Source organism: Gopherus flavomarginatus, chromosome 4, assembly GCF_025201925.1.
Source record: "Gopherus flavomarginatus isolate rGopFla2 chromosome 4, rGopFla2.mat.asm, whole genome shotgun sequence".
NCBI lineage: Eukaryota > Metazoa > Chordata > Testudines > Testudinidae > Gopherus > Gopherus flavomarginatus.
Window position 1 is genome coordinate 150,692,593 of NC_066620.1, and position 252,620 is coordinate 150,945,212.

The following is a 252,620-nucleotide window of genomic DNA, read 5'->3' on the forward strand; positions in this document are numbered from 1 at the left end:
TCAGAGTTGAGGATGGCACTGATGAACTGTATCTTTTGGACCTTCAGCAGAAGACCCAATGCACTGAAGGTCAATTGAATAAGATGGATGTCTGCTTCCACCTGAGCTCTGGATTGGCCCTTGACTAGCCAGTCATCAAGGTAGGGAAAAATGTGGGCTCTCTTCTGAGAGAGGCTGCTACTATTGTCATGCATTTGGTGAAAACTCTCAGGTGGCTGACACACCAAATGGGAGCACCGCAAACTGGTATTGACCTTGATTCACTACAAATATTAAATGTCTGTGGCCTTGGAATATCAAATATGGAAGTAAATGTTCTTTAGGTCAAGGGTTGCATACCAGTCCTCTGGATCCAGTGAGGGAATGATGGAAGCCAAGGAGACTGTGGAACTTTAAGTTCTTGAGCTAGCAATTGAGATGACACAGATCTAAAATGAACCGCCCTTTGCTTTCAGAATTAGGAAGTAGGACGACTAGAACCCTCCTTTTTTTTAGGTGAAATGGAAACTCTTCCATGGCTCCCACCCCAAAGAGGGATTTGACTTCTTGATCCAACAGCTGCTTGTGAGAAGGGCCCCTGAAGAGAGGCAAGGAGGGGGAGTGGGGTAGACAGAAGTTAGATAGCATAATCCAGTTCTACTGTACTGAGAACCCACTGATCTGAAGTAATCTGAGTCCAGACATCCAGGAAGTGGGAAAGGCAGTTGCAGAACAAGGGGGTAGCTGAATCCAGTGTAGAGGGGTTTACTATGCTGAACTTGTGTCTCATCAAAACAAGTGCTTTGAAGATCCTGTGTGTCTGGGGCTAAACTACGCAGGACCTGTTGAGGATTTGGGGAGAAGGTCTGCACCTCAAGTCCTTGCTCTTTCTCCTCTACTGATCCTATCTGACTATGAGAAGTAACCTGTAGTGCTTGTTTGTACAGTCCCAGGGATTTCAAGGTTGCTGTTGAGTCCTTGAGACCATGCAGCCTAGCATCTGTTTACTTGGAAAAGAACAATGATCCTTCAAAGGGCCAATCTTGTATTGTTACACCTCACGCGGGAGCCACAAGGACTATAACCATAAGCTCTGCACATAGTTACCACTGTAGACATTTGTCTTGCTGTGGAATCCAGGGCTACCTGAAGAGAAGATCATGCCACTGTCTTCCCCTCTTTGACTAAGGCTTAGAGTCTGGGGGAGCAGATCTTTAAATTTTAGCACAGACTCCCATATACTGAATTCATAGCAAATCAGCAAGCATTGCTGAATCACTACGTTGTGCTAAAGGCCCTCTGTGGAATTTGCTTTTCATCTGAACAGGTCCAATTTCTTTGGCTCCTTCACCTTGAGCGTAGGATCAGTCTATCCTTGGCAATCTCTTTTTGTTGGTAGCCACTACACCCAGGGATCCCACAGGAGGGTGCAAAACAAATAAATTAATACCCTTTGGTGGGTACAAAGTACTTGTGTTTTGCTGTAGGAAGGAGAGACACATGGGTTTGCCACAGGGCCTTTTTATTGGGTCCATAATGGCCTCATTATGTGGTAAAACCACTTTAGAGGGGCCTGTAGATCACAATCTCTGAGACTGTGTGTTGTCTCTGACCACATTTGCTTGGACCCCCACGTTTGAGGCTACCTGCTTTGAGAAGTCCTAGTGCGCCCTGTGGCGATCTTGTAGCAGGGAGACCCCTGGTGCCACTACGCCTTGCCTTGAGAGGGAGTCTATAATGGGCTGAGGATCCTCCACTGGTTCCTTGCTGTCTGCAGGAGCCTGTGGGGTTTCTTCCTGAGGCTCATTACTGTAGCCCAGCTCATTGGTGTCTCAGCACAATACAAGGGTGCCCTAGGCTCAGACAAGAGTGTGATTGTGTTGAGGAGGTCCCCTGTGTTGGGGACCCCTCCAAGAGTTCCAAAATGGCCACTGCATAGCTGCTGGTCCCCATGGAATTGCTGTCCTCTGAGCCATGGTGGAAAAAGAATAGCCCAGGGAGCAGCAAGCTCCTCTGTGGTGATGAGAATAAGATCCCACCTCCAAATCTGACAAGGAAGCTGAGCTGCAAGGCAGAGACGTGGGCTGTGTCATACTCCTTGTTGCCAGAGATGGGCCCTGGGGTGGAGATCTTGAAGCTGTCAACAGGGCTTTCCCCCCCACGATGGTGGCCGTGGCACTGAGTGAAGTCTTGGAGATGGCACTACTGGTGCCATCAAGCAGCAGTGAGTTAAGTATTGACCTTCTGGGCATGCTGGTACCAATAGGGCAAGAAGGTCTCAGGCTGCTGAAAATGCCTCGAGCTGATGGTACCACAAACTGGTTGGTAAGCTGTCTGCCCTGATGAGGAGGCTCCTGTGCTGAAGTCTGTGGTGCTTGCAACAGCACCAGGATTGCAGGCACCTGATGTTGTGCCAGAGGAGAAGAGTACCAACATGGGTCTCATTCTATCCGTGTCCTTTTGCCTTTGGCACCAGGGAGCAACTCTTCTCTTGATATTTATGGTGCTCCTTCTTGGTCTTCCTGTGCCTATCAGTGCTGACAGTCCCAAGTCATGGGAGGAGTGCTCTGCACCAAGGCTGAGGTGCTCAGTGTTGAGTCTCGGCACAGCTCAGAGGCAGGTTTTAAGGCTGCCTCCATGAGGATAATTTGCAGTCTTGCTGTTTGCTCCTTTTTGGTTCTGGGATCTGAAGCCCCTACAGATTTGGCAGCAGTCTTTTTCCTATGAGCTTCCCCCAAGCACTTGAGAGAACTTGAGCGCATTCTCAGACTTACCACAGGAGGCACGCAGGACTTAAAACCTGGTGACTGAGGCATGCCCCGGCACTGGGGAAGCAGACCCTGCTAGCTAAGTGTGGAGGTGTCAAACTATATAAATTCTAAAAATTATTAAACTACCAACTACATTAACTATTTACACTAAGGCCTGTCTGAGCAAAAAAGGCTTCCAGCAATCATCACAGCTGGTAAGAAAGAACTGAAAGGTTGGTAGGGCTCTTTATATCAGCGCTTTGAGTATGCAACACCAGAAGTCACTGATATTGCTAGGGGAAAAAAGTCCAGAAACTGTGCTCAAAGCACACATGCACCTACACTGGAATGGACGTGTGTATGTGACATTATTTTATAGTTTGAAATTTTTCATGCCATAGGTTATGTCTACACTATGGTGAATAATGTAGCTGGAACTGATGTACCTAAAGTCAAGTTACGTGGGGTCTACACCACGGGGGGTCGATGTGAGAAACTCCCGTCACCTTACGTTACTCTTGTCAGGGGTAGAGTACAGGAGTCGACCAGAGAGCTATTTGCTGTTGATTTGGAGGGTATTCACTAGACCTACCAAATTGACCAGCCGTGGATCAATCTCAGCCGGGCTGTAGTGTAGACCTGCCCATAGTAATCTAACTTTAAACAGAACATTTTAAGTCACTTTTCACTTCAGCACCACATTTGTTGAACAAAAACTATTCAAAGTACACATACTTTTAGATCACATTGCTTCTACCTGTTAAACCCAGTGAATTTTTTGTTTCTGGTAAAACTCTAGCACTACATGTTATGGCTTACTGCTCAGAATGTGGACCATACCGCATAATCTAAAGACCCTGGGATAAATTCTCAAAATAGTCAAACCACCAGTAGACATCTCTCAAAGTGTGAAAATAACCAAAAAAATCAAACCAGCACTGTAACCTGCCTTATTCACAAATTCACCCTCATGGTGCCTTTTGCTCTTCAAAAGCCTCAATAAATGGGCCTTGATGTCAGTAGATTTAGGCTGTAACACAAAGAGGATGAGTTCCAAAGCCTGTACCTGTGGTGTGTCTAGAAGTAGACCAAAAAGTGTACTGTTAATTTAAATTTCCTTTCTACATTATGTACTCCCTGCCTGGAGAGGTATTTAAGGTCTTAAAAGTAGATCTGGTAGGGAGCATCACTCCCAACTGCATGCTCATTTATATTTTGAAACAATATGTAAATTACTAACATGCCTGAAGGTATTGTGGAAGAAAATAATCTTAGCCCAGTGGGGCAGTTCTCTCCTATGGGTAATGAAGGATCAGTGACTTTGCAGATTGCCTACAAAGAGACACCTTTTTGAAAGGTCCCTCTAGCTATTCAGTATTAAATACAGTGTAGAGGTCCACTAGGTGTTGTCTATATTAAAAAAGTTACACAGATTTAACTAAATTTTAAATCTTAAGTTCAAATCTCTAACGAAGACACACCGCTTAACTCTTGCCTAGCTTAGCTTAAATTGATCATTACTGATGCAAGCTATACCAATGTTGAGGGTTAATCCAGTATGACTATTTATTTATTTTATATTAAATGTTTAACTTATTTAATGTAGACCTTTTTTAGAGGCTAATAAAGGCTGAAACCAGTTTCCAGTATAAAGCCATGTTTTAACCACACCTACTGATTTTAGTCTGGAAAATTGGTTTGGTCTGATTGTCAGAGTGAAGATAATAGTACTTATGTAAAGCTTGAAGACTCATTGTTTTGTGTTACATGTGACTTGAAATAAAGCCTGATTTGAAATATTATGTAGAATTTAAAGAGAAGGGACTATTAGATCTAGTCTGACTGTATAGTTCACAGCTCATTAACTCAATTTATCTCTACTACTCAGCCCATAATCGGCCTTGTATTTGGCTTAAGTAGACTTTCCAGAAAGGCATCCAGTATTTATTTGGAGAATCCACCACTTCCCTATGTAGTTTGTTCTAATAGTTAATCACCTTCACTTAAAAATGAGCTCCTTATTTCCAATTTGTGGTGGTGTAGCTTTAGCTTCCATCCATTGATTCTTATGGCTTTTGCTGCTAAATTAAGGAGCCCTTCAGCATATCCTGTATTTTCTCCTGGGGAAGGTACCCGACTCTTTCTGTAGAATTCTATTTCCTCATGCTCAACTAGCTAGTTAGTGCCCCTTTGATCTATAAGCCACATTTCCTCAAATGTATCCACTACATGAAATGGGTTTTAAGTAAAGCTGATAACTTTACTTTAGATGGCTATATCCCATCCTACTTTCATTCATGTACATAAGATTGTTTTGCCATTGACTTCACTTACCTGCAAGCAGAATACAACCCTACAGATCTTTGGCTGTCACGCAGGCAGAAGATATCCACCCTGAAGAGGAAACTTGCCACCATTCCTCCCCTTCAACTTACTTGGCATTTGCCTTCTTCTAACCTATAAGTAGGTATTTGTGGCCAATTTCTAGCAATATAGAGAGCTGGGCCGGCTCCAGGGTTTTTGCTGCCCCAAGAGGCGGGAGAAAAAAAACAAAAAACTGATCAGCAGCAGCTCCCCCGTGCTGCTTTTTTCTTCAGTGGCAGGTCCTTCCCTCCAAGAGGGACCTGCTGCCGAAGAGCCCAACTTGCTGCCACCTCAAGCACCTGCTTGTTGAGCTGGTGCCAGCTCTGCAGAGACCATGGAAAGAAAGGAGTATGTACCATCTGCGTGCAGCTCACTAGTGCAGCACTTGTACACAAGCAGTGGTGGCTTACTATAGTCAATGTAGTCATATAAGAGTGAGGTCTGGACCGTGCAATCTCTGGGTCACTCACACATCACAATACTACTTCAGCATAGAGGTGAATGGTCAGCTAGAGGAAGACAAGGTAGAGGAAACAGAGCACCTTGGTCCTTTTTCCATTCTCCCCATGCCCCCAGCTGCAAGGAAAACTCCATGGAGGTGCTAGTTACTGGATAAATAAGGCTTATACAGAAAGGCTTAAGAGCCATTTGCTTTCAGAATCCCCATGTTGCAAACGGAGTATAAATCCCTTTCATTATATGAAGCAGCTGACAAGGGATTGAATTCCAACCTAGTATCTGTCAGTAACAAAATCCTGCTACCACCTTCTCAGTACCAAAGCTGGTAATATTGACACCTGAGCTAGCATTTACAACAGAAGCCCCAAACTCCATCAAACTCTATGTTGTCAGAAGTTGCTACTTCTCTCATACCAATCTCTGTACCAAGAATACTAGGAGTGGGTGCCAAGAGTAAATGAGTACTGACACCACCACCTTTAGAACACATCTATTCCTCTCCTCCTCCCCAATTTTCCACCATAAAAACAGAGATGAGGGCCACTCATTTCTAAGCATCAGCTTACCCTCCATACCTCTGGCACTTGTCTAAACAGTCCAACCAGCCCTACCTTTTACAATCTTGTACCATGGTGATTCTGGGTTTACTGACATCCACCCTCAAAACTGTCTAGAAGTAGATCTCCCTCTCACTCATTGTGCAAGCAAAGGTTGCACAATTCTGTAATTTCAATACTCCTTTCTGAGACCACCCCAGGCCTTAAGATGGTTAGAGAGCCACATGAGGAAGAGGCAGGTTCCAAAGCTCTAGACCAGAATAGGCCAATCTCTACTCAAAGATCCATCATCATCATCATCACTGCCTGATGAAGTACTCTCCTCCGCTCCAACAACAGCTGACGTGATTTTAGACCTTTTCAGGAACTGCTTACTAGGTTAGCAATACCTATTAAAAGCATACTGGGACCCCCATAAATCTCTGGCATACCTCAGCTGCCTTAGCAAAGCAAGCAGATTTCAAGCTTTGCAGAAAATATTTGAATAATTTTACTCTCAATGTGAGTCATAGATCCCTGATGGTCTCAGCAGTCCGCGAGAAATCCAAACCACCTTGCCCAGTGAAGTCTACTCCCACAGACAGCCCCTAAAAAGCTCAACATCTTTGTGGGAAAAGGCTTATTCCACTGACTCACTCTAGTTGTGACTAGCAAATTAGCAAGCACTATTTTATCAGTATGAAAAACTGTGACAAAGCAACCCTTTATGTCAAACTTCAAGATGCTAGTGAGCCACTTAAGGCAATAATATCTGAAGGTCAGTTAGTGGTAAAAACATGCAAACAGCCATGGATGCTTTGGTTATGGCAATTAGATCCATGGCCACAGTAGTCACAAAAAGGAACGTGTTGTGGCTATAAATGTCAGGTATCCCAAAGGAGATACAGAATAACATTGAAGATTTGCTCTTTGAAGGCACAGACTTATTTAACACTTGTTCTGAAGATGATTTGCATTCACTGAAGGATTCCAGAGCTGTTTGACAATCCCCTGATATTTATAGTCTGGGCCTCCAGGAAAAACCCCTTCAAATATCCAAGACAGACCAGTCAGAACACCCACTATTCTTAACAACGACCTGCTGATTACCCTAAGGAAGAAGCCGAGGTTATCCCAAAGGGGAGTACTATCATCTGCAGCACTAGCCATCCTGCTTTATTATCCAGGCACCAGGCTTGACATACAGGAAGTCGCAACTCAGCCAGTACATAACCAGACCCTCTCTCTCTCACCCCCCCTGCAAACCCTTCAGATGCTGCCTCTCTTTATTTTCTCCATCTTAGACTGGAAGTACTAATGACAAATGGGCACAAGAAGTCACCTCCCAAGAGGTATGCTCTTCAATTCTTGTCCCTCCTCTTCCATTTGGTCTCTCCACAACACCAAGAGTTTTCACAAAGTGCCTACCAGTGCTAGCAACCAGGGCTGACTAGAGAGGGAGGAAGCCGGTACAAATTACTGGGGCCGGCAGTCCGGAAGGGGGTCCAGGGCCCAGCTTCGTTGGCCCTGTTTAGCCGGTCCGCCTTTGCTGGAAGGCCCAAAATTTTTTTTCACCAGGGCCTGAACCCGCTCTTGGCAGCCCTGCTAGCAACACATCTGGACATAGAGTGTTCATGTGTACCCATACCTAGACGACTGGCTAATCAAAGGCATTCACCCAACAGGAGTTCTCCATGGCCCTTGATTCTTTCTATTCAAAGAGAAACTATAGCAAATTATCCATCACAAATGAGAATTCATAAGAGCTCTAATGATTCCAAACCAGCAAATGCATACCTTTCTCAGGAGATATTTCAATCTATCTGGACAATAACATCATCAAACTAATTCCATCTACCACATTAAGAACTTGCCTCAAACTTTTATGCCACATGACAGATTGCATTTATATGATGCTGCTAGCCAGACTATTATAGGGATAGCTGAGGGTTGTGGGGTATTGCCCTTCAAGACATCAGATATTCATGCATGTTGTAGTTTCAGTTAATCTAGCACTCAACTTGTGGACAGACTGTCAAAATACCTTCAAAGGGGACCCCACCTTCTCCATGTATAAAGTCATTGATCACAGATGCTTCCAGTACAGCATGTGCGCTCACCTGGACCAATATCAGATACATGGTCTCAGGAACAGATAAGACATTTATATGTGGTCTCAGGACAATCAGGCTAGTATGCAAAACTTTCCATTCAGCCTTAAAGAATTTTGCCATATTAGTCCTCACAGACAGCACATTGGCATGGTATTGAGACAATAGTGTTTGTGCAAACAAGTAAGGAGGTTCTTGTTCATTGTTTGTATGCGAAGAGGCAATCACATTTTGGAAATGGTATCAAGTCCACTGGATAAGTCCAATAGACCTTCATTTCCTGGAACTCAACAATTTAGCAGATTTTCTCATCATTCATGCATGATCTTTGGAGGCTTCCATCAGACTAATATTCCACCAGTGTGTTACCCCTCTTATGGATCTATTTGCCACAAGAGAACACAAAATGCCCCATGTTTTGTTCCGGGGTGGGAATGAGCCCACAATCCTTACAAGGTACTTTTCTCATCTCTTGGACTCAAATTCTCACAGTCAACTTGTGTAACTCGTTGCCAGGGGATGTTGTGAAGGCCAAAACTATAACACAAAAAATGTACTAATACATATAATTGCTCTCCCCATTCATCGTTAACTCAAATAATTAAAGTGAAAATTTTTTTTAACTCCCCACCAAAAAATAAACCCACCAAAAAACCCACAAACTATTTTGATTACTAGTTTCAACCTGAAAGGACAGCAAAGGGTTCTTAAAAAATTTAATAAGAAAAAAAAAAAAAAGAAAATTCCGCATCTGGCTGACTTTAAGGAGTCCTATGACCTGATTTCCCCCCTATGTCTCCCAAGCTGCCAGCATATAGGTGTTCCTTAAGCACCTGTGTAAAAAGATTTACTAAAGCTGTCCCCTTGTTTACTGGTAAACAGGTAGTGCTCCTGCATCCTAGGACATTACTCTAAGGAAACATTTTAAAATACAGTTGTCTTGGGATGTCAGTATCTTATTTGCTCTTAAATTCTTGTAGAAAGCAAATTCTGTGTACCCCTTTGTGTGATAGTGTAAGGGCTGAAATCTAGCAGAACTACTTATTTTGTTGAATTATTGTGGAGGGCAGGATTAGAGGGGCATGCATGGCTGTCTGCAGCAATGAGGGATGGGAAGAAGTGGAAGAGAAGCAGCTTGCTGAGGTGCACGTGATCGCTATGTGTAATTGGACAAAAATGTGTAAGAAAAACATACTCTACTTCTGAGACAGTATGGGCTATAAATACTCAGCATCTCCTCACCGCCAGCTAGGTTACATACACAATCTGTTTACTTGATTTTGTGTGGCTGACAAAGATTTCAGTTATTCACAAGTGGGATTAGTGAACTTGCAAACTTTAAGGAAAGTTTCTAAATCATAGTTAATATTCTAGGACTGACTCTTCTGTGTGAGCTTGAAGAAATCAAACTTTTGCCTCTTAGATGACAAGTTATTTGTAATCCCAGAAATTTATAGGTACACAAACACAATTCTTAATGCATTTTAATTAAGGAAGCAGCATAGACCCATGACTAAGACACTGAAGTAAAGTTAAGAACTGACTTCTGTTCCTACCTCTGATATTGGTTTGCTATGTGATTTTGGGCATGTGACTTCCTTCTGTCCCTCAATATTCCCTTTTGTAATAGGAGGATGATACTTCTTATCTTCATAAAGCACTTTGACAGCTATGGCTAAAAAGCCCAATATAAGGGGCTAAGTAATTTAACACATTATAATAAAACTAAGAGCACAAAAAACCCCTTTCCTCTGTGCAAGAGCAGTAGAATTAGGGAAGGTGTAGGAAGACACTGGGAAATAAATGCTTCTCCTGTGACCCTGGGTAGCAGATCACATACCATTTGTTTTGCATATATCTAGTTAGACATATAGTTTTTCTTAATAAAACACACTCGTTACTAACATGGATAGGGACATGTAATCTTTTAGCAGCAGCTCCTACAGCAATTCAATCCCATACTCGGATTTTTGCCAAACCTGAAAAAGATCAACATACCAAATTGTGACACTTCACCTGCTGTTGAGATCAATAAAAGCTTTGAATTTTATGGCAGATGGACATGCTGGAGAAATATTTAAAGCCATCTTCATCTTCAGTCACCTACATGTTGATATAAGCAGGATTTTTCATGAATGACTTGACTTCATCATCACTAGATTTAAAAACATGGCTCTTATATTGCATGTGAGGGTTCTCAGTGCACTTATTGGTCTCTTACCCAAGTGTGCCCCTAAGGCAATAAGAAATAATATTAAAAATAGCACCTCCTTCTTAGCCAGTCAAGGAATGAGCAGAAGAAGCCAGTCCTCCTGAAGCAGATCTTTTGCAAGACAATCCAACTGTTCCTGTGCACATCCTTGATGAAGACTTGTTTAGGAGTTCACCTCTTTTTTGGTTTGTTTCCCCATAATTTTCTGGTTGAAGTTTACCTTTGATTTATCTTCACCTAAACAATGATTTGTACCATCCTCTCTCTCAATTTCATGGTAACTTAGTAAGTACAGATGTGCATTCAATTAATATTAGAAAGTCTATGACTTACTTTGCAGCTAACAGTAGTTATTAATGTGAGCTTGACCTTAAAATTTAGCCACTATGACCTAAAAATTATTTTTCAGACTGTTATTTTGCCTTAGAGACAACAGCACAAACTATGCATTCACCAGCTAATTTCCATCCTACAAAATATTTTTCAAGCGACCCTTGCCCCCGTTCCCCCCCCAAGTACTTATTCTGCAAATAAGGGTTTGAGAAGCTGGAATACACTATTTGTAATATTTCACTACTCCCCTGATTAATCAGCTTCTTCAGTTCAGTCACCATATGCACGCACCACTTTAATAAATTATAGCAGATACAGTTTCCAAATGCCACAGGCTAGAGATCCCTGCTGCATTAGAACGTGAGTAATCATAACTCTATGTAAGCATTCTGCCATCAGGGATCTTCTATTTCCAGGGCTTGGGACAGCATGTTACACAGTAGGGCTTGAAATGTCACCTAGGTTGGTCACTGGCCACTTCCTGGGAAGGATCTTTTCATGCCTAAGGTACAACGGGAGTAGTTCTTGCCCCAAATCAGACTTAGTTTAAAACTGTTCTAAACTGCTGCCTTTTTTCCCTCAATAGCTGGTTCAAGAAAATGTCAAATTTGAAAAATAAAACCATTCAACCCCCAGTGAAGCTAGAGGACAAAGCAGCCACCTGTGCACTAACGGGACTCCCCAATCTCCCCCCACGGGGATTTCTCAAGCCAAGAATCTAGATGGCTCCTAACGGGAACAAAATGCAAAAAAGGGGGAAAGTATCACAGGAAACAGTAACTGCGGCTGAGTCCATGGAGCCAGCAACAGGCCGACATCCGGTACCGGCTCGCAGGGCTGGCCGCGCGTGGTCCGAGGCTGCTGACGGGGGGATGATTAAGAAAGGGAAGCGGGTCCCCCAGCCCCGTTTCCACCGGGCCACCTCCCGGACCCCCGCACACGCCACAACAGTATCCGCCACCGCGACGGCCTCACTCCCGCTACTTCGCGCCATAGCGCAGAATTTGCCCCCTGGGCCGGGCCCGTTGCCCAGGCGTCGCTACGATCGCCACGCTTCTCGCTACAGGGCCGGCCCGGCTGGCTAGGGGAGCAGGCCGCTTCTCCCGCGCTAACCAGCTCCCCGCCGCCGGGCTGCGCCCGCACCTCCCGCCCACGCAGCCATCTTGAGGGCAGCCCGGGCCTCGCCCCGACTGCCGCGGTGGGGCCGAGGTGTTCGCGGCGGCGGCGCGCAGCCAACGCGGCCCCGAGGCGGCAGGGCCCATCCACCCCTCGGCGTACGCCGGGGCCACTCGGCTCGACGCTCATTATCGGAGCTTTGCCATCCGCCTCCAGCGCGGCCGGGTCCTAACGCCCCGCCCCCATCACCATGGCGCCGGCGCTCCGAGCTTCACGGCCGCGACGCACGATAGTGCAATCACGTGGTGGTGGAATCACGTGACAAAGAGCGGAAGCGGCGCTGCGACTCCCTGCTCCCCTTCCCACTCCGTGGGTTCGAGGGTCCCCGCGCTGAGTGCGCCGCGCCCCTCCCCCGCTGGCGGCGATGGGGTGGCGGTGGGCGCGCGCTGCGGGCCAGAGGCTGAGGCAGCGCGCGCGGGGGCTGGAGGCGCTGCGGGAGACCTGCCGCCAGTACCCGCTGTTCTGCTGTATCCTGCTGGGACTCAGCGCGGCCACCCTCCTGCTGAACCGGTAACAGCCACCGCCTGGGCCCGCGTCCGTCCCGCTGGTTCCCTGCTGCTGCCCGCCCCCTTCCCAACAGCCGGCGGCGGCGACCTCCGAGCGGCCGTTGCTGGGGATGACGCGGAAGGGTGTCGGAGGGAGGCCGGGTCCCGGGAGAGAGCAGGGCCGACGCTCCCCTGCTTGTTGGCCGGGGCCCGTGGGGGCTGTTTGCCTGCAGCTGGGCCGCGAGCGGCGCTGGGGGCACCTCTCCATGCCCGGCTGGGGAGAGCGGGATGGGAACTGGCTGCGCTGGCGGGAGCTTGCCCGGGAAGAGCGACAGGCGCCCCACCGAGGTAGCTGCGTGGCGCTGTCAGCCCGGCTGTGGCGGGGGCGGGGAGAGGCCGTGACTGCTCAGCCCTACCCCGGTGCCCGCGGTCAGGCGCAGCTGCCCTGACACAGCCCGGGCACGTTGGGAAGCAGGGAACATGAGGGCTTAGTTCAGATGGTTTCCCGTTTTAGAGGAGAGGCGGCAAACAGCGTCCTCTTCCCTCATAGACAACGTGCCAGCGGCTAGCAATTCAAGGCAACGTTTGTAGGTAGGGGCCAGACTGTGTGGGGAAGAGGGAGCCAGAAAGCGACACACTCTGCCTTTACCCTTCCATGACCCCAGGCTTGCTTCACATCCCCATTTATACTCTCCTCAGCCAGGAGAGGGAACATCCTTCTTCTTGACCTATCCTGTGAATAAATAACTTTGGGTGTGTGTGTGTCAGTATCAGTGTGGTGTTATAGTGCTCCCAGCGAGTGATTGCATAGTCTCACTCCCCTTTTTGGTCGGTCTCCTTTCTTACCTCAGTCTCCAGAGTGTGTGCATTACAGTCCAGAATAGCAACATACCCATCCCCAAATTATTACACACAAATTGTATATGGTATGAGGAAGAGTTATTTATAAAGTAACAAGTACAGACTTAATAAAGTCCTGGTGCTGATTCTGTGGTGTACAGGGCTGGGCTTTGGAGCTGTGCTCCGGCTCCTCTCCAGGCAAAAACCTGCAGCTCCACTGCTCATAGACTCATAGACTCTAGGACTGGAAGGGACCTCGAGAGGTCATCGAGTCCAGTCCCCTGCCCTCATGGCAGGACCAAATACTGTCTAGACCATCCCTGATAGACATTTATCTAACCTACTCTTAAATATCTCCAGAGATGGAGATTCCACAACTTCCCTAGGCAATCTATTCCAGTGTTTAACTACTCTGACAGTTAGGAACTTTTTCCTAATGTCCAACCTAAATCTCCCTTGCTGCAGTTTAAGCCCATTGCTTCTTGTTCTATCGTTGGAGGCTAAGATGAACAAGTTTTCTCCCTCCTCCTGATGACACCCTTTTAGATACCTGAAAACTGCTATCATGTCCCCTCTCAGTCTTCTCTTTTCCAAACTAAACAAACCCAATTCCTTCAGCCTTCCTTCATAGGTCATGTTCTCAAGACCTTTAATCATTCTTGTTGCTCTTCTCTGGACCCTCTCCAATTTCTCCACATCTTTCTTGAAATGCGGTGCCCAGAACTGGACACAATACTCCAGTTGAGGCCTAACCAGCGCAGAGTAAAGCGGAAGAATGACTTCTCGTGTCTTGTTTACAACACACCTGTTAATGCATCCCAGAATCACGTTTGCTTTTTTTGCAACAGTATCACACTGTTGACTCATATTAAGCTTGTGGTTCACTATGACCCCTAGATCTCTTTCCGCCATACTCCTTCCTAGACAGTCTCTTCCCATTCTCTATGTGTGAAACTGATTGTTCCTTCCTAAGTGGAGCACTTTGCATTTATCTTTATTGAACTTCATCCTGTTTACCTCAGACCATTTCTCCAACTTGTCCAGATCATTTTGAATTTTGACCCTGTCCTCCAAAGCAGTTGCAATCCCTCCCAGTTTGGTATCGTTCGCAAACTTAATAAGCGTACTTTCTATGCCAACATCTAAATCGTTGATGAAGATATTGAACAGAACCGGTCCCAAAACAGACCCCTGCGGAACCCCACTTGTTATACCTTTCCAGCAGGATTGGGAGCCATTAACAACTACTCTCTGAGTACGGTTATCCAGCCAGTTATGCACCCACCTTATAGTAGCCCCATCTAAATTGTACTTTCCTAGTTTATCTATAAGAATATCATGCGAGACCGTATCAAATGCCTTACTAAAGTCTAGGTATATCACATCCACCGCTTCTCCCTTATCCACAAGGCTCGTTATCCTATCAAAGAATGCTATCAGATTAGTTTGACACGATTTGTTCTTTACAAATCCATGCTGGCTATTCCCTATCACCTTACCACCTTCCAAGTGTTTGCAGATGATTTCTTTGATTACCTGCTCCATTATCTTCCCTGGCACAGAAGTTAAACTAACTGGTCTGTAGTTTCCTGGGATGTTTTTATTTCCCTCCAGAGCTGCTCTGCTCTCCAGCTCTGGGCTCCGCTCCAAAGCCCTGCAGGGCGCACATGCTTATTTTTTTGCCCTGAGGCATTTTCAGCGTGAGATTTCCTGATAAAACTAGACTTACTGGGAGACTTAGGCCTTATCTACACTGCTATTTTACTGCACTGCAACTTTCTCACTCTGAAAAAATAACCCCCCCCCCCCCGAGCGCTGCAAATTTCAATACTGTAAAGTGGCAGTGTAGACAGTGCTGGTACGGTGACTACACAGCCACATTAAAGCGCTGCCGTAGCCGCACTTTAATATTGCTAGTGAAGATGTGCCCTTAGAGGAGAGTGCTAGTTTAGGTTTTTTAACATTTAACAAAAAGTTCCTGGACAAAAAAAAACATTTGTCAGCTACATCCAGCACAGCTCTACAAGAAGTCATTATGATACTGACTAAAAACTTATTTCAGCATCCATTACTATACTCACTACTTGTTTGAAAAAAAAATGTAAACAATTCCCATAGAGCATCTAAGGCAGAGAGTGCTGTGTCCCTATAAAAAATTAGTATTTAGACTCGCCATCTGTCATAGGAGGGTTAAAAAATTCATATTTGAATACTTAAAAGGTACTATTAAGTAAATGTAAAATATTATATTACCTTATTGGCTTGTCAGTCAATATCAGAACAAGAAGAGATTAAGTGTTATCTAGTCTGAACATAGATCTGCAGGCCAGTACCCACTTCAGAGGTGTTGTGGGGATTAGTTGTATTTGTAATATGCTTTGAGGTAATGTACTGTATTAGTATTGCTGTTTTATTATTCCTGTCTGTGAATGAGTTCACCTTAGATTAACATAACTAACAGCTCCAATCATTGAGATAAGATGCTGTTCATGAACACACAAAGCAGTGGTCCTCAAGCTTTTTGTATTGGTGACCTCTTTCACACAGCAAGCCTCCAAGTGCAACATCCCCCCTCTCCCAGTGGCTGTCTGTGACCCCACCTGGGGCTGACAGCTGCAGCCCTGCCACCTACGGGCTAACAGCTCACAACTCCCATGTAACCACTTCTTGACCTCCTGACCTGTTGTGACTCCCAGTTTGAGAACTCCTGAGATAGTTAGGTGTAATTTTTGGTAGAGTAGTCACTAAAAAAAATTCTTATGTTTATATGTCATTCTGAAAAATTCTTCTGTAAACATACCATATGGTATTGTCTACCTTGTTATACAGGTTTTTTTTTTCTGTTTGTTTGCAAGGTATCTTCACATTTTAATGATCTTCTGGTCATTTGTTGCTGGCGTTGTCACATTCTACTGCTCATTAGGACCAGATTCTCTCTTGCCAAATATTCTTTTTACAATAAAATATAAACCCAAGGTAAATTTAATTTTTTCTTTGTAGTGTTTGTTGAATTTTTCTCCTTTTATTTTGTAGCAATATGTACAAACAGTAATTTTAGAAAATTTTGTGCTCTGTTAATGTAACTGTGATGAATGCATTTGACATTATCTTGTAACTTCCTTTAGTGTACAGTCTTCTTATACAAATGAAGGCCCTAATCTTACAAATATTTGGGTTGAACCCAATGGAACTATTTACATGTGTTAAGTTAAGTAAGTGTGTTTGCAGGATTAGGGCCTTATTATTTAAGGGCTTGAAATATGCAGTCATCAGTGTTGGCAGTTCAACTGCTGCCTCTATAATGTTTTTAGAGTGTCTGTAGTAGTTGCATTTTTTTTTTAATCCTAAACCTGCATGATAACGTGATGCTTGTAAAAGAGATGCATTTCCTTTGACAAAATGAATTCAGAATATATCTTACTGGCCATACACAGCCTCCTTTACATGAATTTGAAAGTTTCAAAGAATGAAACATCAATTCTAAATCTCCTTTCTGATGAATTTAGAATGTTTTGTGTTGATAGGTTAATTTTAATCTGTAAGTTATTTTCTTAAATTCAATTGCTTCTATTTGGTACTTTTCTAACTTAATTATCTTTGTATTCACCCTACACACACCCAAAAAGAAAAAGTAAAAATCAAGCAATCTGTGATATTTTGTGCAGTTTAATTTTACTTTAATCACATACAGTAAAAACAAATTGGCTAATGCATAAGTGCATTGAGAGAGAGGACTTTGAAAAACTGAGACTTGTTAAATACTTTCTCTTTCTTAGCGATTAGAACTGCAGGAGCTATTTCCCCAAGGTCACAGCTGTGCTGTATGTGGTAATGTCAAATGCAAAAGGCATAGGTAAGCTAAATATTTGGCATGTCTTATCATAACAGTTGTTACATTTTGTACTTTGGGGTGAGAGAATCTTCTGTTAAATGTTGTATAATCTCTCTTGGTTTCTTACAGACCTGCATTGCTTCTGGAAAACTACCAGCCATGGTTGGATCTACAAGTGTCTTCCAAGGTTGATGCCTCTCTCTCAGAGGTAACTGTTGTTTAATCATCAATTACTATTAATTATTTGACATGATTTCAGTGCATTGAAATCCAAAACAATTAACGTTTTGTCATTCAGATCCCTCCTTAAGACTCATTACTTTTGGATATCAGAAGTGAGTCCATCACAATTCTTGTAGGTGTAAAAAATATGAAATCAAGGAGAAATAGAGAGATTATACTACTGTTGAATTTTGCACAGGTGCAACTGCTTCTGGAATATTGTGGTCCATTTTGGTGTCCAAAATTCAAAAAGGATGTTGAAAAATTGGAGAGTTCAGAGAAAAGCCATGAGAATGATGAATGGACTGGAAAGCATAATGAGACCCTCAGGGAGCTCAATCAGCTTATCTTGTCAGATAGAGAGTGTGAGACGTTCCCCTGGTGTTATCTGGACCAGTGATCTGCTAGGTCATCCCAATCCTCGACTCGGGGAGGCAGCCTTACCCTGCTCTGCTGTGAGAACCCCACTTCCGGGATGTTCACACACAACCTTTAGCATGTAAACTGCTCGCAGCTATGTGAATGAGCACTTTTGGCCATTCACTGCTTGGATTGTGCAACCGAGTGACACTCGCCAATATCTGGTCCCAGACACAACCCTAGCACCCTCCGGCTAGCATTGTCCAGTTATGCCTACTGCCCACTGCAAGCTTATATGAGTTCGTCAGTTTAACAAAAAAATTAATATGTACCAGGCTTGTTATCCCAAGGAGAGTCTTGAACACACTTCAAACCAAGCACATGGCTTCAGATAGAATAAACAAACAAAATCTCTCTTTTGTAGTTAATAAATTTAAGTGATTATAAGTCAAAGCACAGGAAGTCAGATTTGGTCAAGTGAAATAAAAGCAAAATGCATTCTAAGCTGATCTTAACACTTTCATTGCCCTTACAAACTTAGATGTTTCTCACCACAGGCTGGCTGATTGCCCTTCAGCCAGGTTCTCCCCCTTTTGATCAGCACTCAGTTGCTTGGTCGGGGTGTCTGTAGATGGAGGTGGAAGAGAGAGAGCATGACAAACGTCTCTCCCTTTTATCATGTTCTTTCTTCCTTCTTAGCTTTGCCCCCTTCCCTTTTTAGAGTCAGATGAGGATTATCTCATCGTAGTGCCAAATTGACCAAGGGAAGGGGAGTGACTCGCTTGATAGTCCAGTAGATCCTTTGTTGTCATCTAGGCCAGTGTCCTTTTTTCCTGTGAGGTTGGGTTGGGTTTGTTCCATACATGCCCTGATGATGCCCCTCTGCTCCTGGAGAGTTTTGCCTGGGCTTGTTTTAAGCCACGAGGACACATTTTCAGCCTCGTAACTATATTCATGAAATTACAACCTATAACATTACTATAACGACAATGCTCAGTGTATCATGAGCCTTCTGAAGACACCCAACATGACAAACTTTGCATTGGATACCATACAATATTATTATAAGGATGAACATGGGGGTGCAGGGTGTTCCCCCGAGGTACAGAGTGTCACAGGGTGAAGGTGTGACTTGATCACAGACTATAAGTACCTAGATGGAGAACAGAAATTTTATTATAAAAGGGTCTTCAATCTAACAGACAGAGGTATAATAAGAGCCAGTGGCTGGAAGTTGAAGCTAGAGAAATTGACTTGAAATAGGGCACAGATTTTTAAATGAGTTTAATTAACTACTGAAACAATTTACCAAGGATTGTGGTGGATTCTCCATCACTGGCAATTATAAAATCGAGATATGCTCTACTTCAAACAGAAATTAATTCAGGGAAATCCTATGGCCTGTGTTGTATAGGAACGGGAAGTCAGACTAGATTATCACAATAGAGTCTTGGGGCCTTATCTATGAAAATGAGTGCATACTGAAACTGAGGCTCCAAGGTAGGTCCAGGACTGTCATTATAATTCCACCAATACTAAAAAATAAAATATTGTCCTTTGTTATCCAGTGTTCTTTCCAGTGTACTGTTGTGCACTCTATTGTGACCTAAATTTAGATTAAGGTCTCTAAAACGTTTGTTTATGGGAAGGAACCAGCATGTTTTTGGGTTCTTTAAAATAATAAATAGTACCAATAATTAAGATGTATCATGATTACCCAAAGAAGTTATTTATTACCTATTGCCTAGAGTTATTTCCTTCCTAAATGTGAGTGCATATTCAAAAAAAACCAACATATTACACTTCCTTATGCAATAGCTGACTTTTTTACAGCATCCTGACAATGCACAATGAGTACCTTGAGAGCAGAATGAGTTGAAGAGCTCTGGTTAGCAAACATATTAGTACTTGTAATTCAATTCCATCAAGAGATTAACATATGTAGAACCTTTTTTAAGAAGTACATCTTTTTGGAAATAAATGCAGTGAGAATATCCTGAAGGATGGTGGTGTTTGATATTCAGAGTTGCTGTTTGTACGGCAGTACTTCATCTACGTGCCTTAGAGAATCATGAAACTGTATTACAGCCCTCGCTACTCCAGTTAAGTGTGAAAGAAGACAGAATGGAGAAGACTTGGTGGTGGAGTGGGGCATGACTTTCCATGTTTCTCCTGTAAGCTCTGGGTTATAGAATGATGCTGCAACTCATGTAAATTGCATGAAATCTGCTGTCCCATTCATCTTGGACTGAGTTCAAGATGTGATATGTAATATGGTTTTAAATGTTACAAGTTGCATAAAATGAATCTGACTGAAAAATTCCTTACTTGAGTAATTGAATTATCTACCAATAATATATTTACAGTGTAGGTTTACTTAGCACTTGATCAATGAACTTGTGAGACTTTGTGGCATAAACCATGCCAATGTGTCATTGTGAAAGAGCTGATCAGAGATGTCTGTAGCCAGCATCGCAAAAGAAAATGCTGTTCCTGGTTCAGAACTCCTATCATTACAAATTTATCATTAGTTTTTTGTGTTTTTTTAAAATTCTTGGTTCCATGTTGTTAAAGAAGAAACCTAAGGGATAATGTTTTGTTTTACTTGGGCAGGAGGGGAGGGATGGTTCTTTCACCTGTCAGTCCAATTCATCCCTCCATCAGTTTGATTGACAAACACTTTGTAAGACATCATATTATGTAACATGGTCAGACTGGGCCCCTGAGGCAATCCAGAATGCAGCAGCGGCATGGCTGGGTATGTTCTCTATCACCTGGGATCAGTTGCTCTTCTCAGAGGCAAATATCATCTTGGCCATCCGATTACTGCTTTCTAATTCTCTCCTCCTATTGATTGCACATTAACTTTCCAAGGTCTCGCTTTCTTTCAGTCGATCCCCAGGCTCACTACTCTTGCTTGCTATTGAATGCTTCATTCTTAGACCTATACTCTCATAGTTCCTCTTCCTGGCAGCCTTGGTCCCTTCTTTAAAGGCCTACAGAAAGCTTGTCCTACGTAGAGCATTTGACTGTATGGCTTTCAGCTTTACAGTGTTTGCTTAGAAATATGTTCCTCCTCTTCTTTCCTCCAGATGTCTTCCCCCTTCCCTTTTTTTTAACATATTCTTTTCTAGCCAATGAATTTTGTTTCTGCACCTTTAATCTCTTGTTGTTTTAGAGTTATAATGTATACGTTTAGTGAGGTTAGAAAAGATGTTTGTGTATTTTTTTTATTTCAGCTCTTCGAACAAGTATGCAGAATAAATAGATCCCTTATTTTATAATGTGATTGTCTTTGTTCTACACAGGTGCTTGAACTGGTGCTGGAAAATTTTGTTTATCCATGGTACAGGTATGAGTTTTCTACAAATATTACTTTTTCGTCTAATAATGACCCCTCATTCAAAACAGTTTAGTGGAAACAGTCCTTTGCAAAATACATATTTAGGTTTTGTTAAAAATAATAAAATACAAAGTTTTTTTTACTTTCTCAGTTTAACAGTGTTATCACCTTACTTTGTTTTATATCTTATTAGTTAAGTAGAGGGGATCAATTTGTTCTAAATTTAAAATATTACAAAGATTTTTGTGAAATTTGTATTGAAACTATAAAAACCCTTTGTATCTTAGTGAGGCTTTCCTGGAAAAAGACACATTTTTGCTGCAACCATGATAAGAGGTTCAAAAACTGTAAGAACTTTCATTACTCATAAAAGAGGATTTTTATTCTAAACCAGGGGTGGCCAACCAGTGGCTCTGGAGCCATATGCGGCTCTCCAGATGTTAATATGCTGCTCCTTGTATAGGCACCGACTCTGGGGCTGGAATACAAGTGCCAACTTCCCAATGTGCCGGGGTATGTGTGCTCACTGCTCAATCCCTGGCTCTGCCACAGGCCCTGCCCCCACTCCACCCCTTCCCAGCCCCTCCCCTGAGCCTGCCGTCCCCTTGTTTCCCCCCAGCCTCCTGCATGCCACGGAACAGCTGATTGAGAAGGAGGGGGAGGCGCTGATCAGTGGGGCTGTCAAGTGGGCAGGAGGTGCTGGGAGCTGATGTGGGTCTGCTGACATATTACTGTGGCTCTTTGGCAATGTACATTGGTAAATTTTGGCTCCTTCTCAGGCTCAGGTTGGCCACCCCGATCTAAACTATAACTATTCCTCTGACCCTGTATTTCATGTAGTGTCTTAATATAAAAATAAACTGTTTTTTTTTTTTAAAGGATAAAATAAGGAAAATACATTCAAGATATGAGCTAAGGCTTTAACCCTGCAAAGATTCTACACATGCTTAATTTTTAGCCTTAATAGTTCTGTTGAACTCAGATGAGACTATTCACATGCTTAAAGTTAATGTGAATAAGTCTTTGCAAGACTGGGGCTTGTATGGGTTTTTTGTGTTTTGTTTTTTTAACTTAAAGGCATATTACTCAAAGCACTTTGAAGGAAAATAACTTAAATACACCTCTACCCCAATATAACGTGACCCGACATAACACTAATTCGGATATAACGCGGTAAAGCAACGCTCCGATGAGGTGGGGCTGTGTGCTCCGGTGGATCAAAGCAACTTCAATAAAACATGGTTTTACCTATAACACGGTAAGATTTTTTTTTTGGCTCCCAAGGACAGTATTATATTGGGGTAGAGGTGTATTTCAATTCTTGGTGTATATTCATGCCATGATATAAGGTTATTTTAATTTCTAAAACAAATAAGACACTGGCTTTCACCTAATTCAACTCTGAATTTGACTCTCCCTTTCTTAAAGGTGATATTCATTAAAAGAATCAGTCAAGTACTCTCATCTTTTATTTTACGTTGTCTGTCTTATCCACTAGAAGTTCAGAATTTTTTTTAGAGGCATTCTCTTTATCCAGTTTATTTTTAAATATGACAGACGTCTACATGTCTCTATTTAGTTATGCCTTTGCTTTGGATGTATCAGTATCTATTTGAATATACTGAACAAAGCTATACACTTATCTGCAGGACAGCAGAGGGAGCCCGAGCACTGTGTTGTACATCACCAAAATGGATAACCTTTGGGTGCTTATTAGCTGAGTAAACTTTAAAGTATATGAAATCCAGAGGACATTTTGCGGAGCTCTTTTTAAATAAAACTTGAGGCCATATAGGTGGCTATTTTTAATATTTTATAATTTAAAATTGGTGGAGAATCTATCTTTTACGTTACATCAGACTGACGGAGAGAACTTAGATTCAAGATATTTACATTTAAGAATCACAAGTTTCAAAAAAAGTTCTTATGTGTTGTGCTTAGTACAGTGGGTCCTGGTCATAACTGGGTCCTCTGAACACCTTAGCATAGTGATAATAAAAAGCAGTGAACTAGCACTTCGAGGTGGAGGACATTTTCTGAAGTTACGGCTTATTGCCTAAAGTCTTGGGGCAATATACAAAATTGGAGAATTATTTTTACTTAAGGTCAAATCATCTTAGTATGTTTGACTGTCATTAGGGCAGAAGTTGTCTAATGTTCTGGGATTTTTTTCTCTTCCCGTTCCACTCTTCCATCCCTTCTCTCTGTTTGCATCTTTGGGGAAATCCGTTTCTCCCAACCAGGAAAATGATGCCCTCAGCAGATACAGCTTTGTAGGAAGGGGCAGCTTTCAATGATGGGACAGATTTGGGATCTTTCTTTCCCAGACTAGAGCAGCTGGACAAGAGTTTAGGGTGGGAGAGAATGCTGGGATGACATCTTCCTGTCAGGGAAAGGAGCACAGACTTCCCTGACACCAGGTAGGCCCTTTTAGAAAGGAAAAATGGGAACTGGGCATAACAGGATTTTTTTCCTTGACCCCACCAGCTGATGCCACCTTTTACCATCATGCATATTTTGTATATTAGAGCCTACTTGGGAGGGCAATAAGATCTACTTTTGGTCAATTTTTAACAAATGAAAATTTTAAAAAAATGCTGTATTGTAGGTAACATATTGTATTCTAATTAGAGCTAGTCAAAAACTTTCTGATGGGAAAACTTTTTTGTCAGAAAATGCTGATTCCACACAATCAAAATGTTTTCTCGAAATGTACCAATTTCATCTAATTTTTTGCTGGAAATTATCAGAACTATACTGTAATATATAAAAGTAGAAACATTTTGATCATTTTGTCAAAACAAAACATTTTGAAATTTCCGACTTTCTAATTGGATAGATATGCAAAATTTTAATGAGCTCTACTAATAATATTGAAGACTTACTGCATTTTCTTTTGTAAAGCTTTGCAAACATTAATTTAGACTCACTCCGTCCCACCTAACGGGGTAACTATCTTTTTAAACACCCGGGGAAAGTGAATTAGAGGTTATTTGCTCAAAGTCATGCAGTTAGTCAATATTAGGACAGGAATTAGAACATAATTCCTGGCTGTTAGTCTTATGCTCTGACCATGCCTCTCAAGTCACAGCTAATTAGAAGTGCAAATATATCTACTGTATTTGGGCGTCCACATGTTTTTATGCTTGAATAGAGGACCAGTCACCAGCTGGCCATGCCTAGTTTTTGTGCTTTCATTTAGGTTGGAGATAATTCTTATGCTTTCAAGTGCCACCTTTTAATGTTTTTATTCTTTCTTTTATAAATGTCAAATGTGACATGGATGGGTTAAAGCTCAAACTAAATATTTTTCTTAGTTTACTCATCATGATTTGTTTTAAAACTTTGCAGGGATGTAACTGATGATGAGTCCTTCGTAGATGAGCTGAGAGTAACATTGAGGTTTTTTGCATCTGTATTAATTCACAGAATTCACAAGGTAAAAATGGCTTGGAGAGAGAACATGATTTTATATATAAGAAGTGGTATCTAATGCCAAAGTAAATCTTCTTTCTTTAATTATGTTACCAAAAGAAACATACTGTATTTTCTATATAGAATTACATTTGACAGTTTCTTCCTGTTTATGCTTGCTTCCTTCCTCTGAAACTTTTCTCCCATGGTACTCTTGGCCACAGCCCAATCCTACAGAATCCTTGCAAATGAAAATCTTTGTTCCCGCTGTTTTGGTAATGCTTTGTGTTGGCACATGACTTTCTTCTGTGTTGCATTGGCTATTTCTAAGGTGATTCATTTTAAGGGAGTAGAAAGAATTACTAGATATTGGGGAGCTGTAGTCCTTGTAGCTACCACCTGGTTCTCCATCTGTGCTTAAGTTCTTTAAAGATATTTTTATACTTGTTAAGAGGATAACTGCTTGAAATAGCTCACTCTAAGAATCCCAGTAGGTGTGACTAGTGTGGAGAAGGGACTATGCTAACTTGGAGTCATGATATGTTATAAGTGTTAAGTAAAATTGAGTGATGGGGGTATGTTACCGAACAAAGACCAATGAGCACATACTCTATATTGATGAGTGCACAGAAACACAGAGGCTTGGACTTCTATATGGAAGCTCCACCTGAACTGTCCATTCAGAACTTTTTTTTTTCATTATTAATTTGAATGATCATCAGTTGGCTTCTGAGGAGAGGGAGCAGGATCACAGAGCAGGTGGGAGAGCTGGTCTGCAATCAGGAAGTATTGCTCGACTTTTATAAAATCAGGTTTTCCTTGTGAGAACAAGAAGTGGAGGTATTACCAGATACGACAGGTATGATTGTTTTTTTTGTATTTAACCACCGTAAATTTTTAGTGGATTTAAAAAAAATCAATAGATTTTTGGAGTTGGAATACATTAGTGGGGTTTTGAAGAGATCTGAAGGGCTCTTGAAATAGAAATATAAAAAACATTCAGCATTTCCCAATGTTCACAGGCAAGTGTCCTGAGAGGAAGATTATAGGGGTAAAAGAGCTGTACTGATAACTCAGACACCAGTTTTGAACAAGATGTTTGTCCAGGAAGGGGCATGTTGTGGCAACTTGTATGTGAATTTAGTTCCTGTGAAAAGTTTGAACTGACCACCCTGTGTCCTTTAAATAGGTACAGTATGTGCAATGGAAACTTCCTGATGCTCTCTTGTAATGTGCCTCAAGTGCCTTTTGCCAGAACTACCACTAAGTACCTCTAGTTGTTGTATGCAGAATAGGAGTTAGAAGCTAGCTCCGTTTCCATGCCCATTCAATGCTGGCCCCTCTGCTGACACAGCTACACAAGGGTGTTATTCCACCTCAGTAACAACTATTAATACATTTTATTTCCTGAGCTACAAGATATACACACATGCTATGTAGCTGATGAACAACCTGACTCAATCCTAGCTGAATATCAGATCTGGATGTCTTGCTTGTTAACATGGTTATGGTACTGTAGATGGTTTAAAAGACAATCAGCAAATGCTCTTTGTATTGTAAGCATAAAGGTTTATAAATGAAGCAAATGTGTCAAAATGGAAATGTAGCATAAGTCTTAAAAATTTTTTTAGAATTTTAATTCATGTAACTTGAGCATACTTTAGTTATTAATTGACTTGATCTATTGCTGTCATACATGAAAAGATAAAATATGATAGTGATAATACCTTATACAGGTAGCTGAAGGAGGTTGCATGTGAACTGAAATAATCTAGCATATAACCTCTTTTAAACATGTCCTGTGTGAATTAGAATAATAAAGATCATCCAAATTCCCCCACCTTTCTTGTCAGGAACAAAATATTTATAATATTTTCAGTCAGGCTTGGCTGAGAGCAAAAATATATTTGATCTTTTGTGGCATGTAAGCTGTGTAAGTGTTAAATGCTGTGTGGAGAATTGTATGTCAGCACTAGCACTTTTGTCCATAAAACTTTTGTCAGTTGGGTTGTGAACTGCCCCCCGCCCCCAACCAATATAAGTTTCACTGATAGAAGCGCCGGTGTGGACAGCGCTATGTCGGCAAGAGACAGTCTCCTGCTGACATAGCTACTACCACTTGTTGGAGTGGTTTAATTATGCCAATTGGAGCGCTCTCTCCTGTTGGCAAAGAGTGGTTAAACAGGAGACCTTACAGTGGTGCAGCTGCAGCATTACAGCTGTGCCGCTGTAAGGTCTGTAGTGTAGACATAGCCTTAGTAGGTACCAGAGTTTAATCAAAACAAATTCTCTTCATACATTTTTAGTTTATAAATTTTGTATTAAGCTTGTATCTGGTGTAATATCATTAAACTTATTTTCTGTGTTTTATTGTGCAGAGTTTTGCGAATATCTGTAAATAACACAAATTTAGACGACATCATGATAGATTGAGCTGTATGAATTATGCCTGGGAGATAAGGTTTGTGTACGTGAGTGAGATGACAGAATACTAGGTCTTGGAGCTCACAAAAGTGTAATTCAGAGTGACAAGGTGAGTGAGGTAACGTTTTATTGTACCAACTTCTGTTGGTGAGAGAGACATGCTTTTGAGCCACACACAGCTCTTCTTCAGGTCTGGGAAAAGTACTCACAGCATCACAGCAAAATGAAAGATGGAACAGATTGTTTAGTTAGCACATATTGTAAGAGACCATTCAAGGTAGAATGGCTTGTTAAAAAATCTCTGCAATCTAGACAAAAAGAGCCATATAGTCCCTGAAATCTAACCACCAGATACTGATCAAACCAATAGTAAGAGTCACCACTGTAGTCCTCACCTGTGATGACTAAGTTAACGAGGCCAACCGACAGCACTCTGACACCACCTACTATAAAGAACTCAAAGATAACCCCAAACCACAATTTATCCAGGAATTTAAGAATGATATCCAATCCTTCCTCAAACAACTCAGAGAAACTCCTCCCCCATGAAACCTCCCCAGTGCCCTTCTACATGCTTCCCAAGATACACAAACAAGGGATCCCAGGCAGACCCATCATATAGGACCACGGCACTCTTACTGAAAGTATATTAAGACTCTTGGAAACTATCCTCAAACCACATAAAGGGCCAGCTTTCTCCAGGACACAACTGATTTTTCTCCATAAACTCTGCAATATTAACAACCTTCCTCAGAACACCATCCTCACCACTGTACACCATCATCCCTCACAATGACGCATAGCTACCTGCCTCAAATACTTTCCAAACAATGGACAACCCTCAGATATTCACCCCAAACACATCACCAAATTCATCCATTTCATCCTTGCCCATAACAGTTTTACGTTCAGCAACAAACATTTTGTCAAAACCACAGGATCAGCCATGAGTACTAGGGTGGTTCCACAATATGCCAGACTCATCATGGGCCAACTTGAAGAAGAATTTCTGGACAAATACCTGAGAGATGTTGATGATATTTTCATCCTCTGGACAGACAGCTTAAACTCACTCATAGATCTCCACCACAACTTCAGCAAGCACCGCCTGTTCATTGAAAGCTCTCTGGAACACACCCACAACTTTCTGAACATAACAATCAGTTTCAGCAATAGAACCCTACAGACAGCCATATCCAAGAAACCCCCCATGGATTACCATACCTACCTTCATAAATCTAATAACCATCCTAAACAGCAGGAAAACTGTTCATCTACAGCCAGGTACTCAGAGACCACAGAATATGCTCCAAGGAGAAAGTCCAGGTTATATACCTTAACACAGTTAAAACTGCCTACACCAAATGAGGACACTCCACCAGAGAAGTAGATTGCATCATAGAACAGGCCACTGAAATACCGAAAGAGAACTGCTTCAATACAGAAATAAAACCCCCTGTGACAATTCACCGCTAGCCGTCACGTGCCATCCCACACTGGAACTCATACAGAGTGTCATCAAACTACAACAACCCATTCTCAATGGGGACCCTATCCTTAAAGAAATTTTTCCTGAACCCCCTCTGTTGGCCTTCAAACCACCTCCCAACTTCTCCAAGCTAATCAACAAAAGCAAGCTCTGCACAGACCAGGACACACCAACTCAATGTGGGACCAGACCCCTGCCACAACATTGGATGTGAAACCTACAGACATATCTCCTCTGCTACAGTGATCAACATCCCCTACAACACACCTTTCAGGATCCAGGCCTATCACAACATGTGGTGTACCTCATCCAGTGCACTAAATGCCCTAATAACAACTATGTGAGTGAAACCAGATACAGTAATCACTATGCTTTTGAATTAACTTACTCAGGGAAATGATAAAGGACAAAAACACCCTCTCACCTGTGGGTGAACGCTTTTCACAAAGCGATCATTCAATATCTGACCTCTGTCTTCATCCTCAAAGGAAACCTGCACAACAGTTTCAAAAGATGAGCCTGGGAGCTTAAATTCGTTGTTATGCTAGACACTAAAAATCATGGACTAAACCATGGATTTATGGTTTATTACAACAATCTGCAACCCACTAGCCTGCTCTTTGTCCTATAACTGTGGAGGTGTTAATGGGACACTCTACCTAGAATGGTCCGTTACAATATATGTTAACTACTTAACGCTAAACAATTTTTCACTTTGCATTTTGCTGTGATGCTGGGAGTACCTTTCCCCAGACCTGAAGAAGAGCTCGAGAGTTTGTCTCTCTCTCCAACAGTTGGTCCAATAAAACATATTACCTCATCCACCTTGTCTCTTTAATCTCCTGGGAGTGATAAGGCTGCAACTTCACTGTATGTAATTAAGAGTGTGAGAATTTACATATATGGAAGCGGACAGACTGGAGTGGTGGTTTTGTGATGTGTCGATCACTGAATGTACTGGGTTTAGAAACTGACTTGGTAAGCAACTTATAAAGAAAATTGTCATATTCCTTCCTGTAGCAATCTATTTTGAATGCCTCAAAAGCCAGGTGAAAATGATCAATGACATAGAACTCATTTTCTTCTCGGAAGGTTTCAGGTGTACTCTAATGCTTCTTGTAGACTTATTTTGTGGGGAAGGAGAGAGAATTCAATACATTGTGAAGGGTAGAAGATTTACATTGCTTTTCTAAAACCTTGTCTACACTACACAGTTATATCAACAAAACAGTGGATGTGTACATACTAAAATGCTCCTCCTGCTGATGTAACTCCCCTGCTATGCCAATATAATAAAACCACCTTGAGAAGCAGCATAGAGCTTTTTGTGATGTAGCATCAGTGTAGACACCTCACTTGGTTATGTTGCCCTAATTGGCCTCCAGGAGGTGTCCCACAATGCCCATCATGACCGCTCTGGTCAGCAGTTTGAACTCTGCTGCCCTGAAGTTACATAGGTATGTGCCCCTCCGTGTTTAAAGGCTTGGGAATTTTTGAAATTCCTCTTCCTGTTTGCTCGGTACAGTTGACACAGCATCTTCTCAGCTGACCACATCAGCTTTACTCAGCAGATGTGCTCCTGCATGGAGCACACCGGAGCTGTTCGATCTGCTGAGTATATATAGAGAGGAGGCCATGCAGTCGACAGCTTCACACCAGCTGTAGGAATTTCTATACCTATGGGCTGATTGCTAGTGGCATGCTGTCATAAACAGATAGTTAAGGGTTAATGTCTCTTTCACCTGTAAAGGGTTAACAAACAGTGAACCTGGAACACCTGACTAGAGGACCAATCAGGAGACAAAATACTTTCAAATCTCAGTGGAGGGAAGTCTTTGTTTGTGTGTTCTTTTTTTGTCCGTGTTCTCTCTGGGTTCTGAGAGGGACCAGACATGTAAGCAGATTCCTCCAATCTTTCTGAAAAAATCTCTTCTGTTCTAATTTTAGTAAGTACCAGGAAAAAGGCGAGTTTAGTCTTTTGATTGTTTTCTGTATTTGCAAATGTATATTTTGCTGGAAGTATTTTAAATTGTATTTTTGCTGGCGGGAGGCTTCTCTCTAGTGTCTATAAGCTGAAAGACCGTGTAATATACCATCTTGAATTTACAGAGATGATCTTTACTCTTTCTTTCTTTTATTAAAAGTTTTCTTTTTAAAAGACCTGATTGATTTTCCCCTTGTTAAGGCTCAAAGGAAATTGAGTCGGTACTCACCAGGGAATTGGTGGGAGAGAGGAGGGGTGGAGGCGGAATTCCTCTGTGATTTAAAATTCAAGGAGTTTGAATCACAGTGATCTTCCAGGGTAACCCAGGGAGGGGAAGCCTGGGAGAGGCAACGGTGGGGGAAAGGGTTTACTTTCCTTGTGTCAAGATGCAGGGGATCTGGGTCTTGGGGTCTCCAGGGAAGGTTTTGGGGGGACCAGAGTATACCAGGCACTGTAAGTCCTGGTTGGTGGCAGCCTATTAGATCTAAGCTGGTAATTAAGCTTAGAGGAGTTCATGCTGGTCCCCATCTTTTGGACTCTAAGATTCAGATTGGGGATTTATACCATGACACATGCAAGGGAAAGCGCACGAGAGGGAGGCTCAGCAGTGTTGTGCTAAAATCAAGGCGCTGAGGCAGGCGTACCAGAAGGCAAGGGAGGCCAACTGTTGCTCTGGTGAGGTGCCGAAGACACACTGCTTCTGTAAGAATCTGCACACCATCCTCAGCAGTGACCCCACCTTCACCACCAAGAGCCCCGTGGATACTTAATGGGAACTGGAGGCAGCAGCCAGTGGACTCAACCCTGATGAAGTGTTGGACGAGGAGGTGGAGCTGGAGGATGATGTGGAGCCCACGGCAGGGTCATCTGGTGGCGTGGCGAGTCAGGACCTCTTTTCCACTCCAGAGGGGTCTAGCCAGTCCCAGCACTCTGGCTCTTGAGTGCAGGAAGCAGGAGAGGGGAGCTTTGGTAAGCGTGCATTTTGCTTTGATATTGCACAGTGAGACGAGATTGAGCTGTCATGTACTTTGTTATATGGTAGAAGAGGGATAAGGGACAGAAATTAATAACAGCCTGTCCATCTATGCAGTGAAGCCATGGTGGAAAATTTTGTTAATGTACACAGGGATGTCTGAGGAATCCTCGATAGTGCTCTCTAGGAAACTTTCCTGTAGGTATTCGGCAATCCTCTGCTGAAGGTTCCTTGGGAGAGCTGTCTTGTTTCTGCCCTGACTGTAGGGAACTTTGCCGCACTCTCCAGCAATTATTTCTGCAGGGACTAAAGCGGCACACAGGCGAGAAGTATACGGAGCCAGTCTGAAGCCACACACATGCAGGAGATGCTTCCTTACATATTAGATGGCCCTTAGGACTGAGATATCGGGTTTGATTACCCTAGCCCAGTGGTTCCCTAACTTGTTCCACTGCTTGTGCACGGAAAGCCCCTGGCGGGCCAGGCCGGTTTGTTTACCTGCTGCGTCTGCAGGTTCGGCCAATCGTGGCTCCCACTGGCTGCGGTTCGCTGCTCCAGGCCAATGGGAGTTGCTGGAAGCGGTGCGGGCTGAGGGACATACTAGCCGCTGCTTCCGGCAGCCCCCATTGGCCTGGAGCAGCGAACCGCAGCCAGTGGGAGCCATGATCGGCCAGGCCTGCAGATGCAGCAGGTAAACAAACTGGCCTGGCCCGCCAGGGGCTTTCCCTGCACAAGCGCTGGAACAAGTTTGGGAACCACTTCCCTAGCCTGTGGAAAAGGATACCAGTATTCAGAATAGGCTCCCTAGCCACTTAAAGTAACCCCCTTCCCAAACCACCGTTTGTCGCTTCCCCCTTGCCAATTTCCCTCTTCCCCGCGAACTAACCATAATTGGGACTTGCAGAGACCTGTGTGCTAGCCGAGGGACAGTGAGAAAGAGGTGTAATTTTTGTGATTCATAGCTGAGAGTGCACTCACAGTACTGTCTCTTTTCATTGTTTGTTTGCTTTCTGCAGATGTGCCCTTGAGAACACTCCTCTATACCAGCGGAGCACCTCCATCAGATAAGGCACCGACCCAAAAGGAGTATATGTTTCTCCAGGCGCTGCAGTCAACAGTTGCAGCACAGAGTGAAACAAGAGCGTGGAGAGAGACACTGAAAGACTGAGCCTGGATTGCCAGGAAAGTACACAGGGGCAGGAGCGGATGATAAAGCACCTCAATGACCAGACAGAGGTGTTGAAGTCCTTCATTAGTCTGCAATCACAACAGATCTGTGCCTGACTCCCCCTTCAGCCATGACAGAACTCGTGTCCATGCCTTCCACAAACTCCCCCAATGCATTCATCGTGTGTTCCCAGTCCCTCACAGTACCTGTGCACTACATGTCTGGGGACTGGTTTCCCAATGAAAGCTGGAGTTACACCCAGCTGTGAGAGCCCTAACCATGAGACTGTTCTTTGTCATGTCCCCTGTTTGACCAAACATTTGTTTGATCCTGTTATTAAACTTGTGTCTTTGAAATTAAATGTCTTTATTTGTGAAATACAGATACACATATGTAAATCATTCAGTGCTGACATTGAAACATATTGGCAAGAGTATTTGCTCCTTGCAATTAATGCTGAAGAAGCAAGCATGACCCAGGTAATTCGTGATGGCAAGTAAACATTGCCTGGCCGAATGCATTCATATGGGCACATTACTGGGAATTGTTGTCAAAATGTTCCTTCAAAGCCCCCCTGATGTGAATAGCCTCCCGCCATGCCCTCCTAATTGCCCTTGTATTAGCTACTTAAAATCAGCGGCCAGCCGATCAGCCTTATAGCACACCCCTGGGGAAACTTTTCACCCTTTGATTTGCAAATATTATGGAGAGTACAGCAGGCCACAATGACCATCGGAATATTTTCCTCACTGAGGTCTAACCAGCCAAAAAGACAGTGCCAGCAGCCTTTTAATCGGCCAAAGGCACATTCAGTGGTCATTTGGCACCTGCTGAACCTGTTGTTGAAGTGCTCTTTGCTGCTGCCTAGGTTCCCAGTGGTAAGGCTTCCTGAGCCAGGGGAGCAAGGATATGCGGAGTCTCCAGGGATCACTATGGGCATTTGCATGTTTCCCATTGGAATCATTTGGTCTGGAAAGAGTGTTCCAGCATGTAGCTTTCTATACAGTCTAGTGTTCTGAAAGATGCATGTATCATGCACCTTCCCTGATCACCCGGCATTAATGTCAGTGAAACGGCCTCAGTGATCCATGAGTGCCTACAAGACCATGGAGAAGTATCCCTTTTGGTTGATGTACAGGATGGTTGGGAGCCAAAATTGGGATGTGTTCCATCTATTGCCCTGCTGCAGGTAGGGAATCCCATTGCCTCAAAGCAATCAATTATTTCCTGGACATTACTGAATCTCAGTCCTTTGTATCAGGAGGCGATTAATGGCCATGTACACTTGCATCGCTGCAGCCCCTGTGGTGGACTTTCTAACTCCCAACTGATTTGCGACTGACTGGTAGCAGACTAGAGTTGCCAGCTTCCTCACAGCAATCATCACTCGCGTTTCCACTGTGAGGGCAGCTCTCATTCTGGTGTCCTTGCACTGCAGTGCTGGGGCAAGCACCGCACAGTTCCAGGAAGGTGACTTTGCACATCTGAAAGTCTACAGCCACTGCTCCTCATCCCATACGTGCATCATGATGCGATGCCACCACTTGGTGCTTGTTTCTCGAGTCCAGTGCTGATGGTTCACCATGGCAAGTTGGTCCATGAATGTCAGCAACAATCATGAATGATTCATTTCCATGGCAGACATCAGGGTGGGCATCTGTTTCTCAGCTCGTGAAATACTGCAGGACCAGCCACATTGTGTTCATAATGCTCATCACAATGGTCAACAGCTCAGGATCCATGCTGTCGGGCAGAGATGGAGGTCTATTGAAACACGGCACAAAACAAAGAAGGAAGCCCACGGAATGATGGGATGGAAAGACCTGCATCATGGGGCAGTGAGCACAGTGCAGTGCTGCACTGTGATCTGTTCGCAGAGCTTCCAGCAGCCGAGGATGACAGAGGGTAATGAGTTGCACAGTGAGATAGCTACCCACAATTCAACACTTTCTCTATCGATGCAAGAGCAACGACTGTAGACATGCTCAGCCAACACAAGGAGCATTGTGTGGGCATGCTCCACCGATGTTGTTAAAGTGATTTATGATCATTGACAAAACTTAAGTCGACTTAACTCTGTAGCGCAGACATCCTCAGTCACTTTTTGAAGCGCTGTGCCTTAGTTGATAAGACTTTGCTTGTTTTTAATTGCTTGGAATAAATATTTCTAAATCTCAGATTAAATATATTTAAACATGAGTTAAAATGGGTGGAGACAAGACAATAAGGACAAATCCCACCCATTACAGTTTTTAAATTTTTATTTAGCTTAGATTTTGTAGTGTAAAATCATCTTGGTTTCAAATATCAGGAGAAAGGTAGCGCTCACATTTCCCACACCCTTTATTGGCTCTCCTAAATGCTCTTTTTATGCATGAGAAGGGCTGGACTCGGCACTCTGGAACTCTGTAGCTGGTTGGCTTGAGGAACTTGCATGAGTGACACAGGATACCCTCTGCCTGTGGACTGAATTTGGCCTTCACTTTGCTCCTGGTCCTTGTTGGCGTTAATGCTCAGGAGCCAAAGCTGGAGAGTGCGTATTGCCTTGATAGTGGCCAGAACAGCCCTTGTGGAATAGAACTTGAGGTTTCATTTAAATTGATTCTGAAATGATTGAGTTAAGATTTATTATTACTGCAGATGTACACTTCAACAGATTTTCATTTTGATAGTAAATATGCTAAAGATGTTTAGGACTTTTGTTGGATACTCTAAGGGTATGTCTTCACTAGTGGCTGGCTCCGTGGGCTGCGATCGATACAGTGGGGATCGATTTATTGCATCTAGTCCAGATACGATAAATCGATCCCCGAGCACTCTCCGGTCAACTCTTGCACTCCAGCTTGGCAAGAGGCGCAGACAGAGTCTACGGGGGAGTGGCAGCAGTTGACTCACTGTAGTGAACACACCACAGTAAGTCGATCTAAGTATGTTGACTTCAGCTACGTTATTCAAGTAGCTGAAGTTGTGCAACGTAGATCGATCTCCCCTCCCCCAGTTTAGACCAGGCCTAAATGCAGTAGAACCCCAAATTTATAAACAGCAATCATAATGAACAACCAGTTATATGAACCATTTTTATCCCCCAAATAAAAATCAATGATTTATTTCACTAGTTACTGCAGGACACTACAGCACAGTATGTACATACAGTACTGTATGAGAAGACCTGGAAGGATTAGATTTTTATCGATAAATGTTGGTAAACATTGATTTCACCATATACAAACTGCCAAAAAAGTATTTCCATCGATAATAGAAAATTGCCAATGGGTAAAATAAGGAAAATGGGCCTTGAAAACTTATTAAAGTTTATTTAAGGATATTTAATTCATATATTTTGACGTGATGTTGACAATTCATGGTTTTTTAACAGAGAAAATGCTTTAACTAATTGAATCTCAACATCTGCTGTGGTTAAATAATAGTCTGATCTTTCCCCATTGTCTGAACACTTCCCGTAAGTTCCTCCAACTGTGAAAATTTAAATAGATAAAAATAAAAAGTGCTCAAAATTGAACTTTGATATTGAAATTATAAAAAATTTGAATTCTGCCAAGCCTATGTATGAGCATAATATGCACACTGCATACATTTTTTACTATTTATGTACATTATCATTGAACGAGTAATAAATTAACTTATGCACCTTATCTACTATAACTAAATTTGAAAAGCTCAATATTTTGCTTTTTTTAACGTTATGAACTTATTCCCCAAATGGTGCATAAAATAGGGATTCTACTGTATTAATTGGTAATTGTAAGTACCTTGATTAACCATGAAAATGAGCATGTCAATTACTGTGGTTACATTTGCTAAAAACAAATCTTATTGTTTGAATTGATGGGTATTTTAATTTTACTAATAAATTGCATTACCATACTTTTCATATTAATCTATTTTAATAACTTAGGGAGAAATGTTTTTTTTCTTAACTTAACATTTATCCTTTTAGGTGGATATTCCATCTGTTATAACAAAGAAAATGCTAAAGGCTGCAATGAAACATATAGAAGTCATAGCTAAAGCCAGGCAGAAAGGTATTGTGAAACATTTGTATGTACCTTTAATGTTTTGTAAATTTAAAATGGTTTGTAAGTTTAAAATGCTAAACCTAAAACTTTTGATGCTTCACATTTGCCAGTACTTTGGCTAATCTGTTCGTTCTCAAATCTGTTGTTTCCTTCACTTTTTAAAAAAATCCATCCCCCCCGCCCCCTTCTGCTGTGGTGCTTATCTGGGGATAGAGAGCCAAATGTTGACAAGGGCTGAACGCAGACAGTTTTTGTTTGATTTATGACTGTCAACATGTAGACAGTTAGTTAATTTAGAAATCTGGTCTCTTGCCTGGATTGTGGAGCAGGAATGTGTTTTCTTTCCAGTTGAGAGCAAAACAGATATTTTTCTTAAGACATTCCTGGTGAATTCCAGGTAAGCAACAATAAATGAAAGGATACATGTGTATGTGAATATATTATTTAACTGAACTAAACTATGTTATATAACTTACTGACTAAACTAAAACTAAACTATAATTAAATAACTGCAAACAGTGCTAATTTTATAACTAGTGTGAAGTCACAGCCATAATTTATTAAATGTAACTAATTCAAGTATGTAACTTATAATGCACTGGCATCCTTAACTTTGCCCTGTGAATGTATGCATTGAAATAGTGTATACTTACAGTCACATTTTCTGCCGGACTTCAGGCCTCAATGTGCAGGTTAGACAGTGCCTAGCGAATGAACAGGGAAGTTCTTGGGGTTAAAATCTATTTTAATATCCTCATTCAACATGTGGCGTGCATGTTCCTTCCCTTCTTCCCCATTCCCCCCGCCCCGCCACACCTTAGCTACTACACGCCATCCAACACCCGCATTGAATAAGGAACGTATTCTTCAGGATTTTGCTGAATTTATTGTCACCCCTGCAAGGTCAGCAAGTGTTGTACCTCTGTTCTGCATCTGTAAAATGAGGATAGAGAGGCTGTTTCTTGCCCGTGGTCACACACCAAATGTATAGCAGAGGCAGGACTAGAACTAGAATCCGGGTTCTAGTCCGTGTCTTAACAGCACCACCATTCTTCATTTCCACCAAGTTCTTGTCTCATTCTACACAGATTGTATAACTATTGGAGTGAATGAGGTAGGAATGCTTTGGACCCAGACCCATTCACTGTGCAGATTTACCACATCACCATCTAGTGTGTGCACTAAGGCTCTGATTCAGCAAGGTACTTAAGAATGTGCTTAACTTGAAGCATGTGAGTAGTGCTGTTGAAGCTGGTGGGACTACTTGCATGCTTGAAGTTAGGTAGGCCTACTTGCTGAATTGGGGCCTGAATAAAGCACAGGTTCTGCAAAAAAAGTAATACGTAATCACTTTAGTAAAGTCTATTGTATTACATAATCAAAAGACAATAGAGTTAAGGTGGCACAGGCAACCTTAACTTCATCCATTCCTGAGTTTTCAGTGCTTCGCTTTGCAATCTTCATGTTCTCTTAAATGTGGTCTTTATGTATGGAACTTCCTGTGCTCTTTGAAAAGAAAAATGAAAACTCTGCCATGTCTGGCTATTTGCTTGGAAGCAACAGAATGCTCAGTACAGCACAGTGGTGTAATCTGTGTGACAGAGAGCTTTTCCCTATTCTTTATGCACCTGTCCATAGCCTATGGAAGAAGGCAGGACCATGGAGCCTTGCCTTCTTTCGTATGCATATTCTCAGGTTATATTCCACAATCCTTTCTCTGTTAAATGCTGCAATTTCACTCCTCTTCATTTAAGGATGAGTGAGTGCAGTAACTCCTCACTTAGTCGTCCAAGTTAACGTTATGTTACTGATCAATTAGGGAATATGCTCGTTTAAAGTTGTGCAATGCTCCCTTATAATGTCATTTGGCAGCTGCCTGCTTTGTCCACTGCTTGCAGGAAGAGCAGCCTGTTGCAGCTAGCAGGTGGGGGCTTGGAACCAGGGTGGACTGGCAGCCCCCCATCAGCTCCCTGCTCCCCTAAGTTCCCTGTGTGGCAGCTGCCTAGCAGGCTATCAATTGCCAGCAGTTTAGCTGTCCCTCCCCCCACTGCCTTGTGCTGCTCCAGCCCTCTGTCTTGGAGCTGCTCCCTGGAGCCTCCTGCTTGCTGTGTGGGGTGGGGGGAACAGGGGACTAATGTCAGAGTGTCCCCCTCCGCTCTGCTCTTGCACCCTGCTTACCCCATCTTCCGTAGAGCAGGGGGGACACACAACAGGGCTCAGGACGGAGGGACCTTCCTGGCAGCAGCTGCCATCTCAGCTTGCTGATCTACTTGAAAAAGGCAGTGTACTTAGAATGGGGTCAGCGTACTTAAAGGAGTAATGCACATCTCTCTCTCACACATGGTGTGACTCTGTCTTTGTCTGCCATGCTGTTTCCTCTCCCTCCATTCATGCTGCCTTGTAGAGTGTGAGGCTACTGCCTTGTAGAGTGTGAGGCTACATTAACACCAAGTTAACCCTTGAGGGCTCAGCCAATTGCTAGTTCGTCATTTAGCAATAAGGCATTTCCTGGGAAATATGCCACCCTCTGACCTCACCACCTCAACCAAGCCTCACAGTCGTCATCGCTGTGTTCCAGTATTTTAAAAAACATTTCCCTGGAACTTAACCCCTTCCACCCCCCATTTACATTAATTCTTATGGGGAAATTGGATTCACTTAACATCGTTTCACTTAAAGTCGCATTTTTCAGGAACATAACAACAATGTTAAGCAAGGAGTTACTGTACATCCATTGGAATCCTGACGATCCCTTCAATGGAAATTTCCATTTGAGTTGTGTACTCTGTTTTGCAGAGTGTCAGTGGAATGTTGGGAGCCTGCATGAAGTATAACTCAGACAAATCAAATGTAACTTTCACCAAACAATGAGAAGTACATCTTGTGGTGCATCATAGTAAATTTAAAGCTTCCAGGGCCACTTGCTAAGGTGCTAAAGCTGTTCAGAAAAAAAATTGCAAACATTTTTTCTTACCAGAAGAGCTGCATTTTTTTCACTTCTGTGTTTGCTAATGGCATATTGTGAGTGGGTTTTTTTGAGATTTTTGGGGAAAAAATTGCTATCTGACTGAGAACAGATATATCCAATTTCAGCTGAAAATGTGAAATTAGGAAATGTGTAAATAGCTGAAAATAACTCCTTTCTTGTAATGTGAAGGTTTCCTAAGCCCTTCCCCAGAGGTGTTACTGCATACAACACCATGGTTCAGAGATCTGGATTTCAAGCCTTGCCTTGGTTCCCGTTCTCTTTTGGCCTCTTCTCGTTGTTTTCTTTTTTCCTCTTTCTACACTGTTCATCTCCAAGGTCTCTTTCTCTCCCTCTTTCCTCTCCTCTATTTCAGACTGCTCCCTACCATCTCCTATGTTGTCTCCTTATTTATAGTTTCCAGAGTGTCTCTTCCTGCTGCTTTCAGCAGTGCCAGTTAGCTACATCTCATCAGGTGGTATAAGGATCTATAGTAATTGACTCACTTTCATAATTTGTGATTGTGAAGTCACACGTTAACCAAGATTTGTTATGTGCACAGATTCTAGTAAACTAAATGCACCTATCTGTAGCCCTCTAATTCACAGGTTCTGTTCTGCAATTAATCCATTTTTAGTGTATTTCTTGACACTATGTTGAATTATTTAATACCTGTTGTGCTGACTTATTACAACCCAGTCTTGGCACTTAAAGTGATTTTAAAGGGATTATAAAATGTTTATTGCTAATTAAGGTGCAGAGGTTTTATCTGTGGAAAAAAGTATTCTTTTTTTTTTCAGAACAGCTACTGATATGTGAATACATTAATGATATACTTTTGACAAAATAGTCCCTGGTCAACTTTAATTTAAACATAGTGAAAAGCAGCATAAAAGATGTATTGCTTCAGTCGTGCTTCCAAAGCAACTTTGGAGTATAAGTTAAGTAGGAAGCACGTCACATAACTAAAAGTTCTGGTCTCAAATGTTTCCAAATTATATTTAGAGCAGACCAATAAATAAGAGCCTAGCCTTGGAGAGTGAAACTTAGGTAAAAGCAAATGGAGAGAAGCTTTTGTATAGTTAAAAATCAAACCAAGTGTAAGTTGTCCTCTAAATGGTAAGCAAAAATATCCTGAAAACTCTACAATATTGAATTGGTCCAGTGAAGAAGTTACTATTTTGTACAGAAAAAGGTGGAAATTTTATGTAGTCTTTTCACAGTAGAGCCATACTTCAAAGCCTATGTCCAGGTGTCTTTTTCTTACACAAAGTAATAACTGTATATCTTTGACACCTGGGCATATGTTAAAAATATTACCTTGATAATGTCATGTAGCAGTGGTTTTCAATGTGTGGTCCACAGACCCCTGCGGGTCCGCAGGCTATGTCTAAGTTTTCCAAAGGAGTCCACACCTCCATTTGAAATTTGTTAGGGGTTCGCAGATGAAAAAAGGTTGAAAACTGCTGTCACATATTGAAGTGAAAAGAAATCTCCTCACTCATTATTTGACAAGAGTAAGAAAGAAAAGAGTAGAACATGCTAAACATTTTTTTTTTCTTGCAGTGAAAAATGCAGAATTTTTACAGCAAGCTGCTTTAGAAGAATATGGACCAGAACTCCATGTGGCTCTGAGGAGTCGAAGAGATGAACTTCACTATTTAAGAAAACTTACTGAACTTCTTTTCCCTTATATTCTTCCCCCAAAGGCAACAGACTGCAGGTATCAAACGTATTAGAAGTTGTACTATTTACAACAGTTGTATACCGTGTAGCACTGCAATTCTTAATGGTAGTAAATTGGGTGAAGAACAGTGTCAGCTTGAACTTTGAATTTGTTTTCTGTGTAAGTACCAAGCATATTAAGTATAATTTAAAGAGTGAATTCGTACTTAATGTTTTTGTTGATTGTATATTTCTGTGGTATCTGTTAACTAGGGGGAAGGAAAAGGAGATGGAGTAGCAGCACTTGCTCAGTTTCCTTGCTTCTACATTAGTGATCTTAAGTGAAACTCCAAATAAAAAAAAACAAACAAACAAAAAAAAAAGAATAATTTGTCGCTTCCTGGGACCCACTGCAGAGATATGTTAGTATGCTTGTTCTAGATGTTGGAAAGGTTCTGTTGGGTACACTGAAGTAGATGAAGCTTATTGAGATCATAAGGTATTTGGACTGGATAATGCTGTTTCAATATACTAATGGTGATCATAATGCAGGAAACAGCAATGAAAAGTAGCTGCTTCTCAACAACTTACTCACTCTTACAATTGGAAATCACCAATGTCTTTATTAAAGCTAAAAAATATGATTTTTGCTGTTCTGTATGAGTCTCCCATTAGCGAGATATGCATGCATTGTGAATTTATGTCCAGTTCCTACACAATGTTGATTTTTGAAAACTGGACTCCAGGTATGGGAGGTGTTAATGCAAGCTGGTGCCTGTCAAGCTGTCCCCTCCACCCCAAGTCATCGGTAGCTGTGCTCGCATAAATAGGTGGCAGCACTGAAGTCTGAGACATTGTCTATACATGCAGTTTTTGCACCAATTTAACTGAATATGTTGAAAAAAAAGGTTTAGTTAATCAGTGGAACCCCTTAATGTGGTGCAGTTATAACAGTATAAAATTGCTTATCAGTATAGCAAGTTTTGGTAAATGTTCAACTGGTAGCAGGCTGGCCACTAACTTGCATTTCTGAGCTCCATGTGTGGCATCAAACTAGGTCCCTCCTGAAATCTGACCCCCCTTTCTCCAGACTCACTCATACTACATAGGCTTTTATTCTGTAAGCAGTGCTTGGATGCATCATCGATTATAGAACAGTGGACCACCTGCTTCACAAGCACCTCATCTTCAGAGCAACATTTGTTTTAGGTTGTCAAAGTGTACTATGGAAGGATTTATAGGAAGAATGTATATCAGATCCCAGCTGGAGGAGTTAAGAATCTACGTCAGGGATTGGCAACCTTTGGCACGCGACTCGCCAGGGTAAGCACCATGGCAGGCCGGGCCGGTTTGTTCATCTGCTGCGTCCGCATGTTTGGCCGATTGTGGCTCCCACTGGCCATGGTTTGCTGCTCCAGGCCAGTGGGAGCTGTGGGAAGCAGCGGCCAGCATGTCCCTCGGCCCACACCACTTCCCACAGCCCCCATTGGTCTGGAGTGGCGATCCGTGGCCCCATGGAGTGGGAACCCCACGATCAGCTGAACCTGCAGATGCGACAGGTGAACAAACTGGCCCTGGTGGGCTGCGTGCCAAAGGTTGCCAATCCCTGATCTATATGATCCTTATCTAGACTACTTTCATTGGCACAATAGAAAACCTGTGTTTAAATACTAGAGGAGGAGGATAGGGTAGTCAGCAGAGTTTAAGTATTGAAAATAAGTCAACGTGCATGTTGAGATAAGGACCCGCTTCCAAACACAAGCATGACCGTTTTAAAAGAGAGTGCTGAGAATTAAGCAATGAGGTATTGTGTGAAAAGATAAGTATTTACCCCTTAGTTTCCATGTGTTGAATCAGTTTAGACATCTTGTGATTCTGAATGTGTGGAGTGCTGAAATGTCTTTAAAATAACATGTTTTTATTAAACTAGGAAATACATTTTAGTACAAAAATATTAACTTTGCCTATCTCATCCCATTACAAATTATGAATGTAATAGTGTGAGTTGCGATGAAAATGCAATACCATTTTTTTCCCTTTCAGATCCCTGGCGTTGCTTATCAGAGAGATCCTGTCTGGTTCTGTTTTCCTTCCCTCCATGGACTTCTTAGCTGACCCAGTGAGATTCTGGAGCAGTAGAAATAATTTTTGTTTACTCTGACTATCATTGTTTTCCTTTTTGTCCGATGACGAGGTGCTTGATAGTGAAACAAGTACTTCACATTGGTTTTATCATTGGTAACTGCTTAATGGTTTAGAGAGAGAAAAATAACCCCATACCCAATTCTCTTATCTTTTTGGTGATGCAGTGTTAATTTGGTTTTAGTGATTATTTGGCTACGTTAATTAAAAAAAAACACTTAGGCTAGGTCTACAAATTGTTTTTTGTATTTGTTAGAGGTATGATTTATTACCAGAATAGTTATACTTACAATAGCTGTGTATGGAATAAGCTGTGCCCTTGTAAGTACCTTTATAACTATATACATTAATCCACACTGGGACTGTACCACTTTAACTATACTGGTACAGTTACAATGTTTGTGTGTGGACCAGGCCTTTCTAAAAGCCACTCCCCATAGATGCAAATTTGTTTACTTCTTGCTTATGTAGATAAGTGAAACTGCATTTATAAAGATTAGATAGAAAGTCACTTGTCTGATCTTTGGTTTTCAATTGGAAGAAAATATCACAACTGTCTGAATACTACTTGGTTGCAGGCAAAGAATAGTTGATCTTGTGGAACTGCCTGTAGTCTGCTGTAACTCCCCTGACCTGCATTGGCATTAAAATGACAAACAGAGCTCTTATCTTTGCAAGATGGAGAACTTGTCTGTGCATGTCTCATTTGGGAAGTTCATTGATTTAAGAATCTGGATATAGAGATTATTCAAGTGTCCATATAGAAATTGCTAGAATCATTATTTAATTATTCTGCTTATGCTTGCAATTTTAAGACATGAAAATTGTCAGTATTGCTAGAAACTGGGATGGCAATGGAATGATTTTCAAACAAATTGGTTTGTTGTAATTTGTTTGTGTTTTCCATTAGGATACTGTCAACCATTTGCTTCTCAAATTCATTGATGATAGCCCAGTGAGTACTGACAAAATGAGAACATTTATAATTGATTCACGCGTATCAGTGTCAATCTTACTCAGTAGGTCAACACTCTTTCTACAGCCTGAAAAAGCAACTGAGCCGGCTGCTTCTTTGATTCCGTTCTTGCAGAAATTTGCGGACCCTCGCAATAAAAAACCATCTGTAAGTGAAGAAAATACTCACTATATACAGATTTTGAATAAGTATTGTATGTGCTGTACATATTACCAGTGCTCTTTTCATTGCTTCTATTTGAAAAGGTTTATTTTAATGAAAGCTTGAGAAATATCCTCCAAGCTAACTGCATCTTCCACTTCATGTTTAGGTCCTGAAGCTGGAATTGAGGGAGATTAGAGAACAGCAAGATCTTTTGTTTCGCTTCATGAACTTTCTGAAACAGGAAGGGGCTGTACATGTGTTGCAGTTTTGTCTGACTGTAGGTAAGATTATCCTAGTATGCTTAGGTGTACTCATTGAACTTGAACAGTGATTTAGGTACTGGTCCATTAGTGGATTCTGCAGTCAAAGACTGCATCTCGAAGTAAAGGACTGAGCTGAGGTTCTGTGTTCAGTTTTTACTTAAATATTTCTGGACATTTTAATGCTGAACTTGGAAACAGTGTTGCTTCATTGTGGGTTTTTTCATTTAATTGGATTTCTATTTAGTTGAGAAGACTATTTAAAAAATGTTCATCACAAGGAATAAAATGCACTTGTCAATTATACGATGTCTTGATTTTCCTTTAGAAGAAAACTATTGTATTTACCATTGCTACAATCTGTCTAAAAAGATGTACTGCAGACTATGAAAATTCTGTGAGAATCTCTGTTCAAGCTTATACCATTTCTGAAAGTTCTGACATCTGCGTGTGCTTTCCTTTTTTGCAGGATGTAAAGGAGGTTGAAACTTGTTCAGCAGCTGTGTCCCTTTTGCCATTACTGATTCAAATTTTGTTACTCAGCTTTCTAAGCACTCATTTGAGAATCAAATGGTAGAGAATGGGCAATGGCTGTGGTTTGTAAGCAAGATTTTCAACAAGGAGGCACAACCAGAAGTCTCTCTTGTAGAGATTATTTTCTGGAAGGGAAATAATAAAAATGTTTGTAACCCATAATCTTCCAAAGGAACATTGTGAATTTTACTGTGGAAGGGAGTAATTAGTTTTATTGCAGCTCTTATTTTTATGGATCAATTTATATAACTTTTAGATTTAAACCAAAGTATTAATACAACTTAACACTAAAATCTTTAATGCAGTTTATCAGCTTGGTCATAAATTTTAAAACATTTTAAGGTTTTATGTATAGCCATATCTGCTGGAAAGGTATTTGAGGGTATACACTGGTGTTGGGAGGCATGATTGCAGCAGGTGTAGATGTAACCAAGGCAGCTAGCAACCACTCGAGTATGTACCCAGGTTCCTGCACAGACAGAGCTATCCTGTGCTGCCACCTGTACTGCCGTGACTTCACTACTGTTGTTACTGCGGCTGTTATTGATCTAGCTAGATCAAAGGTAGCTCAGGTATGCTGCAATCACACATCCTGAATGCAGTGTAGACATACCCTGATGGCTGACCTGTGTGCCACTTTAAGGTGCCACCATTTATATTGGCTAAATTTGATCAACAAATGCATTTTCTTTCCCCCACCTTCCAGAGGAATTTAATGACAGAATTTTGCAACCAGAATTATCAGATACTGAAAAAATGTCTCTTCATGAAGAGGTGCAGAAAATCTACAAAACCTATTGTTTGGATGAAAGTATTGACAAAATTAGATTTGATCCTTTTATCGTGGAAGAGATTCAAAGAAGTAAGTTTGAGATTGAAAGGAATGATCAAGAATTTATACTGGAATCTATAAAGCATTCTGTCAGACTAAAAAAAATCCTAGTCAGTCCAAATAATAAATAACTTTAATTTTATCATAACCATGCAACCTCATTAACAAACCAGTGGTGTTCAAAAATGCATATACTCCTGTCTCCTGTCACTGGATGTCCCCTGCATATTGTTCTCTATGAATGATAATGTATTTAAATCCTGCTTTATCAAGTACTTGGAAAAATTTTGGATGCTTCCTGCTTGAATTTATACAGACTAATTTGAGACTGAGACCTGTAAAAGTCAGAAAAACTTTGTGAACAACAAGGGCACATCCAATTAATATTCACAACCGGATTTTTTTTTTCTGCAGTTGCTGAAGGTGAATATGTAGATGTTGTGAAACTTCAAACTATGCGATGTCTTTTTGAAGCGTATGAACATGTTCTTTCCCTCTTAGAGAATGTCTTTACCCCTATGTTCTGTCACAGTGATGAGGTAAGCATGAAAGACTTGAAGTCTTGCCTTTAAGCACAGTTGTTTTTTTTTCAAATGGCAATGTAAATGTGACAGCTTAAACATTGCTCCTTGTATGTATTCCAAATTTTATCTATTTAACTGGTAAAAATAGGTTTATTATTATTTTTTACTCCTATTATCAGGGTAGAGCCAATATAACTGAGGCCTGGTCTACGCTACAAAGTTATGTCAATGTAAGCTGCCTTGTGTTGGCCTAGTTTTGCATTTCTGTGTTTAAATTTGTCTCACCCTGATGTAAATTGCCCATTAGGCCAACATAATAATACTGCCTCCCTGAGCGTAATTGAGCCAAGGTCAATGTACGGAGGTCAATGCAGTGCGCGTGTAGATGCTGCATTACCTAGATCAATCCTAACAGTCCTCCAGCAGCTGTTCCACAGTGCCTCATGCTGACTGCTGTGGTCACCACTATGAACTCCGCTACCTATGGGTCACAGGGACCGAAAGCCCCACCCCCCCTTGTTAAAAATCCCATGAATTTTTGAAATTCCTTTTCCTGAATGCCCAGCTTGGTAATCACACCTAGCAACTCTCCATTATTGAGTGCAACTGCCCAGCTGACGTGTCAGCTGCACATTCCAGACACACTCCTACCTGGAATGGACAGAAGATATTGGCTTTCTTGGGCCTGTAGGGACAAAAGGTTGTGCTGGCACAGCTCTGAACCAGCCATAAAAGCATGGACAGATTGCTCGAGGGATGCAGGAGACGGGTATGACAAGGACCAGCAGCAATGCTATCTAAAAGCGAAGGAGCTGTGGAAGACATACCGGGAGGCCAACAATCGATCTGGTGCCAAGCCACAGGCCTGCTACTTTTACAAAGAACTGCATGCCATATTTGGCGGAGACCCCACTACCACCTAGCACAACACTCGCAATACCTTCGAGGAGCCTGAGTCCCAGGCCTCGGTCATGAACAGTGAGGAGGAGGAGGAGGTGGAGGTGGGACAGGCGACTGGGGGATCTACCACAGTCCTGCCAATTGAGCATGGTCAAGTCTGATGCAAGGGAAGGAACCTCAGGTAAGTGTGTATTTTTTTCATTACAGGATACACTCCCATCCTCTTCCCCTCCTGCCCCCATACAATAGGAGGACACAGCTTTTGACTGTTGATTAATTTACTTGTGCTAGAAGAGGTAATGGAACAATCAAGAGAGGTAGAGTTGCTATCTGCTTTTCAATCCTCTCTAGAGTTAGGCAGGGGGGACCAAGTGGAGCAGTTTGTTTATATACATAGGATGTTCCTTGAATCCTCCTGAGAGGTCTCAGTGAAACTTTCATGGAGGTACTCCTCTGCTGAAGGTTTCTAGGGAGGACTGCCTTATATCTTCTTCTGCGATAGGACACTTTCCCATGCCAGTTAGCAATAACTTTGCAGTACACCATTGCAGTACACACGCTAGTGGCATATGGGCCCGGGCAGCTTCAGGACTCTAACAGCAGCTGTGCTCTTTCTCCCTTTGTTACCCTCAGGAATGAGATATCAGCTAAAATCACCAGCTCCTGTGGAAAATGTTGCCAGCATTCAGTGCTAGTGCCCTATGCTACTAGTTTCATGCAACCAAGCAATTCCTTCCTCATTTCCCTCATCCCCAGCTGGCCATACTCACAATGGCTGATGCTGTGACTGGTGCCATGCACAAGCAATTGCAAACAAAAGTGAGAATGAGCATGTAGTGCTTGAAACTTCAAGGGAGCAGGGGGAGTGCTGCAGTTTTGCTTTCTGTAGTAAATATATTGACAGTGGTATCTCTGTGTGTTTATTTTCTGCAGCTGCTGCTATTGCAGCCTTGCGGTACTCTACCTCCATACTTGCAGAACGTCTGATCAGAATAAGAAGGAGAAAGAAGAGGACTTGGGGGGTGGCATGGTGGAATGCACAGGTGTATTCACAACCTACACACCACTGTAATAATCTTTGTGCAAAACATGCCCTGTAAGATATCATTTAAAAGCTAATAACTCACAGGTCAGTCTTATCTTGGTAAAATATATGTAGGAACTTTGTATGTGAAGTTATAAAATTCCCCTGTCTGATGATGTTAGCCCCAGGGAGAAGTCATCAAACAAGGCTGTCCTAAGCAAAGGAAAGTGTTTGCCTTACTTTGCATTTAAGCAGTATATATAGTCATCAAGCAGAAAGAGGGGAAGAGAGGAAACAAGAGGAAAACTACTTCTGAACATACACAGGTGAAAGAACCCAGCAGGAAGCCTCCTTCCACACCAGACATGCTGTCTCCTTATGCTCAGCTGGAAATGCTTTTCAAAAGGGGGACTGAAACTATAAAAAGAGGGTCAAACATCACAGGTGACCTCTCTCTCCCTGGCCATTTCACTCTTTCTACTTGAGAAGATGGGATGGGAACCTGGAAGGCAGTGACCATGAGATAGTCGAGTTCAGGCTCCTGACACAAGGAAGAAAGGAGAGCAGCAGAATACAGATCCTGGAGTTCAGAAAAGCAGACTTTGACTCTCTCAGGGAGCTGATGGGCAGGATCCCCTTGGAAAATAACATGACGGGGAAAGGAGTCCAGGAGAACTGACTGTATTTTAAAGAATCCTTATTGAGGTTGCAGGAGAAAACCCTCCCGATGTGTAGGAAGAATAGTAAATATGGCAGGCGACCAGCTTGGCTTAACAGTGAAATCCTTGCTGATCTTAAATGCAAAAAAGAAGCTTACAAGAAGTGGAAGATTGGACAAATGACCAGGGAGGAATATAAAAATGTTGCTCAGGCATGCAGGAGTGAAATCAGGAAGGCCAAAGCACACTTGAAGTTGCAGCTAGCAAGAGATGTTAAGAGTAACAAGAGAGGTTTCTTCAGGTATGTTAGCAACAAGAAGAAAGTCAAGGAAAGAGTGAGTCCCTTACTGAACGAGGGAGGCAACCAAGTGACAGAGGATGTGGAAAAAGCTAATGTACTCAATGATTTTTTTGCCTCTGTCTTCACAAACAAGGTCAGCTCCCAGACTGCAGCACTGGGCAGCACAGTATGGGGAGAAGATGACCAGCCCTCTGTGGAGAAAGAAATGGTTCGGGACTATTTAGAAAAACTGGACCAGCACAAGTCCATGGGGCCGGATGCGCTGCATCCAAGGTTGCTGAAGGAGTTGGCAGATGTGATTGCAGAGCCATTGGCCATTATCTTTGAAAACTCATAGCGAATGGGGAAGGTCCCAGATGACTGGACAAAGGCAAATGTAGTGCCCATCTTTAAAAAAGGGAAGGAGGAGGATCCGGGGAACTACAGGCCAGTCAGCCTCACCTCAGTCTGTGGAAAAAGCATGGAGCAGGTCCTCAAGGAATCAATTCTGAAGCACTTAAAGGAGAGGAAAGTGATCAGGAACAGTCAGCACGGATTCACCAAGGGCAAGTCATGCCTGACTAACCTAATTGCCTTCTGTGAGGAGATAACTGGGTCTGTGGATGAGGGGAAAGCAGTGAATGTGTTATTCCTTGACTTTGGCAAAGCTTTTGATAGAGTCTTCCATAGAGTCTTGGTTGCCTCCCTCGTTCAGTAAGGGATTCACTCTTTCCTTGACTTTCTTCTTGTTGCTAACATACCTGAAGAAACCTCTCTTGTTACTCTTAACATCTCTTGCTAGCTGCAACTTCAAGTGTGCTTTGGCCTTCCTGATTTCACTCCTGCAAAAGACCACCTTGGCTTAACCACGAGATCTTGCGTGACCTACACAATAAAAAGGCGTCATATAAAAAATGGAAACTAGGTCAGATCACAAAGGACGAATATAGGCAAATAACACAGGAATGCAGAGTCAAGATTAGAAAGGCAAAGGCACAAAATGAGCTCAAACTAGCTATGGGAATAAAGGGAAACAAGAAGACTTTTTATCAATACATTAGAAGCAAGAGGAAGACCAAGGACAGGGTAGACCCACTGCTCAGTGAGGAGGGGGAAACAGTAACGGGAGACTTGGAAATGGCAGAGATGCTTAATGACTTCTTTGTTTCGGTCTTCACTGAGAAGTCTGAAGGAATGTCTAATATAGTGAATGCTTACGGGAAGAGGGTAGGTTTAGAAGATAAAATAAAAAAAGAGCAAGTAAAAAATCACTTAGAAAAATTAGATGCCTGCAAGTCACCAGGGCCTGATGAAATGCATCCTAGAATACTCAAGGAGTTAATAGAGGAGGTATCTGAGCCTCTAGCTATTATCTTTGGGAAATCATGGGAGACGGGGGAGATTCCAGAAGATTGGAAGGGGGCAAATATAGTGCCCATCTATAAAAAGGGAAATAAAAACAACCCAGGAAACTACAAACCAGTTAGTTTAACTTCTGTGCCAGGGAAGATAATGGAGCAAGTAATTAAAGAAATCATCTGCAAACACTTGGAAGGTGGTAAGGTGATAGGGAATAGCCAGCATGGATTTGTAAAGAACAAATCCTGTCAAACTAATCTGATAGCATTCTTTGATAGGATAACGAGCCTTGTGGATAAGGGAGAAGCGGTGGATGTGATATACCTAGACTTTAGTAAGGCATTTGATACGGTCTCGCATGATATTCTTATAGATAAACTAGGAAAGTACAATTTAGATGGGGCTACTATAAGGTGGGTGCATAACTGGCTGGATAACCGTACTCAAAGAGTAGTTATTAATGGCTCCCAATCCTGCTGGAAAGGTATAACAAGTGGGGTTCCGCAGGGGTCTGTTTTGGGACCGGCTCTGTTCAATATCTTCATCAGCGATTTAGATGTTGGCATAGAAAGTACGCTTATTAAGTTTGCAGACGATACCAAACTGGGAGGGATTGCAACTGCTTTGGAGGACAGGGTCAAAATTCAAAATGATCTGGACAAATTGGAGAAATGGTCTGAGGTAAACAGGATGAAGTTCAATAAAGATAAATGCAAAGTGCTCCACTTAGGAAGGAACAATCAGTTTCACACATAGAGAATGGGAAGAGACTGTCTAGGAAGGAGTATGGCGGAAAGAGATCTAGGGGTCATAGTGGACCACAAGCTTAATATGAGTCAACAGTGTGATACTGTTGCAAAAAAAGCAAACGTGATTCTGGGATGCATTAACAGGTGTGTTGTAAACAAGACACGAGAAGTCATTCTTCCGCTTTACTCTGCGCTGGTTAGGCCTCAACTGGAGTATTGTGTCCAGTTCTGGGCACCGCATTTCAAGAAAGATGTGGAGAAATTGGAGAGGGTCCAGAGAAGAGCAACAAGAATGATTAAAGGTCTTGAGAACATGACCTATGAAGGAAGGCTGAAGGAATTGGGTTTGTTTAGTTTGGAAAAGAGAAGACTGAGAGGGGACATGATAGCAGTTTTCAGGTATCTAAAAGGGTGTCATCAGGAGGAGGGAGAAAACTTGTTCACCTTAGCCTCCAATGATAGAACAAGAAGCAATGGGCTTAAACTGCAGCAAGGGAGATTTAGGTTGGACATTAGGAAAAAGTTCCTAACTGTCAGGGTAGTTAAACACTGGAATAGATTGCCTAGGGAAGTTGTGGAATCTCCATCTCTGGAGATATTTAAGAGTAGGTTAGATAAATGTTTATTAGGGATGGTCTTGACAGTATTTGGTCCTGCCATGAGGGCAGGGGACTGGACTCAATGACCTCTCGAGGTCCCTTCCAGTCCTAGAGTCTGAGTCTATTCTTGCCAGCAAGTTAAAGTAGTATGGGCTGGATGATTGGACTATAAGGTGGATAGAAAGCTGACTAGATCGTTGGGCTCAACGGGTAGTGATCAACATCTCTATGTCTAGTTGGCAGCAGGTTTCAGGCGGAGTGCCCCCAGGGTCGTTCCTGGGGCTGGTTTTGTTCAATATCTTCATTAATGATCTGGAGGATGGTGTGGACTGCACTCTCAGCAAGTTTGCAGATGACACTAAACGTGGAGGAGTGATAGATACATTGGAGGGTAGGGATAGGATACAGAGGGGCCTAGATAAATTAGAGGACTGGGCCAAAAGAAACCTGATGAGGTTCAAGAAGAACAAGTTCAGAGTCCTGCGCTTAAGATGGAAGAATCCCATTCACTGTTACAGACTAGGGACCGAATGGCTAGGAAGCAGTTCTGCAGAAAAAGACCTAGGGGTTACAGTGGACGAGAAGCTTAATATGAGTCAACAGTGTGCCCTTGTTGCCAAGAAGGCTAACGGCATTTTGGGCTGTATAAGTAGGGGCCTTGCCAGCAAATCGAGGGACGTGATCATTCCCCTCTATTCAACATTGGTGAGGCCTCATCTGGAGTACTGTGTCCAGTTTTGAGCCCCACACTACAAGAGGGATGTGGAAAAATTGGAAAGAGTCCAGCAGAGGGGAACAGAAATGATTAGGGGGCTGGAGCACGTGACTTATGAGGAGAGGCTGAGGGAACTGGGATTGTTTAGTCTGCAGAATAGAAGAATGAGGGGGGATTTGATAGCTGCTTTCAACTACCTGAAAGGGGATTCCAAAGAGGATGGATCTAGACTGTTCTCAGTGGTACCTGATGACAGAACAAGGAGCAATGGTCTCAAGTTGCAGTGGGGGAGGTTTAGGTTGGATATTAGGAAAAACTTTTTCACTCAGAGTGGTGAAGCACTGGAATGGGTTACCTAGGGAGGTGGTGGACTCTCCTTCCTTAGAGATTTTTAAGTTCAGGCTTGACAAAGCCCTGGCTGGGATGATTTAGTTGGGAATTGGTCCTGCTTTGAGCAGGGGGTTGGACTAGATGACCTCCTGAGGTCCCTTCCAACCCTGATATTCTGTGATTCTAAGACCTGAGAAACAGCTGCTGGACTTTGAGGAGGGGCCTGACCTGAAAATTTTGGTTAGTATTGCTGCTAGAAGGATGTAGTAAGGACTTCACTTTGAATCAAGTATAGTTTAAGGTAGGCACTAGAGAGCATTTTATCTTTATTTTTCTTATAACCATTTCTAACTTTTATGCATCATTACTTGTGCTCACTTAAAATCTCTTTGTAGTTAAACTTTTTTCTTTTACTCCACCCTGTGGACATTAGACAATCACAGCTTTGTGTATGCTGACCTGTGAAAACCAAAGTTGGGGTAGGAATAGCTGAAATGGACATGAATGTTCTGTCTGCTTCAGAAGTTCTGTTCTCTTAAGTATTAGTAAGTTTTAAATATATTTGTTTTAAAATGTCATGATTTCTTCTTTACAGTGAATTCTGTTACAAAATAAATGTCTGTTGTATTATTAGTTTGCAGCATCTGCTACCGAGTACTTTCAGACCTCTTAAGCAATCAATTACATCTTACTAACAGTGTGACAGAACTCACAGGATAAAACACCAACAAAATTAATAGATGTATTGACAATGTTGTATTCCTAAACATACAGCAATCACCTCACAGTTCGTAACAGGCCACAAAAGAGCAGGGTGACGTAGAACACAGTACAACTAAATACATTTCTGTGGCTCACTGTTAAAATGGTCTTTCAAAGCCGCCCTAACCAGTATAGCTCCATATTGAGCTCTTCTAGTAGCCCTTGTGTCTGGCTGTTCAAACTCAGCAGAGAGCACTCCATCTCTGCCCTCCATACCAGCAGAAAAGTGTCCCCCTTTGCTTCATAAATATTATGCAGGACAGAGTAGGCAGCTGCAACTATTGGGATATTTTTCTCATGAGGTCCAATCTTGTGAATAAACAACACCAGTGTCCCTTTAATTGATCAAAAGCACATTGAATTGTCATTCTGCACCTGCTGAACCAGTAGTTGAATCATTCCTTGGTGCTGTCGAGATGGCTGATGTACGGCTTCGCAAGCCAGGGGAACAACGGGTAGGCTGGATCCCTCAGGATTGCTATTGGCATTTCAACATTCCCAATGGTTATCTGCCTGTTGGGAAAGAGAGTCCCTGCTTGTAGTTGTCTGAGTAGTTCTGTGTTCTTAAAGATGCAAGCATCATTCACCTTCTCTGACCAGCCACATTGATGTCAGCGAAGCACCCCCAGTGATCCACCAGTGCTTGCATAACTATAGCAAATTAGCGTACTCGGTTGATGTAGTCTGTGGCAAGGTGGTCCTGGTGCCAAAATAGGGATCTGCATGCCATCTATCACTCCTCCACAGTTTGGGAACCCCTTTGGTACAAATTTATCCACTACATTCTGCACATTGCTGAGAGTCACAATCCTGTGCAGTAGGAGGCAATTAATGGCTCTGCACACTTGTATGACAACAGCCTCTGCAATGTATTTCCTGACTGCAAATTGATTTCTGACTGACTGGTAGCATTCTGTCATTCCAAGTTTCCACAGTGTGATTGCCACTTGCTTCACCACTGTCAGTGCAGCTCTCGTTTTGATGTCCATGCAGTAGAGGGCTGGGGTAAGCTCGACACATGGATTCAGGAATATTGCCGTGTGCACCCAAAAGTTCTGCAACCACTGCATGTCCCCCCAAGCCTGCATTGTGATGCAGTCCCACCAGTCAGTGATCGTTTCTTGGGCCCATCTGTAGCTACTTCATGAATGCCAGCAACTTTGAATTGGTTCTCACTATGTCCCACAGCAATCTGGCATCCAAGAAATCATCATGTTCCCCACCAATTCGGTGGTTCTTGCAGCTCTGCAAATAATTCATGATTGTGTGCTCTGTTTTTCGAACACTCATGGCAGTGCAGAGCTGTGTAGGCTTCATGCGTCTGTCAGAGATGGTAGGCAGCAAGGAGGGCTGTGCGAGTTTGTGGAATTTTGGAAAAGGTGCAAAAATTATGGTTTACAGATGATGTTATGGGAGGAGACAGTTGCGCACTGCAAAATTGACCTCACGCTCCTCGTCACCTCTGTGCAACTTGTTTTGGCCCCACCAAGCACTGCCAAAACTTCCAAAAGACAGAGCGCTGCACTGTGGTTGGTTTCACACTGGGATACCTGCCCGTGGTGCTCTGCTGCACGCATCAGTGCAAACACTCCTTGTGAGTACATGTAGTGCCAATGCAAGGAGCCAAGTATGCAGTCACACAAGTGATGTGCTAACAGTGACAACTTTATGATGACATAACTTGCATCGACATAAGTTTGTGGAATAGAAATGGCCTCCTAAAGGGAGCTAGGTTCTTAGTAGCTTTCACATCAACAGAATTGTTGGTTAGTTCCAGCTCCAGAAGTTTTGATGATGCAAGAGCCTGAAAGAATAAAACTTCCTTTTCAGATATTAACTTGAGTTTGCAGCACTAACTTTTCTTTTAGAAAAAGGCTTTTTTTCTACTTGTATAGTTGCAATTTCTATCTAGAACTAATTGAAATATAATACATGTGGAACACAATTTTCTTCTTTTAGTTTTTCAGACTATAATAGCACTTCAGGACTTGTATCAATTCAACACTAAAAAGTTAGGTTGACCTAGCTACGTTGCTCAGGGGTGTGAAGAGTCCCTCAAGCCACGTAGTTAAGTTGAGTTAACCTACGATGTAGGTCTTCCATTGATCTAGCCCCCACCTGTTGGGGAAGTGGTTTAATTACAGTGATGGAAGAACCCCTCCCATCACTACAGTGATTGTCTACACTGAAGTCCTGTAGTGGCACTGCTGCAATGGTGCAACTGTGGTGCTGCAATATTTATAGTGAAGACATAGTTTTAGTAGAAAGCCCTGCCAGAGTGCCCTTGGGAAAGCATAAATTATGTTGTAAGTTCATTAGAACTGATGCTTGTAAGTAGTCTTATATGAAATACAACATCTCAACTGCAGAGACTTGTATAGTGTTTCTAATATTAAATACTCAGAGATGTGAAGTTAGAAGCAAGAAACATAATTAGCTATTGATATTTACAGCTGTAAACTACTAGTAAAGAGATGATAGAATGAAAAAAATAGAAAACGTAGTCAGCACTTACTTGCATATTAACTGTTCTATTTTAGTATTTCAGGCAGCTCTTAAGAGGAGCTGAATCCCCAACACGCAATTCAAGGTTTAGCAGGTAGGTGTGTTAAACCTTTTAATACATTTTTGTAGTTGAAAGTTTTAAAATGTTTGTTTATGTCAGGGATCGGCAACCTTTGGCACATGGCCCACCAGGGTAAGCACCTTAACAGTCTGGGCCTGTTTGTTTACCTGCCGTGTCCGCAGGTTCGGCTGATCGCGGCTTCCACTGGCTGCGGTTCGCCGCTCCAGGCCAATGGGGGCTGCGGGAAGCGGCACGGGACGAGGGATGTGCCTAGTGGGCTGCATGCCAAAGGTTGCCGATCCCTGGTTTATATGATTGAATCTTCTGCTAAATACAGTACTGTTCAATGTTAACTTATTTAGATTTCTAAACTTAGTTTTAAATTTGTAGATTACTTACAGAGCAGCAAGTAATACGTGAAGGAATATTTCGCTTAAAGTGTTTGTTTTTATTGCTCTTTTATTTTAAAAAATGGTATGAGATTCAGAAGTACAATCCTTTATTTTTGATATGTCAGAGTGAAAAAAACCCTCAAACTAAGGACATGCCCAATAACATTAAGATAACATGGCAATAGTGAGTTACACAGAAGGCTTTGGAGAAAGCAAAATAGAAAGTTGACTCTGTAGTGTTTGAGCACTTCCATGTTGAATCACTTTTTCCAGTAACTGTAGAAACCAGCCATGTGAGATATTTCAGCTTAATAGGGTCCTGTGCAAACTGTAACAATTTCTCCCACTAATATTTAATGGATATAACAGATTTAAGCTCTGAATCTGATTACTTTAAAATACCTATGATCTTGGGGTTTGGGAAGAAAAAATTAGTATCTTTTCAATTCTGAATTTTTTTAAGTGCTTCCAATATGGCTAAGCTTTAAAAAAACAAAAACCATTCAGTATATCCAGATTCCCAAAGCTTTGGGTATACCTGCTTTATCTCTGTGTGGCAGAGGTATACAGAAAAGTATATTAAAAATGTAGACATGCTGGTTTTTAATGCATCAGAAACACAACAAAATACAGTACCAATTTGCCAAGTGGAGGCCCAAAAAGGTGGCCAATATCATTGTCAAGTTATGTTGTGTACTATTTATACTTCAGTCTCATGTTCCATTTGGCTGAACATAATTCAAGTTTCGCAAGTAACATGACTAAAGAACAGTCTGAGACATTGTAGAATGAGTTGGTATGCTTAAAACACTGTTATAAGCGTAGTCTTTTTTTCTTCTTCCTGTACTCTGTCTATCCAGTATGTGAGGGCTCCCGCATATCAGAAACAATGTTCTTAAAGAGAAATTATTGGTTATTGCTGGTTTTAGCATGAATTTGCTTTAGTTCAACCACAAGTTATTGTGCTTGATGCAGGAATTACTGGGAAAATGTTACAGCCCATATTATGCAAAAAGTCAGACTAGATAATTAAATGGTCCTTTCAGTCCTTAAAATCTGTGAATCAACATAAAAAGCCCTTTGCATCTTTAAAGTTCTTTACAAACTATTTAATTCTTTTATAAAATGTCTACAGATTTTTCCCAGAAAACATTTTTTCTTTAAAGCCTCTATCAAGCAGGGTAAATTCCTGTATGAATCAAACCTGAATTACAGCCTAAGATTCTGAATTTTCAAGCATTTATGTACATAGTTAACTTTAGGAATGAGGATAGTCCCTTTTAAGCCCTGGAATTATTTAAATGCTTAATGTCACAAACACACTTAAGTGTTTTCAGAATTGGGGTCTAAAAATCAAATGCAACTATCCCAACCAAATACATGTGTATTGATTGGTCTCTGGTAACTTTTGGACATTTACATGATATTTTGAGAATATTTGTCTGGAAATTGATAGACACCTTTATAAATACAACAGCAGTCATGCTAATTGCAATGAAAGTTCTTGGCTGTTTGGTTTTGCTTTAAATAAATCTATCTCTGTCTTTGGGACTCTCTCTCCTTGTGGGTTAATTTCTTGTACCTGTTGTTGCAGAGGTAGCCTGAGTTTGGATGACTTTCGGTAAGTCAAGATAATGTGCCATAATTGTTGCCTGTTAGTGTTAAATTGCATCTATCATGACTGCATCATACTGCCTTTATCACAGACATTGACTGTTTCATTTTTAAATACATGTAAACTCTTTTTGGGCTAAATTCATTTGAAATAGCAAACTAATTGCATGTTCATTCTCTAAGTTTTTAGCAAAGAGTGTATTGGTCTTGGTTTAATGACTATTTCTCATACGCTCAAATATTAAAATATACAAAATCTTCTTGGCCTTTACCTATTTTGTTCTCTCATATTAACCTTAACGTAGTATGTCTCAAAGCTTTATTGCTGATAGTGTGCTGGTTATTTTGTAGACTTTACTCAGAGTTTTTTCCTTGCTCCTTGTCACATGCTTCCAGATCCTATCACTTAAAAAAAAAAAAAAAAGGGGGGGGGGATTAGAATATCAGGCAGCTCCTTCCTCCGCTTTACCTGCATCCAACACGGGGTCATTGAGAGCAAAGGAGAGAGAGGCTCTATGCTCTCAGTCATGGTGCCCAGCTCCACTTGGGCCTGCAGCAGCCCTGGGCTAGATCATGCTCAGTGCTGATGGAATCTTCAGAGATTCTAACTATGACACTCTATCAAGTCTCTGCTGAGTAGGTTCAATCCATGATTGTGAAGACTTATAATTGGGCCAAATTTTGTCAGGGACAGCGAAAGTCACGTTCTTGACATAAACCCCACGGCAAACATCAAGTTCCTGTTCCAAAACGTGGGGCGCTAGACTTTCTCTATTATTTTAACATTGGCAAAACCATACATTTTCTTCTAGCCTCGTTCTTGGAAATGGCAGAACGGTTTTGGCTGACTTCTTCCACAAAATTCAGCCTGAGGCAGACGCCTATCTGAAAAAACTCAGTACAAATGGTTAAACTTTGGCAAAATTATAAGCAACTATAATTAGAAAATAAACATTGAATGCTTTTAGTTTGTTAAAATGTTCATTACTTCTTTGAATCCCAAATGAGGTATCCACTTTTTTCACAATTCTCAGTTTTGCAGTTCATCTTACAGATTTGTAACAAGCTTTATGAAAACCTCAGATAGCTATATTCATCAGGAACATGTCCCCTCCTGTCCCAATAGGGTTTGTTTAGACTATTAATTTGTACATTTCTAGTACAAGAAATAAAAGATTTCCTTTTCAGGTCTGGTATAAGGGCGGTATATATGGCGTGCATGCATTGATGTGCTGTAACATGTGTCTATAATGAAGAATGCAGACTTCATGCCTAACGCCTCTGCCCTTTTTACTTGAACTTGCTGCCTTTGGATACTCTTTATCATAAGTAGTTCTAGCTTGGAACAAGACTTAAATTTGCATCAAGCCTTCATCTCTAGGGCCAATTGCCTTCTTGAGCTAGGAGTCTTCATCTGCTTTTGTTTTCCTTCATGTTTTGTAAGTTCTGACCCTCCTGCCTGGCTTTCTGCCTACTTTCCCTACTTTCCCTGCTGCTTTGAAGTAAGTCACAGTCCATCTTGCATCACATGTGTCTGTATAAATGCCTTGATGTCTGTAAAGAAAATAGTGTGTTTAAACATGCAGTACTTGACAAATATGGATGAATGCTTTGATGCCAGACTGTGTTGCTATAATCATTTGCTGAAAAGGTTGTCATTCCTTGCAATCTTTTAAATAAACAAGTTGTCTTAGGAAATTAGTGTTATGAAAATAGATTGTTCTGTGTGTTTCATTCCAAAGTAATGCTGTAATAAGAACATCAGTGTTAGTTTATAGCTGAAATTTTAATCCATGTCCTGGAAATGCTTTTTTAAAATCATTTTCTTCCTCCCTAGCAGATGGATTTTACTGATCAATTGTAAATTGTTCTGTAATAAGCAATAAAGACAGTGAATCTATAATACTAAAAGGTGTAAACCTACACATCAGTTCCATACTTGATCCAATTGCTCACTCTTATCTCTAAATTATATACAGTGGCTAGTACTACAATTTGCCTATACTGTGAATTTTGTTTTTGTATAATCCTTAGGGCCACACAGAAAAGAGGAGAATCGTTTGCAATCAGCAGATTAGGCAGCAAAATTAGAGGAGTATTCAAGAGCAACACAATGGAAGGAGCTGTGCTACCTAACTATGGTTTAACTGAAGGAGAGGATGATTTTGTGAGTAGAAATTTTACATTTGTCCTAAATGTCAGGGCTGTTTGTTTTCCAGAATCTTTAAATACTTTCAGCTTCTGTCCCTTCTTTTCCTTTCCTTTGCTTCTGGTATATTGTGGGCTATTCCACTGTGCCATCCTAGGGGTCACAGCATTTTTCCAGCTTCCTTGTTCTCTTAGTACTACTCAGTTCTTTATTCAGTGAGCACAAGATTTGGGTATCTCCTCAGTTAAAGTAGTTCCAAAAGTCAGTTGCTGGGGTAAAGAGAAGTATTAAAAAGTGATCTTTGTCAAGTAGTCTTATGAGCAGCTGTTACTTTTCAATCTAGTAAATATTTGCAGTAAAGTCCTGAGGTGTTTCACACCGCAGTTCTTTCTGCATCCATAGGGCCATCATGATTCAGGGCCAGATCTTTAGTAGTTATTTGAATAATATCTCACAATACTGCTTTTATACTAATGGCTAAAATATTTTTCCGGTTGCATAATTGGTACATAAACAAGTATCCCTGAAAATGTACAAAACTGTGTTTTTCTCCATAAGTCTAATTCTCAAAGATTTTTGAAGTAGAGTATGTTTTCGTAGCATTTCAGAGGAAACCATTGCTGGAGGGGTGAGTTAGTTAGTATGTGTATATATAGTGTTCCATTCCAGCTCTTGGTGATAGGCAGTGGTAGACGCAACCTATGATAAAGCTATAGAAACTGGATGTCTGAAAAATTGGCAGTGGTTAGCTGCCTTTAAGCTATGTTACTGAAGGCCAAGTGTATGTCTGACCCTATGCGGGAGAGAGGAGATCAAGGATTTGAGGTTAAAGGATGGAAGTTTGAGGGAACCACACTGTTTTCTCTGTACACATGGGCAAAATGGAACATTGCCTGTAAGGCTTAAGAGCACTAAGACTACTTCCAACTTTTTTCTTTTTGTGGGACCATCTGCTTTGTGGGGTGACATCTTATAGTAAATCATGTAAAAATTCAAAATACAGTATTAGTCTGACTTCAGCTCAGATGGTGGGACCACTTACTCTGCTGTTTCTTGACTAGAAGACAATTCATTTTTCTTGTATTTTAAAAGAAAAACCTAAGTTTTGATTTATTGCAGAAATCCCAGTTCTAGGTGGAACTGAGCTAATTGGATTTTCCATAGTTTTTATATTTGATTACATTTTTCAAACTTATACTGCTAGATGATGGAAAATTGGTTTAGTGATTATGGCTAATATGGAGCAGATAGGACACTGCCTGAAATTGTAAATCTGTCACAAGTTCCTTAAAAACACAGATATGGTGACACAATAAGCCGCGTAAGATACAGTAGGAGAAATAAGCCGCGTAAGATACAGTAGGAGAAATCATCATTAAAAGATCTCTCAACCCTGGTCTCTCTGCAGCTGTTTTGCAGACGGAAATAAATTGAACTAATTTGTTCATATGTATATTCTGCATTCACACTGCCTTGATCTCCCTGATCCTAGATGAGCTGTTTACACTGGAGTAACCATGTGGGTCAGTAATTCATGCTTGCCACAGCTATTTTGCCAGTCTTCAAGCTTCTCTTGCAACTAGATTTTTTTTTCTTGTACACCAAACAGCAACAGCAGTAACTGAATAGCAAACTGGCTGTCAGGAGGCTGATGCCCTGGTATCCATGGCACAGATGTAGGCAAGGAAATATGAGGATGGTATGGGAAGTGAGGGAAATTAAGTTGGTCACGAACTGCCTGATGGTCGTAAATTTTTAATTACACCTCTACCCCGATATAACGTGGTCCTCAGGAGTCAAAAAATCTCACCGCCTTATAGGTGAGACTGCGTTATATCGGGTTTGGTCTGGTCCGGCTTCCCCAGTTGTGATTTAAAGGGCTCGGTGCTCCAGCCGCTGCGGGGAGCCCCGGGCCCTTTAAATCACCACTGGAGCTCCGGCAGCAGGGCTTGGGTGGGGATTTAAAGGGCCCGGGGCTCCCTGCAGCGGCTGGAGCCTCTGGCCCTTTAAATCACCCCATGAGCCTGGCTGCCAGAGCCCCAGTGGGGATTTAAAGGGCCTGGTGTGCCAGCCACTGCAGGGAGCCCTGGGTGCTTTAAATCACTGCTGGAGCTCTGGCAGCAGGGCTCGGGTGGTCATTTAAAGGGCCCGGGGCGCCATACAAATTCGGATATAACGCGGTAAAGCAGCAGGGCTCAGGTGACACTTTAAAGAGCCTGGAGTCCGGGGCTCCCCGCTGTTTTACCGCGTTATATTCGAATTTGTGTTCGGTCACGTTCTATCAGGGTAGAGGTGTTTTTAAATTTATGTCTGATGTGATTTCTCCTGAATTTATGGAAATACATTGTTTTTTAAGTCATGTGAATTTGAGACTTGCTATGGCGCTTGCAACTGTTTCACAGTACATTACATTTAAGCAAATTTGTGCTATGTTCTTTAATGCTGTGCTAGTCCATTTTCCACTACTGGAAAATAAAAGTATAAAAGGCTTACCTGAATTTGAATCTTTCATCTGTTTTTTTCCCGATAACTCCTCCCCACCCAACTTGTATCCAAAATGATAAAAACAGGATAATTGATTTCAGAATTCTATGTTTCCCCTTTTTCTTAAAGGATCCACAAGGTATAGGATAGCTCTTAAGACTATCATATCTTCAAATGAGCTGTGTTGCTGTGCTGTCTTGTAGAGTTTTGGTCTTGTGATGTCACTCGTCATTGGACTGTAGTCTGATACTCCCGGGGAAGGGGCAGAAAACAGATTGTCCAGTATTCTGCTCTTAAAGGATTAATTCTTATGCTACTAGGCTGAAATAAAGCAAGAGTGTATTTTTTCTCTTCTAATTTTTCAGCTATCCACGAAAAACGGAGTTGTATTTGCATTTTTCATTCCTCAGTAAATCAACTGTTAAGTTTGATTTTTGGAAAAACTACACATTTGTTAGAGAGCTGAACATCTTAGATACAAGGAGAGATCATAACAGAAATGTATAATGAGACTGTGTTTAAAGTTCTTTATATTTATTGAAATACATAGCTCCACATATGTATGTTACTCTTCAGTCTATTTTTAATTTAAAGACAAAGTTACAAAAAATTAATATACTACTTTGCTATGTTATTGAATTCTAGAAACGGATGATTGAGATGATGTAAGGGATAATGCTCTTTAGAAAAGGCTGTTCATGTTGGAAAATAATTTGAGTGAATTACAGGGCTTTTGTGGGCAAAATGACCTGGAGCTAATTTTAGTGAAACTTGGTAAGCTTGCTTGTAAAATCTTTATGGATAGTTGACTGATGCCACTTATGCCAAAGCAATATTATTTTTACTGATAACAGAAATGCATAACTTGTATTTCTCTTTGAGTGTGTGCTCATTTCCATTCCATGTTAGGTGTGCGTAAGCCGCATGCACTATTGCTGGAGATTTTTCCCTCAGTGGGATCGTTGAGCTGGCTTTAGCACCCTCTGGTGCCATGCGCTAATATAAGGGGCCTGGACAACCCCGTGCCCTCTCAGTTCCTTCTTACCACCCGTGATAGTCGTTGAAACAGCTTCTCTTGCTTCAGCAATATGATGTTGGTTTTTTTTTCCTGCTAATCTGCATGTCCATGAACTCTGAGCCCACCTCCTTGGGTACCGCTTGTGAGTCACCTAACATGGAATGGACATGAGCAAGCACTCGAAGGAAAAACAGTTTCTAACCTTTCCATAACTACTGTTCTTCGATATGTGTTGCTCATTTTCATTCCATGACCCACCCTCCTGCGCTTCTGTTGGAATGAGCCAGCAAGAGGGAACTGAGAGGGTACGGGGCCAATCGGGTCCCTTATACTAGTGCTTGAGTGGGCACCAGAGCTTGCCCTGAAGGATACCAGTGGGAAAAATTGTTCTCCTTAACCTCCAAGGATAGGATAAGAAACAATGGTCTTAAATTGCAGCAATGACAGTTTAGGCTGGACATTAGGAAAAGCTTCCTAACTGTGAGGGTGGTTAAACACTGCAATAAATTGCCTAGGGAGGTTGTGGAATCTCCGTCACTGGAGATTTTTAAAAACATGTTAGACAAACACCTGTCAGGGATCGTCTAGATTATACTTAGTCCTGCCATGAGTTCATGGGACTGGACTAGATGACCTCTTGAAGTCCATTCCAGTTCTGTGATCTCAAAGAATAACAGTTACAGAAAAATTAGTAACATGTTTTTTGGGTTTTTTTCAGATTACTCTTACTTAGCTCTTACCTGTTTATAACCAGAATTACTTTTGTAATAGGTCTGGAATAAAATAGATTGGTATCTGAAATGATGACTTTAAACAGCGGAAAAGTGCGACAGAGTGGTGAAATTTGGTATTCTAGGTATAATGTGCAAAATCCTTTCTCTACCCCCTTCCAGCCCTAACAAAACGTAAAACAAACAAACAAGCTTTGCAGGCACATAGGGACTAAAAGACAGTGGAACAAGTGTGCTCTTACTGTGCATGGCAGGGCCTGAAATATCGCTTTCCATTTACTAAGTGCCTACCACCAGTGGTAGCTGCAGGGTTTGATTAAGGCTTCATACTGGAGACCTTTTGTAGGGGTTAAAAATTGTTGCCTCTCAAAAGATTGAAATGCACCTTGTATCACACTCACTCAAAAGTTCTATGGTTGATTGCTGGTGGGCCTTCAACTGGTTCAGATTACCCTACAGTTTGTAGGGGGCAAACACTGTTAGAGGTCTACTCAGTTCAGGCTCAGATGATTGAGTGCTTTGATAGAAGCAACATGCTGGCCGAAATGGTCCCTCAGATGAACCTCCATAGCTCACCAATTGAGAGAGGGCTCCCACTGCTTCAGCTCAACAGGTCATCTAGCTGTGGATTGCCAGCTGCGACTTTTCTTTGCTCCTCACCACTAGGTGACCCATCATAATGCCCTATAGTTTTGCACCACCTCAGCCAGCGAACCATTGAAAGTCTGCTAGCTATAAGTCCTGCTCTGATGCACGTAGGTGGTACATCAGAGTAAGGCTCTCAGCTGGCAAGACACCTCTGACTCACCAGATGGAACTGCAGCAGGAGGAGCATCACTGGTAAATGGGCTCCTCCCAGCCCTTCAGCTATCAGCTCCCTTATTGGTGCCTCCTCTTAGGGATAGGGGAAAGTTGGTAGCTATGGGGTCATGAAGAATGCAGTAATCAATACCTCTGCAGTTCTAGCTGGTGAACTACATGGTTCATCAGAGCAGGATTTGTAACTGGCAGACAGTGAGTGGTTCACTGGCTGAGTTGCAGAGCTGGAGGTTACATATATGTGCCAATATTGCTGGGAAGGAACATGATCAGGGTGACAGGGCAGCCCTAGCTAGGTGCAAGGGCAAATCTTAAACTAATCAAATGATGACTGGAATGATGTACTCAGTTATTTACATAAGAACGGCCATATTGGGTCAGACCAAAGGTCCATCTAGCCCAGTATCCTGTCTTCCGACAGTGGCCAATGCCAGGTGCCCCAGAGTGAATGAACAGAACAGCTAATCATCAAGTGACCCATTCCCTGTCACCTATTCCCAGGTCCTATTTGTGCATCATTCAGTGCAGTACAGTTAGCTGGACCCTGTGCACTTGAATGCTCTACTATAAACAAAGCCAAAGTGGCTCTTGTAGCCAACTCTGCCCTCCTTCCATAGAAGTGGATTAGGAGCTGTGATAGCAGCCCCTGAGCTGCTTCCAGGTATACTCTGTAGCATTTGTGGATAGATTCAGTTATCCCAATTTCTACAGAACTCCCTCAAGCAAAACTGGACTTGAATTTAGAGCAAGTGAGAAGGTTTGGCCCTAATTTCTTAAGTCAAAGGGGAGGAGAAAAAACCCATAACTTTAGTTTGAAGTGTATTCACACACAAGTGTTTTTTTAGATTGAAGTTTCTTTAATTTTATAAAGTGGGGATTTATAGTTTACTTTTAAAATGGGATATTCCTTTAGTTCACTTATTACTCCACGGTTCAAGATGTAGATCAGTTCTATCTGTACTAACTTATAGTGAGAATTACTAGCTACTGGAGTTTAAGCAGGCTCATGAACCTTGCTGATGATCTCAGCCGTAATGAAGGGCCTGGAGGCTCTCTCTCATATCCAAGTTTACCATTCCTGTAGGAGTGTATCTTCTGTTCAGAAATTGAAGAGGCAGGACCAGACCTGCCTACTACCAGGGAAGGGACTTGGCTACCCATTCAAGAAAACAATCCAGTTCAGTTTACTTCCTGGCAGCAGCAGTCAGGTTGAACAATTTAGGAAGACGTGACTGACTTTAAAAGCTGTATTTGCCCTTGGCAAAGATGTGTTTCTTCCGAATGTATCAACTGCCATGCTTAATAGTAGAGCTGTGCAAATACTTTTTTGGGGGGGATTGTTGGCCTTTCTGAAAAAATAAAAATAAAAAATTGATCAAACCAAAACCGATTTTTAATTTTTTTTTCTTTTGCATATTGAAAAAGTCAGAAAAGTGTCATTTTGTATGCTCCAAAATGTTTTGTTTGGGGCATTTCTAACTGTTTAAGTAAAAGTGAAGGAAATGAAGAGCTAGATTCATAAAACAGGAGGAGGAGGAGGTGGTCTTCTAGAGCAGGCATTTGAATCCAGGTCTTCCACATCCCAGGTGAGTGCCTTAACCTCCAAGCTATTAGTTATTCTTAGCTGAGTCTCTCTGTCTCCCTTGTTGAAGCTGTTCCAATTTGTATAGCATAATTGAAGAATTATTGGGCCAGACTGAGAGTGATTCCATAGCTCAGATCTTAGGGCACTCACCTGGGAGGGGGGACAACCATGTTCCAGTCTCTGCTACAGAACAGGGATTCAAACTTGGGTCGCCCACGATCCAGATGATTTCCGTAACTACTGGGAAATTGGGCGTAAGGGGCACCTCCACATTTTTGCAAATGGCACCTAAATCCCCCTGTGAATCTATCCCCAAAGTATCAACATTTCTGAAAATTTTCTTATTTGTTTTGACCAAAACAGTTAACTGAAATGGACATGAATTCACAAGGTTTGTCAACCTAAATCTGTATTATTTTTTTTAGCAAAAAAAAATTTGAACTGAAAAATGTTGCCTAGTTCTACCTAATAGTCTCCCCTAAAATTCAGCTTTTCTCATTTTTGCTGTGTTATTCAGGGTTAGGATTTTAGAAGCACAAATTGACTTTTGAAAGCTATTTCTGCCTTTTCCCCCTCTCCTCAGTGTACATACCACACTGTATCTAAATGTTGTTCTTTTTGCTCACACTTTTTAATTTCTGTGTCAAATGCCAGACAGCTGAGAGATTGCCCCAAACACGGCTGACAGAATCATAAGTAGCTTTTGAAGTCAATCAATGGAACAGTAACAAGATGTAACCTTTGGTGTAAGGCCTTTAGTGTTTCAGAATCTTTAAAATATTTATTTTATTTTGTTATTGCTGGTGATGGACCTACCAAACTTGATGGTGCCTTATACCATATTATACTTGAAATGCCTCATCCTTCCCCAAGACCTAGGAAGAAACTTTAACATGCTATGAGTCAGCTGGTGATATAGTAGATTGACACCTGAGAAACTGTTAACAATTTTGTTTTTACCTTCAAACAAACCTACAGGTCTAGGGATTTTTGTACAGAAGATCTAAAAATAGCAGCTATTACAAACATGGCCCCTTCCAGAATTTTTTTTATATGTTGTCTTTGGTCCTGATCACACATACTACTTATGCAAAGATTGATCTTCTATATGTTCTGCAAAATTAAAAATTGTGCCCTATACTAAAAATCAGATCAGGGAGGTCTTGATGCTTAAATCTTTCATTGCAGATTGAAGAAGGCATTATGGTAATGGAAGATGATTCTCCTGTGGAGACTGCTAGCACTCCCAATACACCACGCAACCTTGCTGCATGGAAAATTTGCATTCCATATGTAGACTTCTTTGATGATCCCTCCCTTGAAAGGAAGGAGAGAAAAGAGAGAATTCCTGTGTTTTGTATTGATGTGGAGAGAAACGATAGAAGGGCAGGTAGGACTTCTTGTGATTAAATAAAACTACTTAGAAATGTAGCTCAAAATGTCTGTTCTAGTATGTTTTATTTATCTGACTGTTCTGATGTGCCCCCCCCACACACACACACATTTTAGCATCAAAGTAATTACTAATGAATTTTAAGTCTTTGGTAATGTTGGCATAAAGGAAAAATGGTCACTTATTATCTGGAACTTGTGACAAATTACTTCTAAAAGGAGTCCAGTCTATTCAGAATTCAAACCAAGGCTTAGGAATTGCTCCCTCCCCACAAAAATGTGAACATTGTGATTCATGTTGGTAAATGTTGAATGTTTTTTCCATTTAATGTACCAGCAATATATTTCAAACTCCACTCACTATTTCTTGAATAGTACTTTGTTTAAACGCAGTGGATCTAATTTACTTTGATTTCAGTAAGGCATTTGATATGGTTCTGCATGGGGAATTATTAGCTAAATTGGAAAAATTGGGGATAAGTATGAAAACTGAAAAGCGGATAAGGAACTGGTTAAAGGGGAGACTACAACGGGTCATACTGAACGGTGAAACTGTCAGGCTGGAAGGAGGTTACTAGTGGAATTCCTCGGGAATCGGTTTTGGGACCAGTCTTTTTTTAATCTTTTTATTACTAACCTTAGCACAAAAAGTGGGAATGTGCTAATAAAGTTTATGGATGACACAAAGCGGGAGGTATTGCTAATACAGAGAAGGACCGGGATATCATACAGGAAGATTTGGATGGCCTTGTAAACTGGAGTAATAGTAATAGGATGAAATTTAATAGTGAAAAGTGCAGGTTATGCATTTGTGGATTAATAATAAGAATTTTTGTTATAAGCTGGTGATGCATCAGTTGGAAGTAACAAGAGGAGAAGGACCTCAGAGTATTGGTTGGTCACAGGAGGACTATGAGCCGCCAATGTGATGTGTCCATTAAAAAGCTAATGCGGTCTTGGGATGCATCAGGCAAGATATTTCCAGTAAAGATAAGGCGGTGTTAGTACTGTTATACAAGGCACTGGTGAGACCTCATGTTAAGGTATGAACCCCCACTCTGAACCTTAGCGTCCAAAAGATGGGGTACCTGCATGAACCCCCCTAAGTTTAATTACTAGCTTAGAAATGATTAGAAGTTTAATTACTAGCTTAGAGCTGCCCCCACCCAAAAATATAGTGTTTTGGGGCACTTTCTGGCCCCCAAACCCTTCCCTGGGGACCCCAAGACCCAAACCCCTTGGATCTCAAAACAAAGGGAAATAAACCATTCCCCTCCTTTCTTCCTCCCAGATTCTCCCCTCCCTAGGTAACACTGGGAGATCCCTGTGATTCAACTCCTTGAATCTTAAAACAGAGAGGAAATTCATCTCCCCCTCCCAGACTCTCCCTGAGAGAGACAGTAATCCTAACACAGAGAGAAATCAGGCTTTTCCTTTCTCCCACCAATTCCCTGGTTAGTGCAGACTCCCTCCCTTTGGGTCTCACACAAGAATAAAAAAACAATCAGGTTCTTAAAAAGGAAAACTTTTAATAAAGAAAAAAGTAAAAATTGTCTCTGTAAAATCAAGATGGAAAATGTTACAGGGTCTTTCAGCTTATAGACACTAGAGAGAATCCTCCCCCTAGCACAAATAAAAGTTGCAGCAACAGAGATACAACCCTTCCAGCAAAATACACATTTGCAAAATAAGAAAACAATTAAAAGACTAAACCGCCTTTCTAACTGGTACTTACTAAATTGAACAGGAGATGCTGTTTAAAAACTTGGAGATATCTGCTTACATGTCTGGTCCTTCTCAGAACCCAGAGAGAACAAACAAAAAACCCAGAAAGCACAAACAAAGGCTTCCCTCCACCGAGATTTGAAAGTATCTTGTCTCCTGATTGGTCCTCTGGTCAGGTGTTCCAGGTTTACTGCTAGTTAACCCTTTACAGGATAAAGAGACATTAACCCTTAACCATCTGTTTATGACACCTCATCTGGAATATTGTGTGCAGTTCTGGTTTCCCATGTTTAAGAAGGATTAATTCAAATTGGAACAGGTACAGAGAAGGGCTGCTAAGATGATCCAAGGAATGGAAAACCCGTCTTATGAAAGGAGACTCAAAGAGTTTGGCTTGTTTAGCCTAACCAAAAGAAGGCTGAGGGGTGATATGATTGATCTTTATAAATGTATCAGAGGGATAAATATCAGGGAGGGAGAGGAATTATGTAAGCTCAGTACCAATGTGGACACAAGAACAAATGGATAGAAACTGGACATTAGGAAGTTTAGACTTGAAATTAGACGAAGGTTTCTAACCATTAGAGGAGTGAAGTTCTGGAACAGCCTTCCAAGGGGACTAGTGGGGTCAAAAGACATAGCTGGCTTCAAGACTAAGCTTGATAAGTTTATGGAGGGGATGGTATGATGGGATAGCCTAATTTTGGTAATTAATTGATCGTTGATTATTAGCTGTAAATATGCCCAATAGCCTGTGATGGGATTTTAGATGGGGTGGGATCTGAGTTACTACAGAGAATTCTTTCCTGGGTGGCAGTGAGTCTTGCCCACATGCTCATGGTTTAGCTGATTGCCATATTTGGGGTCAGGAAGGAATTTTCCTCCAGGGCAGATTGGCAGAGGCCCTGAAGGTTTTTCGCCTTCCTCTGCAGGATGGAGTCACTTGCTAGAAGATTCTCTGCACCTTGAGGTCTTTAAACACCAATTTGAGGACTTCAGTAACTCAGACGTAGGTTAGTAGTTTGTTACAGGAGTAGGTGCGTGAGATTCTGTGGCCTGTGTGGTGCAGGAGGTCAGACTAGATGATCATAATGGTCCCTTCTGACTTTAATGTCTGAGTCTAGATTTGTTGGTCCCTAGGTATCTTTCAGATAGACACGTTACAAGTGCACTAATAGGTATTTACAGTTAAACGTTCCAGAGCAGGAACATGGCTTTTTCTTATAAACTTTAAAGTAGATTTCTTATGCAAATTAAATTTTTTGGTAACTCAGAAATAAATTTAAACTATTTGCAACCAAGGATTTCAGCATCTGTTTAGAAAAACATCCATATTTGGAGAGAAAAAAATCTCTCATTTTAGAGAAGTGAAAATTGGCATTAATGAGGCTTCTTCATGTTTGTAGCACTTGACAAACAGCTGGTGGAGATGACTGGAAGAGCCCTGTACTGAGAGAAGATTATTAGCAAGACCCAAGCTTGAATTAGATACAGGTTTCCTTCATAGTAGCATACCTGTTTACCAGCCATGCCTTGGGCTGCTCATGTGATTTAACACTACAGTAACTCCTCGCTTAACATTCTAGTTATGTTCCTGAAAAATGCGACTTTAAGCAAAACAATGTTAAGGGAATCCAATTTCCCTGTAAGAATTAATGTAAATGGGGGGCTTAGGTCCCAGGAAAATACTTTTTTCACCAGACAAAAGACCCCACACACACACGCACACTAGAAGTTTTAAACAAACAATTTAATACTGTACACAGCAATGATTATTGTGAAGCTTGGTTGAGGTGGTGGAGTCAGAGGGTGGCATATTTCCCAGGGAATGCCTTAGTGCTGAATGATGAACTAGCACTCGGCTGAGCCCTCAAGGGTTAACACGTTGTTAATGTAGCCTCACACTCTACAAGGCAGCACAAATGGAGGGAGGGGAGACAGCATGACAGACAGAGATGGAGAGAGACTGTGTGTGTGTGTGTGTGTGTGTGAGAGAGAGAGAGAGATGTGTATTTCCCCTTTAAGTACGCTGACTCCACTCTAAGTACATTGCCTTTTTAAGTAGATCAGCAAGTTGAGACAGCAGCTGCTGCTAGTAAGCTCCCTCCATCCTGAGCCCTGTCGTGTCACTGCTCCCATTCTATGGAGATGAAGTAAGCAGGGGGGAGAGGGACACCCTGACATTAGCACTCTTATTCTCTCTCACCTGCACAGCAAGCAGGAGGCTCCTGGGAGCAGCTCCAAGGCAGGAGCAGAACATGGCAGTGGGAGGAGGCACAGCTGAACTGCTGGCAATTGATAGCCTGCTGGGTGGCTGCCGCACAGGGAACTTAGGGGAGCAGGGAGCTGATGAGGGGCTGCCAGTCCACCCTGGTTCCAAGCCCCCACCAGCTAGCTCCAACGGGCTGCTCTTCCTGCAAGCAGTGGACAAAGCAGGTGGCTGTCAAACAAGATTATAAGGGAGCATTGCACAACTTTAAACGAGTATGTTCTCTAATTCTTCAGTAACGAAACAGCATTTAACCGGGCCATCTTTAAGTGAGGAGTTACTGTACTTAAGTTATTTAAAGAGCTAAGGGTGGCTTGAGTAGTTTTATAATACTGGCAGTACTGGTTACTTACACATTTGAGGGTTTTTCTCTGTACTCTGTGGTATATTTGCTGTTCTTAACTCTTTGTTGCATACCTTATTACTCTCCCAGGTGGGTGTAGGAACCTATATTACTTCCAGTATGTGTATTTTTTTCAGTTGGACATGATCCTGAACGCTGGTCTGTCTATAGAAGATACCTTGAATTTTATGTGCTTGAGTCAAAGTTAACAGAATTTCATGGTATGTTTTCACTTCCTACTTCGTGATTGCTTTTTAGAATTGAGCAGAAATTTAAGATACTAAAATTTTTCTTTTTGGTTTTAAGAATAAATGAATCTGCTTGACTTTTTACTAATTTGTAGGTACATTTACTGATGCTCAGCTTCCATCAAAAAGGATCATTGGTCCAAAGAACTATGAATTCTTAAAGACAAAGAGGGAAGAATTTCAGGAGTACCTGCAGGTACAAGATGATCTACGGTCGTTCAGTTTTTTAAGTAGATTGTGTAATTGTGAAGCTTATAAAGATTAACACACACCAATTTTTTCCCAAATGTAATAAAAATTTTAAAAGTATTTGGATGAATGTATAATTTCTGGGATACCATAGCACTGTTTTAAACATCTGTTGTTGTTACTATAGAGAACCTAGTTTTTAAGAATGTTCTTTCATCTACTCTTTCTTTTATGTCCCCCAAAGAAACTTCTGCAACATCCAGAGCTGAGTAACAGCCAGCTTTTGGCTGACTTTCTGTCTCCCAATGGTGGAGAGACGCAATTTCTTGATAAAATGTTGCCTGATGTAAATCTTGGTAGGTAACATAGTTGCTCTTTATTCTGGTGAATAGCACTCTTGTAGAGACTGTAATGCAGCAAATTAAGTGAGGGCCCATACTGAGACTGAACTTCTTTAAGTGCTGGGTATGTGAAATGTGAGGTGTCTCTTCTGCTATACAGCTGTTACAATCCAGTTATTTTTCCAAGAGTCAGATATTTTTTGATGCTTACATTCCTTTCCATTCCCGGGAGGGAAAGTATTGTGAAGCTTTGGAAAATCTAGTCTGCATATGGATGCCTTCTGAATATCTAAGCCCAATACTTCCAAAATCCAGTGCTCATGGACATCAGATCCTCTGTCTTCAAGTAATTCAAGATGATGAATGGCATTAGCCCAGATTTGATTTTTCAAGAATCAGTCCAAGAAGGCAGCTGTTTGTTTGGGTTTTTTTAATGTTGATAGAAGCAGTCCGATACATCCAAAATTTCATAATTTTCTTCTATGCACTCTGTATCATTTGAAAGTAATTTGTTTCTTTCAAATGTTTTTCAAAAGATTGTGCAATGATACTTAAAATGAAGCAATAGATGTCAGTGGTGTCAGCTAATCTGTTTCAGACTCACATGATAACCTACACACAGTCTCATTTTTTATTGCTTCACTTCAGTGAAATTTATAATTTAATATAGCTTATTATATATCATGGCTTATTATTCAGTTGTATTACAGTAGCTCTTAAATGGCCCAGCAAATATATCCATGGTAAAAGACAGGCCTTGCCGTGGAGATCTTAAAATATAAATAGACAAAACAGATAAGGGGAAGTAGAATAGAAGAGGAGAACAGAGGGATACTAATAGATATCAGATATGATATTCAGAAGGGAATATGGTAATGTATACTTTTTTGTTCTTAATTGTAGGGAAAATGATAAAATCTGTTCCAGGAAAGCTAATGAAAGAGGTGAGTATATACTGTGTCTCAGTAGCCTATGCTGTGACTATAGTTAGTATTTTTAACTGTCCACGGACAGGTTGCTACATATTGGTCCAGCACAAATTTTAGTTTGGAAACTGTCACTTTTTTAAAACTATTTAACTATCACTGTTGTTCACTCTGTATTTAATTTCAGAAAGGTCAGCATTTGGAGCCATTCATCATGAATTTCATTAACTCCTGTGAATCTCCCAAGCCTAAACCAAGTAGACCAGAGCTTACAATTCTCAGTCCCACTTCTGAAAACAACAAGAAGGTGCAGTACATTTACAGAGGGGGAAATACTGACCCTTACCTGAGAATGTGAAGAGTAAAGGGGAGAAGCTATAAAGATGACAGTTTGACTGCCTGTGTTTATTGTCTGTTCTTATGGCTGGTGGATGGAGGTTCTTCCTTTTTTCCAGCGTCCACTCATCTTGATACTGCTGGCCTCCATGTTTATCCCTGGATGTATTGGAGTCTTTATAGACATAGGGCTGGAAGGGACCTCGGAGGTCATCTAGTCCAGCTCCCTGCACTGAGGCAGGACCAAGTATATCTAGACCATCCCTGACGTGTTTGTCTAACCTAATCTTTAAAACCTCCAGTGATGCAGGTTCCACACCTCCCTGGGTCACCTGTTCCAGCAATTAGCTATCCTTATAATTAGGGCTGTTGATTAATCGCAGTTAACGCACACAATTAACTCAAAAAAAATTAACTGAGATTAAAAATATTAATCATGATTAATCCGACTGTTGAACTATAGAGTACCAATTGAAATGTAGTAAATATTTTTGGATGTTTTTCTACATTTTCAAATATATTGATTTCTATTACAACACAGAATACAAACTGTACAGCGCTCACTTTATATTATTTTTATTACAAATATTTGCACTGCAAAAATGATAAACAAAAGAAATAGTATTTTTCAATTTCACCTCATACAAGTACTGTAGTGCAATCTCTATCGTGAAAGTGTAACTTGCAAATTTAGATTTTTTCTTTTGTTACATAACTGTTTTGTTTGAGTGCAATGTAAAACTTTAGAGTCTACAAGTCCACTCAGTCCTCCTACTTGTTCAGCCAATCGCTAAGACAGACAAGTTGGTTTACATTTATAGGAGATACTGCTGCCTGCTTGTTGTTTACAATGTCAACTGAAAGTGAGAACAGGCGTTCGCATGGCACTTTTGTAGCTGGCGTTGCAAGTTATTTACATGACAGATATGCTAGACATTCATATGCCCCTTCATGCTTCATCCACCATTCCAGAGGACATGCTTCCATGCTATGATGATTGTTTTTAAAAAAAAATAGTGCGTTAATTAAATTTGTGACTGAACTCCTTGGGGAGAACTGTATGTCCCCTGCTCTGTTTTACCCGCATTATGCCATATATTTCATGTTATAGCAGTCTTGGATGATGACCCAGAACGTGTTTGATTTACGAATCCTCTCACTGTAGATTTGACAAAATGCAGAGAAGGTACTAATGTGAGATTTCTAAAAATAGCTACAGCACTTGACCCAAGGTTTAAGAATCTGAAGTGCATTCCAAAATCTGAGAGGGACGAGATGTGGAGCATGCTTTCAGAAGTCTTAAAAGAGCAACACTCAGATGCGGAAACTACAGAATCCAAATGACCAAAAAAGAAAATCAACCTTCTGCTGGTGGCATCTGACTCAGATGATGAAAATGAGTATGAATTGGTCTGCTCTGCTTTGGATCGTTATCGAGCAGAAGCCGTCATCAGCATGGATGCATATCCTCTGAAATGGTTGAAGCATGAAGAGACATATGAATCTTTAGCACATCTGGCACGTAAATATCTTGCGACGCCGGTTACAACAGTGCCATGCAAACGCCTGTTTTCACTTTCAGATGACATTGTAAACAAAAAGTGGGAAGCATTATCTCTTGCAAATGTAACCAAACTTGCTTGTCTGAGTGGTTGGCTGAACAGGAAGTAGGACTGCGTGGACTTACAGGCTCTAAAGGTTTACATTGTTTTATTTTTGAATGCAGTTTTTTTTGTACATAATTCGACATTTTGTACAGTAATTATATCAGGTGAATTGAAAAAACTATTTTTTTACACTGCAAATATTTTGTAATAAAAAATAAATATAAAGTGAGCACTGTACATTTTGTATTCTGTGTTGTAATTGAAATCAATATATTTGAAAATGTAGAAAACATCCAAAAATATATAAATAAATGGTATACTATTATTGTTTAACAGTGCAATTAATCATGATTAATTTTTTTAATCGCTTGACAGCCTTACTTATAATTAATTTTTTTTTTCCCTAAAATCTAACCTAGATCTCTGCTGCTGCAGATTAAGCTGATCACTGAAGGGAGTACACAAAGTTGACATGGAGAACAATTGATCACTGTCCTTTTTGTAACAGCCCTTAACATATTTGAAGAATGTTATGAGGTTCCTCCTCAGTCATGTTTTCTCAGGACTAAACATGCCCGTTTTTTTTCAGTCTTTCCTCGTAGGGCAGGTTTTCTAAACCTCTTATTTTTCATGCTCTCCTCTGGACTCTTTCCAATTTGTCCACATCTGTACTTCAGCTGAGGACTGATCAGTGCCAAGTAGAGTGGGACAATTACCTCCTGTGTCTTCTGTATTGCACTCCTGTTAATACACCTCAGAATATTAGCTCTCTTTGTCAATGCATTGCATTATAGGCTCATATTTACCAAATGTAATGAACACAAAGTACACTTGCAGGCTTGCAAGCAATTGACATGGATAAGTGTTATGATTATTATTTGTATTGGGGCCTACTAGTTATACCATAGTAAGACATCTTACTGATTTTTCTATATTTATTTATAGTCATAAGTTGGTTCTTAAGTATTTCTAATACATTTATCACTCTTCAAGTAATTCTCCAAAGACTAAAGTTGAATTTTGTCTTAAGGCACTCTTATACATGTGGTCCCTGCTATTTCTAGTGATTCATTTGAAAGGGGTTAGTTTAAAACATCCAAAACAATTGTTTAAAGTTGTCTGAGACTCTCTTAGGCCACAAAAGAGAAGTGTAGTTTTTCCAGTGAACCCAGACCAGAGGGGGGAGAGAGAGCATAAAGCAATCAAAATACAATTCCCATAAATGGCTGCAGTGCTCGTTTTGAATTGAAATATTTTATTTTTTAGCTGGAATGTATTGGTTTGGAGGCATTTGTAACAGGGCTGCTGCTTAATGAGTGATCTCTTGTAGCCACCGTGCCCTTTGCAGCAGCCTTCCTCTGTTCTCCCTTGTTGGGGCCCTTTACAGACTCCCCGCAGCCGTTTTTAGAAGTCCTACTGTCCTCCACTTTGGGCTGGTTTAATGACCACAAACAGACCCACCAAAAAAAGTCCATCACTATAATCCAAAGGTTCACACTTATCTCTGGCTCTTCTGCTGTCCATGCAGAGCTCTTCATTTGCTACAGCCTGCTCTTCAGAGGGTCACTTTTCATAGCTTTCCCTAGAGTTTAGCTTTCTGGCTTTGGCTTCCTTCTCTTGCCAGTGTCTCTCAGTTCTGATGGAGAATATATACTGCCCTCCTCCAAAGAGCTCCTCCCGATTGGCTGGAAGACAGGGGAGCACAGCCTCAGGCCCGTAAAGGAACAGTGGATGGTGGGGAAACCCCAGGAGAACTCCTAATTTCCGAGGACTGCTTCCTCTGCTCCATTACCAGGCCATTTCCTGGGCCTTTGTTTGTTCCATCTCCCAGGAATGGAGTCTTCTTGCCCCCTGTACTCCTAAAGGGCCAGTATACCCTATTACAACAGTCAACAAAATATTGAAATTTTCTTTGGAAAACAAACATCTTCTCTTAAAAATTGCCTTGTTGAAATTAATTTTTCCACTGAAAAACAGTTCAAATTCTTTTCCATTGAAAATCTTGACCACTCTGAACTTAGTAGTACTGATTGTTTTTTACGAGGGGTCGGCAACCTTTCACAAGTGGTGTGCTGAGTCTTCATTTATTCACTCTAATTTAAAGTTTTGCGTGACAGTAATACATTTTAACGTTTTTAGAAGGTCTCTTTTAATAGTCTATAATATATAACTAACCTATTGTTATATGTAAAGTAAATAAGGTTTTTAAAATGTTTAAGGAACTTCATTTAAAATTAAATTAAAATGCAGAGACCCCGGACCAGTGGCCAGGACCCGGGCAGCTTGACTGCCACTGAAAATCAGCTCATGTGCCACCTTCGACACACGTGCCATAGGTTGCCTACCCCTGGTTTTTATTCTAGTTTTGTTTGTTTTTCAAGATGTAATGTTTCTATTTTAGCTTTTCAATGATCTGTTCAAGAACAATGCAAACCGCTCTGAGAATACAGAGAGAAGACAAAATCAGAACTACTTTATAGAGATGATAACAGTAGAAGGAGTCTATGACTACTTAATGTATGTTGGTAAGAAATTATTTCTCTTTGTACTCGGTATGAAGAATAACAGAGGTGCAAAAGTTCAGGGTGATTAATATGCTGTTTGAAAAGTTTGTCTAAAGTTCATAGCAGGGGCCAGCAACCTCTGGCACGCGGCTCGCCAGGGTAAGCACTCTGGCAGGCCGGCCAGTTTGTTTACCTACTGCATCAGCAGGTGCTGGCTGCAGCTTCCCACTGCCGTCATTGCACTGGGACAGCGAACCGCGGCCAGTGGGAGCCGCGGTTGGCCGAACCTGCCAACGCAGCAGGTAAACAAACTGGTCCAGCCTGTCAGGGTGCTTACCCTGGCGAGCCGCGTGCCAGAGGTTGCCGACCCCTGGTTTACAGTTTGTTATAACAAGGAAGATGCCAGTTAGAGACGCTATCCTGTTTTTAAAGTTCCTACTATTAGGGTGTCACAAATGTAGCAGTATCACTCTGATCACTCTGCTTGCATGTTGAATCCCTTTCTCCTCCTCCCCCACACGCTTTGTTTTTGTATTTAGAGTGTAAGCTGCTTGAGGTGCAGGCCATGTCTTTCTGTGGCCACTCTAATTTAAATAAATAATACCAACACTTGGTATTTTTGTAGTAAATGTAACACAAAAAGATTTAAAAGCTAAAGGATCTGCTATAGGGTAGAGGGAATGGGGTCAGGTTGCATGAAGTTAGCTCTCCCTTTTTTGGAAATATCAATTTGCACACTTTTTAAGAAATAAAGCAAGGTACCACGATGATGGGAGCCTTTTTAATATGTGTAATAACAACTTTGCAGGTAGAGTTGTTTTCCATGTTCCTGACTGGCTGCATCACCTCTTGATGGGGGGAAGAATTCTCTTCAAAAACACATTGGAGATGTACACAGACTACTATCTACAGTACAAATTAGAACAGCTATTTCAGGAGCACCGCTTGGTATCACTGATAACACTCCTGAGAGGTTAGTGAAAAGTCATGCAAATACTTATTTTATCATGGGCTGCTTGTACATGTTTAAACTGCAGTGGTACTATTAATAAGATATTGATGACTTTAGTTTTAGACTTGAGTACCTTTTTTGTGAGCAATCCAAAGTGCTTTGCAAACTATATAATGCAACATATGAAAAAGAACACTTACACAACATAAATGAGTCAAGAGATTCCAAAAGTCAGTTTCTGCACAGTGTTAATTTGGTTTTGTTGCACATTCTTGATATTTTATTATAGAATTAAGTATGTATTGTGAACAATAATCCACTAACGCTTATAGTGAGCAAGGAAAAGAAGACTAAAAGACTGATGATCAACATGGTGAAGCTAGAGATGCAGTAGATATATTGAGTGTAGGAAATTCCTAAAGTGTGTGTTGTTTCTTAATCTTTTTTTGGAGAATAAATGCTAGGTTTTCTTAATTGTTTCCCGTTTATTATAAGAGTGGAGGGAAGGCAGAGAAAATGAAGCCCACAGTTGCTAGCTAACAAGTACCAATTGACTATAGACTGAACAAACTTGGCATATTTAGGAAAATAACTTGGGTGAAGGCCAGTTATGAAAATTACAGCTCCCAAAGAGGTATCGTGAATGAATGAAAATTAAAGCGAGGAAGCTTTGAATGACTGAAACCAAAAGTGGTAGCTGCTTGTGAATGCTGTAAATATTTGTAGTCCTCTGTAGTAATTATGACCATTGCAATAGGCCCCATCAGTACTGCAGGGCTGTTTGATATAATATGAAGAATATCCTTATACAATTATAAGTACAGGGGAATTATAGTTAAGCAGCATATAATTAACCTACAGTGGAATTTAGCCAGAACTGTGTGCTGCTGCAGCATTGTGATGCTCTTTTAAAATGGCTTAACACAAGGAATGAGTTGGGAAAACACTATACTGTATTCCAAATAGATAGATAGGGTATTTCTGGATATGAGTAGAACAAGAAGACCAAAAGACATCAGGCTATTAACTGGCATGGTTAGAACTTACTTCCAGTTAAGATCATGTGGAAAAGAGAAATCTAATTCTGAAGATATCATTCAAAAGCATATCATCAGTTTTTAGTCACATACACAATGTATGACTTTACTGAAAGCCAACTCCTAAATGCCATTTTTGTTCTTTTGGTTGTTACAGATGCTGTGTTTTGTGAGAATACTGAACCTCGCTCTCTTCAAGATAAACAGAAACGAGCAAAGCAGACTTTTGAAGAAATGATGAGATACATTCCAGGTTCCACATTTATATGACCTATATGAGCTTTTTAATCCTTCAGTCAGGCACCTAGCCCAAATATAATATGCATGCTAACTTTCCAATCCATAAAGTAGTTATCTGGCTGAGATTTTAAAGAGTTGGCTAAAATGCTGCTGCTTAATGAGACTTTCATTTTCAAACGTTCATCGTTTTAACGAGGGTTACTTGCAACCCTAGGCCTTTGGTGTAATGGTTAAATAATGACACCGTGCAGGTCAGGAGGAGTGTGGGATCTGAACCACCTGGAAGTCTGACACTGATCTCCACTTCTTTGTGTATCATTCGGCCCAGCTGAAAACTGGGTAAAAAGCAGGGCTGCAGTGAAAACCTGAAAAAGAATCTCATGTCAGCTGTACTTTCCCTATATAAATTAGGAAAAAAATCCTGTGATTAGAGGTCATCGAATAATAATTCATTGCAAGTGTAATTTTAAGTTCTTCTTCGAGTGCTTGCTCATATCCATTCCAATTAGGTGTACGCACGCTGCGTGCACGTTCGTCGGAAGATTTTCTACCCTAGCAACACCTGGTGGGTCGGCTGGGCGCCCCCTGGTGTGGCGCCGCTATGGCACCGAATATATACCCCTGCCGACCCGTCTGCTCCTCGGTTCCTTCTTACCGCCTGTCTCGGTCGTTGGAACAGTGGAGTGCGGCTTAGCTGATCTCCACTTCCCTAGCTATTCACTTGTTCTAGTACTATTGTGTATATAGTTTTATAGTTGTAGTTAACACTTTTAATAACCTTCTGTAAACCTAGTTAGTGTATATAGTTCATAGGGTTGGGGATTAGCCCCTTCCCCTCTCCCGGTGCCCAGGCCCATGCCTGGTTCACCGGGCTTCAAACTGTGCTCGGCCTGCCGGCGGCTGATGCCAACGGGAGACTCCCACGATTCGTGCCTAAAGTGCCTGGGGGAATCCCATCTTACAGATAAGTGCCGGATTTGCAAGTCCTTCAAGCCGCGGACAAAAAAGAAGCGGGACTTTCGTCTTAAGCAGCTCCTAATGGAGGCAGCCCTCACTCCTCCGTCTTCGGCACTGAGTGCCGCACAGTCCGCGCCGGGGGGAAGTGCCTCGTCGGCACCGGAGAGCACCGGCACTGCCAAGATGCCCCGGCACCAGCCATCACCGGCCCAGAAACCAGCCCGGCACCGCTCCCTCTCCCCGCGTGCCAAAAAGGTCAAAGCTCCTGCGGCTCCAATATCTACACCACAGTCTGAGCAGCAGACTGAAACCGAGTCGCCCGGCACCAACAACTGCCATGGCACCAGCAATCTCGGCCCCGTTGATTCCGGCCAGGCAAGAGCCGTCGAGTCCGGTGCATGACAGCTCCCCGGCACACGCCGAGGTCAAGCTTATTGTTCCCACCACACCAGAGACCTTTTCGACGGCGAGGGAACTCATTGCCCTAACGGAGCCCACCCTGCCCCAATCCCCGGCACCGCTGGTGCAGGTTATTGCATCAGCAGGGAAGCCTGCCCTAGTCAGGCCACCTTCCATCAACGCTGCAGGCAGGCACCACTTGAGATCGAGGTCTCGCCAGCGCTCCCGATCTTGCCACTGGTCCTGAACCTGATCTCCTTCTCGGCACCGGTCGTACTCGCGGTACCGTTCAAGATCCTGCTCTCCGGACCGATACTCCAGACGGTGGTCCAGCTCCCGGCACCGTTCACACCGCAGTCACTCCCACCGTAGAGCTTCACGATCCCGGTCGATCTCCTGGCACCGCGCCGGTCACAGGTCCCGGTCAACTTCTCGGCACCGGTACGACTCCCGGTACCGCTCTCCTGTGAGGCATGACGTACGGTACCCTACGCACAGGGCTCCTCCTCATGTGCACTCTGCTCCGCCATGGCCATCACGGCACCCATCTGAGTCTTCGCACGCTGATAGCGCCGCATATGGAGATTCAGAAACGCAGAGCCGTGTCCTCCAGGAGCCTCAGGGCACGGAACAAGCGCCTCAGTGGTCCTTCTGGACACCTTGGGCATATCACCAGGCCCAAGGCGAACCCACGGTTCCATCTTGTTCCGCCCCGTCAAAACATCGGGCACCAGAGGCCACTGTTAGCCGCCCTCCTCCAGTGGGTACGGATGACTCGGCTCTTGCGCCGGATCCTCAGGTGTTCCCGGACCCTGATGCTCCTCCGGAACAGGAGTCACTAAATGAGCCAACCGTGCCGGGTCTGTCGTCCTCCTCTTCGCCAGACGAGGCAGTAGCCGGTACTTCTACATCGGGCCTGCCCCTGATCGACCTCAGAGCCCACCAGGACCTTCTCCGGCGAGTCGCCTTAAACATCAACCTTCAGGTAGAGGAGGTCCTGGAGGTGGAAGACCCGGTCATAGACATACTGTCGGCGGATGCCCCAACTCGCGTGGCTCTGCCATTTATCCATTCCATCCAGGCCAAAGCGGACACCATTTGGCAATCCCTGGCGTCTATCCCTCCCACGGCCAGAGGCGTGGAAAGGAAGTACATGGAACCCTCTAAAGGGTATGAATACTTATATACCCATCCTCCTCCATGCTCTCTGGTCATTCAATCTGTGAATGAGAGAGAGCGCCATGGCCAGCAAGCCCCTGCCCGGGAATCGCGGGAGGCTAGAAGGATGGATCTATTGGGGCGTAAAGTTTACTCCGCCGGAGGCCTCCAACTGTGGGTGGCTAACCAACAGGCCCTGCTCAGCAGGTATAATTATAATACCTGGCAATTGGTGGGTAAGTTCGTTGAACTGGCCCCACAGGACTCCCGCCCGGAATTCCAAGCCCTTCTGGAGGAAGGGAAGAAAGTGGCACGGACTTCTCTGCAGGCCTCACTCGACGCTGCTGATTCGGCGGCCAGAACCGTGGCCTTGGGGATTACAATGCGGAGAATATCGTGGTTGCAGATATCAGGCCTACCTCCTGAACTGCAACACACTATTCAGGACCTTCCGTTTGATGGACAGGGCCTTTTCTCTCAGAAAACGGACCCTAGACTCCAGAGTCTCAAAGACAGTCGCATCATCATGCGTTCCCTCAGGATGCATACTCCACAAACCCAACGGAGGTCCTTCTGTACCCAGCCTCAACGCCCTTACCTCCTGCCCAGGCTACGACAGGACTTTAGCAGGAGGCGTGGTTGCGGGAACCACAGATGGCAATCGGGTTCCCAAAGGGGCAAGAATAACGGTCCCACCAAACCATCAGAGGGACCAAAACCGAAATTTTGAAGGTGCGCCCGAGAGCAGAGCACCGGTCCTTCCCCAGGATCCTCTTCAGTTTTCCAACCGCCTTTCCTCCTTCCTCCCTGGGTGGGCCCAATTAACCTCAGATCGTTGGGTCCTACGCACGGTGGAATTTGGATACCACCTCCAATTTATTTCGCCCCCTCCCTCCCACCCTCCCTCTTCAGGGACCCCTCTCACGAGCAATTCCTCTGGCAAGAGGTTTGTACGCTCCTCTCCATCGGAGCTATAGAGGAGGTGCCAGAGGAGTTCAGGAGCAAGGGATTTTACTCCCGATATTTCCTAATCCCCAAGGCGAATGGGGGTCTCCGACCCATCCTGGACCTACGCAGTCTCAATGTCTTTCTGAAGAAGTTGAAGTTCTGCATGGTGTCCCTGGGGACCATCATCCCATCCTTGGATCCCGGAGACTGGTACGCTGCTCTCGACATGAAGGACGCATACTTTCACATCACCATTTACCCTCCGCACAGACGGTACCTACGGTTTATGGTGCACAAGCAACGTTTTCAATTTGCAGTCCTCCCATTTGGCCTCTCTACTGCCCCGCGCGTTTACGAAGTGCATGGCTGTAGTGGCCGCCTTCCTCCATCGTCGGCATATACACGTCTTTCCTTACCTAGACGACTGGCTTATTTGCGGGACCTCCAAGGTTCAAGTCACCAGGCATGTTGCTATCATCACAGACCTATTCGAACAGTTGGGCCTGATGATCAATCTAGAGAAGTCTACTCTAGTGCCCATTCAAAGAATAGAGTTCATCGGGGCCATTCTAGACTCCACACTTGCAACAGCCTGCCTTCCACTACCCCGGTTTCGGGCACTAGTTTCGGTCATAGAAAGCCTCCAAACTTTTCCGATGACCTCGGCCTGCACCTTCCTCAGCTTTCTTGGTCACATGGCCGCGTGCGCTTTCGTAACCAAGCACGCCAAACTACGCCTGCGTCCCCTTCAAACCTGGCTCGCCTCAGTTTACCGCCTGGGCAGGGACCCCATAGACATGATCGTCACCGTTCCTCAGAGCGTCTTAGGCTCCCTCAACTGGTGGCTAACATCTTCCCTGGTGTGTGCAGGGATGCCGTTCCAACTGAGACAGCCCTCAGTATCCCTAACGATGGACGCGTCGTCTCTCAGCTGGGGGGCATACCTAGGCCATCGTCTCACGCAAGGCCTCTGGTCATCTCAAGAGCTAGCGTTGCACATAAACGTCCGGGAGCTGAGAGCAGTTCGCCTCGCATGCCAGACGTTCCAACATCATCTGCAGGGCTGTTGTATTCTAGTACTCACGGACAACACAACAGCAATGCACTACATAAACAAACAGGGAGGGACTCGATCCTCCCCCCGTTGTCAGGAGGCGATCCAACTGTGGGAATTCTGTATAGCCCACTCTATAGACCTTGTAGCGTCCTTCCTCCCAGGGGTCTGGAACACTCTGGCAGACCATCTCAGCAGATCCTCTCTCTCCCACGAGTGGTCACTCCGCCAGACATGGTACATTCCATCTTCCAGAAGTGGGGCTTTCCCCATATAGACCTATTTGCTTCCCACAACAACAGGAAGTGTCAGAGGTTTTGCTCCTTCCAGGGTCTCGCCCCGGGCTCAGTATCGGACGCCTTCCTAATCTCTTGGGCGAACCACTTGCTTTACGCCTTTCCACCTTTCCCGATGGTGCACAGGGTTCTTGTAAAGCTTCGCAGGGACAGGGCTCGACTGATCCTGATCGCCCCTGCGTGGCCCCGACAACACTGGTACACCACGTTGCTGGACCACTCAATAGCCAACTCAATCCCTCTACCCCTTCATCAGGATCTGATAATGCAGGACCACAGCAGGCTTCTCCACCGAGACCTGCAATCCCTCCATCTAACAGCGTGGCTCCTGCATGGTTAACCCAATCGGAATTACGCTGCTCTGCCCTGGTGCAAGAGATACTCCTGGATAGCAGGAAACCTTCTACGCGGTCTACTTACTTAACCAAGTGGAAACGGTTTTCTTGCTGGTGTCACACGCAGAATGTTGCACCTGCGGAGGTTCCTATCCCTACTATTTTGGACTACCTCTGGTATCTAAAACAAGAAGGCCTCGCTATCTCATCTCTGCGAGTGCACTTGGCAGCTATTTCTACTTTCCACCCCGGAGAAGGTACTTACTCTGTCTTCTCCCACCCTATGGTCTCGAGGTTCCTCAAAGGCCTGGAGCATCTATACCCCCTAGTATGACGCCCCGCCCCTTCCTGGGACCTCAGTTTAGTTCTGACGAGACTTACGCTCCCCCCGTTCGAGTCATTGGCAACGTGCTCACTCCTACATTTATCATGGAAAACAGCCTTCCTTGTAGCCATTACATCGGCTAGGAGAGTCTCTGAGCTTCGGGCTCTCATGGTGGACCCACCATACACGGTGTTCCACAAGGACAAGGTACAGCTACGCCCACATCAGGCGTTCCTCCCTAAAGTAGTCTCGGCCTTTCATCTCAACCAGGACATATTCCTACCGGCCTTCTTTCCCAAACCGCATACATCTCGTAGGGAGCAGCAGTTACATTCGCTCGACGTCTGTAGGGTGCTCGCCTTCTATATTGACCGTATGAGGCCCTTCCACAAAACGCCCCAACTCTTTGTTGCAGTGGCGGACCGGATGAAAGGTCAGCCCATCTCTTCTCAGAAGATTTCGTCCTGGGTAACTGCGTGCATCCGCACTTGCTACGAGCTATCTCGTACCTCTCCGGGTCATATTACCGCACATTCTACCAGGGCCCAGGCCTCGTCGGCCACCTTCTTAGCTCAAGTACCTATTCAGGAAGTATGTCGAGCAGCTACGTGGTCTTCAGTACACACTTTTACTTCCCATTATGCCCTGGTGCAACAATCCAGAGACGATGCAGCCTTCAGCTTAGCGGTTTTGCATTCTGCAGTTTCTCACTCCGACCTCACCGCCTAGGTAAGGCTTGGGATTCATCTAATTGGAATGGATATGAGCGAGCACTCGAAGAAGAAAAGATGGTTACTCACCTTCGTAACTGCTGTTCTTCGAGATGTGTTGCTCATATCCATTCCAAAACCCGCCCTCCTTCCCCACTTTCGGAGTAGCCGGCAAGAAGGAACTGAGGAGCGGACGGGTCGGCAGGGGTATATATTCAGTGCCATAGCGGCGCCACACCAGGGGGCGCCCAGCCGACCCACCGGGTGTTGCTAGGGTAGAAAATCTTCCGACGGACGTGCACGCAGCGCGCGCACACCTAATTGGAATGGATCTGAGCAACACATCTCGAAGAACAGTTACAAAGGTGAGTAACCATCTTTTCTCTGAGTGCTGGTCTCTCTGTGTTCAGCATATGGGTATGCATGAGCTCCATATGCCTGATAGTGGAGATTTCTAGCAAGTAGAATTCATTGGTCTGCGCCTGAATCCTTGTTCCCCTTGTGCTCCATATCAAGGATATATGGGGTGGTGCAAACTGATGCCAGTTCCTTCTTACACAGGTGCATGGCCTGAGTTGGAATCCTCTGTGTCCAAAGCTATGATTGCATCGTCACTCAAAAACCTGGACATATACTTGTATATAGTTTTAGTATTCTTAGTGTGTTTATAGTTTAGTTAGTATAGTTTAGTTTCCCCTGCCTCAGGGATCATCTTCCTGGGGAGAAGTACTGTGCCCAGAATCCTGAGGTTTAAGGAACAGTCTTCTGATCCTGCTTGTTCTCAGTCAACAATGAACACCATTGCTCCCTTTACTGCCTTGGGGAGGCTCACGTTTCTGCCAACTACAGCCTCTGACCCTCCTTCTCTCTCTCCAGACTCATGTGGCATGAGAATTTTGACTGAGGAAGTACCCCTTGGAAAAGGCCATGAGACCCAGTAGGATCCAGGCCAAGCTGATCCCTTGGTTCATTAGCCTCAGTCTAAGAGTGGTTCTCCTCCAAGCAAGAGTTCAGGAGCAGATGCCAGAGCTGGTAAGCCCAAGGATTCAATGCCTTGGGCCTCTCACGCGAGTAACGGGCACTCTCATAAACTCAAAGACAGATATGCTCCTACAAAAAAGGATCCTTCCCAGACTCTGTCCAGTCAAGTGAGTCCTAATGCGTGGGTCCTAAAGACTTAGGTCCACCTAAACCTTTCAGCCACGAGGGTAAGGTATTTAGGAGAAAGGATCTATTGGTACCAACTGTGGCTACAGCTATACAAAAGATCAGCACCTACTGACAGCAACTGGGTACTCTGCAGTAGTAACTTGCTCCCAGAAGGATCCGTTGACTACCGTAACATTGGATGCACTGGAGCAGTCAGTCCTGATCACTCGGACACCTCATGCCCTGAGATGAACTGAAACCTATACCTCTCCAGAGGATATTTTCACCCTACCTTACCCTCAATCTCGTGTCCTTTTGAGTCTAGCCCTCCTGAGGGACATCTTGACACCAGAGGAAGAAACCCCTTTGAAGAGAAGTGGATACTCCCATTCACAAGTTGGCACATTCATCCACCGGTATCACTTGTGGAACCAGAACCTACCTTCTCGTCATCAGAATCTGATGTTCCTGACATAGGGAGGCTAGCTTGGACACAGACTCTAGGAGTCTTGGACCCATTCTCCACCTGGATATGACAACCTAGGGGACTGATGGGACCCAATGCTTTGCAGTCTCCCCCAGCTTGTTGACTCTTCATATTGGCCCTATTAGGCACCACGGGATCTCTTTCCAAGTACTTCAGATCTGAACATGAATCCTACTGCACCCTCTCCTCCTAGCTGACACCAGTTGGCTCTTTTCGAGTATGCAGAGGAGGAAATCAATCCAGATCCACAGGTACTAATAGGTATTTCATCCTCCTCACCTGATGAGGCAGTTGTCCCATATTCACCATCTCTGCTTGATGATTAGAAGCAATACCAAAAGGTCTTGCAGAGGGTGGTAGTTAAGTGCCAGATTCCTCTTGAAGCAATCCATGTTTTGCAGCATTGGCTCTTGGATATCTTGCAGCCCTCTGGCCCAAGCTGGATGGCTCTCCCAATGAACGAGGCCATTATGGAATCATCCAAGGCAGTTTGGCATACTCTTGTTTCCTATTCGCCCCCCTCCCCCTCTCCCCAAAAGGGTCTGAAAGGAGATATTTTATACCTGCTAAAGGTGCAGTTTCTGTTTACTCACCCTGATCCCAACTCTCTAATAGTAGCTACATTTTTTTCTCTGTTGCTACAGTGAAATCCAGGCTAGAAGACACCAAGGCACCCCCTGCAGAGAAAGGTGCTAAACCTCTTGACCTTCTAGGGAGGAAGGTATTTGAATTGCTAACTACCAGACCCTGTTAGCAAAATAGATTTCACAAATTACTCCAAATTCTTGGAGCTCAAAGACAAACTCCCTCAGGAGTACATGGCTCAATTCCAAGCCCTCATGAAACTGATACCATATCTAGAGCTATAGCTGCAGCAATAGTTGAGGTGTGTGAATCTTGGCTCCACTTCTGGAGGTTCCCCAAGGATGTCCAGAATAGTATTGAAGACTTGCCTTTTGAGTCTGATCTCTTCAATGAAAAGACTAACAAGTCTTTACTTGCTAAAAGACTCCAGGACAATCCTCCACCCTTTGGGTATTTATATCCCAGCTCCAAAGAGGAAATACCACAAACAGGAGTACACCTCTACCCCGATATAGCGCGGTCGTGGGGAGCCAAAAATCCCTACCGCATTATATGTGAAACACCGTTATACTGGGGTAGCGGTGGCAGGGCTGCAACGGTGATTTAAAGAGCCCAGTGTAGCGGCAGCAGGGCTCCAGCAGTGATTTAAAGGGCCCGGGGCTCCCCAGAACAGCCGGAACCGCAGGCCCTTTACATTGCCAGCTGAGCCCCGCTGCCGCAGCCCTGGGGTAGTGGCAGCAGGGCTCTGGCGGTGATTTAAAGGGCCCAGGGCTCCCTGCAGCAGCCAGAGCCCTGGAACCTTTAAAGCACCGCTGGAGCCCCACTGCTGCTGCGCCATATGCGAACCTGTGTTATATCGGGTCGCGTTATAGCGGGGTGGAGGTGTATAAGCCAAGAACTCTCCCTCAGCTATTCTACCGCCAGTTCCCTTACAAACTGCCATGGAAAGAGCAGAGAGTACAAAGATCCAGCTCTTCACTTCCTCTACCTCAGCTGCAGCTGCTCTATCTCACCCACCAACCAGGAGTTACTTTTGACAGGATGCTTGAGAACCGCGTACCCTTGTTGATGTAATTTCCTACTTACCTCCCGGCTCCAAACTGCCACCTGGCCCCTTTCGCCCACAGCTGGAGTGCAAGTGGGTATTAGAGATCATCCACTCTGGCTACATTATCAAGTTTCTCTTCCTGGTCCCTCCTCAGGGACTACTCTCTAAGGAAATCCTTTCTTGGGAGGTAGACACTCTGTTAGAATGAGTTGCACTTCAACATCAAGACAAAGGGTTCTACTCCCTATATTTCATAGCTCCCAAGAAAAAAGGAGAATGGAGACCTATTCTCAACCTATGTCAGTTGAATATCTTTATTTGCAAATCAGAATTCCACATGGTCATGCTGGCATCAGTAAGTCCCCCCTGGAGAAGAGCTGCTCCCCATCAAGTACACTGAGGAAAAGGTCGCATAAGACCAATCAAAACCCTCCAGGTTACATGCACCATCTTGCACCACCGATGTTACCGTGATAGCACTCATCACCGTCCACTTTGGCATCGTCAGATATATCAGTACTGCTGCTGACTTCAGGGCTGATGCCACTCTGAGCACCAGAAACAACAAAGGGGTACTTGGTGTTGGCGGTACAGTTTCTACCATCAGTGCCAGTCCCTCCCTGGTTTTGAGAGACAGATGAATCAGATTAGTAGATCACATCCTCAGGGCTGGCTCTATTTTTATCCCTGGAAACTCGAGACGACTTGGTATCAAGGTTGGGATTTTCCTCCTTCCATTCTCTATCATGTAGCCCACATTGGGAACCATTCATGGAGCATCGTGGGTACTGGGATTGGCACTTGTGTCCTAGCACCTACTAGCCACTAATGTCCTCTCATTATGCCCAGTGGCCTCCATAGAGTTTGTGGGAGGCTCCTTCGTCATGGTGGTCGCACTCATCTCACTCCAAAGCGAGATCACTAGGCATGTCTGTGGTGGGGGATGTTGACTTCCCACAGGTTCAGGCACCAGTGAGCCTTTCCATTGTGAAGCCTCCAGAGTTGTCCCATTGAGGCCCACCAGTCCAAAAATGGGATCTGCCCTGGTGCAGTTAACTGCCTCTTCTTCATCCTCAAGATGATTCAGCGGTGCCTGGCTCTTCCTCTCCTTTGGTGCCTGAGGACTTTAGGGTCTACCATGACATTTTGCAATATGTGGCTTCTTCCCTGGGCATTCTCCCTGCAGGAGAATATCCATAAATTGTTGGATATCCTGCAGCCATCTGCCCCTGGGAGAATGGCCCTCCCTATTAATGAGACAGTCATGGAGCCTATGAAGTTTCTTTTTGGAGCATGCTGGCTTTGGTGCCGCCTGCTGTAAAGCATTTGGAGAAATGCTACTTCCATTCCTACCTGATACGTTACATCTTAGTCCAGGCCTATTTTGCAGATGCAGCTGTTGGGACAGCGGTATTCTAGACATCTATAGTAACTGCATCTTCACACCACCTGTCCTGTTTGAATACTGCTTACCAATCGCCCACATGTCGAATGCACATACGGACTAGCGCTCAAAGAAATGAAAGTTACTTACCTGTAGCCTGAGGTTCTTCGAAAAGTATGGTCTCTAGCTGTGTTCCACTCCCCTTCCTCCTTCCTTTCTGCTTTGGATCCTATCTGATTTGCAATAAGAGAAAGAACTGGAGAGACATTGGTCCACACCTGTCAAGGCTGATTCCCCACTCTGGCACTTTGAGTGCAGAAGGTGGGGGCACACAAGGATTTTAAAAATTAATACTGGCCACTCCAGGCTTGTATTAAACCCCCAAGGTTACAGCTTTTCTCTGACCTTGGCTTGGTAAATGCTTCCACTACCCATGTGAAAAAACAGCCTCTTGCAAATTCTGGAAAAACTCACTTGGGAAGTTTTCCCTGAAACCCCTCAGCTTTTCCACTCCTCCCTTGGGGAAGCTGAGAAGCAACCAAACAAAAGGGAAACCCAGCTGTTGCCACCAGCTAATTGCACAGATATTTTAAGACACAAAACTGATCAGGTTCTTAAAAAGGTAAATTTTATTAAAAACAAAAAAAGAAAATATATCTGGAACTTTGACTTTTGCTAGATATTAAGAGAGCAATTCCAAAAATTAAGCACCCAAAATAGCTTTCTTGGGGGTTCAGCTTAAAGGTTTCAAGCAAACAAAACCATCTGGGGTTAGCACAGAGGAGTCCACAAGCCTTACAGAAAATAAAAGAAATATAACCCTAATTGCATCTATCTAAACATTCCCTGTCCCAATGAATTCTTCTAGGTATGGACGATTAATTTTCATACCTGGGTCCAACCTTTACACAGCATTCCAACTGTCCCCGTCTCCAGCCCAGAGAGACCAACAGAGAGACAAAGGGAAAACTTTTCTCCCCCCTTTAAAAAGTTCTAGCCTTCCCATTGGCTCTTCTGGTCGGGTGCCTACTCCCTTTTCTTTACCTAGGGACTTTTTAACCCTCTGGGACTTTATAGCTAACTGGCTGGCTGGGTGTCCAAAAAAGGGAGCTCCTCTCCTTCATGTATCACAACACCTCTCCTTATACCCTCAGTACGGAGCATGAAGGGGAGTAGCTGCACAGGCATGGACTAATGGATGCTACTTCCTAGAAATCTCTGGTCTCAGGTACATGGAATGCATGCATACCCATGTGTGCAATACAGATGGGGCCACACATCTCAAAGAATCTCCATGTACAGATAAGGAATCTATGTTTTATTACACAAAGCATTAGAGCAGTAAACTCAGGTTGTATGTTTTTCACCTAAAATCTGGCAGTGACTTAGTTCTATGCCATTGAAAGTAAAACTACAAGTAAAAAGATGCGTATATCGCTGCAGTGAGTTGGGTAACAAAGGAATAATTTTTCTCATATTGAGAACTCGAAGACATAGGCTTCTACTTATACGTCTTTAAATTCATTTAGTAGACACTGTGGCTAATTCTTAGCTAAAATAGAATAATCAAAGGGGTTCAGAAAGATTTTTGACTTTTGTGGTTATAAAAACAAATTCATTTGAAAGGTAAAGTTATAGCATACAAGTTTAGAGCCATTGGAAGTGCTGAGGATATGATCAACTGAATTTTGGTCTAGCCATGCTTTTCTATGGGACATAACTAATTTGTAATGGCTTTTTGTGATTGGTATGTGTTTTGGTATCTGGTCTAGATCTGATAGGCAAATGCATTGGAGAAGACGCCAAGTATGAAGGCATCAGACTTCTGTTTGATGGACTGCAGCAGCCAGTGCTTAACAAGCAGGTACTTTTAATTCTGAAAACAATTATATGAGAAACCTTACTGCTTGGTGCAGTGTTTCATAAAGGCTTTCAGTGATCGTTTGTGTATCCCAGGTAAATGCAAATTCTGTTTTAATTATTAAAAATGAAGAGCAATATAGTTGTTTTAAAGGGTTGTCATAAAAACTGACCATGACCCTTTTACAACAGCTACTTTTTCTGTTTTTTAGTTGACTTATGTTCTGCTGGATATTGGGATACAAGAACTGTTCCCAGAACTCAATAAGGTATGTGATGACAAACCCATATAAATGCTGCAGAATAGATCTCCTCTAATCTTAGTCACTTTAGACTTGTCCACTCTATTAATCACAAGCAGATAGACATGAAATCCCAACAGTTACTGTTATCATTACCCATCAAAAGGTTAACTCCACTGAGGAGTCTGTATTTTGTTAGGTTGAAAGATGCCTTCAGATATTTCAGAGCCAAACTTTTTAATTTTTGCTGATTAAAATTTCTCATGAGGCCTATAAGTTGTGCTAGAAGTAGAGGTGCCTCCCCAATGGAACTGTGCAGGGCAGCCAGTGAGGTATCCCTGTATGCCTTGTCTTTATTGACTGACTGACTCAAATTTCTGCAGATACTGTCTTTGGGAAATTTATCCTGCTTGTTGCATTCTGGTTGAGGTTCAGCATCTTTCCCATTGAATGTGTATTTTGTTATACCTAACTTTGGTTATTGCTTTCTGGAATTCCCAGTGTCCAGATAAAGGAGAGAGGAATCACATGGATAAAAAGTACTCTATAAGGGCTAAACACTATTTACATAGTGCATATTAATCTAGAGGGGTGTGACGTGTTTGTATCTACTATGTATATCAAACTTTTTGAAAGAGAATTGAATGATGAATTTTTTGTTAGCCAACTTTGATTTTATTTAAAATATAGAACTTGCATCTTAACAACTGAGATTGTAAGCACCACAGCACAGGAGCTGCATCTTAGAGTTTGCACAGTGCCAAGCACAGTTTTAGCACTTAACACAAAAGTACCTTGTTGTTGGAGCCAAATTAATATTTCAGTTTTTCTTGGTAAATATAAGCTAGTAATGGAGGTTGAAACAAACTAAGGCCATCTATATTGTTTACTTTCACGAAAGAGAGACCTAACTTACTTAGTTGAAATGAAGACTCAACTGAAGACTTCCAAATGAAGTATAGAAAAAATGGTTCAAGTTTTTAACTGCTGTAAACACTTAAATAAAAATCTTACAGGACAAGTTGAATTGTATAATCTGTAGTCATGTTAGACTGAATGTGGATGTACAAAGAACCTATCAAGCAGTTGAAAAAGAAAATGAACTCTGGGAATTGTGTACTCTAGAAATTGACCAGTACAAAATGGGGAGTTCACCCCCAAACACTACAAGCAACAAGTCACTTCTTGTGTTACTCAGTTGCAGCTTTGTGCACCAGTATGGTCATGCTCAGTCTATGCACACAAAATTGATACTGACCTCAGTCAATCCTGTAGGATCATCACAGGGACTTTGAAACTTTTGGGGACTGCACTATCATCAGTGAGGTGGGATGTCTTCAGTAAAAAGGAGACACTAAAACAGATGCAAGATCCAAGACACACATTGTGTGGATACATTCCACTATCCAAGAGGCTGAAGTCCAGAAAGATATTTGCCTCTGAAAATCCCTTACTTCAAAATACCATTGTGGAAGGAAAGAAATGCCAGTGATTCCAGAGAACCTTCAGAACAACTTCCTCCAGACACCTCGAACTGGTTGCCCTAAATCACGTGAGAGCTAGGGTAGTAAAGCCTGGTGACACTATGACCAAGTGGAAGTTGATTAATGACCCCAAATGTGAATGTGGGGAGCCTAGACCAGTGGTTTTGAAGCAGTGGGCCGCATGTGGCCCAGTTAGCACACAGCTGCGGCCCAGCTGTCTCAATCCCTTTGTGTCATCTGCAGATTTTATAAACATACTCTCCACTGCATTGGACTTGTTGCATTAGTAATGTGTTAGGAATGCAGCTTCGATGCAGAGTGCCCACCAGAGATTCTGCAGCTCTTTGATCTTTGTGGTGCACCAGAAGAAGCACCCAAGCATCAACATGTAAAGGGAAAGATTCAAAAAGACTGGACTTGCTCGGTCGCAAACTTTAATCCTTGCAATTTAGGATTGCAAACCAGCAGGCACTCTTGAGTCACTATGACTTCACGCTTTGGGAAGACATTAAATTCAAGGACAGGTTACCAGAGAGCTGCAGGCAAGACTTCACTGTAATAATGGAAGAAAGTAAGTTGGTTGCCAGAACTGATCCTCAAGATAGTTTGGATGGTGTGGACTCGGTAGCTCGAATCATGGCATCAGCTATTAGTTTAAGATGTTCATGATTTCAGTCTTCTAGGCTCCCTCAGAGGTCCACCAGACCATTCTCGACCTTGCATTCGAAGGTCCTTTTCTGGTTTTGGATGACTTAACAATAAGCTCCAGAGACTCCTGTGGGATGCCAGGAGATATGTCCTCCCAGTTTGACAATGAATCATGGATAACTGAGTATGGACTTTCAACCAGTTGTGCACCCACCTTATAGTAATTTCATTTAGACCACATTCCCTTAGTTTACTAATGCCTTTTATGACCCTTGCTAGATGTAATTCATTTTGTGCCTTAATTTTTTATTTTGTTTCTACATTCTTGTGGTATTTGGTACTTGTCCTTAGCTATTTATCTGCATCCACTTTTTGTCAAATTCCCTTTGGATTTTCGGGTCATTAAAGAGCTCCCGATAGTGCCGTATTGGCTTCTTACTGTTCTTCCTCTCTTTTCTTCACATTGAGCTATTCTCATCATGCTGTTGTGCCTTAAATATTGTCTCTGAGAAATTGCCAGCTCTCCTGAATTCCTTTTCTCCTTAGTTTTCTTCTCCTGGGACCTTACCTGCCAGTTTCCAAGTTTTTGTCTGGGTTTTTTTTTTTGATGTCCATTGTCCTTATTCTGCTGTTCTCTCGCCTTCCTTTCCTTAGCATATCATCTGTTGTTTCATGGTCACTTTCACCCAGATTGTTTTCTGCCTTCAGATTTGCAACCAATTCCTCCCTGTCCCCTTCGTTACTTCCTCCACCTTCTGAAACAGCTTGTCCCAAATACATTCCAAGAATTTATTGGGTATTGTGTTTTGCCCTAGTACTTTTGTAACAGATGTCTGGGTAGTTAAAGTTCTCCATTATTACCAGGGGTCTTGGATCTGGATATTGCTGTTACTTGTTGTAGAAATGCCTCATCCACCACCTCTGCCTGATTTGGTGGTCTATAGTGACCCCTACCAAGACATCACTCTTGTTTCCCCTTCACCTCCGCTTATCTTCACCTAGAAACTTTCAGCTGCTCTGCATCTGACCTCCTTCTGGACTTGAGAACAAGTGTATATGTTCTGATGTATAATACAACACCTTCTCCCTTTTTTCCCTGCCTGTCCTTCCTGAACAAGGTCTACTCTTCTTTACCAATATTCCAGTTATGAGGTTTAGCCCACCAAGACTGGTCAGTGATGCCAATTAAGTCAATCTATCTTGTGTACTGCTACTTCCAGTTCTTCCTATTTATTCCCCATGTTCTTGCATTTGTGTATAGACATCCTAAGATGTTGAGCACATTCCCCTGCTCTTTTTCCTCTTATTGCTCCTATTGACCTGGTTGTAATTTTCCATTTTGCCCCATCCCTCCTCCCCCAACATCTAGCTCTCTGTTTGTTGCCTTTTTTTAATGCCTTTTCAGGACTTCTGTCACCTGCCCCTTTTGAACCTAGTTCAAAATGAGGTATTATGCTGTAAAGCCATAGCTTGTTTACAAATAGTTTGTGGTAAATAACCCAGTTCTTAACTGGTGCTATGAAATAATCCCAGTCTTCAAGTTTATAGCTATCTTTTCCAGCCCTTCTGTTTCCTTTTCAGCCATTAATGTTCATCTCTGACATATTGGATTCTTATTTAATTAGACTTGTCATTACCAGTATACATTTAATCAATTCAGATGTACTGGACTAACACCCAAATGAAACATTCATAAATAGATTATATAAGAGCTGTCTTTTTAAAAGAGCAGTAAAATGCCATTATATAAACTCAGTCTCAAACCCAATGTATATCTAATCTCTTGGAAACTCTGGTGTGGTGAGCTGGGATGATAGAGGGAGGAAGAAATCACAGCAGGGGATGAAGAGAAGTGAGAGGTAAAGACTAAAGATTTCATTTCAGAATGAGGGATTCTAGATCATAGGCTTGTGTTCAGAAAAGCTGATTTAAGGGTTGGGAACAGCAGGAGTTACAAAGACAGGACATTTCCTGATTTAAGGTACAGTAGGGGGAAAAATTATGAACATTATCCTTTAATTTCTGGACCTTCATATTTATTATGATTTCTAATGTGTTTAAAATATTTTGTTCATTGTGTTTCTATGTAAATATATATTTCCATACTTCAGTAAATTACAGTGCAAAATTTTTCTCAATTACTACTTATAGGTTCAGAAGGAAGCTACCTCTGGATCATCGTGGATGTAAAAGCAGGAGCTTGGATGAACTACAAATAGAAATGTCTGCAGTGCACTAATTTAATGGATGTGAAACATTTTAGTCTTGAATTGTATATTTTCTTGTAAATAACAGTGAAATTTAACTTCTGAAGATCTGTTTGCGTAATAAAGATTAATTCAGATTTAATACTGATTGAAATTAAAGAACTTTGTCTGCTATTTGAGCTCGTTACCCTTCTCCTCAAAAGTGTAACTATTGCTAATAGACAAAATACTCATTTTACAAAAAATTGTCAGCATAGGAGAGAATATGGTAATGTTTCTTGTACACTGAAAAGCAGACGTGTAGAGGACCAAACGTAAATGTGTACTGATAAAAACAAAGGGGTCATCTTCCTGAAAGGATATTTTGAAAAACTCTGGGAAGATTTTTGTGGGAAAGTGGCTTTGATATAAATTTAGCTTTGCTAAAGTAAGTTGTAAAATATTGCTAAAATTTTCCCCAAAATAAATCTCCATGTCTCTTTTATAGAAAGTGAAGAAAATGAATCTGTTGCATTACCTCAGAGCTTATTTAGTTTTTGGCCTTTCATGCTTTGTTAGCATGAAAAGTACTTACATATTATAGAGAACAGGGACCTAATGATCATTAAAGTGTTCAATTTATCTAGTAACTGATGCTGAAACATGAAGCACCTCAGAAATAATTAAGTTACTTGTTTTTGCTCTTTTTATTTTAGAAATATCACACATACAAAGTCTTGCCAGAGTCTTCCTTAGAGGACTAAAAAACTGGAGCTGGAGCCCCAATCTGTTCTTAATGGAATATGTTTAAAGAAAATTTCCATGTTGAGATTCCCTCCCTCCCCCCATGCATTTTAAGCTTTTCTCCCCCCCTTCAAACTAGCCATTAGAAAACCCATTGACAAGTCCTTTCTTATGTAGTTACATATAACATGTCCATGCTATACCTTTTCACAGATACTCTTGGGCAGCACTTTCAGAAAATGTCAGCACCAAAAAGATAGAATACAAAGCTAACAAGAAGCTTAAAACAAGTACACAAATCTGAAACTTGTAATCAGCCTGTGAGTCACAATTTTTATATCCCCCTTTCCATTTACTTCCTCCTCCCTTTTGCACAAAGATAGCTAAAATGTTAATTCTGCTGGCCAAATCCACCTTACTGGATAACTTGAAGGATACAGCAGAATTACAGCTGAAGCTATCTACAAGATTCCAGTGCTTCTTGGCCCATAGGTGTAACCTTTTGCTGTTTTTCCAGGTCTGCTTAAAAAGGGGGGAGGGAATAGCTCAGTGGTTTGCACATTGGCCTGCTAAATCCAGGGTTGTGAGCTCAACCCTTGAGGGGGGCATTTAGGGAACTGGGGTTAAAAAAAACTGGGGATTTGACTAGATGGATCTCCTGAGGTCCCTTCTAACCCTGAGATTCTATTCTATGACACCAATCTGTTAATCAGACTAACTTTTATTCTGCTGGAAGTCTTTGCCTCTTCCATTTGTAGATAAGAAAATGTCAATTGCTGCCTCTATAAAAAAGAAAGTACCTGTTCAAGGAATACGTGCATGTGAAATCCAAAAACTCTACAACTTCCTGGGAACCCACCTTTCTAATAATGTGGCAGTCTTAATCTCCTAGTGTAAGAGGAGCTTATGTCTGACTATGCTTCAGTGTTTAAACCAATCTCTATTAGAGGGGGAAAATTATCTCAGCCACTGATGTAGCCAAAATAAGTGTGATTGAAAACTTTATCCAGTTTTCATATTTGTGTTCAACCCTGCATAGGGAACAGAGGAAAGTAGTAATGCATCTATAAGTAGGAATTTACTTACACTGCTGAAAAAAAGATTTGTTGATTTCACTGTTTCAGTGTGCATGGGAAGAGTTGGAGAGAGAATTTTTCACTGAGATGCTTGTAAATATTTCTACAGAACACAATATTTCTCCATGGAATAAGATATTTTCCTTTAATGCTTTGCTCTTTGGAACTTGAGTTTGAGGGTAGAAATATCAAGGAAGTGCACTTAAACCTGTGTATAGTATGTGTCTCAGCTTTTTTTCAGAGCCAGGTTTTGATATCCAGATCTGGGCAAAAAAACTGTTAACACATTCTAACCTTCAGCAAAGCTGTTTTGTTTGTTCCCCAGAGAGACGCATCTCAGGAAACCTTTAGTGAAGTGACTCCAAATTTGGATCAATATTCCTACCACAAACCCCTACAAAGCACACCAAATTTCAAGGCAACCTTGGTAACCAAGCTCATAATACAGCATTTAGAAGAGCCATGTTTTAAAGAGAGCTAGTCTCAATCTTGATTGTCATACAGCTGGCCTTCCACTGTAATTACTGAATGCATGCCAAGACCTAAGACCTGTTTAAACATGTGCTGAGAGGTGCAGGCAAAGGGGAGGGGAGCAGGCATTCTAGCAGCAGTCTAAAAGCATCGCAAATGAGAATTTAAAAAATGAAGTGCAGGAACATCACAGTGTATAAGCCAGCAATCAGCATAATACTTCCTTGGATGAGATTTCCTGCAGAAAACTTCACTCGTCCTTCAACTGCTGGAAAAACACGTCCCATTCTAGAGATGTAAGTGGAAACTACTTCAACATCAAGATCACCTAGATAAACAGAAGTTATACATATATATTGTGAAATCAATAGTAATGTTAAATACCACCCTCAAACTTTGTTTTCTCATTTTTAACTAATTCCCCTTGAAAGAGGAATTGCTTTCTGCTACATTTTCATATTCAGGAGAGCACAATTATTTATGACAGTGGTTTTCAACCTGTGGTCTGCAGACCCTTGGGGGGCCACAGACTATGTCTAAGATTTCCAAAGGGTTCCACACCTCCATTTGAAATTTTTTAAGGTTGCAGACCACTGGTTTATGACATCTAGAGGCTGGGGAAATCACAATGGATTATAAATGAGTCTTCTACAGGGATGGACAGCTAGAACAGTTCAACTATTGTAACAAGTTTTTTCCAGAATGCCCATGGTGGGCAGCTGAAAGTTTATTGGGAAGAGCATTGCCCTTGCCATAGTTACTTTGGTTTACCTTTGTAGGGTTACTAGTGCATATCTAGCATGCTTACACAAACAGGGATTCTGAGTCCTATTTCCAAAGGCTCCTATAACACTGTGCATTGTTATGCAGGTAACAGGTATGCATAGCTGACAGGTTATGCACTGTACCTTTCCAGTGTTACACCTTTAGTGTGTTTAGGAGCTGTGTGCTTCCTTGTGCACACAGACGCCATGTGAATTTTCTATCAGTATGTTAATTTATTTCTGCAGAGGGTTTTACTGGGAGTTGTTTTAACATTACAAAAGTGGTAATTATGCAAAGTATATTCACCTAATGAAAATAAAGGTGCTATAGATTAACTAACTTTGAAATAGCTATGGCTCAAAAGATCCCATCTGTGAGGGACGCGATAACCATAGACACTCAGACTAAGGTCAGAAAGGACCACCACTGAATTCTTGCACATTGCAGGCTACAGAACCTCATCCCACCCCTCTAATAGACCCCTAGCCTCTGGCTGAGTTACTGAAGTCCTCAAATCATGGTTTAAAGACTTCAAGTTACAGAAACTCCACTAGTTTAAACCTACATGTGAGCCAGGCCTTATGCTGAAGAGGAAGGTGAAGAACTCCCAGGGTTTCTGCCAATCTGACTTGAGGGAAAATTCATTCCCTACCCAAATACAGTGATCAGTTAAACCCTGAGTATGTGATCAAGACCCACCAGCCAGAACCTGGGAAAGAATTCTCTGCAGTAACTCAGAGCGCTCCCCATCTACTGTCCCAGATCAAGCCATTGGGAATTTTTGCTACTGGCAGTTGCCAATAGACAACATGCCATTGCAGGAAGTACTGTCATACCAGCCCCTCCATAAACCTATCAAGCTCAGTCTTCAAGGTTCTCCCCCCCCCCCTACTCCCCTTGGGAGGTGGCTCCAGAGAGGGCTGCCTGGGGGCGGGAGGGAGGGGCAAGTGGAGCAATTTGTCCCAGGCCCCACAAGCCCTGGCCTGGCAGTGGTCCGGGTCTTTGGCAGCATTTCAGTGGCAGGGGGCCCTTCAGTGATGCCAAAGACGCGGAGCGACTGAAGGGCTCCCCGCCGCCAGAGACCGCCGCCGGGTGAGTACAAGTGCCACAGCTCCCCTGCTTTGGCCCAGGCCCCCTGAATCCTCTGGGCGGCCCTGGCTCTAGAACGTCACCCCTCTGATGGTTAGAAACTTTCACCTAATTTCAAGCTTAACCTTGTTGATGGCCAGTTTATATCCCATTTGTTCTTGTGTTCATGGTGGTGCTTAACTTAAACAAGTCCTCTCCCACCCTGGTATTTATAGAGAGCAATCATATCTCCCTTCAGGCTTCTTTTGGTAGGCTAAACAAGCCAAGCTCTTTGAGTCTCTCCTCAAAGTAGGTTTTCCATTTGTTGGATAATCTGAGTAGCCCTTCTCTGCACCTGTTCCAATTTGAATTCATCTTTCTTAAACATGGGCAACCAGAACTGCACATAATATTCCAGATGAAGTATCACTTCCCTGTCTCTACTGGAAATACTTCACCTGATGCATCATAGGATTGCATTAGTCTTTTTCACAGCCACATCAAATTGATAGCTCATAGTCATCCTGTGATCAACCAATACACCCACCTCTTTCTCCTCCTTCACCATTTCCAACTGACATAAGTCCTTATCTTATAGCAAAAATTCTTTGTTAGTCTGTAAATGCATGATCTTGCACTTTGTACTATTAAATTTCATCTAATTTCTATTACTCTAGTTTAAAAGCTCATCCAGATCTTGTATATTACAGTCCTCCCCCATATTGACAATATCTCCCACCTTGTCATCCACAAATTTTATTAGCTCACTTTTTATGCCAAAGTCAGTAATAAAAAATGTTAAATAAGATTGATCCCAAGACCGCTCCCTGAGGAACTCCACTAGTAACCTCCATCCAGCCTGACAGTGCACCTTTCAGTATGACCCATTGTAGTCTCCCCTTTAGCCAGTTCCTTATCCACCTTTCAAGTCTCATATTAATCCTCATCTTCTCTAATTTAATAATTTCTCATGTGAAACTGTATTGAATGCCTTAGTGAAATCCAGGTAGATAAAATCTGTTGCATTTCTATTGTCTAAAAGAACAGGTATCTTAAAGAAGGAGATCAGGTTGCTCTGGCATGATTTACTTTTTGTAAAACCATGTTGTATTTTATCCCAATCAATTATCGTTCACCTCTATGTCCTTAACTACTTTCTCTTTCAAAATTTGTTCCAAGATCTTGAACACAATTGAGGTCAAACTAACAGGCCTGTAGTTTCCTAGATCACCTTTCCCCCCTTTCTTAAAAATAGGATCTACATTAGCAATTCTCCAGACATAGGGTACGACTACTGAGTTTACACATTCATTAAAATCCTTGCTATTGGACTTGCAATTTCATGTGCCTGTTCCTTTAATATTCTTGGATGGAGATTATCCAGGCCCCCCAGTTTAGCCCCATAAAGCTATTTGAGTTTGACTTCCACCTCAGATGTGTAATTTCTACCTCCATATCCTCATTGCCATTAGCCACCCTGCCACTACCCCAAGCTCTTCATCAGCTTCATTAAAAATTGAGGCAAAGTATTTGTTTAAGTGTTAGACCATGCCTAGATAATCTTTCATCTCCACCCTATCCTCAGCAATCCCACTTCTTCTTCCCTTATTTATACGGCTATAGAATCTTTTACTATTGGTTTTAATTTCCTTTGCAAAGTCCAACTCTGCTTGGCACTGGGCAGTGTTTACTTTATCCCTACACCTTCTGACCTCCAAGAAATAGCTTCCATTCCTTGTAGGCCTTCTGCTTTCTCTTAATCACCTGTTTGAAATACTCACTCTGCAACCCTTCCCTACACATTTTTCCCTTGCTTGGAATGCAGGCTTCGGATAGTTTCTGCAGCTTTGGACTAAAGTAATTCAAAGCCCCCTCCACATTCAGATCTTTCAGTTCTTCAGTCCAGTCCACTTCCCTAACCAATTCCCTTCTTTTGAAATCAAGGACCCTTATTGCAGATCTATTTTTGTTTATCCTTCCACTTAGTTTACATTGAATTAGCTCAAGATCACTCAAAACAAAGTTGTCCTCTAGGATCAGTTCTTCTATGAGGTCCTCACTACTCACCCTCACCAAATCTAAAATGGCATCACCTTTTGCTGAAGACCAAAAGGGAACTTTCTTTATATTTTTGTGGGCTGAGCTAACAGGACAGTAGCCAGTCTGGAAATGGCAGACCCATCAAAATCGGGTAACGCTACAGACCAAATGAAAAAACTTTTGCTAGATCTAGAAGCATGGCTTTCCAGGGTACTCTGTTTTATGGGAGGCTTTGTCCTTTGTGCATCTTCAGAAATGAAACTGAATAAAACAAGTGGCTGTTACCGATATGAGTTAAACATTAAATCTTTTAAAAGTTTTTCTTCCTAACAGATTTGGATGGCAGCTATACAGGGCAGAGTATTGTACTTGCTAAACACTTAAATGCTGTTTTAAGTATTCTTAAAATGGCGTTAGAAAAATTCATTCGTTTTCTTCCCCTCTGATGCTGGCTTGGCTTTTATTCTTGTACCATCAGTTGCATGTTGATGCTATATACGCATATGTGACTAGTCATAATCTGATACAGGTCTCCAATAGGAGCAAAAGACGCAGCACTAGCTTTTGAAATGCTGGCTCTATTTTATACAGAATAAGGATTTTTTCCCCCTTCTATAACTTGTTTCCATGTTGTCCAGTGGATACCTCAGTATCTGGCAATACAGCTTCGGTGATCCTCACGTGACACTGACTCTCCTTTAGATTTTGGACTAATCTTTTTGGTAAAAGCTACTTAAACATATTTCTAGTTGGTAGCATGTTTGAGGTGTAGATGAAAACAGCCACTCTCTTCATTTATTATTGTGCATGGTGTATCTAGTGCTGATACCACCGTGGCCCCTCTGGCACGCTTCTGCTCATTTCCTTAAAATGATATATTAATGACCCAGTTTCCTGCTCTGTGCTAGTCTAAGCTGTTAGCTGCAGCCAGAGAACCTGATTCTGAGAGAGGCTGATTTCAACGGAAGTTGCAGGTGCTTAGTTTCTCTCAGGATCAGGCCTCACAATTATCAACTGAAAGATACGGAGTTAAATCTGGATGATTAGCCTTGAGTGTTCAGTGACTCAAAGCAAATTATATCCATTCTATTTAAGATGAAACCGTGAGGTCTCGTATTATAGCAACATCTTTAACATTCTTAAAACTAGGGGGATGTTAGTCTTTGATATCCACTACACGACTAATAGGTTGCTATATATTCAATATGGAGTGTCTATGCTTACCCTGATTGTGACTCAGTGATTTATTTTTTAGCATAGAATATCCATCTCCTCCCTGCTGCAGAAAAGAAGGAAGAATCACTTTGTATGTTTCATCCATTTGGAGTGGTACATAGGCTGGTACTCTACAGGCTGTGCAAAGAACTTCTATGGTGACAACTCTGCTTCCTGGTGGTCTAGAAAGATCGTAGACCACGTGAATGCCTAGGAGAAAACACATTTTTAGACATCACTTTAAATAGCTCCAGTTGAGCACCTCAGATCCATAAAATCGTTAAACTGACACTCTACACTTCTGCATGTGAGAATTAGGCCTGTCTTTTGAAAGAGAACATTCTTACTGTAAATAGCATCCTGCCCTGTCCCCCTCTTACACACAAATCAGCTCTTACTCTTTACTCCAGAAAATTCATGGTTACTGGAACTGGGAGAACAGAGGGAGCAACCCATCTCAAGCTTTATACCCTTTTCCTTTTCCCAGTTCCCTCCTGGCTGCTGACCCACACAAAGAGTTCATTGGGGAGTGGGTGGGATTATGATATTGGAGGTCAGACACCTCCCCTCTTCACCATATTCCTAGTCTGCCTCCTTGTCATGCATTTGTTTACATGCTCATTTCAACCAGTAAGATAATAGTATGAAGGAATGTGCAAACAAATGGTTATTACAGATAGTGGTTATGTTCTTCATTCTTTTCTATACTGTAGCTACTAACTCAAATCAATCTAGGCTCTATAGACTTCTTGGCCTCCTTGTAAACTACGTATGGAAGTTTAAGTAGTGATGGTATAACTCAGGTCATAACTCATTAATATAGTATTAAAATGCAGAGCCAGACAATGAAACCTATCAACCATGCAATTACATTAAGGTGTCTCTTAATTTGAGGGCAACAGCATGAACCTGCAGTAGAGCTACCATTAAAGGAAGTACAAACAGGTCAAGATGATCAGCAGTCGAGTACAGGAAACAACTCCCTTCAAAAGGATTAGTAATCCAATCAATATAGTTATTAGGGTACCTCACAGTCAGATCATAGCACAGTGACAAACTGACAAGAGAGAAAGAACAGTTGAGGTTATCCACTGGACTGATTTAGCGCAGTTTTTTTAACCAAAGGACTGAAAACAAAAATCAGGAAATAGGAGTCTGCAGGGAAGCCAGACACACCGCTCTAGGTCAATTTTAAGCAGAATGCCATTTTACCCTTCTTACAGGCAGGTACCCTAATTAGTCAAAAGTTCCAGTCAAGCCATTGCTATATCAAACAGATTATTGAAATAAAGGTGAATACCCTAACCACTGCTCTGGAACTGCTACAGCACAAGATGTATTACAGAATCTAGTGCAGCTGCTCCTGCATGTCTCCTCAGGCTAGTTAAGAACGTTCTTACATGAACAGATGTGAATGAGATGTTTCTTACCTGGTCATTCTCTGTTAGTAGTTTCTATCCTCATTCATTACTAATGGGTTAATGGCCCCCACGTATGGTATTTGGAGGTGGTCCAGTGTTGTTGCTGGAGGCCCTAGAACTAAGCCCTGCCCTTCAGCTCAGGCCACGTGAAGAGTTGTTCCAAAGCTAGAGAAATGCTCCAACAACCTATTATTAGCATTAAGAGAACAACTTGATATAGTGTATTAATTAACTTTAAGACAATATATCTCCAAGTTGCCCTTCAGAGAAAATTTTCAATTTTATATTCTGCTTATTTACCAGACTAGCAAGGCAGGTTGAATTCAGAGAAAAGCTGCTAACAGAAAAAGTTATCTGGTAAGAAGTTTCTTATTCTGTTTCACAGCTTCTGTCCTCATTCATCACTAAGTAGCAAGTAGTAAATCCTAAAAGTTGGGAGAGAGAATCATAGGGTTAGAAGAGACCACAAGGGTCATCTAGTCTAACCCCCATTTTTAGGATTAATTAAAAAAACCTCTGCTCATCCTTATTACATAGAATAATAGGCAGGAATGGATGCTCTTACCATATAAAGCAAGAGATTTGTAAGCCAACAAATTACATGGGAATCAACCTAGTAGCATCTTCCTACCAAAGGATGCCGCGGTAGAGGAATGGTAACTTACTTTAAACGTCTTCCTCAGATGAGGCTCAGACATGTATTCCCCAGTACCCACAGGGACTTCTGTGAATAGTTTCCCAGATGCCCAGCATGCCAACTGATGCAGAATGTAATGTCCTGCCTGTGAGAAACTTGAAGCCCTAATGCCCTGGCATTTTGGATGGCCAAAATGATGGCACTATCTCCCAGAAATTGTGGAAAGAACTTACCTTGAATAGAAAAGATTCTGGAGTTATAAGAATAACCTTTTCATCGTGACAACATCAGTGGGGTTCTTGTATAGATTGAGGAACTAATTCCAAAGCTTGCCTTTCAGCGGTAATGACAATTAGAAAAACCAGCCACAGGACTTGTCTAATCTGTTGTTGACTTATTTTGGCATCTGATGATACTCAAATGGATTGTCCGGTGAGCCTACCTAGAATGCCACTAGGGCTGGTACCTGTTTTTATGGTGCTTGGGATGTAGGACTCCAACCCGTCATCCTGATGAAACCCTAATGCAGCTCAGATCACCAGGACTTTGTAACTATTATAATGTGTATCACAATAGCATCTAGAGGTTAGGATCCTGATGTGCTCGGCACTGCACAAAGAGAGTTTCTGCTGCTTCCCCTTGCACTAGAAATGTACATTTGACCAGATTAATACATGAGACTTCCTGGTTGAGTTCTGTCAAGACACTAAACTGTAATGGAGAATCCATGCTGAACTACACTTTTCTTCCAATGCCCAGGCTGTTAACTGTACGTGTTCCTGGTCTGAGTGAAGGAATCTCTGCTTCAAGTGATTTGGTCTCTTCAGCAGGTACAATGTGGGGTCCTTGACTATCTCGCAAGTCCAAAGTGCCTTCTGGGCCAGTGGAGACCTTCAGCTCTCCCTTTGTCTTTATGTAAACTATCTTGAAAGGCAGCAGATTGTTTTCTAACCAGGACATTATTTCCATTCCCACAGAGAAACTTTGAGCTCTGATTACTCCCTGGTTTTGGAAGGGATACAATCAATCATAAGAAAACCTTGAATAGAAGGTAGTAGGAGACTTCTCTGTGATTGCCTGCTAGATGGTCTCTTGCACTGTCTGCTGGTGCAGCTGGTACTAGCCACTGTCACACTGTCATAGACAATAACGGACTTAATGGACTATTGGTCCAATTCCATGTGACCATGTTTGTGGTTTTTAGTTTTTTGTGCAGACACATCCCGATAGTGCTGTCAGAGTGAACTAAAGGGATGTGTACTCTGCGCTTTTGGAAGTCTGTCTTCCAAATATGCTCCCCACTCAGGCTTGCTTCCAGAGTGAGTATGCAAGGTCTAGAGTGAAAATTGGGTTGACTCTCAGCATGTTGTTTGCACCAATCTGTGCACAAAGGGGCCTTCAGATGTGATCACAGAATGACACCTCATTTTCCACTGCATCAATTGCATGTTTCTAGGCTCTCAAAGAATTTCTTCAGGCACATTTTCAGAAATCTGCTCAGGGGATAAAGCTGGTGCACAATACCAACAATCCTACTCATTGGAGACAACTAGCTACTGATGACCCCCTCAGGAAGTGACTGATGCAAAGTCTTGGATCTTTGCAAATCTTTACCGTTACAGTAAAATTACAGACAGAGCCATGTCTGTTTTGAAATCTGGGTGAGCAATTCTCTGCATTGGGATCAAGAATTCTTCTTGATTTTGAAGGACTTGTGGCTATGAATCCTTTCCAGCAGCTTTCTAGTTATGACTGAGTCTGTGTAAGGGGAGGGATAGCTCAGTGGTTTGAGCATTGGCCTGCTAAACCCAGGGTTGTGAATTCAACCCTTAAGGGGGCCATTTAGGGATATGGGGCAAAAATCTGTCTGGGGATTGGTTCTGCTTTGAGCAGGTGGTTGGAATAGATGATCTCCTGAGGTCCCTTCCAACCCTGATATTCTATGAGTCATCCCTGAATCAGAGCCTGATTGAACCATATGCATAGATGAGTCACTCCTGTGCTAGGTTCCAGCCAAGCCACATGTCTGGAGCTGGTTTGGTGACTCATAAGTTGGAACTCTTCTCTACCTGATAGCGGAACCAGAATCCACAAGCCTTAGCCTGCTCCAGTCTTGTTCCTCATCCTGCCCCTGCCTTGCTCTTACTCTGGCCTTGTTCCAGCCTTGCTCTGGACTCCTGATCCTGGCTCTGTCCCCCAGGCTCCAGCCACTAGCCTGCCACAGCTCTGACTACTAGGCATAACCATCCCCATCCCGGTTTCTGACGGACTATTTCCCTACACAGGGTATTGATTGCATGCTATCTATGCAGGGATATAGGATTAATGTGCGACCTGTGCTTTACTCTGACTGCTACCTGCCGCTTAAGACTCAGGATGCAGAGGGTGAATCAGAAGGAAGAATCTTGTGGCAGAACTCTAAGCTCTTGTACACAAATTCCCTCCCGCCGCCCCATCATGCTGAGGGTTTGGTTGGTTTGAAAGAAAACTTACCTAGGTTTCCTTGGAAATTTCTGTTTGTAGCATAAATATGAAATTAAAGAATGTGTCAGCTTAAGCTTGATCAAGGAAGTAAGCTGCATGTTGCAAAGAAAGGCCCTGACTCACAAGCAGAAGGGAGGCCTTGAAAACAGTGAGTTATAAGGCCAAAAGGAATGAAGCAGATAGGATATCTGGCTCAAACAATAACTGAGATAAGGGGACGCTTCTAAAAAGAAGGCCTCTGGCTGATAAGGGTGCACGCAGATGGTTTTAAATAAGACAAAGGAAATCAGTCTAGAAAGGAGCCAACATAAATGTTCCCACCCCATAGACCAGTATTATTTTAAAAGTAGAGCCTATCTGAAGCCAGGTGCAATGGAAAACTGTTGGCCAGAAAGGCCTTGGGAAGAAAGGTGGTTGTAAATCTTATCTGAATTAAGACTGGAACTAAGGCCTGGTCTACACGACGAGTTTATATCGAACTTAGCAGTGTTAAATTGCATTAACCCTGCACCCATCTACACAACAAAGCCCTTTATATCAATATAATGGGTTCTTAATATCGATATCTGTACTCCTCTCCGACGACAGGAGTAGCACTGAAATTGGTATTGCCATTTTGGATTAGGGTTAGTGTGGCCGCAATTTGACGGTATTGGCCTCCGGGTGCTATCCCACAGTGCACCATTGTGACTGCTCTGGACAGCAATCTGAACTTGGATGCACTGGCAAGGTAGACAGCAAAAGCCCCGCTAACTTCTGAATTTTATTTTCTGTTTGCCCAGTGTGGAGCGCCGATCAGCACAGGTGACCATGCAGTCCCAGAATCAAAAATGAGCTCCAGCATGGACCACATGGGAGATACTGAAGCTGATCTCTGTATGGGGAGATGAATCTGTTCTATCAGAGCTCCATTCCAAAAGACGAAATGCCAAAGCATTTGAAAAAATCTCCAAGGCTATGATAGACAGAGGCCACAATAGGGACTCAACACAGTGCAGCGTGGAGGAGCTGAGACAAGCGTAACGGAAAGCCATAGAATCAAATGGATGCTCACGGAGTGGGTGGGAGGGACGACTGAGGACTCCAGCTATCCCACAGTTCCTGCACTCTCCGAAAACCATTTGAATTCTTGGCTGAGCTCCCAAAGCCTGAAGGGTCAAAAACATTGTTGCGGGTGGTTCAGGGTATATGTCATCAGCCCCCCCTCTCCCGTGAAAGAAAAGGGGAAAAAATCGTTTCTTGCCTTTTTTCAGTGTCACTGTATGTCTACTGGATGCTGCTGGCAGACGCGGTGCTGCAGCACTACACTGCAGTGTTCCCTTCCCTTCCCGATGGCAGACGGTACAATAGGACTGGTATCCGTCAACATCATCCCATGAATGCTCCTGGATGGCCTCAATGAGGTTGGCCAGGGGTGCCTAGGCAAAAATGGGAATGACTCCCAGTCATTCCCTTCTTTAAGCTTTGTCTCCTGAAGATTCACTCCTGCCTGGAGTATCATAGCAGCTGGCGGGTGCGCTCCTCTCCCCTCCACCTTTTATCTCTGCTTGCAGAGACAATAACGTAGTGTTGTTTCTTATTTATGCATTCCTTATTACTTCATCACACAAATGGGGGGATAACTGCCACGGCAGCCCAGGAGGGGTAGGGGAGAAGGGAAGCAACAGGTGGGATTGTTGCAGGGGCACCCGCTAGAATAGCATGCAGCTCATCATTTCTGTGGGATGTCTGGGGCTCTGACCCAGAGTAGTTGTTTGCCTCTCTGTTTCTTTAGTAGGCTTGTCATATATTCTAGGCAGGACTGACTCTCCATTAGACAAATTCCCATTTTTGTCCATGCTCCCCTGACCAACCTCACCGAGGCCGGCCAGGAGCACCCATGACAGCAGCAGACGGTACAATATGACTGGTAACCGTCATTGCCAACTTGTAAAGCAGCAGACGGTACAATATGACTGGTAACCATCTCTGCTAACTTGCAAAGGCAAGGGGATGCTACTGCGTAGCACTGCAGTACCGCGTCTGTCAGCAGCATCCAGTAGACATACGGGGACAGTGAAAAAAGGCTAAACGGGCTCCATAGTTGCCACGGCAGCCAAGAATCCTCTGGCACCTTATAGACTAACAGACGTTTTGGAGCATGAGCTTTCGTGGGTGAATACCCACTTCTTCAGATGTGACATGCATCTGAAGAAGTGGGTATTCACCCACGAAAGCTCATGCTCCAAAACGTCTGTTAGTCTATAAGGTGCCACAGGATTCTTTGCTGCTTTTACAGATCCAGACTAACACAGCTACCCCTCTGATGGCTGCCACGCTATGGCGTCTGCCAGGGCAATCCAGGGAAAAAGGCGCAAAATGATTGTCTGCTGTTGCTTTCACGGAGGGAGGATTGACTGACGACATTTACCCAGAATCACCCACGACACTGTTTTTGCCCCATCATGCATTGTGATGTCAACTCAGAATTCCAATGGGCGGGGGAGACTGCGGGAACTATGGGATAGCTACCCACAGTGCAACCCTCCGGAAATATACGCTAGCCTCAGTACATGGATGCACACCGCCGAATTAATGTGCTTAGTGTTGCCACGTGCACTCGACTTCATACAATCTGTTTCCAAAAACCGGTTTCTGTAAAATCAGAATAATCCTGTAGTGTAGACGTACCCTAAGAAGGAATTGTCTCAAATTGTTTTTTTAGCTGAAGTCAGTAATTGGCAATGACATTACTTGTTTGTTAAAGAGTGTAAAAAGAATTTTGAATTTGAGGGTTCTTTGTCAGACCCTACCTGATCTGCCCAAATGAGAGAGCTTTCCCTAGGCCTGGCCTACTTGTAAGTATAATGATCATGGCCATGAATACTTTGTTACTGTATTGGGTGTAGTGACTTTATTTTCAGGCTGCTAGGCATGTTTAGAGCAATTGTATAAAATACCATTTGGCCTTTGTACTTAACATAGGATTTTATGGTTAAATTAGTGTCTGGTGGTCTCATATTATGAATATGAATTTCTAATATTATTCATAATTCCAGCACTACTCCAGATTTTTCTTCTGCTAGAAGAATAATCCCTTCTTGGATACCCTCGGTAGTGGTAACAACCGATGGATTTTTATGCTGGTTTTGATAGTGAGGATTGAAACCTCTCTGATCTCTCAGCTACTAATTTCTCTGCCTCCACAAACAGCTTCTCATCTGGAAATTGGGATGCACAAGATATCTGTTTAGGATGAGTAATAGCTATTCATGGGTATAACATGGATTCCTTGTAGCCAGAGAGTTAGAAGCCATTGCTCATCACAAATCACATCAAGAGTTTGGCCAGGACAAAATCTGAGACATCTCACTCCAAGCAAGGATCATACCCCTAGCTGAGGAAGGCTTTTCTTACTAAAGTGTATGCAATGTGTTCGGTCTGAAAGGGCATATCTGAAGCAGTGCATCATCGCTCTTATGAGCTATGGGGCTTTTTATTTGTTCATTTTTTTCTTCCTTTTTTGGAAGTGACAAACCTTCTGAAGCCAATCTTACACTCCCAACATTTATATAATTTGTTTTTATGGAAACACTTAGTTTAACATTTGGTTTTAATCAGAAGACTACTTTTGGCTCTTATGATGTCCTAGGGAGGTATCCATGGGAAACTGTGTCTAATATGGTATTTTACTAAATTAATAAGTTCCTTGCTAGCCACTAACATCCTGTACTAAAAAAGTCTTGCCGGGTATTTTGGGGGGGGGGGAGGGGGAGAGGGAGGGTTCTTTGGTGATGTGTGTATGGTACTTGCCCTGGACGTTAGAGGGGGGAGGTAGCTTGCTATCTGTCCTGGTCAAGGGGATCATACCACCAAGGAGGGCTACTGGTACACATCTTGACTGTAGGAATAGCTTGCTAAGTGTCCAGGGGGGGTTGAAAGGCTGCCTGCATTAATCCTTCAGCCTAGCTAGCACCCAAGTAAGTAGGAGCAGTCTAGTACCACTCGGGTCTTTACCCAGGTCTTGCCCATTACACCGCCATATAGACATGACGAGGTTAGGATTTCTAACATGCACTAATGTTTTGCACATTAGTTGGTCCGTGTGCACCCTGCTGGTGCATACGAGAAGTGTCCTAGCGTGTTTTAACGTAGTGCTGTTAACACACACTAGGGAACTCTTCGTGAGCACTAACAGGATGTACGTGGACTAGTTAATGTGTAGCACATTAGTGCATATTGGAAATCTCATCCCCCTACCATGCAGTCAAGCAATCAGTCAGGATCATTTTGAACATGGGGAAGGATCTCACATTTACACCTCTGTAACCCCATGATGGTGCAGCGTGGTTGGGAGTGGAATCTTCATCTCTTCTGGTCAGACTGCCTGAAGTACTTCTCAAGCTTTAATGTGGAGACAGTCATTTGCGGGGGGTGGAGGGGCATGAAAGAAAGAGACTCTTTCCTATCTTCCCCCTTCTAAGCCATTTTTGTGCAGTGCAAGGGTTTAAATTATGGCTGGTGATCAGAAGGCATAATTCCATTCTGCTGCTGTGTGAAATCTGAGCCCTTTTCCCTGGCAGTGATGGTTCTGAGTGGAACCACAATTCCCTTTATACTGCAGCCTAAGGCAGGACTGCCCTGAAACGACAGGCTCCTCTGCTGGCCCAGACATGCTGCAGGGTGAAGAGGTGGTGAGCATAATACAGAGCACTGCGAGAGCCTCTGTGTAGCAGAAAAGCCCCAACAAACACTGCCTTGGGGAAGGCAAAGGAAGGGTTTATCTCCTGTTTGCATCCATTGTCCACTGACAATTGCATAAATTGTTCACTGACAATATTAACTGCTGTGCTGCAAAGGTGAAGCTTGCTTTACCTTTTGGGGACCACTGAGGAGTTTGCCAGACTTACTTTGAACATCATAAGAATTCCTCAATTCACAGGGGGAGGCAGCGTTGCTGTATAGGAGCCTTTTTCCTTTCCTTCAGGGAGAAGAGGTCCCACTTCAGTAGCCAGGGAGGGACTCTGGCTCCTTTCAGGGGGGTTTCTCTCTCTGGCCCAGGTCTGTTGAGCAACCCACCTTCTGAGCTGGCTGGGTAGCGTCCTCCTCTCCCCCCAGATGCTCAGAAGCTCCCGCTCAGGCTTTTCTGCATTGGAGTCACGGCTCCTTGGAGCAGGGTGGGGACCTGAGCTGCTGGTCTGACTCTGAGCCCTGTATCTGGCAGCGCGAGGCTCAGCTGGTTGGTAACAGACAGGACACAATTTGCCCTCAGTAGAGCATCTAAGTGCTGCCTTACACAGGGAACATTACTTAGTTTTAGCCAGGGACTGAGGGGGCAGAGAAGTCCTGCAGAGAAGCACTGGAACGACAGGTGAAGGTGGTTGAAGCCACCACGCTGCTATTTACCTGAGCCAGGGAGGAGGGGGAAGACTGATGTCGCAGCCGCACCACAATGAATAAAGATAAAGTTAAAAACAAAATGGTGGGGAAAACTGAACCACTAACTTTTTCCACCCCGAGAGGCAAAAATCTGGAAGCCTGAACAAAAGAGGGAGTAGTTCTGTAGCCTCCAGCAACAACACTGACCTGCCTCTAGATTTCATTAGTGATGAAAGAAGAGAAAAGCTGTGCAACAGAATGGTGCACAGAACTACCATGAAGATAAATGTATTTTCAATTTTATTTCATTTCCATTTGGGGCAGTGCAGCTGGTTCCCCAGAGGTATAAATGCCAATAAGGGCAGCATGAAGTATGGCTATATTGGAAAGAGAATAATAATAATTACAAAGAAAAAAAAAGCGTAACTAACCCCCGACCTGCAGCAGCTCGCCAGTTCCTAGTCCATGTCTGTGCACACTGTGCTCAAATGCTTCTTTGAGAGTGGAGCCTTTTAACTCAACCAGATCAAAAGTACTTCCGAACGGCAGCACAGCTAGCAGGTCCTCCATCGTAATAGTACCTTGGATAGAACAACACTTATTATGAAGCACATTGTTTTACATGAAAGCACCTTACATATCTTGTTTCAGATCACTTAATAGTGTGTTACAAAGCCTATAAAGCGTGTATCATTTGAAGCAATGTAATTTAATAGTACAGGAATAGAGGTTCCATCTTCTGATCTCAGTTTTCCAAACTGGCCAGCTAGACATATCTAAGGATTTTCTACCTCTGCTTATGTTGTGATATGCATAACCCACCAATACTGCAGCTTCACTAGTGGAAATGGGAGCAAGGTGACAACTTTTATTGTGGTGCTTCTGCTACACATTAATAATGAACACAATGGATATTGTCAAAGGCTACCAGATGTCAGTTTGCAAAAATCTGTCAAGAGTCCTTGTCTGGGACAGAATCAGAGAACCATAAGACCAGCTTTACATGTGTACCTACTTAATGTAGGAGCTCTGTCCCATGCTATGTATGACTATCTTTCAAAAGTTCTGAAGGAGAAGGACCTGGAAACTGTTGAGGACTTCCAGAACTTCCCAAAGGTATGCCTGAAATATCACAAGCTTTTCTGGGATCGGGCTAAAGCTCTTAAGCATTGTCATACAATCCTGAGGCACACAGGAAAGAATTCTGGGACAGTGCCAATGTCCCAAGCAATCACCTTACTGCCAACTACACAAAAGTACTTCCAGGCTTCAACCTACCCTGGAAACAGCGCAAAATGACTCTGTACCCCAGTCAGTTGCAAATGATGGACCACACTGTATATGAGTACTTGCTTCAATTGTTTGCCAGCAACATCTCAGAATTTACAAGCAGCCACTTCTCAAGCTACCTGCTGCCTCGCTGCTCTGAATTTGGTTATTTGAATGTTGCTAATCACCTCGCTTGCCATATGAAAAAAGATAAGTGGAAAATAGCTACCAGTCAATCCTGGGACAAGAAAAACAGAAGTTCTTACAAAATTTAGCCAGCTTATCCAGTTGCTTGCAATTGCTATAACAGTCCTACAAAATGAGTTATCCCAAAATTAAAACAAATTGTTCTTAGATTTTGTAATATTAGATTGAAGTTATGGCACCATAAGAGGATACAGAATTCACTTACCTATGTGGCAGAACATAACAGGTTTCTAAGGTTTGGTCTACACTACGCGTTTAAACTGATTTTAGCAGCGTTAAACCAATTTAACGCTGTACCCGTCCACACAACGAGGCCCTTTATATCGATATAAAGGGCTCTTTAAATCAGTTTCTGTACTCCTCCCCGACGAGAGGAGTAGGGCTAAAATCGGTATTACCATATCAGAATAGGGTTAGTGTGGCCGCAAATCGATGATATTGGCCTCCGGACGGTATCCCACAGTGCACCACTGTGACCACTCTGGACAGCAATCCCAACTCGGATGCAGTGGCCAGGTAAACAGGAAAAGCCCTGCGAAATTTTGATTTTCATTTCCTGTTTGCCCAGCATGGAGCTCTGATCAGCACGGGTGGCAATGCAGTCCCAAATCCAACAAGAGCTCCAGCATGGACCGTACGGGAGATACTGGATCTGATCGCTGTATGGGGAAACAAATCTGTTCTATCAAAGCTCCGTTACAGAAGACGAAATGCCAAAGCGTTTGAAAAAAAAATCTCCAGGCTACACAGTGCTGCGTGACAAGCGTAATGGGAACCCAGATTCAAATGGACGCTCATGGAGGGAGGGAGGGGGTACTGAGGACTCCAGCTATCCCACAGTCCCCAGCAGTCTCCGAAAAGTATTTGCATTCTTGGCTGAGCTCCCAGTGCCTGTAGGTTCAAACACATTGTCTGGCGTGGTTCAGGGAATAGCTCATCAATTTACTCCCCACCCCCACGTGAAAGAAAGGGGAAAGAAATCGTTTCTTGACTTCTTTCAACGTCACCCTATGTCTACTGAACGCTGCTGGTAGACGCGATGCTGCAGCAGTGAAGAGCAGTATCCACTCCTCTCCTCTGCCTGGTGGGAGACGGTGCAGTAGGACTGGTAACCGTCCTTGTTATCAACCTGTGAGTGCTCCTGGCTGGCTTCAATTGAGGCTGGCCGGGGGCACCTGGGTGAAAATAGGAAGGATTCTCGGTCATTCCCAGTAGATGGTACAGAACGGCTGGTAACTGTCCTCATCATAGCAACTGGGGGCTGATGGCCCTTTCCTGTGTAAAGAAAAGATTCTGTCCTGCCTGGACTATCATAGCAGCGACATGCTGGGCTCCTCTCCCCCGCACCACTTAATGTCCTGCCTGGACTGTCATAGCACCGGAAGGCTGCCTCCCCCTCATTTTATCTCACAAGTCATTGTTTCTTATTCCTGCATTCTTTATGACTTCATGACACAAATGGGGGAGGACACTGCCACGGTAGCCCAGGAAGGTTGGGGGAGGAGCGAAGCAATGGGTGAGGTTGTTGCAGAAGCACCCCCCGTGAATGGCATGTAGCTCATCATTTCTGCAGGATCCGACGTGGAGCAGCTGTGCTCTCTGATACACTGCTTCTCTAGTACACTCGCCCCATATTCTAGGCAGGACTGACTCTATTTTTAGAAACCGTAACGGAGGGATTGACTCGGGGAGTCATTCCCAGTTTTGCCTTTGCACCCCTGGCCGATCTCAGCCAGGGGCACCCATGATAGCAGCAGACAGTACAGAAGGACAGATAACAGTCATCTCATTGCCAGTTTACACCAGCAGCAGACGGTACAGAACGACTGGTAACCGTCTCTGCTATCATGCAAAAGCAAATGAATGCTGCTGTGTAGCGCTGGAGTATCGCCTCTGTCCGCGGCATCCAGTACACATACGGTGACTGTAAAAAAAAAAAAAAAAAGCTGAACGGGCTCCATGGTTGCCGTGCTATGGCGTCTGCCAGGGCAATCCAGAGAAAAAGGGCGCAAAATGATTGTCTGCTGTTGCTTTCCCGGAGGAAGGAATGACTGATGACATTTACCCAGAACCAGCCGCGACAATGATTTTTGCCCCATCAGCCACTGGGCTCTCAACCCAGAATTCTAAGGGGCAGGGGAGACTGCGGGAACTATGGGATAGCTACGGAATAGCTACCCACAGCGCAATGCTCCGGAAATGGACGCTAGCCTCGGACCATGAATGCACACCGCCGAATTAATGTGCTTAGTGTGGCCGCGTGCACTCGACTTTATACAAACCCGTTTTATAAAACCCATTTACGTAAAATCGGAAAAATCCCGTAGTGTAGACGTACCCTAACAGACATAGCCACTCTACATAAAAGTTTAGACCAGGAAGTGAAGAATACCATCTCCGCTTCTTCTGAGCATAATGACAAGCCATAGTGGTAAAAACATCAGTGACCAAACCCTGCTAGTTCTGTCAACAGTGCCAGCATGGTTGCAGCTGCATTAGTACTGGACTAACAGTGGGAGAAGTTGAGAATAGCCTCAGTGCAGATGCAACCTAGGTATTTAGGCCAGGCTTACAAGAGGTAGTACGGCTGTATGCCAGTTCAGATTTTTATATGATCCAATTTTATCTGTTAGTGGAACTCTATTTTGATAATGCCTAGAATACTAAAATGGGTAAGCTCTATTGAGAGAATATTCTTCATTATTCTTAAAATTCCAGTATTCTGTTGGTGCTTGCTCAATTAATTTGTTACTTCTGAGTCTATACTGTGCACCCTCAAGGACTGAAATATAGATATTAGTTGTTTCTGATTGTGTTTCAGAATCAGTTATGCATACAATGTGCTTAACTTTTATGCATGCTAGTGGTTCCAGAGAAACTACTGACATCAACTACAAATTATAAGAATTGGCACTATTAGGCCATAGTCCTGAATCCAGAAAAACTGTTCTTTTGTAGTTGGCATAGTGCATGATAGCAAAATATGTAAAAGTACAGGCAACAGTATAAAAAGCAGCATTAAACAAGCTAACATACCATTATTGTTGTGTTCATCAATGGGTGACCGTATCCCACCGCCATTTATGATGCACATTGAAACATGATTCCATGTATTTTCATCTCGATATTTGAGATTATTGTAAATCTGTAACGTTAGCATAAAATATTTTAACCACTTTTTAATCTTTGCTTAATCTATATGCAGGAATTTTACAAGTTACAAAATCGGAGTTTCTGGGAGCTTTTTCCAGGTTGGTAGGCCTGTATTTCTCCCTAGGAGTTAGGGAGAAAACCAATCAATCAATTGTGCCATTTACAACTATCTTTAAAGAACTTTTAAAAATTCTGCAGCCACAGTTTTATTATTTATTATTTTTAGAAACAAATCAAGTTTAAAAATAAGCCTCTCTCTATCTTTTCTTCCTGCAATCTCTGGAATTTTTTTAAAACCAGAGCGTGACATTATAGGAGATAGAAAGCTAAACCGCACCCTCTAAAGCCAAAACTAAATGAGGGAAGGGATGATTTGTAGACAGCATCATAAAGGAAAAGTAAAGGGTGATGTGTTATTTCAGAAAACATTGAAATATAGAGCAATAACTTAAACATATCTCAAAAATTAGGAAATGTGAGAGACCTTAAACATAGCTGTTCATAAAAACCTTAAAGGGGAAGAATTAAAATTTAAACACATAAACCAGTCTAACGATGTGCCTTCAAGATTAAGGGACCTGACAGAGCAACTTACTGTATCACTAGCATTTAATATCTGAAACCATCTTAAAAATCCTGGGAAGGCAGAAAACTAGAAGATTGGAGGAAAGCAAATGGAGTGCAGATTTTTCCAAAGAGTAAAGAGCAATCTATATACCTGTTGCTCAGAGGACCAAATTAGACCCTGACTTAAGTCAGACTGGTTGCATGAGATCCTCCTGCATTTATCTCTAGTAAAGTAAATGGAAAACACACAGCAAGAGAATCAAAAGACTGCCATAGAATAATGGGGCAATAATCAGCCAGGTTTAAGAATAAACACTACTTGTCGTAGTATAATTCCCAAATCTGGACCTTAGCGTCCAAAATATGGGTACTAGCATGAATTCCCCTAAGCTTAATCACCAGCTTAGATCTGATATGCTGCCACCAATCAGGAATTTTCCAGGGCCTGATACCCTCTGGTCCCCCCAAAACCTTCCCTGGGGACCCCAAGACCTAGATTCCCTGAGTCTCATAACAAAAGGGAATAAACCATTCCCTTCCCCCTCTCTTCTTCCTCCCAGCTCCTTCTCGCCCTGGGAACACTAGGAGATTGCCTGATTCAACTTCTTGAATCACCACACGGAGAGGACTGTTACCTTCCCCCTCACCCAGAGGCAATACAAGCTGCGTGAATATAACACAAAGAGAAAATTTATCCTTCCCTTCTCCCCACCAATTCCTTTGAATCTTAACTAGGAGAAAAAAATCAAACAGGTCTTAAAAGCAAAACTTTTAATAAAAAAAGAAAGAAAAAAGTAAAAGGTTTATCTCTGCACTTTAGATGGTAAAAAGTTACAGGGTCTTTTAACTATAAACAATAGAAAGAAACTTTCTCCAACAGAAATACAATTTAAGCTACTTCCAGCAAGTACACATATGTAAATGAAAAAAAAAAAACAAATTAAAAAAGACTATGACCGCCTTTTCTCACTCACAATTCTGAATAGATAAGAGACTGTAGCAGGGAGATTGGCAGAAACCTGGTTGCACCTCTAGCCCCATCCAGGACCCAGAGAGAACAAAGCCAAACCCAAAACCCACAAACAAAGGCTTCCCTCCACCAGATTTGAAAGTATCTTGTCTCCTGATTGGTCCTCTGGTGAGGGGTTTGCAGGTCACTGTTTGTTAACCCTTTATAGGTGAAAGAGACATTAACCCTTAGCTATCTGTTTATGACACTACTAGACTAATCTAGTATCTTTGTCAGGTAAATTACAAAAATAGTGGCTGAAGGGAAGAGATAGCAGCAATCACTGTCCTGGGATTTTAGTGGAGCATTTGATAGTGTTGAAAAAAAAAATCTTACTCTAATTCAAATCTCCGTGGACATGAACAACAGCCATGTGAATTAAAAATTACTTGCTGGCCTTAGTTCTTCAGCAAATTTTCAGCATAAAAACTTGTTTTTGAATAAGAAATTGGCTTTCTGTGAATATTGGGCACCATCCACTATACTAATAAAGCAAATTTGATTAAAAATTCAAATGACTATTCCCAGAGGGCTTGTAGTATCCACACAACTCTGTGCAACAAGTGACAGGGATAAATGAACAAATTTCTGATCCGTTCTCTTTTTTGTTCTATTGAGAACAGCCCTGGCCCCACAAAAGGAGTTTCATCCCAAAACTTGCATAGCAGTGAGTTCCTGAGAGCTATTAAATTGACTTGAATAGGTATTGTGGGAGTTTTGAGACTCTCGGGATCAAGTCCAAAAGGGAGAGCTAAATATATTCCAGACCTATCCAGGAACTGGTAGATCTTCTATGTCAAACATTTATAAAAGGAGTAACTGCTGCCACAGAATTCTATGAACTCTGCTAGGGATCTCACTATTACCATTTTTTAACATGAAAGCAACACAAAACCCCAAGAATCATAGAACTCTCTAGAGAGTCCAATAAAGTTGAATTGCCCCAAAGCCTTCAAATATTAATTCAGATTAAATTATAGTCTGTGGTTTCTTACCATGGCATCACAAATCAAATTTCCCAAGTTGCATTCTTGGAAACGGCATGCCTGACTTGTACCATTTAGGTAAACTATAGTTTTTCCTATCACTTGGGAAGAAAAATTATTTAGCTGTATCTTCCACTTGTCAACTTCTTCTTTCAAGACTTTATCTAAAATAGAAGCATAGAATGAGGTTAAAATGGTTACGAACCTTTTGTAACTGTTGTTCTTCGAAATGCGTTGCTCATGACCATTCCATGCTAGGTGTGTGCACAGTTGCTGGAGATTTTTCCCCTCTGTGGAATCTGTTGGGCTGGCACTAGTGCCCTCTGGAGTCATGCACGTATGCATTGCTAAAAGGGGCATCTCCGACCCCATGCCTTTCAGTTCTTTCTTGCCGGCTCACTCCAACAGAAGGACAGGTCATGGAATGGAAATGAGAAACATCTCGAAGAACAACAGTTACAAAAGGTTAGTAACCATTTTTTCTTCAAGTGCTTGTTCATGTCCATTACATGGTAGTTGACTCACAAGCAGTATCCCCGGAGGTGGGCTTGGAGTTCATAGACATGCTGACTGCAACACTGTTCTCCTGAAACCGGCACATTGCAGGCTTGCTGGGTGATGGCGCAGTAAGAAGTGGTCTGAACATACAACCAGGTCGCATCTCTGCAAATGTCCTGGATCAGTATTTGTGCAATGAATGCTGCCAACGAAGTCTGGGCTCTTGAGGAATGAGCAATGACTATGACTGGAAGTGGAACTTTTGCCTGCTCGTAGCAAGTTCAGATACAGTTGGTTATCCAGGATGAGATTCTTTGGAATGACACGGGTACCCCTCTCATTCTTTCCATGATTGCTACAAAGAGTTGGGTGGACTTGAAGAAGGACTTAGTTTTCTCAATGTAAAAGGTGAGGGTCCACCTAATATCCAACGTATGATGGCAGATGGGGGCACAGCTGGACCTTGTCCTTGGAGAACTCTGTTTAAGGGGGTTCTGATGGCACAGTTTTGTTCTCAGAGACCTTTCTGGCAGAGGTAATTGCCACCAAGAAGATGACCTATTACGAGGAGAGATGTAGTAGAGAGCATGATGCCAACGATTCAAAAGGTGGCCCTGTGAGCCTCGACAGGACCAGGTTTAGGTCCACAGGGGGAAGAGACTCATGAACTTGAGGGTAGAGTGTTTCCAGCCCCATGAGAAATCAAGCCATCATCTTGCGGGAGATCTGCCATTCATCACAGAGGGTGGAAAGTAGAGATGGCTGCCAGGTGAACCTTAATATATGGGAGAGACAGACCCTGATGCTTTAGGTGTAGCAGATAGTCTACAGTTGACTGCAGAGAAGATCAGAATGGAGAGAGATTCAGCTCAGAGGCCCAACAAATGAAAGGTTTCCACTTGGCCAGGTAGGTAGTCCTAGGGGAGGGTTTCCTACTCCTATCAAGACCTGACAAGCCCTAAGCGAGCAGGCCTGCTCTTCAGGGTTCAGCCACGAAGCAACCATGCAGTCAGGTGCAGGGAGGCGAGGTTCAGGTGAAGTAACTGGCCATGGTCTTGTGAAATCAAGTCCAGGCGAAGTGTGAGTGTGAGTAGACCTGCTACAGAGAGGTCCAGAAGCATGGCAAACCAATGCTGGTGTGGCCATGCCAGTGCTATGAGAATGACCTTTGCCTTTTCCTGTTTGGATTTTCAGGAGGACCGTGTGAACCTATGGAATCAGTGGGAAGGCACACAGTAGATGGTCTGCCCCTGAGTGCTGGAAAGCATTGGAAAGGTAGCCCATGCAGTGAGCAGAACTGATGGCATTTCTTGTTCTGCCTTGTGGAGAACAGGTCCTTCAGGGGAGGCCCCCACCTCTGGAAGATGACACTGACAACCTCCAGGTGAAGAGACCCTTTTCTTCTCACCATGAGTGATCTGCTGAGGTGGCCTGCCAGGGCATTTTGGGCTCCCGAGAGATGTGATGCCTCAAGATGAATAGCGTGTTTCATGCAAAAGTCCCATAGCTGGAGAGCCTCCTGGAACAGTGCTGAAGGCACAGCGCTCCTCCCTGCTTGTTGATGGACAACACTGCACCAATGTTTTCTATCAGAATCTGCACCACTCTGCCTGAGAACTGGGGAAGCCAAGCGTACCTAACTTTTATATGCAGGGCAAGGTTCTCCTGGGACCAGAGGCCTTGAGTCCTGAAACTGCACAGATGGGCTCCTCACTCCAGGTCTGATGTATCTCAGACTAGGGTAATGGAAGATTGAGGAGCAGCAAAGGATATCCCTACCATTACTGATCCTGAGTCTCTCCACTAGGTCAACAAAGCGATGACTGGAGGTGGAATCGTGAGTATTGAGACTAGGTGATGTCTTCTCGGCAAGTAGACTGATGCCAGCCACATCTGGAGGGGTCTGAGGCATATCCTTGGGTACTGTACCACACAGGTACATGCCGCCATGCTTCGCAATCGTTTGCGGCAGACACGTGCTGTTGTTACTAGGTGGGTCATGACGGAGATCAGGTCAGATATAGCTCAGAATCTGGTAGGCCTTGGCCTGTGTCAAATCAAGCACTGCCATGACGAATTCTCTTCTCTGAACCAGGACCAGAGTTGACTTCCACTTGTTCATCACCAGACCCAGGGCCTGGAAGGTGGCATATACTGTACTGATGCTGTGTTGGACCTGAGCCTATGAGTGACTCTTGATCAGCCAGTTGTCAAGGTACCGGTAGACTTGCATGTCTCAACATCTGAGAAAGGCTGCTGCCACTGCCATACACTTCATGGGGCTGCCAACAGGCCAAAGGGAAGCACAGTGTATTGGTAGTGGCACTGACCCACTACAAACCTGAGAAATCTCCTGTGACCATAGAAAATTAGATGTGGAAATAATTGTCCTTTAAATCAAGGGCAGTGTACTAGTCTCCTGGATCCAGGGAGGGAATGATGGAGGCTGGGGAGACCATGCAGAGCCTCCGTTTCTGAAATATTTGTTGAGGCGAAACAGGTCCAGAATGGGCCATAGACTCCGTTGGCCTTCGGAATTAGGAAATATCAGGAGTAAAACCCCTTCCCTTTTCAAGTACTGAGGAACCTCCTCTATGGCCCCTACACATAGAAAGGCTTGCACCTCCTGGACAAGAATCTGCTCCTGAAAAGGGTCCCCGAAGAGGGATTGGGAGAGGAGTGGAAGAAAACTGGAGGGTGAAACTGACTGTTATAGTGCTGGGCACCCAATGGTCCGATACTGTATATGACCATGCTAGGCTGAAGAGTGAACGGCATCCAAAAATAAAATGGGGGATGGATCTGGTGTCAAGACTGGTATACCATCCTCGGGCATGCCTTCAAAAAGCCTGCCTGGCCCTGCTGGGATAACTATGCAAGCCCGACAGAGGTAGAAGGTAGGGGTTGGCGTTGCTTATAACCCTTCCCTTTTCTTTTGTAGGGGTCCTGGAGGTGCCATGAACCTGGGAGGCTGCTGGGGCATAAAATGCTTCCTGGAGGCAGGAAGCATGTGAAGGCCCAAGGGGCAAAGGGTGGCCCTTGAGTCCTTGAGGCCACGAAGTTTGGAATCCATCTGTTCAGAGAACAGTGAGGTCCCCCTCAAAGGGGAGGTCCTGGACGGACTGCTCCACTTCGTGAGGGAAGCCTGATGAATGAAGCTATGAACAGCACCTCATAGTGACCGCTGACGCCATAGTCCTGGCTGCTGAGTCAGCCACATCGTGAGCCTTCTTGAGGGAGATCCTGGCCACTGCCTTGCCGTTTTCTAGGATGCCTGTGAAATCCTGCCTCAACTCCTGCAGCAGGCAATTCTTAAATTTGGACAATGAGTCCCACCGGTTAAAATTGTACCTCTCCGATAGAGCCTACTGGTTGGAGATACGCAACTGGAAGCTGCCCATGAAATAAACCTTACGTCTCAACAGGTCTCTTGGCCTCTTTATGTCTGAGGATAGCACTTCACTTATGTGCCGCCAATGCTGCCAGGGACCCCAGGGAAGGGGGAGTTGAGTAAAAGTACTCAAACTCACTGGCTTGGACATGGTATTTCTTCTCTGCCCTTTTTGAGGTGGGGAGCAGAGAAGGAGTCTGCCATAGTGCCCTGATGGGTCACATCACCACCTTGATAATGGGCAGGGCCACTCTGGAGGGAGTTGCTGCAGCCAAGATGTCAATTAGACTGTGTGCAGACTTCGTGAGCTCCTTGACTTCTAGTCTCAAGTTTGTGACAACCCTTTTCAGGAGCTCTTGGTGGGCCCTGAAGTCATCCGGCAGGAGCGGATAACTAGAGTCTGCAACTGGCCCACCCAGGGATGATGAGGAAGAGGCCTGTACTGAAGGAGGGGCTTCCTCCACCACATCCACTGGGGCCATTTCTTGGACATAGGCACCAGGGTGGGTACCAGAATCAGGGTATAGTGCCGAACAGGACAAAATGGTAGCTTGTGTCTCAGACACTACCAAGTATGAGTGGTGGGAAGAGGGGCCCGGTACCAGGGGAACCCCCATGGATTCCAGTACTGCCACCCCAGTGACCTGGTGCCATTCACTAAGTAGGGGGCTGGTACCGAAGTCCAGCGTGTAGCCTAGGTACCAATAGGTCTTAGGTGGAGCAAAAGATTCCTCTTCAAACTCTGAAGAGGATTCTTCTCTTGGAGACCACAGTGACGCAGTACTCGCTTCTGCTTCCAGGTGGTGCCAGGGAGCTGGCAACCATTGTATCGCAGTGATAGGTGCCACGGTGGAGCTCATTGCCCCTTGTGCCCTTCCCATCCCCAGTCATCTTGGCTGGCAGGGAGCCTGGAGTGGTCAGGGGGATTGGGAGGGACATTAGGTCCTTTGCTGCCTGGAAAGCCTCTGTGGTCAAAGGGGTCCACAGACGTATTGTCCCACAGCTGTTCCCAGGAGTTGGAGGCAGTTCCCAGACCAGACTTGGTGCTCTAGGCAGCAGTCGCCAAAGCCATCAGTGGCTCTGGGGAGGACGAGTGGCCAGGCGTGGGTCTCACTATGCTGGTCACTCCCTGCTAGTCCCTCTTCAGCACCAGAGAGCACCCTCTCTCAGTGCACTGTTTCTGATGCTTCTTCCTCGGCACTGAGGATGGAGAACAGTAGTGGGAAGAGCACGGTGCTGGCGGAGCGCTTCGCATGGAAGCTGAAGTGCTTAGTGCCAATTTGGAGAGGCTCGGCTGCCAGACTGGTCTGAGGGCTGCCTCCGTGAATAAGGCCTTTAGACTAATATCCCGTCCTTTTGTGTGCACAGTTTGAAGCCCCTGTAGATCTGGCACTTCTCTTTAACATGAGATTTCCCGAGGCACTTTAGACAGCTAGAGTGTGGGCCACTCACTGGCATCCGCTTGCTGCAGGAGGCACACAGCTTGAAGCCTGGAGACTGGGGCATGTCCAGCCCCTGTGGTGGAAGTCTCTCGATGACAGGGACAACTATTAACACTACTACAGAAATTAAACTATATACAAGAGAGAAGTCCAAACCACTGGGAAAGAAGCCTTGCGAGACCAAGAAGGATCATTCCAGGCAAGCATCTTGGACGGTAAGAAGGAACTGAGAGAGTGAGGGGCTGGGGGCACCCCTTATACTGGTGCATGTGACTGCAGAGAGCACTACAGCCGACCCAACGCCCACCACTCAGGGAAAAATCTCTGGCAACTGTGCACTTGGTGTACACACACCTAGCATGGAATAGATATGAGCGACATCTCGAAGAACTCTACTTTCATACAAATGTTATGGAAAATTTGCTCCTTAGTGATTCTAGACTATATTAACTTTTTCTTCCATGAGACCTCCTTGAACAATATCAAAATTTACTTTATATGAAATCCAATTGTGAGTGAAATTACAGAGGATCCTACTTGTTACAAGATTACAATATTCATTATAATCGTAAAACCCAGAAATAGGGGAAAATACAATTAGGTGAGTGAATTGATCCCCTGCCACATAAGGATTTATTCCCTGCAGTACATTTGCAATTACTTTTGCTCAGTCTTGTTTTAAAATGCCAATCAATAGGACTTCTACCATGCCCTTTGGGAGACTGATAGACTCATTGCACAGTCCAGCAGGGGCTTTTTTTTTAAATATTCAAACTAAATTTTCTCTTACTTATCATCTCAGTTACTCCTAGTTATAGTAGCAATACCTTACAAATTTGTTTAAAACACTTTTTGCATATTTTAAAACGGAACAGTCTTACCAATAATCATCCAAATAACCATATAGGATTACTCAATTAAGAATTAATTTTATATGCATAGCTATCCTATTAATAGGAAATTGATGGTTTATTTTCAGAAACCAAACATAACTTGGATACAGCCATCATATAATTTCTCTGATGATTTTGTATTGTGTATATCATCTGGCACGTTACAAGGTTAATTTTCAAGCAACATATAAGCATTAAGAATACTGTACTTCACCATGTACATATCTAGTACTCTGAATTATAACGTTCATGGACATTATAGTAATTCTCCAATGTTCAAGACCTGGTTTAAATAAACTCATTAAACTTGTGAAAACCATGTGACTGGCAAAGCTGAAACACCGTATCAGTTTTGAAGTGATCCATTCTTCTATTTATATGCTGGTAGTGCCTAAGAGCTCCAACCCTTGATCAGGGCCCCAAGGTGGGAGGCAACAGACAAGCAACAGAATACACACCCAGAGAATCTCAATCTGTACATCAGACAGGAGGCATCCACTAAATGAAACAAACAAACAGGGTGGCTGGCTTACAAAACAAACCATGGAAGGATTTTCCTCCTTCACAGTTTTATAATGTTTGATGAAAAACATGTGTGTTTTATATATTACATTTGCACATGGATGTTCTTTGCCTGAATCTATTTAAAAGATCATAAGCAACCCACATAAAACTGCTTGGTTGTTTTTACAATCAGAGTGAACTGAGATGCTTAAGAAAAGTGCTGACAACCTCAGAGATCAAAGCCCTTTCTTTGTCCATAAACCAAGTACAGAGATACCAAGAGCCCAGAGTTCCCCATCCTGCTCCAAACTCTGTTCTGAAGGAATCATCCTTATGGGATAAGATGTTAGTTTACTCTTCATGCCCATTTAAGCAATATTAAGTTTAAATGTCTATAAAGTAGCCTAAAAATGCTAGATGTCATGGAAATAGATCACCTGAATATCATGAGGAAGCTGTTAATGATTTTACATAGACCCAAAAAACTCCAAAACACCTGAAATGTGATAAACTGGAAACTTGTTTGATTGCTGAGAGGAGTCAGTGAAGAAAGCAGGTTAGAGCCTTAAAATATACCCACAACTTGATGCCACAGATGACCGAATTAAGAAGAATGCTAAATTCTCCTGTAGCATTGTACTTTACTGTTAAAAAAAGCAATAAAGCTAAAAATTTAGCTGGTTGATCTATAGAAACTCAAATCTCTGTTTCACATACCTTCAGGAATACTGCTATTTAGCAGAATAGGGTTTCCAGATGTTTTAATTACATTTCCTTGATCATCAAATGTTACATTTAAATAACCAAGATATTTTCCAAAAGCATAGGCTTGTACCACTGGCACCTGCCTCCCATCATCTGACTTCACCTGGAATGGATAGTTGCCAGCTGGCATTTCACTGGAAGGTGGGGGACCTGAAACAAAATAACCACACGAGTATTTTATCTTCAGAAAATTATCAGTAAAGACATTCAAATAGGTTTTTTGCCCTTAAAAGAATATATGGAATATCTATTAAGTAATAATTTGGAAATAAAATAAAGTTCTTCAGGACTTGAATGCAAGGGTGTATTTTCTCCTTGCAGAAGTGAAAAGTTGAGTTGATTTTAACCTCTTACTTTGCTGTAAGATCTCTAACTCATAGCAATTAACTGAGAATTAAAACAAAAAAAATAATGATTTTTCCATCATATATAAATTGTTGGATTTTTTGCCTTCTGCTTTATTGATAACTTGGCTTCTCAGGTGACATTTTTCTGGAACCACAAAGCCCAAAAAGCATAAATCTAAGGAGGTGACTATGTAACAAATTACTATGTTATCACATTATTTCTTGATGAGATGGACTTCGTACTTTCGTACCATAAGATATTCATCCAAAAAAGAGAAGAGGCTTATCAAAGCTCCATGCACACTTCTCAGTTGAAGGCTTAGATCCTGTTTCATTAAAAATATGTTTACAGAAGATAATGTAAGAAACAGTAACACCACCTTATTTTTTTAAACTCCTTTTAAATTAAACTTTTATCTGAAGGTTCTACTGAAAATCACCCTACTGCAAAAAGCATTCTAGTCCGAGATTCCAACTGCCACGTAATTCATGAATATGTGGGAAGAACTGCAATTGTATTTTGGTTCCCTAAGTCAGCTATCTTCTGCCAACTATAAATACTTTCGTGAATGTTGACAGGGCAAACGGAGCTCCTGGAACATGTCCCAGATGTAATTGCAATGCTGCTAGAAGACTCAGCTGCTGGTTTGTAGCTAGTCTGCCAGAGTGTGCATTTCCAAAAATCAAAGCAGAAGCTTTGACTCTGCCAAACTACATTTTTTTTTGTTTGAACAGATGAATGCATCTGCGTGCATTTGGTATAGACAGCTCTCAGAGGTCATTTTAGGGTATCTACTTCTTCCATGTTTACAGAAAAAGTGAGGTCTTTCCAAATTAGAACCCACCTAGATATTCTGGAAGCGCACAAGCATTTATTTCATATCCAAATCAGGGGAATTTCTTGCCTTCACACGTGAACAAAAGCAATGAAGTAGCTGGCGAAAGTAGTTTTTGTGTTTAAAGTTATTCATGTTGTGCTTACAAGGGTTCCTCTGTCTTAATTCAGAACTGTAGGGTGTGATTCTTTCTAAACAACTAGAATAATAAAAAGGAGGCAGAGGCTGATGGAGAAAATAAACTGCAGGGGAAGAGAGAGGGAAATGGAACAGCAGTATGGGGAAACAAGCAGGGATGGAAGAGAAGGAAAGGGACAGTATGTTACTATCTTTCCACACACACAGTTAAGTCAGTCCCAAGTTACACTGTGATAGCTGGGCATGTGGGCCATTTTTTTTACTGTAACCCATAGAACAGGTTTTTTTAACATGCCTGTTCTGGCTACATTAAATTTGGCAGAGACTTACAGCTAATTTTGATTGCTTTAAAACTAGTCACTGTCACTTTTATGCATATGCTATTTTTATTAATAATAAATGTGGGTTGTGCTTATTTTCAATAGATTATAAGGTGTGAGAGAATGTGTGTGTATATAATAAATAAATAAACAAACAAAAAAACACTGAGATGAGAGGAAATTGCCAAAAAAGAGTCCCTAGAAGACTGGGACAGGGAAAGGAAATCAGAAGCCAAAGGAATAGGGAGAGCAAGGGAAAGGGGGCAAGAAGGAAGAGCGATGTCAAGTCACACTCTATGTGACAATTTTGTGGAAACTTTATAGGTTGCTGACAGGAGTTCAACATTCTTGGTGAAAAAATGCAAGCCAAAGGACAACCACTTCCTTAGCCCTGGTCTACACTACAGAGTTATGTCAACGTAAGACATCTTACATTGACTGTACTCAGTAAGTGTCTATGCTAAAATGCAGCTCTCATTAATGACAGGTTTCAGAGTAGCAGCCATGTTAGTCTGTATCTGCAAAAAGAACAGGAGTACTTGTGGCACCTTAGAGACTAACAAAAATTTATTTATTTATTGGTGCCACAAGTACTCCTGTTCTTTTTGCTCTCATTAATGTAACTCGCCCACTACACCAACTTAACTCCATCTCTAGAAGTGGCGTAGTGCTTAAGTCAATGTAGTTAGGTCGACAAAGTGTTAGTGTAGATATTACATTGCTTACGTTGACTGTTTCTGCCTCTGAGAAGCTTTCCCACAATGCCCCACACTGCTAGTTAAATCAGTACAAGCATTCCTAGTGAGGACCCACATCAGACACAAGAAGCACAGTGTGGACATGCAAAAGCAGTTTAATTACTGTGGTGGCTGCAAGTCAACGTAACTTAGGTTGACTTAATTTTGTAGTGCGGACTTCCCCTTAGAAAAAAGTTTAGTAAATAAAGGTATGTCTACACTTACCTCCAGAGCGATTGATCCAGTGGGGTCGATTTATCGTGTCTAATGAAGGCGCAATAAATTGACAGCCGAGCACTCTCCCGTCAACTCCAGTACTCCACCGGAGCGAGAAGCATAGGCGGAGTCAACGGGGGAGCATCAGCAGTCGACCTACCGCAGTGAAGACACCGCAGTAAGTAGCCCTAAGTACATCGACTTCAGCTATGCTATTTTCGTAGCTGAAGCTGCATAACTTAGACTGACTTTGCTCGCCCCGCCCAGTGTAGACCAGGCCTAAGAGAGCAGACACAATGTTCACAGGAAAGTCTAGTTAATAAAATTAGAGAAACACAGCAATATACAGGCCTGATTCCAGAGAGAGCTGGTCAGAGGACTCATAATATCCCGACTCACCAAGTGTTCACCTAGTGATGTCAGAGTAGGGTAGGTCTTTACCAAGGCCTGGTCTTGCACCTCCTTCATGCATTTAACTCTCAATGAAATCAAGAGGAGCGGGGAGGAAATGTACTGACACGTGGACCACTGTAAGGATTAGGTCCAGATTCCATAGCTAACTAAAGTCAAAGGTCCCAGTGCTTCCTTTAAGTCCCCAACTCCTACTATCTTTCCTATGGAAATCCATGAAAAAACTATGGAGCATGCTCACTATCAGCATGAGCACAAATACGTTTACCCCTTCATTCAAAATGTAGACAGATTCTGCTCTGCAGCTGAACTTATTTTTAAAGAACTGTAAAGAAATAGAGTAGCTTAAACAGGGTAAAGATTTGTAAAGAAATGAAACAGACAGCTGGAAAAAGTAGCTACAAAAGCCATCATTCCACACCAGTCTGGTAAGTGGCAAGATCTAAAGGAATAATAGGGGAGGAAGGGGCAAGAAGAAGAAGAAAGGGAAGAGTAAAAGGAACATTTTTGCATTTTTATCTGTGAAATGCAAGACATTTAGCTTAGAAAGCTGCTTGTGATTTCACAGATAAAATCCATCTTCACTTTTTTCGGTGGAAATTGTCCCCTCTTAGGTGCTGTATTTGTGACTAAGCTTGGATATTAACCTTATACAATTAATGTATCTCCTTATTGCACAAATCTCATCTTGTAAAAAAAATCACCTTAATATAAAAACACCTATATCTGAATCGGCTTAGTGTTCCAGACATTTTCAAATGGTGTTTTGGGAAATAAGGAGAAACAGGAGAGGCAATAACATTACAATGGCCCATATCCCCTTGTATGGGGGTTTTGGAAGCAAAGTAACCATGTTGCACCTAGCAAGAAGGAGAGAGAAAGATACCACGTCGTGTTAAGCTGCTGTTTGAACATAAGTGAGGCTCAGGGTGGAATTTGTTCCACATGTGTGGCTCAGGGAACCAACAACATGCTAGCTTTTCCCCCTTTGCATACAAAAATACATTACTGCATGTAATGCAAGCTCACTGCTCTTTGAGGGAATCTGTTCTGGTGGGATGGAATAGCTTCATACTGCCACACCCATATATTAGAGCTTGTCTGGTTTTAGATAGGTGCTATTTGCTGTTCTGAATTAATACATATTGAGAAACTGACTGAGTCTTCTCATGATGGGAAATCTCATAGCTGACTGCTATTCCCTAATGTCTGGTGATTGAAACTATTCAGCTTACAATTACCCCAAAAGAAGATTCAACAAAGGTAAGGAACACTAAAAGAGAAGCAGGGAAGTGGAAGGGGACCAGCAGTAAGATCACGCAGTTACATTAGGAATACGCAAACCTTGATGGTTTTGAATTATTGGGAATTTTTCCCCACCTATAAATTATTAAAAGAGTAACAGCAACTATTTTAGACTCTCCCACAACCTAGCCAATATTGCAAGACAGAAGAGGACAAGCTAGAGGGATATGAAGAAAGAGTATAATGGTCTTGCAGATTAAGTCAGGGGCAGAGGGGTAAGCCAGAGTGGGGAGATTATACAACAAAAGACAAGACCAGGTGAGCAAGAAGGGGCAGAGTGGTGAGGGGTTTTAACAGATGAGGTCAAGAAGCTTGACTGAGCTGAAAAACAGTAGCCAGTGGAGGGACTCAAAGAGGAGTTCATAGACTTGCTATGACATTGTCTTAATAATAAAAGGAAGTCATTATATATGTAACATATCTCCACTGCCAAAGTGCTTTGCAGACATTAATTAATCCTCAAAATACCCCTGCCTTATACTAAAAGGCTCCTGAGCACCTCCAGTGCATCCTCACATCCTGTTGTCTTCAAACAGGAGTTAAAGGCAATTAGTACCCTATAGAATTAGGCCCGCCTCTAATATAGGGGTGTTTGGGAGGGGGGAAATCACTAGCTTTCCCTCATCTGTGTTTTTCCTGTATTTTTGAAATAATCAAAATTCAAAACATTCTGACCAGCTCTATAGTTGGCTGAAAGATTAGAAAAGAACTTCAAATATTTTGTCAATTTTTTCCTCTAGGATTTTTCATTGACATTTCTTTTTTGTTTGAAATTAGAAAAAAAGTGTGACCAGTTTAGGGAGCGAAGTAGAAGTACTCAGAGTGGGCAACAGAGAGTCTGTGACTTGCCCAAAGTTACACACAGACAGAGATTTCAGAGATGGGAAAAGAACTCAGGAAGTTCTGGCTCCTAGCATTGTGCTCAGACAACAATGAAACAACAGAGAAGCTTCATACGGCACTCTGAAGTTACACGGTTCGCTAAGTGGTACTGACAACTGATTTATACTGCCCGAGTCTTTTCACACACACGAAGTAGTACTGCAGTGTACAGCCAAACAAACATCTATGATCCTTATCTCTGTCATCTGGCTTGCTCCTAACCCATGTAATCTGCTGATGAGGATCCTTTCTCCAGGATACATGCACAGATACATACAGCATCCTTCAAAATGCAAGGATAAGTATATTACCTACAGTTTTGCACTGTTTGATTGGGATCCATAGTAATCTGTAATCTACTACATACTTTCCTATGTATAAAAATATCATTCCTTTAAAAAAGTCTGATATCACATAGACTTGCAAGACTAGAAATAGACATTTAGATTATTGCAAAGGGCGATTTCTCCATTTCCAATGGAACTATGCACTTGTTTCTAGCCCCGAAAGGTCCTATAATGTTATGATTTTAAAACTAACCATTGTCATCTAAAAAGGTTATTTAAAATAAATTTTAGGTGGATTTTTTCTTTTAAACTGCTTCTGAGGCTTCATTTGGCCTCATGGTAACTTAGTCACCTACCTTAGCAAGCAGACAAATGAAGGGGAAAAACATCCTAGTAGCAATTAAAAAAAAAAATCCCTAAAGCATATACAGAATGTGACAGTGAGAGATGAGGGATCTACTAGTACTCATTTGGGATGATCTTGCATAACTCATTTGTGGAGTCACCATTCACTAACTATGCCCATCCCAAACTCATACTGTTAAGTCTTTGTGGCATACCACACCACCAGGCATTTTCTCACACATTGTTTGCATGCATGTATAATTTCTATAGACTATTTGGAACTTTGTAAAGAACAGCTACAATTTGAGACAACGTTCAAGATGGAATCTTTTTAGGCATAGGAAGACAGTCTGTGCACTTTTAATTTTCTATCACAGTGTGAAACATTCATGCTAGCACAATGTTTGGCAGTAGCTGGGTAGGCAACAACATAAAAATTTCTACTTTTTTGTCACTTTGGGTGTATATTCAGGATCAGTCCCTACACAGATCCACGTCTCAAACCACTTCTAAGTGTGTTCTGAAATGTTTAAGATTTCATTTGCTTCCTCTTAAAACTCAATATGAAAATATCAATGGGATTCTTTTTTAAAAATAAATGTTTGCCCTCATGGACTAAATAATACCATCACTAGGCCACCAAATATTACAAAGTACATATGTTTTACCTGCTTCTGAGGTATGACAGAAGCATGTTTCACCATGCTTTAAAAACCTATACATACAAAAACAGGTTCTACAGGGTAACAGTCACCTACAGGATATTTGGAAAAATAATCAAGGAATATACCTTGTTTTATATTGATTAATTTGTTTCACTGATTCCTTTAATGCATGTATCATAGACAAGGTAAATTAAAATATATTTTATTTAATCCCTTATACAGTAAACTTGTAAAACATGATAGAATCTCAGAAATGTAGGGCTAGACGGGACCTTGATAGGTCATCTAGTGCAGCCACCTCAACCCCCCCAAGCGAGGTAGGACCAAGTATACTTAGACAAGCGGTTCTCAACCCGCGGCCCAATTAGCACACAGCTGCAGCCCAAGTATTATCTGCAGGACTAAGTATTATCTAGTACTTTGCATTTGTCTTCACTGAATTTCATCTTGTTGATTTCAGACCAATTATCCAATTTGTCAAGGTCGTTTTGAATTCTAATCCTAACCTCCAAAATGCTTGCAACTCCTCCCAGCTCGGTGTCATCTCAAATTTTATAAGAATACTTTCCAGTCCACTATCCAAGTCATTACTGAAAATCTTAAAAGTACCAGACCCAAAACAGACCACTGCAGGACTCCACTAGATATGTCCACACAGTGAACCATTGATAACTACTCTGAGTACAATCTTTCTACCAACTACCACCCACTTTATAGTAATTTCACATAACTAGGGAAATGTAGTCTCTCTAATGAGAATCTCATGTGGGACTACTATTAAACAAGCTGCACAATAATTTAGCAACACTACTATTTGCATTGGAGAGGGTCTGTGTTTCACCGGTCATCCTGAATATGTTCAAAGAGTTAGGGCACTTCTTACTCACAGAGGGTGTAAAAACAGAGAATGGACTCATGTCGTAGTCTCAGTCTCATATGTCTTGCTTACAGTAAGGATTGCAAAAGAACTACATCTCATGTGGGTTAGTCTCAATGTGATATATGCTACATAAAGTTGATTGGTTTGAATTATACAGGGTGCCAGATCCTCAATTGCTCTCAATCAAGGTAGCTCCACTGAAATTGCTGATATTCACCAGTTGAGGAACTGGCCACAGTACTTAGTTACAAGTAAGTTACATTTTTACAAAGTCATCTTAGTTCAATGAGAATTTTCTTTCAATTAATGATCAGTTTTGGTTAAAAGCAACATTTTACTGAGACATGTAATACCTGTATAAAGAAATGTGTTTGTATGTCCTCCAATTACAACATCCACTCCTCTCACTTTTTGAGCAATCTTTTGATCCACAGTGAAACCAGAGTGTCCTAGTGCAATAATTTTGTTAACTCCCAGTGTGGTAAGTTTATCCACATGTGGCTGCAATGCTTCAATTTCATCTTCAAAGTATATATCCTTGCCTTAAAAAAAAAAAAGAGAAAGGAGATTATTAATATATATGAGGTGTCTAAAAATACTTGTGTTTTCACAAGATCAGATTATTGAAACAGCTGATGGACTATGGCCAGAGTCCCACAAACTGTGGGGAGCTCTGGCCTCTCTCATTATTTAAATGCCCATTTCTGCCATCAAACATGGGATTCTAGGTTGTGAGGTTTAAATGATCTCTGAATTTTAGTTGCCCCAGGGTCCCACATTCCTTTACAGAATGAAGCAAATGGGAGTCTTAATTAGCTTTATTGGGAGTTGCCTCAGACTTTTAATCTGGCCCAGTGTTTTCAAGTACTGTATACACAACCTGAACATTTGTGCTCAGTCTACCAACATTTATGAATTGAATTATGTACACTCAACTATATATAACGAAGCTGTAATTCCAAGAAAAGATGCCATGATAAGAGCCAACAGATCAAAGTGCCAATGGTTTTTGACTGCCATTAGAACTGAGAAAGAGTTACATTCAGGTTTGTCTCATATGCATCATTTGGGTGTAAACATAACGTTTTTTTGCCATATTATTTCCTATTGATTTTTCCTTAGAATCTTTCTTCTTCCCCCATGTTAATTCTTCTCCCACAAAGTCTCCCCCCATCCTGGCTTATTTTGTCTGTCTCCTTTCTATTTCCACAGCAGTTCCCTCAGAGTCCTCCTGCACTAAATCTGAAGGCTCAGGGCCAAATCCTACTGGCCTTCCATATGCAAATTATCTAATTGAATGAGATGAATCATATGATTTTTGACTGTCAGTGATACACAGCAATAGCAAACCCTAAAGTGGAATTACTTCCCTGAAGGGGGGGAACCCACAGATAGAGATTTAAAAGGGGTAATATTTACCCAGCTCACAGCATTAAGAAATCTTATTGTTTCTCTGAAATATTTCTATTTTATCATTTCAGAATAATTTCATTTATAATACAAACATGTACTCTCTCTCTACTGAATTTGCTGCATCTCAGTCACACTCTTGATTTCTACAAAAAGGATAAAAAAGCAGCTATCCCAGGTGCTAGGTTCCTTTGACAAAGTTTTAAAATACAGTTCTTGTAAATTACTGATCAACAAATTCTCATTAAACTCTCCAACCAAAAATGACTAACTAGAAAATAAACCACACAAATTCCACCTCCCATCCCTCACAATTCTCCTCCATTCCCATGCATCTTGGGAGAATATACGAGCCTTTCAGCATAGCCTAGAGATCAACAGATCTGGGCTATTTCATAGCAAAGGGGAGAGTAAGAACTAGTCCAGAGTCCAATGCTAAATGTTTCAAGAAATAAAGAGTTATCGCAAAAGAGGAACATTAACAAAGCAATATTAGGGGGTTATGTAAATTGTCAAACTGTAACAGTTCCATTGTTGCCTAAGTGTAAGCCAGGATTCAAAACAAAGCACACAACTCGTTGCTTAGTACTTGGTCACCCACTTCTCAAAAGTTTAAATTTAGTTAAAAAAAACCCTAAACAGTTATTCATCTTTTTCTTTGTGGCTCAGCAATTCCATTATTTCTTTTTCAGTGTGTTAAACTAACAGGAAATAAGTTTTCTAATTTCTTCAGACTTTAGAAAGAAACAGAAAAGGCAACTAAACAGCACTATTTTTTAACAAGACAACAAGATAATGGGATGGGTGCCAAAAGTATTAGGCATATGTCCAAGGATAAAATAAGTGGCTGCTACCATAAGGATATGATTAAAAGGGCAGGATCACAATTCCAAGAACATGGTTGTGGTATTGTTCTGGAAAACAGCTCAGAGCGATATTTGTTGACAAGTGTTCTCCAATGAATATTTCTGCTGTTCTACAGTCAGGAGAAGTTATCAAGATACTGAAGTCAAAAGTTATGCGCAAAAATGTGATTTATTATTTTGCAGCACAAAATACATGCTAAGCGCCTCATAGTACAAATAAAAAGACATGGTTCCTATTCTAAAGATCTTACAATATAACGGAAGAATAAATGCTGTCTTGCTTATTTACCAATACTGGGGCAATTGTTGTAGGAAAAACCCTAGTAGGGTGATTCAAATGTGGCAGGTGGATTTAGTAGTGCATCGGGGGTAACGGGCATGAGTGAGTGAGTGAGTGGAGGACATCTTTTAAAAAAAGCTACCAATTAATAGCTTCATCGTTTGCACTATGAATTATTAAAGTAGACTTCACCCACTGTTTCCAGATATTTATTAGCAAGGGGAGAGAGAGCGTGACAGCGAGCACTATGGGAACACTGGGATTGAGGTCCCACTGTTTCAAAAGATTTATAATTATAATATGGTAATAGCTGTGAACAGAGTGTGAAGGTGACAATAGTAGCAGTAGCGATGAAAGACATCTAGTGATAATACAAAACAAATTTATATAAACTTGCAGAGAAAAATGGCGGTGCAAAAATCCACACTTCATTCTAAACAGTAGTCTCTGAGGAGCTGGAAAGTCCTGTAAGAGCACAAGATTTCAGGGTAATGAAGGAGAATCTGAGAATAAACTCAACTGAACTAACTGAAATAAAGTGTTCCTAATAGACATGACATCTTTCTGGAATCCAATCTCACTTCTGACTTACTTTTTGGATTAAGGAACTAGGTTAATGATTAACTCATCAACCCACAATTTCAGCCAGGAGTTTATCAGCACCGCAGATTGCTAAATCATTTGTGACATAAACCACAGTATGCAGAAACTGAATCACCTTTTGAACGCTACTGAAGGCTTCATACACTAAAGAGGTGTACAAGTAAAAAAGGAGAGAGTTACAAAAACTGTGTTTGCTACATATGGTGGCCCCTAGAAAACTCCCTATTAATGCCAGCTGCTTTTCGATTCCTCAGTTTTACCACAGTATGTACTTAATCTGTGACTGCTTTAGCTTTGCCTAAGAAAGTAATAAGCCTTCTGTCTTAATACTACTACTTCTCTTTTGGCTCCTTATTGGGTCTTTCACTACAATTATAACCATCTCTAGGTTTTGCTACACATTTATTTTTAAATGTCCTTTTACTTAACAGCAGCTGTAATTCACCGCCATTGAAATTCTCCTCTAATATCTTTCACGTCTACAGAAGGGCTACATTGACAGTACGTATTGTGCCTCTCTCAAAATAGATAAACTATGAAACTGTTCCTCAATAACTTATTTTAATTCCTAGCATGTCCAATTTAGCCAACTTTCTGGATTGCCTGGATGAGAAACCAGTGCTCAAGGAATACATAGGCTCTGACCCAGGTGCCTTCCCACATTGCTTCATGGATATTATACAAGCAGGGATATTGTGCAAGCAGAAATGCTGGGGTCTGAGACTGCCAACCTCCCTAGTTGGGTCATCACTCGTAGGTAAACATTTGGACCATATCAGCTAAAAGAAAATTTCTGTTAAGTGTTGTATTATTTGTCACACATCTTATGCATGTATATTCATATCTCTCTTCAGACCTTCAGCACATGTAAGCTTCTCATTTTGCATAGGCAAAGGAAGAATAAATGTTTCCTTGTTATTCCTTAAAGGAAAAGGATGGACTCAAATAACCCAGTCTCCTATGTCAGAAGGCAGATTAAAAGTCTCTGTTGACCGCAGAGAGGTCTCCTCTGTGGATGTCTTTAATCATTTCAGTTAATACATTTAGACTTTTATGTCAGTTGTACATTTGAATACTTTGTTTAAATATTATTATACCTGCCCTATTCTGGGCTAATTTACACCTTCATTTTTACAGTTGTGATGTTATTTCAGTAAGTAATGGAAAGAAAAGTAGTAATATCGTCCTTGTATTGAAAAGTGATTTAAAAAAAATGCTATGTTCAATGCATTTTAATTCCATTGTGTGTCTAGTTTAATACCAGGAGGGAATGCCAGGTCCTTTTATTAGGCATGGAAGTGGCTCTTTTGCACCTACAATGATGTTCTGCATCTGATTAAAAGGGCAAGGTGAGAAACTCTAATGTGAAAAAGTGTTTTTATTATTCTAAAATACAATTATATGTTCTTAAAATCAGAAGCAGTCTATTTTTGTTTAATTGCTTTACACTAATTAAATAAATCTTGATCACTGGAACAACTTATTTGTCAGAAAAGGATGAGTCTATGCTTCATCACTTCTGCTATCAGTCACTGATAGAAAATAATTGTGATTCCTTCTGTAGTCTATATACTTGAGATGTCAAAAAAACACAAGGGGACAAATTCTGCCCTCAGATACACATATACAACTCCTACTGACGTCAGTGGGATTTGGGCATGTATCTGAGGGCTAAGCTACATTCCTCAGAATTCAAAATTTTCAGATTGTAATAAACTCTGTAAAAACACGTTCTCCTTAATTATACAAGATGTATTCACATCTTCAGGCTCTCTTATGTGGCCAATAAGGAGAAAAATATACAAGCTTTTTTTAAAAATTGTTTTACACAATTGTAAACTAACACCCCGTTAGAGCAGTGCTTCGCATGTTCTAAATGGATCTGCGTATGGAACACATCTTTTCATATAGCTCGAACATCCAGCACTTAAAAACAGTCAGATGGCCAGAGAGCTGCATGATACAAAAGTTCTATAGGCAACTAAAACTCTTCATCAGTATTCATTCACTCATACTAGGAAACATATATAGTTAAAATTTTAGCATTTGACTGCTTAAGAACATAAGAACGGCCATACTGTGTCAGACCAAAGGTCCATCTAGCCCACAGGGGCGCCTCCAGGCCCCAGCACGCCAAGTGTGTACTTGGGGTGGCATGCTGCAGGGGGTGCTTTGCCGGTCGCCGGGAGGGCAGCAAGCAGGCCGCCTTCGGCAGCCTGCCTGCGGAGGGTCCACTGGTCCCGCGGGCGTCAGTGGAGCCGCGGGACCAGCGGACCGTCCGCAGGCATGCCTGCAGGAGGTCCACCAAAGCCGTGGGACTAGCGGACCCTCAGTAGGCACACCTGCGGGAGGTCCACCGGAGCCGCGGGACCGGCAACTGGCAGAGCGCCCCCCGCGGCATACTGCCATGCTTGGGGCAGCGAAATGTCTAGAGCCGCCCCTGCTAGCCCTTTTGACAGTGGCCAATGCCAGGTGCTCCAGAGGGAATGAACAGAACAGATAATCATCAAGTGATCCATCCCATCGCCCATTCCCAGCTTCTGGCAAAAAGAGGCTAGGGACACCATCCCTGCTCATTGTGGCTAATATCCATTGATCGACCTATCCTCCATGAATTTATCTAGTTCTTTTTAGAACTCTTTTATAGTCTTGGCCTTCACAACATCCTCTGGCAAGGAGTTCCATAGGTTGACTGTGCGTTGTTTGAATAAATACTTCCTTTTGTTTCTTTTAAACCTGCTGCCTATTAATTCCATTTGGTGGCCCCTAGTTCTTACGTTATGAGAAGGAGTAAATAACACTTCCTTATTTACTTTCTCCACACCAGTCATGATTTTATAGACCTCTATCATATCCCCCCTTAGTCATCTCTTATATATATAGCCCTTTTCTGAATCTTTTCCAAGCCCAATATATCTTTTTTGAGATGGGGCAACCACATCTGCATGCAGTATTTAAAATGTGGGTGTACCATGGATTTATATAAAGGCAATATGATATTTTCTGTCTTATCATCCCTTTCTTAATGATTCCCAACATTCTGTTCGATTTTTTGACTGCCTCTGCACATTGAGTGGATGTTTTCAGAGAACTATCCACAATGACTCCAAGATCTCTTTCTTGAGTGTGAACAGCTAATTTAGACCCCATCATTTTATATGTGTAGTTGGGATTATGTTTTCCAATATGCATTACTTTGCAATTATCAACATTGAATTTCATTAGCCATTTCGTTGCCCAATCACTTAGTTTTCAGACAGCCTTTTGTAGTTCTTTGCAGTGACTTAACTATCTTGAGTAGTTTTGTATCATCTGCAAATTATGCCACCTCACAGCTTACCCCTTTTTCCAAATCAAATTAAATAGAACTGGGCCCAGTACAGACCCATGGGGGACATCACTATTTACCTCTCTCCATTTTGAAAACTGACCATTTATTCCTACCCTTTTAACCAGTTACTAGTCCATGAGAGAACCTTCCCTCGTATCCCTTAACAGCCTTTGGTAAGTAACTTTGTCAAAGGCTTTCCGAAAATCTAAATACACTATATCCACTGGATCCCCCTTGTCCACATGCTTGTTGACCCTCTCAAAGATTTCTAGTAGATTGGTGAAGCAGGACTTCCCTTTACAAAAACCATGTTGACTACTCCCCAACAAATTATGTTCATCTATGTGTCTGACAATTTTGTTCTTTCTATAGTTTCAAACAAACAGTTTGCTCAGTACTAAAGTCCGGCTTAGTGTACTCTAATTGCCAGGATCACCTCTGGAGCCCTTTTTAAAAATTGGCATCACACTAGCTATCCTCCAGTCATTTGGTTCAGAAGCTGATTTAAATGGTAGGTTACAGACTACAGTTAGTAGTCCTGCAGTGTCACATCTGAGTTCCTTCAGAACCCTTGGGTGAATACCATCTGGTCCTGGTGACTTATTACTGGTCAACTTATCAATTTGTTCCAAAACCTCCTCTAATGACACTTTCAATCTGGGACAGTTCCTCAGATTTGTCATCTAAAAAGAATGGCTCAGATTTGGAAATCTCCCTCACCTCCTCAACCGTGAAGACCTATGCAAAAACTCATTTAGTTTCTCCACAATGGCCTTGAGAGCTCCTTTAGCATCTCGATCTTCCAGTGGCCCCACTGGTTGTTTAGCAGGCTTCCTGATTCTGACGGACTTAAAACATTTTACACTATTACTTTTTGAGTCTTGGGCTAGCTGTACTTCAGATTCTTTTTTGGCCTTCCTAATTATATTTTTACACTTCATTTGCCAGAGTTTAGGCTCCTTTCTATTTTCCTCAGCAGGATTCAACTTCCACTTTTTAAAGGATGCCTTTTTGCCTCTCACTGCTTCTTTTACTTTGTTTAGCCACTATGGCTCTTTTTTTGGTTCTCTTACTATGTTTTTGAATTTAGGGTATACATTTAAGTTGAGCCTCTACTATGGTGTCTTTAAAAAGTTTCCATGCAGCTTGCAGGGATTTTACGCTTGGTGCTTTGTCTTTCAATTTCTGTTTAACTAACCTCCTCATTTTTGTGTAGTTCCCCTTTTTGAAACTAAATGCTACAGTGTTGGGGCGCTGTGATGTTTTCCCCATCACTGGGATGTTAGATTTAATTATATTATGGTCACCATTACCAAGCGGGTCCAGGTATATTCACTTCTTGGACCTGATCCTGTGCTCCACTTAGGACTAAATCAACAATTGCCTCTCATCTTGTGGGTTCCAGGACTCCAAGCAGCAGTCATTTAAGGTGTCAAGAAACTTTATCTCTGCATCCTGTCCTGAGGTGACATATACCCAGTCAATGTGGTGATAGTTGAAATCCCTCATTCTTATCGATTTTTTCTATTTTAATAGCCTCTTTAATCTCCCCGAGCATTTTACAGTCACTATCACCATCCTGGTCAGGTGGTCGGTAATATATCCCTAACGGTATATTCTTATTATTCAAGCATGGAATTACTATTCATAGAGATTCTATGGTACACTTTGATTCCTTTAAGATTTTTACTTCATTTGATTCTATGCTTTCTTTCACATCTAGTATCACTCCCACCCCCAATACGACCTGTTCCATCCTTCCAATATATTTTGTACCCTGTTATCACTGTGTCCCACTAATTATCCTCATTCCACCAAGTTTCTGTGACGCCTATATCAATATCCTCTAGTTCACCCATTTTATTATTTAGACTTCTAACATTGGTATATAAGCACTTTAAAAAAGTGTCACTTTTTAGCTGTCTCCCATTACATGATGTAATTTAATTAGACTTTTTTCATTTGACTGATTCTCATCAGATCCTACCTGTATTTTATCATATTCCATCCTCTCCTCCTTAATAGAACATAGAACAGCGGTTCTCAGACTTTTGTACTCGTGACCCCTTTCACATACCAAGTCTCTGAGTGTGACCCTCCCCCGCAAATAAATTCAAAACACTTTTTTATATATTTAACATCATTATAAATGCTGGAGGAAAAGCGGGGTTTAGGGTGGAGGCTGACAGCTTGCGACTCCCCATGTAATAACCTTGCGACCTTCTGAGGGCTCCCGACCCCCAATTTGAGAACCACTGACATAGAGAATCTCCATTAATAGAGCCTCCCCGAGGGATGTCCCTATCCGGACCATGTGTGACTTCGTTTACATTGTTTATATGTATATTGTTTGTTCCTGCTATACTAAAGAAAAGCATACCTGGATTTGAAAGGAAAGATGTTTCCTTAGTGGTATAGCCAACAATTCCGATTTTTTCTGAACCAACACGTAGTATTTTATAAGGCTGAAAATATCCAGCGATCCTGGATGCTACTGATCTGCTTGCCTGAATGTTTGCACTTAGAATTGAAAAATTAACATTTTTAAGTAGTGGATCCAATAATCCCTCCAGACCATTGTCAAACTCATGGTTCCCCAAAGCCTATGAAAAACAAAAAGGACAATTATTAGACACCCCCAAATAACCACTATACATGCTCTCTCAGAAATTACATACTGGGCATTTCTAGTATAGGCGCTCTCTCTTTGACTCCAGTACTCCAACGGAGTGAGAGGTGCAGGCGGAGTCCAACGGGGCACGTCAGCAGTCGACTCACCGCAGTGAAGACACCGCGGTACGTCAACTTCAGCTATGTTATTCACGTAGCCGAAGTTGTGTAATTTAGATCAATCCCCCCAGTGTAGCCCAGACCAAATACAAAATTAAAATGCAAATACAGCACACTGCTGCGTTCAATGTAAACTACTAAAAAAGAAAGGGAAAGTTTAAAAAAAGATTTAACAAGGTAAGGAAACTGCTGCTGTGCTAGTTTCATTTAAATTAAGATGTTTAAAAGCAGCATCTTTTTTTCTGCATAGTAAAGTTTCAAAGCTATCTTAAGTCAAGGGTCACCTGTAAACTTTTGAAAGAACCACCATCGCGTTTTGTTCAGTCAGGAACATTTCAGAATTACCAACAACCTCCATTTCCCAAGTGTTCTTAACTCAGAGGTTCTACTGTGGTAGCATTACCTCCCCTACCTTGTCTCACCAACATTCAGTGACCAGGCTTTAGGCTCAAGGCAAATTTAAAAATGTTATTAAGATATGTTAAGAAAAAGTGAACGGTACAGAGTTTAAGCATATAAGTTTCTGTATTACTTCACCTTTTGCCGCAGGTTCACAACACCCTTCACTGCTTCACCAGGCCAGCCGCAGGGCTCAGCTGGGAGCTCTGCCCCTGTCTCCCAGGGCCCCCTGAGCACCAGCCACTGCCCAACCTGCGCATCTGGCGAAGCGCTGCGACGGCGCAAGCCTTGGCGGGTCACTTTCCAAACACATGGACCCCATTTCCCTGCAGCTACACCACCACTTTGCGCCCTTCCCTTGCACCAGCCCCCTGCATCCTGCCTCTCCAGCCGCACCCCAGCCCGGCAGCCGCCCCGACCATGCACCACCTATGCACACCCACCTTTCCTCCCGCAGCCCCCAAGCTGCACTAGAGCCGCCTCCCGTGCCTGACCCCCCGCGAGCTGCGAGGCGCCTGCGCCTTACCATAGCGTCGTAGCCCAGGAGGTTCATGAAGCGGACCACTTCCCGCCCCTTGAAGTAGCTGAACCACACGGTGCCCTGGTACTGGTCGCCGGCGTCCAGGAGCAGCACGTTGGGGTGGGTGGCTCGGATCTCCTGGATCTTGGTGTATCTCCGGGCCACCCCGCCATAGCAATCCAGGGGGCGGCCGCGAGTGCGGCTCTGGCACTTGCCGGAGTCGCTGCTGGTCTGCTCCACGCGCGCGTGGACGTCGTTGGTGTGGAGGAGCGTGAGCTGGAAGGCGGCCCGGGCGGCGTGCGCCAGGCAGAGCAGCGCGGTGAGCCCCAGCCAGGGGCTGAGCGTCCCTCGCGGCCTCCGCATGCCGGCCCCGCGCGTAGCTGCTGCAGCTTAAAGCGAGGCCCCACGCGGCTGGTAGCACCGAGGAAGATCCATGACAGGCGGTGGGAGGGTTGGGCGGTTCCCCCACCTTCCCCACAGGGCTTGGGTGTGGGCGGCTAATCTAATCCTTGTGTTCCTGCAGCTGCCGGGGTGGGGAGAGAGACAAGGATGTCCCACGAGCGCCCTATCCCAGATAAAGTTACACACGCTGGTCCTTCCCCTGCCTCGCTCGAAACGGGGCGAGTCAGGGCGGCGGAGATACTGCGTGTTCTGCACGCCCCGCCGCCGCAGGAGGCCGGGCTAGGCAATAGTGTAGTCCTGTCAACAGGACGTGATTCAGGCGCCAGGGCGGTTTGGCCCGCAGAGTGTTTGAGTTGGAGATCAGGGGCTGTTTGCAAGAACTGTACTGGCTCGCGGTTCCTCCTAGGACACCTGTAATCACCAGCCACTTTGTCAGTATGTCTAACTTGTAAGCACGTGGGCAAGAGTTTTCACTGGAGCTGCATCGGTTTGCTTAAATCCCTCATGAAAATACAGCCACAGCTGGGGTGGGGATGGACTGCTCCTCAGCAATCCCCTGAGAGGAAAACTCCACCAGGCACCGTCCTGTTCTCACAAGAAGCCTCAGTGTATCTTTAATGTGCAGGCAGAGCACCCAAGACCTGTTTTATGGCATTTTCCACCAATGACCCCATAATACTTGGGCTGTCAGGCCCGGGGGCTGGGGTGGGCATGACCGGCAGGTTTGTAGAAATGGTGGTGGTGGAGGAGGTCTGGGGTGCAGGCTCTGGGCGGGAGTATGGGGGAGGGAGGGAGGCGGTGCAGGGTTGGGGCTGGGTTTGGAGTGGGGCTGGTGATGAGAGGTTTGGAGTGTGGGAGGGGGTTCAGGGCTATGGTAGAGGGGTGGGGTGAGGGCTGTGGGGTGAGGCTGGGGATGAGGGGTTCATGATGCAGGAGGGGGCTCAGGGTTGGCACAGATGGTTAGGGTGTGGGGGGATGAGGGCTCTGGCTGGGGCTGGGGATGAGGAGTGTAGGAGGGGCTCAGCACGAGGGAGGGGTGTAGGGGTGAGGACTCTGGTTGATGCTGGGGATGAGGGGCTTGGGGTGTTGGAGGGCCTCAGGGCTAGGGCAGAGGGTTGGGATGCAGAGGGTTCAGGGCTGTGGCTGGGACTGGGGATAAGGCATTGGGAGTGTTGGAGGGGCCCAGGGCTAGGGTAGAGGGGTGGGGTGAGGGCTGTGGGGTGGGGCTGGGGATGAGGGGTTCCTGATGCAGGAGGGGGCTCAGGGTTGACGCAGACAGGGTGTGGGGGGATGAGGGCTCTGGCTGGAGCTGGGGATGAGGGGTTTGGGGTGTTGGAGGGGCTCAGGGCTAGAGCAGAGGGTTAGGGTGTGGCGGAATGAGGGCTCTGGGATGGGGATAAGGTGTTTGGGATGTGGGAGGAGCTCAGGGCTGGGGCAGAAGGTTGGGATACAGGGGGTTCAGGGCTCTGTCTGGGACTGGGGATAAGACGTTTGGGGTGTTGGAGGGGCCCAGGGCTAGGGTAGAGGGTTGAGAGTGCAGTAGGGGGGTGAAAGCTCTGGCTGGGGGTATGGACTCTGGGTTGGGGCAGGACTAGGGGATGAGTTTGGGGTGCAGGCAGGCTGCTCCAGGATAGGGGCCAGAGAGGAGGACTCCCTCCAACCCTTTACCTGCTGTCAGCAGCAAGCTCGGGGGGAAGAACTCCCCCTTTTCCCTCCCTCCCAGCAACACACTCACCCCCACCACTGTCACTACATGTGCTCCTAGGGCCCATCTCAGGTCCAGGAATTTCCCTTGCCTCCCCTGTGGTGGGTGCCTGGGGTGCTGCATTCACCTCCTCCCCTGCTGTTGCCCCTGACTGTAGCCTCACTGGGGGTGGGGGATGGAGCTGCCTCCTTGCCCAAGACGGGGCAAGGGCAGTGACTGCGGGCGGGAGGGGGTGCTGTGCTGGTGGAGGGTCCCGCCGGAAAAGGGAAGGGTCTGAGGGGGAAGGGTAGGCTCAGAGTCAGTCTGCCCTGGCAGTCAATATGGGGGGCACTAGGACCCTGCAAGGAGGCAGCATGGAGCTACATGGAAGAGGCATGGATGGTCTGCTCAGGGATTTGCACAGGGCCAGCAAAGGGGGCCAGGGAATACTTGGGGTTGGCACAAGGGGGAAGAAGGTGGGACCGAGGGCGGGGGGAGACCTGGCCCCAAACATTGGTGGAGCTGGGCCCTTGGGCTCTGAATATTGCTAGTGCCCGGGCACCACGTGGGTATATAGCTCGCTGCCCATGGGGGTGGGCTCCAGTTGTGAGCCCCTCAGGGCTGACAGCTTGGGGTAGTGAAGGAGCTGGTAGCTGGCAGGGGGCTCCTACTGTTAGTGCCCCACAATATCTAACACAGGTAAGGCAGTGGAAGGTGAGGACAAGCACCTCGGACAGAAAAAGCATAGTGTGTACATGAAACACTGTTTTAATTACTGGTCTGACTGTACATCCCTTTAAGTTAACTTAATTTTGTAGTGTAGGGCAAGTCTGTCCACTTCGTAATTGCTTAAAATGAAGGTGCCATTTCTACTCTGCTGTTAGTCATTGTCTTTTTCCTTCCTGAAACCCCTCCTCTCTTCTTGACTGAGGTTCATTCTACCTGGAATTACTGCATTACTCTCTTTTCATGAAAAAAGCCTCTAGAATTTAATGGAAAATGATAACTTTTTTGTGTTCCATGTTGTATGAAATATTCATTGGGTCAGAAAGAATGTGAGCCTGACTTGATAGCCCAGTGGTAGGGCACTCTGCTGGGAGATCAAGGTTCCAATACCTGGTCCCATGAATTTTTAAGTGTTTTATAAACAGTGGCACAACTTAATTATCATGGGGTGTGTCTCCTCTCCCACCATCTCCCTACAGAAACAGCATAGATTCTGTCAAAGTTAGACTCAGGACTCACAGTTTGTCAGACCACTCTGTTTTATTAACACAGCGCTCTGCTAATAACACCCAGATAACGTGAGCACCATGCGAGACAAACTATCTTATTTATGTAGATAAAAGGGCGAGAACTTAACAAGATAACAAAGGAAGCAGAATCTGATAAGTTTACCTGGGTTAGACATGCATATCTTTTTTCCTTGCTAACTATTACTGATCTTCTGTTAATATTTCTCCATTAGCACCATTTTTTATGCCTAATGCTTCTTTTTCTGACACCTGTATTTCAACATTTCTTATTTCTGCTTAAAGGTACATACAATATTTATTTAATCCATTCTTATTTTTACAATATAATTCATTCTACTTTCACAGTCCCTCCTTTTGGTCAAGCTTACGCAATGACCAACAATTACTAGGTTCCACAAATCAATCATTCTTTATTTCTTCTTCAATGATATTTAAAATCATCATATTATCACTCTGGTTTGGGGCAGCTATCTGTGTGGCATGTCTTACATAAAAATTACTAGGATTCCAAACAGGATAGTTAGGGCTTCCTGAAACAACCAGTTTCCTATGCCAGAGAAATTGAACAGATACTTAGCCACTTCCGTAAAGAACTCGGCTCTTCATGGGGAACATATTCTAAGGGGCTAGCGTGATTTATTACCTTATTGGTGTTGTCTGGAAAAGAATGTAGTGTCTATATACCTATGAGAGCACAGGTCCCTCCTTTGGCCGCCAGCACTATGTTCAGTGCCTGATGGTTTTGGAGGGCAATCTGTCGGATTGCCCCTGTTTCTTTGGCCAGGGCTTTTAAACTTTCTTCGGTTTCATTTGCCATTATTTTAACTACTGCTTGTAACGTCAGGAGACATTTTGCATGGTGTATTACTTCCCCAAGTGGGATAAAGGAACTATCAATAGCCTCTTCCAGGTGTCATTGCTGTTTCATATTGTGTTAAACATACGAGGTCCTCCAGTGAGGTCTGGGGAATTGAGTGGGATAGCCAGGACAGGAACGCCAGTTTGAGAGTGGGCTGGGTTGTGGTGCAGACCCAGCATATAGAAATATTAAGGGTCTGAGCTATTCACACTTGCCACTGGATAAAAGAATTGTCTTTGTGGACTCCCCAGACCTTAAGACACAAGCACCCAAGGAGCAGGCATCACCAGAGGCACATTTTGAAGGCAGGGCCCTTCTGGTTCGGACAACCTCAACTGAGGGAACCGCAGTCACGGTTTTACATCCACCAGGCAGCAGGCGCTAGGCTCGCTACTGCTTCTTCTTGGGCCTTGCTTTAGGTCGTCGTCTGCTTCTGGCAACCCTTATGAGAACCTAGGTTGTAAGGTATTGCAGGCTGTTCCTCTACGTCTTCTTCTGAAGTCAAAATTGACTCTGCATTGTCCTGAGGTGATGATTGGTTCGCTGGGGGTGGTGCATTCTTACAGTGCAAATCATGTATCTACTCTGCGATGCCAGACAGTTTAACAGCCGCCCGGGTACTAAGCAGTACCTGATGATTCTTTGATGTTCTTTAAATCTCTTTACTTCTTCCTTGACTCTGGCTATAACAATGGCCTTCACACCTTATCTTTTCCTGATGCATATATTCCTCATTCACAGAAACAGATTGAGAATACAAACAGTAGTATTTTATATCGAGCAAAAAGGCATTGCAAATTAAACCTTGCTAAGTTTTACAATTAATAACCAAGACAATTTACATTGAGACCCAGGCCTTCAATGTTTCTCTAATTTACTTAACATAGACACAATAGAGAATCCTGTCTCTTACTAACTAAATCTTAAAACAAAGAGTTAGAGAGGGCCCAATTTGTAATGCATATGGGAAAACAGAATCCTATAGTCCCAGAGGGTCATTTCTTTCTGCTATTGAAAAAGGGTGGCTAGCAGCATGAAATCAAATCATCTATTAATTCTTATGGGACATTATAAAATCCTGCTCCTACATATCCCCCATTTGACACTAAGATTATTAATCGCCAGTGTCACTTCTTATTTAGTCCACGTAATAGAAAATACTGGGAGGTGATTTGGGCCTATGGCACTAGCTTTGCATACATTTGTTTTATCCAACAGCACATTTCAATTAAGCACATACTGTAAAGGTGCCCGGCTGGGGCTCGACCCTCCCTGAGGAGGAGGAGAGCCACACCGGCCTCGCTACGCTGTCCGAGTCTGCCCCTCTCATCAGGGCTAGGCAACGCGGCACAGTCACCCGGGGACTCCGGCCTTCTGTACCGGGCAGAGTGAACAGAAAGTCAGCTCGGGGCTGGGTACACAACAGCTCGGGCTGCTCATGTCCTTTGGGCCAGGACCGAGCACGGGCACAGTTTGAGGGAGGCCCAGCCCTTGGGTCAGGCAGGGTGATAAACACACAGTTATAGAGAGGCTCAGGCCCTCTTGGTTCAGGGCTGAGCAAGCAATAGTTCAGGCTGCTCAAGTCCTTTGGGGCAGGACCGAGCAGCGGTACAGTTAAAGGGAGCCCAGCCCTTGGGTCGGGCGGGGCACCAAACCCACAGTTATGGAGGCTCAGGCCCTCTTGGCTCAGGGCCGAGCATGCACCAGTTCAGGTTGCTTCAGTCCTTTTGGGGCAGGACCAAGCAGTGGCACAGTTAAAGGGGGCCCAGCCCTTGGGTCGGGCGGGGCACCAAGCACACTCTAATCTGAGTGGCCTCCTCAGGCCAGGGGGAGGGGGAGTCTGCCACCCTTGAGAGGGTGTCAAGGGGAACGCAGGCCCTCCCGCTCCACTGCGTTCCAGCCCGGGGCCCTAGTAGCAGCTAACACCGCTGACGGTCAGTGGGGATCCTGACCGAAACACACTGACATGGTTTCAGGTACACTTGCAGCCCGACTAAGGTCTGCTGCCCCTGGGCCAGTTCCAGTCTCCCCCTCTGAGCCTACCTGATCGGTGGCGTCAGTCTATGGGAAGTCCAGTAGCATGGGCCCCTCCCGGGTTGGGCTGGGTGTTAGATCCGGCAGTACCTCTGGGAAGTCCGGCCAGGCCTGCTCCGGGGGTTCCTCAGGGTAACAGCAGGGACGGGGTGGCTCCGACAGTCCCTCGTCGTAGCGGGCGTGGGGAAGCTCCAGCCAGTCCGGGCAACCACCCGGGGTCTCAGCAGCCTCCCAGTCACGAGCACCCTCTGGCAGGTCTGCTCCCAACGGCGGCTGCACCTCAACTGAGCGCTGCCGGTCGGCCTTTATACTTCTGGGTCACCTCCTGACCCTCTGAGGGGCAGGTCCAGAGCCCTGTGGCCCCGCCCCTTCCGGCATCTTGCGGGACTCGACCCTCCCTGAGGAGGAGAGGAGCCACACCGCCTCGTTACACATACAAACCAAACCAAAAACAATTAGGGGTAGTATTATTAGTATGCCAGCAGTTGTGGGAGACTATTCAGAAAATATGTTATACCAATGGTAAGTTGTTATGTCTTTCTGCGGTGGCAATTTTTAACATGTCCCAATTTGCGTGTATAATATGAATGGTTCCGTTTTTCACATTGTTTTTTTTAGGAACTATGTTACCTTTTTGCCTTTTAACAGATGATTGGTAACTGTTTGCCATTTAATGCCAAGATTGATAGAGAACTTAGCTAAATCAGTGGTTACAGTAAGCTGAGACTTTTTTTTTATGGCAAATAGTAAATGTGATTATTGGTAAACACAGTACTTACATTACATTTATAGACTCATAGGTCAGAAGGGACCAATCTGATCATCTAGTCTGACCTCCTGCACAAGGCAGGCCACAGAACCCCACCCATCCAATTTTATAACAACCCCTATCCCAGGACCGAGTTATTGAAATCCTCAAAACTGGTTTGAAGACCTCAAGCTGCAGAGAAACCACCAGCAAGCAACCCGTGGCCCACGCTGCAGGGGAAGGCGAAAAACCTCCAGGGCACCTGCCAATCCGCCCTGGAGGAAAATTCCTTCCCGACCCCACATTTGTCTTCTGGTGGGTTGCTAACACTTTTATTCTTTTAAAACACATTTCCCCAAGAATTAACACATACACATAGCCCATTATACAGTACTTTGGTTTTATTATTTTATTCCACATACAAGATTCTAGTGAAATGTCTTTACTACAGGGCTTTGAAACAACAGGCATGGATAAGCATACCCACTTTTGAGGAGTCCACTTGGTACAACCTCTGGTGCCCAATAGCTTCCCTCCCTCCCCAGCCCACTGGCTCGAGGTCCAGGGGAGCCAGAAGGATTCCAGGTGCAATCTGGGCAGTGGGCTAGCTTTTCATATCTTTGCTTCCAGAGCCTGTTGGTGTGCGATTTTTAACAACAATTTTTTCACTTAACAAATTTGGTCTCATTGTACTGGAGAAATGATAGGTATCAAACAATGATCTTTTCCTTTGCTTTAACAGATGCATCAAAACTGTAATATTTTCTGATAGTACCCAAAACATCTTGTTTTAAATATCTGCATTTCAGTACATTCCATAGCTATTCCAGTATGGTTTTTTTACTTTCATTTGTTTTTGTATTAGGTTGTTCTGTAGCTGGTATTAGCTTTTTCTGATTTTCAGAAAGACAAAAATAACATTTTTCTACCCCTTTTGGGGTGGCATTGATTATTGCTTAAAAGATTCCTTTCTTTTACAAATACCCTTGCTGACTGCAGGCAAAACAGAGGAATTACCCCCATATTTTTCTGTGTTTTTTGTTCTAAAGGCAGGTCAGATTTTAATGGCTTTTATTTTTTAAGGGTTATGGGGAAATTATCCCACTGTTTAATTATTAAATCCATGAGGTGGTGTACCTCAGTTTTTCCTCTTATATAGCAGACCAAGTTTGTAATGTTTTTCCTGCTGTGTTAAGCTTTAAGTTTATTCACATGTAATAGCTGAGAAGCATCATTACCATATTATCTTAAAGGATTTTTCCAATAATCATAGACACCATACATTGTTACAGGGGTACTTATTAACATTACATTTATTTCAATGTTTAACATTAACAATAACATTAGTGTCAAATGTATTAAAGGTATCTTGTTATACCATGCCTTTTATGTAGGCAATTTATTTGCTGACCAAGTATGTCCTTTATTTGCAGCTTCTTTTGTGCTGGCAGTTTTCACCTTCCTTTATCAGTTAGGTAATTTGCATCAACACAGGCTTGGCTTTTGGATTCAAAGCCATCAGCAGAGCTCAGAGACTCTGTCTTAAAGAAACACAATCAACTTCCACCAGAGTTTTGATTTCTTTTCATTTTCAACTCCTGCTTACAAAACACCCAGAGATCTCAAAAAGAAAACACAGTCTATTGCGGCTCTTTTTGGAACCCTAATAGGATTTTAATTCAGTAGCATGTTTCATTTGCATTTCTTTTACCCCTTTCTACAATATACACTGCACATGTCCTAGGGAAAATGCACATTTCTTCTATACTATAGCTTTTAAAACATTAGCCATATCAATTTTTACGTGAGGTGTAACTGTTTCTTTTGTTCTTACAGAGTTTTCATGTACCCTTATCAATGTGACAGTCTGATTACACAGAGCCATTTTAAGGCTCAGTGTTTTTAACATTGCTTCTTTTTGTTTTGTGCTGCTGTTTCAGAGGGGCACTGTTAATTTTTTATTCTTTCACTACAGCTCTTATCTGGTATTGTTACAAAAAACAAACAAACAAACAAACAAACAAAAAGACTCCAGAATCTCTCCCTATTCTCCTGATTTTGGCTGCCGTATTGCAGCCATAACCTGGTCTTTATTTAAAAACATTTTAAATTTTGTGAAGAATCAAGTTACCCCTTAAGTGTTAAATGCTAAATTCCAAAGCCAAACAACACCAATTATCTGTGTCTTGCAAAAAGGTCTTGTCAGTTTTGCAACTTTGAATGAAAGAGTCAAATGAATTTTTAGTAGCATTAAAAACAAAAACAAGAACAAAACCAATTTATCTTACACCTGCAAAACAGGAGTTTTACAAACTAGATGTGCTGGTTTAGATTCTTAGAACTTTACATATTTTCACAGACAAATAGATACATACACATTTTCTTTTCCTTAACATTCCTTTACATAGCTGTACATAGATTACATTTCCTTTATACATTTGGGTTGATTACATTCCCTTTATACATTTGGGGCAGTTAAGTTCCAGTAAACCCCCCTCATGTTTTTTTAGTGAATTTAACTAAATTTTCCATAGTTAAATGATTTCAATCAGATAGTTTCTTTATTTGGATTATTTACAGGCATTTTTTTGGAAAAGGGCCCATTTTTCCTTCAGAATGGCTACAAATAAACCAAGAATTCTCTCTCTTTAACATGGTTCTTTTTAACATTTTTGCAAAGTATAACTGCTTAATTCTCTCCAGCCTCTGTAGAGTTAACTTTTTACTCTCTTTTCTTAAATTACTTGTTTATTTTCCAAAATGACACCTTTTTCAACTCAGATTTTACCACTTTAAGTATTGTTCCAGGGGTTCATGCCTGCACTTACTGCTTTTCTTACTTCTGATGCTATGCCCTTAGGTCTTCCAACCTGTTTTTCAGTTTTTTTATCTGTTGCTTGCCTGCTTGTCTGAGCCCAATCCTGCTTTTTTCAATGAACTGTTTGTGAATGATATTGTGGTCATTTTACAATTTTGAGACAGATGTTTAAGGAAAGGGACCAGGAAGCGTGGGGGCTAGTTGAGGAGCCCACCCTTCTTGCTGAATTGGTAGTGTAACACTAAAGAATCCATTTCTGAGGCAGACAATGAAGGGGAACAGAACAAGGGGCTTTTTTTTGGTAATGAGATGGGAGTATGAAGGGGGTTGGGATCTATCCTTTTTCTTTTTTTTTTTTTTTTTAGAATAAGGTAAAGGGGAGCACTCAGTCTGGTGGTGGGAGAGGAGGCTTTTAATAAAGCTTTTAACTTATTGTTTGAATATTTGAGAGAGGCGAGTTTTGATTTTGTCCACCTACAATTTGCCTCTTCCCACCACTGCATGAAAAAATTAAACTCTCCTTTAACCAATTTAGTTTTAGGTTGGCCGAGTTTGTCTTTTAAGAAGTCCACTTAGTCTTTGTTCCAAGATTTAAACAGTGGTCACAGAGTTTTGGGATTCTCCTGAGTTAACCTAGACCATTTTTTCAGAAATTTACAGGAGTCCGAACCCTTCCTAAAATGCATAAAATGAGCTGGCGTTCCTTTAGGGAACTGTCCCGACTTAGATGTCTGGTTACCCATACAGGAGGACTTCACACACCAATTGCACAGGAAGGAAATTCGGGTTCGTCAGAGCGATGTCCGGTGCAACACACAAAAGGAGCCCACAGGCTACTGCCTCAATCACCCTTGCTTTCACAACAAGGGTTTTACCCAAGGTGCGGTGCGGCTGCGATTGTGCAGACTCCACTCACTCAGACCGCGGGGACAGGAACCCCCTGGTTGGCTGATCCCTGGACGGAGACGGCACCCAGGCTCAAACACTCCACAGGGAGGACAGATAGACAGGACAGTCCTCAGTCCGGACAAAACACAGAAATAATTACCTGACCAGATTCCTGATGTTAGATCCTGGGATCCCTACCAGAACAGAGTGGGAACCAACAGGTTTGATGGCGTAGACTTCACTGTGGTCATGCGTCCTTCCGTTCAGGTGGAGGACCGCTCGGGCCAAATGCCCAGGTGCCAGCTGCCACGGTCGTCCTACAAAAAATGATCAGGAATCGGCACCAGTCAAGATGGTTGCAATCTCAGCGGAACCTCCAAAATTGTCAGTTAAACTCAGGACTCACAGTTTGTCAGACCGCTCTGTTTTATTAGCACAGCGTGTCATAAACAGATAGCTAAGGGTTAATGTCTCTTACACCTGGAAAGAAGTAATCTGAAACACCTGACCAGAGGACCAATCAGGAAACTAGACTTTTTCAAATCTGGGTGGAGGGTTTTTTGGTGTGTGAGTCCTTTGTTCTGGGTCTTCTGCCTGCACTCTCTCGGCTATGAGAAGTGATTTCTGTTTCCTGCTTTCTAATCTTCTATTTCCAAGTTGTAAGTACCATATAGTAAGGCAGTAAGGTTTCTATTGTTTTCTTTTGTATTTACATGGATGTAGTTGCTGGAGTGCTTTGAACTGTATTCTTTTTGAATAAGGCTGTTTATTCATTTTTCTTTTAAGCAATTGACCTTGTATTTGTCACCTTAATACAGAGAGACCATTTTTATGTATTTTTTCTTTCTTTTTATATAAAGCTTTCTTTTAAGACCTGTTGGAGTTTTTCTTTAGTGGGGAACTCCAGGGAATTGAGTCTGTACTCACCAGGGAATTGGTGAGAGGAAGAAGTCAGGGGGAAATCTGTGTGTGTTAGAGTTACTAGCCTGACTTTGTATTCCCTCTGGGTGAAGAGGGAAGTGCTTGTGTTTCCAGGCTGGAAACGAGGGAGGGTGGAATCCCTCTGTTTAGATTCACGGAGTTTGCTTCTGTGTATCTCTCCAGGGACACCTGGAGGGGGGAAGGGAAAAGGTTTATTTCCCTTTGTTGTGAGACTCAAGGGATTTGGGTCTTGGGGTCCCCAGGGAAGGTTTTTGGGGGGACCAGAGTGCCCCAAAACACTCTAATTTTTTGGGTGGTGGCAGCTTTACCAGGTCCAAGCTGGTAACTAAGCTTGGAGGTTTTCATGCTAACCCCCATATTTTGGACGCTAAGGGCCAAATCTGGGACTAGGTTTGACACAGCGCTCTGCTAATAACACCCAGATAATGTGAGTACCATGCAAGACACAAACTGTCTTATTTATTCAGATAAAAGGGCAAGAACTTAACAAGATAACAAAGGAAGCAGAATCTGATAAGTTTGCCTGGGCTAGACATGCATATCTTTTTTCCTTACTATTACCGATCTTCTGTTAAAGTTTTGCATTAGCACCATTGTTTATGCCTAATGTTTCTTTTCCTAACACCTGTATTTCTTATTTCTGCTTAAAGGTACATACAACATTTCTTTAATCCATTCTTATTTTTACAATATAATTCATTCTACTTTCACAATTCCAATGATTGTTCCTTCACTGTACCTTTTTTATTTTAAATTCCCCCTCCCATTTCCACAGGAACTCCCCATGCAGCAATCTATTTACAGCACCAGCAGCACTTTTTGGCCCTGTCCCTAGGACCTGAGGGGAACAGCGGTCCCCGTCCCTTGATGCTTCCCTGTAACTGGGCTCACCCCGCCCTAGTCCTCTCTCTCCCACTTGGGACTTCGTTCCTGCCTCCTTACCAGCCGATCTAGCAAATCCCACTAAATCTCACCTGGGCAAGGATGAAACAACCAATCTCCATGTAAGAGGCAGAGTGGCCTCATTCCGGTACAGAGAGATTAATTCACCTTGTTGGGCTCAGCTAACCCCACCCCACTCCTACTCCCTCACAGGAAGGGGAGAGGCAGGGCATCAAGTATATGAGCGAGGCCCTGCAGCTCAGTTGGAGGCAAGTCAGGGAAGGAGCCAGACATCCTTCCCAGGAGCTGAACTGCTAGCAGAGCCCTCAACCAGCTGGGGTGGACGACAGCTCCCTGAGCCAGCCTGGTGAGAAGGCCACCTGCTGCTCCATAAGCCGGAGGGACCCAGGGCGGAAGTGGAGCAGGGTGGGCGACCCTATCCCTGGCCCTGCATGTTAGTGCTTTATGAGCACTAACCCTTAGGCCAGAATGCCTGAGCCATTGACTGTCTACTTGCTTAGATCTCAGACAGGAGCCCTGAGCCACTAACTGTCTGCTTGGCTCACATCCAGAAGGCCTGAGCTATCAAGGGCTTGGCTGAAAGCCAGGATGCCTGATAGAGCAACCCATGTGAGCACCAATTCCCTGCTGCTGCCAAAGAGGGCACCTCTGACCTTAACTTGGGTACACTTTAAGAAAAGGCACAGTGTGACCTTGGGTCAATAAGGTCCAGGACGTCCACATGTGCCTCACACCTTCCTCAAGGAAAAAGGTATGCTGGTTTTTAGGACTGGCTGGATACTACCACCAATTTATTCTGAGTTTCTCAACCATCACAACACCTTTTACTGATCTTCTCAAGAATGGTAGCTCAAAGAAAATCCAGTGGCCCAAAACTTGTGAGGGGGCTTTTAGAGTCCCGAAGGCCCAACTCTGCAGAGAATCCATTTTGTACAGTCCTGACTTCACCAAGGAGTTCCTGCTACTGACCGATGCATCAGATGCAGGGCTAAGAGCCATTTTGTCCCAGGTAGTGTGAGGTGACTAGCACCCCATCTTGTACATTAGTTGAAAGCTGTTCCCAAGGAAGAAGACCTACTGTGTGATCGAAAAGGAGGTGCTGGCAGTAAAGTGGGCTATGGACTTGCCCTGCTACTACCTTCTGGGCACTCACTTCACATTAGTCACTGACCATGCTCCCCTATGATGGCTACCTGCCATGAAGGATACTAACCCCCAAATTCTGAGATAGTACCACTCCCTCCAGCCCTTTTCCTTCTGCCTTCAACACTGGGCTTGAAGAGCCAACCTGAATTCCAACTTCTTTTCGCAGGATGGAGGACAGTAGATGGGGGTGGGGGTCAGATCCCAAATGGGGTCATGATGGGGGGATATGTGATGAAGAAGAGAAACTGCCAGCCAGCACAGCAGGAGTTAGAGAAGCTTTGGGCCCAGCTAACTCCAACCCGTTATATCTGCAGCCAATGCCAGGCCTGGAGTGGGGAGAAAAGGAGGGATCCCGGCCCAGTTCAGGGCTGACTGGCAAAGAGGCAGGAGCTGGCTGCCTCCTGTCTGAGGAGAAAGAGCACTAGCCTGCCAGCCAAGGCAGCCACCTGGGAGTAAGAACTGTCTCCCCAGCCAAGGGAGACTGTGAAGGAGATCTAGGAGTCTCCAGCACTTGAGGTAACTGAGTGAGCGAACCCCATAGACATTGTGGGGCTTGCCTTCCCCCAACTTGCAGCTGCCCTGCCCAAAGGAGCGTAAGACTGTGGCAATGCACCACCCATGACACAAGAGAAGCAATGGGAAGCAAGCCGCCTAGCAAATTGGACTAGAGGGGCTATACCCCAAACTGAACAGGCAGGTAGAAATAGCCCAGGGCAGTGGATTTTGACTCCCTGCTGGGAGGTCCCCCTGTTCAAGGGTTGACATAAACAGGGCCCTGGGCTGGGACCTGATGGAGCGAGAGGGTCCAAGTCTGCCTAATCCCCCCCAGCCTTAAAGACTATGAGGCTCCTCAGTCAAAAGGGACTGAGAGTCATGTGCTGTAACCACTAAGCTGCTTGGCCCTCCAAGCTACCTGTTACTGGGTAATACTCTCCCATGACCCTTGTCTAGCGAGTGCAACTTAGTTGATGGCAAGTCTCTCTGTCATAAAACAGTTCCACTGTACTTGAGTCACATAATCAGGGTAACAACACTTTATTCTTCCTGTCCCAATAACAGAGAAACTGGGGATTCCCCAGCAGCCAAAGTGCCATTTGGGCTGCTGGGGGCTCATGGAGAGTGGGTGTGCCTATGCAAACAAGATCAGCCCCTGAAGTTCTTTTCCACAACTTGGCACAATTCACCATGAGATGTCAGAGTTGAGCTCATCCTCACTCTGCTTACATCTATCTATCTATCTATCTATGAAATGATGGTTGTGACAAACATACAGCTGTGGATCTCCAATTCTATAAACATTTATGCACACATTGGTACAGCTTGTGTATAAAATTTTTATGTGCATAGGTGTTTTTGGAATTAGGGCCTTAGCCACAAACCTTCACCTTGTGTCCTCAATTGCCTGCAGTATCTCATAAATAGTCACATATTTGTAGTTTAATATTTATGAATTAGCTATAATAATTTTTTTTAATTAAAGCAGTTTTGAGGAAAAAATATTCCCAAAAACATTTCCAGTGAGATATATGTTTGAATGCCAAATAGTATCTACATACAAAGAAAGAAAGAAACCCCAAAGAAACCCCAGGGAGTAAAATGCCTTGTATTTGATTTAATGGGATATTTTGCAAGTTTTATTCAGAAATAACATCTACTGTATAATGATAACTGTGCAGAACTCCTTACTATTTTTATTGTGTAATGCTTCACTCTGCTGGATGTGAATGGAACTTTCAACTTCATTTTCAGTTTTTAGTTTAATTATGAAAATCTACCCTCTGCTGTATTATTTTTCTGTAACTCATTTGTCTTAAATAATTTTCAATATAAATAACATTTTAGCACATATTAAAGCTTTCTGAAGTTCAGTTCTAATTTAGGATTCATATATACTGGGGGTCAGCAAACTGCGGCACGTGTGCCAAAGGCGGCACATGGGCTGATTTTTAGTGGCACGCTGCTGCCAGCTGGGGTCCTGGACGCCGGCCCCACTCAGCCTGCTGCTGGCCTGGATTATGGAACCCCAGACCAGTAGCGAGATGAGCTGCTCAGTCCACTGCCGGTCTGGGGTTCCAGCCACCGGCCCTTTGCCATCCAGGGTCCCAACATCTGGCTCTGCTCAGCCCACTGCCGGCCTGGACGGATGGAACCCAGGCCACCAGAAGGCTGAGTGGGGCCAGCAGCTGGGACCTTGGGTGGCAGGGGCCAGTGGACAGAACCCCAGAACGGCAGCGGGCTGTGCGACTCAGCCTGCTGCCAGTCTGGGGTTCCGTCTGCTGCCCGCGCTGTTGGTCTGGCACACAAAACCTTTTACTGGCATGCGAAATCTTAAATTAATGGAGACTTGGCATACCACTTCTCAAGAGTTGCTGTCCCCTATAGCACAACCCCTTTACCCTGCAACTTGCAATTAACTGGAATTATTTCTCAACTTCCTTTGTCAGAAACTAGCATTTCAAAAGCCCTTTTAATATTGTATGCACTGTAGTCAGCCTAATGAGTCAAGATGATCTAGTGATCCTAGTTTGCTTGTCAATCTCACCTGCCTTGGATTAGGCTGAGACAAGCTCTGTTTGTCCATAAAGGAACAGGATCTATATTTTTGTATGGTTTTCTACTATCAGTATTTCTATACTATATTAAGAATTAATTATTGACATGTTAAAGTCAATCTATCACAGAGAGTAAGGACTAATCTTGATTTACTCTGCTCCGTCCTAGTTTCATCCATGTTTCTTTGGTGATTGTGTATTTTCCAGACATGACCCACTGGCTTCCTGATTCTGCCTATTGTACTCCAGCTCACTGGCAAGAAAGTGACAGGAGACCCTAACAAAGAACCAAGAGAAAAGGGGCCAAGATGAGACAACCCTTGAGACAAGATTAGAACATCACCAAGCCCTTCCTACAGGTAGCAAGCCCAGTCAGGTTTGGAAACATAAGTTAAACCAAACACCCACAGAGGAACTTTATTTGTGGATTGAGTGGTAATTCCCAGAGTTCACTGAAAGTGTGCATGACACATTTCACTATTCTGCTGACAACTAGTAATAAAAGGCAATATTTAATTCTACATATGTCCTGGCCATTTTGGAAATCTATAGAGTTCATGGTGGGCCAAATAAAAAAATCTTCAGTTTGCTTTGTTTCCTTTGTTTTCCACAGAATATATCCTGATCCCAAACAGGCCATACATTACTGACCATATTCCTTTACCTCCTCCTCCTCCTCATGTAAAACCAGCTGCTGTTTCCTAGCTGTTACTATAATGCCTAACCTGCATGACATAATGTCCCCTCTTAGAACATCAGGAAGATCTCCCCTCAGCTCAGCAGCATATTTTAAGGGGGCCATTTGTGAAGCAGATAGTAAGCTTCTTTTCTGATTGCTGGGGTATTACACAACACACTGAGACAATACGGCAGGTGTTGCCAGTTGGTACATTCAATTATCCCAAGGTTATGGTGACCTCAGAAGAGATCATTGGTGTCCATGGTGCCAATTAAAGCTGGTTGAGAATTTTCTGATTACATGGGTTTTTTGTAGGAAAATGCTGACTCATCAAAACCAAAACTATTTGCAGGAAAGGGTCAGTTTCAACAAATGCCCAGATTTCTGGGGAAGGAGTGAGTAAAAAGTTTTGAAATTTTCAAAACATCCTGTTTTGAAAAGGAAAAAATCCATTTTTGGCTTGAAATTACTTTTTCTTTAGAAATTTTAGTTAATTTATACTAAAAAAGTAAAATACATTTAAGGGTTGAAATGGAAACACAATGATTTGAAATGATCACAATGAAACATTTCAACTGACTCAGTACAAAAATGCAGATTATCAGTGAGCGAAAAAATGTGAGATTTTGACTTTTCATTCTGATTTCAGATTGGAAATTTTTTCAAAATCTCAAAAATTCTCATGGAATGGAAAAAACATTTCCTGCCCAGCTCCACTGGTAATATATAGTACAAGTGTAAGAGTGCAGAACCTGGTTACAGGGGCTGCTCTAGGGATTTTGCTGCCCCAAGCACGGCAGGCAGTCTGGCTTCGGCAGCTTACCTGCAGGAGGTCTGAAGCTGCGGGAGGGAAGCAGCTCGTGGAGGGAGGGAGGGTTACTGAGGACTCCAGCTATCCCACAGTCCCCAGCAATCTCCGAAAATTATTCGCATTCTTGGCTGAGCTCCCAGTGCCTGTAGGCTCAAACACATTGTCCAGGGTGGTTCAGGGTATAGCTTGTTAATTTATTCCCCTCCCCCCCGTGAAAGAAAAGGGAAAAAATCGTTTCTTGACTTTTTTCAATGTCACCCTATGTCTACTGCATGCTGCTGGTAGATGCTATGCTGCGGCAGTGAACAGCAGTATCCTCTCCCCTCCCTACCCCTCCCCGGTGGCAGATGGTACAATATGACTGCTATCCGTTGTCATCATCAGCCCATGAGTGTTCCTGGCTGGCCTCAGGTGAGGTCGGCCGGGGGCGCCTGGGTAAAAATAGGAATGACTCCTGGTCATTCCCAGTTGATGGTTCAGAACGGCTGGTAACAGTCCTCATCATAGCAACTGGGGGCTGGGCTCCATCAGCCCCCTCCCTTTCATGTGTAAAGAAAAGATTCTGTACTGCCTGGACTATCATACCAGCGAGATGCTGGGCTCCTCTCCCCCGCACCGTTTAATATCCTGCCTGCATAGCAGCTGGAGGCTGCCTCCCCCTTATTTTATCTCACTAAAAAGTCAGTGTTTCTTATTCCTGCATTCTTTATTACTTCATCACACAAATGGGGGGACACTGCAACGGTAGCCCAGGAGGGTTGGGGGAGCAGGGAAGCAACGAGTGGGGTTGTTGCAGGGGCATCCGCTAGAATGGCATGTAGCTCATTATTTCTGTGGGATCTGACACGAAGCGGCTGTGCTTTCTGGTACACTGGTTCTCTAGTACACTTGCCCCATATTCTAGGCAGGACTGACTCTATTTTTAGATACCATAAAGGAGGGATTGACTCGGGGAGTCATTCCCATTTTTGTCCTTGCGCCCCCGGCCGACCTCAGCCAGGGGCACCCATGACAGCAGCAGACGGTACAGAACAACTGATAACTGTCATCTCATTGCCAATTTACAATGGCATGGTAGATGGTACAGAACAACTGATAACCGTCTCTGCTATCTTGCAAAGGCAAATGAATGCTGCTGTGTAGCGCTGCAGTACCATCTCTGTTAGCAACATCCAGTAGACATACAGTGACAGTTAAAAAAAAGCTGAACGGGCTCCATGGTTGCTGTGCTATGGTGTCTGCCAGGGCAATCCAGGGAAAATGGCGCAAAATGATTGTCTGCTGTTGCTTTCATGGAGGAAGGAATGAGTGACGACATTTACCCAGAATCACGCGCGACACTGTTTTTGCACCATCATGCATTGGGGTCTCAACCCAGAATTCCAATGGGCAGGGGAGACTGCGGGAACTATGGGATAGCTATGGGATAGCTACCCACAGTGCAACGCTCCAGAAATCGACGCTAGGCTCAGACCATGGATGCACACCACCGAATTAATGTGCTTAGTGTGGCCACGTGCACTCGACTTTATACAATCTGTTTTACAAAACTGGTTTCTGTAAAATCAGAATAATCCAATAGTATGTCTACACTACTGGAATAAGAAACTCTGACTTTTTAGTGAGATAAAATGAGGGGGAGGCAGCCTCCAGCTACTATGATAGTCCAGGCAGGACATTGAACGGTGCGGGGGAGAGGAGCCCAGCATCCTGCAGCTATGATAGTCCAGGCAGTACAGAATCTTTTCCTTACACATGAAAGGGAGGGGACTGATGGAGCTCAGCCCCCAGTTGCTATGATGAAGACTGTTATCAGCCGTTCTGTACCTTCGACTGGGACTGACCGGGAGTCATTCCTTTTTTTACCCAGGTGCCCCCAGCTGACCTCACCTGAGGCCAGCCAGGAGCACTCACGGGCTGATGATACGACGGATAGCAGTCATATTGTACCATCTGCCACCGGGGAAGGGAGGGGAGAGGATACTGCTGTTCACTGCCGCAGCACTGCGTCTACCAGCAGCATGCAGTAGACATAAGGTGACATTGAAAAAAGTCAAGAAACGATTTTTTTCCCATTTCTTTCATGGAGGGGAAGGGGGTAAATTAACAAGCTATATCCTGAACCACCCTGGACAATGTGTTTGAGCCTACGGGCATTGGGAGCTGAGCCAAGAATGCAAATAATTTTCGGAGACTGCTGGGGACTGTGGGATAGCTGGAGTCCTCAGTACCCCCTCCCTCCCTCCACGAGCGTCCATTTGATTCTTTGGCTTTCCGTTACGCTTGTCACGCAGCACTGTGCTGTGGACTCTGTATCATAGCCTGGAGATTTTTTTCAAATGCTTTGGCATTTCGTCTTCTGTAATGGAGCTCTGATAGAACAGATTTGTCTCCCCATACAGCAGTCAGATCCAGTATCTCCCGTATGGTCCATGCTGGAGCTCTTTTTGGATTTGGGACTGCATCGCCACCCATGCTGATCAAAGCTCCATGCTGGGCAAACAGGAAATGAAATTCAAATGTTCACGGGGCTTTTCCTGTCTACTTGGCCTCTGCATCCGAGTTCAGATTGCTGTCCAGAGCGGTCACAATGGTGCACTGTGGGATACTGCCCAGAGGCTAATACCGTCAATTTGCAGCCACTCTAACCCTAATCCGATATGGTAATACCAATTTCAGCGCTACTCCTCTCGTCGGGGAGGAGTACAGAAACCGGTTTAAAGAGCCCTTCATATCGATATTAAGGGCCTCGTTGTGTGGACAGGTGCAGTGTTAAATTGGTTTAACGCTGCTAAAATCGGCTTAAACGCGTAGTGTAGACCAGGCCTTAGACTAATATTGTGAGACCTGTAGAAGCAGGTGTCATAAACAGATAGCTAAGGGTTAATGTCTCTTTCACCTGAAACACCTGACCAGAGGACCAATCAGGAAACCGGATTTTTTCAACTCTGGGTGGAGGGAAGTTTGTGTCTGAGTCTTTGTTGTCTGTCTGCCTGCTTTCTCTGAGCTTTGGAGAAGTAGTTTCTGCTTTCTAATCTTCTGTTTCCAAGTTGTGAGTACCAAAGAGTTTGTTTCTTTTGTATTTACATGAATATAGTGGCTGGAGTGCTTTGATTTGTATTCTTTTTGAATAAGGCTGTTTATTCTTATTTCTTTTAAGCAATTGACCCTGTATTTGTCACCTTAATACAGAGAGACCATTTGTATGTATTTTTCTTTCTTTCTTATATAAAGCTTTCTTTTAAGACCTGTTGAAGTTTTCTTTACTGGGAAATTTCAGGAAAATTGAGTCTGTACTCACCAGGGAATTGGTGGGAGGAAGAAGTCAGAGGGAAGTGTTTTTTTTGTTCCAGGACTGGAATTAGAGGGGGTGGAATCCCTCTGTTTAGATTCACGGAGGTTGCTTCTGTGTATCTCTCCAGGAGCACCTGGAGGGGGGAAGGGAAAAAGGATTATTTCCCTTTGTTGTGAGACTCAAGGGATTTGGGTCTTGGGGTCCCCAGGGAAGGTTTTTCAGGGGGACCAGAGTGCCCCAAAACACTCTAATTTTTTGGGTGGTGGCAGCAGTACCAACTCCAAGCTGGTAACTAAGCTTGGAGGTTTTCATGCTAACCCCCATATTTTGGACGCTAAGGTCCAAATCTGGGACTAAAGTTATGATAGCAGGGCTCACATCAGAAGTGAGTGGAAAACAGCAGAATAGTCAGTGTGACCTAGCCTTGAAATAACGATGTTTGAGAAGAGAAAGTTAGAAAATACTAGAATAGATAGCAAACCACCTAAATAAAATGCAGATGTTTTTAATTAATGCACGTCACAAAGAGGTATAAATGCTTGTGTGATTTTGCTTGTACTTTGGAGAAACTGAGGCAGAGATGCTCTGTGTCAGTTGTGTCTTTCCCTTGCAATTGCATGTTCTGTATAAAGCTGTCTCTGATTTTGTTGCTTTAACCTGCGAGTGGAGTTCATTTCTTCCACAGTTTATTATGATGTGGTGATAAAGCTCAGCCATTAAGTTTGGCTCTGCATCTTAACTTCTCTAAAAGGTGGAACTGATTGGATTTGTGGATTTATTTTGCTCCCATCTCTATGAATGAGGAATAATGGCATATGGCCATTTTCCCCAGGGGAACAATTCCACTTCTTCAAAGGTTTTGGTTTCTCTTGTTTCCTTTTGAGAATTCAGGAGCAAACACCACACCCTCATATTCTGTCCACTGACTATCTGACAGTGGATGCAGCTTTGCCCTTGTCATGGTATAATTCCCCACTCTGAACCTTAGTGTCCAAAAGATGGGGTACCAGCATGAATTCCTCTAAGCTCAATTAACAGCTTAGTACTTGTAGCGCTGCCACCAACCAGGAATTCCAGTGCCTGGTACACTCTGGTCCCCCCAAAACCTTGCCCGGGGACCCCCAAGACCTAGTCCCCCTGGATCTTAACACAAGGAAAGTAAACTCTTTCCCTCACCATTGCCTCTCCCAGGCTTCCCCTCCCTGGGTTACCCTGGAAGATCGCTGTGATTCAAACTCCTTGAATCTTAAAACAGAGAGGAACATTCACCTTCCCCCCTCCTTCTCTCTCCCCCTCCCAGACTCTCCCTGAGAGAGAAAGTAATCCTAACACAGAGATAAATTAACCTTTCTCTCCCCCTTCCCTCCTTTCTCCCCACGCATTCCCTGGTGAATCCAGACCCAGTCCCCTGAGGTCTCACCAGAATAAAAAAGACAATCAGGTTCTTAAACAAGAAAAGCTTTTAATTAAAGAAAGAAAAAAACAGTAAAAATTATCTTTGTAAATTTAAGATGGAATATGTTACAGGTCTTTCAGCTATAGACACTGGGAATACCTTCCCAGCCTAAGTATACAAGTACAAAGTAAAATCCTTTCAGCAAAATACAAATTTGAACTCCTTCCAGCCAAGTACACATTTGAACTCCTCCCAGCCAAATACACATTTGCAAATAAAGAAAACAAACATAAGCCTAACTCACTTTATCTACCTAGTACTTACTATTCTGGACATATAAGAGACTGTATCAGAGAGATTGGAGAGAAACCTGATTGCACGTCTGGTCACTCTCAGAACCCAGAGAGAACAACAACCAAAAACTAACAGCACACACAAAAACTTCCCTCCCTCAAGATTTGAAAGTATACTGTCCCCTGATTGGTCCCCTGGTCAGGTGACAGCCAGGCTTACTGATCTTATTAACCCTTTACAGGCAAAAGAGATATGAAGTACTTCTGTTCTATTAACTCTTACTTATCTGTTTATGACAGCCCTTGTAAAAAATTAGGTCTTAATTTGTAAATACTGGAAAACAGCTAGAATACTTTAAGAAGACATATAGCCCAGTTCTACCAGCCTTACTCATAATGAGTAGTATCTTCTCACAATGAGTATCAGTTGATACTCACAGAACAAGTACCAAAGATATTACTCACTGTGAGTAAGGCTGGTAGAATGAACCTATATAAATGACAATTTATTATTTTATTAAGATATCCTATCTATACGTATGTAACTTGTTAGTTCTTGAGAAACTGCCTAGTGCAAACTGAAATCCTCAGTCCATTTTCTCCCTGCTCCCATCAGTAAACATACAGTCTTCTCAGTTTTGTATCCTAAAAATAAATATTAGCTGTAGGAGTTTATACTGTAAGTTATTACAATGGACAGGAACCATCTCTTTCTTTATCTGCTGTGAAGAAAAACCTTTGTGTGCTATCAAATAATAAATAATAAGCTGTTGACCGTGACCTGCCATGCAATTACTACATTGCTTTGGCTGGAAATGAAGTCTTTTATTCCAGGGTGATACCTGGATACTATCATCTGGCGATGGGACACCTAGAAATACCTGATATAGATAACACCTGGCAGTCATTTAGGTGGCAGGAGATTCTGAAATCTGAAGTGTTTTCTTCTTGATCTCCATAAGATGGGGCAATAGCTCCTCTTACAGGCTGATTAGTGAGTGCTCATACTTGAATCAAATGAACTGTAAGGCTCTCTTCAATTCTCACTACTGTTTTTTGCAGCCTTATATGCCTGCAAACATTGGTCAAATCTTCCTTTGTGTAGATTAGGATTTTAAAAGGTGCCAGGGGAAACCTCCAGAGAAAGTTAATTCATCTTCATTTAACTAATAAGTGGAACCAGTTAAGGAGATGATAAGAGAACAAGGAGAGTTTTGCAATGTTCTCATAACCAATTATTTTTGCTGTGTCTACCAAGGGTAGTGCTACAACTTTTTATGCTACAATTCATTCAGTCAAATATTGTGGGACTTGATGTTAGGTTCTGTGCTGATCAGTAAGCTGTTTAGATGGATATTTATCATTATTTACTTTCAGTGCAGCACTGACTGAGATGCTGGACACCATGTTTTTGTCACTGTAGAAAGGTGGGAACTTTGCTATGTATACGGGAAATGGCTGTGGCTACCTCTAAGACACCCTAGAGTAGAGGATGCATTCATACTGTGAGCCTTTTCATGCCCTATTTCTAAAGGAGGTCAGGGAAGTAGATACTAGGTTTTCTCTTTAAAGTGTTTCAGCTGAATGAGTTTATAAAGCCAGTGGTCCACTGTGGAAGCCTGTGTGAAACTGCATTGCCCCAAGTGAGTTTACCAAAGGATTATTTGTCAAAGAGGCAGAGTACCTGCCTGAATAGCTCAGAGCACAGGGGGATTTGCAAGCCTGCTCTTTTTAGTGAGACAAGTCTGTTTCTTCCTGCCCCAACTGAGACAATGTGCACCTCTGGGGTGCATGGCTTGAGCAATTTTTGTGCTTGCCCAAGTGCAGGAACTACAGTTGTAAGCAGCCTTGTGCAGGGTGTTCAAGGGGCGAGGACCTATTTTTTCCTTAGTGATGGAAATGGAGCAAAAAATGAATGCAAGTGGGAGTTAATGTCGCAGAGTCGACAGCAAAAACTGAGCTTTTAACCCAAACTGGACACCTCATTATGCCACCTCATTTAAATGCAAAACCTTTGTGTTTAGTATGCCAAAGCACTGTATTCAACTGTAAGGTCATCAACATGAGGTACCACTTTGAATCAAAGCACAGTAACTTCAATGCAGCCTATCCTTCTGGCAGTGTTGCAATATGGGACAAAATTGAAAATCTGAAGTCTTCATATCACACTTCAAATGTCATTCTCACATCAGTGATTGTACAGGAAAAAGCAATAGCTGCTTTTCTTCGGAGAATGTGGTTACTCGCTAAAAAGAAAAAGCCTTTCCTGGATGCTGAGCTTGTGAAGAAGTGCACGCTGGAAATGGTGGAGGAGCTTTTTGCTGGAGATAAAAACAAAGATGACATTGTGAACCGTGTGAAGCAAGTTCCCCTGTCTGATTCCATTGCAGTGTGAAGATTGGAGGTTATTTACAAGGATTTTTTGTCAGAACTGCTTTCCGGTTTCAAAAACGCAAAATACTTGTCTCTTGCAGTTGACAAATCAAGCAATTTAAGTGGCACTGTTACCATATTTTTAGGTGCCAATTAAATTAGCCTACGATAGCACTTCTAATTTAACAAGAGGGTAACAAGGTTGTGTCCCGCCCTAAAGGAATTGCCAGGCTGTTACTGGGGGCTAGTCTCCTGCCTGCAGGGGGCTCCCAAGAGCAAGCTAGTCTTGCTAACCCCTGAAAGGACACAGATACAATCTTCCGCTCAAGGACTGACACACACAAGCAGAAATTCTTTGAAAATGAACTATTTATTTTACAGAAATAAAAAAAATTACAGTGAGTTTAATAAAGTGAGGGAAAAATGCACAGTATTTAATAAAACATAACAGAATTGTGCAATAAAGTGATGCAACAAAATAAAAGATACAGGCTGCATAAAATATCTAACACATATGGAGAATACAGTAGTTCCAACCTAATAAGCATATAAAGATCCTGTGTACACAAAGGCTTTAGTCTTAGTGTTAGTCTAACACCATACTTAATACAATGTAGTATACAGCCTCTATAAACACACATGAGAACCCACTATCATGCCACAGATTAAAACAAACACTAACCTTAACATTTAACACTAAACATTTAGCATTTAATATTTAACATTTAATATTTAACTGCCAGTGCTCACAGGATAAGCGACTGCAGGATGGGCAGGGGAGATCTCATTCAGAAACAGGTATCCAACTTTATTAACCAACACACCAGGCACTCTTAAAGAAAATAATTTATAAAATTAGACTTACACTCTCACACCAAAAGCTTTCTGACTCGTCTTAAATCCTTTTGCTCTGTCAATATAAAAGATTAAGATGTCTGCGCCTAGAGAAGATCGTTGTTGCTGACAGGTCAGGGCAGTTATCTGCCAGAGCTACTGCAGTAGAGGTGGTTAGCTGCTTCATAGCTGCCTTATAAGCAGCCACCCTCTGGAAGGGTCTACTGCTATTGCTCCTGCAGGTGGTTGTTTGAGTTGCTATGGAAGCTATTGCCATGGAGACTTTTAGAAATCTGCTGCTGTTGCTGCTGCTTCTTCTTGAGGCTTCTGATCTTCACAACCCCTGCTCCTCCCAATACCTCACACCTCTAGCCTGCTAGCTGTTGGCCTTATATACTGGTTGCTCTCTCAAGATCAGCTCGTCTCAGCCAATCAGCTTCTAGCTTTTCTAGCTCCTCCCCATTATGTCATACCTATTTTTAGATAAAGAGCTCCTCCTCATCTTATTTTTAGATAGCAAAGCTCCTCCCTATGAGTTTCTGGAACCTTCTGGAATTTCCACTCTCTAAATTTAAATGACATCATCTCTGTCTTGCCATTTTGATTCCCCCTTGCTGGATTCTCTAATTTTAAATTATCATTAATTTCTACTTATTTAAAGCCTAAATCTTAGAACTAATTACTGTTTTATGCAAATCAAAGTGTCCTGATACTGTCACCACCTTAATTATATCAAGTATTGGCAATATTTAAACCCCCTTTCAGTTTTTCTTTGCCAGTTTTTATCAAATGCTGCAAGGTTTTTCAAAACAGTTAAAAGCAAAATCTCTTGTTACAACACTGCCCAGCTATTTTGTTACATTTTATGATGGTGAAATTTTCAAGGAAAATTTTTTTGTGCTTAATACCATTCGAAACCTACACCAGAGGAGAAATCATTTTTGAAAAGGTAAAAAGCTTTTAGGAAAAAAAATGGTTTAGATCTGCAAAAGTAAACTTGCTTGTTACATAGAGAGGACCCTCTATGACAGGGAAAGAGAAGGTCTTTGCTTCATATTTAGCTGTGATACTCCCTTCATTAAATACACTTCACTGCATCATTCACCAGTGTCCTGTGCAGTAACTTGTCTGGGGACTTGAAAAAAAAACAGTGGGTATTGTGATGAGATTAGTGAACTACGTATGGTCAACTTCTATCTTGCAACATAATCTTTTTAAAGCTCTTTTACAAGACATTTCAGCCGAATACAATAACCTGTTGCAGCACAACAACATTTACTGGTTAAGTAGGGAGCATGTATTAGAGAGGTTTTGTGTGCTTCAAAAAGAAATAATAGAATTTTTTGCAAACCACATGACCAAAAAGGCTTATGAGTTTCTGGAATTTATGAATGATGTCCCCTCTATGTCACAGGTAGCTTTTCTGTGTGATATTACTAGCCACTTGAATTCCCTCAACTTGCAGCTCTCAGGCCATACAAGCAGTGTTGGGGATCTGTCTAAAAAAGTGTGTGCCTTTCAAAGGAAACCTGAAATCTTTCAGACATGTGTAACAGGAAAGATGTTGCACTTTCCCACATTGCGTGTTGTTGCTACAGGGGAAAGTTAGATGAAAACAGTGCAAGAATTCTTAAACAATCTGATTGAAAAATTTAAAATGCAATTTGAGAATTTTAAAATTCCAAAGGATTTGCATTTGTTTGTTTTTGTAATCATTTATTGTCTTTGCCAATGGACCTTAGCCTTCTGAAGCAAAGAACATTCTTGATTCAATTGATGAAGGTGCCTTTCAATTAGAAATTGTAAGGCTCCAGAACTCAGATGTTTTGAAGTCAAAATTCAGAGAAGCAGGACTTCGTGATTTCTGGATTCAATATACTGAACAGTTTCAGAATAGCTAGAATCTAGTCGTCTATCTTTTAACGATGTTTGGATCAACGTATCTCTCCAAATCTGGTTTTTCTACTATGGACATTATAAAACACCAACACCAAAATTGCCTGACAGATGAGCATCTTCAACCATGTATGTGCCTTTCCCAGACCTTCTACAAACCACTCTTCACAAAGTTTGCCAGAGATCGTCAATGTCACCTCTCCCATTAGAGATTGCCACAAACACAGGTAATAATGTTGATTTATAAACTTTGTTAAAAGATAGAAACACTAACACTTAACGTTGCAATCAAGGTCTTTATTTATTGGCAGCTGAAGTTTTTATTTTATTGTATTTTGTCACCCTTCTGCACAAATGACCTTCCTTTTATCATAAAATTCTCAAATCGGTCCACAGGTAGATCTAATTGAGTATCACTGTCTAAGAGGGTTCATTACTAGCACCTGCCTGACCAAGTTGGAGCCAGCCAACATGGAATTAAGCAAACTGAGTCTAGTTCTGTTGTAAGTATCTGATCACTACTTATGACTACATGTGATTATATGTGTGTGATTATTGTATAGACACTGAAGGCACGTTTGGGGCAGCTGAATAAAGACCATTTAGCCTTTGGATTTAATAAAGGAATTTACTGTTAAATTGGTGTCGTGATGATACCCTGTAATAATTCATTCCAACACCTAGTAAATTACATAACTATGATAGGCACATTTCCAAACCGGGAAATAAAAATGAATTTTCCCATCCTTTCCCCCTCTGAAAGCTTTACAATACGAATGAATAGTTTCACGTTTTCCCTTTTTTCTTCTCTCTCTCTGGAGAGTCCTTAGCTTAATGTTTTTGTTTCCTTTTCATTCCAAATTCTGTGAAAGAACTTTAGCATGTGCAAGGAAAGGAGGAGGGTGACGTAGAGAAACTGACTATCACTGCACACTACTCAGCAGAGTCGGTACCCAAATAGCAGCAGACCCCCCCTACTCTCATAACGTGACAGTGGGTCTGGGGGAGGAATGCATAGTCACTTGGTGTCAGCCTGATTTAGTGCAGCTGTAATAGAAGTGGGAAAACAAGCAGCAGTTTCTCCCTCAGCAGGAGGCAGAGAAATAAAAAATCAGGGATAAGGGCAATTGTCTTGAAGCAATTTGACAACTATAGCTGTTAATGAACAAGACAGTGCTCAAATTCTGTAGGATAACTAGGATGAAAACCTAGCCCCATTGAAGTCAATAGGAGTTTTGCCATTGACTTCAGTGAAGCCAGGATTTCACCTGTGGATTTCACCAGCAGAGGGCACTCCTAATCCTAAATAAAAATAATGTGGTTCACTAGAACAATAGTGATATAATCAGACCTTCCTAATCTGGAAACATGCTTTACGTGATTTATATCCCATTGGCATCTGGATTATGAGTCAACAGATGATAAAGTCAGATATTTATGACACCTCCATTTACCACCCTTTGCGGAACAGTGCTAAAGACCTTATAACTGATGCATTTGATTTAAAAGTCACTTTCAGAATACTAGCGCTAGTGGTTTCTTCACAATAGAACACAGTGCTAAACTCAGGCTGTGAAGGGAGTTTGCTAAAAGAAATAATTAACAATGGGGTCTGTGTTTCTGTAGCAATGTCCTCAGTGCCACGGAGTGTTAGTCCCAGGTCAAGATGCTATTTCTGGTTTAGTATATTATGTTGTTACTAATGAAGGCCTAGGAGCAGCTTATTTGGCTATAAGTGGCAGGAGAGGCAGCTGATGGTGTTCGTGAGTGCTCTGTAGAGCTGTGAGAAAAGCTTTGCCATTTCCTTTCACAATATCTTGCATCCCTCACAACATTTTTGCCTTATGCAACTTTTCAATAAACCAGTTATTTTTTTCATTTAAAAGAAGAATTACATATTTTTACATTATATTTTTTTGCTCTATCTTCATTTGAAAAGGGACTGTTTTGTCATAGAAAAAATTGTCACAAAAATTATCCCATTTTTGAGTTTTAACAAAATGCTGAAAAAAACCCATCTCCAAACAAACAAACAAAAAAACCCCACCAGGATTTTTGACCAGCTTTGCATGTTGTTTGCAAATAATTGCCAAACCTCTAATGGCCAGACTCTGGGTCTGGCCAAATCTGGGCTGGAAAGGAGGGACCCTAACCTGCTTCTCTCTTCCAGCCTTGACTCTACCCTTCTGCCAGGTGGAGCTGGCAGCAACCAGGGCTGGGCTCGATAACTAGAGGTTCCTTTCCATTGGTACAACACAGAACCAGCTTGAGCCTCCACCCAGTAATCTGGGAAAATTACACGTCACCCCGGGTGCATCTGAAGGGCAATACTTCCCCACTCACAAGCACAGAGTCTGAGTGTAGAAAAGAAACTTTTAATGAAAGGAGGGAAGTCACCCGACATTAATTAGGGAAAATGCCACAAGCAGGATTCATAATCATAAAACTGTGAGCAGGACACCCACCCAGTGGGTCAGAGCCTTCTGTCTCATGTTCTTGAGTTCTACAACTAACAGTTCCTTTTCTATGCTCCTCTCTGATCCCTCATTATACCCCACTCACAGTGGTTGTCCTTGGTCAAAGAGAATCCGGAGTTCAGGGGCACATCTGTGTGAGTTCACCTCCCACCTGGGGAAGAAGGCACCTTGCTTGTTCTGCTATGTGAGCACTTGCTTTGGCTGGCTGCCTCGCCAGCCACTGCACCTCGATGCCTGGCCACCCTGCCAGCCACTCATTGCCTCGCCAGCCACTCATTCTGCTCACCAACTCACCAGCCACTGGTTTGCTGGCTATCAGCTACTTTCTGCTGCCACCTGCCTCTCTTCTGTGACCCCTGCACCTCAGTCTCTTAGTAATTTTCAGCTCTTTGCGGGCAGGGCAGAAACATAGTCCCACCGCAACTGATTTCAGCTCCGATTGAGCATTTAAAATAACAAAGAGGTTCTTTATGAAGCCTATTTAGCTCTTTCTTTGAACAGTGGGGAGAAACAGGTTAAACCAGACCAGGAACTCTTGAGGACAGTCCACACCTTCTGGCTGGAACACTGTGAAGATTGGCATAGCAAGATATGTGAGAAGAAGGAAGGTATCCAAGTCAGGGGAGTAGCAGGCTTTCTGCATGGATACCCCAGGATCTTAGGAATGGAAATGCCGGTGAACCTTTGGGCTGGGCTTTGTGTTTCTTCCAAATGTTCCCATCTAGTCTGCAGTGCTCAGGGAAGAGCTTCTTGCTCTGTGTGTGCATGACCCTGATTCTCTGCTTGTGGTTTCCTCTTAGCACTCGAAGAGTTTCTGACTTCCATGTTGAAGTATGGACCCAATTTCACCTTAATGATTTATGGGCTGTTTGTTCATGGTTCCTTTGCTTTGCCATTCAGTTCAGTTTCAGAGTTTTGCCATGTGCTTCAGCTTTGATGTCACTGTGAAACAGCTTCAGAGAAATGGGGAAAGTCACTTGAAGGAAAATATTTCCAGCATTTTCCTTCTGCTATGGCATATGTAATGTTGCACATGGGATGGGGATATCATTTCTAATACATATAGGGCCAGATTCTGGTCCTAGCTCTGTCTGCTTTGTGCTGCTCTGGTGGTGCAAAGCAGTTGGAAATCCATCTTAACTGACTGTCAGAAGACTCCCACTTTGGTAGGAGAATCCCCATGTGGGGTATGGCTGATGTAGCTGCTCCTGTGCCATCCCTTTCCTGGCCTCTCAGGGTGTTGGGAGTGTGAACAGTCTCCAGCTGCTTACCAGCTACTAGAAAGATCCTATGGGTCCTTGGACATGTTTATCTGAGGGCGAATATGCACATGTCTCAAGATCCTTGAGGTTAGGGCCAGAACTCACTGTGGATCATCAAGCTGTGTGTGATTAGAAGAGCATAGTTCTGCCCCTTAGGCATCACCTCTAATACCTCCCTACAATAGATAGTGCAATCAGTTTTCTGTGACTCAAGATAGCAGATTGTTTTGTATTAGTTTTTTTCTGCACTTTTTTTTTGCGTACGAGAAAGTTGTGGCTCAGAGTGAATATTATTGCTTGGCTTGGAAGTTATTTTAATCTCACTTCAGCAAGGTCTGGTGTTGACTGTACACTTTAAAAGAACTTCTCTTATCTGTTTTCCTTCTTTTCATACCCTCTTCACACTCCGTGACACCTTCACAAGATTCCTCGAATGCCTGCCTGCTGAGAGAAGTTCTGCAGAGATTTCTGCTGTGTTCGAGTCAAGGGCTTGAGTAGTGACTCATGAGACTGCCACCACATCAGATCATAGGACCACTTTCTTCACTCATCTCCTGGGAAAATCCTGTTCAGTGTATGAGAATGATCCAGGCAATTGGATTCTTTGAAATTCTATGACAAAGACCACAGGATTAGCTTAATGAAAGAAGTCCACTTGTAGGCAGATTTAAGCTGTTGAGGTTTGGATTTTCTAAGTCCCCAATATCAAATGACTGTGGCTTAAATCTAGTTGAAAATTTTTGAAATCTTGTCGGATGTGTCATGATAACCGTTTGCTGTCTTTCAATCAGATAGTCCCATGGTCAATTTTTTTTAAATCTTTGAAATGTAGACAAAAATGTTTGCAAAATGTTTTTGAAAATGTTTCTATATTATTTTATTGACTTCTGAGTCAATAGTATTTTTTTTAAGTTAGTTCACTTCTATTTGGAATAATCCTGAAAATGGAGCTTGTGTAAATGAGTCTTAATTTGCGCAAAAGGAAGTATCTTTTCTTTTCTCACCACCGAGTACTGTAGTTGATTAGCTACATCCCTTTGTCCAGTATGAATAGCTGTTGATCATCCATATGTGGATTGGATATCTCTAGAAAGAATAATGGCAAACATTTTTCCACTCACCAGACTGCTAGCTCTCAGCTGTCACCTCATAACTATAAATAATAGCTTTGGGGCTAGGTATATTTCAGATACAGGCACAGAAGGAGAGAGAAAATAGAGTCATTTCCCCTCCTTCTCTCCCCCCCCACCCCCATCACTGGCCTGCTATTGTTCCTCTGTGGTCAGTGGCAGGACATACAAGTAGTGTCTGAGATTCCATAAGAACCTGTTTTGTGTTTGTGCTAGGCCAGCTGATTAGAGGGATGGTAATGATGACTAGCAGCTTGCTGGGGAAAGAGAGAAGACAAGGCTTTTCATAATTAATAAGCAGATTAAACTAAAACACAAAATCCTTCCGATGTTTAAGTTATTTAAGTTTAAGTTATTTACTTATCTCAGATGCGGTTTGCCATAGTAAAGGTGCAAATGGAAATGCAAAAGCACTTTGGAAGATTTGATTCCATCCAAAATCTGTAACAAACATTGAGAACATTTTAACTGGAAACTGAACTTTAGCTGCTTTGTGAGTGTCTTAGATGTTAACACATCTATTGGAGAAATACTGTATTGCTGTGCCTTTTCCTCAGTGCATTTGCAGGAAATGCCGACCAGTAATGGTCTGCAGTCTAAAACATAAAAGCGTCTCATGGCAAAAGAAGCAGCATGTGTAAGGCTAACTATTTTTTTAAGCTACTGTTTTTCTTCTTTCCCTCTTTTAATACATTTGAATAAAGAACTTTGTTTTGTTTTTCTTCGAGACCACTTTTTGATGTACAATTTTTTCTGGCTGATAGCCCCAAGGCGTCACTGGAGCACAGCACTTTGGTGATGTGCCCTCTGCTCATGCACATGGGGTTGCATAAAGCTGACTATGCGAAGCAGGGGTTCCACTGCTCTGGAGAAGGCCTCAGCTGCCTCATTAGGGCATCTTTACGACCCCTCCGCTCCACCGGATGTTTATCAGGTAATTATGGAAAGTAGTGCCTAACTGATGGTTCAAGTTCACTGAAATACATAGACAACAAAGCAATAAAATTGGAGACATTTTTACTGTAAGCTCCAAATCTGTCATTTAGCTGCATGAGAACAGCATCTTTAAATGGAAGAAATAGTCAAAGTCATTAGTGACTTTATAGCTGCAACTGCCAGTGCTACTTCTATGGTATATTGGTTTTTTTTCATTCACTGTAAATTAGGAGCAAAATTGTAAAAGTTGCATGTAAAACTGAAATATCTTAATTTAAAAATGGAAAAAACAAACCCGTTTCTCCTGTTGATCTAGGAGCTCAAGATCATAGCAATAGTAATGTTGTTGTATTCTGTATTTGAACCAGTTAAAATTAACATTTTGGTATTATTCCTAGCTAAATTAAGATGATTTGGTGACAAGAAGAAATGTATTTTCTACTGTTAAAATGATTTTCTACCAGCTCATATTTATGATAAGATGGGAATATTCAGGCATAGAGGAACTTGATGTTTATAACAACATTCATAATCATTGGTTGAAAACTTTTGAATGATTTTGTAATATGCTGTGTGTTTTTTTATAAATATAACAAACTGTTTTCAAAGATAAATATTTATTAGCTGGTTTGAATTGATTCTTGTATTTCCACTTGAAGACTTCAGTAAATAGAAAGATACTTAGGTTGCTCATGCTCTCCTACGTGTTATATCTTCTTTTTTGTTTTGTATTCATATTTTTCTTCTTTTCCTTTTTTCTTAAGAGAATTGTCTGAACAAAATATAAACAAAATGGTTAGATATAAATTTCAGTAGCAAAGGGCCAATGGTATCTATGTATATTACAGTAAGATCATAGAAGCTTAGGTCTGGCCCTTGTATAACTGAGATCCATTTGGAAGGATCTGGAAAGCTAAGAGGTTGCAGGGTTAGCTTGGCATCAAATATCAAGGCACTGAAGACCTGAACCAGCAGGCCATCCTTATTTAACAAAGCACTTAAGCACATATTGATCTCTAGGGATGTGTTAAGTTCCATTGACATCAGTGGGACTTAAGTAGATAGAATCATAGAAGTGTATGACGGGAAGGGACCTCAAGAGGTCTTCTAGTCCAGTCCCTTGCACTCAAGGCGGGACTAAGTATTATCAGATTCTAGACCATCTTTACTTTAAGCACATACTTAAGTGTTTTGCTGAATGGGGATGGTATTAAGTGCCTACTTAAATGCCTGGCTGAATTGGGGCCTGAGCTCTCTTTTGTCCCACTGGCCTGCTCCAATTGCAAAACTTCACTCACTACTCTGTCACTCATATTGGCATGAAATTCTGGTTTCTTCCTCCATAGCATTTCCTTTTCATTCTGCTAGCCAGATCTATCACGTGGTCCCCATTATCACTCACACATGGTCTTCATTAGCACTTCATTGCTCCACATTACAAAGTCTAATACCCGGTTGGTTAATTTAATGCTTTCAATGAAAGTGCTTATCTATTTATTGTTTTCTGCAACTTTGGAGTCCACTTATTGGGAAAGTGATGCCAGTAAAACAAATGCTCAAGATTCTGTTCACAGTTCATATTATTTTGAGATTCAGTACTTTCACAACGCCTCTGTCATATTGGTTGCATGTACTTTTGCAGCATTATTATGATATTATGCAGTGAACCTTTCCGAATGATACTACTAATGATCAGCTTTTCCATTATAAAACTCCATTTTAGAATTTGGAATTCAACAGTGGGGGAAAAAATCATTCCAATATTAAATCTAGCACACAAGCCTTCAACCTTGGAATATGTTTGTATCTTAAATTGAGATGGGAATCAGTTTAGTTGTTTTCATTTTGATGGAGGAGGAAATTTTTCTTTTCTGGTTTCAATGTTTTTTGCTCCTTTAGTGCAAACTGCACTGCTTTTTTGAAAACAACTGACAATTACTCATAGCCAAATTCTGCCCTTGGATGTACATGATCAGTTCCCAGTGACTTAAGTGGGAGCTCTGTTTGTCATTCTGAGAGTGGAAGTTTGCCTTTATTTCCTAAAGCTATTTTAATACAGCCACAAAATATTTACAAATGACAGTAGAACTTTTTCTCCTCAATATTTTATTGAAGTTTGGGACCCAATCCCTTTATTCTTAGGGATAAATAATTTTTCCTTAACTTTATTGTGTCTAATGAAAAGGAAAAGAAAAAGAAAATAGAATCTCTCTTTGCCCCATTGAAATCATTTTAAACATATAATGAAAAGCAAGGAACTTGCCAGTTAAGACTGAAATATAACGTTGTCTGTTTACCTCATTCTTTAGCCAAATTGCAACAGACTGTTAAATCATTCTTGATGTGTTTTGTTATATTGAGGTATTCAAAGATTTTTAAGGCCAGGAGGGACCATTATGATCCTGTAACCTGATTTCCTGCATAACAACACAGGTCATCAAGCCTCACCCAATAATCTCTGCATCAAGCGTAGAACTTCTGCTTGAGCTATGACATATTTTTACAAGGACGTCAAGTACCAGTGTAAAGGCTTCAAGTGATAGAGATTCCACCATGACCCTTGTAAAATTATTCCAATGACTAAGTTCCTTCACTTAAAAAATTTCAACTTATTTCTAGTCTGAATCTGAAATTCACTGCGGAGTCTGTTGTCATGCAACTGTGCAGGACCATTAATCATTTCCTGCTATAGAGGACTGACTTTTAGCAATATGCAGGACATAGTGGTTGGCTCTGCAGCTATGGGGTTCCCGAAATGCAGTGGATCAATAGATGCATGCATATCCCTATTTTCACCAGACTACTTTGCCACTGAGTAGGTCAACAGAAAGAGCTACTTTTCTATGGACATGTAAGCACTGATGGATCACCGTGGACTCTTCACTGATATCAGTGTGGGCTGGTCAGGAGAGGTGGATGATGCTTACATCTTTAAGAACACAGGACTGTTCAGAAAACTACAAGCAGGAACTTTCTTTCCTGATTGGTGGATTAGCATGGGGAGTGCTGAAATGCCAGTAGTGATTCTGGGGGACCCAGCCTACCCCTTGATCCCTTGGCTCATGAAGCCATACACTGACCACCTGAACAGTATGAAGGAATGATTCAACTACCAGCTCAGCAGGTGCAGAATGATAATTGAATGTGCTTTGGTCATTCGAAGGGTTGCTAGCCTTGTTTGCTCACAAGATTGGACCTCAGTGAGAAAAATATCCCAATGATTATAGCTGTCTGCTGTGTCCAGCATAATATCTGTGAAGCAAAGGGGGGAAAGTTTCTGCCAGGGTGGAGAGCAAAGGTGGAGCAGCTGTCTGCCGAGTTGGAACAGCCAGATACAATGACTATTAGAAGAGCTCAGCATGGAGCTATACAGCTCAGGGAGGCGTTGAAAGACCACTTTAACAGTGAGCCAGAGTAATGTGTGGTGTTGTAGTATGCTCTGTCTGGCTCTGCTGTTTTCCGGCCTATTAGGAATTTGTGGTGATTGCTGTACATGTAGGAATATAACATTGTCATACATCTATTATTTAGTTTGTGACTGATCCTATGAGTTGTGTGACACTATGCAGTAACAGGTATTTGGTTGCTTTCAGAACAGCTGAGCACTCAGCAACATATGTTGTGAACTAATAAAGAGAAATTATGTTCCAAATAATAAGATTTTATTGTGCAACAAAATCAGTGCAAAAAAGCTCATGCAATTTTAAAACAAAAACATTAAAAATTAATAAATTAATAGAACAGAGCTTAGGAAGGGGAAAGAACATTCATGTCCATTTCAGCTACCCATACACCAACTGTGGCTTTCACAGGTCAGTGTTTGTGAAGCTGTGATTGTCTATAATGTCCCCCAGGGCAGAGTGGTAAGGGTAGTGCAGTGAGTCCTGATGCCATGTGTTGCAAGGGATATAAGGAGTTCCCAATATTGAGTTCTCTGGACTGCAGAGGGAAGCAAACCTGGGGTTGTTGAAACCTGCAGGTCCACCAGTGTCTGCAGCATCTCTGTTAGCTGCCTGAGAAGCCCCATTATGTCCCAGTGCATCTTCCTCTACTTTTCCTGCTAGGTCTCCTGGACCTTTCTCCTCTCCGCTCTTTCCTTCTCCAGGTTGTCAGCAATGTCCATCCTCCAGGCTCTGTGTTCATGGTCTGATGCAGCATTGGTTTGCAGGATCTTATAGAACATGTCAGCCTGAGTCCTCTTTTTTTCTCCTCCTTATCTGGTTCAGGCATTCTGTGGGTGAGGAGGGAGGGGATTCTGAAGGCCACAATGGCAGCAGCTGCAGCTAAAACATGCAAAGGTACCATTGTCAGTGTATTCACTGTGGAAAGTGAAATTTAAGATGCCAAACTTGCTCCCCTAAAGTTTTAGGCACTACACTCTCACTTCTACTTGGATTGCTTGTGCACGGCTCCAGTCACAGCTCTAGGGTTGCCAACTGTCTAATCACACAAACCCAAACACCCTTGCCTCACCCACTGCCCTGCCCCTTCCCCAAAGCCCTGCCCTGTTCACTCCATCCCAGCTTCCTCTGTCGCTCACCCTCCACCACCCTCACTCACTTTCACTGGGCTGGGGCAGGGGATTGGGATGTGGGAGGGAATATGGTTGCTGGGCTGGGACCAAGGGGTTAGGAGTGTGGGAGGGGGCTCCGGGCTGAGTCTGGGGCAGGAGGTTGGGGTGCAGGAGGGGGTGTGGGATGCAAGCTCTGGGAGGGGGCTCAGGCCTGGGGCAGGGGGTTGGGGTGCAGGAGGGAGTTTGGGGTGCTGGCTCTGGGAGGGCTTGGAGAGGGGGTTGGGGTGCTGGCTCCAGAAGAGTACTCACTGCTGGGGGAGAGGTTTGGGGTGCAGGAGGGGGTTTGGGATGCTGGCTCTGGGAGGGGGCTCAGGGCTGGGGCAGGGGGTTGGGTTTCAGGAGGGAGTTTGGGGTGCTGCCTCAGGGCAGGGGCAGGGGGTTGGAGTGTGGGGGGGGGCAAGGGGTGTGGACTCCAGCTGATGGCACAGGGGGGCTAAGGAAGGCTCCAGCCTGCTCTGGTCCCATGCTACTCCCAGAAGCGGCCGGCACATCCCTGCAGCCCCTGGGGGCAGGGCAGGGGGCTACGTGTGCTGCCTCTGCATACAGGCACCGCCCCTGGAGCTCCCATTGGCCGCAGTTCCCGGCCAACAGGAACTGCGGAGTTGGCGTTTGGGACAGGGGCAGCATGCAGAGATCGCCTGGGCTTCCACCACAGGGGCTGCAGAGATGTGCTAGCTGCTTCCGGGAGCAGCATGGAGCAGGGGCAGGCAGGGAGCCTGCCTTACCCTGCTGCACCACCAGACTTTTTGTGGCCTAAAATCTCCCGGTTTGGCTTCAGTAGCCTCTGGGAGATAAATCCTGATTCTGGGAGACTCCCAGTGAAACCAGGAGGGCTGGCAACACTACACAACACCAGACGTAGTGAGAATAACTAGTGGGGGTTGGGAATATGAGGAGGAAATTGCTTGGTTGCATAAATCTAGTAGCATAGAGGATTGACACTGAATACTGATACCATGTTTAGCTAATATCTTACTCCTGAGCGTAACAAAGATAGAGAGAGCCCCACTACTGCTCGTATCCCAAAGCTGCCCAGACCTGTATGCTGCTAGCCTGTGTACTCTAATGGTGCCTGCTGAGTTATTTCCACTGCACAAGGCAAATCTGGATATAAACTGTTTCCATAAATTCTTGGATGAATCCACAAAACCCACCAATCACCAAATTTTAATTCAAGCTTCTGTGGTTTACAATTACACCAAATTCAAATAAACTGTTAATTTCATGCTTAATTGACTTCAGATAATCTCAAAATAACCAGAAAATGTTCTCTCACACTTTGAATTTCTTTGCATTTGAATTTGCTAATACTGCAAATCTTGTGGTTTGCTTCAGTCACTGCATTTTGCTAATATGATAATAAATGTCACGCCCCTTTCAGATAAAGGGCAAGAAAAATATGTTTTATGTAAGCATATTGGTTCTGATGTAGCCATATTTTCACTGCCGTTACTGTCTGAGACCCTGATCCTGCAAGTAATGCTTAAAGTGGCCTGAAAAAAAGTGTGTGTATTTGGGTGGAGTGCGGGGAGTGTATCATAATCAGGGAGCAGCAGCTTCGATAAGACATTACTAAAGTGCACTCCTCAGTGACCTTGCTCAATGTTTTATTTTGTATTTTGCAGGGTCTACAACCCCTTGCAACTCCACATCCCTCCACTTTAAGTACTACCTTCAAGTTGTTTCATGCAGGTGGACTCCTGTGCTTACAAAGGGCCCCATTGTCTTCAGTGCAGATGTCTACTTGTGAGCACCAGTGAAAGGCTTGCAAGATCAAGGCTGTGAGCTTCTAGGAAAAAGGTATCTCATATGCATATTAGGCTTTGAGGATAGGCCAGACCCTGACTCAGCCAATTATTTGCAGCTGGATTAGAACGTGTCTATATACTCAGAAGAGTTGTATGTGGCTTTCTGGCAAAACTAACCAACATGGAACTCATTGCAGCCCTCTCAAACATAGAAAGAGGCAGGATTTGCCCTTCAGTTAAAAGCATTCTGCTATGCACAGGTTCTGGTGCTTGTATTTGGAGCTACATTTAATAATGGTTTTCATGGTCTTTAAAAACAAAAACAAAGACAAGCAAAAAACCACGCCCCTAGAACTAAAGCAGACGTGCTATATATTCAAAAGAAATATACTAGAAATAATGTAACCCCTTTTTCTGAGAATTATTTTCTTGTTTATTAAAGGTTTACATTGGAAAGAAAATTATAAATGACAGTGTTAATTGTACTGAACACATTGTTAACAGGGTGGCAGGGCTCTTCTGTTGACCCATCTTGTTAGCAAGTAAGCGTTAGACCCTGTATAAAGTTGCTAACTTGTCTTCAAAGAGAATCACACAAGTGCTTACTGTGCACTACTTGCATTTGGGAAGAAATTTTAGACAGTCTTAACACCTTTGCTTTGTGTTTAGGTTGGTGGCACAGCGGGGCTAAGGCAGGCTCCCAGCCTACTCTGGTCCCATGCTGCTCCCAGAAGCAGGAGCATGTTTACACTTAGAGCTGGAGGTCTGACTCCCAGGTAGAGGAAACATACCTGAGCTAGCTCTGATGAAGTTACCATGTTAAAAATAGAGTGTAATCTCAGCAGCATGAGTGATGGGAAGGGCTAGTTGCCCTGAGTATGTACGAGTCCTCGGGGTGGCTGTCCCTTCCCACCACTTGTGCCCCCATGGCTACACTGTATTTTACCATGCTAGCTTGATCAAAACTAGTGCTGGTATAGCTCCTTGAACCAGACTCCCAACTCCAAGTGTAGACATACCCTACTCCATAGAAACAACACTCCACTTGCTAGATTTTACAACCCCTTCACCCTTGTGCACAGGATGCCATCTAACACTATACTTCTATGGGCCTATCATTTAAACCAACAGACTACTTTCATCTCCCATCTCACCAGTGAGAATCCCTATGGCAAGGAGATGCTTGTACTCTGCCATTAAGACAACCTACAGAACTCAGCACTGAAATTATGCATACTGGATCCCTCAAGTTACACATGCACCTTTTTCCTTTGATCCTTTAAGGGGGCAGGAAATGGTTTTAGATCTCCCCTACAGAAGGGCAGCTTCCCTCCCCCCCCCCGATCTCCTCACAACACAATCACAGCTTTGCTGAGATGCTGTAATACAATACAGCTACACCTAACTTAGTGAACGATGCTGAAGAGCATCCAAATAATTCCTAGTGACTATTTCCAGCTCTGAGGGGATAGAATTAAGATTGTGTTGGCACAAACCTGAACTCTGCATTTCCTGATTTTCAAAGGCTTCAATTTTGCTGAACTCAACAAAAGGTCTGAGAAACCACCATGCAATCTTAACTCCATGCTAACGAAGCTTTTTGTCAGTGAATTCCATGTATAGGGCACCATCCTTTTCAGTTGGATCTATTTGAATCTGCTAAGTGACTTTTAGATCCTGATTGCATTCAGCTGTGCCACTATTCTTTTCCTCATTAACTTAGACTAGCGGTTCTCAAACTATGGGTCAGGACCCCAAAGTGGGACATAAGCCCATTTTAATGGGGTCTCCAGGGCTGGTTTAGACTTGCTGGGTTCTGGGGCTGAAGTGCAAGCCCAACTACCTGGGGCCAAAGCCTGAGGGATTCAACCCTGGGTGGTGGGGCTCCTAAGCTGCCTGAGACTGAAGCCCTTTGGCTTTGGGCCCCCCCCCCCACTGGGGCCACGGGGCTCAGGCTTTGGCTTTGGCCCCTTCACCCAGGCCAGCGGGGTTCAGGCTTCAGTTCCCCCCTCCTGGGGTCATGTAGTAATTTTTGTTGTCAGAAGGGAGTCGTGGTGCAATGAAGTTTGAGAACACCTGACATTGTTGAGGATCCGGCCCATGCTATTTACTTATTGATGCTGTTTAACATTTAATAATCAAGTGTGTTATGGTAGTGCCTAAGGACCAACCAAGAACAGGGCCCCATTGTGGTAGGCACATTGTACCAACACACAGTAGTAGGGCAGAGAAAGTCCAGTCAGAACTGTAAGAAGTTCTCTGAATGGTCAAAGGTCCCTGCTGTGGCTGGTCTGCTCCAGCTGCTCCTCTCTGCAGTTTTTCCTCAATGCCATATAGGCAGAGAGGAGGCACCACCAGGGTCCCAGTTTCCCCCATGTGCATGCGGGCATCTTTTTAGCACAATTCTGGATCCAGAAGGGACGGGTGGTCCTGGTTGCACTCCATTTTATCCCATCCCACTCAACACACCAGTCCCTTCTTTAGCAGCTTCTGTAGCTGCTCTAACTGGAGTCTGGCTGATTTCTCTGCAATTTTTCTGCAAGGCCATATGGTGGTGGAGGATAAGGTGAGACACCACCTGAATCCAGTATATATTTTTGTCAGACCAGAGACCATACCTGGGCTGAGGCAGATGTTCATTGAGTGACCTTGTGTAGTATATGAAGGCCCCAAACTGATTCAAAAGGGGATCTGTTATTCCGGTACAGGTTCACTTAGGGTTGCCAGATGTCTGATTCAAAAAGGTACCCTGGGTGATCTGGTCAGTGCCGCTGACCGGGCCATTAAAAGTCCAGTTGGCAGGGCTGTCAGGCTCCCTACTTGGCTCTGCGCAGCTCCCGGAAGCAGTGACATGCGGTGATATGCACGCTGCTCCCACCTGTGCTCCAGGTCCGGACCTCCCATTGGCCAGGAACTGCAGCCAATGGGAGCTGTGGGGGTGGCGCCTGTGGGCAGAGGCAGTGTGCTCTGCGCAAAGCTACCTGGCTGCCCCTTTGCCTAGGAACCGAAGGACATGTCACCAGTTCTTTTTTGGGTGTGTGTGGAGGTTAGACAGAAAAGTAAAGGGAAGGGGGGATAATGAAGGGAAGGAGAGAAGAGGGTAAGAGGTACAGGTGTGGAGTGAAGCTAAGGTGAAGAAACTGTGAGGGAGGGAAAGGGTTGGAGCCAACTGTCCCGCCTGTGCACTGGCTCCGGACCTCCTATTGGCCAGGAACTGCAGCCAATGGGAGCTGTGGGGGCGGCGCCTGTGGGTGGAGGCAGTGTGCACGGAGCAAAGCCACCTGGAAGCCCCTCTGTCTAGGAACCGAAGGACAAGTTGCCACTTCCGGGGATCCCCCTGAGGTAAGTGCTGCCTGGAGCCCTCACCCTCTCCTGCACCCTAACCCCCTGCCCCAGCATGGAGTGCTCTCCTGTGTCCAAACTCCCTCCTGGAACCTGCACCCCCTCCCACACCTCAACCCCCTGCCCCAGCCCTGAGTCCACTCCAGCACCCAAACTCCTTCCTGGAGCCTGAACCCCTCCCAATCCTTTGCCCTAACCCTGAGCCCCCTCTCACACCCAAACTCCCTCCTGAAGCCTATACCCCACATGCCCTCCCGCACCCCTGCCCCAGCCCTGAGCCCCCCCACACCATGAACCCCTCATTTATGGCCCCACCCTAGAATCTGCACTCCCAGCCCAGGGCCCATACTCCCTCCTGCACCCCAACCCCTGCCTCAGCCTGGAGCCCCCTCCCACACTCCAAACTCCTCATCTGCACCCCTCAGCCCAGAGACCCCTCCTGCATCCCAAACCCATCGTACCCAGCCCCACCCCACAGCCTGCACTCCAACCCTCTGCCTCATCCCAGAGCCACCTCCTGCACCCTGATCCCCTCATTTCTGGCCCCACCCTGGAGCCCACACCCGCAGATGGAGCCCTCACTCCATCCTGCATCCCAACCCCCTGCCCTAGCCTGGTGAAAATGAGTGAATGAATGAGAGTGGGGGAGATTGAGCAACAGAGGAAGGGGTAATGGAGTGAGCATGGGGTGGGGCCTCAGAGAAGGCATGGGGTGGGGAGGGGCCTTAGAAAAGGGGTAGGGCAGGGGTGTTTGGTTTTGTGTGATTAGAAACTTGGCAACCCTAGGTTCACCACCTAGACAACTAATCAGCCTCCATCTTGTCAAAATTACCTCACTCCCCACCATTCTCCACAGCCCCTTGGAGCATGCTCAGTACAGCCTTAGGGCTTCTAATAGTAAATAGCTAATCTCACATTGGGCACCAGGTGGCAATAGCATAATGAAAATACTTGCAACAATACACACCTCCCCATTAGTAATTATCAACTTAAAATATTAACATAACAAAAAAAATCTTAACTAAGAGGTTGGCGTAGACTTTCCTGATCCTCAGGCCATTACAAGGGATTATTCTGGCCCCTCAAGCATAATTGCCTTACTACTACAAGCCCAGTCTGACTCTAGGTTTGGGAGATCTTCTGGAACAGTGCAGTGGAGATATCTGTGGTCCTTGATCAGCAACGAGTGCAGAAGGGATTTCTGATAATAAAACCATTTCTTCAGGCTTAACTTCCAAGTCTGCTGTATTGGTTGGTATGGGGTCCTCAGGAATCTCACTATTTCTGGATGTAGCAACTGGATCGTCTAATTGTAGGGATATATCTACATATATATCCACGTAATATGTTATAGGCAATCAAGGCCTAATGTGGATTGAGTATGCTTGACATAAGTATGTGCGTTGCGTGTTGGCAACTGAAGTGAGAACTTAAGATTTCAAGTGGTCAAGAACTAATTGCACAAAACAACTTTATGTCCCTAGGCAATATATAAAGAATCAGCAGATAAGGAAATAACACCAGCTGGACTGATATAAAAAATGTATAAGAATTGGAGGAAATGGCATGCCTTGGATCATGGCGGCCTGCCTGGAACTGCCTCCTTGGAGTTGTGGGTGAAAGGCCCAGACAACAGAGACAAAAGACTAATGATGCCATGAAGTGGATTATAAATGGAGGCTTCACACATTTGCAATTTGGAGTCTTTCAACAACCCAGAGCCCTGTTTGGATATAGATGTGGTCTTTCTGCTGGCTCCCCACATCTGATCTGATCTGACTGAACCTCACCTGGCCATCAGGACTTCATTCTGATCTGGGGACTCTGGTGTAGTATGTTCGGGGTACGAATGTGGAGTGAATTAGGTTTTATTTTTTAAGCAATAAAGAGTACTTAGAGTATTATATACCAACACTGTGTCTGGTATCTGCCTGCTCCCCCATCCTGTAGGGAGGCCCCTGCTGCTAGTCTAACATAATGCCTCTAACACCTGATTGTGATGTCTACGACTATGCTTCCCATCTGGTAAATCAATCATCCAAGAAAGTGGTACCTCCTGTGCTGTGATGCAACCTGATAATCAGCAAGGGCCATTGCAAAAATTAAGAGCATATGCTTCGTTACCTGCACTTAATGTTCTTGGTGATGCTAGTACATTGTAATATAACTTTTGTGCTGCCTTCTTTTCCCTCACTTTAACAGCTTCATTAGGATGTAGAGAGTTCTTAGTTTTCTTCTCATTAAGAGTTCTGCAGGTGACTTTCTAGCGTGGGTCATGCAATACTGGAAAAGAAGTCCGGTCAGTTTGGCTTCTATGCTAGCATATGCCATCTTCTTCATTTTCTCTTTTAAGATTTGCACAGACTGCTCCACTAGGCCATTTGAAGAAGGGTGGTATAGTGCAGTTTTAATGTGTCTGATGCTGGCTTTTTTTCATAATTTCCTGAAACACACAACCAGTGAACTGGGACCATTATCACTCACCACTGTCTCAGGCAATTCAAGAATGGAAAAGGTAAGTCAAAGTTAATCAATTTTAGCCCTGGCTGTAGAGGAGGGCATTATATGTGTCTCAGTCCATTTTGAATGAGCATCAATTATTTTTAAAAACATTTTCCCCATAAGTGGACCAACCCAATCTACATGAAGCCTCGTTCAGGGTTGCTGAGGGCATTCCCATGGGTTCAAAAGAACTTTTGGTGGAGCATCATGGCTAGATTTGCAAGCCACACAATGTTGCAGGGGAGGGATAGCTCAGTGGTTTGAGCATTGGCCTGTTAAACCCAGGGTTGTGCATTCAATCCTTGAGGAGGCCATTTAGGGATCTGGGGCAAAAATCTGTCTGGGGATTAGTCCTGCTTTAAGCAGGGGATTGGCCTAGATGACCCCCCAAGATCCCTTCCAACCCAGATATTCTGTGATCTAGCCTCAATTTCCTGATCCATTCCTGGTCACCACACATCACTTCATGCGCACAAAGCCAGGATATGCTTTATGTCTACTTACTGGAGGTATGATCACCAAATATCCATCCTGTACGCTTAGATACTCCTTTTGGGAGTAACAAGGTTGGAATTCTGTGCTTACCCTCTCTGTCTAGCCATTTGTAACCATTCTCTGCACATGAGACAATAATGGGTCTCTCTCTGTCTCTCTTTTTATCTGTGCTGTGTTGGTTAGCGAAATGGACCATAGTTCAATAAGAAGGATGGTTTCTGTAGGCTGAGGTACCTTGCATGGGGGCTATCTGGTAAATGCTACTTACAGCATTCACATTACCCAGTGCTTTTCCAGGTTTATAATCAAATTTGTAGCCATAAACTAATAAGGTGAAAGCCTTATCTATGATTCACTCAGAGACCTCAGCTGCTGGCTCCTCTTCCTCTTCTAAAATATAGGGAGCCTCCTTCTTGCGGTCCACATTTTCCCTTCCATGTGTCTGTTTTTAACAGCATGTTTTTGCAGGATGACCTCACTTCCAGCAAACCCAGCTCTCCATATCTCTGTATGAGCAGGAGATATGGTCATGTTTCTCCCCACATTTAAAGCAGGTTCTTAAGGGGTACCTCTGTTTATTTAAAGATTCATTTCCTTTGTGTGGAATGTTGGACAATTTGTGCATGGCTTTTTAGCTATGTGCCACATAGCACTTCTCTGTAAATCCAAAGCATGCTGCACAGCTACTTCCATGCCTTGTGCTGTTTCCAGAGCTTTTTTAAAATCTAAGGTGGACTCTGTCAACAAACATCTCTGTATTCTTTCATCACTGATACATTAAATGCTGTGATTTGGGATAGACTTGTCTGTGGTATCTCCAAACCCACAGTGCTCTGATAAACAATGCAGTTCTGCTACAAAAAACTGACACAGACATTCCACGTTGGCAGGAGAAACTATTAAATTTACCACACTGAACAATCCTTGATGGGGTTATAATGGTGTGACATCTTTAACCAGCTCCTCAATGGATTTGGCTCCGGGCTGTTCCAATGCCACCAAACGTCTAATTAAATTATATGTTTTTGCTTCACAAATGCTCAATAAAATGTTATGTTTCTTATCTTCCTCTGTAGCTTTTACAGTGAAGAGTCTCTCTCTGAGTGCTGAATCCTGTCCTCCTGCTCTACATCATACTTTTTCATCTTTCCATATGCAGGCATTTTTCTTTGCAGTAAAAATGTTACTTTCTAATACAGTGTGTAGAACTTGCTGCTGGTGGTTTTCAGTTTGTCACCAGTGTAGTATATGGAGACCCAAAACAGATTTGAACTGAAATAGATCTTTTATTCTGGCACACCTAGACAACTACTGAACCTCCTTGGAAAAACCTTCCACTCCCATATGCTGCCCCAACAACCAGCAGGAGCATGCTCTATACTGTAACTCCTCACTTAAAGTCCTCCCCGTTAACGTTGTTTCATTGCTGATCAATTACAGAACATGCTCAATGTTGCTGATCACTTAGGGAACATGCTCATTTCAAGTTGTATAATTCTCCCTTCTAACGTCCTTTGGCAGCCGCCTGCTGTGTCTACTGCTTGCAGGAAGAGCAGCCCGTTGCAGCTAGCTGGTGGGGGCTTGGAACCAGGGTGGACTGGCAGCCCCCTATTAGCTCCCCCCTCCCCTAAGTTCCCTGTGCAGCAGCTGCCTGCAGTTCAGCTGTGTCCCTCCCCCCACTGCCATGTGCTGCTCCTGCCCTGTGCCTTGGAGCTGCTCCCTGAGACTCCTGCTTACTGGGGGAGTGGGGGGGGAGGGAAGGAAGAGGGGGGCTAATGTCAGGGTGTCCCCCTTCCTCCTGTTCCTGCACCCCGCTTACCCCATCTTCCATAAAGCAGGGGTGGACAGACCAGGACTCAGGACAGGAGCTTGCAGCAGCTTCCTCTCAGCAAGCTGATCTAATTAACAAGGCAGTGTACTTAAGGGAAATGTGCATATCTCCCTCCATTCCTGCTGCCTTGTGTAGAGAGAGAGTTAACCCTTGAGGGCTCAGGCAATTGCTAGTTCATCATTCAGCAGTAAGGGAAATACCCCACACTCTGACTCCTCCACCTCAACCAAGCTTCACACTCATCATCACTGTGTACCAGTATTAAATTGTTTGTTTAAAACTCGTGTGTGTGTGTGTGTGTGTGTGTGTATAGATATATAGTCTTTTCTCTGGTGAAAAAAAATTCCCTGGAATCTAACCCCCCCATTTACTTTAATTCTTATGGGGAAATTGGATTCACTTAACATTGTTTCACTTAAAGTTGCATTTTTCAGGAACATAACTACAACATTAAGTGAGGAGTTACTGTACAACCTTAGGGCTTCTAACAGTAAATAACTATTCATGCATTGGCCAGCAGGTGGCAATACATATAACAAAAATACCTACACCATTACCCCTGGATGCTAGCACTGACATTACTGCAGCAGGGCCTTATGCATGTGCTGCACTCCTCACTGAGTTCTTGTCTCAAGGAAAATCTTGGGATGTCAAACTGAATGAATTTCTATTTCCATTCTCAGTACTTGCCTGTAGCAAGGGCCTTCATGTAGCTTCTTCAACACTTGGAATTTCTGTCTTGAGAAAGAAGGTGTCAAGTATAATTCCCAATTCTGGACCTTAACGTCCAAAATATGGGTACTAGCATGAATTCCCCTAAGCTTAATTACCAGCTTAGATCTGATAGGCTGCCACCAATCAGGACTTAGAGTAGAGCGCCTGATAGACTCTGGTCTCCCCCCAAAACCTTCCCTGGGGGTCCCAAGACCCAAATTCCTTGAGTCTCACAACAAAGGGAAATAAACTATTCCCTTCCCCCTCCCTTCTTCCTCCCAGCTCCTTCCCACCCTGGGAACACTAGGAGATCGCCTGATTCAACTTTTTGAATCACCACACCGAGAGGAGTGTTACCTTCCCCCTCACCCAGAGGCCATACAGATTCAAGCTGCGTGAATCTAACACAAAGAGGAAATTTATCCTTCCCTTCTCCCCACCAATTCCCTTGAACCTTAACTAGGAGAAAAAAAGTCAAACAGGTCTTAAAAGCAAAACTTTTAATAAAAAGAAAGAAAAAAGTAAAAGGTTTATCTCTGCACTTTAGATGGTAAAAAGTTACAGGGTCTTTCAACGATAAACAATAGAAAGAAACTTTCTCCAGCAGAAACACAATTTAAGCTACTTCCAGCAAGTACACATATGCAAATGGAAAAAAAACCAAATTAAAAGACTATGACCGCCTTTTCTTACTTACAATTCTGAATAGATAAGAGACTGTAGCAGGGAGATTGACAGAAATCTGGTTGCACCTCTAGTCCCGTCCAGGACCCAGAGAGAACAAAGCCAAACCCAAAACCCACAAACAAAGGCTTCCCTCCACGAGATTTGAAAGTATTTTGTCTCCTGATTGGTCCTCTGGTCAGGTGTTTGCAGGTCACTGTTTGTTAATCCTTTATAGGTGAAAGAGACATTAACCCTTAGCTATCTGTTTATGACAGAAGGAAACACAAATGCAGCTTCTGCCTTTACTGAAGCTTAGCATCTTAAGGCAGGATTGAGCCGCTTCTGTAAAGCATCACAGCAGAGGCATGTGGGTAACTTTGAGGTCAGCAGAATTCAGTGATCAGGAGTAGATATCTATTCCACTCGAAGCTACATCTTCTCCTGTTTAGTTTTGAATGAAAGGAGTGTTATATGTAGTTAACACATTGTTGACAGGACAGAATTTTTGACTCCTAACAGTTGATACAGAATATATTAGAGTTATAGCAATAATAAAGCTGAATGCTTTTGTTTCAACATAAAATGGCAGAGATTTATTCTGTGTTTCCTACTGGAATGGTACTGAAACAGTGTTAATGATAATGGGGACCACCACTAGTGTGAACTCCCTATTCTAATGCAAGACTTCTAGGCTCCTTAAAATGCATTCTGTAAGAAGCTTCAAAGGCTAAATAATTCTGCATTGGCTCTGTGGAAGCTATGTGCATGCCTCTGAGGTCAACATCTGGCCCCAAGTGATTCTTTTACAGCACATTTTAATCTCCAGTAGTATCAATGCAAAATATATTGAGCAGTAGCTTAGTAGGCATGTGGCATTTCTTAGCTGGGTGGAATAGATTCTCCAGCTGAAACCAATAAAATCCAATTCAGGAGGAATTCTTCAGAAAATCAGTTGTGAAACTGACAGTGCTGAAGTGCTCTTGCAATTCTTGCAGCTGTGGAGTCCTTAAAGGCAACAGAGTTCCAGGAAAAATGACAATGGTTCCGGAAACTCTCCCATGACTGCCTCTGGGCAAACATTCAGAATAGCTCATTTACTCAGTGATGTTAATTCATTAATCATTACAGATACTTTTCTTCAGTTTCCTTTTGAAGTCGGCCACAACTTTTTCTTTTTCCTTCAGATGAAATGTGGTCAATTATATCCATACATAGACTTAACATGGGGGCAGGTTCTCCTTTCTGACGGACTATTTACTTTCTTTGTCTTTCCAAATTTCCAGCTCTGTTTCCCAGTTTTCTATGCTGTCAAGAAAACATCGCAAGTGTTCATGTTTTATTATGGTAAAACTTTGCTTTCCTTTTTGCTTGATTCCATATATCTTACATGATCATTAATTTTCTTCTTGAAAGACACCTCCTCCTTTGCCTTTATTTTTCAGCAATATGAACTGCTGTAGTTTCCCTTTTGAGAAAGTCACTAATGTTGCGAGGGCTCCCATCCATTCACACAGGAACAAAGTGAGTCCGCTTAAATTACACTGGTGATGGCTTTACCCATCCCTCCTCCTTCCCCCCTCGCTAACTCATAGCTGATCTCAAAGGACCCCTCTGAGCAGGCCTAGTCCTCTCTGGCTCTTCCTCTCTGGTTTCTTCAGGGCTTGGCCTCTCCATAACTGGGCTAGATTAAAAATAGCTTTCCGCAACCCAGCATCTCCCAGGATTCTGGATGTCTTGGCTGCTCATCTCCTCTCTCTGCAGCTCATGGAAGCAGATCAGCAGCTTGGTGCTGGGCTCACTGGCTATGCTGCCTTGGGGCCCTTACAGGCATGGCAAAGCAAAGAACGCTGGATCCAATCCAAGCTGTCCTCTATGTGTTGTGCAGCCTTTCCAGGCTTGGCAGATGGTGAGTTGTGCCCAGCTTGTTCCCAGCCTTCTTCTGTCCCTAACACTGTGAGGTCCCAGGGCTGTGAGTCGGATAGGCAGGTGGGATCCTCTACCCACCAAGACAGCTGGGATTCCAAGAGGGGGAAAATGGTCCAGGAACCCTAGTGCAGAGAAGAGAGAGGTTCCAAAAGCAAGGAAGACCCTGACCACTTGACTCAGCAGATCCCAAGGGACCCCCCTGTACACCAAAGAGGGGATGTTTGCAGGGTCAACACTCCCCTCCCTGAATCCTGCCAGTCTTAAAGTGGGTCCTGAGTGCCCTGGGGAAAAAAGCCAGGCTTCTAATCAGCCCCCCTCCCAAGCTAACCAGGAAAGCTCTGACAATGAGTTCCCCACCCACTTTCCCAGAGGGAATGGGACTCAGTGGGAAGGATTCTGAGACAGATTTCTCAAGAGGACTCTGGGCAAGGAGGGCAAGCTGCAAAAGGCCTCACTGAAGCCACAGCAAAGCTTTTATGCTCCCAAAGTGCACTAAAAAGATGAAAAAAACCTAAAAAGGCTAAAAAGAGAGGGGAAGAGGAATCACAAAAAACACAGGAGGTATGAGTCCTCTGACTCCTCTTCCACTGAGGAAGGTGAGTTGTCCAGCTCTGAACCCTGACCAGGTGCTGGTGAGCACGCCTCAGAGTAAGCAAGAGTCACCTCAGGTTTGATAGCATTCAAGAATCAAAGGGCTCAATTGCTGAGATACCAAATATTGACGTTGCTGTAACATCAGATATGTCTATTCCCTCAGAAGGGGAGTTATACTCTGTGGAAGCCACTCTTAAAAAGGGTTTTGAGTTTCTTCTGCCAACCTCTGAGCGTCCCTAACAGCTACCTGTTTTGCAGGAGTACCTATTTCCTGGCTGGAAGATCTCAAAGCCCTCAAGGACAGAGATCACCCTGACTTTGGCTCCACTTTAAAGGAAAACTCCCTAGCAACAGTATTTGTAGCTGGATGGATGCAATGAGGTTCTCAGCCATGGTTTCCAGCTCAATAGCCAAGTGCCACCTATGGCTGTAACCCTGGAAGGCAGATACTCTAAGCAGGTCCTATAGTTGGACAAGTTTACAGCCTCCTTTTGTTTTGGAGAAAAGCTGGATAAGCTGGTGGCTGACAATGCAGAAAAATCCAAACAGTCTCTCCCTTCCCCAGTAAGAGAGGATATAGACTGGCCTTCAGATAGATGGATTCCTGTCACTCCTTGTCATCACATAGGTACCAGCGAAGAAACAACAGATTCCACAAGGAAAAATTTTGGAGAGTATTGACTCCAAAAGCATACTCCTCTCTCTGGTCCAGATTCAACAACTGGTGCCAAGAACACAATGCAAATCCCAGAAATCCAACCATTCTAGACTTTCTCCAAAAGGATATAGACTCCTTGAGCCTCTGACTTCAGTGTCAACAAATTATTTTTCCATTAAGACTTGTTTCTTAGTATCCATTGCATTGGTCAGGCAACTGCCAGTGCTGGCAGCCTTATCTATACAGGAGTCTTTCTGCATGTTACATGAGGACAAGGTGGTGCTCAAGATACCAGAATGCTTTCTTCTTATGGTAAATTTCTCCTTCCACGCTTCTCTCATTCTGTGCTTCCTTCATTCTGTCCAAAACCATAACATCCAACTGAAAAGGCATGTCACACCTTAGATGTCAGAAGAGCATTTAAAGTCTATCTCAAGCATACAGAATACACAAGAAGATCGGGCTCCCTATTATTGTCCTTCTACCTGATGTGCAGTGGGCTCAGAACTTCTAAGTCCTCCATTGCTAGGTGGATTAGACTAGGTCAGTGGTTCCCAAACTTGGTTTGTGGCTTGTTCATGATAAGCCCCTGGCAGGCCATGATACGCTTTGTTTACCTGGCGTGTCCACAGGTATGCATGCTTGCAGCTTCCAGTGGCCGATAGTTCACCATTCCTGGCCAATGGGAGCTGCAGGAAGCAGTGCGGGCTAGGCCACCGCTTCCCACAGCTCCCATTGGCTGGGAGCGGCGAATAATACAAACTTTTGAGTAAGCTCACAAAAAGGGGGGACTTCTTTCTTACCAATCTTTTTTGTTTCATCACCTCCCTACACCTGTTCACTTCTTGCTACTTTCCACACGTCCAGAATTGTGGGAGACACTGGGTTTCAGAATGGAAAAATTCTTAGTGATAGTTTCCTTTAAGATAGCAGGATCTCTCACAATTCTACCCATCCTGGATGGCTCGTGAGTCAAGGATCAGATATTAAGTGGAATCGTTACCACATGACTGTCTTGCTTGGTCTGAAGTACATAATTTGATAGCATCCTTCAACTACCTGAAGGGGGGTTCCAAAGAGGACGGAATTAGGCTGTTCTCAGTGGTGGCAGATGACAGAACAAGGAGCAATGGTCTCAAGTTGCAGTGGGGGAGGTCTAGGCTGGATATTAGGAAAAATTATTTCACTAAGAGGTGGTGATGCACTGGAATGGCTTACCTAGGGAAGTGGTGGACTCTCCATCTTTAGAGGTTTTTAAGGCCCAGCTTGACAAAGCCCTGGCTGAGATAATTTAGTTGGGGTTGGTCCTTCTTTGAGCAGACTAGATCAGAGGTGGGCAAACTATGGCCTGTGGGCCATATCCAGCCTGCCAGACCCTCCTGCCCAGCCTCTGAGCTCCTGACCTGGGAAGCTAGTCCCTGGCCCCTGCCACGCTGTCCCCCCTCCCCTGCAGCCTCAGCTCACTGTGCTGCTAGTGCAATGCTCTGGGCAGTGGGGTTGCGAGCTCCTGGGGCAGTGCAGCTGCAGAGCCAGGGTCTGACTCAGTGCTCTGTGCTGCGCAGTGGCGTTGCTGGCTCCAGCCAGATGGCTCGGCTGCCTGTCCTGGTGCTCTGGGCCGCGCGGCTGTAGCACCACCAGCCACCGGTGATCCAGGCAACATGGTAAAGGGTCTGGGAAAGTGTGTGTGTGTGGGGTTGGATAGAGGGCAGGGGAGTTTGGGGTGGTGGTTGAGAGGCAGGGGTGTGGATAGGGATCGGGGCAGTCAGAAGCCGGGGAACAGGGGGTTGAATGGGTCCCGGGGGGGGCAGTCAGGAACGAGAAGGGGGATTGGAGGGGCTGGTGAGGGGCAGTCGGGGTGGGGTTCCTGGGGTGGTCAGGGTACAGGGAGCAGGGTGGGGATGGATGGGGCAGGGGTCCTGGGGAGCCATCAGGGAATGGAGGGGCTGTCAGGGAGCAAGAAGCAGGGGAGTTCAGATAGGGAGCAGGGGCCAGGCCACACCTGGCTGTTTGGGGAGGCACAGGCTCCCCTAACTGGCCCTCCGTTCAATTTCGGAAACCCGATGCGGCCCTCAGGCCAAAAAGTTTGCCCGCCCCTGGACTAGATGATCCCCTGAGGTCTCTTCCAACCCTAATCTATTATTCTGTTATTTTATCTCTGGAATATTTGTGAATAATGATGTTATGCAAGTTTTACAGTTTGGGAATAGCTTATCTGACAGCAAGCTGGAGCAGAGAAGGTGTGGCCAGACAGTGCGGTGCCAAAATGCAGACCGTCCTCTTTGAGCTGCAGAGAGAGGAAAGCAGCCCAGATGTCCAGAATTGTGGGAGATGCTGCTAGTAGAAAGGAAATTATAGGTAAGAATTTTTTTGTTCCTTTATTGTCCTTTTCTTTGTCTAGAGCTTTCCAGTCTAACTGCTCTCTTTACTGCTCACTAATTTTTGGCTTGGTCCCTATTTTGAGGGCAGGGAGGAAAGGAAGATTTATGCTCTCTCTGTCTCACAAATTCAGACCTTACTCCTTCTGTGGAGACACAAGCTGAACAAAAGAACAGTGGACCTGTGTCTAGGTAAAACTGTTTCATTCCCAAGTAACTATTTCAAATGGTTTATTTATGGTGTTCAGGGGAAATCTGACTAAGTAGATGTCTCCCTTCTTGGAGACCATTGCTCCAAGTGAGGAACCAGCCTGTCTTTTGAGGGAAAGACCACCAGCCCTTCCATGAGAACTATAGCTAGCCCCTAAATGCCTCCTTTCCTTAAATGGTGCTGAGATTGAGGGCATGTCTACACTACAAAATTAGGTTGATTTTATAGAAGTCAATTTTTACAAATTGATTTTATACAGTCAATTGCATATGTCCCCACTGAGCACATTAAGTCAGCGGAGTGTGTCCTTGCTACCGTGGCTAGCATCGACTTACGGAGTGGTGCACTATGGGTAGTTATCCCACAGTTCCCGCAGTCTCTGCCACCCATTGGAATTCTGGATTAAGATCCCAATGCCTGATGGGGCAAAAACATTGTCACAGGTGGTTTTGGGTACGTCGTCAGTTGTCCCTCTCTCTGTGAAAGCAATGGCAGACAATCATTTCATGCCTTTTTTCTGTGTAGACACTATACCACGGCAAGCATGGAGCCTGCTCAGCTCAGCTCACTGTCACTGCTGCTGTTCTGTCCTGGGTGCTGCTGTCAGCAGATGGTGCAGTAGGACAGCTAACCATCATCATCCACCGCTCTGCTGGTGCCATGAATCCACCTCGCAGGTCCTCTCGTCATTCTGTATAAAAATCTATTTTCGTGGCATCTGTCGTCATCCACCACTTCTGCTGCAACTCTGCTGTCCTGGTGCCATGAATCCACCTTGCAGGTCCTCTCATTGTTCTGTGTAAATATCTATTCTCGTGGCATCCGTTGTCATCCACCACTTCCACTGCAACTCTGCTGTCCTGGTGCCATGAATCCACCTTGCAGGTCCTCTTGTCATTCTGTATAAATATCTATTCTCATGGCATCCGTCATCATCCACTGCTTCCGCTGAAACTCTGCTCTCCTGCTTTCCTGCAGATGCCATATCACGGCAAGCATGGAGCCCGCTCAGCTCACCGCTGCTGCTGTGAGCATTGTAAACACCTCGCGTATTATCCTGCAATATGTGCAGAACCTGCAAAAGCAGGCGAGGAGGCGACAACAGTGCGATCACAATAGTGATGAGGATATGGACACAGACTTCTCTCAAAGCACGGCCCCTGGCAATTTGGACATCATGGTGGTAATGGGGCAGGTTCCTACTGTGGAATGCAGATTCTGGGCCTGGGAAACAAGCACAGACTGGTGAGACCGCATAGTGTTGCAGGTCTGGGATGATTCCCAGTGGCTGCGAAACTTTCGCATGCATAAGGGCACTTCCATGGAACTTTGTGACTTGCTTTCCCCTGCGCTGAAGCTCAAGAATACTAAGATGAGATCAGCCCTCACAGTTGAGAAGCGAGTGGCTATAGCCCTCTGAAAGCTTGCAACGCTAGATAGCTGCCGGTCAGTTAGGAATCCATTTAGAGTGGGTAAATCTACTGTGGGGGCTGCTGTGATCCAAGTAGCCAAAGCAGTCACTGAGCTGCTGCTATCAAGGATAGTGACTCTGGGAAATGTGTGGGTCATAGTGGATGGCTTTGCTGCAATGGGGTTCCCTAACTGTGGTGGGGCAATAGACAGAACGCATATCCCTATCTTGGGACCGGACCACCTTGGCAGCCAGTTCGTAAACCGCAAGGGGTGCTTTTCAGTGGTTCTTCAAGCACTGGTAGATCACAAGGGACGTTTCACCTACATCAACGCTCACATCTTCAGGAACTCTGGTCTGTTTGAACAGCTGCAGGAAGGAACTTACTTCCCAGACCAAAAAATTACTGTTGGGGATGTTGAAATGCCTATAGTTATCCTTGGGAACCCAGCCTACCACTTAATGCCATGGCTTATGAAGCCATACATAGGAATTCTGAACAGTAGTAAGGAGCAGTTCAACTATAGGCTGAGCAAGTGCAAAATGGTGGTAGAATGTGCATTTGGACATTTAAAAGCGCGCTGGCACAGTTTACTGACTAGGTTAGACCTCAGCGAAACCAATATTCCCATTGTTATTCCTGCTTGCTGTGTGCTCCACAATATCTGTGAGAGTAAGGGGGAGACGTTTGTGGCGGGGTGGGAAGTTGAGGCAAATGGCCTGGCCGCCGATTATGCACAGCCAGACACCAAGGTGATTAGAAGAGCACAGCTGGGCATCCTGTGCATCAGAGAAGCTTTGAAAACCAGTTTCATGACTGGCCAGGCTATGGTGTGACAGTTCTGTTTGTTTCTCCTTGATGAACATCCCCTCAACCACTTTGGTTGACTCTACTTCTCTGTAAGCCTACTGCCCTCCCCCTTCAATCACCACTTTCAGAGGCAATAAAGTCATTATTGTTTCAAAATCATGCATTCTTTATTAATTCAACACACAAATAGGGGGAAAACTCGCAAAGTAGCCCAGGAGGGGTGGGTGAGGAGAGAAGCACCAGATGGGGTGGTGGGTGAGGGGAGGAGGGTAGGACAAGGCCACACTACAGTTCAAAACGTCTTAAATGCCAGCCTTCTATTACTTGGGCAATCCTCTGGGGTGGAGTGGCTGAATGCCACTGCCTCTCCAACCCCCGTGTTCTTGGGCATCTGGGTGAGGAGGATATGGAACTTGGGGAGGAGGGCAGGTGGTTATACAGGGGCTGCAGTGGTGGTCTGTGCTCCTGCTGCCTTTCCTGCAGCTCCACCAGATGCCTGAGCATGTCAGTTTGCTCCCCATTAACCTCAGTATTGCATCCTGCCTCCTTTCATCATGCTCCTCTCTGCTCTCATTGTGTTCATTTAACGTTTTCCTAGACTCTGCCGTTGTTTGCCTCCATGCATTCTGCTGAGCCCTTTCAGTGCAGAAGCACTGCATGAGCTCTGAGAATATGTCATCATGAGTGCATTTTTTTTACCTTCTAATCTGCACTAGCCTCTGGGGCGGAGATGATATGAGAAGCGTAGAAACATTTGCAGCTGTCGGAGGAGAAAAAGGGAGAATAGTATTTAAAAAGATACATTTTAGAGAACAAAGGGAAGACTATTTCACACTGAATCAAGTGATCCACATTACATAGTACATGTGCTTTTGGTACAAGGTCGCATTTTGCCTCTTACATTGTGTGCCTGCCGGTTTGGTGTGAGACATCACACACGCTGGGCTGGGCAACAGAATTTGGCTTGCAGGCAGCCATGGTAAGGCAAAAGATTTTAGCTTCTTCAGCCTTCATAATGTGGGAATGGTTTCAAACAGCAGTGCCCTCCTTTTCCATACCAAGCAAAGCCCATTGGGTTGGCCATTTAAAAGGAGGGGCTGCAGTTTTAGGGTGAATGTGCAGCATAACCCCCCCCACACACAATTCTCTGGGATGATCACTTCACACACACACACACACACACACACACACACACACACACCATGTGGCTAGTATCAGGGAAGATCCCTGTCTGCCAAACGCAAACAGCTCAGCATGAATGGGCCTCTCCCAACTGCGTGGCTTACAGCGGGAATGATTTTTTTTCAGCCAAAGGCAAACAGCCCAGCAGGAACGGGTATCTCTGAATGTCACCTTAAACAAATTTCCCGTATTTCAACCAGGTGACAGTGAATGATATCACTTTCCTGAGTCTAACACAGAGAGATAAAGAATGGATGTTGCTTGAATGCCACCAAATCCCAGGCCCATTCGCTGTAATGCTTTGTTTTGCAATAATTCCAGACTACTTGCTACTAGCTTGGCGTGGTAAAGTGTCCTACCATGGAGGATGGAATAAGGCTGCTATCCCCAGAAACCTTCTGCAAAGGCTTTTAGAGTACTTTCAGGAGAGCTTCATGGAGATGTCCCTGAAGGATTTACGCTCCATCCCCAGACATATTAACAGACTTTTCCAGTTGCTATACTGGCTGCGAATGCATCCCAAGTCTTCAGGGCAAATTAATCATTAAACACGCTTGCTTTTAAACCCTGTATTATATTTACAAAGGTACACTCACAAGAGGTGCCTTCTCTGTCTTCATGGTTGGAAGGGTATTGACTCCAGGGTGATGAACAGTTCCTGGCTGCCAGGGAGAAGGGATTTAGGGAAGGGAGTACAGAAATCAATTTTAAGAGCCCTTTAAGCCTTTTAAGTCAACAAAACAGGCGTGGTCATGTGGACGGGTGCAGGATTAAATCGACCTAACTCTGCTAAATTCGACCTAATCTCGTAGTGTAGACCAGGACAAAGAGATAAGGATATGATTGGGGGAAATAGAGGAGGAGCACTTTTATAGTCTCTTTGCTCCTTACATGCGACCAAGAAGCTTGTGGTTGTCAGGTAGGTTACCATCTACACATGTTATCGACTGGTACTCTGATGCCACCTTGGGGCCTTGGGTTTAGAGAAGCAATAACTAAAGTTGTACAAAAGGAGTCTGAGTTCCAAGAGTCTGTGTGGACCACATGTGAAAATCAGTCAGATCCTGAAGGAAAAGAGGTGTCCTGACTGGTGCCGTGGGGCATTGGTGCTGCCTGTTTAAGGATAAATTGAACTGTTGCTGGTAAAGTTGATTGATTGCTACTAATAATGGGGTTGGAGTGATTTCTGGTTGTAGGAAGGGTCTCCATTCCAAGGCAAGGGGTGAGAGTTTGGATCAAACTACTAAGAGGGGAGGTCCCATCACAGGGCCATTTAAAAATGAGGCACTTTAATGGAGATAATCACAAGGGTTTGAATTACTTGTAGCTGTTGGATAAATTATATTTAACAGGAATTTCAAGAGAATGCATTTTCATGTATACTTTTAAAATAAACTTAAACAAATACAAATATTTTAAATGCTTCAGATGACCAGCCCAAAGGCTTTTTGGTTACTATTTTTGGAGCTGCTTCTTCAGAAGAGAAGAAAGGTTGCTTGATTTTGATCCATGTATGTATATGCATTAAATTTTCGGTCACAATAGTGTTTGTAAGAAGTTACTTATATTTAACCATCTCTGGATCTTTAGTTTCATCAGTAATTCCAATAAATGTATACATAAAATTTCAATTTTTCTTTGACAACTTCGGTCTTATTTGCAATTTTTCTGCTTCAGAGATTCTAATGCACACAGCCATTTACAGGATGTGATAGAACTGGCAAAGCCAAATGTGCTAAAGTATATTTAGTTTCTGATTTATGTATGTTGAAGGGCTGAAATTTCTTGATAATTCTGTCAGTTAAGTTCTTAGATTTTTGAAACATTTGAGTTTTATAGGAGGGAGTTCTTTCTACAAACCACCAATGTATCACTCTTAACATCCTCAGCATGGCTTCCTTAGTAATTCCTAGAGTATGTGATGGCCATTTTCCTTCAAATTTTAAGTTCTGTTTATCTTTCTTCTTGACATTTTTAGCTCAGTAAGGTTGAATTCGAAGAAGACAGGAAGCCAAAAGTGAAAGTTTGCCATGGCACATCTGTCTATTATCTTGCTACATAGATGTTAATTATCCTGACGTAAATTGGAGAGAAAGACACTATATAAATATTTTCTAGACCCCACTCAGTTTCCTCTTTTAATTAGGACTGAGAGTTTGAGACCCTCTGAATGGCATCTAGCCTCAAACGTAAGTGAGCATCTTGAGCTGAAGTTGGCCAAATTCAGCCCATAATAGGCAAGTGCAACTTCCTTAAAAGTCTTTTGGCCTAATTGAGCAATGGCACTAAATGGTGGTGTGAGTTACACACCAGGCATTAGTGGGTCAGAAAATGAATGTGTGATAGTAGTCTAACTGAGAGCCCCTGGGCATTGTAGATGGGAAAAATGAGTGTAACTTGCATATTAGGTTGGGAGGAGGAGTTGGGGGGGGCTTAGCTGGAAAAGTAAACAGGCCTGTGACGATAAAGCGGGCCTTTGGTTTGACATTAGGTTAAACATACTCAGTTCTATTGCGGCCAGATTCAGCCCTGATATAAGTGGGTGCTACTACTGTTGATTTCAATGATTTATTTCATTTATACTGGGATGAAATGATTCCCTACAGAATGCTAAATGGGGTAAGTTGCTTCTTTTTCAGAGCAAATCAATGCATTGATTTGGCATTCAACAAGTTACATTATTTCGCTACTTACACCTGTTTTCTGACCAACCCAATACCTGACATTTAACTATTGCCACTACTGAACTTGGCTCATTGCTTCTCCTCTGAGTTTCTGAAGACTGAGGTAACTTTGACTTGTACAAAATGACAGTTTTAGTTATAAAATCAAGCTGGTTTTGCTCTGGCTCTTAGCCCTTGTCTACACTGCAAAATTTTGTTGACCAAAGGCAGTTTTCGTCGACAAAACAGTGAATGCGTAAACACTGCGATGCGACTTTTGGAGGCAAAAATGCCCTGTTTTGGTGACAAAATAAGGCCACCCCAATGAGAGACATGAGGCCTTTGGTGCAAAATTTTTGTTGACAAAGTGCCAGTGTAGACACCACATTTGATTTTATCACTTTAATTGGCCTCCAAGAGGTGTTCCACAGTGCCCATCATGACTCCTTTGGTCAGCAGTTTGAACACAACTACCCAGCAGCCAGGTAAACAATCATCCGCTCTCCCTCTTAGAAGCCCCGGGAATTTTTGAAATTCCATTTCCTGTTTGCTCGGCGTTGAGAGGTCTCATCTCATCTTCCCAGGCAACCATGGCAGGTTATTGCAACAAGCGCTCTCCCGCTTGGACCACTGCTGAGCTGTTGGATCTGCTCAGTATGTGGGGAGTCCCAGCAGTGCTTGAGCCATAGGAATGTTGATACCTATGGGCAGATTTCTCGAGGCTTGTGCGAAAAGGGCTGTGATCGGGACACACTGCAGTGCAGGGTGAAGGTAAAAGAGCTGAAGCAGGCGTACCATAAGGTGAAGGAGGCAAATTATCCTTCTAGTCCTACACCTAAGACCTGCCAGTTCTATAAGGAACTGGATGCTATCCTCAGTGGCGACCACACATCCACCACCAAGAGCCCTGTGGATACTTTGGCGGGCCTGGAGGTGGTGGAAAGAGGACCTAACCCGGAGGACGAAGTCACTGATGAAGAGGTGGAGTTAGACGATGATGTGGAGCTGCCGCCGGGGTCGCCTGGTGGGGCAGGCAGCCAGGAACTGTTCACCACTCCAGAGGTGTCTACCCAGACTCAGTAGTTGGTCTCCAGCGAGCAAGATGCAGGAGAGGAGATGCCTGGTAAATGGCTGTGGCTCGCGTAGTGCAGAGGTGGGTTCAGGTATAGAAATGTGGGAGGCTGGCTGGTTTTTGTGTAGCTAATCAGTATGGTGGAACAGGATGTTGATGCACACCGATATCTCATGGGAGTCCTCCAGAGAGATCTCCAGGAAAGTTTCCCGGAGGTACTCGTTAATCCTCTGCCAAAGATTCCATGGCAGAGCAGTTTTGTTCCTTCTTTCATTGTAGGAAAATTTCCCTCGCCATTCAGCAATCACTTGTGCAGGGACCAAAGTGGCACACAGGCGGAGGCCACACCCACAATGTACCCTCATTTCCCTGCTTACCCTCAGCAGTGAAATATCTGCAACAATGAAAAATGTGGGAGAATTTTAAATTTTTTCCTCTAGTTGGCTGCACCACAACCCTTGCCCCCACACCCAGTCAACACTCCCATGCTTTAGGTGTTCTCAGAAATGTGTGCTTGCCAAGGGTTAGTGAGAAAGTGATTGTTACAAAAGGTATATTTTACTGAAACGTTTCAATGCTGTGCATGAATCTTACAATCATGCTTCTGTACATTGTTCCTTCTGCTTCAGCAGATATGGCCTTCAGGAACACCCCTCCCACACACACCATCCAGGCATCTCTGCCAGATAAGAAAGCACCCAAGATGGAGCAAGGAAGACATGTTTTGGGAGGTACTGCACTCCTCCAGTGCAGACAAAAGGGAAAGCAAGAAGTGGAGGGAAGCCGAAAGGCAGGACAGAAAAGAGAATCAGAAGTTTGTTAAGGACCCTACAGAGCGGATGATTAAAGTCATGGAGGAGCAAATGCAGATGCTGAAGTCCTTAATAATGCTGCAGATTGAGCAGATGCATGTTTGCCCTCCCTTGCAGCACATTCAGAACTCTTCTCCATGTCCCCCCAAACGCCGCCTGCATAGTCCTTTCCACTTTCCAGGACTTCCCGGTTTCCCCTTCACTCCACACCCTTGGACAACTTTCAGAATGATAGCTGGACCTACACACAGCTCTGAAAGTCTGCCCTTCCCTGGTTCCTCCTTTCACACCAAGCAACTTTGTGTGTGTTGTTTCTTATACAATAAAAGCAATGTTTTTGAATGGTAACTATCTTTCACCAAGAAAGAAACCAACAGGACTCCACTGGCCATCACATACAGTCCCCAGCTAAAACCCCTCCAACGCATCATCAGGGATCTACAACCCATCCTGGACAATGATCCCACACTTTCACAGGCCTTGGGTGGCAGGTCAGTCCTCACCCACAGACAACCTGCCAACCTGAAGCATATTCTCACCAGTAACTGCACACCGCACCATAGTAACTCTAGCTCAGGAACCAATCCATGCAACAAACCTCAATGCCAACTCTGCCCACATATCTACACCAGCGACACCATCACAGGACCTAACCAGATCAGCCACACCATCACCGGTTCATTCACCTGCACGTCCACCAACGTAATATATGCCATCGTATGCCAGCAATGCCCCTCGGCTCTGTACGTCGGCCAAACTGGACAGTCTCTATGGAAAAGGATAAATGGACACAAATCAGATATTATGAATGGCAATATACAAAAACCTGTAGGAGAAAACTTCAACCTCCCTGGCCACACAATAGCAGATCTTAAGGTGGCCGTCCTGCAGCAAAAAAACTTCAGGACCAGACTTCAAAGAGAAACTGCTGAGCTTCAGTTCATCTGCAAATTTGACACCATTAGCTCAGGATTAAACAAAGACTGTGAATGGCTTGCCAACTACAAAACCAGTTTCTCCTCCCTTGGTTTTCACACCTCACCTTCTAGAACAGGGCCTTAGCCTCCCTGATTGAACTAACCTTGTTATCTCTAGCTTGCTTCTTGCTTGCATATATATACCAGCCCCTGGAAATTTCCACTACATGCATCTGACGAAGTGGGTATTCACCCACGAAACCTCAAGCTCCAAAACGTCTGTTAGTGTATAAGGTGCCACAGGATTCTTTGCTGCTTTCTCATGTTTATTTGTTTCCTACAAATTGAGATAGAAGGCACTACCAATACATATGCAGGCAGTTTAATCATTTGCTTACTGGAATATAAGGCCCCAAATGCCACCATTGCTTCCTAGGAAAACTACATGTAATGTAACATTGCAGCACCTATCACAGAGATATACATTACTGGGTCTCATTTCAAAGTGGTGCCTCAATGCCTCCCTGATTCGAATTGCTGCCCTCTGGGCTCCTCTAATAGCCCTGGCATCTGGCTGCTCAAAATCAACAGCCAAGCAGTCTGCCTCAACGCTCCACCCCTATGCAAACCTTTCACCTTTAGCATCACAAAGATTATGCAATGTACAACACGCTGCTATGACCATGGAATATTATCCTTATTGAAGTCTAACCTGCCATAAAGGCATTGCCAGCGAGCCTTTAATCTGCCAAAGGTACATTCAACTGTCATCTAGCACCTACTCAGCCTGTTGTTGAACTGCTCCTTACTGCTATCCAGGTTTCCCGTGTAAGGTTTCATGAGCCATGGCTCTAAGGGGTACACTAGGTCTCCCAGGATCACTATGAGCATTTCAACATTTCCCACTGTAATCCTCTGGTCTGGAAAGAAAGTCCCTGCTTGTAGCTTTCTGTACAGGCCAGTGTTCCTGAAGGTGCATGTCATGCACCTTCCTGGACCACCCTGTGTTTATGTCAGTGAAACGCCCACAGTGATCCACAAGAGCCTGCAACACCATGGAAAAGTACCCCTTCCTATTGATGTACTCTATCACAAGATGGTCTGGTGCCAAACTTGGAATACGTGTGCCATCTATTACCTCTTCACAGTTAGGGAAACCTATTTCTGCAAAGCCGTCCACTATTTCATGCACATTTCCAAGAGTCATGGTCCTTTGTAGCAGGATGCAATTAATTGGCCTGCACACTTGCATTAACCCAGTCCCAATGGTCAACTTCCCAACTGCAAATTGATTTGCTACCGACCAGTAGCAGTCTGGAGTCACCATCTTCCACAAAGTGACTGCCACACGCTTCTCTACCAATAGGCCAGCTCTCATTCTGGTGTCCTTGTGCTGTAGTGCTGAGGTGAGCTCCCGCACACAGTTCCAGGAAGATGGCTTTTCACAGCCGAAAGTTCTGTAGCCACTACTTGTCATCCCACACCTGCATGACGATACAATCCCACCATTCAGTGCTTGTTTCCCAAGCCCAAAAGCAATGGTCCACCCTCTGCAGCTGTTCTGTGAATGCCAAAAGCAATCTAAAGTTGCTCCTATCCATATCACACAACATGTCAGGCAACTGGGCATCTTCTTCAGTTAGGAACTTTGCGATTAAATGCACTGCCACCCACAATGTCTTCATTACAGTTATCAGAGCATAGGAGAGCAAAGATGCTGGGATGCGCAACAAAGAAGGGTCATTTTAAAATGCTGCAAAAGAAATCCAGAAGCCCATGGAATGCTGGGAAAACAATGCATCACGGGATATTGAGCCTGGTCCCAAGATGTGCTGCAATCTGCTCCACCTTCCCATAAGACCTAGCGCAGAAGGTCTCGAGCTGGACTATTGGATAGGTACCCACAGTGCACTGCTCACACTGTCAATGGTAGGACCCCAAGTGTGAATGCGCTCTGCTGACAGAGGGAGTGAATGTGAACATGCAATACTGATATTTATTACAGCGCTTTTTGAGTGTTGACATAACTTTTTGCAGACAAAACTCTGTAGTGTAGACAAGGCCTTAATTCTGCATCTTTTCCATTATTACATCTTGAAAGCAATTATGTAAAAATCTCCATCTCCTCCTTTGCGCCTCCCTCCTTGATCTATGTTCAAATTATGCCTCAGGTCATAAATAACAATAGTTTCTTGACCATGACATAAAATCCCTAAATGCTTTGGCATGATTAGTATTTGGCATCTCTCTCTCTAATCAAAGGAGTCCTGTGATTCCAAGAATATAGATGTTTTATATTAAAACAGAAAAATAGGGAACGCCTATTAAGGGAGCTTGCTTAATCCCTGCCCACACCAAGCATTGCTGTCGTTAGCTATGAGTGGGATCCCTTCTGTGGCTCTCCCTCTTTTCATATTAAGCTCTAGCTCCTTATTGTTATCTTCAAGAATCTGTGCAACTATCTCTCTGCTGTATCTCTGCTCCCATTTACTTCTACACTCCACTTCTACTGTGCATGCTCCTGTGAAATACCTGAATCTCCCTGTTATCAGTGTGCGGTGTCTCACAGTTCCTCCTCAGCGCTCACACTGGGATACCCCATTTGTTTCCTTTTTACACATTTGTTCACCAATTGATTTCCTTCTCCTTGTTTAAAATTTCTTTCTAAAATATTCTTCTTCTTTGAGTCTTTTCAGTAGTACCCATTGGCTCGAATAGGTTCAGAGGTTGCTTAGCATCTTTGAAAAAACAGACTATTTTATTTAGGTATCTAAATATGATTTTAAGAATCTAATTTTAAGCACCCACGTTTGAAAATTTTGGCCAGTAGTAACTGGATGTCTGTCTAAAAGATCAGTTCTAGCTCAAGGAGAAGTTATGTGTCTGCTGTCTGTCTGTCTCTTGTCTCAGTCTCTGGGGTCCTGGCCCATGACTACAGTTTCTAAGTGCTATGGTAAAATAAAGAATTAATAATAATGACGGACTTGATGCAGGAATTACTGAGTGAAAAATTGTGTTCTGTGTTATGCAGGAGATCAGTCTAGATGATCATATTGGTACTTTCTGGCTTTAAAGTCCATCAGTACTTTATACTAATGCAATGCTTTGCATTAAAACATCTCAGAGTTTTGTAATAAGCATTATTTATCCCTGTTTTACTGATTGAGGCAGAGAGAAGTAAAGTATTTTGTTCATGGGCATAGAGTTAATGCATGGTAGAACCAAGAATTTAATCTATTTTGCCTGACTCCCAGCACAGTATGAGAGACCACAGTTATTTCCTGTTGTAAGTATATGGAAAGTATGGTAAATATGGATTTTTAAACAATGACCACCCAATGACCTGACTCCCAGCACAGTATCTGAGAGACCACAGTTATTTCCTGTTGTAAGTATACGGAAAGTATGGTAAATATGGATTTTTAAACAATGACCACCTTCAGCATGGTAAGTGGAATTATGAAGACATTAAAGACCATAGTGCAAAGTTCTCACTTGTACCACATTATGTAGTACATTTGACATGGTAGATTGTACTGCATACTCAGTAGCTTGAGCAGGGGTTCTCTCCCAGCCCCTCAACATGCTACAGATTGCGATGGTGGCTTATATGGGTGACTATAAGAGAACCTAATTAAAATAAGTTTTATGTTTAAACTATTATGTCACTTGTGGTGTGATGGACAGCCAGTGTGTTCTACAGTTTAGTCCTTTAACTCATTTTGATGGCTTGTCACATGCTGGTAGGTTTGAAGGTTGAGAGCTAGGCTCTGTTGTATTTTCTATGGGTTAATCAAATCAATATCCTCCATTTATAGCACTCCTGCCTCTGAAACGAGAAACATTGCATTCAGCAGAAAGTATAGCACAGGTAAATGGTGACAGCACAGTGCAATGTGTAGTTTTGCATGCTGCAGGGCTGTGAGTGACCCTTTGAAATAGAATGAACGTTCACTAGCTGACATTCCTGTTCACATCATTGTAGCTTAACTGGCATAAATACAAAGGTTTACATCTGTATTAAAGATGTTTCTGATTGCTGAATGCATGATACACAGGCAGCCATCATCTGCAGAGAGTTAAGTGCATTGTGCATGTAATCAATCAGATTTTGTTCACATCAGAAGCCAGCCAACTCATTACTACCCCTACTACATTAACCCTTTAAGTGAGGAGTGGTACTATATAGGCAAAAATAATATGTGCTCCACAAGAAACAGCTGAAAGTGCTTCATTAAGCCTTTCTTGGGCAGCTACCTTTCTCTCAATTATGGCAAATTATGAGTGTAGAAATATGATGCTACTAGCTATGGGTTAAATCTGGGCTCTGTGGAAGTCAGTGGCAAAATTCCTGTTGACTTCAGTAGGGCCAGGATTTCACCCATGGAGTTTACTGAGCTTTCATTTGCACATTCCTGTGTAACTTCCATTAAAAAAAAGTTAAGCTGTATTACTGCATATAGTTTGTATTCCCTCTAATTGCCACTATCTACTATCATCATCCTTGGGCCAAAACATATTTCCCATAAATGCTTTTAGTAAACAACTAAAAAAAATGTATTAACGGAAGAGTGGCATAGTGAAACTGATTTAACCCCCAGTGTAGACAGCACTAGGTTAATGGAAGAATTCTTTTGTTGACCTAGCTACTGTCTCTCGGGGAGGTGGATTACCTATGCATGCCATCAACATAGGTAGTATCTACTCTGATGTGCTACAGTGGTGCAGCTGCAGCAGCATAACTGTGGTGCTGTAGCATTTCCAGTGTAGACTAGCCCTCCAGCTTAAAGAGATCCTTTGATGGCATGCAGCCAAGATAACCACTCCAAAATGACCCTTTCCCTGTGGCCAACTGCATGGTTGCAGGAAAGAGGATTTGTTTGGTGCTGGATGAGCAGACAGAACATACATCATGTTGTTTCAGCAAAGAGCTAGAGAATGACTTCCTCACTTTCTTAAGAACTCTCTAGGAAGAAGCGAAACAAAGAACTCTATGATGATAACCTAACTCACTGTTGGAGAGGCAATGTGGCTATGGCTGTTCCATGCCCTGGTGATCCCTGGCTGGAGCCATTGGCAGCTGAATTTATGGTAGGGGACTAGTTCAGCACACAGTTTTAAAGCCATCTTTGCTCTCCTACCTCCTGAGACTTTGCACTCTTTGACTGCAGCTAAAGATTCTGGGGTACATTATTTAAAGAAGCCCATCAGCCATTTAAAAAGTCAAATTATATGATTTCATGTGCGTGTCTTGTATTTAAACAATTACATAACTGAAGCACAATTGACTTCTTCAGCAAATTCTGTTCAAAACCTGGCAAAAATTATTGTTCTGTACATGTATTTATTTTATACGAATAGGCATAATTTGTGTATTGTTTTATTGGAAATTCAAGAATAAGAGTATTCAATAACAAAGTATGATTGTTTCAATTTACTTGAGTAAATTACAAAACTGTCTCTTCCTCCATGCTCCCTGTAACTGAATTAAATTAAAAAGTAAGTTACTTAATTCATTAAAAACTTAATGCCACAGTTTATCTTTACAACCTTAAATAAAACTGGGAAGAACATTTCTCCTTTCAGTCAATATTGTGATCCTGTTCCGGTGAACAAACCTTCCAGTTATTTCCTTGCTTTGCCTCTGTGAGAACTGATTAATTATAAATACAGTTAATTAGAAACCTGATGAGTAACGTTAGTCTGCAGTTATTATATCCATGAGAAATGTGAGTCAGGCTGGTTTTTTTTTCATTTGTTCTGTATCAAAGAGCCTCAGGGTTCATATCAAGGCATGATCATGATAATTATACTGGATAGCATAGGGTATATTGAAAGTCATATGTGAGATCCTGAGGTACAACATGATTTGTCTAGATATTTTTCTAGACCCAGAAGTGAAAAAAAATATTTTTAATTAATGATTTCTCACTCTATGATGACATCATTTCATTCACAGCATAGAAATGATGAGAGAAATGAAGTTTACTATGCCACCTGCTAGAATTTCACTTGTAAAACCATCTTTCAAGCAGTCACATTATTAGGATTTTAACATCACCAGTAGGCAGATAGGAAGCCAGAGAATCAAGTCACTATAGCAATTACATAATACAGAATTGCTCAAAGTGTTTTAAAAAGGATGAAAAAGAGATGATGCCCCATCTTCCGTTATTAGCATCATTAGCTTTCACTGTATATTCAAAGGGTGAAACATAATTCCAACAATGTTGCTCAAAGGTGTTTTGCAATTGTCCTTTTTTCTTTCTTTCTTAGACCCCCAGCTGGTGTAAATTGGCACAAATCCATTGAAATAATTGATTTCAATGAAACTATGCCAACTTGCGTCAGCTGTGGATCTTGTCTTTCGTTTTTTCACTTTAAAAGTGGTCATGTTCCACTTGACGTTACATAGTGCATTGCTGGAATGTGGTGTAATACTGGACATGTAATGAACAAGAAAATGCATAAGTGCTATTGATGAGTGGACTTTTAAAAGTTTGGCTGGTCAGTCTGAGGGACCAGAAAGGCTCTGGTTTGTTTTTATTTGATTAGCTGTGATGGTTGCCAATCTCTAGTTAGTACACAACATTTACCACAGTGTGTCTTACTGCACTTATAATTAATTAATTTTATTATTTAAAATGACAGTTTTGAAATTTACTAGCTATATCCCTTTGCTATTAACAGTTATGTGTTAGATGATAAAAGCAAATGAAAATGTATTTCAATGTGCTATTATTAACTAATTAGACTTGTGCACCCTGAAAAGGTATCCATACACTCTAGGTGCCTTTGTCATAACTTACAAAATAAGACTAAAATGATGCCAAAACATAATGCTGCAGTACTAGTCAATATTTAACTTGGTGTATGCAATAACGGCTTTTATAGCATACATTAAAGAGTACTTCAGGGAGTCTAGAAGTTAATGTTGAAAGCGCAAGAAAATTTAAGTCCTTAAAAATAAGGGGCAGATATATTTAATACTCAATAGAAGATACCAGTGGTGAGATCCTCCCTTCTGCAAGGGACCCTTTACACCTGGTAAAAGGGCCAGCATGTCATAAAGGGACCATAAAAGCCTCTGTTCCAGCTGGAGGAGGATTCCCCTGGTGCAGGCACTGAGGAAGACTGACCTAAGGCTGCCTTGCAAGGACTGTGGGGAGTGTGCTGGGGGTGGAACTGCAGTGCTGGAGAGATTCTGGGTGGCAATGTGGCCCACAGGGCAGCCCAGGGAGATAGCCTTAACTTAGACAGGTCTCCTGGGGCTGACTACATTTCAGTGGATGCCTCCAGAGGAGCTCAGGATTGAAAGGGCACTTAGGGTACATGTACACTGCAATAAAACACCTGCATTTGGCCTGTGTCGGCTGACTTGGGCTCATGGGCATGGGCTCCAGGGCTATAAAATTGCAGTGTAGATGTTCAGGCTTGGGCTGGAGCCTGGGTTCTGGGACCCTCCCCAGTCCTGGGGCCTCAAAGCCCAGGCTAAATATCTACACTGCAATTTTATAGCCTGGCAGCCTGAGCCCTGTGAGCCTAAGTTAGTTGACATGGGCCAGCCGCCCGTGTTTTATTGCAGTGTAGACATACTCTTAGAGGGGCAGCACAGCATCTCATGCTAGGGGAACAAAACCTCCAGTATACATAGTCTCAATCTGCATCTAAGACAAGGGAACTCAATTATAAAAAGTGCAGGATTAGTATAAATCCACATAGTCTGTAACAGCACTTTCTATTTTGCAGTGTAACAGTTAGGGGCTTGAGGTATTATTTCTCTCTAAGTGAATTTCGATGATGCTAATGCATTCCTTCCATGCAAACAGTGAAGAAGCAGTGCCCTTAAAGAAAGCAGATACAGAAGTATCTTGGTTACAGACATATTTGTTATCTTTGGTTCATTGTTACCCTATGTTTGCCCTGTACTGTACACAGAGGCGGCTCCAGGCCCCAGCACGCCAAGCCCGTGCTTAGAGCGGTATGCCATGGAGGGCGCTCTGCCAGTCGCTGGTCCCGCGACTCCAGTGGACCTCCCGCAGGTGTGCCTGCGGAGGGTCTGCTGGTCCCGCAGCTTCGGTGGAACCGCGGGACCAGCAGACCCTCCACAGGCACGCCTGCGGGAGGTCCACTGGAGCCGCGGCACCAGCGACTGGCAGAGCGCCCCACGTGGCATGCCGTCCCGCTTGGGGCGGCAAAATGTCTAGAGCCGCCCCTGACTGTACAATCACTGTTGTCTTTGTGTAAATAAAATTATAACTCCCATTTTATCCCCAAAATATTAGGGAACATATAAAGGCAATTCCTATGATGTGAGCATTTAGTTTCAGTGGCAGAAATGCTGTTTTTAATAATCACTATTGTTGTAAAGATATTTTAGAATGGAATGACTTTGCACCTATTAATACTATAGTTTTTTTCAATTCGTTTGTAGAGAGGTCTTGTTAATATCTTCCTGTATTGACAAACCATAGGCCAGGGGTCGGCAACCTTTCAGAAGTGGTGTGCCGAGTCTTCATTTATTCACTCTAATTTAAGGTTTCGCATGAAAGTAATACATTTTAACGTTTTTAGGTCTCTTTCTATAAGTCTATAATATATAACTAAACTATTGTTGTACGTAAAGTAAATAAGGTTTTTAAAATGTTTAAGAAGCTTCATTTAAAATTAAATTAAAATACAGGACCCCCCTGGACCGGTGGCCAGGACCCGGGCAGTGTGAGTGCCACTGAAAATCAGCTCACGTGCCACTTTTGGCACATGTGCCATAGGTTGCCTACCCCTGCCATAGGCCATTAAAAAGCACATGCATAAATTCTGCAGGTTATAGTATCACTTGGATTATGTAGGATTGACATAACTCAAATTTGGGCAAAGATTAAATACACATGATTTGGAAGAAACATGCATTTAAGAAAAGGAAACATTTGGAACTCTTTAGCTTTGTATGAACTTTTAACAAATATGTGCAATTCCAATGTTCTTATAGACCAGTGTGAGAAAAATGAGGACTTAATCCTCCCTCCTTCCCATCTGATTATCTAAATGATTGAGAAGTATTCCAATTTAATTCACTGAGAAACAAATGGGCTCATGGACTGAATGGCTCTCTGTGTGACTGCAGTTCAAATTATGAAATACAAATCACAAAGCGTGAAAGAAGTTTGGCCCTGCATCACTTCATTACCATGATTTTGGTAATGTATTTACCTTAGGACTCTCTACAGTACAGTAACACAGGTCTTTCAGTGAGGTCCAGTTTTTATAACTGATTTGACAAAGGCACAAGAAGGTCAACTGACTTCCTCAAGGTCACACAAGGAATGAATCTTAGCTTGTATGAGAACATAGGAATTGCCTGTCTCTCAGTCCTTTGTTGTAATCACTGGACCAGATAGTCTCCTTAATGAATTGAACTCATTTCTTATTGTATATGACTATAATGCTCATGACTACAGCTGCAGGGCTTGCTGCTGTTTGAATAAAACCCCATAGTATTTCTACTTAGAATGTCATTTAAAAGTAGATAGAAAAATAAACTGAACATTGTATTCTAAGATTTATTTATTGATCCAATTGTTTTGAAACGTTCAAATGATAATGCAGCTGCTAATGGCATAAGTTCAGTAATGCAGTTTTTTAAGTAATGTCCTCTTACATCACAGTAGTACAGTCAGGAAGAAAACAATCAAATTCATTCTACTTAAAGAGGGAAATTTTATTTCCAAGAATTTAAAACATGTGATAAGTGGATCCTTTTTGAAGTGATAGAGTTTTGACAGGTTTAAGTTGGACTCTTCATCTATGGACTTATTATACAAAACATCCTTTGATCAAAAACTAGGTACAGTACACCAACCTGGCTAAAATCTGAGACACATTAATTAAAGTTACAAGCCAAGTGTCAATGAAATACACTTTTTTTTTAACCTTCAGTGTGAACTGCTGTTCACGTGAGAGCGCCAGCTAGTGATGAATGCTGCCACCTTCCACTTGTTTGGTGTGAATACAAAACAGCTGTGTTCAAGTCTCTGCAGTGATGCTCAGTTGACTTCTGAATACAGTTCAAGGAGTTAGTTATACTGTTGTCAGAGACAGATCATTTCCCACCCTGTGCTTGCCATAGTACTTTGGATAAACTACGGGGTGAGGTTCTTTTCAGAACCTGAATTTCAACACCTCATAACTGTGGATAGGACATTCTCATTTTGAATCCACTCTCCCTGGCAATCTGCCAGATTCTAAATCTATTCTAGCACGATGTATGTACAAGGTGTGTACAAAGAGTTTTGAATATGTGCTAGAATTATGTTCCTAAAATGTGTTTGGCAAGCAATGCATAAGCCCAGACTGTCTTAGACAAAGGAATGTGTATTTGCTTGTTGTCAGGCACAGACAATGAATGCACACTTAAATAAAAGGTAAACAAATCCATCAACTTAGCAAGTAGGCAAGATAGCCTCTTGTAGGGCTCTGAACCTCAAATGATAAGTAATTAAATCAACTAATTGTATACAATACACCTCTACCTCGATACAACGCGACCCAATATAACACCAATTTGGATATAACGTGGTAAAGCAGTGCTCCAGGGGGTGGGGCTGTGCACTCCGGTGGATCAAAGCAAGTTCGATATAACGCGGTTTCACCTATAACGTGGTAAGATTTTTTGGCTCCTGAGGACAGAGTTAAATTGAGGTAGAGGTGTATTACCATATTATAAAAGGTAAGGTCTTTTCTGAATGCTAATGACACACTGGTGATTAATATATTTGTGAAATGCATGTATTAACACTATATGAGAAAATATGGATAGTTAATGATATTCTGCTTTGAAGTCTGTGACCAAACACACGGAGAAACAGGTTTTCTCCCAGACAAAAGGAAAGGCAGCTATATATCTGTCTCCAGTGAAAATAAGCAAGGTGTGACCAAACCCAGTAAAAGTTCCATTTACATGTGAATCAGCAGGGGAATGGGAAGTCCACAGGAAAGGAAGAACATCATGAGGTCATCCTGAGTCTGGAGATAAAACAGTAAGTTTGGGGAGATATAAGAAGAGAGGAGAAGCCATTTTGGCGTCCATCACTTGTGGGACCAAAGAAGCCAGAGCTCCTGAGATCGCAAAATGAGGTGTCCTTCAACCAAGGGGTGAAGTTGCTGGAAATTCATTGTAAGTGAGAAAACTCCTTAGGCAAAAGATGGGTGCCACACTGATAGAGCTTTGGGCCCTCAGATATTAGAGTGATAGGGCTATCTAAATAGCAGAGTGCCTGCCACCATTCATCCACATCCATATTTAGGTGCAGAGAAGTCTTTCTGAAAGTACTGGGAAAGTTGTATAAGAGTTTCCTATATCCTTCAGAACCAGGAAAGGAAGGATGTGGAATGAGTCAACAAAAGAAAAGACACAGTTAGGCACAGCGATTGGATGTCAGACTTGCAGTGTTGCCAACCTTGAGCATTCAAAAATCATGAACCAGGTTCCCAGAAATCATGAGGTTATCTTAAAATATATTTTTGGTTTTATTTGCCTTCTGTGATGTTAGCCTTTACTCAATGTTCATGACACACCCAAGTTTTCTTCTACAACCATGAGAGCTAGAAATGTACTTTTAAAAACAAATGAAAGCTGAGATTCTCACAAAATAGCAGCTCGGAAGAATACCAGATGTTAAAAGCCTCATGATAAAATCACAAGATTTGGCAACAGTGAGCTGAAAGACTTCAGAAAAGAATCATCTGCCTCTTTTGGTGAGTTAACTAGCACTATTTCTGAAATTAAAGAGAGCTTGGGCAGGCAAGAAGAGAGAGAGATTTTATTTAAGTGAGGAAGACAGTTGTGCAAGAGACACAACTCCCATTTTCCTATTAAAACAGAAAAGCTCTAAAGAGTGAAATGTGCTGATTTTCCCATGAGAAATACACCATGAGGAACAATAATAGAATTTATGGTGTTCCTGAGGATACAGAAAGTAACAGTGCTGGAAATTTGGCCTCTGTTACTTAAAGAAGTCTGAAATCTATGATTTTATAGTATTTTAGAAAGGGGTCCTAGAGCATTAACACCAAAACCAAAAAGATCCAGTCTTTCCACCAAGATCTATAATGATCATCTTCTTGGATTGCCAAATTCAGTAAAAAATGTTACACTCTGGATGAATGGGCAGAGTATAGGGGAAAAAAAGACTATTTGATGACAAATGATTCTCTTGAGGCATGGAATATTTGGAGGCACATTAGAGCAAGAAAAAACCAGCTCACAGAAAAAGGATTAAGATATTTCACTCCATAGAGAACCCAACTAATATTGGTATCACTATGTAAGAACAAAAAGCAAAAATTAGGAGATGCATAAGAGGTCACACGTTGTGATTCCTTGAAGAGAAGGAGTAACAGTTAGTTACCTTACAAAAATTAGATGGAAGACAGTTATTGCAGCAAAGAAATAAAAAATCCAAGCTTGAAGGCAAAGTCACCTGACTTCACAGAACGAGAAACAAGGCAAAGTCAAAAGCAAAGTGGCCGGATTCCACAGAAAGAGAAACTGTGTTAGGATTAAAGAAAAGAGATGAGAGCACCATAATAAAACGGTTAAGATGCTCTGCTTTAGTTGAGGAGCACACATCAGAAGAGGGAGTGTAGAACTACCTTTCTGGGATTCTCCCTATTCTTGGATAATTGTGTGAAAGCCCAGTCCCCCTGCAAGAATTTAAGAACAGACTTAAGGCTGCTCTAAGTTATGCTAGCTGCCAGTGGATTCAAGGGGCTGATTTAGGCAGCTCGAGATCAGCCTAGAGAAGCACTGGGCATGCTCCTATCACAGCAGTAGGGAAGAGGGGAAGTGTTGAAGCTGGTGTACCAGCCCTTTGCCACCAAAGAATGGTTATGGAGCTGACTAGCTATGTGGAGCTTAGGACCAAAATCTATTGGCAGTGCAGTGCCACGTGACTGCACTGCAGCAGAGGCTCTGTACCACAGACTTTAAAAGCAATCAGCCTTCTGCATCTTGCTGTTATAATGCTACGCAATGTTAGAACTGCTATGGAATTTTTTCAGTGACATGTGTTGGAAAATGTACCCTTGTCAAAACCAAAGTTGTTTGGGAGAAAAAGTCATATTTGGTGAACTCCTTTTTCAAACTTTTGTTTTAAATGGTTTGAAAATGTTCAAATGTGCTGTTTTTACCTTTTCATAAAGAAGTTTCATTTTTCATATTCAAAACGACACTTCATTTTAAAATTGTAATTAATTTACACCCAAGAAAAAGGTTCATTTGTTTAAAATAAGGCTAAAATCAGAATGAAACATGTTGAAGTTATCAAATTGAAATGCACTGAGTGCTCAGATCCAATTTTTTTTTTCAAATGTTTGGTTCTTGAAAAATTTTGAGATTTCAACTTTTTGTCTTGTTTCAGAATGGGCAAATGTCAAAATCCCAAATTGTCTCAGGATATGAAAACTGTTTCTACTTAATGTCTGGTAACTACAAAAGATAACTAAGGACAAAGGCAGTGAAAACATACACTTATGCATTATACGTAAAAGGCAATGCAGTCACATCTCAGTGGTAGCAGCTGACAGAACAAGCAGCAATGGTCTCAAGTTGCAGTGGGGAAGGTCTAGGTTGGATGTTAGGAAAAACTATTTCACCAGGAAGGTGGTGAAGCACAGGAATGGGTTACCTAAAGAGGTGGTAGAATCACCATCTTCAGATGTTTTTAAGGCCCAGCTTGACAAAGCCCTGGCTGGGATGATTTAGTTGGGGTTGATCTTGATTTTGTTATCTCCGGAATATTTGTGAATAATGATGATATGCAAGTTTTACAGTTTGGGAATAACTTATCTGACAGCAAGCTGGAGCAGAGGAAGTGTGGCCAAACAGTGTGGCTCTGAATCAGTCCCTGGCTGGGATGATTTAGTTGGGGTTGATCTTGATTTTGTTATCTCCGGAATATTTGTGAATAATGATGATATGCAAGTTTTACAGTTTGGGAATAACTTATCTGACAGCAAGCAGGAGCAGAGGAAGTGTGGCCAAACAGTGTGGCTCTGAATCAGTCATGGAGAGCACAATAAGTAATGGTCGCAGCATGCCAACTGTGAGCCATCAAGCATACTTAACTTAGCCTGCTCAGTAAATTTTTGCCCTTGCTTTGACTTTGAAAGATACTTTCAGTTTACTTGATTTCACTAGCATATCCTAGCAGCAGTTTTAATTTACTTCCAATTATACAAAGTTCAGCAACATGTCCAAGGAGACCATAGAGGTGGGTTGTCATAAACAGATAGCTAAGGGTTAATGTCTCTTTCACCTGAAGCACCTGACCAGAGGACCAATCAGGAAACCGGATTTTTTCAACTTTGGGTGGAGGGAATTGTGTCTCTGTGTCTTTGTTTTCCGTCTGCCTGCCTTCTCTGAGCTTTGGAGAAGTAGCTCTACTTTCTAATCTTCTGTTTCTAAGTGTAAGGACCAAGAGATCAGATAGTAAGTTATATGGTTTATTTTCTTTGGTATTTGCATGAATATAAGTGCTGGAGTGCTTTGATTTGTATTCTTTTGGAATAAGGCTGTTTATTCAATATTCTTTTAAGCAATTGACCCTGTGTTGTATCATCTAATACAGAGAGAACATTTGTACTTATTTTTCTTTCTTTTTATATAAAGCTTTCTTTTAAGACCTGTTGGAGTTTTTCTTTACTTCAGGGAAATTGAGTCTGTACTCACCAGGGAATTGGTGGGAGGAAGGAATCGGGGAGATTTGTGTGTTGGATTGCTAGCCTGACTTTGCATTCCCTCTGGGGGAATAGGAAAGTACTTTTTGTTTCCAGGATTGGGAACAGAGAGGGAGATTCACTCTGTTTGGATTCACAGAGCTTGTGTCTGTGTATCTCTCCAGGAGCACCTGGAGGGGGGAAGGGAAAAAGGATTATTTCCCTTTGTTGTGAGACTCAAGGGATTTGGGTCTTGGGGTCCCCAGGAAAGGTTTTTCAGGGGGACCAGAGTGCCCCAAAACACTCTAATTTTTTGGGTGGTGGCAGCAGGTACCAGGTCCAAGCAGGTAACTAAGCTTGGAGGTTTTCATGCTAACCCCCATATTTTGGACGCTAAGGTCCAAATCTGGGACTACTTTCAGTTTACTTGATTTCACTAGCATATCCTAGCAGCAGTTTTAATTTACTTCCAATTATACAAAGTTCAGCAACATGTCCAAGGAGACCATAGAGGTGGGTGAAAGTTCAAAATCAAATCACGGAATGAACGTTGAATGAGTTTTCTGAGGGCGGTTTTGAAAATAGAATTTATGGAAAAATGTGGAAAAGATTTTGTGGCCAAATTCATCCCTAGTTGAGGTTTATTGAAGTCAATGGAGTTAAACTAGGGCTGCATTTCGGTGTACGTATGTGTAAAGGCTCCCATTACAGGCTCTGGTTCACCTCCTTCCTGAGAAAGGCCAAAGAAATACAAATATCAAATAATTAAATAACACTTTAGTTCCCTAGAGAGAAGAGTTGTTATTTTGAGACTTGATTATTGTTTCTTTTCTAGTTACACCTGTGTTTGAGCACTGTATTGAAATTTTCCACTGGGGTGCGGGAAAACCCATTTTCTGACCATCTTTAATATTAACTAAACATAAATATTCAAGAGACTACTACAGGATTTCAAGAGATCATGAGAACTGGTAACTTGGGGGGAGCATGTTACGGTATAGCAGCAGCCTAGGAAATAAGTCTAATAGGAAAAAATTCTTAAAATCTATGGTGGTAGGGCTGATTGGCAACCTGAGAGAAACAGTAAGTGCTGGAATTGCCAGCTTAGTTGAATAATAATAATAATAATAATAAATAATAACTAGCAAGGGATAATGCTGCTGTTGAAACAATGAACCTGATTCTCCTCTTACATATACAATATAATATCAGTGTAAATCAGGACTACATTGACTGAAGTTGACCGGAATTACACTGGTGTAAAACTGATGTAAGTGAGAGGAGAATTAGAACCAATTTCCCTGTTTCTCCTCTTCTTTTATCTTCCTCTTTGTTTCTCTTTCCTTCCTTTTCCTTACTCCACTATTTCTCTTCTTCTCCTCTTTCAGCCAAGGCTCTAAGGAATGATGTTGTAGAAACTTCTTTATTACTTTGATGCTTTGGCAGAGCCAGTGCCCCTGTGCCACAAGGCTAGGCTGAGGACATTCACTGCCTTAGAAAGCACACTTCACTGATTGCTGCAGGAAAGAGTGCAGTCAGTAAGTGGACTCCTATTAGCACACCAACAAAGAAGGTTTAGCACAACCTCTTGAGCATGTCTATGCTGCATCTGAGAGAGAGCCTCCTAGCTTGGGTCAATGCACTCATGCTAATGAGGGTTGTGCTGGCTCTCGAAAAATAGCTGTGTAGAAGTTGTTGTGATATAGGCTTCAGCGGCTGAGTTCCAGCCCAGGATGCATCTTCTACATAGCAATTTTTAGAGTGCTAGCAAGGCCACGCTAGTGTGAGTCTGTGGATCCAAGCTGGCAGGTTTGTTTGCAGATGCGGTGTAGACATACCCGCAGATACCACAGTGATGGGTGCAATATATAGATAGATGATACAGTCAGAGACAGCAGAAACTGAGGTTGGAACTAAGTTCCTTAATTAAAATTGTATTCTACTGCACCATGAGTGAGGAGGGCATGCAGTCATTGCTGCCAATGAGGAAGGGGGTTCCTGACATTGACTCCAGCTTGCAGCCAGGAATGCCACACCATTCCTGTTACTTTGTGCAGCTGTTGAAAAGACATTGCCCAGCCTATCTTCAGCTCCCTCTTTTTGCTTTTGTTTGACCCCTACTTCCCCAGCATTCCCTTGATTCTTTCACCTCAGTCAGAAGCAGGAGTCTGAATCATATAAAGGCAGGGTTGTACATATGGTATGTTGCAGGGGTACCTAAGGAAAGACTAGACAAAGGGTTGTTTATTTAAATGAAATACCAGAAAATGAGTAATATACATTGATTTTTACTTAAATGTAGGTCTGGTAAGATTTATTTGAAGTCTCAGCTTTTTGTCTGTGTTGATGTTTGAAAAGTGTGTTGATGCCAGAGCTTCAGGTATTTTTTTAGGAAAAGTTCATGAATTCTTCAGATGCAATGTTGAAGCTTTTCCCAGTCTATTGAAAGCGTAAGTAATAAAATTGGGTGGGTTCAGTGCCTGAGATGGAATCACCTCATGGTAAATTCCATCTCCTAAGGTGTTTCATATTTTCTAAAAGCCAAAATTATGCAAACTGGAGTCCAAACTATGAGGTTCTTGTTAAGCATAGGCAGAAAACAGTGTCAAATGTTCTTTTGTTGCCTTTCATAATTGCTTGTTGGCTCTGCTCCTGGAGGATCTTGAAGGAGGACTTGTCCACATTCTGAAAAAATACATTTATCCATAAGTAACAAAGGCTAAAACTGCACCTTACTCTTCACATGAAATTAAAGTGCTAATGGGAAAGATCCTTTTAACTTTCCAAACTGCATCATTGAGAGCTGCAATGTCATTTTGTGCAGTCATGGAAAATCAGGGCACAATGACTGTCAGGGATCTTCATCAGAGGGATTCTTCATCAGGGAAGATCAGGGAAGATCTATCAGTGTCTTTCGTCAGGGATCTTCATCAGAGGGATTCTTCATCAGGGAAGTGCTTCTGGGAAGTAGAGCCAGGAGAATTTTTTTGGGGGTGAATAGTTAACTGAAAAATAAAGTTTTGGGTTGACTGAAACAATTTGCAAATTTATGTCCAGTTCCCACAGTAGTTTCATTCAGACTGAAAAGTCAACAGATTTTGGTAATGTTGAAACAAAATGTTTCATTTTGACCCGTAAAATTTTGTTTAGATTTTTAAGGGGTTTTGACAAAGCAAGGAAAAGGATTCACAAAAATGGCTGGAGGAGGATGTGGTGATACTGCTTCCCTAACTACCATGCTATAGAGTCATTATCACTTTCTGCCCCTGGATCAATGACTGTTAATTGTCCTCATGGATGACTTTAGATATGTCTGTGCTTTGAGCTGTGCGTGGAAATCTCAGCTCAAGGAGAGATACCTGGGCTAGTTCTGACTGTGTATAACCACCATGGTGGGAGGGGCTAGTTACTCTGAGTACATCCTTAGCATCTTGGATGAGTATATACTTGGGTGGCTAGCCCCTTGCATGACAGCTACATTCTATTCTTAGCATGCTATTTCCATCAGGGGGTATGGACTTTACCCAGACAGCTTGAAGTGAAGACATACTTTATGAAGTGCCTCAGAGGCCTGATCTACACTACGCGTTTAAACCGATTTTAGCAGCATTAAACCGATTTAACGCTGTACCCATCCACACAATGAGGCCCTTTATATCGATATAAAGGGCTCTTTAAATTGGTTTCTGTACTCCTCCCCAACGAGAGGAGTAGTGCTAAAATTGGTATTACCATATCGGATTAGGGTTAGTGTGGCCGCAAATTGACGGTATTGGCCTCCGGGCGGTATCCCACAGTGCTCCACTGTGACCGCTCTGGACAGCAATCTGAACTCGGATGCAGTGGCCAGGTAGACAGGAAAAGCCCCGTGAACTTTTGAATTTCATTTCCTGTTTGTCCAGCGTGGAGCTCTGATCAGCACGGGTGGCAATGCAGTCTCAAATCCAAAAAGAGCTCCAGCATGGAGCATACGGGAGATACTGGATCTGATTGCTGTATGGGGAGACAAATCTGTTCTATCGGAGCTCTGTTACAGAAGATGAAATGCCAAAGCATTTGAAAAAAATCTCCAGGCTATGATACAGAGTCCACAGCACAATGCTGCATGACATACGTAATGGAAAGCCAAAGAATCAAATGGATGCTCATGGAGGGAGGGAGGGGGTACCGAGGACTCCATCTATCCCACAGTCCCCAGCAGTCTCCGAAAATCATTTGCATTCTTGGCTGAACTCCCAATGCCTGTAGGGTCAAACACATTGTCCGGGGTGGTTCAGGGTCTATCTCGTTAATTTACCACCCCTCCCCCTCAGTGATAGAAAAGGGGGAAAAATCGTTTCTTGACTTTTTTATATGTCACCCTATGTATACTGCATGCTGCTGGTAGATATGGTGCTGCAGCAGTAAACAGTAGCATCCTCTCTCCTCCCCTCCCCGGTGGCAGACAATACAGTGCAGTAGGACTGATAGCTGTCCTGGTCATGAGCCCGTGAGTGCTCCTGGCTGGCCTCAGGTGAGGCTGGCTGGGGGCGCCTGGGTAAAAATAGGAATGATTCCCGGTCATTCCCAGTAGATGGTACAGAATGGCTGGTAACCGTCCTCATCATAGCAACTGGGGGCTGAGCTCCATCAGCCCCCTCCCTTTCATGTGTAAAGAAAAGATTCTGTACTACCTGGACTATCATAGCAGCTGGAGGCTGCCTCCCCCTCATTTTATCTCACTAACAAGTCAGTGTTTCTTATTCCTGCATTCTTTATTACTTCATCACACAAATGGGGGGGACACTGCCACGGTAGCCCAGGAAGGCTTGGGGAGGAGGGAAGCGATGAGTGGGGTTGTTGCAGGGGCACCCCCTAGAATGGCATGCAGCTCATCATTTCTGCAGGATCTGACATGGAGCGGCTGTGCTCTCTGATACACTGGTTCTCTAGTACACTTGCCCCATATTCTAGGCAGGACTGACTCTATTTTTAGATACCATAAAGGAGAAATTGACTCAGGGAGTCATTCCTATTTTTGTCTTTGTGCCCCCAGCCGACCTCAGCCAGGGGCACCCATGACAGCAGCAGATGGTACAGAACAACAGATAATTGTCATCTCATTGCCAATTTACAATGGCGCAGCAGATGGTACAGAACAACTGATAATCATCTCTGCTGTCATGCAAAGGCAAATGAATGCTGCTGTGTAGCACTGCAGTATCGCCTCTGTCAGTGGCATCCAGTACACATACGGTGAGAGTAAAAAAAAGCTGAACAGGCTCCATGGTTGCTGTGCTATGGCGTCTGCCAGGGCAATCCAGGGAAAAAGGGCACAAAATGATTGTCTGCCGTTGCTTTCCCGAAGGAAGGAATGACTGACAACATTTACCCAGAACTACCCGTGACAATGATTTTTGCCCCATCAGGCATTGGGATCTCAACCCAGAATTCCAAGGGGTGGGGTAGACTGAGGGAACTATGGGATAGCTATGGAATAGCTACCCACAGTGCAACGCTCCAGAAATCGACACTAGCCTCAGACCATGGACGCACACCACTGAATTAATGTGCTTAGTGTGGCCGCGTGCACTCGACTTTATACAATCTGTTTTACAAAACTAGTTTATGTAAAATCGGAATAATCCCGTAGTGTAGACGTACCAAGAGAAAAAGAGTGAAGATGAGTCTATAGCCTGACAGTTAGGGCACTTACTTGAAAGGCGAGAGACCCATGTTCAAATCCTTGCTCTGATTGCTACTTAATTATTTGTAAAAAGTGAAATAGCTTGAACAGGCAAGACTGAGGAAGCCCCTTACCAGAATAGCCCAGTGGCTGGGGAAGTCTCTTGCATTGGAGGAGACCCAAATTCAAATCTGTTCTCCATATCATTCAACTGAACCACTGGGGTAAGGATTATAAAGGAGGATCTTCCTCCTCCAGCCATTTTGTGAATTCTTTCCTTTTCTTTTGCCAAAATTCCTGACAATCTAAATAAAAAAATGTTCAAGTCAAAATGAAATGTTTCACTTTGACATTACCAAAACATTTCACTTTGTTTTGACTAATTTTTTTTTATTTTTCGATTCTCTAAAAATTTTCAAAATTTTTTTCCATTTTTATTTGATTTTTTTTGATATTTTGGAATTGCCAGTAAACCAAAACATCCTTTTTGCCCACTTTTACTGGGAAGTTAAAGAGAAAAGACTATGTATATTTTTTTGGTATCACAATGTGAGATATTGCACATCTCTCTAAAGCTGCCAATTTACTTTTGCAAAAAACACTCGGCTTTTTCTTGGTTTAATATTTGTTTCAGTCAGCACATCAATCTTCTCCAGCAGAGCTTTTCCCAGTTTAACAAACTGTAGATACTCTATTGGATGTGGTCCTATCTGTTCACCTTCCTGTGGAAACAGGAAGAAGACAGGGCTAGATTGTCAAAATTAAGTGTGTTTGTACACTTGTATGTGTTTAATTTAAGCTTTCCAATACTCACTGTGTGAGCAAAAACTTGGTTTATATATGCAGAGTAGGTGTTTGTGTATATAAATTAGGAATAGGCATATGATTATGTGCAACTGGGTGTGCCTACCTTTGAAAATCTAGCTGTTAATGATGTGCCTTTTTAGGTATCTTTCTGTTATGTCCCTGATCTCCTTAACTGAGAAAAACAGACTTCATTTGTGTTATCTTCTCTATTCAGACTTGTAACTTACAGGCCAAGGCTCACAAGTATGTAGGGACCAGTCTATAAGATAAATAAGTTAGGGTTGCACATATTGGATAAGCATGTTAGGAAGCACCAAACCTAGTATTTGCTTCACATTTGTTAATTTTCAATATTTCCAGAACTTTTTAGTGCACTTTCCTTGAACTTCTTGTGAAATTTTTGGGAGGTTAGGCAATTTTTTCTGGTTTAAACTTTTTTTTTTTAAAGGAGTTTATAGAATTCCACACCAGATTAAAGTGTTTTAATTTTGCGGGGAAAAAAACCTTAAAATTCTGCCCACCTTGAGTTAATCAGGCTCATCGCTTTTGAAACTGGTTTGTTTTTACTGAATAAGAGAGATGAGGTATTTAAAAGCAGTGACAAAAAATATTGTTTAAGCTCTCCTGAGGTTTATGAACGTTTGACAAGTTTTTCAAGACTTGCACAGACCTAACGAAGAGATGTTTCCTAAGGCAAGCATAATGGTTTAATATTTTTGGCAGCATCTTCATGAGAATAAGTGGTTTGTTAGACCTTCTCTACACTGCAGAGTTTTGTCGCTAAAAGGCAGCTTTTGGTGACAAAACAGTGGAGGCGTACACACTGCAATGCCATTTTTGGCAACAAAACTCTTCAGTTTCAATGGCAAATAATTGCTTTCACTGTGAAAGTGGCAAAATTTTCCCTGGGTTAAATTCAAGATTTTGCTCAAGCAGTGAGCTTTTGCCATGGCAGCCCCCCATATTCATTTTCACTGTGATTCTGTCAATTTGAAGGAGGATCAGCCTGGGAGGTCCTTGGATGGGAAACTTTTAAAGGACACCTAGCTGCAGAATACAGTGAGGTGTTGATTCAGTAGGTGGCATTAATGTCAATCAATAGTGAATCAGTGTTCCAGCATCTTGCTGAGGACAGTGTTGCTGGAGGTGCTGTAAAACAAAGGTTGTAACTAGTTGTAATAATTAAAGATTTTATGATCTTTTGTCTATTTAATTTAGAATAGGAGTTTTGACCTTGGTGTGCTGGCTGAATTTCAGTTTGGGAATTTATATTCTGCCTTCTGCATCTAATTTCAATTGGGCAAAGTATTCTTCACTTCCCAGTCTAAACTATGATGTGCTACTTCTGTAGTGCTGCTTAGCAGTTGTCACAGGTCATTCCAGAAATGGCTACATTTCACTGCTTACATTGGCTGTATATCAGTTTAAGTCTGCAAAATTCTTTGGGATCCTTTGGGGCAAAAGGCCATGTAATGTAAGGCCATTATCACTTGTGCTGAGAGCTACGTTTGCTGCCAAAAAAGATAAAATCTCCTGTCTCCTCTTGAAAATATATAGCTAGTATCTGCATAAAAATAATGCAAGTACAAAGCAAAATGGAATTTACTGGTAATATCAGTGCTGTCTTGGCACTGCCTGCTCCTGATGGAGGCAATGTTAAGCCTATTCCTTTTCACCTTCTTCCTCTGTGTTCTCCAAAGTCCATAGCTATAATCATGGGGTGTACTTGGCAGCTGACTATAGGACCTGGAATGTATTTTTTCCAGCAGCCGCCTCTGGATTTGTGGTTGACTTCTTTGGCTGACGTTACTCCTGGCTTTGCTGGCAGACAAATCTTCTCAGGGGTTGTCTTGGGTTCACATTGTATGCTGGCCCCCAATGCCATTTTCCTAGAGTCACTCCTGTTAATGAAGGTCATGTCTGTGGACATGTAATAAGAAAACACATAACATGATACAGATTATTCCACTTTTCCTATTTTTGCTTCTTGAATACTTTCCTTTACCAACCAAGAGTAAATGTGCACAGATTTACTTGGAAAAATCGCTTTGATTATAAACTTGCTTTCATCAGGTTCATTTCTTAATAAAGAAGCTTGGCTGTGAAATTTTGTGGGGCATGCCTTAACTTAACTTGTGTTGTGGCCAATCCTGATTCTAATTACAAAAATTGCACTGTAGTGTGGCCTTTCACTTCAGATATAGGCACACCCAAAGCTAGCAATTCTTGTTGCTCACAATCTTGATATAAGGGCTCAAATATGCATGCTCAGAGGGAATGCTGATATCTCTCATGGGCTCTCATTTTGCTGCCTAGGAGCTCCCCTAAAGACAGAATTGTACAGGCTGCTGGATATGTCTTCATATGTTGCACTAGCAGAAATAGGAACTTGATCCTGATGAGAGCTGTCCAATTTTTTTTTCACTTTGTAAAAATTATAATGAAAAGTTTTTCAATGGAAAATTTTCTGCTTTCAATTTTTGGGTCCCCTTTTTCTTCTTCCTTCCTTACCCTTTTTTCTATTTCCCTCCCTTTTCCCTTTTTCCATGTTGCCACTGAAAAAGGAGGAAAGGAATATGTGGGGCAAGGGGAGAAGAGGAAAACCCCCAAAATTTCAGGTTGGTGGCTGAAAAACTACATAATTTTGAAAAACAAAGTTTCCACCAGAATTGTCATTTTGAAAAAATGCTCTGTTTCTTTTGGGGGAAAAGTTTTTGAATTAAAAATGTTGATTGGCTCTAATCCTGAGAGGTGGACTCATGGGGGATCATTTTCTTCTACTCACGTTAGGATTATATTTAGGAGGCAGTTTTCCTTTTTATATAGAACACCTATATAAAGACTTTGTGATCTGGCACTATACGAGCCACATTATGAACTCCTTATTTGCACTGGCAAGCTGTTATTTACTCTAGTGGTGCCCTTAAAGTCAATGCTTCTATGTCTTATAAATGACTGACCATGATTGTAGTTAAATCAGAGACCAGATATATGCATGGAATACTTTTGTTGAGGGAAGTACTCCCAGGAGTCCATCTTCAGTTCATCTTTCTTTTACACCTTCGAATTAAGCTCTAAAACACAAAACCAAGCTTAAAGGGGAATTAGTACATGATATCCCCATTCCCCACTTCTTTTGCAGGAAATCATGTTAAGTTCCTTTTTTGAAAAGTAAATGGAAGTTCCAGTTTTAAACATGGAACAATCTTTGCTTTCCTGTTACTGTAAATCTTCATGTAAGAGAAGTAGAAAAGGAGAGGTACAAGATCATGTTTATTGAAGCTATAATACAGACTGAGGATCCTGGACCTCTTGATTTAAAATACAATGATGGTTTTCAAACAGAGACATGGGAATGGCATGGTGGAGGATAGTGATTTTTCCTGTACATTAATTCTATGTTTTGGGAATATACCTATTTAGTATGCTTCCCAATACAAGTGAGATAAGGTGGGTGAGGTAATATCTTTTGTTGGACCAACTTCTGTTGGTGAAAGAGTCAAACTTTCAGAGCTCTTCTTTAGGGCTGGGAAAGGTACTCAAGAGTGTCCCAGCTAAATACAATTTGGAACAAATTGTTAAGAAAAGGTATTAACGGATGTTGCAAGAGACCATTCAAAGCAGTTAACACCTTGCAATCGTAGGACAAAGGAGGGTTACTGGGTTACAGATTGTTGTGAGAGCCATAAAGCTAGTGTGACCCTAAAAGTCATTAACTGAATGTTTACACTATCTGCGATACAGCGCAGTCGTGCTGCCATGGCCGTGAGCAGTGTAGCCACGCTTTATCACCAGAGGAGAGCACCCCTGGTGATTAAAAAAACACCCTGAACAAGTGGTGGTAGCTTTATTGCTGGGAGAGCTCCTCCCTACCTCCTGCATGCCTCAAAACAGCTGTTTGCGGCAGGTGGGAGGCATGGGGAGGGAGGGAGGAGCGCTGATCCGTGGGGCATGCTGGTGGGTGGGAGGGGCTGGGGTGAAGAGAGATCTGATAGAGGGGCTGCTGATGGGTGCCCAGCACCCACCATTTTTTCCCTGTGGGTGCCACAGTCCTTAAGCACCCACAGAGTCGGAACCTATGATTCCATTGTTGAAGCTGATCATGGTATCCAAGAAATTGATGCTTGTGTGGGAGTGTTCTAGAGCAGTGGTTCTCACACTTTTTACTAGTGACCCTTTCACATAGCGAGCCTTTGTGTGTGACCCCCTCTTATTAATTAAAAATACTTTGTATATATTTAACATCATTATAAATGCTGGAGGCAAAGCACTATTTGGGGTGGAGGCTGACAGCTCGCGACCCCCAAAGTAATGATCTCATGACCCCCTGAGGGGTCCTGACCACCAGTTTGAGAACCCCAGTTCTAGAGAGATTATGATGTATGGCTGGTGGTTGTTGAAGTTGCAGTGGAAATCTCAGGGAGTTTACGTAGTCCGTCGGAGGATGAAAATATCCTTGATGTATCTCAGATGCATCATTGGTTTCATTGGTGAATTTGTCCAAAAATTCTTCTTCAAGGTGACCATCCTAGTACTCATGGTTCTTCCTATGGTTTGGACAAAGCATTTGTTGCTGAATGCAAAATTGTTATAGGTGAGAATGAAATGGATGCATTTGGCAATGCATTTGAGTGGCCATCTGAGTGTTGTAGATATTTGAGGCAGGCAGTGATGCCATCATCATGAAGGATGTTGCTGTAGATGACATCCAGGGTGGCATAGGTGCCAACTCCATGGGTGCTCCAGCTGTGGAGCACCCATGAAAAAAAATTAGTGAGTGCTTAGCACCAGCAACCATCTCCTCCCCTTCCTCCCCCAGCACCTCCCACCTGCTGATCAACTCCTCCTGCTCCCTTCCAGTGCCTCCCACCTGCCGTGATCAGCTGTTCTGCGGTGTGCAGAAGGCATGGGAATTAGCAGGGGCAGGGCGTACTCAGGGGAGAGGGTGGAACTAGGAGCGAAGAGGCAGGGTGTGAGTGGAGCAGGGCAGGAAGAGGTGGGGCAGGGGTAGGGCTTGGGGGAAGGGGTGGAGTGGGGATGGAGCCTGGGGCATAGCGAGGACAGGAAGAGGCAGGGGGAGAGTGGGGGTTTGGGGGAAGGAGTGGAGTGGGGCAGGGTCTGGGGCGGAGCCTGGGGTGGGGTGGGGATTGAGCATTTTGGGGCAAGGAGGAAGCCAGTGCCTGTGCATGGTGGTAAAAATGGTGTTCTGAGGGAGGTTGTTAATGTTAAGGAATTTCTGGAGGAAGTTGATTCTGTCTTGTACGAAACTGGTCCTTTGTATAATAAGTAGTTTTAGGATGGTTTATATGAGTCATGATTTTCCTTCACTAAGGGTATGTCTACACTACCTGCCGGATCTGCAGGTAGTGATCGATTGATCCCCAATCGCTCTCCCGTCAACTGCTGAACTCCAGCTTGGCAAGAGACAGAATCGAAGTTGACGGAGGAGCAGCAGCCATTGATCCCATGCTGAGAGGACACAAAGTAAGTGATTCTAAGTCGATCTAAGATACATCGACTTCAGTTATGCTATTCTCATAGCTGAAGTTGCATATCTTAGATCGATCCCCCCTCCCAGTGTAGACCACACCTAAGAGTGCTGTTGCCAGATACAATGGATCTGCCTGGTTTCCCTTGTTGTGTGTCTTGGGAATTATGTAGAAGGGCTCTGGGTTGGGTTCATGGAGAATGAAGTTATAGAGATTTTCCTGGACTTGTCTGGGGAAGGATTGAGACATTCTGCAGGGTACACTCCGGACTGTTGAACAGTTGTGTTCCCTCAATTCTCCAATTGGGGAGCCTTTCACACTCCTTTGCTGTGAGAGCAGCCACTCCCGGCCTGTTCACACACAGCCTCTAGCATGCAAAAGCACTAAACAAGTAGAGTAAATGGGCATAAACAATGCACGTAATAGCTTGAGGTGGTATTTTTTCAAAATAATTCATTATGAATCTCTTTGGGAAGCCACTTAGTGTGATGTAGTCCTCTTAATCCCTTATTATGCCCCAGCTCACTACATATTCAGGATACAGGGAAAAGTGAGCCCTTAGTGCTGAGATAATTCACTTTCTTAAAATGTATTTGCTTTACAAAAAATATGAAAGCCTCTTTAAAACACAAAGCACTGTGTTTGAAGTGTGAATGTAAAACAAACAAAAATCAAGCCTGAACACAAAATTATTATTATAAATCAACAGCATTTACCAACTGGACTAAAATCCAAAACTTCATGCTCCAGCCAAACCACCCGTGCAGAAACTCTCGCACAACTGACTCTGATTCACTGCGTCTTACCCTACTATTTGTGGGAGAAATAGATAGTGATTCACAATGTGACTTTAAAGTTAATAAATTCAGACTCTGATGAGTGAAGGGTGGAAGCAAATTTCAGAGTTTTTGTGGGTTTCTCGCTGAAAATGTTCTGCCTCCAGAGCTCTCCCTTTCTGTTTAAACTGCTAGCTGTTAGCCTGTGCACCTCATCTGATCTCAACTCTTATAGCATCATATAAGAAGAGGTCTTATGAGAACTGAGCACTCAAACCATTTAGGGCATCAGCTGCTTAGTTAGAAAAATCATATTTCTTAAAAACATTTCCCAAAAAAAAAACATTGGGAAAAATAATTTGCATGCTCAAAGTTTTGTGACAACCCAAACTTTTCAAAGATATTTGACACTTTGCCAAACCCACGATACCACTGGAATCTCCCATTTCCAGTACAATAAATATTCAATGGTAAGAAAAAGAGACAGTTCAAACGTCTAGTTTTAATGGATTTAGAGCTTGATTGCTTTTTTCTGGAAGAAATACCAAAATCTAAGGCACTGTACAATATATTAACAACATTGTTAGCATTAAACATATAACAATAACTAATTCTATACATATTTTGCTGGTGGTTCTTTTCTACACTCCAAGTATTCTAATATAAAGCTTTTGTTCAATGATTGACTCTAGATATTAACAGTAAGCAAAATTCTGTCCTCAGAAGTGCATTGAACCCAGTGAGTTTGCACATATATATAACTGTGGGCAGAACCTGGTCCAGTAATTTTACTCCTGTCTGGGAGTAAATTTACTCCTGTCCTGGTTTTATAGCTTATTAAATAATGTAACAGGTTAGTGCCACCACATTCCAAGAGAGAGCAAAGGCACTAATACCTAACCATGTTTTCCAAGCTTTTATTCTTCTCATGTTCTGACTTGTACGCTGCTTTTAATTACTGAGCAGTGATTCGTTACAGACTATCCAAACTCTGGGATCAGTCCAGGCATAAGCAGACATTTAGGCTGTGATGTGAACTTCTGGTAATCTGTCCTTTCTTTGAAAGTTCTCACTGATCAAAGAATAATACATTTCCACTATATTCTAAGTTCTATCGCAATTTAGTAGAGCCTTAATTTTGATAGGAAATAGAATGAAATCAGACAGGAATTGTAAGGATTACCATTAGTTTCTGTGCTAATATAACTGGGGCAGAAGGAGGAAAGGAAGATGGCCGCAACGCTGACACAGAGAATTACTTGCAAGCACCTCACGGATGAATCATGCTGGCTATGGAGGGGAGGGAGCATTTCTGTCATTGCCTGGATAGGTTTTCCATCAGGAGAAACTGCACTCACAAGAAATGCTCTAGACAGCTATTGACCTCAGTGGGAGAGCTGCAGGAGCTCTACATCTATGAGCATCAGGCTACTTATTCAGGTGTCCGATTTATGTTGGCTTTAATTGAAATAAAAAAATCCAAATACACGATTTAACCTGAATAGAGCAAAATGACCAAAACACAAAAACAATGTTACCACTCAGATCTGAAAGGTAGAAGAACCCTTTAAATATTAAAGACAAGCCTCTAGAGTAAATCATATATTCAGGGTTTGTATGATGCTAGAAGGCAATGACGGAAAAGAATTAACAGGTTCTCTAGTGAATCCCTCTGCCCATGCATAATCTATAATCTATGTTCTAGTAACATGTCCAGGCTGCTTTTGTATGCCTTGAGGCCTGATTCCACTCCCAGTGAAGCCAATGAAAAGATTCCACTGGCTGTGTGATTAAGCCCCAAAATGAAGACTGCTGTTAAACAAGACCTTGGTATGCTTAAAGGCCCATGCTCTCTGGTGTGGCTGAGCTGTGCTCACTGTAGGATCAGAAGAGCAAAAATAGCTTCACACCTCCTTTGAATTCCTCCCTTTCCAGGGACCTTAAGGCTGCTGTACATTAATCCTGGCTATGCACAGCCCCAAGGGTGCATTTGGGTGGTCAGAATACAACACAGCACTGGGGCACTCTAGCCACATGCTCACTGGCTGGGAGAGGGAGAGTGACCTTAAGACATGATGACTGCTTTAACTATCCAGGATTCCCTATTGTAGGGGGAATTTTCAGCAGGCTAGGCCTGCTGGGTTTCTGGGCGCTTTGCACTGCTGAAGTAGCAAAAAGCAGTTAGAGTAGACCTGAGACTCAGGCTCCAAATCTCATTTAATATATTATTATTTTATTTTGGACTAGTAGAGCAAATGGCAGCTCTTGAAATTGTCTTTCATTACACATGTTAAAATGTCACTGTATATTAATTACCAACAGATTTTGAAAGATATATTTATTGATGCCTTATTGACCAGCTAAATACAAGATTTGTATCTGTTATAAAATGGTTAATTCTCAGTGAGTATATTTCTTGCAATCGTTCTGTAGTAATTTTACACAAATTATGTTTAGATTTAGTAGAATAACTCATAAAATATCAAATGATTATTTAAAACAATATTCTAAATTTAAACTGTGTAAGCTAATCCTACAGAAATAAGTCTTCAATATGCAAATGGTATTTTAAAAAATACAATTAGAATCTTATTAAATCTAAATTTAAAGTTTACATAAAAATAATTTAAAATTAGATATTGAAACTTAAGAATTCACACTCTTTGATGTTTGCTCCTATTACAGTGAACACTTAAGAATTAAATAATTTTTTCAAGGTATTAAAAGCAAAAAGGCTTTAAATTTGAGCTGGTTTCAAATTTTAAAGTAAGCAGGTTATTTAAAGGGGGAATATAGTTTGCTCCACTAGGCCCTACTGAGAAACCATCATAAAAAGCACTCAGATTAACATTTTAAAGCAACTTTGTACCAGTTGGAGGGAGGTTTAAGAAACTGGGCTTGATTTTTTTCAAAGGAGCAAAACTCCAGATCACAACGACGTAAAAGCATGGACGTAGTGGGCAGGCATTAGTTTTCAGAAGATGAAGTGAAAGTGGAAAAAAAATCTTGGGAAACCTCAAGGCCTGAGCACATTAAAAAACAAATAAAAAACCTGCACTCAGGATGATTAGAATGATGCCATGCTTCATATAACTTGATTAAGCTTAATACAACTGGTTGCTCCTATTTGCATTGCTGCTCAATGCAAGGACAAAAAATGTAGCTCATTTTCATTTGTTAGGGTTGATTTGTTTGTGTTTAATTTTTTTTCCGTGGGTGTGTGCAAATTAGACCTCTATCTAATTTTCTCACAATTACATCACACTTATCCACTGGGTACACTGAAACTTGGACTCAGTATTTCCCCCAACACATCCTCAGAGCAGAGCAGGTGGAAGGTCCCTTTCCTGACACAAATGAAATAAATTCTAGGGGGTTTGTGACAACTCTATGAATTCTCCCTGAGAGAGCGAGGGAATTTGCAATGAGGATCATAACCCATGTCTTTCAAGGTCTCCAGAAATATGTTTCTATCAGAAAGAGTTTTCCAGTTCTAGAGCTTCATTCTATCATGGATTAAAATGGTCATATGATCAGTGTAAACACAGAGTTATGTTACGTTATTGACTTCCATCATTAGCTGCAACACCCAGACATTTTTTTATTAAGCATAATTCCAGCCTTTCCTATTATTTTCAATAAGCATGGAGCCATTTAATATTCATAATTAGCTCTCAATTTGTCATTGGTTGATACTAGAAATATGCACAAGGAACTGAAGGGTGGGCAGCTGTACAGGCTTACAGTACTTCTTGATTTCTTCTTTGTCTACTGGGTGGAATAGTGGTGAGCTCTGTGAAGGTAAACCTTTTTGCTGACTTTCTGAGAACCTGGGATTCACCTGGAGAATAGGAATTCATGTATTCAGTTTTCAATTCTAGGGTGATGGGTGCCCTAGAGATACCTAGGATAGGTAATCAGACTAGTAGGATCAGGAATCAGGAAAGCACAATTAGAGCTCCACAAATAAACAGGGCTGGTATAGATTTTCTGAAAGCAGAAATTCTCTTTACAGATATGGGGTCCAATCGTTCCCACCAGTGGTTTCAATGAAGGAGATGAAGTGAGTTGAAAACTCTTCTGTCTGCAAATATTGTCGTAATGAGAGGGTTTGAGCCAATACAGCCTCACGCCTTCCTCTCCCTGGCCCTGCTCCTGACTTATTGGAGCTACCTGCACGCAGTGTAGATTTATATGGAGCAGGGTGTGGAGGCATGGCTGGGTGAAGAGGGAGTGGGAAATCACCCTGTGTCCTATCAGCCTCTTTCATAGCCACAGGGATTTTCCCATGTAATGCTTAAATTCTCAGTTTATATGAAGAATACTGGCTCTTTTTCAAACTGTCCTAATGGGATTTTTTTGGTTCAGATACAGGTGAAGCAGATGATTAAGGTTACGTGCGTTTTAGCTCTTCCTCTCTGAACCTTTGTCAATCTACAGTTAAGGGCATACACATTTAACAGCTTTAGTCATGTGGTCATCAACAGAACTTTTGCTGTCTAGTATCTTCATGGGATGGGACAAATGCTGTTCCACCTACCCAATCTTTGGACACTCAAAGCCCAAAATACAGAGGAATGGGCACAGCTCTGATTCATGGGGCTGGAGAGAGGCCAGGTCTTGCACAGAATTCCACAGTTGACCTGCTTTCTCCCTTCCATTGCTGTCAGAGGTAATAGGCTGTAGTAATTCCCAAGGATGCAGTTACTTTAGCTGATGAGTTGTTCGGTGGTGGCAGAGGAAGTGAATATGGACAATGTTCCTGTCACTTTTTAAAACCACAACAAACTGTACTTTGCTAAGGATGGGATGCTCACTGTGATGGCCTTTTCTTCTTTTCCCCCTCTTCCCCTCTCTCCTGAGTGCTGTGGTGTTGGTGGACATCATAACCTTCATGGCAGTTCTGGCAGAGTTGTCAAGCAGTGACAGCCTTTCCCTGTGGGCCTCTGTCATGGTGTGGGACTCACTGCTGCGGCATCTCCTGCTGGTTGTCTTAGGGAATTAGCATTTCTAGCCTCCGGCATGCCCTCTGCAGGCCGGTGTCCCATTGCCACTGGCCCCCATGTCCCTCCCAGGACCCGTTTCCCCTCATCTTTGGGGTGCTGCCCCCTGGCAATGCCCCTGCAGTCTCAGGGTCTCCCCACCCCGGGGAACCCCCCAACCCTCTATCCCCACCTTGCCTCAGTCATGGGCTACTGCCAGTCACCATCTAGCCCCTGCTCACTGGGGCAGACTGCTGTGTAAAAGCCACTCATCACAGGCAAGGGGGTTTGGACCTGCTGCCTCTGCCTACCCATGGGCTGCCCCCTGCAACCGCAGTACCTAACTGGTCTTCCACTAGGCCGCAGCCTGTGAGGTTTCCAGGCCAGAGCTCCCTAGCTCCCTTGGCCTTCCCCCAGCTCTGCTTCATCCCAGGTACTTTTTCTCAGCTCCCTGCAGCCAGGTCCCTCCCTCTCAATGCTAGAGAGAGGCTATGTCTCTGGCTTCTGGCCCCAGCCCTCTTATAAGGGCCAGCTGGGCCCTCATTAAGTCAGCCTCAGCCTGATTGGGGCTTGGCCCCCAGCTAAGTCTGCTTTCCCCAATCAGCCCCGCTTTTCCTTCCCTGCCACAGCCCTCTCCCCGGGTTGTTTTAATCCTTTTAAGGCAGGAGCAGGTGACCACCCCGCTACAGCCTTCTTGGGCAGCCCAGAAACCCAATAGGTACAGCCTCCTTGGGCAGTATCCCTACTGGCCTGACTGCAGTATAGGCAGTAGGTGTAGTTGAAGTCCCAAACACCCCTGCTAAAAAGATGTAAGGACTAGGCAGCCATGGAAACTGGACACAACCTATTTCACTGATGATTTCCCTGCTGAATAAGCCTCCATGACTTCAGAGCCCAACTGTGCCAAGCAACTCCCCTATGTTCCACGCTATAGACTGATTTATGCCCAAGTTTGGGTCCAATCGCAGGAACTAATGTTTAGTAGAAATCACTTACATTTATTACTCGGATAATATTAATTTTTTTCATTTCAATACAGCATGATGTTGTGGCGCATCTCTTCATAGAACATGTCCCCAAACAATCTTCATAATTAAATAAATGGTGAGCGAGGAGGAAGGGTCTTAAAATACTGAATCGCTTAATTTTCAGGAATGAGAAAGGCAATGTAATATATACGATGTAATATATAGATATATACTCTATATACACATGCAAGTTATGCTGTGCAGAAGGAAATATATTTATTATTTCTCTTCTAAGATGAGTTCTAAATTTGTAAACATTGCTCTTCTACTTCAAAAATGGCTCTTGCCTTTTTGAATAAGTTTAAAATTTCTTCAACATTTAATACATCAGGGGGCTGATCTGAAGCCCAGAGACGTCATAGGGAGTCTTTCCATTAACTTCAGTGAGCTCTGAATCGCATTCTGTGTCTTTAATATCCAGTTAATGGGAAGTGAACAAATGCCTTGTTTTGTTTCTCTCTTCTCTTGCTGGCGCACTCAGCTGGTGAATATGAGCAGCCCTCTTCCTTTTCATGGGCTTCTGATTTGCAGAGTTTATTGTCCATAAGCAGTAACCTGAGAGGCTTGTGGGGGCCAGTTCAGTCACTTCAATCTCTCATCACCATTTTACACAGAGTGGCTGTTTCAGCTTTGAAAAGGCTATTTGGTGTCAGAACTTCTTCTGAATTATTCAGGCACTTTTCAGAGGCTAAACAAGAATTCTTTTACTTCTAAATTATTAACCATAGTGTATTTGTATGTGTGAAGGACAGTGCGGTATAAACGCAATGAATTGCAATAGCAGATATCTTTTTATTTCTCATAGTTTTTCAAAAGTAACCTGGATATGCTTGGGGACCATTCTTTCTGAATGTATATTCCTACATATATGAATTTCCTGTGGTTTTAAACTCTTTTGCTTATCAGAAAAAATTTTTGGTTAAAAAGACTGACCAATCTTGAAATCTGTAAGATTCAAAGCAGTTAACCTTATTGATGTGGTTTCAGTGACATGCTGGAATTAATTGATTCCATTTCCTGTAAGCAGATTTTGAGTTTTCAATAAATGAATGCAACACTAAGGGAAGGAGGGAAATTTTGTCCCATACTTTCACTGGGGATCCATTCAGATGCCAGGATCTGCTTGCATGGATCCTGGTGCAGGATCTGGGCCTAAAGGTAAAAATTCTGTTTGTCTGCAGAAAGCCTGGATAAAAGGGAGTCATGGGATTCATGAGATAAGATGGAATGCTCCCCCTGAAACAGGGCTCGTGGGAGTCCATTGGTAAAATTTTGCTACCAAATTAAAGCAGGATGGAGTGATTTCCTTGCCTCCTGAGTTCACCTCTCCCTGGATGTCATGAGATTTTTCCCACTGGAGATGACTCTTACCACCAAGAATCATAACAAGATTGCCCCAAGTATTACATATTTTTAGTATCCTTTCCCAAGGTATGATACCTCAGACCCCTGTGCCAGGCATTCACTCCTCTCTTCATTTAAATGACCCAGCCTGAATGCTGTTCTATACTACTGAGTCTATTTCTGGCCAAGTGCATCTTATTATAAGTTTCTTTTCCAAGTGGTGATGCCATTTTCCTTGGTTGTGAGAGTATTTTTGTTTTACAAAGAAACAAGTAGAGAGGTTCCAGAGTTCCCTACTTCTCTTTGCAGGCATGTGCATATCCAAGGCACGGAATTTATCGCCCACTGAAGGGGAACATTGTTCTAGCCACTTATTCAAATATTGGCAGCACATCACTGCCCTGGTAACCCAGGCAGTTCAGCTGTAGGTGTTTCTGTAGCCCTGAGCTCTGTTATTCTATGACACATCGTGTTTCCTGCTCTCCCCCACCTATCACGTGATCTGTGGCCAGTGGATTCACACTTGTCTCTGATCTACTAACCAGGTCCCTCTGCAGTTCCACAGAGAGACTAGGGTGGTTTGGCTTTAGAAGTGTTAAGGCATAAAATAGATAGAAGGTCCTTTATAAAAGTGGCCAGGGCTTCTTTTTTCCAAGATGGCTGCAGCTGCACTATTCAGTGGGATTGAAACAAATCTAGAAAATGGCCAGGTTGTGGCTGGCCTTTACGCTGGTGTGTGCAGGGGGAAGATACAAAGAGCCTTCCTGTTCTTCTTTGCATGGTTCATGTGAGGGCCAACCCAGTTGTAGTCCTTGTGCCCTGAGGAGCAGAGGTACTTTTTCCTCCCTATTTCTCAGGAGTGCATCATGTCCTGAGTGGGCCAAAAGAGGCAGAGACAGGGTCATTGCCCTGCTCAACCAGCAAACTGGCCAAAGAAGTAAGACTTTTCCAGGGGTATGGTATGTTGAAGACTGTACTGTATTGGAATCACAAATTATTGATTTGAGAGTGGGGGTGGAGGGGGAGAAAGGAGAAGGCTTCCTGGTCCTACTTTCAGGCTAGGAGGGGCTCTGTAGTGAAGCATGTGATGTGGGAGTAGTAGTCAGTCTGGAAAAAGCCATCCCTGGACAAGGTACGGTGAGTTGTACCTCTCTGCCTTAGGGAGCAGCCTGCTTTTTCTCTCTCTCTCTCTTTTTGGTTACTGTGTGTTGTTTTGGATTCTAAGGATAAAAGTACTGTAGTTATGTTGCAACTCCAGAAAGAGTATTTAAGGTGTTTTTTATCTAACTTCTCTGTTGATATGCCATGAACACAACAACAGGGGAGAATGCTGAACATCTGAAGGGAGACAGCAATGCATGTGTGCCAGGAAGGCTTTCTGTCTTCTTGAGTGTTGTTACTGTCACTTGAAATGCCCCTGGGACAGTGTGCCTCTGCATCGTCACCAACACAGGGGCTGGGCCTAGCAGGCACAGCCAAGCCCCAATGTATGTGTGGAGTTGGGGCATGGGGGGGCAGAAATAAAGATTTTGCATTATTGGGTATATGGGAAGCAGGGCCAACTCCTGCTGCCCCAAGCGGTGAGAAAAAAAAAAGCTGCGATCGTGATCGACAGCAATTCGGCGATAGCTCCACTGTGCCAGCTGCACTTCGATGGCAGGTTCTTCTCTCTGAGAGGGACCAAGACACCCGCTGCCAAAGAGCCCGAAGTGCCGCCCCTTCCCCTTGGCCCCCCCAAGCACCTGCTTGTGAGCTGAAGCCTGGAGCCAGCCCTGGTGGGAAGGTTGGTTCTGCAACACAGTGAGTGGCAATATACCACAGTGGACCTATCCATGATGAGTATCATGAATCCACTCTGCTGCTGAGCTGGACCTTTTCAATGCTGGTCTTTCCGGAGGTGCTACTGTGGGAATTGCTTGTTCACTCAGGGCTGTATGTATTTATGCAGAAATGTATATGTGTGCAGCCCTTGGGTGTGTGTGTGCAAGGAGTGTCCCCCTCCAGTCTTGCATGTCTACGTAAGAGACAAGTAGAACTGCAGTCCTCTTTGGGCAGGAGTTCCTCCTGTGCTGTGGTTTAGTTCTGCATTGTAGTTCTGCTCAAGGCTATTCCTAAATGTCAGACACTGTCTGTGATGGATGTGGAGCAGCTCTGTAATAACCGATGAATACTGTATGATGACCTGGTTATTGGAATGCTTACTGTATGAATATTTGGTTTAGTTTAGTAAGGAAAACAAGCAGAAGGGAAAAATAATGTCTGAAGGTAAGTCTCTTCTTTGCAGACATTTGAGGGCTGTTAAGAGACGATGCCAGGACAGGAAAGGCCTGAGATCACAGATCAAAAGAACTGTTACAGGTTTATAAAGGAAATCTTTCAGGAAAGAGGGCAGTTCGGGCAGGCAGATTGACATGGGTACCTGCTGGGTGTGTGTGAAAACGTTAAGCCTGCTAGGTTACCATCAGGGAATAGTGAGCTTTTCGGTAAGATAGGTATGCATGTAGATTGTTTTAAAAACCTTTTCTCTTTAAAAGCTTTGTTCCTACTGCAAAATAAATAAATAACATGTTTTGTTTTAAGAAGACTGTCTGATCACTATATACCACTGCTCACAGATTCCAGAAAGGAAGAATCATAGGTATCTGAACTCAGTCAGACCTGCAAGGTAAGCATAGTGAATACACAGGGTGTTGTAGCCTGGGGTCTAAAAGTGGGAGGATTGCAGTATTCTGCCCAAGATTTGATAAAGGCCCATGGTGTGCCATGACATTTTTAGTAAGACATGCATGCAAGGCATGACCTCACATGTACGGTTCCTTCAGGCCCATCTGGCGGCCAGATGGAATCATCCAATGGGCACAGTTGGTGAGAGTCACATTCAGAGCTTTCATGGGCATGCATTGCACACATAGTGTGCCACCAGTAAAGGTACAAGTCCTAAAACCTTTGGGATTCGCTCAGAAAGACTCATAGACTTTACCAGGAAGGGAACTGAGGTGTAGCTAGCAGAGGCGGCTCCAGGCCTCAGCATGCCAAGCACGTGCTTGGGGTGGTAAGCCGCTGGGGGAGCTCTGCTGGTCGCCACGAGGGTGGCAGGCAGGCTGCCTTTGGCGGTTTGCCTGTGGAGGGTCCGCTGGTCCTGCGGCTTCGGCGGACCTCCCGCAGGCACCCTCCGCAGGCAAGCCACGGAAGGCAGCCTGCCTGCTGTGCTTGGGGCGGCAAAATGCCTAGAGGCGCCCCTGGTAGCTAGCCCTGTAACTGTGACACTATCCTCAATTAATTGTGTGGTGTCTTGCTGAAAAGAACTAGGAGACTGTTTGGTCTGCACACATGTAAATCGTTAACCGATAGGGTGCTAGTAGCTGGCACAAAATAATACATAGCATAGATCCTGGCAGAACTGTTTAGAAAATTGAATTTCCACCCCGGGGAAAATTTTGATATTTTGTCATTCATTTTCATTAAAAGAAATGTCCTGAAAAATATTGATGTGGAAACATCTAAGTGAAAACTTGAAAAACGTAATCAAAATTGGCACGTTCCCTGGGAAAATGTACCTTTTGGGAAATGACATTTTCCAACAAGAAATATTTTTGCTGGAAAATTTTTGACCAGTTGTAGTTCCTGGCATCAGTAGAACTAATAAAACTTGTTATTGTGTGCACTGCAAATGACTTCCTTTGCGTGCAGGTCTTTAGATCAGGCCATAGCAAAGGGGAGCTCCTATTTCTGTGTATGAATGGATAAAGCTTGCATGTGTATGGTTATTTTGCTTTGTTTTTTTCCTCTCATGTTCTGTGATGGCTATTTGTTTTTAAGTCTCTCTTGTGTGTTGTGCTACTGTTTGAAAACATACGAAAGAAAGAACTGTGAAAACAGCAAGCACTGTCCTCCAGGAATTCTAAGTGCAGGGGAAGGGATTTTTCCATTGTTTCTACCCTTTCATTGACTGACTATTTCTGGGGACTGTATTTCAAAATCCAATGGTGCCTCTGCACTTTGGATGGCAAGGGGAAGGGAAACCTTCATTTTCAAGGGAGGGGTTTTGACATAATTAGACAATATACAGGGGTCTGGGATTGTATCTATGATGTGGCTGGATATACATACTGTGCAGGAGAAAGAGAATAAGTAGCTTCTCTTTGCCCACGTCCACACTACAGCTTAAAATCGATGTTATTAAAATCGATTTTATAATACAGGATTTATAAAATTGATTTTACGCGTCCACACTAGGGCACCTTACGTCGGTGGTGTGCGTCCATGTTCCCTGGCGTCCATCGATTTCAGGAGCGTTGCACTGTGGGTACCTATCCCACAGTTCCTGCAGCGTTCCCTGACCCTTGGAATTATGGGTTACTACCCCAGTGCCTGATGGGGCAAAAATCACTGTCGTGGGTGGTTCTGGGTACAGCCTCACCCCCTCCCTTCCAGAAAGCAGCAGACAGCCATTTCGCGCATTTTTTACTGGGTGAAGTGAGCAAACGCCATTTTGCAGCAAGCATGGATCCTGGTCAGATCTTTACCTTGATCGCGGATGTTGTAAACAGTTCACGCATTCTCCTGCTGTCTATGCTGAACCATGAGCCAGAAATGCAGGAGAGCATGCTGCAGCGCGGCGACGAGAGTGATGAGGACCTGGAGACTGAGTTCTCCGAAACCGCGGGCCCCCGCGCTTTGGAGTTCCTGATGGTAATGGGGCAGGTTCTACCCGTTCCTCGCCAATTTTGGGCCCGGGAAACAAGCACAGACTGGTGGGACTGCATAGTCTTGCAGGTGTGGGACGATTCGCAGTGGCTGCGGAACTTTCGCATGCGTAAGAGCACTTTCTTTGAACTTTGTGACTTGCTTTCCCCTGTCCTGAAACGCCATAATACCAGGATGAGAGCAGCCCTCACAGTTGAGAAGCGAGTGGCAATAGCCCTCTGGAAACTTGCAACGCCAGACAGCTACCGGTTGGTCGGGAATCAATTTGGAGTGGGAAAATCTACTGTGGAGGCTGCTGTGCTGGAAGTAGCCAAAGCAATCATTAAGCTGCTGCTACGAAAGGTTGTGACTCTGGGAAACGTGCAGGTCATAGTGGATGGCTTTGCTGCAATGGGATTTCCTAACTGTGGGGGGGCCATAGATGGAACCCATATCCCTATCTTGGCACTGGAGCACCAGGGCGACCAGTACATAAACCGCAAGGGGTACTTTTCAATGGTGCTGCAAGCACTGGTGGATCACAAGGGACTTTTCACCAACATCCACGTGGGATGGCCAGGAAGGGTTCATGACGCTCGTGTCTTCAGAAGCACTACTCTGTTTAAACGGCTGCAGCAAGAGACTTAATTACAGTTGGAGATGTTGAAATGCCTATAGTTATCCTGGGGGACCCAGCCTACCCCTTGATGCCCTGGCTAATGAAGCCATACACAGGCAGCCTGGACAGTGGTCAGGAGTTGTTTAACTACAGGCTGAGCAAGTGCAGAATGGTGGTAGAATGTGCATTTAGCTGTTTGAAAGGGCGCTGGAGAACCTTACTTACTCGC

General features: G+C 43.0%; 2 protein-coding genes and 2 long non-coding RNA genes across 15 annotated transcripts; 3 read left to right on the forward strand and 1 right to left on the reverse strand.

Moving 5' to 3' along the window:
• Window positions 1-12,210: 12,210 nt before the first annotated feature.
• Window positions 12,211-98,795, forward strand: SNX14 (sorting nexin 14). Of its 4 annotated transcripts, XM_050950095.1 has the most exons (29): window positions 12,216-12,430; window positions 16,101-16,221; window positions 17,022-17,098; window positions 17,207-17,285; window positions 20,968-21,011; window positions 24,354-24,441; window positions 36,413-36,497; window positions 41,023-41,179; window positions 43,165-43,240; window positions 44,174-44,218; window positions 44,306-44,386; window positions 44,550-44,664; window positions 45,884-46,039; window positions 46,424-46,548; window positions 56,451-56,509; window positions 58,463-58,489; window positions 60,517-60,649; window positions 68,457-68,658; window positions 73,135-73,218; window positions 73,341-73,441; window positions 73,679-73,790; window positions 74,679-74,719; window positions 74,889-75,008; window positions 79,046-79,169; window positions 79,957-80,121; window positions 81,295-81,390; window positions 93,985-94,076; window positions 94,285-94,341; window positions 98,598-98,795. In XM_050950095.1, exons 1-29 carry the CDS (start codon window positions 12,285-12,287, stop codon window positions 98,634-98,636), a joined length of 2,847 nt encoding a protein of 948 aa, XP_050806052.1. In that variant the 5' UTR covers window positions 12,216-12,284; the 3' UTR covers window positions 98,637-98,795. The 4 variants fall into 4 exon arrangements, with proteins under 4 accessions (XP_050806055.1, XP_050806052.1, XP_050806053.1 ...); XM_050950096.1 differs by lacking the exon at window positions 58,463-58,489; XM_050950097.1 differs by lacking the exon at window positions 44,174-44,218.
• Window positions 98,796-99,315: 520 nt separating this feature from the next.
• NT5E (5'-nucleotidase ecto) lies at window positions 99,316-148,779 on the reverse strand. 5 transcript variants are annotated; one of them, XM_050950142.1, is made up of 9 exons: window positions 148,170-148,769; window positions 146,835-147,057; window positions 138,318-138,506; window positions 130,548-130,745; window positions 123,112-123,266; window positions 120,424-120,532; window positions 116,343-116,492; window positions 106,021-106,221; window positions 99,316-101,251 (listed from the first exon to the last, which is right to left on the reverse strand). In XM_050950142.1, exons 1-9 carry the CDS (start codon window positions 148,524-148,526, stop codon window positions 101,088-101,090), a joined length of 1,746 nt encoding a protein of 581 aa, XP_050806099.1. In that variant the 5' UTR covers window positions 148,527-148,769; the 3' UTR covers window positions 99,316-101,087. The 5 variants fall into 5 exon arrangements, with proteins under 5 accessions (XP_050806099.1, XP_050806102.1, XP_050806103.1 ...); XM_050950146.1 differs by lacking the exon at window positions 99,316-101,251 and adding an exon at window positions 115,443-115,513 and having other exon boundaries at window positions 106,123-106,221; window positions 116,350-116,492; window positions 148,170-148,778; XM_050950147.1 differs by lacking the exons at window positions 99,316-101,251; window positions 106,021-106,221 and adding exons at window positions 114,294-115,208; window positions 115,443-115,513 and having other exon boundaries at window positions 116,350-116,492; window positions 148,170-148,778.
• On the forward strand, window positions 148,393-193,346 carry LOC127049441 (uncharacterized). 5 transcript variants are annotated; one of them, XR_007773985.1, is made up of 7 exons: window positions 148,393-148,482; window positions 164,603-164,754; window positions 176,369-176,475; window positions 181,570-181,775; window positions 186,004-186,075; window positions 187,976-191,440; window positions 192,567-193,346. It is a non-coding gene; the product is annotated as an uncharacterized LOC127049441 (long non-coding RNA). The 5 variants fall into 5 exon arrangements; XR_007773986.1 differs by having other exon boundaries at window positions 181,606-181,775; XR_007773987.1 differs by lacking the exons at window positions 181,570-181,775; window positions 186,004-186,075.
• LOC127049443 (uncharacterized) lies at window positions 168,291-169,836 on the forward strand. Its single transcript, XR_007773989.1, has 2 exons — window positions 168,291-168,744; window positions 169,552-169,836. It is a non-coding gene; the product is annotated as an uncharacterized LOC127049443 (long non-coding RNA).
• Window positions 193,347-252,620: the final 59,274 nt, after the last annotated feature.

Coding starts and splice junctions, on each gene's coding strand:
- SNX14 (XM_050950095.1), top strand. CDS start 12,285: ATGGGGTGGCGGTGGGCGCGCGCTGCGGGCCAGAGGCTGAGGCAGCGC. Junction 74,720..74,888: donor CAGGAAAGCTAATGAAAGAG/GTGAGTATATAC, acceptor ATTTAATTTCAG/AAAGGTCAGCATTTGGAGCC. Junction 94,342..98,597: donor TGTTCCCAGAACTCAATAAG/GTATGTGATGAC, acceptor TACTACTTATAG/GTTCAGAAGGAAGCTACCTC.
- NT5E (XM_050950142.1), bottom strand. CDS start 148,526: ATGCGGAGGCCGCGAGGGACGCTCAGCCCCTGGCTGGGGCTCACCGCG. Junction 120,533..123,111: donor ATTTGATTTGTGATGCCATG/GTAAGAAACCAC, acceptor CTAACGTTACAG/ATTTACAATAATCTCAAATA. Junction 101,252..106,020: donor ATCACTGAGTCACAATCAGG/GTAAGCATAGAC, acceptor CTGTTTATCTAG/GTGATCTTGATGTTGAAGTA.